The following is a 288,358-nucleotide window of genomic DNA, read 5'->3' as shown; positions in this document are numbered from 1 at the left end:
AAGCACGATCAAAATTTAACACCACAACTCTCCATCAAAGACATCCAGTGGCAGCAGCTACAGTTCTCTACAAAATGCACACCAGCATATGAGGTCTGTTAGAAAAGTATCGGACCTTTTTATTTTTTTCAAAAACCATATGGATTTGAATCACGTGTGATTGCATCAGCCAAGCTTGAACCTTCATGCGCATGCGTGAGTTTTTTCACGTCTGTCGGTTGCGTCATTCGCCTGTGAGCAGGCTTTGTGTGAGCACTGGTCCACCCTCTCGTCGTTTTTTTATTGCGAATAAATGTCTGAACGATTTGGAGCTTTGCTGCATCAATTTTTTTCCAGAAACTGTGAGAGACCTCCAGGTGGACACCGTTCGGAAAATTAATATGGCTTTCAGGGATGATTTTATGGGGATTACACAGATTAAGGAGTGATCCAGACGGTTTAAAGACCGCCCACAGCTGCTGAGAGCGCGCCGCGCTCCGAGCGCCGATTGACAGGCTCAAACCCCACTGAAACAACCAGATCATTTCCAACGTGAAGGCTTTGTTGATCCGGGACGTCGTCTGACTTTCACAAAAAGGCAGAAGGCGTGGACATCAGCACTTTTTCGGCACATTCCACTGTTACAGGAGTTTTTTTCATGGAATGAAAAGCGGAGGGGCGCGCCACTGAGCTTCATGACGCGGCACAAAACCACCTCCGTGTTGGTCTCACAGGACGGCTTTCAGGTGGATTTCAGGCAGCTTCCGGTTGCTTTTCAGTCGTGTGATTATCCGAGAAATTGAGCATGAGCTGGACATGCCCCAACATGTCCTGTGAGGCTTCATCACGGCGTTGCTTTGCGTCATGCGGCTCCACCGCGACGCGCAGAACTCCTCTTCACGTCTGTCTCAATGTGCCGAAAAACTGCTGATGTCCACGTCTTCCGCAATTCTTGTGCTAGTCAGACGACATACCGGATCAAGACAGCGTCCAGTTTAGAAATGAACGGCACATTCCACTGTTACAGGAGTTTTTGACATGGAAAGAGGAGCGGAGTTCCGCGCGTCACGGTGGAGCTGCATCTCATCTCAAAGCCGTCCCGTGAGACCAACACGAAGGTGGTTTTGTGCCGCGTAATGAACGGCTCCGTGGCGCGTCCCTCCACTTTTCTTTCCATGAAAAAAACTCCTGTAACAGTGGAATGTGCCGAAAAAGTGCTGATGTCCACACCTTCTGCCTTTTTGTGAAAGTCAGACGACGTCCCGGATCAACAAAGCCTTCACGTTGGAAATGATCTGGTTGTTTCAGCGGGGTTTGAGCCTGTCGATCGGCGCTCGGAGCGCGGCGCACTCTCAGCAGCTGTGGGCGGTCTTTAAACCATCTGGATCACCCCTTAATCTGTGTAATCCCCATAAAATCGGCCCTGAAAGCCATATTAATTTTCCGAACGGTGTCCACCTGGAGGTCTCTCACAGTTTCTGGAAAAAAATTGATGCAGCAAAGCTCCAAATCATTCAGACATTTATTCGCAATAAAAAAAATGACGAGAGGGTGGACCAGTGCTCACACAAAGCCTGCTCACAGGTGAATGACGCAACCGACAGGCGTGAAAAAACTCACGCATGCGCACGAAGTTTCAAGCTTGGCTGATGCAATCACACGTGATTCAAATCCATATGGTTTTTGAAAAAAATAAAAAGGTCCGATACTTTTCTAACAGACCTCATATGTCCAATGGACCTTTGTGGTCTACTTCCTCAACCATACGTTGTTAGGAGAGCCACCCGTACCAGTCTGTCAATGCCTCGCTATGCCCTTGCAGTGCCTGTATCAAGAACCATCTCTACTGGCCGGACTTCCATCCATGCAGCAGTACATGTCTGGAACAGCTTGCCAGATGACATAGTTGGCAACATCACCGAAAATGATGTTATGACCTTCAAAAGCCGAGTGCACCAGCATCTTATGTCACTTGTCTGAGGCTTCGCCCCCTCCAGGTTTCCTCTTGCTGTGAACCAATGATTAGGCCATGGAGATATCTACCATAGTGCAATGCTGCCTATGGTAGTGCTTGAAATTATTCATTCTTCATGTACTATTGTTCACTTGGAAAAAAAAAAGTTAGTCCACAACAAATCATTCTGCTATTACCCTATACAATTATGCACAGACAAGCACCTCCCTACTAATTACCTACCCCTAATTAAACCCTGCGTACTGGCCCAGCCTCTGCGTTCTCAGTGCAGAGGACTATTTTGTGTTCCTAGGGTGAATACAAAGTCTGCGGGCCACAGAGCCATCTCTTTATCATGCTTCTGTTTTGTGGAATGAGCTCCCTGTGGAGATAAACAGTCAGATTTTTACAGTCAAGTCCAGACTTAAGACTCATTTATTCTCCCTGTTCTGGGTCTGTTAGTGAATCTTAGGGCTAGTGGCTTGCGATCACCTTTGTAATTTCTCTACTTTCCCGTCGATTTACTGCTGATGAATTATACCTTAGGTGTGGCTTGTACAGCCGACTGATTCTGCTCTTTTTTCTCTGTCTGAGGCGTGGAGGGCACTGCACAGGGTGACTTCTATGGACAACGGGATGTTGGACTGACCGCGAGATGCCATGCCTGAAGCTGATGCAGCAGGTACTGTTTTGATTTCCTATTGTAAAACTTTGTAAAAACCTTGAACCTGTTAGAATGGCCTAAGCAGTGGGTCACCCCTTTGAGTCTGGTCTGCTTGAGGTTTCTTCCTCAATATCATCAGAGGGAGTTTTTCCTTACCACTGTCGCCTGTGTGCTTGCACTAGGGGTTGGTAAGGTTAGACCTTACTGGTGTGAAGGGCCTTGAGGCAGGTTTGTTGTGATTTGGCGCTATATAAAATGAAATAAATTGAAACTGAAAATTATGCTTCTATAATTTTCATAATTTACACACATTTATAGATTGTTTGAAGAAATGTAGCATTAAAAAATTGTGTTTAGCATCAGATTCTGTCCCAAATTTCAAAACAAGTGATCAGTTATGTGTTGATGGTCAAATCATGCTAAATTTACCACCAGGAAACATTAACATTGACTGAGTACATGTACATACAAGAAGTTACAATTTTGAGCTTGATTATCAGCATGTCCTCTATTAATGATATGGACAATAATTTACTTAATTGAAAGTTGCAATAGAGTTTTCCATTTTGTGCAGTGTTATATTAAAACGTGCAGCTATGGCTCTAATGCTTGCTTTAAAAAGTCAACTTTTTGATGCTACAGCTTAAATCTGTTTATATCATACTGCTTATTCACATTACGTGAAACAAAACTAGATGTCATCTCTCACTGTCCATCTTTCCACATTGTTAAAGATAAAACAACGTCTGATTTGTCCTTGTTGCGAAGAGTGGAAAAAATTTATATTATGCAACATTTAATGTCAAGTTGTGGTGTATGGATGGGGCACTCACAGCCAGCAGTTGCAGAATTTTCTATTGTTCTCTCATTTTCAAAAAAAAAAAAAAAAAAAACTACAACAAAACCCCAAAAACAACCAGTTCAGTGTCTGCAGCTTACAGCCAACATTTGAATGTTGTCTATTAATATTTTTAAAAATGTATTTTTTTATTATCTTTAATTTGTTTTAGAAATGTTGTTCATTTTTTGCACCCACTTATGCCAGCTGCATGGTGGCAAACAGGAAAGCACGAGAGGGCTACCAAAATGGCAGAGAAGATCACTGGGTGCCCTCTACCCACACTGGGGGACCTTCGTGGATCTTACTGTCTCAGAAGAGCCAACGCCATCCTAAAGGACTCATCCCACCGTGGCCACTCTCTGTTTGAGCCACTGCCATCAGGCAGATGGTACAGATCCATTAAAACAAGTACAAATAAATTGAAAAACAGTTTCTACCCAACTGCTGTTAGAGCTTTGAATGCCACAGGAATCAAAGAGCCAGGTCACATGGCACACTTGAAATGAGTGCAGTTATGTTTATGTGCAATATCCACTGCCACTGAAATAGCCACAGTTTTGTACATACTTTTCTCTTTTTTGATATATGCAATCTCGTTTTCGCTACTAGATAACTCCCTTCGGCTGCTCCCTTGTTTGCACTCGGGGTCGCCACAGCAAATCTAAGGTGGATCTGCATGTTGAATTGGCACAAGTTTTACACCGGATGCCCTTCCTGACGCAACTCCACATTACATGGAGAAATGTGGCAGGGTGGGATTTGAACCCGGAACCTTCTGCACTGACTGAAACCAAGTGCATTAACCACTTGGCCACCACCCCTGCTTCATTTTCGCTACTACAGTCTTATAATTTTTTTCTTTCTTTTTTTAAATTTGCACTCTGGACACACATGCATGTGGCCCGGGAAAGGGAAGTCTGGGGTCCCTGCTAGAACTGTTGCCCCTGCGACCTGGTTGAAGATGAATGAGTGAGTGACTCTGGACATACCTCTTTCATTTGGTCAAAGTTTATGGTTATTTTTCTTTTCTTCTCCAGACCTTTATTTGTTCATATTTCCATGAAAGGCTTGCACCTTAACTTTTTTTGTACTGGTTACAGTGACAATAAAGAATCTGTATCCAGTCAAGGATCATGTAGGTGTGGGGGGCTGGAGTCTATCCCAGCAGTCATAGGACATGGGTACAGACTACACAGATGCCAGTCTATCGCAGGGCCACATATAGATAGACGAACAATCAGACTTGCATGCCTGCTTATGGTCAATTTAGTCTCCAGTTCACTGAACCTGCATGTCTTTGGATGTGGGAGGAAGCCAGAGCACCAGGAGGGGACCCACACGAACAAGGGGAGAACATGTAAACTCCACACAGTAAGGACCAGGTGGGAAATGATCCCATGACCTTCTTGCTGTAATGCATCAGTGCTAACCACTATTGCACAGTGCCACTGTTGTTGTTATTACACTTCACAGCAGGGTGGCATGGTTTCTTAATGGTTATCACTGTTGCCTCTTAGTGAGAAGATCTTGGGTCACTTCCCGCCTGTTCCTTTTTGTGTGGACTTTGCACGGTTTAAAAGAATAATACAGTGCCTGTAATCTTTAAATATATAAACCATATAATCAAGCTGTGGTGGCTACCAGCCCTGGTACCTGATAAAAACTGACCATCTCATTTCAAACTATGTATAGGTTTGACCACACCTCCTCCTAATTTCTATAATCCATCAAGCATCTACCAACCATCCAGCAGATGGGTGTATGAGATATTACATAATGTGTGAATGTGCACGTGAATGAATATTGCAGCTTGTAAGCGCTTTGGGTATCTTGAATGAAAAGGCACTCTATACATCCAAGTCATTATTATTATTATTATTATTATTACAACACCAATTCCAGTGAAGTTGGGACGTTGTGTAAAATGTAAATTAAAAACAGAATACAATGATTTGCAAATCCTCTTCACTTCTTCTTCACTTTGCATCTGTCCATTTCAAATGAGCTCGGGTCCAGAGAAGGCGGTGGTGTTTCTGGATGTTGTTGATGTATGGCTTTCGCTTTGCATGGTAGAGTTTTAACTTGCACTTGCAGCTGTAGTGACGAACTGTGTTAACTGACAATGGTTTTCTGAAGTGTTCCTGAGCCCATGCAGTAAGTTCCTTTACACAATGATGTCGGTTTTTAGTGCAGTGCCACCTGAGGGATCGTAGGTCATGGGCGTTCAATGTTGGTTTTTGGCCTTGCCGCTTACGTGTAGAAAGTTCTCCCGATTCTCTGAATCTTCTGTTTATATTATACTGTAGATGATGGAATTGAACATTGAGAAACATTGTTGTTAAACTGTTGGATTATTTTTTCACGCAGTTGTTCACAAAGTGGTGATCCTCCGCCACGGCTCGTAGCACGGGCCGTGGCGGAGGATTAGCAGCAATCTTCCATTCCAGCTTATTAATTAATCAAAAACCTAGACAGAGCTTTAATTCATTTGAAAGCTTGTCTCTTAGTCTTATCCATCCAAATTGGAAGTCCCAAAAACCAGTTTTATTTGTTATTATCTATCGTCCACCTGGTCGTTACTGTGAGTTTCTCTGTGAATTTTCAGACCTTTTGTCTGACTTAGTGCTTAGCTCAGATAAGATAATTATAGTGGGCGATTTTAATATCCACACAGATGCTGAGAATGACAGCCTCAACACTGCATTTAATCTATTATTAGACTCTATCGGCTTTGCCAAAAAGTAAATGAGTCCACCCACCACTTTAATCATATCTTAGATCTTGTTCTGACTTATGGTATGGAAATAGAAGACTTAACAGTATTCCCTGAAAACTCCCTTCTGTCTGATCATTTTTTAATAACATTTACATTTACCCTGATGGACTACCCTGCAGTGGGGAATAAGTTTCATTACACTAGAAGTCTTTCAGAAAGCGCTGTAACTAGGTTTAAGGATATGATTCCTTCGTTATGTTCTCTAATGTCATATACCAACACAGTGCAGAGTAGCTACCTAAACTCTGTAAGGGAGATAGAGTATCTCGTCAATAGTTTTACATCCTCTTTGAAGACAACTTTGGATGCTGTAGCTCCTCTGAAAAAGAGAGCTTTAAATCAGAAGTGTCTGACTCCGTGGTATAACTCACAAACTCGTAGCTTAAAGCAGATAACCCGTAAGTTGGAGAGGAAATGGCGTCTCACTAATTTAGAAGATCTTCACTTAGCCTGGAAAAAGAGTTTGTTGCTCTATAAAAAAGCCCTCCGTAAAGCTAGGACATCTTTCTACTCATCACTAATTGAAGAAAATAAGAATAACCTCAGGTTTCTTTTCAGCACTGTAGCTAAGCTGACAAAGAGTCAGAGCTCTATTGAGCTGAGTATTCCATTAAATTTAAGTAGTAATGACTTCATGACTTTCTTTGCTAACAAAATTTTGACTATTAGAGAAAAAATTACTCATAACCATCCCAAAGATGTATCGTTATCTTTGGCTGCTTTCAGTGATGCCGGTATTTGGTTAGACTCTTTCTCTCCGGTTGTTCTGTCTGAGTTATTTTCATTGGTTGCTTCGTCCAAACCATCGGCATGTTTATTGGACCCCATTCCTGCCAGGCTGCTCAAGGAAGTCCTACCATTATTTAATGCTTCAATCTTAAATATGATTAATCTATCTTTGTTAGTTGGTTATGTACCACAGGCCTTTAAGGTGGCAGTAATTAAACCATTACTTAAAAAGCCATCACTTGACCCAGCTATCTTAGCTAATTATAGGCCAATTTCCAACCTTCCTTTTCTCTCAAAGATTCTTGAGAGGGTAGTTGTAAAACAGCTAACTGATCACCTGCAGAGGAATGGTCTATTTGAAGAGTTTCAGTCAGGTTTTAGAATTCATCATAGTACAGAAACAGCATTAGTGAAGGTTACAAATGATCTTCTTATGGCTTCGGACAGTGGACTTATCTCTGTGCTTGTTCTGTTGGACCTCAGTGCTGCTTTTGATACTGTTGACCATAAAATTTTATTACAGAGATTAGAGCATGTCATAGGTATTAAAGGCACTGCGCTGCGGTGGTTTGAATCATATTTGTCTAATAGATTACAGTTTGTTCATGTAAATGGGGAATCTTCTTCACGGACTAAAGTTAATTATGGAGTTCCACAAGGTTCTGTGCTAGGACCAATTTTATTCACTTTATACATGCTTCCCTTAGGCAGTATTATTAGACGGTATTGCTTAAATTTTCATTGTTACGCAGATGATACCCAGCTTTATCTATCCATGAAGCCAGAGGATACACACCAATTAGCTAAACTGCAGGATTGTCTTATAGACATAAAGACATGGATGACCTCTAATTTCCTGCTTTTAAACTCAGATAAAACTGAAGTTATTGTACTTGGCCCCACAAATCTTAGAAGCATGGTGTCTAACCAGATCGTTACTCTGGATGGCATTTCCCTGATCTCTAGTAATACTGTGAGAAATCTTGGAGTCATTTTTGATCAGGATATGTCATTCAAAGCGCATATTAAACAAATATGTAGGACTGCCTTTTTGCATTTACGCAATATCTCTAAAATCAGAAAGGTCTTGTCTCAGAGTGATGCTGAAAAACTAATTCATGCATTTATTTCCTCTAGGCTGGACTATTGTAATTCATTATTATCAGGTTGTCCTAAAAGTTCCCTAAAAAGCCTTCAGTTGGTTCAGAATGCTGCAGCTAGAGTACTGACGGGGACTAGCAGGAGAGAGCATATCTCACCCGTGTTGGCCTCTCTTCATTGGCTTCCTGTTAATTCTAGAATAGAATTTAAAATTCTTCTTCTTACTTATAAGGTTTTGAATAATCAGGTCCCATCTTATCTTAGGGACCTCATAGTACCATATTACCCCATTAGAGCGCTTCGCTCTCAGACTGCGGGCTTACTTGTAGTTCCTAGGGTTTGTAAGAGTAGAATGGGAGGCAGAGCCTTCAGCTTTCAGGCTCCTCTCCTGTGGAACCAGCTCCCAATTCAGATCAGGGAGACAGATACCCTCTCTACTTTTAAGATTAGGTTTAAAACTTTCCTTTTCGCTAAGGCTTATAGTTAGGGCTGGATCGGGTGACCCTGGACCATCCCTTGGTTATGCTGCTTTAGACGTAGATTGTGGGGGGGTTCCCATGATGCACTGTTTCTTTCTCTTTTTGCTCCGTATGCATCACTCTGCATTTAATCATTAGTGATCGATCTCTGCCCCCCTTCACGGCATGTCTTTTTCCTGTTTTTTTCCCTCAGCCCCAACCAGTCTCAGCAGAAGACTGCCCCTCCCTGAGCCTGGTTCTGCTGGAGGTTTCTTCCTGTTAAAAGGGAGTTTTTCCTTCCCACTGTTGCCAAGTGCTTGCTCATAGGGGGTCGTTTTGACCGTTGGGGTTTTTTATAATTATTGTATGGCCTTGCCTTACAATATGGAGCGCCTTGGGGCAACTGTTTGTTGTGATTTGGCGCTATATAAGAAAAAAGTTGATTGATTGATTGATCCTCGCCCCAACTTTGCTTGTGAATGGCTGAAACTTTTGGAGATGCTCCTTTCATACCCAATCATGACACTCATAATTAGTGTCCTCGGTTCCCAAACGTGTATTGAGTGTTTCAGGCCTCTAAGTCCATTATTTGCTGAGATATTCTACCTTGAACATGGCTCCAGAAATGACGGCCATAATTTTTGCCTAAAAACGGCAGACCCCATGCACACTAAATTGGCCATATCTCAGAAACTACTAGGCCTACAGACCTCAAACTTCAGATTTGTTGTTCTGAATAGACTGGGAATATTTGAGTACAATTTAAAGAAAATCTGAGACAAAGTGCATGAAGCCCCTCAAATATTCTTTGAATTGACATGGAATGACCCAAAGGAGTTTTTCCTTCCCACTGTTGCCTATGTCCTTGCTCAGGTGGATTGGCAAGGTTAGACCTACCAGTGACATAGCAACCTCAGCACAGGCCCCAGTGCAAGATACATTGACGGGCCCTACGTGCATATAACTAGTCATTAGGCTTACGTGTGCAATTTCAATTTAATTTATTTAAAAGGGACCATGTGCAATTAAAACATAAATGTTACCATTTGATGCATTGTACCAGAGTGAGCCTTAGGCTAATTTGCATCCGCAGTCCCAATCATGCACTTGTTCGCGCCCACCCACACTATGAGGTCTATATAGATTTTTACTAAGTGTGTTGGATTTTACAATCAAATAAATGAACTGCTTTATTGTAGAAGGAAAGGTGATGTAACACAGTGGTAAACATACCACTGTCCCAGCTTTTTTGAAACGTGTTGCAGGCATTCATTTCAAAATGAGCAAATATTTGTACAAAAACAATAAAGTTTATCAGTTTGAACATTAAATATCTTGTCTTTGTGGTGTATTAAATTGAATATAGGTTGAAGAGGATTTGCAAATCATTGTATTCTGTTTTTATTTACATTTTAGACAATGTCCCAACTTTACTGGAATTGGGGTTGTATAAGCAAAAAAAAAGTTGTTTTTATTGCTCTGGTGCATTAGTGTACTTCAGTGAAATAATTTAGGTTTTATTTGTAGGTTTATTCATGGAAAGTGAGACAATCTGCTTCTCAACCTTTTTTCAAGTAAATTCAATGTGTTTTAATATAGAGGGTTTTCAATCAGATGACCGATTTGCTGCAGGACAGGTGCCGTCTCCATTCTGGATTACAAGGAGGCTGGCGCGTGATAGAAAAATGGAGAGAATGTACGGTTATTACGATGCTTTAAATCCTCAAGATAAAGCTATTTGTCGTGATAGATGTGTAGCAGTTGGTTCAGTGGATCCGTATCTTATACCAGATAATGAATTTAGTGGTGATGTAACGAACTGGCCGACAGTGTCACACTGCGATATTGTGAACTAGGAAGCTGCCGACCAGGTCAGCCTCGCCGGCCTCCTGCAGAGCATCACGGCGGAGCTCTGAAAGCGGAGGTCGATCTTGAAGTCATGAGCGATTTCTCTCCACTGAACTATATTCAGTGTTTCTCTCACCAGGCGCTAGAAGGGCAGCTTGCAGATCAGCAGCTCGGTGCTGGAGGACCACAATGTAAATAAGCATCCATATTGGAAGCGTTCTTGTGTGATCCTCGGCAGTATTTTTATGTATTCTTATATCATTTTATTGCCAAATAAAATAAAATAAAATTCTGGGAGCAGTGGATTTCTGTTAGCGGCAGATCTCTCTCAGCGCCACGGTGCTGTGAGGCTTCTTCACACCGACGTTGAAGCTTCTGCAATTGTTCGCCAAATGCACGTAGCGTATCACAGCAGCCACCGCGTCGTAATCCAGAATGGCCGTGGGACACAAAATGACATGACCGATACATCACATGAAAACCCTCTATACAGTACAGCATAAGCTTATTTCATTTGGTTGAACGTTTCCAAAAAACTAACTTCTGCAAACATGGTGTTTGTTTGGAGCTATTTGCTTGGTTTTAATCCCAAAATCTATCCCTAACAATTATGCCCCCCCCCCCCCCCCCCCCCATAAAAACTGGATCCGCCCCTGTCACTTTTGTGTTTCGTTTCCGTGTTATCAGCCTTGCCTAAGTTTCACAGTAAGAACGACTCGAAGGGGCTGACTCGGAATGGCCACAATCATCTCTAAATTTATCACAAAGACCCTTTGCGACAATGAGGGGTGTTTGGAGTTCAGGACCCTGGAGGGGAAGATCTCAGAGTTTTACACGGTAGCAGAGCCAATTCTGCGGTCCGTGCTGTTCGACGAAGAGAAAATAGCCATCAGGAGAGGCAGAGAAGAGGCCTCCGCCGGCCAAATAATCAGTCCGGACAGCCTGGTCCTGGCCAAAACCAGCCTGTGGATCTGTCAGAAACGAGCTGGAGAATGTACAGGATGTGAGGGTTTACATCTGTGCAAGTTTTATGTTTGCGGAGCCTGCATGTTCGGGTAAGTCACACCGAACTTCATGCTACAGACTCGGGTGGACACCGGGAGGATTGACCTTCCATACACAGTAAAGCTGATTCTCTCCTGCAGAAGAGTTTAAAGGGAGTGACAAGTTGAAAGAAAAAACAGTTCCGCCGTGACAAGTGACAACACTGTCAGGAGGAAAAACAAAACAAAACAACGATTTGAGACCGTACTTTACTCACTGGCACCACCTGGTGGTGAAAACAGTATATCATTATCCACAGCTTTTGATTTGTGTGGACTGTTTTCTGAATGCAGGTTATCGTTTTTATACACATGGTGTTGGAAGCGCACATCATGTGTAGAAACAGACAGAAGAACTCGAGTGTAGAACCATACGGGAACCCACACTCTCACGAGCGCCAGTAGTTTAGGCGGACGCTCTCGTTTTGGCCGAACTTCTAGATAGTTTTTGGGTATTCTGTATTAGTACGCGCCTGAGGCCGACGTGCTTGATGAATTCCTGCGCAAAACGTAGTTCCTGTGAGATAATGATTATATCTCATCTAAGTTAATTCTAAAATTTACCAGTAATAAAATTATAAAGATAACTGAAGTTTTAAGAGTGGCTGTAATAAATATTTAAGAAACTTAAAGGTTATGACCAACTTCACTTGTTATTGCTCAAGCACATTGTAAACATTGACATGATGCAGTTTGTTGCGGAAGAGTTTGGAAAGATATCATCGGAATGGTTTGATTACCATTTACAGTTGGCGATGAAAGACTTGGGTGTTAATAATAGAAAATCTTGAATCTTCGACTGGACTGGGTTGCTTGACGCGAGGACGTTTCGCTTCAAATCGCAGAAGCTTCCTCAGGTAAAATTCTTGCTCTGGTAGTCTGACTTCTGTCTTAACTACCTCCAAAACCTGGAGAAAGAGGGACTCATCGACAGGCATGCATACTACAGACTGTACCCTGGGGGCACCACTTCATGCATCTATGGGCTGCCCAAAATCCACAAACAGGATGTGCCACTCAGGCCTATTGTATGTAGCACAGATTCCATCACTTACAATTTGGCCAAGCACCTCAAGTGGATTTTGGCTCCTCTAGTGGGTAACTCAGACCACCATGTGGAGAACACACAAGAATTTGTGAACAAGATTAAGGACCTTCAGCTGGAGGCAGCTGAAACTATGGTGTCATTTGATGTGACATCGTTGTTCACCTGCATCCCCACCGCTGAGGCTGTCTCAGCTGTGAGGCAGAGACTGCTGGAGGATGTGTCTCTACTTGAAAGGACCAAACGCACACCAGACCACATCTGCCAACTCTTGGAGATCTGTCTTAACACCACGTATTTCCTGTTTAGGGGGAATTACTACAGGCAGATCCATGGTTGTGCGATGGGGTCTCCGATATCCCCCATTGTGGCCAATCTGTACATGGAGCGAGTGGAGAAGAGAGCCTTGACGTCTTTCACGGGCATCCTTCCCAGTCACTGGTTCAGATATATCGATGACACATTGGTTAAAATCAAGCAACAGGAGGTTGAGGACTTTACAGAACACATCAACTCGGTGGACTCCAATATCAAGTTCACACGTGAGGATGCCAGAAACAACCCATCCATCCATCCATCCATCTTGTACCGCTTAGTCCAATTAAGGGACGCGGGGGGCTGGAGCCTATCCCAGCAGTCATAGAGCGCGAGGCGGTGTACACTCAGGACAGGACGCTAGTCTGTCGCAGGGCCACAAATAGACAAACAAACACAGACACACCCACACACACACCTACAGACAATTTTAAAGGTCCCAGTCCACCTAACCCGCATGTCTTTGGATGTGGGAGGAAACCGGAGCACCTGGAGGAAACCCACGCAAACACAGGGAGAACAATTCAATTCAATCAATCAATTTTTTTATATAGCGCCAAATCACAACAAACAATTGCCCCAAGGCGCTTTATATTGTAAGGCAAGGCCATACAATAATTATGTAAAACCCCAACGGTCAAAACGACCCCCTGTGAGCAAGCACTTGGCTACAGTGGGAAGGAAAAACTCCCTTTTAACAGGAAGAAACCTCCAGCAGAACCAGGCTCAGGGAGGGGCAGTCTTCTGCTGGGACTGGTTGGGGCTGAGGGAGAGAACCAGGAAAAAGACATGCTGTGGAGGGGAGCAGAGATCGATCACTAATGATTAAATGCAGAGTGGTGCATACAGAGCAAAAAGAGAAAGAAACAGTGCATCATGGGAACCCCCCAGCAGTCTACGTCTATAGCAGCATAACTAAGGGATGGTTCAGGGTCACCTGATCCAGCCCTAACTATAAGCTTTAGCAAAAAGGAAAGTTTTAAGCCTAATCTTAAAAGTAGAGAGGGTGTCTGTCTCCCTGATCTGAATTGGGAGCTGGTTCCACAGGAGAGGAGCCTGAAAGCTGAAGGCTCTGCCTCCCATTCTACTCTTACAAACCCTAGGAACTACAAGTAAGCCTGCAGTCTGAGAGTGAAGCACTCTATTGGGGTGATATGGTACTACGAGGTCCCTAAGATAAGATGGGACCTGATTATTCAAAACCTTATAAGTAAGAAGAAGAATTTTAAATTCTATTATAGAATTAACAGGAAGCCAATGAAGAGAGGCCAATATGGGTGAGATATGCTCTCTCCTTCTAGTCCCCGTCAGTACTCTAGCTGCAGCATTTTGAATTAACTGAAGGCTTTTTAGGGAACTTTTAGGACAACCTGATAATAATGAATTACAATAGTCCAGCCTAGAGGAAATAAATGCATGAATTAGTTTTTCAGCATCACTCTGAGACAAGACCTTTCTGATTTTAGAGATATTGCGTAAATGCAAAAAAGCAGTCCTACATATTTGTTTAATATGCGCTTTGAATGACATATCCTGATCAAAAATGACTCACAGTATTACTAGAGGTCAGGGTAATGCCATCCACAGTAAGGATCTGGTTAGACACCATGTTTCTAAGATTTGTGGGGCCAAGTACAATAACTTCAGTTTTATCTGAGTTTAAAAGCAGGAAATTAGAGGTCATCCATGTCGTTATGTCTGTAAGACAATCCTGCAGTTTAGCTAATTGGTGTGTGTCCTCTGGCTTCATGGATAGATAAAGCTGGGTATCATCTGCGTAACAATGAAAATTTAAGCAATACCGTCTAATAATACTGCCTAAGGGAAGCATGTATAAAGTGAATAAAATTGGTCCTAGCACAGAACCTTGTGGAACTCCATAATTAACTTTAGTCTGTGAAGAAGATTCCCCATTTACATCAACAAATTGTAATCTATTAGACAAATATGATTCAAACCACCGCAGTGCAGTGCCTTTAATACCTATGGCATGCTCTAATCTCTGTAATAAAATTTTATGGTCAACAGTATCAAAAGCAGCACTGAGGTCTAACAGAACAAGCACAGAGATGAGTCCACTGTCCGAGGCCATAAGAAGATCATTTGTAGCCTTCACTAATGCTGTTTCTGTACTATGATGAATTCTAAAACCTGACTGAAACTCTTCAAATAGACCATTCCTCTGCAGATGATCAGTTAGCTGTTTTACAACTACCCTTTCAAGAATTTTTGAGAGAAAAGGAAGGTTGGAGATTGGCCTATAATTAGCTAAGATAGCTGGGTCAAGTGATGGCTTTTTAAGTAATGGTTTAATTACTGCCACCTTAAAAGCCTGTGGTACATAGCCAACTAACAAAGATAGATTGATCATATTTAAGATCGAAGCATTAAATAATGGTAGGGCTTCCTTGAGCAGCCTGGTAGGAATGGGGTCTAATAAACATGTTGATGGTTTGGATGAAGTAACTAATGAAAATAACTCAGACAGAACAATCGGAGAGAAAGAGTCTAACCAAATACCGGCATCACTGAAAGCAGCCAAAGATAACGATACATCTTTGGGATGGTTATGAGTAATTTTTTCTCTAATAGTTAAAATTTTGTTAGCAAAGAAAGTCATGAAGTCATTACTAGTTAAAGTTAATGGAATACTCAGCTCAATAGAGCTCTGACTCTTTGTCAGCCTGGCTACAGTGCTGAAAAGAAACCTGGGGTTGTTCTTATTTTCTTCAATTAGTGATGAGTAGAAAGATGTCCTAGCTTTACGGAGGGCTTTTTTATAGAGCAACAGACTCTTTTTCCAGGCTAAGTGAAGATCTTCTAAGTTAGTGAGACGCCATTTCCTCTCCAACTTACGGGTTATCTGCTTTAAGCTACGAGTTTGTGAGTTATACCACGGAGTCAGGCACTTCTGATTTAAAGCTCTCTTTTTTAGAGGAGCTACAGCATCCAAAGTTGTCTTCAATGAGGATGTAAAACTATTGACGAGATACTCTATCTCACTTACAGAGTTTAGGTAGCTACTCTGCACTGTTGGTATATGGCATTAGAGAACATAAAGAAGGAATCATATCCTTAAACCTAGTTACAGCGCTTTCTGAAAGACTTCTAGTGTAATGAAACTTATTCCCCACTGCTGGGTAGTCCATCAGAGTAAATGTAAATGTTATTAAGAAATGATCAGACAGAAGGGAGTTTTCAGGGAATACTGTTAAGTCTTCTATTTCCATACCATAAGTCAGAACAAGATCTAAGATATGATTAAAGTGGTGGGTGGACTCATTTACTTTTTGAGCAAAGCCAATAGAGTCTAATAATAGATTAAATGCAGTGTTGAGGTTGTCATTCTCAGCATCTGTGTGGATGTTAAAATCGCCCACTATAATTATCTTATCTGAGCTAAGCACTAAGTCAGACAAAAGGTCTGAAAATTCACAGAGAAACTCACAGTAACAACCAGGTGGACGATAGATAATAACAAATAAAACTGGTTTTTGGGACTTCCAATTTGGATGGACAAGACTAAGAGTCAAGCTTTCAAATGAATTAAAGCTCTGTCTGGGTTTTTGATTAATTAATAAGCTGGAATGGAAGATTGCTGCTAATCCTCTGCCCCGGCCCGTGCTACGAGCATTCTGACAGTTAGTGTGACTCGGGGGTGTTGACTCATTTAAACTAACATATTCATCCTGCTGTAACCAGGTTTCTGTAAGGCAGAATAAATCAATATGTTGATCAATTATTATATCATTTACCAACAGGGACTTAGAAGAGAGAGACCTAATGTTTAATAGACCACATTTAACTGTTTTAGTCTGTGGTGCAGTTGAAGGTGCTATATTATTTTTTCTTTTTGAATTTTTATGCTTAAATAGATTTTTGCTGGTTATTGGTAGTCTGGGAGCAGGCACCGTCTCTACGGGGATGGGGTAATGAGGGGATGGCAGGGGGAGAGAAGCTGCAGAGAGGTGTGTAAGACTACAACTCTGCTTCCTGGTCCCAACCCTGGATAGTCACGGTTTGGAGGATTTAAGAAAATTGGCCAGATTTCTAGAAATGAGAGCTGCTCCATCCAAAGTGGGATGGGTGCCGTCTCTCCTAACAAGACCAGGTTTTCCCCAGAAGCTTTGCCAATTATCTATGAAGCCCACCTCATTTTTTGAACACCACTCAGACAGCCAGCAATTCAAGGAGAACATGCGGCTAAACATGTCACTCCCGGTCTGATTGGGGAGGGGCCCAGAGAAAACTACAGAGTCCGACATTGTTTTTGCAAAGTTACACACCGATTTAATGTTAATTTTAGTGACCTCCGATTGGCGTAACCGGGTGTCATTACTGCCGACGTGAATTACAATCTTACCAAATTTACGCTTAGCCTTAGCCAGCAGTTTCAAATTTCCTTCAATGTCGCCTGCTCTGGCCCCCGGAAGACAATTGACTATGGTTGCTGGTGTCGCTAACTTCACATTTCGCAAAACAGAGTCGCCAATAACCAGAGTTTGATCCTCGGCGGGTGTGTCGTCGAGTGGGGAAAAACGGTTAGAGATGTGAACGGGTTGGCGGTGTACACAGGGCTTCTGTTTAGAACTACGCTTCCTCCTCACAGTCACCCAGTCAACCTGCTTTCCCGGCTGCTCGGGATCTGCCAGGGGGTAACTAACGGCGGCTAAGCTACCTTGGTCTGCACCGACTACAGGGGCCTGGCTAGCTGTAGAATTTTCCACGGTGTGGAGCCGAGTCTCCAATTCGCCCAGCCTGGCCTCCAAAGCTACGAATAAGCTACACTTATTACAAGTACCGTTACTGCTAAAGGAGGCCGAGGAATAACTAAACATTTCACACCCAGAGCAGAAAAGTGCGGGAGAGACAGGAGAAGCCGCCATGCTAAATCGGCTAAGAGCTAGTAGCTACGCTAAGCTAGCGGATTCCTAAAAACACGCAAAGTGAATATTGTGTAAATAATTTAGAGGTGATTCAGCAGAAGGAGTGCTTTAGTTAAGGCACGTAAAGATTACACTGGGAAACAAATCGTAATCTAGATAACTAGATCAATCTAACTGCGCAGATTAAACAGCTAACAGATACAGAAAAACACCGCTGTGCTCCGGAACAGGAAGTGATACAATACCGCAGTGAGAGCCAACCACCAGTAGAGGCAATGACCAATTTCAAGAACATGCAAACTCCACACAGAAAGGCCACGGGAAACGAACCCACAACCTTCTCGCTGTGAGGCAACAGTGCTAACCACTAAGCCACCGTGCTGCCCTCGCCAGAAACAACCATTTAGCCTTTTTGGACTGTGATGTTACGATTGGAGAGAACAGGCAGCTCCAGACAGGGTTTTACAGAAAACCCACTCACACTGACCAATATCTGCTCTTTGGCTCAAACCACCCCCTTGAACACAAGCTCGGGGTGATCAGGACTCTTCAACACAGAGCCCTACAGGTGCCCACAACTGCAGAGGGAAGGGCTAAAGAGCAACAACGTGTCCAGAAAGCCCTCACAGTATGTGGGTACCCACGATGGTCCCTGGACAAAGTGCAGAAGTCCCAGAGAACAGAGAGACAGAGACAAGAAGAAGAGGAGTGTCTCTCCCTTATTTAACAATAGTAGGGGAAGAACTACAGAGGATCTTCAGACAGCACAAAATCCCAGTTTACTTTAAACCTGTTAACACCTTGAGACAGAAATTAGTTCACCCTAAGGACAGGATCCCTAGTTACAAACAGAGAAATGTAGTGTATTCTATCAGATGTCAGGAAAACTGTAACGAACACTACATAGGTGAGACTAAGCAACCTTTACATAAAAGGCTATACCACCTGGACAACTGAGAGCCTACACTGAAACTTGGGTGTTAACTTCGTGTTCAAGTCAGATCAAGAAGCTGCACTGAAAGAGATCTATCTGGGAAGAGACACATTCTGTGTGTTGTTGCTCCAACGAGAGTGGCACACTGAGCAGGGTGGCGAAAATAGTCCAGCGAGCTCCAGCTGTGGGCACGAGCTATTCCACAATTCAATAATAGCAGAGATGTCAGTCCACTGTGAGCGGCACTCTGAGCAGAGTGATGGGAACCATCCACTGATCTGTATATAGTGCTGGATCGCTCATTGGCCAATGTTTCTGAAGCAAATTGGCCGCCATATTACCACTCCCATGTTCTGCTCTTTAACCAGGCACATGCAACTTTATTCTTTGTGATGTTAAAAAAAAAAAACCTTCATGTGCAGCTAGCTATAAACCGCAAATTGCGAGTTCAAAGGCTGTGGACGAACATTTCACCTGTGAGTATGATTGAAATGGAAAGTAATGAACAATAATTTGAAGTGTTCTATTCCTTATTCCAGCATCTAGGCATAGATAATAATAACGATGATGATGATAATAATAATAGGTCGCTTGGCTTCTGTGTAGCCACATGTTGAGTTTTGTGTTGGACGAACTATTTTAAGACATTTATTAGGTCTACTTGTGTATAGTTTTGGAGCTTAGGTGTTGTTGCTACAAGCTTTATTACTAATATCAGGCTGAAGCTCACAGAGCTATGCAAGGGAAAAACCACCTCTCCTGTAGCTAGTTAAGTGGTGTTTTATTCTTTTAGTGCAACTATTAGAAAAAATCAACTATTGCTATATTATTCATCATGACTTTTATTATCCATCCAATTTTGTTCATGATATAGTACCAATATATACATATATCAATAAGCTTGCTGATGATTACACAAAACCTGTATAAACCTTGATTAAAGAATCATAATTTTTAGAATTGAGAATAGAAGTGGAGAATGTGTCAAAGTACTAAAAGAAAGAAAGGAAATAAATCAAATAGCTAATCATGACAAACATATATTAGGAGGGATGAAGGTTACATTATCTGGAGAACAAAAATGAAGAAATGAGAGAATCAGCTCACTTATTACTCCAAATTGTTGACATTCTAATAAGCCGTCTATGTGCGGTCCGCATAACTTGTGAGTGGTAAGATGGCCGCCAGTCTGCGTCAGCAGTTTGTATGGAGTGTGTGGGCCAATGAGCTATCCAGTGTTATATACAGATCAGTGGTGTGGAATCCATTAGCTTAGCAGGGAAATTAGTGCAGAAAATCCACTATGGTGATTATGCAGTTTATGTTGAAGGGAGGGAAATTTGTCATGTTGAGACTGTGGCCTGTTTCTGCAGACATGTCCATAAAGAGCCTAGATGGAGATGTTCTGCAAACCTAAAACCCATTACTACATTGGATGACATTAAAATTGAGGATGCCCAACTGGGTATTCCTGCAACATAAAATATTTTGTGTCTGCTACTTACAACCCATGTGGAACTTCTTAAACCTATAAACCTCATTCTAGGCATCTTAAGTATGCTACTCTAGAATCACCCCCAAATCCCAATAGTCTAATTGTCAACCCCACTGATTTTGGATCTCATTAATATAAGGTCACTGTCCTCAAAATCACTGTTGACAAACAATCTAATTATGGAACACCTCTTAGATATGATTGGTTTGTGTGAAATCCGGTTTAAACCTACTGCTGTCCTCCCCTTAAATGAAGACTGCCCAGTGGTGTACACATTTAGTCATGTCCCTTGTGATACGAAGCAAGGTGGGGGTGCTGCTCCAATTTATAAATCTGGGTTCAGTTTACTAGCTATCAGGGGTCTAAAATATAATTTGTTTTAATGTCTGACTCCATTCTGCCCAGGATACTACATATAGCAAAAGTCAGAAGAAAATCAACCATGCTATTTTAGGCCCCCAGGTCCATATTCTGAATTCTTAGAGAATTTGGTGAGTTTATCTTGAACTTGGCAACCCGTGCAGATAACATTCTGATTGTTAGTGACTTCAACATTCATATAAATAAGCCTTCTGGCCCCCTCTGCAAATCATTTACAGACATTTTGGTTGTATTAGGATTCCAGCAATACAGTCAGGATTTGACACACATTAGTGTGTCAAATTATTGTCATTAATTTGCAGTATTGCTGTCACAGATATTGACATCATGCTCCTTGCGTTGGTGGTCTCCAATCACTTGCTTATTAAGTTTACAGTCTCATTGCCATGTTTACTGGAACAAGAACCTTATTTATCATTGTGGCGACACATCAACTCTTCAACTACAACCTAACTTGGAGCCAGGCTGCCTGATATCTTAGGGTCACTTTCAGAACATGACCATTCAGGAGATAGTCTTGTGGACAGCTTAAACTCAGCGCTCACACCCACACACATGATCGCTCCATCTATATTAAAACCACGCCCCCCAAAACATAGTCGCTTTCTTTCAGTGATTACTTATGTGGCCTGAGAAAATAAGATAAATAAAGACATTTAAAATCTGTAAAAAGGATAAGCCAAAAGATGTTACAATAGTAAGGCATGTGTACGTTTCAATATTATCATATTTGTATTTAATTTAGATCATGTGGTAGTTTATTTTCTTTTTGCAATTAATAGTTATAATAACTGAGTAAAATTGCATAAAGATGCAAAAAAATATTATTTTGATGTCATAAAATTTTAAAATAGAATTTGCCTGGCAGAACCAACAGTTTGTAATAATAATAATAATAATTATTATTATTATTATTATTATTATTGGTAGTAGTAGCAGCAGCAGCAAGGGTGGTGGCCAATTGGTTAGTACACAAGGTTTCAGTGCGAAGGTTCCTGGTTCAAAAACCCACCCCTGGCACATTTCTTCTTGTAATGTCGAGTTGTGTCAGGAAGGGCGTCTGGTATAAAACGTGCTAAATCAACATGGAGATCCACCTTGAATCTGCTGTGGTGACCCTGAGTGAGAATAAGAGAGCACCTGAAGGGACTTACTTTTTAGTAGTAGTTTAGTAAGCTGTATATGTTTTCAGAAAATTTAAAGATCTTTAAATTATTATTATTATTATTATTATTAAAATAATTTAACTAATGTGCTGTTGGACACTAGAAGGCTTAAATTACAGAATTAAAGCTATCCTGAACTGAAAAACACTTAGTACTAACTAAAAGTGGATGTCATTTTTGTAATACTCTTTTCAGACACAAATGTAAGAATCCACATGACGTAGCTTCACCGTATAATGCAGAGGTTTTGAAGAGACATGGTCTTCACGAGCTGACTGACAAACAGCTGTTCCAGCTGTTACTTCAGAACGATGCTTATCTGCTTCCTGAGGTAGGTTAACTTGGACCAGTGGGACACAGAGGTGTGATTTCAAACCTTGTAATTGTGCAGTTAAAGGAGCTGAAAATCCCTGAATTAAGTCATCCTGTTTACCTGCCTCCAGATATGCTCACATTACAACAAGGGTAATGGTGAGCATGGTTCCTGCAAGTTTAGCACCTCCTGCAAAAATCTTCACATCTGTCAGCACTATCTCCAAGGTGACTGCAAGTTTGGCTCCTCCTGTAAGAGAGCCCATAGCATTGATGGGCAAGGTGTAGAGGTCCTGCATGGATTAAGTCCAGAGAATGTTAGGATCCTTCTCAAGAGCTACCAGAATAACTTCATCATCATGAATCATCAGGCGCAACCACCTTTTGGGCTTCCTGGTAAAATATGTCAAAGGACATCGAGTAATACAAATCAGAGCTGTAGCCAATGCTATCCTCATCGATCCTAATCCTAATGGTGTTGTGTTTCACCTGTAGCTCTGCCAGAGGTGAGAAACCAAACCTGCCAGTCTTTAAAGAGCTCCACTCGATCCTCCACGAGTTCTGCTGCTACAGCTAAACCCATAGGTGAAGCTGAGAGGAATGAAATCTGCATCTTCTTCATTCGCGGAGAGTGCAGCTACAAAGGTATTTAAGGATTACTACAAACTACAAATAACAGCTACAGCAGAAATGAGTAATCACCCATGGAGGGTCCATGCCAAATTGTCTTCTGTGCCCTCATTTATCAACTGTTCGTACACACAGATTTGTGCTTAAACCATGCATATAAACATTTCTACATAAAGTGTATAATTTATCAACTTGTACTTTGAAATGTGGGTAAATGTACAGACAGCATCTAGTGGTAGAACAGGGAAACTGCAACTAGAAAGCATTGCTGCCATCCCAGCATGCAACCTCATACGTTCTTTATTTCCTCAAATGAATGGGTCCACAATATGTTGCACTAGAAACAGACATGTAGCCTCATTGGTGTCAAAATCTTGAAAAGACACCTGTGTGAACAGCTTTTCACCTCATCAACAGTCATCTTGCTTCCTGCCTTCTGCTACAAGGCATGGAGCAAATAGTTTCCCTCCTGCAATTTTATATTAAAAATGGGCCCACATTATTTTTGTTGCTCAGATTTCATTAGGAGAGGTTTTATCATAATACAGACAGCAGTGTGGTGATGTCACGGTAGCACAAAGGATTCTGCAACAACTGTAACAACAAATAGTGTGCTCGGAAGGTTTTATGCTGGTTCTTGTGGTGAAATTGTTGAAGCTTTTAACCCACCTATTATCCTCAGATATTCCTAACACATTTTACCCTTGGGGGCAATCTGACCCCAGGGATATTTACCTCCAGAAAATGATTTGCAGAAAATTGTTGACAAAGTCTTTGAGTCAGACACTTTATTTGTTGAATACATAATTAAACCTTGACCTGTCCTCTAGCACCACCATCAGGCCGAACTTTTAAATTTGAATTAATTTATCTTGAAAAGTTTTCATCCATATTTACTGAGAACATTAATAACCACAAGAGTATGAACCCTATTGGTTTTGGTGATGATATGACCTTTTCTGCAGCGCCACCATCAGGTCAAACCTTCAGTTTTAGAGTTAGTGTATCTTGAAAATCTTTCATCCAAATTGTATCTCATTTGGGGTGCCCATTCATGACTCTCACAGAATGAAGCATATTGATTGATGTTGGTGGCTATCCCTTTCATAAACATATTTGCTTATTTTTATCTCAGTTTTTTGTAATGTATTTGTGGTTAGTCACTATAAAGACTCACTCACCCCTCCTCTTTTGTTATCCAGGCTTGGGACCGGTATCGCTGACTGAACAGTCCCCCTAAAAATTGGTCTGCCCTGCCTTCATTCATTTCAGAGCGTCAGCATAGTCATTTCTAAACATCAGCTGCGATCCACTGAATATCACCTCATTTCTGCTTAAAACTGTACTCCAGTCATCATCTATCTCAGCGACAGATATCTGAAGCTTTTGTACAACAATCATTTCCACATAAATTCAGCATTATTTCATAATAAAAGACAGCTGAATGATCAGAGCGCCACAGCAGCATGGCAAACGTCTGATGTGCTGTTGCACCTACGTCATTTTGGTGCGTCAGTAGCGAAACTTGTTTTTGCTTAAAACTGACTTTAGAATTATTTAAGAGGTTTTACTTTGTCATCTGATGGTTAATAATCACATTATTCCCTTTGATCGCTTTGAGTGTAGAGAGTCAGTCTGAGATGTGCTGCTGTGGTCCCAAATGACATATGCGCAGTGAAGGCAGGGTGGACCAATTTTTCGGGGGGACAGTTTGGTCAGCAACACTGGCAGTGGCAGAGATAGAGATTTTTTGTTGTTGTTTTTTTTGCTGTGTGTGAGGGGGTTTACATGTTTGAAAATTAACCCAGATGTGAAAGAGAAAATCATAGTGAGGACATCAGTCACATAGTCAGAACTTGGAACACTTCTTTATTCACACAGTCAAGCTTCTACTCTGAACTACTTTATACAGGATGTGCAGAGAATGTGTGCATGCTCCTTGCAGACATATTTCTTGCATAGCGAACATGTCATGCCGGCCTTAGAATCATTTCGGGTAGGACAAACCTGCCACTTGCCACCTGCCACATTTCTTGCCTGTGGATTGTACCATTGGAGGAGATGGGGTGTTTGTCTCTGTATGTCCAGCCCAGTCATTTGTTTTTCGTGCGCCCGTCACGAAATGAGTCAAATTTTCGTGACAGGGTTTTTTTTTAACTCACTATTACTACCCCTACTCCTACCCCCAACCCTAACCATAACCACCCCAACCCTCCCACTTCACTTTTAATTTCGTGCAGCCATCACGGAATGAATTAGAGTGAATTCATGCTGCCATGACGAAAATGAGGCGCTTTTCGTCACAATATCACAAACCAATAGTTTAATATATATTTCGTGCTGCTGAATCACGACTTGCCGTGAGACCAGGTTGGTATGTCCTTCACAATAGCTGCAGCTGCTGTTGGTGCTCTTGGAAGGCACAGTCTGACCAGTGCATTACCAAGGTTCTCCAAGAAAATCCTCCGTTCAGTTTTGCCCTGTTCCAGTCCACCGTATCACAAACGCATTGTATCCACTCACATCAATGATGTGGAAGAAGATGTCAGGGGCAACGGGTAGTCATGTGTCAACAGCTGTATGTAGCTGTGACCTTGTCAAGGTTGTCCACCCCTCCCTTTGTCTCATTGTAGTCCAGCACCATTTGTAGCTTTTTGTCTTCTCTGCTACTCAGGGCAGCATCTTTGTACATGGTGCAGAGCAGAAGGACATTTTTCCCTTGCTTGGGGCAATAGAAGACCACAGTTGCTTTGTCAGTGAAGGCAAACACTGAAGATGTTACCTTCCTGTTCAAGACAGCAAGAAGTTCAGAGAGAAGCTCAGGTTTATTCTTTCTCACTGTCCCCAACATCATAACCTTCCTTGTGAGCAGTTCCTCACCCAGGGCATAAGATGTGAAAAAATTAACACATGTAATATTATGCCTGTGCAGTCCTTTAGCCAAATCAGGCACAACCCTTGTGCCCTGATTTTTTTTTTCCTGGTGCTTTGCCAGGAGAGTTGCCTGTGTAAACCTGCACATTCCAGGCAAAGCTGGACTGTGCATCACATGCTGCCTATATTTTGATGCCATATTTGACAGGTTTGCTGGACATATATTGTCAGAATGGACAATGCCCACGAAGCACAACCAAGCACTCATCAACAGTCAGGTGAGGGCCTGGATTGTAAAGCAGGGGTAAACGCTGCACCCACTTGTCCCACACATCCCTTATTGCTGCAAGTTTGTCACATTCTCATCAACCCTGCCTTGTTTTTTTTTTTTATCAAAGCATATGACATGGGACAAAACTTAGAATGTCTTCAGAGACATGATGGCTGGAAATATTGCCCTTCCAGTCTCAACGTTCCAACAGTTTGCTGTTGCTTCACCTTTTAGTTTGTAAACTCCTGCTAAAATGAGCAGGCCGATGTAGGCTTCGAAGTCAAGTACATCCAAGTCTTTCCAACTGTCCCCATACACACGCTTCCCCTCTAAATTTGGCATCCCAAGAACAATATTTTCAATCGATGGTGTTATGAAGAGCTTGAATGATGACTTGATGTCTTCAACATGGCTGACTGCCTTGAACCATCTTGATAATATTAGCAGCGCTAAGTCTACTTTGCTGCTGAAGTGGGGAAAGGGACCATATTATCTTTTCATTTTTAGAAAGATGATATATGTCTGCTGGTGGTTGAGTGACCACAGGAGGGTCAATGCTGTCATTCTCATCAGATGAAAATGTCTCAGAATCAGGGTCCTCCTCAACGCAATCCTCTGTCTCACACACATTCTCCTCTATGTCATTTTCACTGTCAAAGAGCTGTTCCAAAACAGCATTGACAGTCAACCTTTTCCCAAAGGACATTTTCAATAGAGAGAGAGTGTGCAGATATCAGTACACACAGAGCACAATGAGGAATGATTTGGATAGAGGGCTGCCGTGCAAGCTTTGAGATGTTTGCTCCTCCCTTATTTTGCATGGCCTAGCAGTGTCCAGGACATTATGTCCTTGCAGGAATAACCCGCCCTCCTCAGCGCGGCATATATATCAGTTCTACTTCGGTAGGTGTGAGTAGGTCACACATACTCACACACATTTATGCCCATGGTGAAAGTTCTCATGAGAATATTGTTTCTTCTCCCCCATGTCATGTATCAACTCAAAAGTATCAACTCTGCACCGGCAGGTGTGGGGATGTTAGGTCACACATGGCTCACACACAGAAGTTTTACACAGCTAAAACAGTTCGGGGTCAAATTGACCCCAGAGGAACACGAATGTGTGCAATATGTTATCAGCCACTCCCTTCTTTTCACTCGGGATCGTCACAGCAGATCCAAGGTGGATCTACATGTTGATTTGGCACAGGTTTTATGCCAGTACCCCCTCCTGACACAGCTCCACATTACATGGAGAAATGTAGCAGGGTTAGTGTAGAAAAGGCCCCAAGGTTAAGGCTTAGTGTGTTTATAGATGTAGTGTTGGTCGGCTCATCTCCACTACAGTTGGGGTTTGAACCAGGAACCTTCCGCACTGAAACCAAGCACATTAACGACTTGGCTACTGCCCAGGAAAAGTCAGGAAATATGAGGAAAAAAAAAAGTCAGCTATTATTTTTTGAATGATAAACATTAAATGAGGTCAAAATGATCCCAAGGATAATAGGAGCTTGCTAAAATTATGTCCATAAGTGACTTTTGATGTCTAAATTACAAAACAATACAGTATGTGACACCATGGTCGTTACAAATGGTTCAGTTCAAAACGACCGGTGGACTTATCGTCGCCACCTAGTATTGCCACTCACTGTATTTATTTTTGTCATCTCACTGCTGTGCCCACACACAAATACCTCGATCTCCGTTTCACAAAAGGTGCTTTTCTTTGCTCTCTTTACTGATGTCTGTGTAACCAGCGTGCACCTGTTTGATAAATACAGGATTTTTTTGTTGTTGTTGTACTTCCACAGATCAATCAATCAATCAATCAATCAACTTTTTTCTTGTATAGCGCCAAATCACAACAAACAGTTGCCCCAAGGCGCTCCACATTGCAAGGCAAGGCCATACAATAATTATGAAACACAGTCTACGTCTAAAGCAACATAACCAAGGGATGGTCCAGGATCACCCGATCCAGCCCTAACTATAAGCCTTAGCTGAAAAGGAAAGTTTTAAGCCTAATCTTAAAAGTAGAGAGGGTATCTGTCTCCCTGATCTGAATTGGGAGCTGGTTCCACAGGAGAGGAGCCTGAAAGCTGAAGGCTCTGCCTCCCATTCTACTCTTACAAACCCTAGGAACTACAAGTAAGCCCGCAGTCTGAGAGCGAAGCGCTCTAATGGGGTAATATGGTACTACGAGGTCCCTAAGATAAGATGGGACCTGATTATTCAAAACCTTATAAGTAAGAAGAAGAATTTTAAATTCTATTCTAGCATTAACAGGAAGCCAATGAAGGGAGGCCAACACGGGTGAGATATGCTCTCTCCTGCTAGTCCCCGTCAGTACTCTAGCTGCAGCATTCTGAACCAACTGAAGGCTTTTTAGGGAACTTTTAGGACAACCTGATAATAATGAATTACAATAGTCCAGCCTAGAGGAAATAAATGCATGAATTAGTTTTTCAGCATCACTCTGAGACAAGACCTTTCTGATTTTAGAGATATTGCGTAAATGCAAAAAGGCAGTCCTACATATTTGTTTAATATGCGCTTTGAATGACATATCCTGATCAAAAATAACTCCAAGATTTCTCACAGTATTACTAGAGATCAGGGAAATGCCATCCAGAGTAACGATCTGGTTAGACACCATGCTTCTAAGATTTGTGGGGCCAAGTACAATAACTTCAGTTTTATCTGAGTTTAAAAGCAGGAAATTAGAGGTCATCCATGTCTTTATGTCTGTAAGACAATCCTGCAGTTTAGCTAATTGGTGCGTATCCTCTGGCTTCATGGATAGATAAAGCTGGGTATCATCTGCGTAACAATGAAAATTTAAGCAATACCGTCTAATAATACTGCCCAAGGGAAGCATGTATAAAGTGAATAAAATTGGTCCTAGCACAGAACCTTGTGGAACTCCATAATTAACTTTAGTCTGTGAAGAAGATTCCCCATTTACATGAACAAACTGTAATCTATTAGACAAATATGATTCAAACCACCGCAGCGCAATGCCTTTAATACCTATGACATGCTCTAATCTCTGTAATAAAATTTTATGGTCAACAGTATCAAAAGCAGCACTGAGGTCCAACAGAACAAGCACAGAGATAAGTCCACTGTCCGAAGCCATAAGAAGATCATTTGTAACCTTCGCTAATGCTGTTTCTGTACTATGATGAATTCTAAAACCTGACTGAAACTCTTCAAATAGACCATTCCTCTGCAGGTGATCAGTTAGCTGTTTTACAACTACCCTCTCAAGAATCTTTGAGAGAAAAGGAAGGTTGGAGATTGGCCTATAATTAGCTAAGATAGCTGGGTCAAGTGATGGCTTTTTAAGTAATGGTTTAATTACTGCCACCTTAAAGGCCTGTGGTACATAACCAACTAACAAAGATAGATTGATCATATTTAAGATTGAAGCATTAAATAATGGTAGGACTTCCTTGAGCAGCCTGGCAGGAATGGGGTCTAATAAGCATGTTCATGGTTTGGATGAAGTAACTAATGAAAATAACTCAGACAGAACAATCGGAGAGAAAGAGTCTAACCAAATACCGGCATCACTGAAAGCAGCCAAAGATAGCGATACATCTTTGGGATGGTTATGAGTAATTTTTTCTCTAATAGTCAAAATTTTGTTAGCAAAGAAAGTCATGAAGTCATTACTAGTTAAAGTTAATGGAATACTCAGCTCAATAGAGCTCTGACTCTTTGTCAGCCTGGCTACAGTGCTGAAAAGAAACCTGGGGTTGTTCTTATTTTCTTCAATTAGTGATGAGTAGAAAGATGTCCTAGCTTCACGAAGGGCTTTCTTATAGAGCAACAAACTCTTTTTCCAGGCTAAGTGAAGATCTTCTAAATTAGTGAGACGCCATTTCCTCTCCAACTTACGGGTTATCAGCTTTAAGCTACGAGTTTGTGAGTTATACCACGGAGTCAGACACTTCTGATTTAAAGCTCTCTTTTTCAGAGGAGCTACAGCATCCAAAGTTGTCTTCAATGAGGATGTAAAACTATTGACAAGATACTCTAACTCCCTTACAGAGTTTAGGTAGCTACTCTGCTCTGTGTTGGTATATGACATTAGAGAACATAAAGAAGGAATCATATCCTTAAACCTAGTTACAGCGCTTTCTGAAAGACTTCTAGTGTAATGAAACTTATTCCCCACTGCAGGGTAGTCCATCAGGGTAAATGTAAATGTTATTAAAAAATGATCAGACAAAAGGGAGTTTTCAGGGAATACTGTTAAGTCTTCTATTTCCATACCATAAGTCAGAACAAGATCTAAGATATGATTAAAGTGGTGGGTGGACTCATTTACTTTTTGAGCAAAGCCAATAGAGTCTAATAATAGATTAAATGCAGTGTTGAGGCTGTCATTCTCAGCATCTGTGTGGATGTTAAAATCGCCCACTATAATTATCTTATCTGAGCTAAGCACTAAGTCAGACAAAAGGTCTGAAAATTCACAGAGAAACTCACAGTAACGACCAGGTGGACGATAGATAATAACAAATAAAACTGGTTTTTGGGACTTCCAATTTGGATGGACAAGACTAAGAGACAAGCTTTCAAATGAATTAAAGCTCTGTCTGGGTTTTTGATTAATTAATAAGCTGGAATGGAAGATTGCTGCTAATCCTCCGCCCCGGCCCGTGCTACGAGCATTCTGACAGTTAGTGTGACTCGGGGGTGTTGACTCATTTAAACTAACATATTCATCCTGCTGTAACCAAGTTTCTGTTAGGCAGAATAAATCAATACGTTGATCAATTATTATATCATTTACCAACAGGGACTTAGAAGAAAGAGACCTAATGTTTAATAGACCACATTTAACTGTTTTAGTCTGTGGTGCAATTGAAGGTGCTATATTATTTTTTCTTTTTGAATTTTTATGCTTAAATAGATTTTTGCTAGTTATTGGTGGTCTGGGAGCAGGCACCGTCTCTACGGGGATGGGGTAATAGGGGGATGGCAGGGGGAGAGAAGCTGCAGAGAGGTGTATAAGACCACAGCTCTGCCTCCTGGTCCCAACGCTAGACAGTCACAGTTTGGAGGATCCCAAAAAATTGGCCAGATTTCTAGAAATGAGAGCTGCTCCCTCTAAAGTGGGATGGATGCCGTCTCTCCTAACAAGACCAGGTTTTCCCCAGAAGCTTTGCCAATTATCAATGAAACAGATGCTAAGTTTTGTTTGTACGACAGTATTTACAACCTTTTCTTCGCACAGTTTAATCAGTGAGAGCCCTAGATTTTTTGTCACAAAGAAATCTTGCAGCCTCTTGACTTTTCACAACACAATTACTCAGCCATCATTTGTTGTACACCAACTCATCCTGTATGTCTGAATGTTTGTGTTGTTTCCAGGTAAATGTCTCCGTGTGCATTACCACCTGCCTTACAGATGGCAGGTTTTGGACAGTGACCATTTCACCTGGAAGGACTTACCCAACATGGAGGACATTGAGAAAGCCTACTGTGACCCAACATGTGATACAAGCCGAACCGATCAACCATCACCCTCTGAGGAGATTTTAAAACGTTTGTCTTTGCAAAGGTGGATGAATGATGCAACACCACACAAAGATAAACTTTGACACTTATTTAACCCTCAAGGATGATTAAACTCTTTTATTCGTATTTAAAGAAATTGTACATTGTTTGTTGACTGTGGGTTGTGTTACATGTCTGGTTTGCTTTTAACACTTCATCACCCAGCAAGCAGCCAGTTGACTTTCTGACAATGACCTATGGAGGGTCTCCGGTCCGCCGCCTGTCCACCGCTTCATCGGTCTCCAAGCTGCCTCACTTCATTCTTACAACACAGTGGCGGTGGTACTGGAAAGATGACAGTGGCACATGGATTGAATTTGGGCAGGTTTGTCAAAAAAATAGCACTGGGGAAAAAAAAAAAAAAGAATCTGTGATCATGTGCAGAACCATTTGTAGTGGAACTGGATATATTTTGATTACAAGGTAATAGTATTCATGAACATGATGAAGGCAAGTGCTACAATAACCAAACATTTGGTCTCAGTGACCTTAACCTTAAATTCCTTGACCTTTGCAAAAATTAATTCTTTAAGGGCAATTTTGGTGTCAAACTTAACTGACAGAAGGTTGGTAGAAATCAGCAAAATGATTTGCCCATCAAACAGGGAAACATGACCTTTGACCCCAGTGATTGACCTTTGAAATATTTGACCTTCTATGGCAATTCCAGAACCCAATTCCATATATGTGGAATGTTTTGTGTAAAACTGAGAAAAATAAATACAACCCCAATTCCAATGAAGTTGGTATGTTGTGTAAAATGTAAATAAAAGCAGAATACAATGATTTGCAAATCCTCTTCAACCTATATTCAACTGAATACACCACAAAGGCAAGACATTTAATGTTCAAACTGATAAACCTTGTTGTTTTGTGCAAATATTTTCTCATTTTGAAATGGATGCCTGCAACATGTTTCAAAAAAGCTGGGACAGTGGTATGTTTACCACTGTTGAAAGAACAACAACATGTCTGGAAAGCCCTCACAGTATGTGGTTACCCACGATGGTCCCTGGATAAAGTGCAAAAGTCTCAAAGAACAAAGAGACCAGACAGACAGGAGACCGAGCCAAGAAGAAGAGGAGTGTCTCTCCCTTATTTAGCAGGAGTTGGGGAAATACTACAGAGGATCTTCAGACAGCACAAAATCCCAGTTTACTTTAAACCTGTTAACACCTTGAGACAGAAATTAGTTCACCCTAAGGACAGGATCCCTAGTTACAAACAGAGCAATGTAGTGTATTCTGTCAGATGTCAGGAAAACTGTAACGAACACTACATAGGTGAGACTAAGCAGCCGCTACACAAAAGGCTATACCAGCACCGTAGAGAGGGCGCCAGTGGACCTCAGTCTGCAGTTCATCTCCACCTTAAAGACACTAACCACACGTTTGAGGACAAGGAAGTTAAAATCTTAGCCAGAGAGAAGAAATGGTTTGAGAGAGGGGTGAAGGAGGCATTCTATGTGAAACAGTTGAAACCCAGCCTTAACCGGGGAGGGGGTCTGAGACACGTTTTGTCCCCTGTTTACAATGGGGTACTCAGATCAAAGCAGTTTCAGTCTTTTGTTCATGGTAATGAGTCATTCACATCATCAGGAGAGGCATCAGTCCCAGCATTAGGAGGGACAGCTGCCCTGTCATTAGGAGGGTGCTAACTAGAGCACAATAGGTGCTAATTAGAGCTATTTTTTTAGTCACTAGCCTATAACAGTCTGCCTCTCGGTAGGAGGGGTCTGGTTAGGTTTAAAACTCCAGCTTTTGTGGCTTCTGTTTATTCTCTACAAGAGTCAAGATAGAACTCAGACGACCAGAGCAAGAATTTTAGCTGAGGAAGCTTCTGCGATTTGAAGTGAAACGTCCTCGCGTCAAGCAACCCAGTCCAGTCGAAGATTCAAGCTTCTCTACTATGTTTACCACTGTGTTACATCACCTTTCCTTCTACAATAAAGCAATTCATTTATTTGATTGTAAAATCCAATACACTTAATAAAAATCTATATAGACCTCATAGTGTTGGTGGGCGCGAACATGTGCATGATTGGGACTGCAGATGCAAATTAGCCTAAGGCTAACTCTGGTGCAATGCATCAAATGGTAACATTTATGTTTTAATTGCACATGTTCCCTTTTAAATAAATTAAACTGAACTTGCACACGTAAGCCTAATAACTAGTAATATGCACGTAGGGTCCGTCAATGTATCTTGCACTGAGGCCTGTGCTGAGGTTGCTATGTCACTGGTAGGTTCTAACCTTGCCAATCCCCATGAGCAAGGACACAGGCAACAGTGGGAAGGAAAAACTCATTTTGGCTTTGCTTTTTTCTTTTGTTTTTGTGAGGAAGAAACTTTAAGCAGACCAGACTCGGGGATGGCCAACTACTTTGGCCACACTAACAATAACAAAAATCGCATGAACAAAATATGACAATATGTCAAACATGGCAAACACAATCAGGAAAGAAAAAGTCTAGTAATGTATATGTGTTCCAAGTTTGGTGGACATCAGAGTGAAAAATCTATATTTTGACCTTCGGCCCCAATGACCTTGACGTTTGGCAAGTCTGGTGTTGACTTTCATCCGCATAATGAGTTTGATAGATATCGGACAAAAGACCTAGGAGAAGAAGGGGAACAAACAGAGTAACACAATGTATATTACAATATACTGTGTATATTTTTTTAATAGGTTTGCTGTTTGATGAGTAACAAATGCTCCACTTTGCTACATTGTTCTCCCAACAGGATGATGGTGGCAAATCAGGGCCCCCCTCATCTCAAACTCTGGAGAAGATCTATCTGGCTGACAAAGAAACAGAGATTAACTTTATGATCAGCAAACACCAGTATATTCTATATCTCAAAGATCCAGCAGGATCCCAGCAGATGTATCAGCAGAACGTCAAATATAAAACCAAACACGAGGTCAGGAGAAGACCGCACTTTGTGTCTGCACGTGATGTAGAGGTTAAACTCGAGAGGTATTTTTATCACTTATTTTGCTTGCTTGATATTAGAAGAAGGTGGTTTAGAAAATCTTCATGTCTCAACTGTTTCCATCAGTCAGAACATTCTTGTTTGTCTCTTTTGTAGCGTGCCACCTACCTCTTCCACTTCCCAGCACACTGGGACAAAAATGCTGTGCCAGATTTTGGATATCAGGTAGCTTTTTTTTTTAATCAGTGTGGTTTCTGATTAATTAATACAACATTATTCTCATAATCAGTGTTTCTATGTACTGTTTTTTCAGATCATTTCCAAAGTGAACGCTTTGGTGATGCGGGACTGTCGTGTGACTATCTGAAAAATTGCGGAAGAGGTGGACATCGGCACTTTTTTGGCACATTCCACTGTGACAGAAGATTTTGGCCATGAAAAGAGTGACGGTGAAATTCGTGCCGAAGCTGCTGACGGCGGAGCAAAAGCACCTTCATGTTGAAGTCTCACAGGACATGCTGGACTCCGAAAAATGATGCCCACCTCTTCTGCAATTTCTCAGATAGTCACACGACTGAAAAGCCACCGCAAGCCGTCTGAATCTTCCGAATGGTTTCCACCTGGCTGTCGCCCAGTTTCTGGCAAAATTTGATGCAGTAGCGCTGCTCCAGTCGTTACGTCATTTTCCTTGCAATGAAAATCTGTCAAGAGCACTACACACGACCTCACACAAATGCTGCTTGCCAGCAACTGACACAATTCACGCATGCGCACGAAGGTTCAAGGTTGGCTCATGCAAGCACACGTGATTCAAATCCATCAGGTTTTTGTAAAAAAAAAAAAAAAAAAAAAGGTCAGATACTTTTCTAACAGCCCTTGTGTGTGTGTGTGTGTGTGTGTGTGTGTGTGTGTGTGTGTGTGTGTGTGTGTGTGTGTGTGTGTGTGTATATATATATATATATATACACTCAACAAAAATATAAACGCAACACTTTTGGTTTTGCTCCCATTTTGTATGAGATGAACTCAAAGATCTAAAACTTTTTCCACATACACAATATCACCATTTCCCTCAAATATTGTTCACAAACCAGTCTAAATCTGTGATAGTGAGCACTTCTTTGCTGAGATAATCCATCCCACCTCACAGGTGTGCCATATCAAGATGCTGATTAGACACCATGATTAGTGCACAGGTGTGCCTTAGACTGCCCACAATAAAAGGCCACTCTGAAAGGTGCAGTTTTATCACACAGCACAATGCCACAGATGTCGCATTATTTGAGGGAGCATGCAATTGGCATGCTGACAGCAGGAATGTCAACCAGAGCTGTTGCTCGTGTATTGAATGTTCATTTCTCTAACATAAGCCGTCTCCAAAGGCGTTTCAGAGAATTTGGCAGTACATCCAACCAGCCTCACAACCGCAGACCACGTGTAACCACACCAGCCCAGGACCTCCACATCCAGCATGTTCACCTCCAAGATCGTCTGAGACCAGCCACTCGGACAGCTGCTGGAACAGTCGGTTTGCATAACCAAAGAATTTCTGCACAAACTGTCAGAAACCGTCTCAGGGAAGCTCATCTGCATGCTCGCCGTCCTCATCGGGGTCTCGACCTGACTCCAGTTCATCATCGTAACCGACTTGAGTGGGCAAATGCTCACATTCGCTGGCGTTTCACACGTTAGAGAGGTGTTCTCTTCACGGATGATGCGAAGGAGATGTGTTGCACTGCATGAGGCAAATGGTGGTCACACCAGATACTGACTGGTATCCCCCCCAATAAAACTAAACTGCACCTTTCAGAGTGGCCTTTTATTGTGGGCAGTCTAAGGCACACCTGTGCACTAATCATGGTGTCTAATCAGCATCTTGATATGGCACACCTGTGAGGTGGGATGGATTATCTCAGCAAAGGAGAAGTGCTCACTATCACAGATTTAGACTGGTTTGTGAACAATATTTGAGGGAAATGGTGATATTGTGTATGTGGAAAAAGTTTTAGATCTTTGAGTTCATCTCATACAAAATGGGAGCAAAACCAAAAGTGTTGCGTTTATATTTTTGTTGAGTGTATATATTATACATACGCTAACAAAACACGTACATAAGTATTCACAGCCTTTGCTATGAAGCTCAAAATTGATCTCAAGGGCATCCAGTTTCCACTGATCATCATTTGAGATGCAAGCCTAGATTTGATGTTTTGGTGAAAAACTTTTGTATTTCTTCATAACTGATGTAAATAAAGTCCAAGACATATTCATTGACTTGGAAATGTTCATGTTCCCATCCCCTGACTTGTCTGAAGAAAACTGGCGATAAAACTGATTATTATTTACAGATATTATCAAGTTTTAGAGATTTGCTTTCAGTTTGCATTTGAGGGAAAATAATTTTAGAAATTTTTATTCTTTGTATTTGAAATGGCATAAACAAATTAAAATGTGTGAAATACCAAGTGTTCCGTTACTTTTGGAGGTATCCTAACCTTATTATGAGTGCAAAATGAGTGTGGTATTATTACTGTTTTGTTTAAGAATATTTAATTTTCACTGTTGCTGCACTTTGTGTGAAATCAGTCACAATTTAGCTCCCCCAGAAGCTGAAATCAAAAAATAAATGCCTAAAAAGGTGTGTGGGGGGGGGGGGGATGGCATGGCAGAGCCCCAGAAGCTGAAAGGTTTTAGTCATACTAAATAAGCGAAGTGCGCATCGCATCTGCGCATGCGTGGGTCAAATGGGGGCAAAAATCCCAGCTACCACACTCACATCGCTCCCATTGAATTTCGTATACAGTAGCATTAGCGGACTGTAAAAGTTAAGGCTTACAGGGATTGTTTCAAAGGCTTTAAACCTTAAGCGACACATACAATAATGACAGGGGCGCATTGTGCTGTTTTCAAATGCTTGAACAGAATTTATAGGCTTGAAAGTTGGCTGAAAACACGATTGCAAACCTCCGCCAAGTCCAAACAAAGACACAAAGAAGAAGAAATGTGGTTGTAAACCTCCGTTCATTCTACACGATTTCGCCACAGAAAAGAAAGATCCAGACGGCCGTAAAAGACAGACTAAAATTGTAAGTTTCTTGCACATTTATTTTGTCAATATCCTGAAACCGTGCCGCTGTTTTCGTGCATCGGCGTATGACTGTAATGTCGTGCCATGAATGACGTGGCACATAATATTGTAAAATTGACATGTTCTGTAAACAAACTGAATGCATGCACATATTATTGTATGTCAACTTATCAAAACAAACGTGACACCAAAGAGGTTATATGTGAGACTCACCGTCATTGTCATTATGAAGCCGGCGGAGTCCCAATTTCTCATCCCTGCTTAGCAAATATTCTGCAATATCCACAGTTTCAGTCTCTGGACTTCGTCTAACCATCCGTCAGTTGCCTTCAAGAGGTCAGAAATTTGTTTTTCTCCAACTATCAACAAGCATGGATCATTTTTGACAGCAGCGCGCTCTTCCTCCTTTGTCGGCACTAACGGTACTTTCTGTACAGATGCAGCACACGCAAGCACAACCAGCTCTTTCCATTTCTGTCCACCGCCGTACGTAGTCCTGGTTGCAACAGGCAATCCGCTGAGCTTACAAAAACGCTTTAAATCGTCAACTGGTAGCTGAAAACTTTAGCCTGCCCATAATGCACCGCGCGGCCTGAGATGCGCACTTTGCTTATGCTCCCCTGAAGCATTTTCTCAAAAAAGTCTGAAGGACCTAAATGACATGGTGAGATTCTGAAGCGCTTTATTCGTTTGTCTGCAAGATACATATTAGCAACTTAGCAGTGAATTTGTATCAAAATGGAACCTTTGAAATGGTAATGTGATTGATGTTTCTGTGTGATAATTAACGTATTCGGTGTGGTAGAACTAGCAGGGACTACTTTTACACTACAGCACTTTCATAAGCAAATGTGAGTGTTTCTTCTTGGTACATATCACTTTGAACATCATGAAAAGAAATATAATCATGCTGCATATTCATTGGCTATCATTGAATATATGGGCTATCAAATAAAACTCAAGTAGTTTTAAGTAATTATAAGTAAAACTTCCATTGAAAGATTGTGTGAAGATGATGCAAATTATTTAATTTGGACTGCACCCTGGATACTTATTCAACAAATTTCAAGGCAGATTGGTAAATAAACAGTGCACAAACAAAAGAAAACTTGCAAATTGTACAAACTGTGGAATACTTTTTTTTGGCATAAGAAAAAAAGTTCCAAAGAAGTTCTACGTATTGAAGGAAACACTATTCAAAATGAATCCATTTGTGGTCAGACTATTGTACAGTGCACAAAATTACTGACTTAAAAAAACCAAAACAAAACTGGATGCTCAAGTTTGAATTGATTTTGGATCTTATCTTGAATGTTGCTCCGTTTGCATCAGTTTGCAGTTTTCAGTCACGTAAGGTGATGGCTTACACACACACACAAAGCTACTACGCCAAGAGTGGCACGTTTGCTATGGACACACGTACAGTAGTGTTCAGAATAATAGTAGTGCTATGTTACTAAAAAGATTAATCCAGGTTTTGAGTATATTTCTTATTGTTACATGGGAAACAAGGTACCAGTAGATTCAGTAGATTCTCACAAATCCAACAAGACCAAGCATTCATGATATGCACACTCTTAAGGCTATGAAATTGGGCTATTAGTAAAAAAAAAAAGTAGAAAAGGGGGTGTTCACAATAATAGTAGTGTGGCATTCAGTCAGTGAGTTCGTCAATTTTGTGGAACAAACAGGTGTGAATCAGGTGTCCCCTATTGAAGGACGAAGCCAGCACCTGTTGAACATGCTTTTCTCTTTGAAAGCCTGAGGAAAATGGGACATTCAAGACATTGTTCAGAAGAACAGCGTAGTTTGATTAAAAAGTTGATTGGAGAGGGGAAAACTTATACGCAGGTGCAAAAAATTATAGGCTACAGTGATCTCCAATGCTTTAAAATGGATAAAAAAGAAACCAGAGACACGTGGAATAAAACAGAAAACAACCATCAAAATAGATAGAAGAATAACCAGAATGGCAAAGGCTCACCCATTGATCAGCTCCAGGATGATCAAAGACAGTCTGGAGTTACCTGTAAGTGCTGTGAAAGTTAGAAGGCGCCTGTGTGAAGCTAATTTATTTGCAAGAACCCCCCGCAAGGTCCCTCTGTTAAATAAAAGACGTGCAGAAGAGGTTACAATTTGCCAAAGAACACATCAACTGGCCTAAAGAGAAATGGAGGAATATTTTGTGGACTGATGAGAGTAAAATTGTTCTTTTTGGGTCCAAGGGCCGCAGACAGTTTGTGAGACAACCCCCAAAGTCTGAATTCAAGCCACAGTTCACAGTGAAGACAGTGAAGCATGGTGGTGCAAGCATCATGATATGGGCATGTTTCTCCTACTATGGTGTTGGGCCTATATATCGCATACCGGGTATCATGGATCAGTTTGGATATGTCAAAATACTTGAAGAGGTCATGTTGCCTTATGCTGAAGAGGACATGGCCTTGAAATGGGTGTTTCAACAAGACAATGACCCCAAGCACACTAGTAAAGAAGCAAAATCTTGGTTCCAAACCAACAAAATTAATGCCTCGCAGATGTGAAGAAATCATGAAAAACTGTGGTTATACAACTAAATACTAGTTTAGTGATTCACAGGATTGCTAAAAAAGCAGTTTGAGCATAATTGTTTTGTTTGTAGCGTCAACAGCAGATGCTACTATTATTGTGAACACCCCCTTTTCTACTTTTTTTTACTAATAGCCCAATTTCATAGCCTTAAGAGTGTGCATATCATGAATGCTTGGTCTTGTTGGATTTTTGAGAATCTACTGAATCTACTGGTACCTTGTTTCCCATGTAACAATTAGAAATATACTCAAAACCTGGATTAATCTTTTTAGTCACATAGCACTACTATTATTCTGATCACTACTGTACAGAAAGAAGCACAGAGCCACACAGAAGGCGCTTTATAAGATATATGGCTAAAGTTTATTAATCACTACACAGTATACATGATTTGATTTGTACAGCCTTATCTATTCATTTTACTTGCTGCAAGAATAGAAAATCATAAATCTTTGTTCAAGGCACTAACAAACCAAAAACACTTTAACATGAGTGCTGATTTCCTCCATTAGAGTGTAAAAATAATCAATAAACTAACATGTTGCTCGAAGACATCACTTTAGTCTTCACACCACTCAATCATTCAGGTGAAGTATTCTCAGTCTAAACACAATTTTCATGTTTATTAAAGGATTCGCCCACTTCTAGTTCACATGCTTCTGGTCTACGGAGATGTATTGTGTCTTCTACACTGAGCAAACAGAATTCTCATCACCTCCTCCCGAGTCTCTTCTTTGAGTTTTCACAAATATCCCATTTTTTGGTCCAAGAGTCCTGGAAGACCTCAACTCAAGAGGAACCTGTTGAAACAAGAGTGAATAAACTGTAGGCAAGACAAGCACATCAGCGAACAACAGCAGTGCTGTTTTTCAGTGAATAACAAATAAGTCCCTTTGGCTTCTCCCTTCTTTCACTCTGGGTCAACACCGCAGATTGGAGGTGGATCTGTGTGTTGATTTGGCACATGTAGCCCAGATGCCCTTCCTGACAATGCCACATTACACAGGGAATGGGCAGTGGCGGCCTTAAACTGGGAAGCTTCTACACATAATCACGCTTAACCAATTTGCCATCATCACTGCCCTATTCAGTGACTAACCATGATGCACATATACTGATTACCTACCATAATGACAATTGTATTATTTAGTTGTGTGCAGCAGATAAAAGCTTTAAGACATAAAACAATGGTAAATTTACTGGGCCACATTTGATGTGGTAACACTTTACAATAAGGGTACAATAATTAATACAGTAATAATTGTTAACCAACAGTGAATTAAAACTTAACTAATTATTTATTAATAGTATTCACATTAACTATGCCTTAATTTTTACATTACTTAACTACAGAATAAATTTATACATTACTTATAACGATACTGAACATTAATAAATGATGACTACACATTTAATGTTGTTTGAATTGAGGCTGTTCCTGTTTATTCACGGTCGCCACAGCGGATCCAGCACAGATCGACATTAGGATTTAGTACAAGTTTTACACTTGATGCCCTTCCTGATACAACTCCAGTTTTACCTGGAGAAACAGAGACAGCTGCTGGTCTTCCAAAGAGATCTCCCATCCAAAGAATAACCAGAACCCACTCTGCTTATCTTCTGAGATCTGACGGGATCAGGCTCAGACAGAGAGGACTGGCTGCCTCATAGCTCACTCTTAATTAATGCTTATTACTATAATCACTGACATGAACACCATCTAAAAGTCATGATTCTGCATTTTGTGATTTTAGTATTTACTGTGTTTAACCCAGCTTGGTCTCAGAGCAAGCCACCACATTGAACCTGTGGAATAGACACACTAGAGCCATTTTCATTTCGAGCAGGGCGAGCCTCATCCCCACACAGTTCCGAGGGCCAGCGCCAAACGGCAGGTAAACAAACTTATGTCGACTTGCTTTGGCCTCTGGTGTGAATCTGGGGATCAACAATCATAAGTTTCATTTTGGAAAGATTTCAGCGATGTGAAGTTCCTCTCATCCAACATCCACAGGACATGATCAGATGGTCTGCACTGTTTTAATTAACAAGTCAAAATACAACCCCAATTCCAATGAAGTTGGGACATTGGGAAAAATGTAAATAAAAACAGAATACAATGATTTGCAAACCCTCTTCAACCTATATTCAATTGAATACATCACAGAGACAAGATATTTAATGTTCAAACTGATAAACTTTGTTGTTTTTGTGCAAATATTTGCTCATTTTGAAATGGATGCCTGCAACACGTTTGGGAACTGAGGACACTAATTGTTGAAGCTTTGTAGGTGGAATTCTTTCCCATTCTTGCTTGATGTACGACTTCAGTTGTTCAACAGTCCGGGGTCTTCGTTGTTGTATTTTGTGCTTCATAATGCGCCACATGTTTTCAATGGGTGGCAGGTCTGGACTGCAGGCAGGCCAGTCTAGTACCTGCACTCTTTTACTACAAAGCCACGCTGTTGTAACACGTGCAGAATGTGGCTTGGCATTGTCTTGCTGAAATAAGCAGGGACGTCCCTGAAAAAGACGTTGCTTGGATGGCATCATGTGTTGTTCCAAAACCTGGATGTACCTTCCAACATTGATGGTGCCATCACAGATGTGTAAGTTGCCCATGCGATGGGCACCAACACACCCCCATACCATCAGATGCTGGCTTTTGAACTTTGCGCTGGTAACAATCTGGATGGTCTTTTTCCTCTTTTGTCCAGAGGACACGACATCCATGATTTCCACAAACAATATGAAACGTGGACTCATCAGACCACAGCACACGTTTCCACTTTGCGTCTGTCCATTTCAAATGAGCTTGGGCCCAAAGAAGGCAACGGCATTTCTGGATGTTGTTGATGTATGGCTTTCACTTTGCATGGTGGAGTTTTAACTTGCACTTGTAAATGTAGCGACGAACTGTGTTAACTGACAGTGATTTTCTGAAGTGTTCCTGAGCCCCCAGTGTTGGTTTTCAGCCTTGCCGCTTACATGGAGAAAGTTCTCCAGATTCTCTGAATCTTCTGATTATATTATGGACTGTAGATGATTGAATCCCTAAATTCCTTACAATTGAACGTTGAGAAACATTGTTCTTAAACTGTTGGACTATTTTTTCATGCAGTTGTTCACAAAGTGATGATCCTCGCCCTGTCTTTGCTTGTGAATGGCTGAGTCTTTTGGGGATGCTCCTTTTATACCCAAATCATGACACTCACCTGTTTCCAATTAGGTGTTCTTTGAGCATTCATCAACTTTCCCAGTCTTTTGTTGCCCCGTCCCAAGTGTTGCAGGCATCCATTTCAAAATGAACAAATATTTGCACCAAAACAACAAAGTTTATCAGTTTGAACATTAAATATCTTGTCTTTGTGGTGTATTCAATTGAATATAGGTTGAAGAGGATTTGCAAGTCACTGTATTCTGTTTTTATTTACATTTTACACAATGTCCCAACTTCATTGGAATTGGAGTTGTATATTAGTCTTTTCAACCAGTGTCATAACACTAATACATTGAGCTTCGGTGCACCACCAACATTTTACTTTGTTAAACCTGCATGTATAGCGCTGTAATGTTAACCATTCAAACATGATTTTTCTTTTTACTTGAAAATTGAATGTGCTTGCTTACGTTATTCATTTTCTATGCCCACTTGTTCAAATTAAGCATCATGCCAGAGCGGCAACCTATTCTAGCAGTCATTGGGCGACAGGCTAGGGTACACCCTGGACATGCCTCCAGTCTGTCACAGGACCACATATGGACAAACACATTCACAGTCTTATTCATACAAAAGGTCATTTTAAAATTTCTAATTCACCTAACCTGCATGTCTTTGGATGTGGGAGGAAGCTGGAGCACCCGGAGGGAACCCACAGGAATACGGGAGAACATGCAAACTCCACACAAATAGAACCAAGCATGAAGCGATCCCGAGACCTTCTCACTGTGAGGCAACAGTGCTAATCACGACGTCAACATCACGCCCCAAAAATCTTTCAAGCATTTTTTATTGTAATTTTGATGACTTCAGCTTCTGCTTGAATAAAATAATTAAAAGGGACACAGAGAGTGCAACACCCACAAGCTACATGTGTAATAGTAATTCATGCAAATCAATTATTATTGAGTTGATGATACCATAATGAATGCAAGATTTGCAAATGCAAAGTTTCTCCATTAACACAATGCACGTTCATATTTTAAATATTCGGACACTAGTACAAAGTGCATTATTACAGCACAGCCAGCGTGCATGTGCATCACACTGAAGTGAACACAAAGGCAGGAAGAAGCTGCAGGTGTGTCTGACTTTTTTTTTAAGTGGTAATAATCCAAACATGAGTCAGTCTAATCTCCCACTTAACGACACAGGCATTTTAGCAGGTGGGCTGGGGAGGGCAACAACCCTCTGGAGAATTTGAGAATTTAGAATTAGTGAATGAGAGACACAAATGCAAATATGGCTCAGCTGTTATTGAATGTACCAAAAATACGAGGTCCCGTCAGATAATATCCAAACTTATTTTATCCCACTGAAACAATGAAGCATGCAAGTTGTCATGGGGAGGTGAGGAGGTACAGGGAACCTTCCTGTGTATGTGTGAACTTTTACCTACCTGCAGAGCACATCAGTGGCTAGCAGTCAGCCTTAGAGTGAACTGTACGTGCAGTGAGCACCCATCGTATTCTCATTTGCAATGACCCTAAGCACACAGGCAACATATCAACGGAGTGGCTTCAGGACAACTCTGTGAATGTCCTTGAGTGACCCCAGTTGACCCCAAGTATTTAAACTCATGTACTTTCACCACATCTACCTCCTTGTAACCGCACTATTCACCCACTGGGCTCCCTCTCATTCACACACACACACACACACTTGTACTCAGTCTTGCTCCCACTGATTTTCATTCCCATGCTCTACAGAGCATATCTCTGCCTCTCCAGACTAGAGTCAACTTGCCCAGTCAGAGCCCAGACCCAAATCTGATTGAACATCTCTGGAGTGATCTGAAAATGGTTGTGCACAGATGCTCCCCATCCAACCTGATGGACCTTGAGAGGTGCTGCAAAGAAGAATGTACAAAACTACCCAAAGATAGGTGCACCAAGCTTGTGGCATCATATTCAAGAAGACGTGAGGCTGTAATTGCTGCTAAAGGGGCATCAACAAAGTATTGAGCAAAGGGAGTGAATACTTGTTTGGTTTGTGCTCTGACATGCATTGGAATATAATATATAAGATATACCTTACTGAATTTTCATGCACTGTCAACTGTGGGACCTTATATGTAGACAGGTGTGTGCTTTTCCAATTCATGTCCAATCAACTGAATTTACCCCAGATGGACTCCAGTTAAGCATCTCAAGGATGATTAGTGAAAACAGGATGCATCAGAGCTCAATTTTGAGCTTCATAGTAGAGGCTGTGAATACTTCTGAACACGTGATTTCTTAGGGTTTTTTAAATAAATTTGCAAAAACGTTTTTCATGTCGTCATTATGGGGTGTTGTGAGTAGAATGTGAGGGGAAAAAATGAATTTACTCCATTTTGTAATAAGGCTGTAATATAACAAAATGTCTAAAAAGTGAATCGCTGTGTTACTTTCCGGATTCACTGTTGATTCTAGGTTGCAGAATGAACTATGCTTGCTTCTTTGGTGATGGGGATTCATGTTCTCCCACCTTTTCTTGTGGTAACCAATATGTGTATGGTAACCAGTATGATCCTTCATTTCACAAAAATGGGGGTCTTCAAATTTGCCTGTACTACAGGCAGTACACTCCTCTACCTCCTACCTCTCTGGGATGAAGCTCTCGGGCTCTGGCCAGTGTTCCGGGTCATGGTGGAGGAAGCCTGCTGGGATCTCTATAATGGCTCCTTTCGGGAGGAACTGACCGTTCACCACACAGTTGTGTTCAACGCCTCGTGCAAACCTTTGTGGTGCAAAAACAAAACTGTAATGTGACATCCATCCTTATCTTTGTACTTGAACCCAGGAGGATAGAGACGCAGTGCTTCACATATAACCATGTCTAAATACTTCAGCTCCTGGACGTTTGTGTAATCTGGTGAGTCCTACAACAGAATAAAACAAGATAAATTATAAACACTAACTAATCAGACAGGAGGACTTGCCAGAATAGATATTCATGGGGGATTGGTCTTTAGGGAAAAAAGGATGGAACACAGGTCTTTATCTTGGTGGATGTTGCAGTGTGCCTAACTGACTGACTGATTTGTGGTCCTAACAAATCTTCTTTCGACTGCTTCCATTAGGGGTCGCCACAGCAGATCAATCGTTTTCATCTCACCCTGTCCTCTGTAACTTCCTCTGTCACACCAACCACGTGCATGTTCTCCCTCAGCACATTTATGAACCTCCTCTTTGGCCTCCCTCATCTCCTCCAGCCTGGTACCTCCATCCTCGGCATCCTTCTCTCTATATAACCTGGGTCCCTCCTCTGCACATGTCCAAACCATTGCCTCTCTGACTTTGTCTCCAAACCATCCCACCTGAGCTGTCCCTCTGATATGTTCATACCTAATTGTGTCCATTTTCATCACTCCCAAAGAGAATCTCAACAATGTCAGCTCTGCCTCCTGTCTGTTAGTGCCACCGTCTCTAAGGCATACAACATACAGTGGGGTAAAAAAAAGTATTTAGTCAGTCCCTGATTGTGCAAGTTCTACTTAGAAAGATGAGAGAGGTCTGTAATTTTCATCATAGGTACACTTCAACTATGAGAGACAAAATGGGGAAAAAAATCCAGGAAATCACATTGTAGGATGTTTTATGAATTTATTTGTAAATTATGGTAGAAAATAAGTATTTGGTCAAAAACAAAAGTTCAGCTCAATACTTTGTAACATAATCTTTGTTGGCAATGACAGAGGTCAAATGTTTCCTGTAAGTCTAGACCAGTGATGTTTTGGGGCTGTTGCCATGGACTTGGAAAATAAGTATTTGGTCACCCACAAACAAGCAAGATTTCTGGTTCTCACAGACCTGAAACTACTTCTTTAAGAAGCTCTTCTGTCCTCCACCTGTTACCTGTATTAATGGCATCTGTTTGGACTCATTATCTGTATAAAAGACACCTGTCCACAGCCTCAAATAGTCAGACTCCAAACTCAACCATGGCCAAGACCAAAGAGCTGTCAAAGGACATCCAGGAAGAAAATTGTAGATGTGCACCAGGCTGGGAAGAGTGAATCTACAATAGTCAAGCAGGTTGGTGTAAATAAATCAACTGTGGGAGCAATTGTAAGAAAATAGAAGACACAGAAGACCATTCCAGACCATCTCCCTCGATCTAGGGCTCCACGCAAGATCTCATCCCGTGGGTCAAAATGATCATGAGAATGGTGAACAAAATCTCAGAACTACACAGAGGGACCTGATGAATGACCTGCAGAGAGCTGGGACCATAGTAACAAAGGCTACACACTACGCAGAGAGGGACTCAAATCCTGCAGTGCCAGGCGTGTCCCCCTGCTTAAACCAGTACATATTCAGGCCCATCTGAAGTTTGCCAGAGAGCATATGGATGAACCAGAAGAGGATTGGGAGAATATCATGTGGTCAGATGAAACCAAAATAGAACATTTTGGTAAAAACTCAACTCATTGTGTTTGGAGGAAGAAGAATGCTGAGTTGCATTCCAAGAATACCATACCTACTGTGAAGCATGGGGGTGGAAATCATGCTTTGGGGCTGTTTTTCACAGGGCGACTGATCTGTGTTAAGGGAAGGATGATCGTGGCCATGTATCATAAGATTTTAAGCCAAAACCTCCTTCCATCAGTGAGAGCACTGAAAATGCAACGTGGCTGGGTCTTCCAGCATGACTATAATCCCAAACACACCACTCAGGCAAAAAAAAAAAAAAAAAGCATTTCAAGGTCCTGGAGTGGCCTAGCCAGTCTCCAGACATCAACCCCATAGAAAATTTGTTGAGGGAGTTGAAAGTCCATGTTGCCCAGCAACAGCCCCAAAACATCACTGGTCTAGATTTACAGGAAACATTTGACCTCTGTCATTGCCAACAAAGATTATGTTACAAAGTATTGAGCTGAACTTTTGTTTTTGACGAAATACTTATTTTCTACCATAATTTACAAATAAATTCGCAAAAAAATCCTACAATGTGATTTCCTGGATTTTTTCCCCCATTTTGTCTCTCATAGTTGAAGTGTACCTATGATGAAAATTACAGACCTCTCTCATCTTTCCCTGCAGGATTTTAAACCATGACAGCATCATGTGTTGCTCATGTAATCTTTGTGACTGTGGTCCCAGCTCTCATCAGGTCATTGACCAGGTCCTCCTGTGTAGTTCTGAGCTTTCTCAGAATCATCCTTACCCCACAAAGTGAGATCTTGCATGGAATCCCAGACCGAGGGAGATTGACAGTCATCTTGTGTTTCTTCCACTTTCTAATAAATAATCATAACAGTTGTCTTCTACCAAGCTGCTTGCCTATAGTCCTGTAGTCCATCTCAGCCTTGTGCAGGTCTACAGTTTTGTCCCTGGTGTCCTTAGACAGCTCTTTGGTCTTGGCTATGGTGGACAGGTTGGAGTGTGATTGATTATGTGAACAGGTGTCTTTTATACAGGTAACAAGTTCAAACAGGTGCAATTAATACAGGTAAAGAGTGCAAAATAAGAGGACTTCTTAAAGAAAAATTAAGAGGTCTGTGTGAGCCAGAATTCTTGCTGGTTGGTAGGTGTTCAAATACTTATTTGCAACAGTAACATACAAATAAATTATTAAAAAAATCATACATTGTGATTTCCGGATTTTTTTTTTTTTTAAGATTACAGTAGTGTTCAGAATAGTAGTAGTGCTGTGTGACTAAAAAGATTAATCCATGTTTTGAGTATATTTCTTATTGTTACATGGGAAACAAGGTACCAGTAGATTTAGTAGATTCTCACAAATCCAACAAGACCAAGCATTCATGGTATGCACACTCTTAAGTCTATGAAATTGGGCTATTAGTAAAAAAAAAAAAGTAGAAAAGGGGGTGTTCACAATAATAGTAGCATCTGCTGTTGATGCTACAAACTCAAAATTATTATGTTCAAACTGCTTTTTTAGCAATCCTGTGAATCACTAAACTAGTATTTAGTTGTATAACCACAGTGTTTCATGATTTCTTCACATCTGCGAGGCATTCATTTTGTTGGTTTGGAACCAAGATTTTGCTCATTTACTAGTGTGCTTGGGGTCATTGTCTTGTTGAAACACCCATTTCAAGGGCATGTCCTCTTCAGCATAAGGCAACATGACCTCTTCAAGTATTTTGACATATCCAAACTGATCCATGATACCTGGTATGTGATATATAGGCCCAACACCATAGTAGGAGAAACATGCCCATATCATGATGCTTGCACCACCATGCTTCACTGTCTTCACTGTGAACTGTGGCTTGAATTCAGAGTTTGGGGGTCATCTCACAAACTGTCTGCGGCCCTTGGACCCTAAAAGAACAATTTTACTCTCATCAGCCCACAAAATATTCCTCCATTTCTCTTTAGGCCAGTTGATGTGTTCTTCGGCAAATTGTAACCTCTTCTGCACGTCTTTTATTTAACAGAGGGACTTTGCAGGGGATTCTTGCAAATAAATTAGCTTCACACAGGCATCTTCTAACTGTCACAGCACTTACAGGTAACTCCAGACTGTCTTTGATCATCCTGGAGCTGATCAATGGGTGAGCCAATGCCATTCTGGTTATTCTTCTATCCATTTTGATGGTTGTTTTCTGTTTTCTTCCATGCATCTCTGTTTTTTTTTTGTCCATTTTAAAGCATTGGAGATTATTGTAGATCAGTAGTGGCCAACCCGCGGCTCACGAGCCGCATGCGGCTCTTTGCCTGGTGTCATGCGGCTCTTACGTTCATGTCCAAGTTTGTGTTTGTGTGTGTGTATTTATGTGCGTGTTCGCTTCGCTTAAGTTCAATACGGTAATTTTGTTAAATGTGCTTCACTTGGGTTCATTACGGTATTTCGAGATCATGGCAAATGCGCAGGTGCAAAAAGAAAAATTGCAAGAAGAAGAAGAAGAAGGTCAGGGGGTCGATCTGTCAGATCTCAAAATGGCAGGGAAAAAATGTACTGCAAAAAGAAAATATGAAGATGAAAACAGGACGTTTCTAACAGAGTGGGAGAATTTATATTTTTTCGTTGAACGTAATGGCAAGCCATTCTGCCTTATATGTCAGTCGTCATTGGTGCATTTCAAGGCTTCAAATCTTCAGCGTCACTTCAGCTCACTCCACGCTAACATTGACCAGGAATTTCCAAAAGGGACTGAACTTCGCAAGCACAAACTGACCACTTTGAAAAGTCAGGCAGAAAAGCAGGTACAGGTTTTCAAAAAATTTACGAAGCAGTCAGAGACAGTAACACTTGCATCGTATAAACTGGCTTGGAACATTGCACGGGCTAAAAAGCCATACAACGAAGGGGAGTTCGTTAAAAAAATGCATAATTGACGCTGTTGAAATCTTGTCTCCTGAAAACGACAAACTAAAACGCATGGCATCAGACCTCCAACTGTCCCGCCACACTGTTGAACACAGAATATGAATAATATAATATATATAATATAAGGAGCCAGATATGCAACTCTGGTTGAAAACCTGCACGAAACCTTTGTGATCCGGTTCTGCGATCTACAACTGAAAAGGCCACAGATCACGTTCCTCGTCGACCCATTTAATGCGGATACGGACTGTTTGAAAGCCCCTTTAGTCGCAGATGAGGCAGCCGCTGAGTTGGAGATGATTGATCTCGCTGAGGAGGACCAACTGAAACCTGCTTTAAGGGAAGGGACCACTGAGTTCTGGAAAAGTGTGTCAATGGAAAAATACCCCAATGTCAAAAGGGCTGCACTTAAAATACTGTCAATGTTTGGCTTAACGTACGTCTGTGAGTCTGTGTTTTCTACCATGAAATATGTCAAATCAAAACACCGCTCTGTTATGACTGACACCCATGTGAAAGAATTGCTTTGAGTGGCAACAACGGAGTACGAGCCAGATTTGAGGAGGATTGTTCAAGGGAAGGAATGCCAGAAGTCCCACTAAGCGACATGCATAGTAAGTGCACACTATATTGATTATTGAAAAATGACTGGCCTGTGGTCTTGGTACTGTAGTAAATATGTCATTATCATGTTGGTTTGGGGCATTTGTTATTTGTTATCATGTTGGAGTGACATCAATCTGGCTGAGCCTGTGTGTGTGTGTGTGTGAGAGAGAGAGTGAGGGAGAGGAAGAGATGGTTGGGGGGGTGTGCCGATGTGTATGATGTTGCTGGCCTGTCGTCTTACTATTGTAGGGGTATTTACAATTAATCTGACTGAGCAGAGGTGTGTGTGTGTGTGTGTGTGTGTGTGTGTGTGTGTGTGTGTGTGTGTGTGTGTGTGTGTGTGTGTGTGTGTGTGTGTGTGTGTGTGTGTGTGTGTGTGTGCCCATGTTCATGTGCCCGTGTGCTGAAGTGGCTCTTTGCTGTAACCCAGTAAGAAATGTGGCTCTTGGTCTCCGACTGGTTGGCCACCCCTGTTGTAGATGAACAGCCTATAATTTTTTGCACCTGCGTATAAGTTTTCCCCTCTCCAATCAATTTTTTAATCAAGCTACGCTGTTCTTCTGAACAATGTCTTGAACATCCCATTTTCCTCAGGCTTTCAAAGAGAAAAGCATGTTCAACAGGTGCTGGCTTCATCCTTAAATAGAGGACACCTGATTCACACCTGTTTGTTCCACAAAATTGACGAACTCACTGACTGAATGCCACACTACTATTATTGTGAACACCCCCTTTTCTATTTTTTTTACTAATAGCCCAATTTCATAGCCTTAAGAGTGTGCGTATCATGAATGCTTGGTCTTGTTGGATTTGTGAGAATCTACTGAATCTACTGGTACCTTGTATCCCATGTAACAATAAGAAATATACTCAAAACCTGGATTAATCTTTTTAGTCACATAGCATTACTATTATTCTGAACACTACTGTATGTCTCTCACAGTAGACGTGCACCTAAGATGAAAATTTCAGACGCCTCCATGATTTCTAAGTGGGAGAATTTGCAAAATCGCAGGGTGTTCAAATACGTATTTTCCTCACTGTACTTTCACCACATCTACCTCTTTGTAACTACACTATTCCACTGGGCTCCCTCTCATTCACACACACACACACACACACACACACACACACACACACACACACACACACACACACACACACACACACACACACACACACACACACACGTACTCAGTCTTGCTCCAACTGATTTTCATTCCCATGCTCTCTAGAGCATATTTCCACCTCTCCAGAATAGACTCAACTTGCTCTCTACTTTCACTACAGATAACCATGTCATCTGCAAACATCATAGTCCATGGACACTCCTGTCTGATCTCATCGGTTAACCTGTACATCACCACTGCGACTCAGAGCTGATCCTTGGTGTATTCCCACCTCCACCTTGAATGAGTCTGTCATTCCTATTGCGCATCTCACCACTGTCACACTATCTTTGTGTCCTGCACTACCCTCACATACTTCTCTGCCACTCCAGACTTCCTCATACAATTCCACAATTCTTCTCTTGTCACCCTGTCCTAAGCTTTCTCTAAATCCACAAACACACAATGTAACTCCTTGTGGCCTTCCATATACTTCTCCATCAGTGCTGTCAGAGCACACATTGCATCAGTAGTGCTCTTTCTTGGCATGAAACCATATTGCTGTTCACAGACCTTGACCTGTTTTCTAAGCCTAGCTTCTACTACTCAAAAGTTATAAAATGCCTTTCAGAGGGATTCAACACTCTTTCAGAGAGATTCACCAGTAGCTAAGCTACTGGTGTGTGATCACTGCAACCGGTCTGCTCTGAGACATATCTCAGAAGATAAAACCTCCTTTACACAGGGACAGGGTCTGTCCAGTGGTCCTTGTGGCATCATGAAATCACATGAAACCCACATGACGGCAGAGAGGTGCTCAGCTGCCGTCAGGACCTTACAAGGTCCTCTTGGTATCTTCTCAGAAACTGCCATGATCACAATGGTCACTGTGAAGTATGAAGGTGCACCTGATTTCTGCAGAAGAGTCGCCAAGCCCAGAAAATGCACACACAACACACGGGTCATGCAAAAACACCTTACAGATCCCGCACCTCACCACGACTGTCCAACAGGCATGCAATGACTGTAGTGCTGTCACCACTGCAACAGCAGATCATCCACTGACATGACTGGAGTGATGTGGTTTTGAGTGGAAAGTATTTCCACCCAACTAAAATGTGTTAATGTAGCCAGAAACAATTTTGCTGAGTGACTTAAATATAAATTTGTTGGGTCAACATGATGAATTTGCATTACTCAGTCAGTCATCATGGTTCAGGCCAACTAGATTTGTAAGGGTAAATGTGAAAAAAAAAAAACAGTAAGTCCCTTTGGCTGCTCGCTTGTTTGCGCTGGGGTGGCCATAGCAAATCCAAGGTGGATCTGCATAAATTGTGCTGATCCAACACAGCAAAAGTAATTGTAACTACCCTAATAAATTAAGGAAAACATTATCATATCAAATTACATCAGTGTGTTACATTTACCAAGTGGTTAGTGCACTTGGTTTCAGTATGGAAGGTTCCCAGTTCAAACCCACCCCTGTCACATTTCTCCATGTAATATGGAGTTGCGTCAGGAAGGGCATCTGGTGTAAAACCTGTGCCAATTCAATATGCAGATCCACCTCAGATTTGCTGTGGCGACCCTGTCCGCAAACAAGGGAGCAGCCGAAGGGACCTACTTTTTATTTTTGTTACATTTACCCTGACAAATCTCATTGGCCTGAACCATGGTAATTGAGTAACAGTAATGCAAATTCATCATGGTGACCCAACAAATTTACATTTTGGTCTACATTTATTTTTACATATCATGTCGGCCTGAACCATGGTAATTAGGTAACAGTAACGTAAATTCATCATATTGGCCCAACAAATTTACACTTGGGTCACTGAGCAAAATTGTTTCTGGCAAGGTTAACACATTTTACTAGGGTGGAAATACCTTACATAATTTTATTATGGTCACTGAGCAAGTGTTTTTTTTTTTTTTTGAGTGTGCAATGTTGAACAATATTGTTTTCTAAGAATGCAAAAGATGGAGAACCATGCTCTACTTTTTCTTGGTCAGGCTCAAAACTTCTCAATCAACCCCTTGTGATAAAGTTTTCTTATGTAGGCTTCTCCCTATGAGTTCACCCCTAGCATTTGTCTAAACTGCCTATGTGATGGGCAGCTGTGGTTGCAGATTAAAGTTTGGCAGCCTTCTGGGGCACCCAGGCTGGGGCTTCAAATAGTTGCCTGCCTTGACTGTTGGTAAGCGGCACCTTTGGTGACACTCCTCTTCTGAATCTCCCTACGTAACCGCTTGTTTGACTCAAAGTCATTCCAGCAGATACCCAAGGATCGTCTAAAGACAGCTAGTAACAAAGACATTTAATCAGCTGTCCAGAGGCTATTTTAGGCCTTCTACATCACATCAAATGATCTCTAACAAGAATGAAACAAACTCACATGTTTGGTGAAGAAAAGATCCACCTCCTCCTGTACTTTGCGTTGACATTCTGGGTGGATGGCGAGCAGGTAGCAGGTGAAGCCTAATGTGTTACTGCTGGTTTCATATCCTGCAATGAGGAAGACAAAAGCCTGTCCCACAACCTCGTCCTCTGTCAACTTTTTCTGTGAACGCTGTGTGGGTGGCTCCTGTCGGTGGTGACGTTCACTGTGCTGATCTACGACGATCTGGTGCCCATCATCATGCTTTGTTGTATCAAAATAATCCATAGACACCCTGTCTTCACTGATTCGTGCATCCAGCAACAGCTGAAGGAAGTCTCTCCGTCTCTGCACGGCAGAAATTATTCATTTTTTTTAAAAAAACCTTCATGTTTAAAAAGCAATGCAGGATATCAAGAGTGGGTCACTGCTTATAAACTAGCACCCATACTGAACTGAAAATTCACTTTGAGTTGTTTTGTTCGATATGATGCGTTGGTGTATGACAGACTGCCAACATCAGACCTGTTCAGGAGGCTGCTGCTATCTCTGCTTGATGATCTTCTGAATGGTGCAGCTGAAGAACTGGTTTACAGTGTCTCGTACTTTGTTTGGGATGAATCTCATCAGAGGAGCCATGAGAGAAGGAAAAGCAACTGGACACACGGACAGAGTTTGTCAATCTGAAAATATCGACTTCACACACACACACACACACACACACACACACACACACACACACACACACACACACACGTTTGCACCAGAGCAAAACTGGATCAGTCAAAAGAAAGAAACAAACATAATGGCATGAAGCCAACATGGAGCTGAACGCTCCTGGAAGACCTCCCAGGGAGACGGCTAGGGGTCATCCTCACCAGATGCTCAAACCACCTCAGCTGGCCCGTTTCAATATGAAGAATCAGCGGCTGTATTCCGAGTCGTTCCTGGATATTTGAGTTTCTCAAACCATCCCTGAGTGTAAGCCCAGATACTGGATTAAGGAATCTCATTTCCACCTGTTGTATCCATGATGTTGTTGTTTTGGTCATTACCCGCATAAATCAAGTGGAAAACTGAGAGCCCCCCCAAAACACAGTTAGCTTGGTTCAGTGATTACTTGCGTGAACTCAAGCATAAGGTTAGAGGTCTAGAACAAAAATGGCGTAGTTCAAAATTAGAAGTATTCCACCTCCTGTGGCGTGATCCTATCTTAGACTATAAGCATGCACTACTGGCTACAAAGTGGGCCTATTACTCTGATTTGATCAACAATAATAAGCATAACTCAAAGTTCTTGTTCAACATGGTGGCAACACTTATTCTTGGACAACCACCATGGGAGGTGATGGTTTAGGGGAGGTGATGGTCCAGTGATTAAAGCGTTGGGCTTTGGACCAGAGGATCCTCGGTTCAAATCCCAGCCTGACCGGAAAATCACTAAAGGCCCTTGGGCAAGGTACTTAATTACCTAGTTGCTCCCAGTGTGTAGTGGGCGCCTTTTATGGGAGCAGCCTCATATTGGGGTGAATGTGAAGCACTGATGTGTAAAGCGCTTTGAGCGTCTGATGCAGACGGAAAAGTGCTACATAAATGCAGTCCATTTACCATTTACCACCTGTAAGTAGCTCTCCTTTTACAGCACAAGATTTCTTGGATTACTTCGAGAAGAAAATAGACAACATTAGCTTAAACATACGTCTGCATGCCTTAGGGTCCCTTCACACATAACACGTCGTTGGGCGAAAGACGCAGAAACTGGAAGAAAATCCGCAAACAAAAAGTGAAATGGGGAACCGCGAACCATTCCACCTGCTGTCGGGAGGGACACACGGTCGGACAGGTGTGCACGATACTGCGGCAACAGTTTCGTGCACACTCATGTTCACGCCCACAGTGCAAGCACGTGGAAAGTCATGCACACAGAAGCAGAGCAAAAAATAAAACCCCCCACAATTTATAATACTTAATTCCTGTTATAAAGAGCGGAGTTAGCCTCCTCCTAGACATACACCAGGAAGTAATGAAATGACATGGATTACTGTTTTCCCTTTTCTGTTTTACATCATCTGCCCAAGAAAGAGTCGTTAGCAGGCTTTTAATGAGCCTTTCATCAGATTCAGGTGTGTTGGAGTAGGGAGACAACTAAGAATGTCAGGAAGGTAGTTCTCGAGGACCGAACTTGGGCACCCCTGTTTTACATGAATTACCTGATGTGCTCGTCTCATGAAGACATCAGCTGGGCTACCAAGTCATGAAGAGCCAGCTCCCGTGTCATGACCACATCAGCCTGCATGGCATGTCCAGCGCGTAGTGATGTGCGAGTGACGGCATTACAGATGTGATATGTGTTTTAATTATTAAAAGGGCCACTGGTGGTTGGCTCTCACTGCGGTATTGTATCACTTCCTGTTCCGGAGCACAGCGGTGTTTTTCTGTATCTGTTAGCTGTTTAATCTGCGCAGTTAGATTGATCTAGTTATCTAGATTACGATTTGTTTCCCAGTGTAATCTTTACGTGCCTTAACTAAAGCACTCCTTCTGCTGAATCACCTCTAAATTATTTACACATTATTCACTTTGCGTGTTTTTAGGAATCCGCTAGGTTAGCGTAGCTACTAGCTCTTAGCCGATTTAGCATGGCGGCTTCTCCTGTCTCTCCCGCACTTTTCTGCTCTGGGTGTGAAATGTTTAGTTATTCCTCGGCCTCCTTTAGCAGTAACGGTACTTGTAATAAGTGTAGCTTATTCGTAGCTTTGGAGGCCAGGCTGGGCGAATTGGAGACTCAGCTCCGCACCGTGGAAAATTCTACAGCTAGCCAGGCCCCTGTAGTCGGTGCGGACCAAGGTAGCTTAGCCGCCGTTAGTTCCCTCCCGGCAGATCCCGAGCAGTCGGGAAAGCAGGCTGACTGGGTGACTGTGAGGAGGAAGCGTAGCCCTAAACAGAAGCCCCGTGTACACCGCCAACCCGTTCACATCTCTAACCGTTTTTCCCCACTCGACAACACACCCGCCGAGGATCAAACTCTGGTTATTGGCGACTCTGTTTTGAGAAATGTGAAGTTAGCGACACTAGCAGCCATAGTCAATTGTCTTCCGGGGGCCAGAGCAGGCGACATTGAAGGAAATTTGAAACTGCTGGCTAAGGCTAAGTGTAAATTTGGTAAGATTGTAATTCACGTCGGCAGTAATGACACTCGGTTACGCCAATCGGAGGTCACTAAAATTAACATTAAATCGGTGTGTAACTTTGCAAAAACAATGTCGGACTCTGTAGTTTTCTCTGGGCCCCTCCCCAATCGGACCGGGAGTGACATGTTTAGCCGCATGTTCTCCTTGAATTGCTGGCTGTCTGAGTGGTGTCCAAAAAATGAGGTGGGCTTCATAGATAATTGGCAAAGCTTCTGGGGAAAACCTGGTCTTGTTAGGAGAGACGGCATCCATCCTACTTTGGATGGAGCAGCTCTCATTTCTAGAAATCTGGCCAATTTTCTTAAATCCTCCAAACTGTGACTATCCAGGGTTGGGACCAGGAAGCAGAGTTGTAGTCTTACACACCTCTCTGCAGCTTCTCTCCCCCTGCCATCCCCTCATTACCCCATCCCCGTAGAGACGGTGCCTGCTCCCAGACCACCAATAACCAGCAAAAATCTATTTAAGCATAAAAATTCAAAAAGAAAAAATAATATAGCACCTTCAACTGCACCACAGACTAAAACAGTTAAATGTGGTCTATTAAACATTAGGTCTCTCTCTTCTAAGTCCCTGTTGGTAAATGATATAATAATTGATCAACATATTGATTTATTCTGCCTAACAGAAACCTGGTTACAGCAGGATGAATATATTAGTTTAAATGAGTCAACACCCCCGAGTCACACTAACTGTCAGAATGCTCGTAGCACGGGCCGGGGCGGAGGATTAGCAGCAGTCTTCCATTCCAGCTTATTAATTAATCAAAAACCCAGACAGAGCTTTAATTCATTTGAAAGCTTGTCTCTTAGTCTTGTCCATCCAAATTGGAAGTCCCAAAAACCAGTTTTATTTGTTATTATCTATCGTCCACCTGGTCGTTACTGTGAGTTTCTCTGTGAATTTTCAGACCTTTTGTCTGACTTAGTGCTTAGCTCAGATAAGATAATTATAGTGGGCGATTTTAACATCCACACAGATGCTGAGAATGACAGCCTCAACACTGCATTTAATCTATTATTAGACTCTATTGGCTTTGCTCAAAAAGTAAATGAGTCCACCCACCACTTTAATCATATCTTAGATCTTGTTCTGACTTATGGTATGGAAATAGAAGACTTAACAGTATTCCCTGAAAACTCCCTTCTGTCTGATCATTTCTTAATAACATTTACATTTACTCTGATGGACTACCCAGCAGTGGGGAATAAGTTTCATTACACTAGAAGTCTTTCAGAAAGCGCTGTAACTAGGTTTAAGGATATGATTCCTTCTTTATGTTCTCTAATGCCATATACCAACACAGTGCAGAGTAGCTACCTAAACTCTGTAAGGGCGATAGAGTATCTCGTCACTAGTTTTACATCCTCATTGAAGACAACTTTGGATGCTGTAGCTCCTCTGAAAAAGAGAGCTTTAAATCAGAAGTGTCTGACTCCGTGGTATAACTCACAAACTCGTAGCTTAAAGCAGATAACCCGTAAGTTGGAGAGGAAATGGCGTCTCACTAATTTAGAAGATCTTCACTTAGCCTGGAAAAAGAGTCTGTTGCTCTATAAAAAAGCCCTCCGTAAAGCTAGGACATCTTTCTACTCATCACTAATTGAGAAAATAAGAACAACCCCAGGTTTCTTTACAGCACTGTAGCCAGGCTGACAAAGAGTCAGAGCTCTATTGAGCTGAATATTCCATTAACTTTAACTAGTAATGACTTCATGACTTTCTTTGCTAACAAAATTTTAACTATTAGAGAAAAAATTACTCATAACCATCCCAAAGACGTATCGTTATCTTTGGCTGCTTTCAGTGATGCCGGTATTTGGTTAGACTCTTTCTCTCCGATTGTTCTGTCTGAGTTATTTTCATTAGTTACTTCATCCAAACCATCAACATGTTTATTAGACCCCATTCCTACCAGGCTGCTCAAGGAAGCCCTACCATTATTTAATGCTTCGATCTTAAATATGATCAATCTATCTTTGTTAGTTGGCTATGTACCTCAGGCTTTTAAGGTGGCAGTAATTAAACCATTACTTAAAAAGCCATCACTTGACCCAGCTATCTTAGCTAATTATAGGCCAATCTCCAACCTTCCTTTTCTCTCAAAAATTCTTGAAAGGGTAGTTGTAAAACAGCTAACTGATCATCTGCAGAGGAATGGTCTATTTGAAGAGTTTCAGTCAGGTTTTAGAATTCATCATAGTACAGAAACAGCATTAGTGAAGGTTACAAATGATCTTCTTAGGGCCTCGGACAGTGGACTCATCTCTGTGCTTGTTCTGTTAGACCTCAGTGCTGCTTTTGATACTGTTGACCATAAAATTTTATTACAGAGATTAGAGCATGCCATAGGTATTAAAGGCACTGCGCTGCGGTGGTTTGAATCATATTTGTCTAATAGATTACAATTGTTGATGTAAATGGGGAATCTTCTTCACAGACTAAAGTTAATTATGGAGTTCCACAAGGTTCTGTGCTAGGACCAATTTTATTCACTTTATACATGCTTCCCTTAGGCAGTATTATTAGACGGTATTGCTTAAATTTTCATTGTTACGCAGATGATACCCAGCTTTATCTATCCATGAAGCAGAGGACACACAACCAATTAGCTAAACTGCAGGATTGTCTTACAGACATAAAGACATGGATGACCTCTAATTTCCTGCTTTTAAACTCAGATAAATCTGAAGTTATTGTACTTGGCCCCACAAATCTTAGAAACATGGTGTCTAACCAGATCCTTACTCTGGATGGCATTACCCCTGACCTCTAGTAATACTGTGAGAAATCTTGGAGTCATTTTTTGATCAGGATATGTAATTCAAAGCGCATATTAAACAAATATGTAGGACTGCTTTTTTGCATTTACGCAATATCTCTAAAATCAGAAAGGTCTTGTCTCAGAGTGATGCTGAAAAACTAATTCATGCATTTATTTCCTCTAGGCTGGACTATTGTAATTCATTATTATCAGGTTGTCCTAAAAGTTCCCTAAAAAGCCTTCAGTTAATTCAAATGCTGCAGCTAGAGTACTGACGGTGACTAGAAGGAGAGAGCATATCTCACCCATATTGGCCTCTCTTCATTGGCTTCCTGTTAATTCTAGAATAGAATTTAAAATTCTTCTTCTTACTTATAAGGTTTTGAATAATCAGGTCCCATCTTATCTTAGGGACCTCGTAGTACCATATCACCCCAATAGAGCGCTTCGCTCTCAGACTGCAGGCTTACTTGTAGTTCCTAGGGTTTGTAAGAGTAGAATGGGAGGCAGAGCCTTCAGCTTTCAGGCTCCTCTCCTGTGGAACCAGCTCCCAATTCAGATCAGGGAGACAGATACCCTCTCTACTTTTAAGATTAGGCTTAAAACTTTCCTTTTTGCTAAAGCTTATAGTTAGGGCTGGATCAGGTGACCCTAAACCATCCCTTAGTTATGCTGCTATAGAGTAGACTGCTGGGGGGGTTCCCATGATGCACTGTTTCTTCTCCTTTTTTGCTCTGTATGCACCACTCTGCATTTAATCATTAGTGATCGCTCTCTTGCTCCCCTCCACAGCATGTCTTTTCCTGGTTCTCTCCCTCAGCCCCACCAGTCCCCAGCAGAAGACTGCCCCTCCCTGAGCCTGGTTCTGCTGAGGTTTCTTTCCTGTTAAAAGGGAGTTTTTTCCTTCCCACTGTAGCCAAGTGCTTGCTCACAGGGGGTCGTTTTGACCGTTGGGGTTTTACATAATTATTGTATGGCCTTGCCTTACAATATAAAGCGCCTTGGGGCAACTGTTTGTTGTGATTTGGCGCTATATAAAAAAAAAAATTGATTGATTGATTGACAATGTGAAGAAATCCCGCAGATACACGCGCTTCTCAGGGGTGTCATGTGAGGTGATTTTCTGTATGGCACAATATTCACCAGCATTGCGGTGCACTTACGCGGCAGTCAGCTGAAGCAATATGTGTCTTAATTTATTTCCAAGTGAGGACAGCAAGCTGACGTACGCACCTCACAGTAAAGTTGTGGAAGATCATATTCTACAAGCCACTACAGGTGTCCTCTGGCTGTGACTTGTGATCACAGATATCTGACCAGCTGCCAGTCTCTGGGACATGCCCACCTTTGTCTGCGGACCACGCCAGCACACAGAAAAAAAAGGCTCATTCTCTGTACCTTTATTCTGTGATTTTTTTTAAATGTATGTATTATTATTTTTTGTCCTGTATCTGTCTGATGTCTGTGTTTTTAATTTAACACCTTGCATGAACGGTCAGGTCCAGCTGACAGTCGGCAGTCAGCTGACATGAGTTGTATGTCCACAACGTATGAGCAATGTGATCACACATGAATGAGTTCATGCCTTTACCCTTCTTAGTTTTATTTCCATCCGTCCTGGTGCTGTTAGACCTAACTGTCACTTTCAACACTGTGGACCACCAGATCCTCCTCCACCAGTTACAGCACACAGCTGGTCTGACTGGAGCTGCTTTTCAGTGGTTCCAGTCCTTCCTTGCAGGCAGGCCTGAGTATGTGGCCCTGGGGGATGCAAGGTCAAGGCCCCACACTGTCACCTGTGGGGTTCCTCAGGGGTCCGTTCTTGGCCCCACCTTATTCACCATCTATAGCCTTCTGTTGGGAAAGTGTAGGTACACGGACCCACAACAGGGGGCGCAAATGAACGGACAATGGAGGAAGTCAAATAGCACTTTTACTGTTGTGAAATAAGCACAACAAACACAACCGATTACAACAATAGACAATAAAGTCGAATCACAAAGGTGTCATGTGGGCAGGCTCGAAGATAGGAGACGTCTGTCCCAAGCAGAACCGGAACCACACGATTTCCTCCGCCACCGAACCCCGGGAATACTGGAGCCGCCAAGTCCCGACACTCCCAGGTGGCCACTGCCTCCGCTTGTCGGATCTGGTACTGCTGGCGAGGACAGAAACAGTCAGATGTGGGTGCGCCTGCACCCAGCAACACGTATGGTGGAAAAACCACCTCCACCTCTCGTCAAGAAAACACTGTTAGTGCAGGAATGTGAGTACTTATCCAAAAGGGTCCAATACAGTCTCCTGCTGTTCTACTCACTCTCTGCGTGAAGGCAAAAAAGTATTTATGGTCAAAAGACAATATGATTGGCTGGATACGTTACCTCCTCGTAGAGCGATATCGCGGCAAAGAAGTGGAGATGACGTCTTGCAGATATACCGCTGCGGATCAGATGATTGGTAACAGCTGTCGTAGGTGACAGCTGTCACCCCGGCTGCTCCTGTGAGGTGGCAGCGCCCTCTGGTGCCTGGAGCCCGCACTCCAGGCAGGGTGCCCTCTGGTGGTGGTGGGCCAGCAGACCTCCTCTTCAGCGCCCACACAACACCTTCCCCTGGGTCACGTTGGCAGCATGGAATTTCCTTCCACTGATATGCGATGATACTCGTCTCTACCGGTGAACCGACCCCACATCCCCAAACAACTGTTCTGTCTACACTTAGAGCCTGCCTGGGGGAGATAAGGGCGTGGATGACAGGAAATTTTCTACAGCTAAACAGCACCAAAACAGAAGCCATCCTTGCTGGCACACACATCAGCTCCACTCGTCGCCATTACAGCTCTCTCATTTTCAGGCCACTCCATCCCCTTCTCCTCCTCTGTAAGAAACCTCAGGGTCAGGTTTGACCCCACCCTCTCCTTTGATCATCATATGCACCACCTCTGTAAAATCTCATTCTTCCACCTTAGAAACATTTCTAAGGTCCGCCCCTCCCTCTCAAATTGCCTCTGCCAACCCCGGACCAAGCTCCGCACCATGGGGGACAGATCTTTTCAGGCAGCTGCCCCACAACTCTGGAACGACAATGCCCCAACATCTGAGAGCGCCACAGTCTGTGGAGTCTTTTAAAAAGCAGCTTTAAACATTTTTATTTAGAAAGATTTTGAATGTGTAATTTTAAGGTGTTTCTGTTCATTTTTATGCTGTAGCACTGAGATTTTCTTGTAAGTGTGTTATAAATAAAATGTATTATTATTATTGTTATTATCTGATCTCCACTCAATGTCTGTCATGTAAACTACAATTTATGTGGCAAAAGTGACATCAGCCTGCCCAACTGGCTTCACACTGTGCGGTGCACTCAGACACTGGCTGGTCCTCATTTGATCGTGTCAGTACGAAATTATCAACCTGTCTTGAGTGCCCACATACACATGTGCATTTCTTGTTCACCAGCTGAGTTACAGTGCACAGCAGTCAGCTGTCCCAGCAGTGCACTGTACTGGACAGTGACCGGACTCCGAGACCCTCAGCCACAGCTGACAATGTTGGATTCATGGTGTGTGTGTGTGGGGGGGGGGCTCCACAAGCCATGTGTGTTGGGGAGATAATGACAACACACTCCACAAGCCATTTGTGTGTGTGTGGGGGGGGGGGGGGGGAGGTTGCCACAGTCACACCCATGTGTTGCAAGGTTACATCACACTCTTGTTGCACTTACACAGTTTTCACAGATGTGGTCATCTGCTCTCTACTCTCATGCCAGCAGCGCGAATAACCCCACCTTTTCTAAGTGCCCAGGGAGCGGTGTTGGATGTTCGTGTGTGACATCTGGAATATGGCCAATATCTGCAGAGAGGGGTGTTGAATGGACACTCGCAGGGCACTCAATGTCTTTCAACCGCTTGTGTGCACGAATGATTGTGGCAACAGCATGAACGAGGCGTTTGAGGTGGCCCCAATTTTTCATGACTGGCATGCAATCCCTCCTTCGTGCGCCAGTCAGCGTCAATCGTGTTATGTGTGAAGGAGGTAACCCAGCCACTACACCCTGCTATTAAGGTGGGTGCCATCACTGAGGTATTACCTAGATTTACAGAATTTGATAGTATCTCACTGGGTGTACTGGCAAAACTTGTAACATTTACAAAAAGCACAACCAGCCTGTTTGACCCTATATCAACAAAACTGTTTAAGGACCTGTGGCCCACTCTTGGACTGACTGTGTTGGAAATTATTAATCTGTAATTTACCTCTGGATCTGTTCCTAAATATTTCAAATCTGCAATGATTAAACCATTATTTAATCAATCAATCAACTTTTTTTTTATATAGCGCCAAATCACAACAAACAGTTGCCCCAAGGCGCTTTATATTGTAAGGCAAGGCCATACAATAATTCTGAAAAACCCCAACGGTCAAAACGACCCCCTGTGAGCAAGCACTTGGCAACAGTGGGAAGGAAAAACTCCCTCTTAACAGGAAGAAACCTCCAGCAGAACCAGGCTCAGGGAGGGGCAGTCTTCTGCTGAGACTGGTTGGGGCTGAGGAAAAGAACCAGGAAAAAGACATGCTGTGGAGGGGGGCAGAGATTGATCACTAATGATTAAATGCGGAGTGATGCATACAGAGCAAAAAGAGAAAGAAACAGTGCATCATGGGAACCCCCCCACAGTCTACGTCTAAAGCAGCATAACCAAGGGATAGTCCAGGGTCACCCGATCCAGCCCTAACTATAAGCCTTAGCGAAAAGGAAAGTTTTAAGCCTAATCTTAAAAGTAGAGAGGGTATCTGTCTCCCTGATCTGAATTGGGAGCTGGTTCCACAGGAGAGGAGCCTGAAAGCTGAAGGCTCTGCCTCCCATTCTACTCTTACAAACCCTAGGAACTACAAGTAAGCCTGCAGTCTGAGAGCGAAGCGCTCTATTAGGGTGATATGGTACTACGAGGTCCCTAAGATAAGATGGGACCTGATTATTCAAAACCTTATAAGTAAGAAGAAGAATTTTAAATTCTATTCTAGAATTAACAGGAAAGCCAATGAAGAGAGGCCAACACGGGTGAGATATGCTCTCTCCTGCTAGTCCCCGTCAGTACTCTAGGCTGCAGCATTTGAATTAACTGAAGGCTTTTAGGGAACTTTTAGGACAACCTGATAATAAAGAATTACAATAGTCCAGCCTAGAGGAAATAAATGCATGAATTAGTTTTTCAGCATCACTCTGAGACAAGACCTTTCTGATTTTAGAGATATTGCGTAAATGCAAAAAGGCAGTCCTACATATTTGTTTAATATGCGCTTTGAATGACATATCCTGATCAAAAATGACTCCAAGATTTCTCACAGTATTACTAGAGGTCAGGGAAATGCCATCCAGAGTAAAGATCTGGTTAGACACCCATGCTTCTAAGATTTGTGGGGCCAAGTACAATAACTTCAGTTTTATCTGAGTTTAAAAGCAGGAAATTAGAGGTCATCCATGTCTTTATGTCTGTAAGACAATCCTGCAGTTTAGCTAATTGGTGTGTGTCCTCTGGCTTCATGGATAGATAAAGCTGGGTATCATCTGCGTAACAATGAAAATTTAAGCAATACCGTCTAATAATACTGCCTAGGGAAGCATGTATAAAGTGAATAAAATTGGTCCTAGCACAGAACCTTGTGGAACTCCATAATTAACTTTAGTCTGTGAAGAAGATTCCCCATTTACATGAACAAACTGTAATCTATTAGACAAATATGATTCAAACCACCGCAGCGCGTGCCTTTAATACCTATGACATGCTCTAATCTCTGTAATAAATTTTATGGTCAACAGTATCAAAAGCAGCACTGAGGTCCAACAGAACAAGCACAGAGATAAGTCCACTGTCCGAGAGCCATAAGAAGATCATTTGTAACCTTCACTAATGCTGTTTCTGTACTATGATGAATTCTAAAACCTGACTGAACCTCTTCAAATAGACCATTCCTCTGCAGGTGATCAGTTAGCTGTTTTACAACTACCCTCTCAAGAATCTTTGAGGAGAAAGGAAGGTTGGAGATTGGCCTATAATTAGCTAAAATAGCTGGGGTCAAGTGATGGCTTTTTAAGTAATGGTTTAATTACTGCCACCTTAAAAGCCTGTGGTACATAGCCAACTAACAAAGATAAGTTGATCATATTTAAGATTGAAGCATTAATAATGTAGGACTTCCTTGAGCAGCCTGGCAGGAATGGGGTCTAATAAACATGTTGATGGTTTGGATGAAGTAACTATGAAAATAACTCAGACAGAACAATCGGGAGAGAAAGAGTCTAACCAAATACCGGCATCACTGAAAGCAGCCAAAGATAACGATACATCTTTGGGATGGTTATGAGTAATTTTTTCTCTAATAGTTCAAAATTTTGTTAGCAAAGAAAGTCATGAAGTCATTACTAGTTAAAGTTAATGGAATACTCAGCTCAATAGAGCTCTGACTCTTTGTCAGCCTGGCTACAGTGCTGAAAAGAAACCTGAGGTTGTTCTTATTTTCTTCAATTAGTGATGAGTAGAAAGATGTCCTAGCTTTACGGAGGGCTTTTTTATAGAGCAACAAACTCTTTTTCCAGGCTAAGTGAAGATCTTCTAAATTAGTGAGACGCCATTTCCTCTCCAACTTACGGGTTATCTGCTTTAAGCTACGAGTTTGTGAGTTATACCACGGAGTCAGACACTTCTGATTTAAAGCTCCTCTTTTTCAGAGGAGCTACAGCATCCAAAGTTGTCTTCAATGAGGATGTAAACACTATTGACGAGATACTCTAACTCCCTTACAGAGTTTAGGTAGCTACTCTGCTCTGTGTTGGTATATGACAATAGAGCACATAAGAAGGATCATATCCTTAACCTAGTTACAGCGCTTTCTGAAGACTTCTAGTGTAATGAACTTATTCCCCACTGCAGGGTAGTCCATCAGGGTAAATGTAAATGTTATTAAAAAATGATCAGACAGAAGGGAGTTTTCAGGGAATACTGTTAAGTCTTCTATTTCCATACCATAAGTCAAAACAAGATCTAAGATATGATTAAAGTGGTGGGTGGACTCATTTACTTTTTGAGCAAAGCCAATAGAGTCTAATAATAGATTAAATGCAGTGTTGAGGCAGTCATTCTCAGCATCTGTGTGGATGTTAAAATCGCCCACTATAAGTATCTTATCTGAGCTAAGCACTAAGTCAGACAGAAGGTCTGAAAATTCATAGAGAAACTCACAGTAACGACCAGGTGGACGATAGATAATAACAAATAAAACTGGTTTTTGGGACTTCCAATTTGAATGGAAAAGACTAAGAGACAAGCTTTCAAATGAATTAAAGCTCTGTCTAGGTTTTTGATTAATTAATAAGCTGGAATGGAAGATTGCTGCTAATCCTCCGCCCCGGCCCGTACTACGAGCATTCTGACAGTTAGTGTGACTCGGGGGTGTTGACTCATTTAAACTAACATATTCATCCTGCTGTAACCAGGTTTCTGTTAGGCAGAATAAATCAATACGTTGATCAATTATTATATCATTTACCAACAGGGACTTAGAAGAGAGAGACCTAATGTTTAATAGACCACATTTAACTGTTTAGTCTGTGGTGCAGTTGAAGGTGCTATATTATTTTTCTTTTTGAATTTTTTTTGCTTAAATAGATTTTTGCTGGTTATTGGTGGTCTGGAAGCAGGCACCGTCTCTACGGGGATGGGGTAATGAGGGGATGGCAGGGGGAGAGAAGCTGCAGAGAGGTGTATAAGACCACAGTTCTGCCTCCTGGTCCCAACGCTAGACAGTCACAGTTTGGAGGATCCAAGAAAATTGGCCAGATTTCTAGAAATGAGAGCTGCTCCATCTAAAGTGGGATGGATGCCGTCTCTCCTAACAAGACCAGGTTTTCCCCAGAAGCTTTGCCAATTATCAATGAAGCCCACCTCATTTTTTGGACACCACTCAGACAGCCAGCAATTCAGGAGAACATGCGGCTAAACATGTCACTCCCGGTCTGATTGGGGAGGGGCCCAGAGAAAACAACAGAGTCCGACATTGTTTTTGCAAAGTTACACACCGATTTAATGTTAATTTTAGTGACCTCCGATTGGCGTAACCGAGTGTCATTACTGCCGACGTGAATTACAATCTTACCAAATTTACGCTTAGCCTTAGCCAGCAATTTCAAATTTCCTTCAATGTCGCCTGCTCTGGCCCCCGGAAGACAATTGACAATGGTTGCTGGTGTCGCTAACTTCACATTTCTCAAAACAGAGTCACCAATAACCAGAGTTTGATCCTCGGCGAGTGTATCGTCGAGTGGGGAAAAACGGTTAGAGATGTGCACGGGTTGACGGTGTACACGGGGCTTCTGTTTAGGGCTACGCTTCCTCCTCACAGTCACCCAGTCGGCCTGCTTTCCCGACTGCCCGGGATCCGCCAGGGGGGAACTAACGGTGGTTAAGCCACCTTGGTCCGCACCGACTACAGGGGCCTGGTTAGTTGTAGAATTTTCCACGGTGCGGAGCCGAGTCTCCAATTCGCCCAGCCTGGCCTCCAAAGCTACGAATAAGCTGCACTTATTACAAGTACCGTTACTGCTAAAGGAGGCCAAGGAATAACTAAACATTTCACAACCAAAGCAGAAAAGTGCGGGAGAGACAGGAGAAGCCGCCATGCTAAATCGGCTAAAAGCTAGTAGCTACGCAACCTAGTGGATTCCTAAAAAACGCAAAGTGAATAATGTGTAAATAATTTAGAGGTGATTCAGCAGAAGGAGTGCTTTAGTTAAGGCACCAGACAGGCCATGAAGCAGCACAAGTAACGCACGGCAACAGCGAACGCACGACAACGGTGCAAAAATAAAATAAAAATCCACTAGACAGGCTGTGGAGCAGCACAGGTAACGCACGACAACAGTGGTAGAAAATAAAATAAAAATCCACTAGACAGGCTGCGGAGCAGCACAGGTAACGCACGACAACGGTGGTAAAAAAAAAATAAAATAAAAATCCACTAGACAGGCCGTGGAACAGCACAGGTAACGCACGACAACAGTGGTAAAAAATAAAATAAAAATCCACTAGACAGGCTGTGGAGCAGCACAGGTAACGCACGACAACGGCGGCAAAAAAATAAAATAAAAATCCACTAGACAGGCTGCGGAGCAGCACAGGCAACGCACGACAACGGTGGCAAAAAAACAAAATAAAAATCCACTAGACAGGCTGTGGAGCAGCACAGGCAACGCACGACAACGGTGGCAAAAAACAAAATAAAAATCCACTAGACAGGCTTTAAGAAATCTAATCTTGACCGAAGTATATTGAAAAACTATAGGTCGATATGAAATCTAGCATTTTGCTCCACACCACTACGGTTCTGGTGGTGTTAGATCTTAGTGCTGCATTTGATACCATGGATCACCATATTCTTCTCCCTTGGGCACATATTGCAGAGTTTTGGTTTTATCTTTCATTGCTATGCTGATGATACTCAGTTATACATGCTGATAACTGCTGGTAATCTCATCTACATAAAATCCTTAGAAGATTGCCTTGCATCAGTGAAAAGGTGGATGTCGAGCAGTTTCCTACTTTTAAACTCTGACAAGACTGAAATGATGGTTCTTGGTCCAGTGAGACATTGGCATCAATTTGACCAGCTGACGCTGAGCCTAAGCTTGTGTGACATACAGTTGTATGCAAAGGTTTGGGCACCTCGGATAATTTTCATGATTTTCCTTTATAAATCATTGGTTGTCTCGATCAGAAATTTCAGTTAAATATATGATATAGCAGGCAAACACACTGATATTTGAGAAGTGAAATGAAGTTTCTAGTATTTACAGAAAGTGTGCAATAATTATTTAAACAAAATTAGGCAGGTGCATACATTTGGGCACCCTTGTCATTTTATTGATTTGAATACATTTAGCACTAATTATTGGAACACACAATTGGTTTGGTGAGCTCATTGACCTTTGACCTCCTTACAGGTGAATCCAATCAGGAGACAGGGTATTTAAGACTGTTCAACATCATGGTTTAGGAGAAGGATACAAAAGCTATCTCAGAGATTTCAGCTGTTAGTTTCCACTGTAAGGAACATAGTGAGGAAATGGAAGACCGCAGGCACAGTACTAGTTAAGGCCCGAAGTGGCAGGCCAAGAAAAATATCAGATAAGCTGAAGCGAAGGACGGTGATAACACTTATTATCAACCCACAGTGTCTCTGTGCATCGTTCAACTATACGAGGTCTGTTAGAAAACTATCCAACCTTTTTATTTTTTGCAAAAACCATATGGATTTGAATCACGTGTGACTGCATCAGCCAAGCTTGAACCTTCGTGTGCATGCGTGAGTTTTTTCACGCCTGTCGGTTGCGTCATTCGCCTGTGAGCAGGCTTTGTGTGAGCAGTGGTCCACCCCCCTCGTCGGATTTTTATTGCGAGTAAAATGTCTGAATGATTTGGAGCTTTGCTGCATCAAATTTTTCCAGAAACTGTGAGAGACAGCCAGGTGGACACCTTTCGGAAAATTCAGATGGCTTTCAGGGACGATTTTATGGGGATCACACAGATTAAGGAGTGTTACAACCGGTTTAAAGACGGCGCACAATGGCGGAGGGCGCGCCGCGCTCCGAGCGGCGATCGACAGGCTGAAACGACCAGGTCATTTCTAAACTGAACGCTATGTTGATCCAGGACGTCATCTGACTACTACAGAAATGGCAGAAGAGGTGAACATAACACTTTTTCCGCACATTCCACTGTTACAGGAGTTTTTGTCATGGAAAGAGGAGGAGGAGGATTCCTCCGCCACAGAGCCGTGAATGGCGCGGGACAAAAGCACCTCCGTGTTGGTCTCACAGGATAGCTTTCAGATGGCTTTCAGACGGCTTTCGGTGGCTTTTCCATCATATGACTATCTGAGAAACTGTGGATGAGCTGGACATGCCAGAACATGTCCTGTGAGGCTTCATCACGGCGTTGCTTTGCGCCATGCGGCTCCGTCCCGACGCGCGAATTCCTCCGCACGTCTGTCTCAATGTGCTGAAAAAGTGCTGATGTCCACATCTTCTGCAATTTCTCTGGTAGTCAGATGATGTCCCGGATCAACACAGTGTTCAGTTGGAAATGAATGGCACATTCCACTGTTACAGGAGTTTTTGTCATGGAAAGAGGAGCGGAGGAATTCGCGCGTCGGGACGGAGCTGCATGGCGCAAAGCAACGCCGTGATGAAGCCTCACAGAACATGTTCTGGCATGTCCAGCTCATCCACAATTTCTCGGAGTCTTTTCAGTCACGACTGAAAAGCCACCAAAAGCTGTCTGAAAGCCATCTGAAAGCCGTCCTGTGAGACCAACACGGAGGTGCTTTTGTCCCGCGCCATTCACGGCTCTGTGGCGCATTCCTCCGCTCCTCTTTCCATGACAAAAACTCCTGTAACAGTGGAATGTGCCAAAAAAGTGCTGATGTCCATGTCTTCTGCCATTTTTGTGGTAGTCAGACGATGTCCTGGATCAACACAGCCTTCACTTTGGAAATGATCTGGTCGTTTCAACCTGTCGATCGCCAGTCGGAGTGCGGCGCACTCTCAGCCACTGTGGGCGGTCTTTAAACTGGCTATAACACTCCTTAATCTGTGTGATCCCCATAAAATCGTCCCTGAAAGCCATCTGAATTTTCCGAATGGTGTCCACCTGGCTGTCTCTCACAGTTTCTGGAAAAATTCGATGCAGCAAAGCTCCAAATCGTTCAGACATTTTGCTCGCAATAACAATCCGACGAGGGGGGTGGACCACTGCTCACACAAAGCCTGCTCACAGGCGAATGACGCAACCGACAGGCGTGAAAAAACTCACACGTGCACGAAGGTTCAAGCTTGGCTGATGCGATCACATGTGATTCAAATCCATATGGTTTTTGCAAAAAATAAAAAGGTCGGATAGTTTTCTAACAGACCTCATATAACGCACTTTGCACAAAGAGATTCTGTATGATGCTGTAATGCAGAGTCGCTTGGGGTATGCTAAAGCACATTTGGACAATCCAGTTTCATTTTGAAATAAGGTGCTGTGGACTGATGAAACTAAAATTGAGTTATTTGGACATAACAAGGGGAGGAAAAAGAACAACGCATTCCAAGAGAAACACTTGCTACCTACAGTAAAATTTGGAGGTGGGTCCATCATGCTGTGGTGCTGTGTGGCCAGAGCAGGTGCTGGGAATCTTGTTAAAGTTGAGGGATCACATGGATTCCAGTCAATATCTGCAGATTCTTGAGAACAATGTTCAAGAATTAGTGACAAAGTTGAAGTTGTGCCGGGGCTGGATCTTGCAACAACACAACGCCCCTAAACACTGCTCAAAATCTACTAAGGCATTCATACAGAGGAACTAGTACAATGTTCTGGAATGGTCATCTCAGTCCCCAGACCTGAATATTATTGAAAATCTGTGGTGTGATTTTAAGCGGGATGTCCATGCTCGGAAACCAACAAACCTGAGATGTTTTGTAAAGAGGAATGGTCCAAAATACCTTCAACCAGATTCCAGACTCTCATTGGAAGTTATAGGAAGCATTTAGAGGCTGTTATTTCTGCAAAAGGAGGCTTACTAAATATTGATGTATTTTTTCTGTTGGGGTGCCCAAATTTATGCGCCTGCCTAATTTTGTTGAAAGAATAAATTATTGCACACTTTCTGTAAATCCTATAAATGTCATTTCACTTCTCAAATATCAGTTTGTCTGCTATACAAGTATGATATATATTGTATGATATATTTAACTGAAATTGCTGATCCAAACAACTAATGATTTATAAAGGAAAATCATGGAAATCGTCAGGGGTGCCCCAACTTTTACATACCACTTTGTATCACTGTATCATATCTTGTATGGTTCAATAAACTTTTGGTTACTCCGCCTGTGTCTGCCTTACCGCTCCTGCTCTTGGGTCAAACACGCAACCCGGTCCCAGATCGTAACAGAAGATTCTGGCCAAAACCATGACTCAGCAGGAGCAGTATTCTTTGTCAGTCTCAGGACCTAGTCTTGTCTGTTGTTAGTCAGATCTGGTCCCTTGTCCATTCCTAGTCGTTTTTTGGTCTCTTGTGTTTAGTTCCCTAATTTTTTTTTTTTGGTCTGTTCTGGTTCCTTGGTCTTCTAGTCCATAAATCCTTAGTTTGTTCCCAGGCTGGTCTGTTCCGGTCCCTAGTCTTGTCTCTCAGTGGTGTTTCGGCTCCCATGCCTCTCCCCTGGGTTTCATTCCTGTCCCAGGTCTTTGTTCCCTGACTTTCCATTCCCAATTCAGGAGTTTTCCCTTTCCATAGGTCCACGGTCCTCATCTTCCTAGGTCATTTGGGGACGTCCCCGGGGTTAGATTGTGATGTCCTCTGGTAGCTTCTTGGGGTTGATTGTGAATGTCCTCTGGGAAGAGCTGGATGTGCTCCACTAGTGATCTTGGTCTTCATGGTTCCACGGTCATGGCTTGGCTCCCTTAGTTGATTGTAAATGTCCTTTGGGAGCATAGGATAATTGTTCTGTACCCTACACTTTGTTCTTTCTCTCAGACCAGTCCCTGGGGTGTTTTTTGCTTCCCTAGGTTTCCATTTTCCTTTTCAGAACAGTTTGGTCTCCTTTACCACAGGTGACTATGGAACTCGTCATCCTGGGTCGTGGGGGTGCTTCCTCGGGTTTGATTGTAAATGTCCCCTGGGAAGCATTACCCCCGCTGGTGACCTTGGCCTCCTTTTCCACGGTCGTGGGAGTGCGCCCCAGAGTTTGACTGTGAATGTCCTCTGGGGTAGTGGGGGTAGCTGTCCTGGCTCCTGAGTTTGTTTTTTCTCTCCTCCCTCAGGTACTCCAGAGTTTGATTATAAATGTCCTCTGGGGTGGCAGGGGTGCCTTAGTTCCAGATAGTTTCACCTGGCCCCCTCGTTTTGTGTTCTCCTGGTTCCCACACCAGTCCTAGTCTTGTTTCCAGATGAGTCCTGGTCCTATGTCCCTAGGTTCCCAGACCAGCCCCTAGTTTTATGGCCCCAGACCAGTCCTGGTTCCCTGACCAGCCCTGTTTTGTTGTCTCCTGGTTCTCAGACCAGCACTGTGTTTATATTTCCTGGTTCCCAAATCTGCTCTGTGTTTATTTCCTGGTTCCCAGACCAGTCTGTGTTGAGTGTTCCTGTTCCCCTGCGAGTCCTGTCTGTTGTTTCTGGTTCCCAGACCTGCCCCTGGTTTTAGGTTTCCTGGTTCATAGACCAGCCCGGTTTTTATGTTGCCTGGTTCCCAGACCAGCACTGTCTGTTTCCTGGTTCCCAAACCTGTACTCTGTTTATTTCCTGGTTACTAGTCTGTGTCTGTATTTCCTGTGGCATTAGCTCCTGTCCCTATTGATTCCTAGTTCCTGAGTTTTCTGTCAGTCTGTGTGGTCCCATATCAGTTCCCAGTGCATTCCGAGTTCTCCGTCTTTTGTTCCAAGTTGGGTTTCACTCCTCCTCCCCCAAGTGGGGTATGTCCTGTCCCTGGTTTTCCACTCCATCTTCCCTGGGTGGAAGTTGTTCAAGCCAGTTTGACCTATGCAGACCACTCCCGTTTTGTTTTTTATTTTGTTTTGTTTTATTTATTTTTTTAATTTTGCCTCAGGCCCCTGGGGGTCACATGGCTCCTGTTCCCGTCATGGGCCCTGGGGGGTCGTGGGGTCCCTGTTTTGTTTTCAGCTCCGCCTCAGGCCCTGGAGGGTTGCACGGCAACTTCTCCATCATGGGCCCTGGAGGGTCATGAGGTTCCAGTCCGGTTCCCCCATGGACCCTGGAGGGTCGCAAGGCACTTCTCCGTCGTGGGCCCTGGAGAGTCATGAGGTTCCAGTCCTGTTCCCCCGTGGACCCTGGAGGGTCACACGGCACTTCTCCGTCGTGGGCCCTGGAGGGTCATTAGGTTCCAGTCCTGTTCCCCCTTGGACCCTGGAGGGTCACAAGGCACTTCTCCATAGTGGGATCTGGAGGGTCGTTCCAGTCCTGTTCTACACGACAACTACTCCGCCGTGGGCTCTGGATAGGGTTGCATGGTTCCCTCCCCATCTTCGTCTCCCACCCTGTGTCCATCGTGCCTTCCTCCTCTGGGGTTTCTGTCTCCGGCTTGGCCTGGTGTGTCACCTGGGGGTCGCCCTTGGGGGGGGGTGCTGTTGTGGTTTGCCCCTGGTCTGCTGGCCCCTGTTTGTCTGTGTTTTCAGGTGAAGCTGAGGTGGAGCTGCTGGTGATTTGGCTGGGTGCTTTTCGCTGTGTGTAACGTCAGGGCTCTGTGCCCCGCTGCCAAAGGGCACGTGGGCCCTGCCCCATCTGTCAAGATGGCACATGGAATTGACAGAGCGGCGTTTCATAGCTGAGCTGAATCAACAGAGTGGGTGCTCACAGCGGACACTCATCACCACTCCAGATTTAACCCCAAACCTGTCATGGGTTTGGGGCCAGAATCTTTCCTCACACCACCTGAAGAACCTCCGTGTTTCTCCTGGTTGGAACCGGGTTGCCATGGGGTCCCAGCTGTGCCAAGCCATCGTACCCAGCCGGTAACTGAAGCTTCTGTTTTTTCTCATAGAGAATTTTGCTTGACGTTCCGTCGCCACATTGGAGCTAATGTCACTTTTTCTGTTTTCCTGACGTGAGCCCCTGAGCTCCTTGACTTTTTTCCCTGCAGACTTTGTTCGGACTGAAGTCTCCGCTCTTGTTGCAACTCCACCTCTGTGGGCTCTCATGTCCACAACAGTAACTGTCTGTGTTTTTCACTCGCGCTTTCAGGTGCAGTCTGTAACCCGTTGTGTTTTTCCTCTTGAGTTTCCAGACTCTGTGTTACATGTCGTGTTTTTCCTGCTGTGTTACTCCAAGTTCTAATTGTGCCGTTCTCAATCGTTTATTTTCCTGCAGTGTGAGCTTCGGCTCTTTATTCATACAGGTTTTTCCACGTCACACTTTTGTTTCTGGCTTTAACATGGACATATTCTGTAATTCTGTCTGGTGTGTAATCACACGCAGCTGTTACTTATCAGAGTCCATTCATCTCTGCGCTGTGTAGTGTTCAGTACTGCTCAGAGTTTGTTCCTCTTTATGGAGTTCTGTGAACATCAATGTTTAATCTGTAGTTCGGGCTGGCGCACTTCTGCGCTGTTTAGGTACAGTGTGCAGTCATTTTGTTATTCCACGGGTTGAACCGTTAAGTTACAGTATGATCTAATCTGTTGACAGGCGGGAGTGATCAACACGCAGCCGCTAAGTTGTGAGTTTTATGTAACTGTGGTTCTCTGAGTGCAGTTTCCCAGAGAATTTTCCCTGCCAAATTGCTGCATGCATCTAAGCCTGGAACTTGGAGCTGTCATCTGACTATCAGTCTGCCACATGTGCCCACCTTTAGGATGTGTCATGTCGAACTAAGATCCTGAATGAACAAAGACTGTGATCTGAACTGGACTCCTGAATGAACTGCACTTTTGATCTAACTCCAACCTGGAATGAACTGAGACTTGCTTCTGAACTAAAAACTTGAATGAACTGAACCTCTGAACTATTTACTTTAGATTTATTTTCACTTCCAGATGTGTGCCATAATGTCACCTGCCCTCTCATTTTCCCCCTGCAGTCCCAGCAGCGCCACAGGCTCACTTCCCTGGTACCTGTCCCGGTCTCGTGGTCCTGTCAGTCTCGTCCATCCAGTCCTCTTGGTCCATCCATCTTTGTGCCCCCACTGCGCAGTCTCTTGTTTGGATCAGTAAACTCTTGGTTACTCCTCCTGTGTCTGCCTTACTGCTCCTGCTCTTGGGTCAAACACGCAACCCGGTCCCGACTGTAACAAAGGGTGTACTTTGGTGATCCCATGACACCAGTCAATCATGGTGACCTTGGTGTCAATTTCAAGGTCACAGTGAGATATTGAAGATATTGTCATTGCCATCCTTGTTAGCATGATATGTCAAGAATCAGTTGACCAATCTCATTTATATTTAGATAAGTGTGTACATGGGTGATCCCCGACCCTTTGTATTACTGAATTGTGTGGACCAGGAAGATATGTCATCTCCTGATGACTCTTGTTTACCAACACCCCAGTTTGCTATTTCAGAAGTACTGTCCCCGACTTCCATACAGCATTGTATAGGTGTGTCAGCCATGACAGCCCAACAAAATGCTGAGACTTCAGCATTTCAGGACAAATTTTCTCTGCCTCTGGCAACTTACAACTGAGGAATTTTTGACTACCTCAGTGACTTCTGCATGGAGGATGCCAACAGATCTGCCAGCGTCTATCTTTGCCTCCTCAAAGGAGGGCATGTCAGCATAAATGAAACAATTTGAAACATAAGAAAATTGTTATTTTGACACATTCTGACCATGTGCAACCGATTGTACATATTTAAATCATGTAAATCATTTTTCAGCGCACAAATGTGCATAATATTAATGCAAATTGACTCAACTGACTGGCAAACAACATGATGGGAGTGAAGAAAGAAAGGGAGAAAATCATCTTAGCGTGGTGGACAAATGGATCATCTGGATTGTTCTGAGAGTCCACCTGAGTTGCAAAGGCCACACTGGCAATAACATCCATGGTGAAACAGCCAAAACATCTGCAACACATGTGCATATAAAATAAATTGGACACTAACTTTTAAACCTCTGCAAGGAGATGTTTGAGTGTGTTGGAGTTACTGTATGTCTGTATTTACTTGTGGATGTCAAAAGTCTCTCCTGACTCAGCAAACACATTCAGGTTGTTCATCAGGGCATCAATGGCTGTACTGATGAGAGGCACCATCTACACACAAACAGGAACACAATGACAACTGAGCTTAGACCCTCTGGGAAAGAGAAGCAAGAAAGCAAAAATGGGGGAGGGGGGGAGATCACATGGCTCCACAAATACAAAAATAATGTATAGAGAAGAAAATGGAGAAAGAACGATAAGCAACTCAGATCTGATTTTATTCATGACAATGTGAACAGCATAGTCACATGGAATCAGATTTTATTTATTTTTTTACTGTTTCTATTTGGGCGTCTTCCATATCTGCACAGGCTGCAGTCACTGCGTAAATACCTCGCGTAATTATATAGGCATCCTGAAATTGTGGATGAAATCAAATTCAGTTCAAAATTCCAGCACTCCTGGCTCCAACAGAGGTGGGTAATTCCAGTTTCAATGAATAAAAGCCCTGCCACATATTTGTTTCTTCCCCCCGCTCAACCAGCTAATTGCAATTAGTCTTGAGGCAGATAGATGAGCTAATCAGTGAAATCACCTGCTTTAGGTGCACAGGTAGAACAGGACGTCTACTCATTGAAGCCGGGATTACCCACCTCTGGGCTCCAACCACAGCATGTGATGAGGGTTCAGTCACACATAGTATGAATAAGTACAACTCAGGGTGACTCACGGCGGAACAGCTTGTATGAGCGAACCACAAAAACATCGAGCCAACTGGCAGGCATGCACAATGCTGCTGCAACGGTTCATACACGCAGGAACACAGAGCGTGCAGCTGTGCGATGTGTAACCACATCACGCAGCTGTTGTGAAACTAAAAAATAAAATAAAATAAAATGCATGCAACTCACGGGATTTGAGCCTGCACTTTCCAAAAGCTCTGATTGTCAGCCAGAAACTTTACCACTGAGCTACCATCACTGTCCTGTAAATGGTGCGGGAAAATGCCTGATATCAAGAAGGACATGGACGTATTTAAAAAAATAAAACCACACACCATATAAAAACACCGCATTTTATTGAATCCCTCTTATCAAGCGGACAATACAAATATGATCCATCTGATCCACTGCAGAAGACCCTGACTGTCACAGATGTACAGTCATGAAATGATATGAATGAGAAGCACAGCACTGCTATCATGTCCACATCTGCTAGCAGCGTGTCCAGCCAGCGCTGTGCGTGTGTCCTGCCCAACATGCGTGTCTTGTGGACGGCACACCACGGGACTGACACCGTGTCATGTGGCGCAGAGCTCACGTGGGTGGCGTGACATTCAGATCACCCAATGCGTGTTATGATCTGCCGGTCCGGATCACTTGGGGCAGCCTGTCAATGTGCGTGGCGTGCGTGCACTCACTGCAGCCCATTGCAGCAGCAGTATATGTTTTTATGTATGTCCACATGATTACAGCAAGCAGACACACGCACATCACAGTGGACAGTTGTTAGTTCATGTCCGTCCAAACACGGTACGTGTTCCCCAGCCGTGACATCCAGAACCACAGATCTCCGCAGCCGCTCCTGTCAGCGGCCACACCCCCTGTCAGTTCAGTGCACACACACCAACGTTACTGTGTCCCTAGAGGACTCTGAGGAACAATGTAATTTTTACATCAAAATATTAGTCTCTTCAATGTTTTTGGCACCTCAGTAAACTTTTTTGCACCCACTTCTGTGTTGCACCAGCCGTTCTCCTTTTGTACAAGTCTATCCAGACCTGGTTGCACCGGATTTTTGTGCTTGGCAGAAGCGCGGAGAACTTTCCCTTTTTGCTGTGTCGCTGTGTCTGTTTGCAAAGCCACACTCGTGGGGCACATAGACTTACAGTGGGGAAAATAAGTATTTGACCCCTGTCACTTTTGCAGGTTTTCCCACCTACAAAGAATGGAGAGGTCTGTAATTTTTATCGTAGGTACACTTCAACTGTGAGACACAGAATCTTAAAAAAAAATCCAGAAAATCACATTGTATGATTTTGATATAATTAATTTGCATTTTATTGCATAAAATAAGTATTTGATCACCTACCAACCAGCAAGAATTCTGGCTCTCACAGACCTGTTAATTTTTCTTTAAGAAGCCCTCTTATTCTGCACTCTTTACCTGTATTAATTGCACCTGTTTGAACTTGTTACCTGTATAAAAGACACCTGTTCACACACTCAATCAATCACACTCCAACCTGTCCACCATAGCCAAAACCAAAGAGCTGTCTAAGGACATCAGGGACAAAACTGTAGACCTGCACAAGGCTGAGATGGACTACAGGACAACAGGCAAGCAGCTTGGTAGAAGACAACAACTGTTATGATTATTTATTAGAAAGTGGAAGAAACACAAGATGACTGTCAATGTCCCTCGGCCTGGGATTCCATGAAAGATCTTACTTTGTGGGGTAAGGATGATTCTGAGAAAGCTCAGAACTACACAGGAGGACCTGGTCAATGACCTGAAGAGAGCTGGGACCACAGTCACAAAGATTACATTAGTAACACATGATGCTGTCATGGTTTAAAATCCTGCAGGGCAGCAAGGTCCCCCTGCTCAAGCCGTCACATGTCCATGCCCATTTGAAGTTCACCAGTGACCATCTGGATGATCCAGAGGAGGCATGGGAGAAGGTCATGTGGTTAGATGAGACCAGAATAGATCTTTTTGGAATCAACTCCACTTACCATGTTTAGAGGATGAGAACAACCCCAAGAAAACCATCCCAACCGTGAAGCATGGGGGTGGAAACATCATACTCTGGGTGTGCGCTTCTACAAAGGGGACAGGATGACTGCACCATATTGAAGGGAGGATGGATGGGGTTATGTAATGAGAGATTTTAGCAAACAACCTCCTTCCCTCAGTAAGAGCATTGAAGATGGGTCATGGCTGGGTCTTCCAGCATGACAATGACCCCAAACACACAGCCAGGGCAACTAAGGAGGGGCTCCGTAAGAAGTATTTCAAGGTCCTGGAGTGGCCTGGCCAGTCTCCAGACCTGAACTGAATAGAAAATCTTTGGAGGGAGCTGAAACTCCAAACTTGAAAGATTTGGAGACGATATGTATGGAGGAGTGGACCAAAATCCCTGTTGCAGTGTGTGAAAACTTTATCAAGAACTACAGGAAATGCCTGACCTCTGTAAAGGCAGACAAATGTTTCTGTACCAATTGTTAAGCTCTGTTTTTCTAGGGGGGTCAAATACTTATTTTATGCAATAAAATGCAAATTAATTATTTAAAAATCATACAATGTGATTTACTGGATTTTTTTTTTTTAGATTCTGTCTCTCACAGTTGAAGTGTACCTACGATAAAAATTACAGACCTCTCCATTCTTTGTAGGTGGGAAAACCTGCAAAACTGACAGGGGGTCAAATACTTATTTTCCCCACTGTATTTCACATCCAGCTCGACAGTGATCATCTGCAAACTGTTTTCATGTTAACAGTGCAAATGGCCACACATTTTCTAAATGGCATGGGAGTGGTGTTAGATGTTCGTGCGTGTCACCTGGAATTTAGCCGACATCTGCCGCAAGAGGTTTTGATGGGCTCGCACAGCGCACACTGTCTTTCAGCCGCTGGTGTGTGCAAATAGTTGTAGCAACAGGTGTACAAGGTGTTAGAGGCAGCTACGATTTTACATGTTTTGCCTGCGGTTCCTGGTTCCTGCTTCATGCGTAATTTGACCGGATTCATGAAATTCATCAGTCATGGAGCTCTTCACACACCCACTCTACGGGAGACACTGCACTCATGTTTTACTCTGCTCACTGCTAGCTCAAAAAAAAAAAAAGAAAAAAAAAAAAGGGAGAAGAATCTGAATTGTATTTTACTTCAAGCTTAAACTGAAGCCTGGCACTAAATAACTGAGCAGCTAAATATGTGTGCATTTGTGGATTATTCACCTGTGCCGTGACCAGCACTCATATAAAATAGAGAAATGATCTGTGCATGATCCTACCAGCAACTTCAAATAATTGTGTGTGTGTACAGTCTTTGTTGTTTTTTGCACATAATCAGGAGGCAGTTCCATTATCATTTATTTATTTAACAGTGAATATAGTTTTGTTCTATTACTATTTTACTTCTTATAGAAGTGGGTTTTTTTTTGTTATTGTTTATGCAGATCAAATTCCTTGTATGTGCAAATGTACTTGGGAATAAATTCAATTCTGATTCTGATTCTAATCAGGGTCGGTTCAAGACAGTGAACAGTTCACACTGGAATCTGATATTGGCCACTTTAAACAGAATAAAGTGAATAGGACAAAATAACAATCATTTCTGGATAGCAGTAGATTGAAACTGAGCAATGTGACAAAATGTCAAAAACACCACGGCATGGGTGCCTTTATCGTCCCTCTTTTATCTTTGCAGTGCTGAACGATGGCGTAAGGGTGCTCCGAACCCTTTTCCACTGATCATCCTTCAGCGATAGCAAATTGTCACTTTCTGGCTTGGTGGGAAAGCCAATCTCTGTAAGAACCTACACAGAGGGACAAATATGTTGTCTTAATTCATGATGGAATTATTTGTAAACACAAAAGACAAGTAACAAATTAAAGTTAAGGGTGCATTCAGCAAAATGCTAACCTTTCTGTTTGGAAAGCTGCTGAAGTCCATGACCAAGATTTGTCTGATCATGTCAGGGTCTGCTATCACGATCACTGGAGTCCGGCCCAAATAATACCTGAAATACAACAAGTTTGAATCAAAGACCAAACAAAAATAACAGGGTAATGTCTGAGGCTGCTTCACAAAACACTGACATAGAAAGCTTTAATTACCCACAAATTCTGCCATGTGTCCTTATGAGGTCATTGAAAATATGGAAAAAACCCTGAAAAGAAAGTTTCAGAACAAAGTAAAATAAATAAATAAATCAAGCGACATAAACATAAACATAAAATACAAAAATACTTTACAAAATATTTTTTTGCAAAAATACAAAATAAAAACCTAGCAAATCCACTGTCAGATCTTACGTGGTGAAACATGAACAAGTTGCCAAAGAACGGCACTGGCTTTGGATGTTTGATGCCACACCGAGAGAGAACTGAAAAAGGACGGATTGAATACCTGAAAAAATACAGCAAATGTATGATGGAATTTCTCCAAAGCATGCTCAAGAACTCATGCATGAAAGTCTTGCAGGTTTGCAGCCATTGTGGCGTAAACAGTACAATAAAAGTGAACTTTCATACTGTATTTACTCACCAGTAAAGAAGAGCCAGAAAAATAAAGATGCTGCTGAGTAACACAGACCATCTGCTGGCCTCAATGTTTAATCCATTTAAGAATTCCATTACTGCCTCTGTGCTGTGGGTAAAAACAAAACAATCCTACACTGGTTTCTAGAAAGAAAAAAATAAGAAAATGACACATTGGTTTATGTAAATGTTATTAAAAGATTTACAGTTGTTGGGGGGGGGGGGGGGGGGGGTATATAAGTAGTTGGACAGCAACTTAATTTTTGTCATTTTTCCTCTGTGCGCTACCACAATGGAGCTGAAATTATTCAAGGGGTTTAACAAAGATATCACAACATTTCACAACTGCACCATATAAGGATTATAAGGATATATAAGGATACTTTTACAGCTAGTTTTCTTTAGACAAGTCAGGGGATGGAAACATGAACATTTTAAAGTCACTGAATATTTTGTGGATTTCATTTACATCAATCATTATTAAATACAAACAGTATGTTAACTGTGTCTGAAAGAGCAATTCTCATAAAATGATTGGCCATGCAAGGAGACAAGTGAGGGAAGCCACTCAACACTCAAACAACTCTGCAGTGTCTTTCCTCTTTATTTTGTAGAAGATTATTTAGCAGCAGTTGTCTCACAGCCACCTGCACATTCAGTCCAATATTATTTGTCGTGCTAGGATGAGGGTTTGTTTTGATGAAAATTTAAAAATGAGAAAATTGTTGTGTTGTTTGTTTTCAACAATGCTATGCTTATGATTTATTGAGTTGGCAACTCAGAATTTGGGAATCTTTCTATCTTTACAGCAGTTCTTAAATAATCAAAGCTGACGTGTCAACTGATAAACGCCCTGGCTTCCTGCCATGATGTACCCCATGTTCGTCAGCTGTGGAGTTAATGACTCCAAAAGGCTTACTTTGAATGCCCTGTCAGTAAAATTAAAGCCTTGGTAAGAGTCTTTTTAAATGACGCACACTAATGCGTATATGATCAGTCACAGCAAGGCATAAAGTTATTTTAGCCTGTGTTGGGGCTTGAATGAAGAACTGAAAGAGCAGATCCCCATTGACAATTTCTGTCACCTGATCGTTAACGTCATGACATATCGTGAGCCACAAAAGTTAATGTTCAGATACAAGTTTCTGTGAATGCTCTCAGTTGTCCAGGTGGTTTCCATAGTACAGAAGCTTGAATCTTCGACTGGACTGGGTTGCTTGACGCAAGGACGTTTCGCTTATAATCGCAGAAGCTTCCTCAGCTAAATTTCTTGCTCTGGTAGTTTGTCTTCTGTCTTGACTCATCTGAGAGTCAACCCAGTCCAGTCGAAGATTCAAGCTTCTCTACTATTCAGATACAAGGTAATATGCATATTTTACTTTAATTTTACAGACAGCTTTTGGTTTTTATTTCATTACTGCATCTTGAAATAAACCTTTTCTGCTTGACAGTGGATTTGGATGCCCAGTCGCTTTGATACCAGGTTAGAATTAAAGGCAAAAACTAGTAGATTATTTTATGTTTGGAGCAGAGCACTTTAACTGACTGGAGCAGCTAGCAAAGCGCAGTGCAGCAGTCAGTTTGTTTGCGTGCGTGTGTCCAATATTCATAGGCTCACTGTGTTATGTATGAACCTAGAGATGTCCTACTAATACTTACCACCAGAGGGCAGACTGCCATTAGGGCATATAGGAACCCTGAATGTAACCATAGCTACCAGTTAGGGCAATAAAGGAAGTGAAAAACCAGCAGGAAGTTGTCCTCCGTGCTCTGTGTGTCGAGTAATAATGTTTACTTAGTTACACTATAAGGGAGCAACATAATATAAATTGGCGATGAGTCATGTGTTTCAGAATACTTTTCATTGACTGGCTGTGAAAGTTAGTCAGCTTGGTGCAAGTTTTGGACCGAAATGAACACCCGCGTTTTTGGATAGCTAATGTGCTAATCAACTATGAGCCAGCCGTCATCGGATGACCCGAGGACAGCTAGTGCTACGTCAACGGATTCAAGGGCATCGAGTGCTTCAAGTTCATCTATAGTGCAAGTAATCCCAGGAACACGTATGATGGCTGGAATATATGGACGTTTTCGATGAGTCTGGGGAGCAATGGGCAACATATATTGAACGTTTTGAGCATTATGTGGTGGCTAATGACATTCACGAGGCTAAGAAAGTTTCAGTACTGTTCAATGTGATGGGACCTAAAACGTATGGAATGCTTCGTAGCTTAGTAGCTCCCGTGGCACCTGGTACAAAGACTTACGAACAGGTAGTGACTGTGCTTAAAGATCACTTCACACCGAAACCGCTTGTTATAGCCGAAAGGTTCAAGTTCCACAAGCAAAATCAGGGGGAAGGAGAAACGGTAGCGCAGTATGTAGCAGTGCTCAAGAAGCTATCGGAACACTGCAAGTTCGGGGCTTACCTAGAGGACGCTCTGAGAGACAGATTTGTATGTGGATTGAAATGCAAAGCTGTGCAGAAACGCCTTCTGACTGAGGAGAATCTCACGTTCAAGAAAGCAGTTGAACATGCAGTGTCAGCAGAGACAGCAGCACGCGATGTACAGCAGTTAAGCAATTCCCTGAAAGTGAATGCAGTGTTTTCGCAAGCTGGAAAATGCTGCCGCTGTGGGAAAGCAAATCATAGTGATGATGACTGCTGGTACAAAGACCGCGAATGTCACCAGTGCGGGAGGAAAGGCCACACGAAACGAATGTGCAGGAGTAAATCAAAAAGCAGTCATGAAAGAGAGCATAAACACAAAGAGGGAAAGCCTGAACAGAAAAGCCAAGCACACAAACACAGCGTGAATGATAGGAAGAAAAAAATCTGTTACGTCGAGGCGAATGAAAGTGAAAGTGAAGCGACGAAATCAGACAGTGACAATGATTTGGGGCTGTATGCAGTGTCAGAAAAAGGGAAATATTCACACATATCAGTAATGCCAAAAGTCAATGGAAAGAAAATGGAGATGGAATTGGATACAGGGGCGGCAGTGTCATTGATTCCTTGGGAACTGTACAAACGAAAGCTGCACAAATTCCCTCTGCAACCCACTGATATCATGTTCAAGACATACACAGGAGAGGCTTTGGCACCAGAAGGAGTCATTAAAGTGCAAGTGGAATTGAACAAGCAACGTGCTGTCTTGCCACTGTACGTGGTGAAGGTGGATGCTCCACCATTGTTTGACAGGGAGTGGCTGAGAGCCATTAAATTGAATTGGAGAGACTTAAAGACTGTACATGCAATTGAGCACAGACAGACAGCTTAGAGACCGTGTTAAAGAGACACTCTGCTGTTTTCTCCGATAAGTTAGGCACCATGAAGGGAGTGAAAGCCAGGCTCACTCTCAGACCAAACAGTGCCCCTAAATTCTGCCCACCACGCAATGTGCCATATGCTCTCCGACCGCGAGTGGAGGCCGAGCTGAAACACCTGACTGAGCTTGGCGTCATCTCACCTGTGGCGCATAGTGACTGGGCTACGCCCGTGGTGGCCGTGAACAAAAAGGACGGCACCGTGAGACTCTGTGGGGATTTCAAAGTCACCCTCAACCCAGCTCTGTGCATCGACAAGTACCCAATCCCCCATATTGAGGACTTGTTCGCTTCTCTCACTGGAGGTCAATGCTTCAGTAAGCTGGATCTGTCCAATGCATATCTACAGATGGAAGTAGAAGAGAGCTCCAAGAAGCTGCTGACCATCTCATCACAGAAAGGACTTTTCTGCTTCAACCCCTTACCGTTTGGGGTAGCGTCATCGCCCGCCTTGTTCCAGAAGGCAATGGACCAGGTGCTCCTCGGACTGCCACACACTCACTGCTACCTGGACGACATAATTGTCAGTGGTCCTGACGAGCAGACACACCTGAAAACCCTGGATGCAGTACTCAGCAGGCTAGAGGAATACGGCCTGCACCTCAAGCAAGAGAAATGTCTCTTCTTCCAGGAGTCTGTGGAATACCTGAGCCACATCATCGATGCTGCTGGGCTTCACAAGTCACTGGAGAAAGTACGCGCCATCATGGAAGCACCAGCACCAGGTGATGTCAGTCAACTTCGATCTTTCCTAGGAATGCTTAACTATTATGGACGCTTCATCCCTGACCTGGCCACTGTGCTAAAGCCATTCAACGAACTGCTGAACAAAGAAAAGAAATGGCAGTGGACGTCAGCCTGTGCATCAGCGTTCCAGAAAACTAAGACACTCCTGGTATCACAAGAGGTGCTCACACACTACAACCCTGAACTGCCTCTCCACCTCGCTTGCGACGCTTCACCCTATGGGGTCGGAGCTGTCCTCTCTCATGTCTTGCCGGATGGCAATGAAAAACCCATCGCCTATGCATCCAGAACTCTCAGCAAAGCAGAACAAAATTATGCTCAGATTGAGAGGGAGGCGTTAGCAATAGTCTCTGGAGTAGGCAATTCCACCAGTACCTGTATGGCAATACCTTCACTCTACTCACTGACCATCGCCTGCTTACAACCATCCTCAGTCCAGTGAAAAGCACACCATCCATGGCTGCAGTTCGCATGCAACGCTGGGCGCTCCTGCTCTCCGCTCACAATTACACCATCGAGTACAGGAAAAGGGCCCTACATGCCAACGCTGATGGACTGTCGAGGTTACCACTTCCTCATGCCCCCAGTGAGAAACAAGGTGCAGTGGAGGTGTTTTACATGTCACAGTTGGACACATTGCCAGTCAGCAACGCCGAGATCAAGCGTCACACCATGTCTGACTCCACCCAGTCCCGTGTCATGGAAATGGTCACAACTGGCCGTTTTCCAGCTGCAAAGGACGCAGGTGACGAGCTGTCTCCCTATCTCCAGTGCCGCCATGATCTCACTGTGCAGCACGGATGCCTCATGTGGGGTTTGAGAGTGACTGTGCCCCTCAAACTATGCCCCCGGGTGCTGAAAGAGCTACACTCGGCACACCCAGGTGTAGTAAGGATGAAGAGCTTAGCTCGCAGCTACATGTGGTGGCCAGACATTGACTCCCAGATCGAGCACCAAGCAAGGTCATGCCACTCATGTCAGCGTGTGCAGAAAGACCCTGGCCTAGCACCCTTACACCCATGGATGTGGCCATCCAGTCCCTGGGACTTTGCCAGTCCATTTGAAGGGCACATGTACCTGGTCGTGGTGGACGCACACTCCAAATGGCCCGAGGTACACATCATGGATAGCACCACATCCAGCAAGACCATCCAAGTGCTTAGGGGATTTTTTAGTCACTACGGCATTCCACACAGTCTTGTCAGCGACAACGGCCCTCAGTTCTGCTCTGAGGAATTCAGCATGTTTCTGAAAGCCAATGGAGTCAAACACATTCGCTCAGCACCGTACCACCCTGCCTCCAATGGCTTGGCAGAGCGATTTGTGCAAACCTTCAAGCACGCTCTGAAATCTTCCAGAGGAACTACACCAGTGCAACAGCATCTGGATACGTTCCTCCTGACATACCGCAACACCCCTCATGCAACAACCAAGGAAAGCCCTGCAATGCTGTTCATTGGACGCAAGTTGCGTTCTCAATTGGATTTCTTGAAACCAAGTGTGGCTGGAGCAGTGCACCAGTCACAAGAGGCTCAACAGCAACGACGCCAGCTACACTCTAAACAGAGACAGATTGAAGTTGGTGAGCCAGTGCACGTCCGCGATTATAGGAGGGGGGAGGATAAGTGGATGCAAGCTGTGGTGATCGAGAAGACCGGACCAGTGTCCAACAAGGTAAATGTGGAAACACAAGGGGTCTAGAAGCGTCATGTGGACCAGATGCTGACTCGGCTCAAGTCAGACCCACCAGAGACTGCAGTGAGTCTTCCTGTGAGTTCTCCGTTGTCACTACCTCAGACAACCACACCTGGTACCACACTTGACCCAAATACACCTCAACAGAAGGAGGCTACTGATACAGTTCCACATGCACCACACACACTACCCAAAGCACCCAAGACACCACAGTCCACAGAAATGGCACACACAGAATGTACAGAGACAACAGGGACTGTACGATGATCCTGTGAGGATCACACGTCCGCCAGTCCGTTTCAGGGATCAGTGAACGTGTAAAAAAAAAAAAAAAAAAGATGATGAATGTTGACATTCCAGGATGTGGTTTAAAAAAAAAGAGTTTAAGAATGTTTGCCTTTGCAGAATGTTGTTCAATGGTTGAGTTTTGAAACTTTGAAGTGATTAGAAGCCATAACATAACTCTCCTATTTTCTGTTAATGTTATTGAGAAGTAAAAAAAGAAATAATCTCAGGTAGTTTAAATGGAGTTTATGTATTTTATATAGTCTCATGTAGTTTAAAGGGGATATAATGTCTTAAGTTGTTTCAGAAGAAATGTTTTGTTATTGACAACAGATCTTAGTGGGGAGGAGATAAATTTATATTATGTTGCTCCCTTATAGTGTAACTAAGTAAACATTACTCGACACACAGAGCACGGAGGACAACTTCCTGCTGGTTCATTCACTTCGTTTATTGCCCTAAATGGTAGCTATGGTTACATTCAGTGTTCCTATGCCCTAATGGCAGTCTGCCCTCTGGTGGTAAGTATTAGTAGGACATCTCTAGGTTCATACATAACACTGTTTGCCTTTAAATCTTCTGTGGAAATATAGCATGTATCAGCAATCCATGAAAACCATGCTGTACTCTTCAATCAATCAATCAATCAATTTTTTTATATAGCGCCAAATCACAACAAACAGTTGCCCCAAGGCGCTTTATATTGTAAGGCAAGGCCATACAATAATTATGTAAAACCCCAACGGTCAAAACGACCCCGTGAGCAAGCACTTGGCTACAGTGGGAAGGGAAAACTCCCTTTTAACAGGAAGAAACCTCCAGCAGAACCAGGCTCAGGGAGGGGCAGTCTTCTGCTGGGACTGGTTGGGGCTGAGGGAGAGAACCAGGAAAAAGACATGCTGTGGAGGGGAGCAGAGATCGATCACTAATGATTAAATGCAGAGTGGTGCATACAGAGCAAAAAGAGAAAGAAACAGTGCATCATGGGAACCCCCCCAGCAGTCTACGTCTATAGCAGCATAACTAAGGGATGGTTCAGGGTCACCTGATCCAGCCCTAACTATAAGCTTTAGCAAAAAGGAAAGTTTTAAGCCTAATCTTAAAAGTAGAGAGGGTGTCTGTCTCCCTGATCTGAATTGGGAGCTGGTTCCACAGGAGAGGAGCCTGAAAGCTGAAGGCTCTGCCTCCCATTCTACTCTTACAAACCCTAGGAACTACAAGTAAGCCTGCAGTCTCAGAGCGAAGCGCTCTATTGGGGTGATATGGTACTACGAGGTCACTAAGATAAGATGGGACCTGATTATTCAAAACCTTATAAGTAAGAAGAAGAATTTTAAATTCTATTCTAGAATTAACAGGAAGCCAATGAAGAGAGGCCAATATGGGTGAGATATGCTCTCTCCTTCTAGTCCACGTCAGTACTCTAGCTGCAGCATTTTGAATTAACTGAAGGCTTTTTAGGGAACTTTTAGGACAACCTGATAATAATGAATTACAATAGTCCAGCCTAGAGGAAATAAATGCATGAATTAGTTTTTCAGCATCACTCTGAGACAAGACCTTTCTGATTTTAGAGATATTGCGTAAATGCAAAAAAGCAGTCCTACATATTTGTTTAATATGGGCTTTGAATGACATATCCTGATCAAAAATGACTCCAAGATTTCTCACAGTATTACTAGAGGTCAGGGTAATGCCATCCAGAGTAAGGATCTGGTTAGACACCATGTTTCTAAGATTTGTGGGGCCAAGTACAATAACTTCAGTTTTATCTGAGTTTAAAAGCAGGAAATTAGAGGTCATCCATGTCTTTATGTCTGTAAGACAATCCTGCAGTTTAGCTAATTGGTGTGTGTCCTCTGGCTTCATGGATAGATAAAGCTGGGTATCATCTGCGTAACAATGAAAATTTAAGCAATACCGTCTAATAATACTGCCTAAGGGAAGCATGTATAAAGTGAATAAAATTGGTCCTAGCACAGAACCTTGTGGAACTCCATAATTAACTTTAGTCTGTGAAGAAGATTCCCCATTTACATGAACAAATTGTAATCTATTAGACAAATATGATTCAAACCACCGCAGCGCAGTGCCTTTAATACCTTCAGCAGAAGACAGTTTTTCAGATTGCATTACAATGTGTTGTTTGAAGCACAGATATTACAGATATTCTTTCACCTCTGCAACATTTCCAGACTCTGCCCATCCCTGTCCCAATCCAGCACCAAAACTCTGGTTCACTCCTTTGTCACTTCTCGCATTGATTACTGTAACGCCCTCCTCACTGGACTCCCTAACAAACTCATTAACAACGGCAACTCATCCAGAACTCCGCTGCCCGGATCATCACCCCTGTTCTCATCCAGCTTCACTGGCTCCCTGTACATTACCACATTCAGTATAAAAACCAAAGCTCTCCATAACCTATCCCCCACCTACCCCTCTGATCTCCTGCACCCTCCGCTCAACCTCTGCTGGACTGCTTACCATCCCCACCTCACGCCTCAGTACCATGGGTGCCTGGGCCTTTAGCTGCTCAGCACACGGACTCTGGAACTCCCTCCCCCCCACACATAAGACAATCAAACTCCATCACATCATTCAAGCCCCAACTCAAAACCCATCTGTTCAAACTGGCATATGACCTCGAACTGGAGTCTGTCACTTGTTTTTATGTCGATGTTTTGTTTTACTAACGTTTGTGGGTATTTTTTTCTCTACTTCTCTGCTTTTACTTTTTGTAAGGTGACCTTGGGTGACTTGAAAGACACCTCCAAATAAAATGTATTATTATCATTAGTACTGCATTGATTGCACATAGTTTTGTTGTGAGCATGCCCAGTAGCTCCTGCATCATGGCGCTGCATTCAGTGTCACTTGTAATCACCAGTAACCTGGTGTACACTCGCGTATAATACTATGACACATAACTTAAGGCTGCTGTTGTGACGAAATAGGTTCACTTAACCTTATCATGAAGACAAAAATTGGCAACGGGAGACTGGCTTTAGGCAGACATAACTGTTTTTTATTCCAATAGGAAGCAAATAAATGATCTTAAAATACAAAGCCATTTTCTCAAGATGACATAGTTTATGCTGTTGTCATGACAAAATGAGCTTATCTCAAAATAGGGAGATAATTAACTCATTGTCTTCACAAATGAGAGGAAATATATGAAACCATGAGCCATTAGGGCTTCTGTATTTTACAATTATAAAGTCACAATTATCACAATAACAAAGCCCATTATTAACAGAACAGTAAAAAGTAAGTTTTCAGCTTCTCTGGTTTTCCTCAGGGTCACCACACCCAATCCAAAACGGATCTGAGTGGACTTTGCCTTTTTCTATATAGATTAACTAGTTTCAAGTATTTACCTTCAGTAGCACTTTTCTCACTGTGAATTCTGAGATTATTGTTACATTACGAGCAGTATTTAAACAGTACACAGTAGAAACGAAATAAAAAATGTTCTCAATCCTAAATTCTTTAAAAAAAAATGCTCTTGTTCAGCTTTTAACAGAAATTAAGAGAAAACGCAGCAGATCAAGTTTTACTGTCCGTTCATGCAGTCACCTATCCATAAGAAAGAAAAAAAAAAATGTTTGATCATGCTGGAATCACATATTTAAACAATTATATTCCCACTTTCAAACATAAAGACTTTACCTGCTGCTGAGGTGTCCGGTCGGTGACAAAAGCTGCATTTGAGGTCACCTGCGTCTTTTTGTCTGACCAATGTGACTGATTGAGGTCTGCGGGGTCGAAGTCTTAAAACATCATCCGTCAAGTCAAACAAATAGACTCTCCTGTTATGTTAGTGAAGTGATAGCTGTTCTAACAATGTCTGACGACTGAGCGGCAGGAGAAACAAAAGGAATTTTTATTTATTTACATCTGTTTATTGATGTATGTCAGGAAGGTGAGAAGAAAATTTTAAAAATATGACCCACATTTTTTACAACCTTGTAAAATAAACTTTTTTCCTTTCTTTTCTTTTTGCTGGACTTCCATGTTGTCATATGTAACCAAATAAACAGCTGCAAGAAGGAAATAATATAAATTGCATCCCATTTGGATGAGATTAGACGTTTGTTCCTACAAGGGGTGACTGAAAGGTTTTGAGCCAGACTGCGAAGAAATCACAACTTAAATAATGTACAGTAATTTTTTATTTTTCAATAGTGTTTCTGCAACATTGCACTCAGTGAGTCAAACTTTCACACATTCTCAAGACAAATAACAGACAGGGGTGTTGAAAAACACATCTGTTTGTTATTTGCCCGTACAGACCTCGGGTTCAGTTAATAATCCTTTGTTATCATTATTATTATTTTATTATTACTTCTATTTTGTCATTTGATTTTTAAAAGGACCACAACTAAAATAAGTGTTTTCACTTTCTTGTGTCATCCATCTATTTTTAATGTATTTACAATTATATTAGGTATTTACAATTATATTAGGTACTAAATATAAATATAAAGAAAATCATGTAAAACAAAATCATGCACACACACTTTTAATATAAAGATGATTTACCACCCTCTGCTGGAATGGCATGTGAGTCCAGAATGTAATTCGCAGTGTCCATTGCTGAGTGTTGTTAGTTAACATCCACAGTTTCTCCAAAAATATTAGTCCTATAAATGTTGTTTTGGCAGCTTTCATCCGCTGCCAAAACAAAACGATGGGGTATAATGATCCCAGTATAATTAAGAGGTAGTATTAATGGATTTTACTCTTTTTGCAAAATAAAAGCAAGGGTTATTGGTTCATTTTACCCACCCCACATGGCTTACAGTAGGGTTCAGAATAATAGTAGTGCTATGTGACTAAAAAGATTAATCCAGGTTTTGAGTATACGAGGTCTATTAGAAAAGTATCCAACCTTATTATTTTTTTCAAAAACCATATGGATTTGACTCACGTGTGATTACATCAGACATGCTTGAACCCTCGTGGGCATGCAAGAGTTTTTTCACGCCTGTCGGTTACAGAGTGAGGAGTCGCCCACCCTCTCGTTGATTTTTTCATTGTTTAGGAATGGCTCAGAGACTGCTGCTTTGTTTGATCAAACTTTTTTCAAAAACTGTAAGGCACAACTGAGTGGACACCATTCGATAAATTCAGCTGGTTTTCGGTAAAAATTTTAACGGCTGATGAGAGATTTTGGTGTGTAAGTGTCGCTTTAAGGACGGCCCACAGCGCCTGATGGCGATCTGCGCTCCGAGGCAGCGTTGTCTCGCTGTTTCAAGCTGAAAACTTCCACATTTCAGGCTCTGTTCACCCAGGTCATCGTCAGAGACGTTTCAGAAGAAGTCGGCATGAGGAGTTTATCCAGACATTTCACTGTTAAAGGTCATTTTGTAATGAAAGAACGTGCGGGCAGAGTCGCATGTCGGGCCGGACCTGACCGCGGGGGGTCGCGACAGGAAAAACACCTCCATTGGAAACCTTAACGGACAAGTTGGAACATGCCCAAGCTGTTAAACAATTTCTCAGATACTCACTTGTTGAAAGCCATCAAAAGCCGCCTGAATTTTACAAATGGTTTTCAACACGGAGGTGTTTTTCCTTTCTCGGCGCAGACGGATTTGCGTCATCGTCATGGAACCGACTTGGTGAATTTGCCCGCACGTTCTTTCATTACAAAATCTCCTTTAACAGTGGAATGTCCACATTAACTCCTCATGCCGACTTCTTCTGAAACTTCTCTGTTCTCTGACGACGTCCTGGGTGAACAGAGCCTTAACGGACACCACCTCCGACCGCGCCGATCCGCTTTGTGAGCTGTCCTTAAAGCGAAAGAAACTCCACAATCTCTTATCAGCCGTTAAACTTTTCACCGAAAACCAGCAGAATTTCTCGAATAGTGTCCACTCGGATATCCCTCACAGGCCCTGAAAAAATTTTGATAAAGCAACGCCCGCCGTCTCCAGCAGCGTCTCAGACAAAGGATTTCAGCCGAGAGGGCTGGACCAGTGCTCACTCAAAGCCTGCCCACAGGCGGATGACGTCACCGATGCGTGAAAAAACTCACGCATGCGCACGAGGGTTCAAGCATGTCTGGTGTAATCGCACGTGATTCAAATCCATATAGTTTTTTTTTTTTATATAAAACTGCCGGTTAGTTTTCTAATAAACCTCGTATTTCTTATTGCTACATGGGAAATAAGGTACCAGTAGATTCAGTAGATTCTCCAAATCTACTGAAATCCAACAAGACCAAGCATTCATGATATGCACACTCTTAAGGCTATGAAATTGGGCTATTAGTAAAAAAAAAAAAAGTAGAAAAGGGGGTGTTCACAATAATAGTAGTGTGGCATTCAGTCAGTGAGTTTGTCAATTTTGTGGAACAAACAGGTGTGAATCAGGTGTCCCCTATTTAAGGATGAAGCCAGCACCTGTTGAACATGCTTTTCTCTTTGAAAGCCTGAGGAAAATGGGGCGTTCAAGACATTGCTCAGAAGAACAGCGTAGTTTGATTAAAAAGTTGATTGGAGAGGGGAAAACTTATACGCAGGTGCAAAAAATTATAGGCTACAGTGATCTCCAATGCTTTAAAATGGATAAAAAAGAAACCAGAGACACGTGGAATAAAACAGAAAACAACCATCAAAATAGATAGAAGAATAACCAGAATGGCAAAGGCTCACTCATTGATCAGCTCCAGGATGATCAAAGACAGTCTGGAGTTACCTGTAAGTGCTGTGACAGACAGTTAGAAGACGCCTGTGTGAAGCTAATTTATTTGCAAGAATCCCCTGCAAAGTCCCTCTGTTAAATAAAAGACATGGGCAGAAGAGGTTACAATTTGCCAAAGAACACATCAACTGGCCTAAAGAGAAATGGGGGAATATTTTGTGGACTGATGAGAGTAAAATTGTTCTTTTTGGGTCCAAGGGCTGAAGACAGTTTGTGAGATGACCCCCAAACTCTGAATTCAAGCCACAGTTCACAGTGAAGACAGTGAAGCATGGTGGTGCAAGCATCATGATATGGGCATGTTTCTCCTACTATGGTGTTGGGCCTATATATCACATACCAGGTATCATGGATCAGTTTGGATATGTCAAAATACTTGAAGAGGTCATGTTGCCTTATGCTGAAGAGGACATGCCCTTGAAATGGGTGTTTCAACAAGACAATGACCCCAAGCACACTAGTAAACAAGCAAAATCTTGGTTCCAAACCAACAAAATTAATGCCTCGCAGAAGTGAAGAAATCATGAAAAACTGTGGTTATACAACTAAATACTAGTTTAGTGATTCACAGGATTGCTAAAAAAAAAAAGCAGTTTAAACATAATACTTTTGAGTTTGTAGCATCAACAGCAGATGCTACTATTATTGTGAACACCCCCTTTTCTACTTTTTTTTTTACTAATGGCCCAATTTCATAGCCTTAAGGGTGTGCATATCATGAAAGCCTGGTCTTGTTGGATTTGTGAGAATCTACTGAATCTACTGGTACCTTGTTTCCCATGTAACAATAAGAAATATACTCAAAATCTGGATTAATCATTTTAGTCACATAGCACTACTACTATTCTGAACACTACTGTATTTATCAAAGCTATTTTTCCAGTACAGAATATGTAGTAAAAGACATCCATTCTATTGTGGTAGTACATTGTGTTTCATAATAGTGTCGCAATACAGAAAACGATAAACCATACCCCATTCTCACCCACTCAACCTACCCAAATCAGGCTATGCTAAACAGCTAAAACCTAAAGAAGAAGAAGGAAAAAAAACAAAAAACACAAATCACACAATGGGAGGGAAGCACTCCCACATACTATGTGTTGTAGTTAAATAACAGGTCATGAGACACAGAATGAGCAGTGAGACGGGTCCTTTAGTTTATTCAACCAAGAGTCAAGAGCACCCCAGAGGAACAAAGTGAAGACCTGGATTGATAGCCTGAGCTTGTTTTCATACTTGGACTTTGACACACAAACTTGCTGGTTGTTATGGTTCGCTGTTCTTTGATGCCACTAACTGTCATCATTGTTTTGTTATGTATTGCTGCCCTGGTTGAGCAACACAGTTGAGTTGAGAACATCTTGACATATTCGCACCCCAACAAATACCAGGTGCAAATGTTAATGGTTTACTCTTGTATGCTTATTTCCAGAGGCGGGAGTTATTGGTTAATTTTAAGGGCACATTCATCACGTGTTCAGCTCAGTATACATTTACTTTGTGAGGTTCATTTGCAGTCGTTTCATGTAGAATTATACGTCCTCCCATCATTTACACATATACAATATTATGAAACCAAGGAGGTAGGTTGACGCCACCATCCTAAAGAGGAGTTCTCTGCACATCTGATCCACTGAGGCAGTCTAGACCAACATATCTTTCTACAAATCTGACAACTTTAATATGGAAAACCACATTATGAACACATTGGGTGAAAAAGTCGTCATTAATAAGATAAATTGCACTAAATACCTAAATGTCGGTCATGATTTACAGTAACTGCTGACCGACTGTGTGATGCTATTTATCTCAGTATTATATGTAAAATTAATGATGTGGGGAAATGACTAGAATTGCTGAATAAAGGTTAGAAAATTATTTCCGATTTTGTGTTGATCTGTATATTTTAAAGCAGTGACATCAATTTTACTGCCTGCATGCTTTGTCGTGATAAACATCGCACCATTCGTTTAGCGATTCAATTAGAAGTCTCACTTTCGTAAGTCTCAATTTATCCCTTTTTAAATAGCCTCAGGGTTTTTCTTCACATCAGGTTTTCCATCCTGATTTTCTGTAATAGCAACCTCATAGAATGAAAATGCTTTTTCTCTCAGTTTGGTGGGTCACATGACAGCCACTTTGTACAGTAGTGTTCAGAATAATACAGTAGTAGTGCTATGTGACTAAAAAGATTAATCCAGGTTTTGAGCAAGACCAAGAAAGACCAAGCATTCATGATATGCACACTCATAAGGCTATGAAATTGGGCTATTAGTAAAAAAAAAAAAAAAAAAAAGTAGAAAAGGGGGTGTTCACAATAATAGTAGCATCTGCTGTTGATGCTACAAAGTCAAAACTATTATGTTCAAACTGCTTTTTTAGCAATCCCGTGAATCACTAAACTAGTATTTAGTTGTATAAGCACAGTTTTTCATGATTACTTCACATCTGCAAGGCATTAATTTTGTTGGTCTGGAACCAAGATTTTGCTCGTTTACTAGTGTGCTTGGGGTCATTGTCTTGTTGAAACACCCATTTCAAGGGCATGACCTCTTGAAGTATTTTGACATATCCAAACTGATCCATGATACCTGGTATGCGATATATAGGCCCAACAGCATAGTAGGAGAAACATGCCCATATCATGATGCTTGCACCACCATGCTTCACTGTCTTCACTGTGAACTCTGGCTTGAATTCAGAGTTTGAGGGTTGTCTCACAAACTGTCTGTGGCCCTGGGACCCAAAAAGAACAATTTTACTCTCATCAGTCCACAAAATATTCCTCCATTTCTCTTTAGGCCAGTTGATGTGTTCTTTGGCAAATTGTAACCTCTTCTGCACATGTCCTTTATTTAACAGAGGGACTTTGCGGAGGATTCTTGCAAATAAATTAGCTTCACACAGGCATCTTCTAACTGTCACAGCACTTACAGGTAACGCCACACTGTCTTTGATCATCCTGGAGCTGATCAATGGGTGAGCCTTTGCCATTCTGGTTATTCTTCTATCCATTTTGATGGTTATTTTCTGTTTTCTTCCACACGTCTGTTTTTTTTTGTGTCCATTTTAAAGCATTGGAGATCACTGTAGATGAACAGCCTATAATTTTTTGCACCTGCATATATGTTTTCGCCTCTCCAATCAACTTTTTAATCAAACTACGCTGTTCTTCTGAACAATGTCTTGAACATCCCATTTTCCTCAGGCTTTCAAAGAGAAAAGCATGTTCAACAGGTGCTGGCTTCATCCTTAAATAGGGGACACCTGATTCACACCTGTTTGTTCCACAAAACTGACAAACTCACTGACTGAATGCCACACTACTATTATTGTGAACACCCCCTTTTCTACTTTTTTTTTTTTTTTTACTAATAGCCCAATTTCATAACCTTAAGAGTGTGCATATCATGAATGCTTGGTCTTGTTGGATTTGTGAGAATCTACTGGTACCTTGTTTCCTATGTAACAATAAGAAATATACTCAAAACGTGGATTAATCTTTTTAGTTACATAGCACTACTATTATTCTGAATACTACTGTATATTCCACTAATATAAGAATATACACGAATGAGATTAATTTCTTTATGATATACTCCATATTCCAATGTAGTGTTTTCTTTCAACTTGGTCCAGAAGTTACTGAAGAATCTTACTTTCACCCTAGCTGGCATGGCTGTTTCATTTTATTTGAAATTTCCATGGAGAAGCGCTGTGTATAAGCAGTGCTGCGGGTGGGCAGATTTTTCCAATTTTCCAAGATTTTTCCTGACTTTGCCATTTGCCCTTAAATTGAATCAGTCCTTGCCTATCAGGATATGAATCCTCAGTAAAAACGTTCATAACACTCAACAAAAATATAAACGCAACACTTTTGGTTTTGCTCCCATTTTGTATGAGATGAACTCAAAGATCTAAAACTATTTCCACATACACAATATCACCATTTCCCTCAAATATTGTTCACAAACCAGTCTAAATCTGTGATAGTGAGCACTTCTCCTTTGCTGAGATAATCCATCCCACCTCACAGGTGTGCCATACCAAGATGCTGATTAGACACCATGATTAGTGCACAGGTGTGCCTTAGACTGCCCACAATAAAAGGCCACTCTGAAAGGTGCAGTTTTATCACACAGCACAATGCCACAGATGTCGCAAGATTTGAGGGAGCGTGCAATTGGCATGCTGACAGCAGGAATGTCAACCAGAGCTGTTGCTCGTGTATTGAATGTTCATTTCTCTACCATAAGCCGTCTCCAAAGGCGTTTCAGAGAATTTGGCAGTACATCCAACCAGCCTCACAACCGCAGACCACGTGTAACCACACCAGCCCAGTACCTCCACATCCAGCATGTTCACCTCCAAGATCGTCGGAGACCAGCCACTCGGACAGCTGCTGAAACAATCGGTTTGCATAACCAAAGAATTTCTGCACAAACTGTCAGAAACCGTCTCAGGGAAGCTCATCTGCATGCTCGTCGTCCTCATCGGGGTCTCGACCTGACTCCAGTTGGTCGTCGTAACCGACTTGAGTGGGCAAATGCTCACATTCGCTGGCATTTGGCACGTTGGAGAGGTGTTCTCTTCACAGATGATGCGAAGAAGATGTGTTGCACTGCATGAGGCAAATGGTGGTCACACCAGATACTGACTGGTATCCCCCCCAATAAAACAAAACTGCACCTTTCAGAGTGGCCTTTTATTGTGGACAGTCTAAGGCACAACTGTGCACTAATCATGGCGTCTAATCAGCATCTTGATATGGCACACCTGTGAGGTGGGATGGATTATCTCAGCAAAGGAGAAGTGCTCACTATCACAGATATCGACTGGTTTGTGAACAATATTTGAGGGAAATGGTGATATTGTGTATGTGGAAAAAGTTTTAGATCTTTGAGTTCATCTCATACAAAATGGGAGCAAAACCAAAAGTGTTGCGTTTATATTTTTGTTGAGTATATATATATAAAAAAAAAAAAAAAAAAAAATTGTGGGCTCCAGGATGTTCACAAACAAACAGAGGTGAAAACACTCTGGCTACAAAAAGACAGGATTACAACATACCATCACAAAGTGACAGTCATATTAACAGCAGCTTCCAACGGACAAAGAAACATGATGTGATACACGATACAATAAATTTATTTACATAATTACAACCCCAAATCAGAAAAAGTTAAGAACTATATGGAAAACAGAAAAATGTGGTCCTTACATTTGCTTTGACTTCTGTTTCATTGCAGACAGCATGAACCCAAGATATTTCATGTTTTGTGTGGTCAGCTTCATTTTATTTAATATACATCCATTACTGCATTTAAGTAATGGAAAACAGTAACACAAAAACAGATCCGTCCAGAACTGAGACTGAGCAATACTGGAAGAACGAGGCATCAAACAATACCAACGCCACGCGGCTGGTGGACCTAAGAGCACACCACAGCCACCTCCCAGAACAAGAACCAGTCATTATGAAGGCAGACATCCAACAATTGTCAGGAATGAAGAGCTGGACAGCACCAGAGCCTGATATGATCCACATCTACTGGCTGAAGAAGCTAACAGCGCTCCATATGTGCCCAACAGTACAAATGGGTGGGCTACTAATAGCAGGTACTCACCAAGACTGGATAACATATCGCAGAACAATCCTGATCAAGAAGGACCCCCACAAGGGTACGACACCCTCAAACTACCAGCCGATTACCTGCCTCTCTGCAACATGGAAGCTCCTGTCAGGCATCACAGCAACCAAGTTGAGTAGGCACGAGTCAACACATGAACATAGTTCAGATGGACAATGGAAACAATACCAGGGGGTCAAAGCACCAGCTACTGACCGAGCAGTACATCAGGACTTGAAGACCAGGCAGACCAACATGAGCACAGCCTGGATTGACTACAGAAAGGCCTATGACTCAATGCTTTACACATGTATATGGGAGTGCTTGGCACTATACAAGACTAACCGTGCACTGATAACCTTCATCAGGAACTCAGTGGGACTGTGGAAGACGTCACCATCAAGTGCAGAATATACCAAGGTGATGCACTGTTCCCGCTGCTGTTCTGCATAGGCCTCAACCAACTCATCACAAAGAGTGGCTACGGATATCAATTCAGGACTGGAGTAACGTTCAGCCACCTCCTGTCCATGGATGACATCAAGCTGTATGCCAACAGTGAGCGAGCCATTGACTCACTGAGCCACTTCACCAGGATCTACAGCGAGGATATCGGGATGTCATTCGGATTGGATAAGTGTGCCTGAATGGTAGCAAAGAGAGGGAAGGTGATCTGGACTGAGGAGGTGGAGTTGCCAGAAGACAGGATAGTGGGCATAGAGGACAGCTACAAGTACCTGGGAAACCAACAAGCCAATGGGAACCATGAAGATGCAAGAAGGTCAGCCACAGCCAAATACCTCCGGAAGGCAAGACAGGTGCTGAGAAACCACCTCAATGATAGAAATCCGATCAGAGCCATCAATACATATGTCCTACCAGTCATCAGATACCCAGCTGGGATACTAAGTTGGCCACAGGAGGAGATAGATGCCACTGGTGTCAAGACACAAAAACTCTTCACAATGCACAGAAGTTTCCACCCAAACTCTAGTTTCATGAGGCTCTATGAGCAACGCAAGGAGGGAGGGTGAGGATTAGTGAGTGTCAGAGCCACAGTCCAGAATGAGACGTGGAGCATCCATGAATACATCGGAAAGATGGCCGCCTGAGATCAGCTCTTACAACAATACCTCAGACAGCTGAAGACAGACGATTATAAGGAACAGGAGGAGGAGATATCATGGAAGACCAAGCCCCATGGGATGCACCATCGACAGATAGAGAAGTGGTGGACATCAAGAAGACCTACCAGTGGCTAGAAAAGGCCGGCCTAAATAACAGCACAGAGGCTTTGATCATGGCAGCACAAGAACAAGTCCTAAGCACCAGAGAGGCCATAGAGGCAAGAGTCTACCACAGCTGACAGGACCCAAGTTGCAGGCTGTGCAAATTGTGCCCAAGAGACAGTCCAGCACATACAAGTAGTAGCAGGGTGCAAGAGGTGCAAGAGGGTGCAGTGTACACTGAGAGGCACAACCAAGTGCTGGGAATATCTGTGCCACACATCGATTAGACATCCCCAAGTCTCGATGGGAGATGCCACCAAAGGTGTTTGACAATGACAAATTCCAGAGACACAAGCAGCTGATGGTCAATCAACCAGACAACCCCAGCTGACAACAACATCAGAAAGAAGGAACATGAGAAAACAGAGAAGTACCAAGGGCTGAAGGAGCAACTGGAGCAGATGTGGACGGTAAAGTCCAAAGTGGCCCCAGTGGGAGTAGGAGCAGTAGGAGATATAACCCCCATATTAGAAGAGTAGCTCCAGCAGATTCCAGGCACAACATCAGAGGTATCTGTCCAGAAAAGTGCAGTCCTAGGAACAGCTATGATACTGTGCTGAACCCTCAAATTCCCAGGTCTCTGGTAGAGCACCCAAGCTTGAGTAATGCACATACTACCCTCCCCAGGAGGGGTGAGCGGGAGAATTATATATATTGTTTTGTAATTTGTGTCTGTATCATGGCCCAAGCAGAGGGTCACCCCTTTGAGTCTGGTCTGCTTGAGGTTTCTTCCTCAGAGGGAGTTTTTCCTTACCCTGCTGCACTGGGGGTTACTAAGGTTTGACCTTACTTGTGTGAAGCGCCTTGAGGCAACTCTGTTGTGATTTGGCGCTATATAAATGAAAAAAAAAAAAAATGTATATAGTTAAATGTTGTTAATCACTTCACAGTCAACATGATTTCATTTTCCTTATCTCACCTGCTCCTTTTTACCTGTAGCGAGATCTGAAAATCATAACTCTATCCATTCAATTGACTAACAGACTAACAGGCCAAAAACCAGGCCAGTAACTCTACAGTGCTGATTTACTCCATTTCAGTTAGAGCACAAAAAGCATCAATAAGCCAACATGATGTTGCTCAGAGAGACATACATGTTAGTCTTCACACCACTTGATCAACAAGGTAAAGTATTATCAGTCCAAACACGCTTTTCGTGTGCAAGTACAGTTTGGTATAGCAGCTGTCCACTTCCACTAGTAGAGCAGATAATCAATTTTAAAGTAAAATCCTTCATTTGGTGGAACAATCACCAAATTTGGCATGAAGGTTCCAAACTCGGTACTTATCAATATGTTCGATTGGCCACTTGAAAATCCAAGATGAAGGCCATTTTCCAAGATGGCCACCAAAATGATGAAAAATTACTTTTTGTGTAGAAATGCTCTCATCACAATGGATCTGTTTTACAGCATCAGTGAAATCCAAGATGACCACCAAATCTGCCCCAACATCATTTTTTTTTCTGACAAAAATGTTACTTATTTGATTTGGGTGATCTTGGTGTCAATTTGTAAGCTTTCAGACAAATTTTCCTGTTCTAACAACAATCAGACACTCTTAGTGGCATAAATTTCCATTTGACTATGTTTCCTACAGATATTAATGAGTCAAGAGGAGATGACATATCTCACCGGTCTGCACAAATCAGTAATAGAAAGTGTCGGGGGTTCACCAAAGTACACACTCATGCTAAATATGAATGAAACTGATCAACCCGTCCTTGAGATACACAAGTGTTAAATATATCTGTGTGTTTATCTACTATTTTGTTTTCCTGAATGCCCACGTGGCTCAATAAGGGAAGGATTTTGCGAAATAAGGTTTGCCTTTGCCATGCCCATATTGTGCTTTATAAAAACTGTTTTAGTCCATTGTTTGGGGTTCTGAACGGATGGATCTCCTGCAAGAAAGAAGTTCTTCAGAACCCAGGCCTGTTTTTCCAATGTGACTTTGAATAAATTTAAAGGTGCGAAATAGACTGACTTTGTACTTTGTGAGGAACAGTATTAGTCAGAACCAGGTAGATTTAACACAAGCAAAAATGAATGAACGGGTAGACGGACATGCTGGTTGCTATAGGGCACCGCAGTCTAGTTTGAGGGTGGGCGCTAAAGGATTAAAATATGAAGCATATGACATAATTTCTCAACTTCTGGGGATGGAAACATGGCATTTTCTCTCGGGCAAATCACATGCAAACAAAGTGAAAATACAAAGAAAAAGTGACGATGCAGTGGAAAGTGGACATGTGTTGCAGTTTGTTTATGACCCAAACCTCAAATGTGTCGAGGCAGTTGTGTGGGCGAGAAAACGTAGCTACTCTGGTTAGCTGTGCAGGCTAATACTTAATGACACTTCCCATTTGCCTTGTTTTACCTTCTCCACTGGGAACCAAAAAAACTGCACATTTCGCGACTGCTTTGCTGATTGATAGCCTGGAAAAAGAGTCTGTTGCTCTATAAAAAAAGCCCTCCGTAAAGCTAGGACATCTTTCTACTCATCACTAATTGAAGAAAATAAGAACAACCCCAGGTTTCTTTTCAGCACTGTAGCCAGGCTGACAAAGAGTCAGAGCTCTATTGAGCTGAGTATTCCATTAACTTTAACTAGTAATGACTTCATGACTTTCTTTGCTAACAAAATTTTAACTATTAGAGAAAAAATTACTCATAACCATCCCAAAGACGTATCGTTATCTTTGGCTGCTTTCAGTGATGCCGGTATTTGGTTAGACTCTTTCTCTCCGATTGTTCTGTCTGAGTTATTCTCATTAGTTACTTCATCCAAACCATCAACATGTTTATTAGACCCCATTCCTACCAGGCTGCTCAAGGAAGCCCTACCATTATTTAATGCTTCGATCTTAAATATGATCAATCTATCTTTGTTAGTTGGCTATGTACCACAGGGTTTTAAGGTGGCAGTAATTAAACCATTACTTAAAAAGCCATCACTTGACCCAGCTATCTTAGCTAATTATAGGCCAATCTCCAACCTTCCTTTTCTCTCAAAAATTCTTGAAAGGGTAGTTGTAAAACAGCTAACTGATCATCTGCAGAGGAATGGTCTATTTGAAGAGTTTCAGTCAGGTTTTAGAATTCATCATAGTACAGAAACAGCATTAGTGAAGGTTACAAATGATCTTCTTATGGCCTCGGACAGTGGACTCATCTCTGTGCTTGTTCTGTTAGACCTCAGTGCTGCTTTTGATACTGTTGACCATAAAATTTTATTACAGAGATTAGAGCATGCCATAGGTATTAAAGGCACTGCGCTGCGGTGGTTTGAATCATATTTGTCTAATAGATTACAATTTGTTCATGTAAATGGGGAATCTTCTTCACAGACTAAAGTTAATTATGGAGTTCCACAAGGTTCTGTGCTAGGACCAATTTTATTTACTTTATACATGCTTCCCTTAGGCAGTATTATTAGACGGTATTGCTTAAATTTTCATTGTTACGCAGATGATACCCAGCTTTATCTATCCATGAAGCCAGAGGACACACACCAATTAGCTAAACTGCAGGATTGTCTTAGACATAAAGACATGGATGACCTCTAATTTCCTGCTTTTAAACTCAGATAAAACTGAAGTTATTGTACTTGGCCCCACAAATCTTAGAAACATGGTGTCTAACCAGATCCTTACTCTGGATGGCATTACCCTGACCTCTAGTAATACTGTGAGAAATCTTGGAGTCATTTTTGATCAGGATATGTCATTCAAAGCGCATATTAAACAAATATGTAGGACTGCTTTTTTGCATTTACGCAATATCTCTAAAATCAGAAAGGTCTTGTCTCAGAGTGATGCTGAAAAACTAATTCATGCATTTATTTCCTCTAGGCTGGACTATTGTAATTCATTATTATCAGGTTGTCCTAAAAGTTCCCTAAAAAGCCTTCAGTTAATTCAAAATGCTGCAGCTAGAGTACTGACGGGGACTAGAAGGAGAGAGCATATCTCACCCATATTGGCCTCTCTTCATTGGCTTCCTGTTAATTCTAGAATAGAATTTAAAATTCTTCTTCTTACTTATAAGGTTTTGAATAATCAGGTCCCATCTTATCTTAGGGACCTCGTAGTACCATATCACCCCAATAGAGCGCTTCGCTCTCAGACTGCAGGCTTACTTGTAGTTCCTAGGGTTTGTAAGAGTAGAATGGGAGGCAGAGCCTTCAGCTTTCAGGCTCCTCTCCTGTGGAACCAGCTCCCAATTCAGATCAGGGAGACAGACACCCTCTCTACTTTTAAGATTAGGCTTAAAACTTTCCTTTTTGCTAAAGCTTATAGTTAGGGCTGGATCAGGTGACCCTGAACCATCCCTTAGTTATGCTGCTATAGACGTAGACTGCTGGGGGGTTCCCATGATGCACTGTTTCTTTCTTTTTGCTCTGTATGCACCACTCTGCATTTAATCATTAGTGATCGATCTCTGCTCCCCTCCACAGCATGTCTTTTTCTTGGTTCTCTCCCTCAGCCCCAACCAGTCCCAGCAGAAGACTGCCCCTCCCTGAGCCTGGTTCTGCTGGAGGTTTCTTCCTGTTAAAAGGGAGTTTTTCCTTCCCACTGTAGCCAAGTGCTTGCTCACAGGGGGTCGTTTTGACCGTTGGGGTTTTACATAATTATTGTATGGCCTTGCCTTACAATATAAAGCGCCTTGGGGCAACTGTTTGTTGTGATTTGGCGCTATATAAAAAAATTGATTGATTGATTGATTGTAGCTGAAAATAAAATGGTACACCAGAGTGGCTGTCCCCATAAGTGGTCAAATCCCGCGATATCACGCAGGGTTCAAAAGAGATTGCGGTGCCCTATATTCTCCCCCTATATTTCCTACCAGGGAGATAACAATAACACAATATATTTAACACCTTGGAATAGGCCAACATGCAGTAGTTTCAAGAAATGAACACTTTCAAAACACGTGTTGGGTGGAAATCATAAAGATTAAACTTCACTCTAATTTGGCACATAAGCAAACTAAAACATAATAAACATCATAAATAGCAAACAAAACAAAATGTAACATGGAATTTGACAACATTATCATTGTACTTGATCATATAGGAACAACTCTATGCAATAAGTGATTTTCACAAGGTCATTTTGGCAGCCATCTTTGAAAATGGCTGTCATCTTCAATTTTTAAGTGACCAATTGACCAGATACGCCAAGTAATATCATGAGAATCACCATACCAAATTTGGTGCTTGTACAACCAAAGGCAAAATTTTTCCATTGTGCATTTTCCACTACACTTCCTGTGCTTCTCTGAGCCTCAAACAGAATTCTCATCACCTCCTCCTGAGTCTCTTCTTTCAATTTTCACAAATATCCCATTTTTCGGTCCGAGAGTGCTGGATGACTTCAATTCAAGAGGAACCTGTTGAAATAGGAGTCTGTTACCTGATGGAAAGACTAGCACATCATCTGCAAACACCAGCATTATTTTACAAACAATGATGCACGTATACAGATTATTGATGACAATGACAATTACATTTAAATTTTATGGTTCGTCTCACATAAAAGCTTTAGGAAATAAAACATAAAAAAGTGACAGACACATTTGTGTTTAATAAATGAAATACTAAACATTTGAACTAATTTTATTACCTATTTAAATCAGTGTGCATTCACCAAGCGTGCAAATCCTTTCTAAGTGTCATGACGCTTCATATTTTGATTTTAGTATTTACTGTGTTGAACCCACCTTGGTCTCAGAACAGGCCACAATTTTGAACCTGTGGAACAGACGCACTAGAGCCATTTTCATTTCAAGCTGGGCAAGCCTCATTCCCACACAGTTACGAGGGCCAGCGCCAAAGGGCAGGTAGACAAATGGATGTCGACTTGCTTTAGCCTCCGGTGTGAATCTGGGGATCAAGAACCACAAGTTTGATTTTAGAAGGAACCCAATCTAAGAGATGAAGTCCTTCACTCTGCACTCATCTAATATCCCAAGGACATAATGAGACTGTACTGTTTTAATTTACAAGTCAGATTTAAATTTAATTTTGCTTTTTATATGAGTGTGACGACACTAATACGTTTACCTTTGGTGCACCACCAACATTTTGCTCTGTTAAACCTGTATTTATGATGCTATAATGTCAAAACTGTCCCATGATTTCTTTTATTTTCCTGAAAACACGATATGCTTCACTCAGCAGCAATTTAAGTAAATAAATTAGAATGAGTACTGAGAGCGCAATAACAGCAATTAATGTAAACTAATAAAATAAATTTGTAAGTCAATAATAGCAGAACAACAGTCTGTAAAATCTCACACACAGACATATATATCTGTCTGTGTGTGTTCATTGCTAATAATAATAATAAATCATTATTATGATTATTATTATATGGCTATGATGCTACGTGTGCTCTGATTGGCTGATTTCTTGATATTTTCCCATATCAGACCACGACAATCGGTCCCAGATTGAAAGCTTACCAACTAATGACCGGACGATCTGTTAGCAAGTTCTTCATGGAGGTGAAGTGGGTTTTCATAAGTCAGTATTATATGTAATGTTAATTAAGTGGGGACATAAAGGTTAGAAAATTATTTATTTTTTGTGTTGATCTGTAAAGTACTGACTTCAGTTTTACTGCCTGAATCCCTTGTTGTGACAAATATCGCACTTTTCGTTTAGCGATTCAATTAGAAGTCTCACTTTCATAAGTCTCAATTTATCCCCTTTTAATTAGCCTCAGGGTTTTTTCTTCACATCAGGTTTTCCATATTGAGATATTCTGTAAGAGCAAATTCATAAAATGGAAATGCTTTTTCACTCAATTTGTTGGGTGACATTGCATATTCTGTAGATGTAGATTAGTTTCTCTGTGATATGCTCCATATTCCAGTTTAGTGTTTTTAGATTTCTTTCAACTTGGTCTAGGAATTATTGTATAATCTTACTTTCACCCTGGCTGATGAGGCCGTTTCACTTTATTTATTTATATTTGAAATTTTTGTGGAGAAGCGCTGCGTAAAAGTGGCGCCGCAGGTGGGTTAAGAGCAGTCTTTAATATTAACATCTTTAATACAATGCGAGCGTGCAAAGCTCTGCTGCGTTCACCCCGGGTGCGACGTGAGCGACAGGTTGCCATGTAATCCCTATGGAACGCCGCGTTTTGGCACCAAGTCACGCAGCGCGACGCGATGGACGCGAGTGAAGCAATTTTGAGCGATTGGCGTGTTTGTGGCGTGATATTGCGTCGCGTCACGTCGCGTTGCCCTCCTCCCCAAGTTGAAAAATCTGAAATTTTCATTTCGGCGCGCCGCGATAACCAATCAGGGACTGAATATGTTGTGATGTGGAGATGTCTGGAGTTTGACTGAAGATGTGAACATGTCTTGTCTCTGGTAGCAGCCTGTGAGCAGGACTTATGTCTCTTTTGTCCTTTATTTCACAATTATGACAGTTTTTGGAGCGAGCAGCAGCACCACAGCAGCAGGGAGCGGAGTTTCTCTTTATTTTACGTGCGCGCGCAAGCGAATCCTCCATGGAGATTATTTTACTGATTAATTACACAGATGTATAATAAAACAAATGGTGACTGGTTTCTAAACACAATTATGACAGAGTTTTTTGGGAAAGAGCGAGGAGCAGCCCCACAGCAAGCAGCGGAGTTTCTTTCTTTTCTTTTTTTAACGTGCACGTGCGAGCGAATTGTCTGTGGAGAATATTTTATGAATTAACTACAGACGTATAATAAAACAAATGATGACTGGTTTCTAAACACAATTATGACAGAGTTTTTGGAGCGAGCAGCAGCCCTACAGTAGGCAGCAGAGTTTTTTTTTTTTTTTTTTATTAATTGTTTACATGTGCGCACGTGAATGGGACAGGAGGTCCTCAAACTGGGTCCCGCAGAGGTGGAAGGACCGCTGAAAGCGGCCGTCATCCAGACACAGCTCCTGCAGCAAATAATGATACTCCCTGAATTGGGAGCTTTCCACAACAACTCGCTCCGTGTGATCAAGGTCTGTCATGTTAACTTAACTGACAACCGTAGCCGGAGAGCGGAATGGAAGCTCCTCCTATTTGATGACGCACCGGGGTGAATTTTCGCAGCAAAAGCAGAGCGACACACCGGGCGAAGGAGGCGCGTCCGTCGCCACGCGACCCCCGCAAATTTGTAGCGTCTGATCACGCTCGGTGTGAACGGGGCATTACTTTCACCCCCGATTATTTCCCATCTTTAACTTAACTTCATAATGAAATGAATCAAGGATCAGACTAGTATCTCGTGTCATGGCAGACATGGTGTATTTGACAAACTGATGGTATTATTTTCTATCTTGCTTCACAATATCTAGACTGGGACTAACAAATTCACTCAAGTCTATTACATAAATAGTGTGATTCTCTTTTGGATTTGTTTTGACAAATAGTGGCTGTACAAATGTGGGACTGAGTTTGAATAAATGCATAGTCATAGCACAGACAAGATTTATGGTGAAACTCTCCTGAAAACATTAATCATGCCCATTGATTTCCATTTATGCACGGATTGCCCCGGTCACACATTTTTTTTTTTTTTTTTTAAACACATTTGTGGATCTGGTTACACATTTGTGGATCAAAATACATATTTGCAAATACTTTAGCTAAAATAATGGCCCCATAATATAATAGCCATATAATAAATTATTAATCTTGCTTGCTCAGTCTGTACGGGAATATCAGACCTCTGGGTTTTTCGCACAGACCTCGTGCTCAGTTAATAATCCTTTATTATTATTATTAGAAATATTTATATAGGGCTTTTCCCAAGAATCAAAGCTCTAAACAAACTCCAATAAAAAAGAAAAAAGCCAATAATAAAAAGTACACTACATGAATGCAAAAAATCCCAAATTAAAAAGATCTGATAATCCAGAAAAAAGGTGTGATTTATACTCCGAAAAATACACCACTGGTTCAAACTTTGACCTTGAACTGTGACCTCAAAGCTACAGTATGTAGGATTTAGTGACATCTCATGGTGAGGTTGCCGACTGCCTTATGCAGTCGCCAGTCCCGATTTTTTTCCTTTTTACATTTTTGCTTATTTAGCAATGGGGATTCATGTTCTCCTGCCTTCTGTAAGGTGATGGTCTAGTGGTTACATGTTGGGCTTCAGACCACAGGATCCTTGGTTCAAAACCCAGCCAGAGCAGAAAACCACTAAGGGCCCTTGGGCAAGGTCCTTAATCCTCTAGTTGCTCCCGGTGTACATAGCAGCACCATGACATCGGTGTGTGAGTGTGTCTGTGTGAATGTGAGGCATCACTGTAAAGCACTTTGAGCTTCTGATGCCAATGGAAAAGCGCTATATAAATGCAATCCATTTTATTTACTAACCAATGTGTATTGTCCTCCATTTCACAAAAATGAGGGCCCTCAAACTTGCCTGCATTGGCAACCAGTGGACTGCTCTGCCTCCTCTCCTACCTCTCTGGGATGAAGCTCTCGGGCTCTGGCCAGTGTTCTAGGTCGTAGTGGAGGAAGCCTGCTGGGATCTCCACAATGGCTCCCTTAGGGAGGAACTGACCATTCACCACACTGTTGTGTTCAACTTCTCGTGCAAACCTTGACAAAAGCAAAAGTGGGACAAAAGCAAAAACTGTAATACTGACAGTAATTTGAGATGCAGCACTAAATATTATCTTAAATGTTGCTTCACCTGAACCCAGGAGGATAGAGACGTAGTGCTTCACATATAACCATGTCTAAATACTTCAGCTCCTGGACATTTGTGTAATCTGGTGAGTCCTACAACAGAATAAAACAAGATAAATTATAAGCATTAAGTAACCAGACAAGAGGACGTGTCAGAATAAAAGCTTTTAATGAGTGTTACTGAAGGTTTTATAACACTTTACAAATAGGGCAATGAAGTCTCATTTGAACCCTGCGTATTGTCACGGGATTTGTCCACTTATGGGGGCAGCCGCTCCCATTGCGCAATATATACACAGAATAATTTCACACGTGAAAATGGTGTACGGTTTTGTTTTCGGCTGCAATCACCGAAGCAGTCGTGAAAAGTGCAGGGTTTTTTTCAGTTCCCAGTGGAGAAGAAAAGACGAGGCAAACGGGAGACGTGGTGCTGATAAGCCTACACACCTAACCAGAATAGCTATGTTCTTTTGCCTGCCAAACTGCCTCGACACATTTGAGCTCCGGGTCATAAACAAACCGCAAAGCATGTCCACTTTCCACCGCATTGTCACTTTTTCTTTGTATTTTCACTTTGTGTGTAATTTGCCCAAAAACTCAGAAAGTGCCGTGTTTCTGACCCTGGAAGTAGAGAAATTCTGTCATATGCGTCATATTTCACCCCTTTAGTGGCCCCCCTCAAATGAAACTGTGCTGCCCAATTGTTTAAAAAAAAAAAAAAAGTGTAGATGTATATGTAGATGTGGAGATTGCCCCCCAAAAATTTCTCTCTTTTTCAGCAATTTTTTTCTTTCTCTCCTGATTTGGTATGAAAATCCAGTTTTTATGATCTACATTTCCCACAAGATTTACAGCAGATACAAAACAGAGCAGCTACCTATATAAGCCCACTGGTGCCAGTGCTAATACCCAAATTCAGTAACACATGAGCCCCAAAATATCAAATATCATATATGACTCCACTTGGATGTGGTGTGAGTGTAACGAAGGTTACTTTCCCAGACAAGGCCAGTGCCAATTTACAGCTGAGACAATGCAGACAAAGTTTCAGAGTAGGGTTGAGCTGGATACTCGTACAAGACAAGTATCCGGTACGGATAAAGCATTTTTGATGAGTACGAGCATGATACGAGTAAAACTCATCAATATCTGTGCTCGTGCTGATGGAAAATTTTCAATGGCTTACTGACTGTCTTCACGCTCTGTGATTGGCCAGACACGCACAGCACCCACCCCCGCCATACACACGTCTCTCACTCTCGCAGAGATATAGTACACACAGACAGGATCTCTCTCTCTGTGCTTGGCTTGATTCTGCCTCATGTTGCTCTCAGTACTCAACTTTTCTTCAGCTTGCCTCTTTTTCGGTTTGTATATTTAAAGTTACTTGGTGAACTTGCTTCGTATTGTACGTGGTGCTTTTGACAAGAAAGAACTGAAAACAGTTCGTGTCACGTCAGTCACTGCCTCCATTCCGGTCGTTTTCTTTTATTTATTTTTGACCGTCTGTTTGCTCTTCATTTGGTTGGATGATATAAAGTCAGTTGGAAAACTTTACTCCTACTAAACTGTGTTTTTCAGAAGAATATTATTTCCCTGTTTGCCATCACTGGATGTTTGCATGAATCACCAAGTTCACACAGATCATTAAAAAATAAACAGTCTTACAGACCACTTACACAGATACACACATATAGCTGAACACACAAAGTAGCCTATATTAATATTTTTATTGAATATGGCTGCATGCAGTATCTGACACTTTCTCACTGCATATTGTTTAACTTTGTTTGGAAAAAAATGCCAAGAATGTTAGATAGTAAAAATAAATAATTGAAAAAAAATTCTGAGGCTGTTCTGTTTTTCATTCATACACTTAAGAATATTCATGTTCTGAGTTCATAAAAAACTTGTTCTGTAAATAGGTCTCTTGCTTTTGTGATCAAAAACATTGATTTGAATCTCAATTTTGAGGCTGTTCTGTAAATAGTTTTCAAATAAACAATAAATATTGCAGCTTCTGATCAATCCATATCAATTTCAGACTTAAAATAATGTACTGATTTAAGCCCCAGCCATTTTGGGTTAAACCATGCCCACTTTAGGCTCCGCCCACTACGAGTACAGATACGGATACAGATAATTTAGATGGCTGAACAGATACAGATAGTGGTGTACTCCCTATCTCAGTGCCCTGGTTTAATGACACCCCTCCCCCCCCCCCCAAAAAAAGGAGGGGGCGGGGGAGCAAACACCATTCTGCACAAACTGTAGCCTATAACCTTTTTACTTTGTGCTTGTGTCAGAACATATCAAACAGGGCGCTGAGATAATGGCGAAACTTTGTCGCAGTTCTGATGTGGTGACACTCTTAAAACATCTGCTTGGGCACGTCACAACTTTAGACATGGCAATTTCTGCAGGCCTGTCCTCAGTGGGTGTCCGTCATGTATGACACCTTCTCAGTCAGCATCAAGCAGAGGAGCCTGCAAGAAACAGATGGTGTCCACTTCCCACAGCGTGACATGATATGGAATGACTTGAAGTGCCGATGAACGATCAAAAACTGTACGTAACCACCATGTACCCAAAAATCCTTCAAAGAGACTGAATACCAAAGACATTTAATCACCTGGCCAGAGACTAATTTAATAGTGATGAGCGCGTCACTGTTGCTAGAGCCGATACATCAGATTTTCCAGAAGAAAAACACACAGTAGTTTGTGTCCACAAATGGCCTTCTATATCACAAGTGGAAAAATCAGATCATCTCAAACAAGAATGAAACAAACTCACATGTTTGGTGAAAAAAAGATCCACCTCCTCCTGTACTTTGCGTTGACATTCTGGGTGGATGGCGAGCAGGTAGCAGGTGAAGCCTAATGTGTTGCTGCTGGTTTCATATCCTGCAATGAGGAAGACAAAAGCCTGTCCCACAACCTCATCCTCGGTCATCTTTTTCTGTGAACGCCGTGTGGGCAGCTCCTGCTGGTGGGGACGTTCATTGTGCTGATCTGCGGAGATCTGGTGGATATCGTCATGCTTCAATGTGTCAAAATGGTCCAAAGACACCCTGTCTTCACTGCTTCGTGCATCCAGCATCAGCTGAAGGAAGTCTCTTCGTCTCTGCACGGCAGAAATTAGTCCATTAAAAAAAAACAAAAAAAAGTTAATTCTACAGAACAATGCAAGATATTTGGAAAATCAATGAGTTGTTCACCGCTTATAAACCAGCATCCGTACTGAGCTGAAAATTCACTTTGAGTTGTTTTTGTCAATAAGAGGCAGTTTTGTATGACAGACTGCTGACATCAGACCTGTTCAGGAGGCTGCTCCTCTCTCTGCTGGATGATCTTCTGAATGGTGCAGTTGAAGAACTGGTTCATAACGTCTCGTGTTTTGTTTGGGATGAATCTTATTATAGGAGCCATGAGAGAAGGAAAAGCAACTGGACACATGGACAGAGAAAGTTTGTTAACCTGAAAATGTCAACTTCTCACCCTCTCTCTCTCACACACACACACACACACAGTAGATTTATAGTTCAGTCTAGAGCTGAAATTATACGAGGTAGATTCTTTTGTTTTAATTGACAAAGATAAACATAACTGAGCACAATTATCGAACAACTTGCACATTGTCCTTGGGGATCCACGGACTCTAGACTGGGTAGTGACATTTTTCAAGGGTGGTAATAAATTATGAAAAGTTTCTATAACACTATGTAACAATTTTTATTCCTGGCTTCTAAGTGTTATATTTCAACTGCTTATGTCTAAAGTCTATGGAAAAATGACTACATTCAGCACAAACTCTGATTTTATTTTTTTTTTACGTTCTAGAAAGTTCTAAAAGTTTCTTGAAATTTCTAGATAATTCTGGAAACTTCTAGAAAATTCTGGACAGTTCTAGCAGTTAAAGAATATTCTAGAAGACTACTCAATAGTAGTGAAGGCGAATCAAGAATATTCTTGAAAACAGACCAATTTCAAAATATCATTGTCCTGATCACAGAAGCAAAGTTTCTGTGGAATAACAGCTATTTTCTATTTATTTAAGGCATAACAGGTTAGGAAAACACACTGTGTACCCAGGAACAAAACAAAAATAAAAATTTGTTACATAGTGTAATGATTAAGAAAGGTGTGCGAGTCCAGAATGTAATTATCAGCATCCATTGTTTACTGTTGCTACATAATATCTGTAATTTCTCAAAAAATATTAGTCTATCAACTTTACATTTTCGCATTTTCATGCTCACCCAAAATACATAAGTATACCAAACAGCAAATGTCAGCTCTCTCCAGTTTCTCTGTGATCGAAACCAAACACACACACGTACACCACTTGACTTTTAATATATAGATAAGACATTATCTTCCTCCAAATGCTTATAAACTAATGAATAAATGTCTCACTGATATTACTGTGTGTAAATTAGAAATAATCTAGTTTTAACTACTTTTAGTGAAGCTGTACTACACCAAGATTGACTTCAAGGGCTTTCAAGATTTATTTATTTATTTATTTTACAGCACTTGAATTAGTTCTTTTTCTACAGCACCAATCCAAAGAAACCTAGCATTACACGTATTTATGAAATTAGCTTGTTGACTGTACAGCTCTTCTTTATCTATTATTCTTATCCTGTTTTTTTCTCTGCTATGATGGTTCTTACTTTGTATTACTTGTCTTTTAGGCTGAAGCACTGATGTCACAGTTTTTAATTGTGTTTTAAGTGTCATCTGTGTGAGTGGAGGAAGCAGACTCACGTCACTGTAAATCAAATCTACCTTTGGGTATAAATAAAGTTACATTGACCACAGAATAAAGTGGTTTCAACTGTTAATTTCTGCATTTGTTCATTTTCCTCTTTGGCTTGTGAAGAATTCGCATGGCCGTTTGTTCCAATTTTCTCATATCAATAAAATACCGTAATAATCAACAGATTAACTGAAAATCGTCATTAGTTACATCTGAAGTACATTCATCAAATGTATGTGTTGTAATATATATTTGCTGAATGCCTCACTTTACATTTTCATCATTTACTTAGTACTGCAATTATTTGTTTTTGGACTTATATGCTCGACATGGATATACAGCATGGAGCAGAAAGCTGTCCATACAATATACAACGATACGGTACGAATACTTGTTACGCGAGGATTGTCGAGAAAACATGGCGTATTGCAGCATGTATGGAGCAATTGCAGTAGGAAGGTACATAATGATGTGTTCAGACTGCATCACAGCAGTTTGAGCATCTTCAAAATGTCATAAATGGCATACTTCCCACATGACATCATAATGTGCACTTTGTGTTGTTACATACATATACATTATTACAAACAGAGATAAACATACAAGAAAACATGGAGACAGTGACACAGAGCCCCAGACTGGCTGCAGAGAGGAAAAACTATATTCCCAAATCAGAAAATGTTGACATAATTTGGAAAATGTCACAAAAAAAAAAAAAAAAAAAAAAAAAAAAAAATTGCATTCATTCTTCCATTTACCTCGTCTTCTTCACTGCATACGGTATTAACCAAAGATATTTCATGTTTTGTGTGGTTAACTTAATTTCATTTAATATACAGTGAGGAAAATAAGTATTTGAACAACCTGCAATTTTGCAAGTTCTCCCATTTAGAAATCATGGAGGGGTCTGAAATTTTCATCTTAGGTGCATGTCCACTGTGAGAGACAAGCTAAAAAAAAATAATAATAATAATCCAGAAATCACAATGTATGGTTTTTTTAAATAATTTATTTGTATGTTACTGGTGCAAATACTTATTGCACACCTGTGAAAATCAATGTTAATATTTGGTACAGTAGCCTTGTTTGCAGTTACAGAGGTCAAACGTTTCCTGTAGTTTTTCAGCAGGTTTTCACACACTGCAGCAAGGATTTTGGTCCACTCCTCCATACAGATCTTCTCTAGATCTTTCAGGTTTGGAGTTTCAGCTCCCTCCAAAGATTTTCTTTTGAGTTCAGGTCTGGAGACTGGCCAGGCCACTCCAGGACCTTGAAATGCTTCTTACGGAGCCCCTCCTTAGTTGCCCTGGCTGTGTGTTTGGGGTCATTGTCATGCTGGAAGACCCAGCCATAATCCATCTTCAATGCTCTTACTGAGGGAAGGAGGTTGTTTGCCAAAATCTCACAATACATGACCCCATCCATCCTCCCTTCAATACGGTGCAGTCGTCCTGTCCCCTTTACAGAAGAGCACCCCCAGAGTATGATGTTTCCACCCCCATGCTTCACGGTTGGGATGATTTTCTTGGGGTTGTTCTCATCCTCTAAACATGGTAAGTGGAGTTAATTCCAAAAAGCTCTATTCTGGTCATTGACCAGGTCCTCCTGTGTAGTTCTGAGCTTTCTCAGAATCATCCTTACCCCACAACGTGAGATCTTGCATGGAATCCCAGACCGAGGGAGATTGACAGTCATCTTGTGTTTCTTCCACTTTCTAATAAATAATCATAACAGTTGTTGTCTTCTACCAAGCTGCTTGCCTGTTGTCCTGTAGTCCATCCCAGCCTTGTGCAGGTCTACAGTTTTGTCCCTGGTGTCCTTAGACAGCTCTTTGATCTTGGCTATGGTGGACAGATTGGAGTGTGATTGATTGAGTGTGTGAACAGGTGTCTTTTATACAGGTAACAAGTTCAAACAGGTGCAATTAATACAGGTAAAGAGTGCAGAATAAGAGGGCTTCTTAAAGAAAAATTAACAGGTCTGTGAGAGCCAGAATTCTTGCTGGTTGGTAGGTGATCAAATATTTATTTTATGCAATAAAATGCAAATTAATTATATCAAAATCATACAATGTGATTGTAGGTGATCAAATACTTATTTGCAGCAATAACATACAAATAAATTATTAATAAAAAAAGAGATTTTTTTTAGATTATGTCTCTCACAGTGGACATGCACCCAAGATGAAAATTTCAGACCTCTCCATGATTTCTAAGTGGGAGAACTTGCAAAACCGCAGGGTGTTCAAATACTTATTTTCCTCATTGTACATCCATTCCTGCATTTCAGGCTTGCAACACATTCCAAAAAATGGGAATAACATAAAAATAAACGCCGTTATTAACAGTGATATTTTTTCTGTAATAGGTAATCTAATTACGGTTTCCATCATTACTATGCCATTACAGTTACCGACAACATGTGGCGCATTACTATAATTAAGCTCACTGAAGCTGTTTTTCTTTCTCAGCTGCAGTTGAGCTACAAAGTTTTTTTTTCTTTTCTTTGATGGGGGGGAGGGAGGGGCAGGGCAACACATAAGTGATGGTGACTGGATAAAGGAAGAGTAAAACTCCATGGTAAGCCAACCAGAGGCAGAGGTGGGCGGGGGTTCATGCACAAATACAAACCAACATGCACTCACACACACACAAACAACACAGACACACTAATGAGTGTTTGATTGTCCTGCTATTATAAACATAGCAATGATAATATGTAGAATAATATATTCAATTTGATGGGTGTCTTGTCTCACATTGTCCCACAGCAACATTAAAGTAGTCCTGCATTGAAATAAATGCAGTCAGATCTTTGGACCAAAAAATGACATATTTACACATAAGATCCTTCTGAATGTAGTAAAGTAAATCTGCAAACCAGATCTGTCATTCAACGGAGAAATCTTCATTTAAAAAATGACAAATTTACAGCTAAAATTTAGCCCTCCGCAAAACTGTCATCTCATCATGGACGCTGCCGAGACGTCAGGGAGAAGACCCTATCCCAGCATGCACTGCGCGCGCCAACTGTAATTTGTGGATTTACGTCAGTTTGCATCTGCACCTTTTTCTAGTCTTACAAAGGATCTAATTTTTTAAAACTTCATATTGTCTTGCGGTATGCTTGGTGAGTACACATTTCTTTTATTTGTGCTTGAAAATTATTTTTGGGGACTTTTTCATACGCCGTTTGACTGAGTGGTGTCGCATTGAAAAACTACTGTCTTTCGCCTCCGGTGTACCGTCGCGGGCTACGGAGGCGAGACCCGCAAAGAATTCAAGTCATTAAAAATATATAAACCTCTCTCAGCGGCCACGGAGCTCTGCGGCTCCGATTACCGAGACGTGCGGCGCTGCGGATTTTGCCACAAGAAGTCTGTCCTTGCGAGCAACAGGTGTCACTGCGCGCTCTGCATTAAAATGGTGAGCGTAGTCTCTGGACTTGTGCCAAGTTGGCTGCACCTCCATTCAGTAGTAAGAGAGGTGGTGCCGGCTGCACAGCAGACACGGGGTGTGAGTGGCCTGTGGCGGAATTTAACGAGCGCATGCACTCGGTAAGCGCATCGGGGACTGAGAGCGAGGAATCGGGGAAGAACGGCGCCCGCTGTCGATGCCGCCGCTGATCTGAGCATGCAGAGCTGTATCTCACATTCATTGCAGCTTACTTTTGGATGTTGAAACCATGATGTGTATAACAGTAACATTACTAACAGTTAAAATCAATTTCAATGCGGGATCGGACTGAAGGCGGGAACGCGTCGTCTCGTCCCTGACGTCATGGAAATGATCCGGATGTACAAACAGTTTTTTGCGGCGGGCTAAATTTTAGTTGCAAATTTGTCATTTTTAAACGAAGATTTCTCTGCTGAATTACAAATTTGGGCTTACAGATTTACTTTACTGCATTCACAAGGGTATTATAAATACATATCAGCTATTTCTTTCTGAAATATGACCACATTTATTTCAATGCAGGTCTACTTTAAGATAGTGTAGATTAGTGAACAATGTTTACTGTTAATAATTTATTTGATTAAGTGTGTTTAATTCATTAAACATTTAATACCCCATTTTATTATAAATAATCTAACACACCGTTGAATTTAAAGTTCATGGGGGGGGGGGGGGGGTGTCACTGACATATTTGAACATTTATCAAAAGTGAGTTTTCCAACAGCAACATTAAAATAGTGTAGATTAGTGTACAATAGTCATTTTCACTAGCAACTAATTACTTTTATAATGCTGTAACTCAGTTACTAGTTACTTCACCCAAAAAGTAACTATAACTACAACCCCTGGCAATAATTATGAAATCACCGGCCTCGGAGGATGTTCATTCAGTTGTTTAATTTTGTAGAAAAAAAAGCAGATCACAGACATGACACAAAACTAAAGTCATTTCAAATGGCAACTTTCTGGCTTTAAGAAACACTATAAGAAATCAGGAAAAAAAAAATTGTGGCAGTCAGTAACGGTTACTTTTTTAGACCAAGCAGAGGGAAAAAATATGGACTCACTCAATTCTGAGGAATAAATTATGATGGAATCACCCTGTAAATTTTCATCCCCAAAACTAACACCTGCATCAAATCAGATCTGCTCGTTAGTCTGCATCTAAAAAGGAGTGATCACACCTTGGAGAGCTGTTGCACCAATTGGACTGACATGAATCATGGCTCCAACATGAGAGATGTCAATTGAAACAAAGGAGAGGATTATCAAACTCTTAAAAGAGGGTAAATCATCACGCAATGTTGCAAAAGATGTTGGTTGTTCACAGTCAGCTGTGTCTAAACTCTGGACCAAATACAAACAACATGGGAAGGTTGTTAAAGGCAAACATACTGGTAGACCAAGGAAGACATCAAAGTGTCAAGACAGAAAACTTAAAGCAATAGGTCTCAAAAATCAAAAATGCACAACAAAACAAATGAGGAACAAAGGGGAGGAAACTGGAGTCAACGTCTGTGACCAAACTGTAAGAAACCGCCTAAAGGAAATGGGATTTACATACAGAAAAGCTAAACGAAAGCCATCATTAACACCTAAACAGAAAAAACAAGGTTATAATGGGCTAAGGAAAAGCAATCGTGGACTGTGGATGACTGGATGAAAGTCATATTCAATGATGAATCTCGAATCTGCATTGGGCAAGGTGATGATGCTGGAACTTTTGTTTGGTGCCGTTCCAATGAGATTTATAAAGATAACTGCCTGAAGAGAACATGTAAATTTCCACAGTCATTGATGATATGGGGCTGCATGTCAGGTAAAGGCACTGGGGAGATGGCTGTCATTACATCATCCATAAATGCACAAGTTTACGTTGATATTATGGACACTTTTCTTATCCCATCAATTGAAAGGATGATGAAATAATTTTTCAAGATGATAATGCATCTTGCCATAGAGCAAAAACTGTGAAAACATTCCTTGCAAAAAGACACATAGGGTCAATGTCATGGCCTGCAAATAGTCCGGATCTTAATCCATTTGAAAATCTTTGGTGGAAGTTGAAGAAAATGGTCCATGACAAGGCTCCAACCTGCAAAGCTGATCTGGTAACAGCAATCAGAGAAAGTTGGAGCCAGATTGATGAAGAGTACTGTTTGTCACTCATTAAGTCGATGCCTCAGAGACTGCAAGCTGTTATAAAAGCCAGAGGTGGTGCAACAAAATACTAGTGATGTGTTGGAGCATTCTTGTGTTTTTCATGATCCATAATTTATTCCTCAGAATTGAGTGATTCCATATTTTTTTCCCTCTGCTTGGTCTAAAAAAGTAACCGTTACTGACTGCCACAATTTTTTTTCCTGATTTCTTATAGTGTTTCTTAAAGCCAGAAAGTTGCCATTTGAAATGACTTTAGTTTTGTGTCATGTCTGTGATCTGCTTTTTTTCTACAAAATTAAACAACTGAATGAACATCCTCTGAGGCCGGTGATTCCATAATTTTTGCCAGGGGTTGTAATTACTTTTTTAAAGTAACATGCCCAACACTGGGCACCAACAACCATGCCACATTCAAAGTCACTTAAATCGTTAAAATTTCTTCCCCATTCATGTGAACTTCAGTAAACTGTCTCCACTGCACCTAGATACCTAAATACACTGGGTTGTGATTGGTTGATTAGGTATTTGTGTTAACAAGCAATTGAACAGGTTTACCCAATAAAGTGGCCCATGAGTGTATAGACACTTTTCTGCAATATGGTGCAGGCCTGAAATGCAGGATGTATAACTGAAGATGAACACACAAAACATGAAATATTTTTGGTTCATACTGTCTGCAATTAAATAGAAGCCAAATTAAATGTAAGAATCACATTTGTTTGTTTGTTTTTAATGTACATACTCATTCCCTCTGGATTAATAAAGTTCTTTCTTATTCTTACTGTCCCAACTTTTTCCTGATTTGGAGTATTTCTTATTAATCAGCGTACTTCATATGATTGAAAATAGACTCAACTGACTGGTAAACAAAATTATGGGCCTGAAGAAAGAAAGGGCGAAAAACATCTTAGCGTGGTGGACGAATGGATCATCTGGATTGTTCTGAGAGTCCACCTGAGTTGCAAAGGCGACACTTGCAATAACATCCATGGTGAAACACCCAAAACATCTGCAGCATAAAAAGGAATGAGACAAACTAATTTTTAAACCTGTGGAAGGTGATGTTTGAGTGTGTTGATGAATTGGAGTTATGTCTGCATTTACTTGTGGATGTCAAAAGTCTTTCCTGACTCAGCAAACACATTCAAGTTGTTCATCAGGGCATCAATGGCTGTATTGATGAGGGGCACCATCTACACACAAACAGGAACACAATCACACTGTTAATGACAACTGAGCTCAGACTTGCCGGGAAAGACAAGCACCAATATTGCTTTCATCAAAATATGTCTAAATAATGGAGAAAAAAAATCAAGTGGTTTTAAAATGCAAGCAGACATAATGCATGGAAGAAGAAAAGTAACAATAACTTCTGAGTTTCTGAATGTAGCGCGGTGTAATGGTTTCTTGGTCATTTAGGCTCTGGTTCAGAAATGCTTTCTGCATTTTTGCTGATATGTGACATGGAATTCCTGCTCGTATTCAAGCAGATGTGCAAGAGTCTTATAGTGACATCAAAAGTGCAGCTGCATGGGCGCCTTTATCTTCCCTGTTTCATCTTTGCAGCACTGAATGATGGGGTAAGGATGCTCCGCACCCGTTTCCACTGTTCATTCCTCAGAAATAGCAAACAGTCACTCACTGGCTTGGTGGAAAAGCGAATAGTCTGCATAAAATAACACACAAAGGGACAAATATGAAATTTTATTATATGGCTACAATAGTATGTGCACTCTGATTGGTTGATTTCCAGTCTGAGAGCTTCCCATCTCAGACCGTTACCATGACAATTGGTCCGAATCACATATCAGATTTGCGACTGTTTACAATTTTCACGGTGAGAAATTTGACATTTTCCCTCATTAAACAAATTTAAAAGCAAAATAAATGTTTATTACACTGACGAGTTTGAATTGGAGGAATTAACAGCAAAAGAGCTCGAAGTGGACATGCAAAATGAAGGCCAACAAGATGAAAACACAGCTCCTCATTGAGCACTTTGTTACAAACCAGAAAGCTAAAAACATGATTAAAAAAAAAACTTGTTTTTTATTTTCATGAACATATGCCATAAATATCTATTAAATTTTGTCAAGACCTCGATCTGATATTTTCCCGTACAGACGCTCAGTTAATAATCCCTTAATCTCGAGTCATGCTGGATTTATGAGTAAACACTAAAGACAAGTAACAAATTAAAGTAAGGATGCATCCAACACATGACCTTAGGACAGCTAAATGGGCCTGTGTTCCTGTACACATTAATCAGATCACCTGATTGCTTTCTGTTGTTTGCTCACCATTCTGTTTGGAAAGCTGCTGAAGTCCGTGACCATAACTTGTCTGAGCATGTCGGGGTCTGCTATTACAATCACTGGTCTCCGGCCCAAATAATACCTGAAATACAACCAAACAAGTCTGAGGTAAAAACCAAACAACCATATAATGTCTGATGTTGTCTTAATTAAGCTATAATTACCCACAAACTCTGCCATGTGTCTTTATGAGCTCAGTGATAGGTTTGAAAAAACCCTGCAAAAAAAAAAAAAGTTTCAGAGGCAAGAAACAATAATAAATCATTATCAAAAGATGACTGAATGCAATTTTTTAAATTAAATTTTATAATATATTAATTAATACTAATTTTGTAATATATTTGATGACAATATTAACAGTATATATTATATATACATAAATATATAAAGCTATTTGGTGAAAACCCCAACAAATCCACTGTCAGATCTTACGTGGCGAAACAGGAACAAGTTGCCAAAGAACGGCACTGGCTTTGGATGTTTGATGCCATACCGAGAGAGAACTGAAAAAGGATGGACTGAATACCTGGGGGGAAAAACAAAACAACAACAACAAAAAAAAAAAAACACAGCAAAAGCATGTCAGTATGGTTAGTGAAGGGTGTATTCTGTCTTGAACAGACTGCACTGAGGTCTCTTCCCCTTTTTATTTTACATTTCTGCAAAACATGCTCAGGAACTCACGCATAAAATTCCTGCAGCTTTGCAGCCATCATGGAGTAAACGGTACGATCAAAGTGAACAGTCAGTTGATACTTGAGCATCATATACAAACAGGAAGTGATCATTACTGACACTGTATTTACCCACCAGTAAAGAAGAGCCAGAAAAATGAAGAAGATGCTGAGTGACACTGACCATCCACTGGCCTCAATGTGGAACCCATTTAAGAAATCCATTACTGCCTCTATGCTGTGGGTAAAAAGAAAACAATCATTTGCTGGTTTGTAGAATGGAAAGAAGAAAAACGACACATTAGGTGATTTAAATGCTATTTCAGTCTCAAACAAACAAACAAGTCATGCTTGTATTGTAGATTTCAGCTTTAATTTAAAGTTTAACAAAAAAAAACCACATTACCCATTTAGAAATTATTTATTTTTATTTATTTTCCTTTATATAGCGCCAAATAACAACAGAGTTGCCTCAAGGCACTTCACACAGATAAGGTCTAACCTTACCAACCCCTAGAGCAACAGTGGTAAGGAAAAACTCCCTCTGAGGAAGAAACCTCAGGCAGACCAAACTCAAAGGGGTAACCCTCTGCTTGGGCCATGCTACAGACACAAATGACAGAACAATTCACAGAACAATTCACGGACGAATATACAAGAACTGCTGTTGGTGCACAGGACAGGAGGATCGCCAACACAAATACAACTCCCATCTCTGGATGGAGCTGCACCTTAAACAGAGAAAAAACAGAATCAGGCATCAGAAAGACAAAAAAAAAATACTGTATAATTTGCCAGCATTAATCAACAAGAAAAACTGAAGAAATACTAAGATGATCGCCGGCCGCTAGCCCTAAGCTTCACTAAAAGACCCAGAATTTAGGTAAAGTTGAGGCCGCGGCCATATGAAAGGGAAAAGAAGTGTGTCTTAAGTCTGGACTTGAAAATCTCCACAGAATCTGATTGTTTTATTTATGCAGGGAGACCATTCCACAGAACTGGGGCACATTAAGAGAAAGCTCTGTGACCCGCAGACTTCTTATTCACCTTAGGGACACAAAGTAGTCCTGCACCCTGAGAACGTAAAGCCCGGGCTGGTACGTAAGGTTTAATTAGGTCAGCTAGGTAGGGAGGTGCCAGTCCATGAATAATTTCTAGGTTAGTAGCAGAACCTTAAAATCTGATCTCACTGGGACAGGAAGCCAGTGAAGAGACGCCAAAATGGGTGTAATGTGGTCAAACTTTCTGCTTCGTGTCAAAAGTCTGGCTACAGCATTTTGAACCAATTGGAGAGCCCTAATGCTAGACTGCGGTAAACTAGAAAATAGAACATTGCAGTAGTCCAATCTAGAAGAGATGAACACATGGATCAGGGTCTGAGCATCAGCCATAGACAGGATGGGATGAATCTTCGCTATATTTCGCAGGTGGAAGAAAGCAGTTCTAGTAATATTTCTAAAAATGGACGCCAAAGAACAACGAAGGATCAAAAATTACCCCAAGGATCCTCACTTTGTCAGTGTGATGTATGACACATGAGCCGAGGCTGAGCGTTAACTGGTCAAATTGATGCCGATGTCTCACTGGACCAAGAACTATCATTTCAGTCTTATCAGAGTTTAAAAGTAGGAAGTTTCTAGACATCCAACTTCTCACTGCTGCAAGGCAATCTTCTAAGGATTTTATGTGAATGAGATTACCAGCAGTTATCGGCATATATAACTGAGTATCATCTGCATAGCAGTGAAAGGTAATCCCAAAACACCGCAATATGTGCCCAAGGGGTGCTATATAAAGGGAGAAAAGCAGGGGACCTAAGACAGACCCCTGTGGAACCCCAAATTTCATGTCACTAAGGTTAGAGGTAGTGTTACTGTACAAAACACAGTGAGAACGACTGGTCAAGTATGACGTCAGCCATGCAGGGGCATTCCCAGTAATCCCAAAATGATTTTCCAGCCTATCAAGTAGAATATGATGATCCACTGTATCAAATGCAGCACTGAGATCTAACAGCAACTTAAGCAAATTAAGGACATTTGTGTAATCAGTACCCACATCTTTTATCAAATACTACAAATAACTGCACAAATTAAATATCAGCATTATTGCCAATCGAAATAATCATGTTTCAGCCTTTTTTCTTTAGACAAGTCATGGGATGATTTAGTAGTCACTGAATATGTCTTGAACTTCATTGGCATCAATTCTTCAGAAATGCTGACAGGATAGTATTACATGATAAATCTGATGATGACATGAAATTAAATTAAATGAAAAGTCAGTGAATGTATGCTTCGGTGATGTTGACTGGAAAAGCTGTGCATATTACAGCATTTGGTTGTTGTATAACCAGTTAGACAGAGAAACAGTTTCACACAAGAAACAAATCAGATCTCAGTCTGTCTCCCATGTGCCTTCTGGCAAACTGTAGCTGAAATATCACGATTCATTATGAAAATGTGCATTAATTAATAGCAACTAATGATAGAATTTGTTGTTATGTTGATTTGTGAGCTCAGTAAAGTCGCAGTGAAAAAGAAAAAAGTAGATGATTAACAACAGCACATAAGAGTTGGCTTTTGTTGCCTTTTCTCATACAGATAAACTACTTTCAAACAACCGACCTGCTTTACTGTCTGTTCGTAATGACCAGTCCAGGAGAAAGAAAAACACATTCACATATTTAAACATTTGCACACCCAGTTACAAACATAAAATACTTTACCTGCTGCTGAACTGCCACGAAGACGTTTCATCCCCAAAACTCCTGTTTGTGTCTGATATAAAAAAAACTAAACGCCAAAGTTCTTCTTACTCCGCCTTTTTTCTTCTTCTTCTGTTGAGTTTATGTGCGGTTTGCAAACCGACACGGTGCATTACCGCCACCAATTGTTTGGGTGTCGAGCATTAATGGATTCTTGTGGAGATGAGGGAGGGGAGGAAAAAAAAACGGTGGGGGAAATTACACTGTTGAATAACCCTGTTCCCTTAAAATATACCAATACGTGCCTTCAAGCTGGTGGTGTAATTGTAAAAACGAAAGTAATCCCTAAAGTTTTAAACCGTTCCTAGTGTTGTTACATTGTAATCTGGCTGTTGTATCCTTGGCACTCCAATAACACCTGTCTCCTTTTTGTTGCATCTCAAACACTGACTGGCTTCATGTTTTCCAGTGATGAGAGTAGGATTTAACCTATACGTAGTCGTGTGATTGCTTCTTCTTCCCTGTGATTCCATGTCCCCTGTCTTCTTGATACAACCTGAATTTTATGTAAAAACCGGCCCTTACAATTACAATTTCCTTTAGCATTAATAAAGTTCTTTCTTTCTTATTCTTATTAATTGCATTCTTCCTTTCTTCTAGCTGCAGGTTGGGAAATACTGCCACCAAGAGGACAATCTCTTACATTACCCCCCCCCCCTTCTGTAGCAGACTGTGATCAACAAAAAGATAAATAACTATATTTGCAAAGTCAGGAATGAGAACTCCAGAATAACTGTCTGCATGCTGGAGCAGCCTCTGGCACAGTAATATTCAGCTGCATATTTATAAATAAACTTTTTTTAATAGAATGAATTGAATGAATTAATCAATTGAATTGAATTAAATTGAATTGAATGGACAGTTTAATCTTCCAAAAATAATGTAATGATAATTCATATCCCTCATGTACAACTTCAGTCTGTTTGTCTGTTTCTACTTTGCACACATTTTTTTAATTGCAGATTTTATTTTATTCGCACATTTCTTATTTGCACATTTTTTACTGTGAATTATTCAGTGTTCAGTGTATATTTGTACATGTACAGAGAGAGTGCAGCTCAAACCGGAGTCAAAGTTCTGTTCTTGACGAATAAAGGCTATTCTGATTGTGATTATCATATTATTTTGTTGTTAATTTAATTATTAATTATTTAGTCTGTGATTGTGGATTTTTTTTTTTTTTGTATTAATCCATTAATTTATTTTTATATATATATAAATATTTAATTACTTAATTTTGCATTCATTAATTTATTTATGTTTGTGAAGTATTTTAATTAATTCATTAATTAATTTTGTTTTTGTTATTTTTGTGTTTTGTGTTACTGTTTACGTAAGCACATAATTTTGTATTTATTTAATCAATACATGTGTTTCACCAGGTGGTGGCGGTAATGCGCTAAATACCTGGTTTGTCAACTCACAAATGATGTGGGAGACGAAGGTTCCGGTTCCGTCCCACGTGGTGTTGTCAGTGCGCACTTCGCATGCGTCTTTTGCCAATCTTTTGACGTTTATCGTTTTGGCTCTGCCACTCTGATCTTTTTATTTAATACATTTCTTTTTTTTAAAGGCTTGGTCTGGTCGTTCCTGTTTTTGTCATAATGGCAACTAAAGTTAAAAGACCCAAGGTAAGAGTGAAAGGAATTTTAATTTCATGGTAAAGATTCCACTGCTTGTTTGCATGTGTTTATTTTCTATTTGTAGTATCTTTGTTGTAATTTGTAAGTTTATATAGTGTTACATAATTGTTTCAGACGAAGACAGTTGGCTTCTTTTCAGGAGCCTGTCAGAGGAAATGTGACAGAATATCACAAGATATGTTTTTAATGTACATTTTTCAGTTAAATCTGGCTGTGATTTCATGTTGGACATCTTTAACGTTTTATGTCTGTCAATATACAACCCCTGGCAATAATTATGGAATCACCGGCCTCGGAGGATGTTCATTCAGTTGTTTAATTTTGTAGAAAAAAAGAAGATCACAGACATGACACAAAACTAAAGTAATTTCAAATGGCAACTTTCTGGCTTTAAGAAACACTATAAGAAATCAAGAAAAAAAATTGTGGCAGTCAGTCACAGTTACTTTTTTAGACCAAGCAGAGGGAAAAAAATATGGACTCACTCAATTCTGAGGAATAAATTATGGAATCACCCTGTAAATTTTCATCCCCAAAACTAACACCTGCATCAAATCAGATCTGCTCGTTAGTCTGCATCTAAAAAGGAGTGATCACACCTTGGAGAGCTGTTGCACCAATTGGACTGACATGAATCATGGCTCCAACATGAGAGATGTCAACTGAAACAAAGGAGAGGATTATCAAACTCTTAAAAGGGGGTAAATCATCACACAATGTTGCAAAAGATGTTGGTTGTTCATAGTCAGCTGTGTCTAAACTCTGGACCATATACAAACAACATGGGAAGGTTGTTAAAGGCAAACATACTGGTAGACCAAGGAAGACATCAAAGCGTCAAGACAGAAAACTTAAAGCAATATGTCTCAAAAATCGAAAATGCACAACAATACAAATGAGGAACGAATGGGAGGAAACTGGAGTCAGCGTCTGTGACCGAACTGTAAGAAACCGCCTAAAGGAAATGGGATTTACATACAGAAAAGCTAAACGAAAGCCATCATTAACACCTAAACAGAAAAAAAAACAAGGTTACAATGGGCTAAGCAAAAGCAATCGTGGACTGTGGATGACTGGATGAAAGTTATATTCAGTGATGAATCTCGAATCTGCATTGGGCAAGGTGATGATGCTGGAACTTTTGTTTGGTGGCGTTCCAATGAGATTTATAAAGATGACTGCCTGAAGAGAACATGTAAATTTCCACAGTCATTGATGATATGGGGCTGCATGTCAGGTAAAGGCACTGGGGAGATGGCTGTCATTACATCATCAATAAATGCACAAGTTACGTTGATATTTTGGACACTTTTCTTATCCCATCAATTGAAAGGATGTTTGGGGATGATGAAATAATTTTTCAAGATGATAATGCATCTTGCCATAGAGCAAAAACTGTGAAAACATTCCTTGCAAAAAGACACATAGGGTCAATGTCATGGCCTGCAAATAGTCCAGATCTTAATCCAATTGAAAATCTTTGGTGGAAGTTGAAGAAAATGGTCCATGACAAGGCTCCAACCTGCAAAGCTGATCTGGCAACAGCAATCAGAGGAAGTTGGAGCCAGATTGATGAAGAGTACTGTTTGTCACTCATTAAGTCCATGCCTCAGAGACTGCAAGCTGTTATAAAAGCCAGAGGTGGTGCAACAAAATACTAGTGATGTGTTGGAATGTTCTTTTGTTTTTCATGATTCCATAATTTTTTCCTCAGCATTGAGTGATTCCATATTTTTTTCCCTCTGTTTGGTCTAAAAAAGTAACGTTACTGACTGCCACAATTTTTTTTTCCTGATTTCTTATAGTGTTTCTTAAAGCCAGAAAGTTGCCATTTGAAATGACTTTAGTTTTGTGTCATGTCTGTGATCTGCTTTTTTTCTACAAAATTAAACAACTGAATGAACATCCTCCGAGGCTGGTGATTCCATAGTTTTTGCCAGGGGTTGTAGAAGTGGCTATGCTGTAGGAAAGCACAGCTAGTTTTGTCATAAAGTAATGATCATAGAATTAAATTCCACGTAGTAATCATGTTTTTTTTTTTTATCCTGTTGCTGACAGGTCGATGACAGCTCAGACTTTATTCCCATACAGAGGTTTCTAAAGTGGTGTGACGGCGTCGGCTTGGTACTCAACAGTAAGGTTTGTAACCAGAACTCTGACCCTGAGGTTGTTCCATATGTGCCTGTCAGAGAGACATTAAGTGGTACGAATCGGGATTCATTCACGCGCACATTAACAAAATTAACATTACAGATAAAGTTGTCTTATCACTAACTGTGTTAAAGCATCACATGTGAGCTAAATGTGATTGATCCTTTTTTACGATTAATCACATTTTTTATGACTTTAAATGGACTGTTGTCTGCCTGTGTCCCATCACTTTTTGTATTTCATTTTGCCTATTTATTGGGTAATTCTACAGTGACTGAGTTTTAATGGTAACATAAAAAGTGGTCACGTTTTGCTGCCATTGTAATTCTGTTACCATAGAATTTCCCTTGTGTAAATTTAACCTACATTTTCAAACTGAATAAGTAGAAAATAGACAAAATGTTTGACACATCCGATGTAAATGGATATGGAACCGAGTAACTGATCCATGATGAGATTGTAAGATTTGACTATTTGTACACAAGTTGTTTTTTTTATTTGTAGCTGTATATTTCCTTCAGTTCTTTTCATGATCTATGTAGTGGGCTTTGTAGTCTGTGTCATTGTTTGTTTTTGTTACGTTATCTTACCATCAAGGACTATGTCGGAAATACAGTGTATCCAAAAACTTTTCACAGTGCTTCACTTTTTCCTTTTTTTTTTTTTTTTTTTTTTATGTTACAGCCTTATTCCAAAATGGATGAAATTTTTTCCCCTCAAAATTCTACACACAATACCCCATAATGACAATGTGGAAAAAAAACATGTTTTTTTAAAGATTTTTTACAAATTATTGAAAACAAGAGCAATTGGAGATTTCTGATATCGCCAAGCGTTGACGAGGACTCAAAGTAAAAGATATCTGATTCACATTGTGATCCAGACTTTGGCTAACCTCCAAAATTCAGTGGTCTTCCATGCCCTAATATCTATCTGTGGTGCAAATTTGGTGAGAACTTGTGAAGTTGTTTTGACGTAATCCTTCAAAGCCTATATAAAGTGGAATCTTGATTCAGAATCTGAATCCGGATCACCTACAAAATTTAGTGGAGTCTTCCATGGCCTAATATCTATCTGTGGTGCAGATTTGGTAAGAATCTGTGCAGTAGTTTTGACATAATCCTGCTAACATACAGACAAAAAAATAAATGCAGATGATTTTATTACATCCTTGGTGGACATAATAAAACAACTAAGAAAGCACATGTATATAAGTATCCACAGCCTTTGCCATGAAGCTCAAAATTGAGCTCAGGTGCGTCCTGTTTCCACTGATCATTTTTGAGATGTTTCTACAGCTTAATTGGAGTCCACCTGGGGTAAGTTCAGTTGTTTGGACATGATTTGGAAAGACACACACCTGTCTACATATAAGGTCCCACAGTTAACAGTGCATGTCAGAGCACAAACCAAGCACAAAGTCAAGGAATTGTCTATAGGAATCCGAGACAGGATTGTCTCAAGGCACAAATCTGGGGAAGGGTATAGAAGCATTTCTGCTGCTGTGCTCATTTCCCAATGATCACAGTGGCATCCGTATCATCTTTAAATGTTATCATCCATAAATGCAAGAAATTGGGATCCCCCAGGACAGCAGGGTGGTGGCAGCATCATGCTGTGGGGATGTTTTTTCTGCAGCAGCAACTAGTCAGGACTGAAGGAAAGATTAATGCAGCAATGTACAGAGGCATCCTGGATGAAAACCTGCTCCAGAGCGCTCTTGACCTCAGACTGGGGCGACAGTTCATCTTTCAGCAGGACAATGATTCTTAAGCACACACTCAAGATATCAAAGGAGTGGCTTCAGGACAACTCTGTGAATGTCCTTAAGTGGTCCAGCCAGAACCCAGACCTGAATCCTATTGAACATCTCTGGAGAGGTCTGAAAATGTCTGTGCGCCGACACTCCCCATCCAACCTGATGGAGCTTGAGAGGTGCTGCAAAGAGGAATGTGCAAAACTGCCCAAAGATAGGTGCACCAAGCTTGTGGCATCATATTCAAGAAGACTTGAGGCTGTAATTGCTGCTGAAGGTGCACCAACAAAGTATTGAGCAAAGGGTCCACTTCATAAATTCTGTCTATGTAGGCCCGCTCTGATCATGATCAGATCATTTGATCACGGCTGCTTCTTTCTATAGGTGTACGTGAGCAAAGAGGGAACTGTGGCAGAATATGGGATGATGGCGAAGGATGACATTGAGGAAGGGGAGGTTTTATTCACCATCCCCAGATCAGCTCTTCTCCACCAGGGAACTAGTAAAGTCTCAGCTCTGCTGGAACAAGGTGATGAAAATAAAATCAGTGACCATATTAATGGTGTGTCAGTTTTTTTCTTTATTACAATGATTCCATATACAGTAGTGTTCAGAATAATAGTAGTGCTATGAGGTCTGTCAATAAAGTAACGGTCCTTTTTATTTTTTTCAAAAACTATATGGATTTCATTCATATGTTTTTACGTCAGACATGCTTGAACCCTCGTGCGCATGCGTGAGTTGTTCCACGCCTGTCGGTTACGTCATTCGCCTGTGAGCACGCCTTGGGAAGGAGTGGTCCCGCCCCCTCGTCGGATTTTCATTGTCAGGAAATGGCGGAATGAAAAGGACTTTTTTTCCATCAGAATTTTTTCAGAAGCTGTTAGAGACTGGCACCTGGAAACCATTCGAAAAATTTATCTGGCTTTTGGTGAAAATTTTACGGGCTTCAGAGAGAATAAGGACTGTTACTACAGCTTTAAGGACCCCTTTAAGGACGCTCTGTGCGCCGCGCTCCGAGCTGCGACGACGCGGCACAAGCCACCGGACCATTTCTAAACGGATGGCTCTGTGGATACGAGACCGTCGTGTGCTCTTTCTCTGGTTATCACAAGAGCTGGATATCAGGCATTTTCCGGCAGATTTCACTTTTAACGAGATTTTGTCATGGAAAGCAGCGTGGAGGCTTCGCGCGTAAAGACCGATTCGCTTTGGAAGCGAGACGAATGAACACCTCCATTTCGGCGTGTCAGAGGACAAGTGTGGACATGCCTATCTCGGCTTTCAATGCTTACCAGTCCAGTAAGTATCAGAGAAATTGTGGAGAGCTGGACATGTCCAAACTCAAAACCTGGATTAATCTTTTTAGTCACATAGCACTACTGTTATTCTGAACACTACTGTAATTTCACTCTCCAGATGTGATCAAAGACCTCTTATGTGGTGTAACCATTTCATACTAAATTCAATGCAACAACTTTCTTTCCCAGAGAAGGCAGCTCTTCAGACCTCTTCAGGCTGGGTTCCCTTGCTGCTGGCTCTGCTGTATGAGTATACATCCTCACAGTCTCACTGGAGACCTTACCTCTCTCTCTGGACTAACTTCAAGACACTGGACCACCCCATGTTCTGGTAAGAAGTTAGTAGATCACCTGGTAAATTCGCTGTGGGTGAGACAGATCAGAAAAGAAGTAGTAATATAAAATAACAAGAGCAAACGGAGATTACTGACGTCCACCAATCCGGATCACCTCCAAAATTCAATGGCGTCTTCCATGCCCTAATATCTATCTGTGGTGCACATTTGGTGAGAATCCATGAAGTAGTTTTGAAGTAATCCTTTAAAGCCTATATAAAGTGAAATCTTGATCCAGAATCCAGTGTTACCGACGAAACAGTCCCCCCGTAAAAATCAGTCCACCCTGCCTTCACTGCGCATGCATCATTTTTGTGCATCAGCCACAGTTCACCGATTATCACCTTGTTTCTGCTTCAAACTGCAGTCCAGTCATCATCTATCTCAGGGACAGATATCTGGTTTTTCTTCAACAATCATTTCCACATAAATTCAGCATTATTTCATAATAAAAGATGGAGGAAGCAATCAGAGTGCCGCAGACAGACGAGCTGCAACCACACACAATTGGTCAAGGGGCGAAAATTGTGTCACCCCCCAAGATATTAAATTTGGCGATGCTGATTCGCCAAATATTTATTTTCTTAGCAACACACAATTGGTCATTTCGCTGAACTTCAAGGGGCTCTTTGAGTGATCGCCCAAGAAGAGAAATGATATGTTCTGTCAGTGGAAATAAATGCACTCTTGAATGAGTCAGTTGGCGTAAATGTTGTTTTAATAATTCAGATTACATGTAGGCACATACTGTTAAGTAAAACTGACATTGATAATACTTTAAAAAAATATATTTTATAATTTTTCCCCTCCACATTTGGGAGGGCGGCGCCCGAGCACCCCCTATGGGCCAGCTGCCACTGGTCACTCTGTCAGAGCTCCAGCATTCCGCTGTGGAGAGAGGAGAACCTTCCAGAAGGACAACCATCTGCAACAATCAGGCCTGTATGGTAAAGTGGCCAGACGGAAGCCACTCCTTAGCAAAAGGCACATGGCAGCCCGCTTGGAGTTTTTCAAAAGGCACTTAAAGGGCTCTCAAACCATGAGAAACAAAATGTTTGGAGGAAACCAGGCACCATCCCTACAGTGAAGCATGGTGGTGGCACTTTCATGTTGTGGGGATGTTTTTCCAGCAGCAACTGGGAGACTAGTCAGGATTGAGGGAAAGATGAATGCAGCAATGTACAGAGACATCCTGGATGAAAACCTGCTCCAGATCGCTCTTGACCTCAGACTGAGGTGACTTAGTCTTTCAGCAGGGAAATGACCCTAAGCACACAGCCAAGATATCAAAGGAGTGGCTTCAGAACAACTCTTTTATGTTGTCATTATGGGGTGTAGTGAGGAGAATTTTGAGGGGAAAAAAATTAATTTCGTCCATTTTGGAATAAGGCTGTAACATAACAAAATGTGGAATAAAGTGAAGCACTCTGAGTACTTTCCAGATGCACTGTATTCATTGATTTAGGCCACTCGTTAGGGTCCAAGTGTCATAACCATACAGTGAGAAAGGTGCCACCAGCACCCTAAAGACTTGGACCATCATTGTCCTACAACAGTACTGGCATTGCTGAACACTTCTGTCCAGCAACCTCATAAATCCATAAGCTCTTCCAGGCACCTCCAGGTACATGTAAGTAGTGATGGGATGAGCAACACTGGTGCGTCAGCACTGTGCCGAGCACACGAGTGAAACCCCGTATTGGTGCGTGTATCGCTTTAAAAGAAAAAATCATGTGACCGATACGGGAACTGTGTCGTTCGACTGTGCTGCACCAAATTGTGTTTATAAGGAAACAAACTGTATCAACATGTTGCGGATTTGTTGGATGGAGTTTTGCTGTTGGATTTTTGCTTGCCCTCACCTTGTTCCACTGACTTCATGGATCGTTCAAAGACGTTTCCCCAGTCTGGAATAATTTTGATCTTTTGACGCCAAATAAGGTAAATCTTTGTTTACTGTTATTTTTCCAATTAGATATGTTTGTACTCCTTTACAGTACTGGAAAAATAACCAGAAAACATATCCACACCTTTATCAACTCGCACTGAAACGTTTATGCTCACATCTTCATCTGTACCCTGTGAAAGAGTTTTTTCTAAGGCAGGGGAACTGGTGTGTAAGAGGAGAAATCGCCTTGGAGCAAAGACACTTCATAAACCTTTGTTCCTCAATAAAAATGCATAAATTAATCTATTTTTAGTCTTTTATTTCGTATGCTTTAACACTTAAGTTAACAAATTTCCATACATAAGTTACAAATTTTAACTCTGAATTTTATTACAAATTTGCTATATTTTACAAACCAACTCAGTTTAGCATTTACACAAACAAGGTTTTAAGCAAATTTTCAACTCTTCTCATGAACAGCTTAACTCGACACACAAATTGAGCACATGAAATTATGCAATGACGAGATCATATTTTAAATAGAGGACTGGCGATTAACTATTTCACGTTAGCTTTTCCATCGTATTTTCATTTTATTTACCTGCAATGATTTTATAACTACTGCAGGGGTCACTATTAAGTGACCAACACCGTGTCAATACAGTGCCGACACAGTTTGTGTAGTGTGTCAATACACTCCTTGAGGTATCATCATCCCATCACTACATGTAAGAGGCCGAGGACCCAGAGACACGAATGTCACTGCTGAGATAAATTAGTCTCCATTTGACACTTGTTGTGATTTGGCGCTATATAAAAAAAATTGATTGATTGATATAGATAGACCTCTGATAGATGGGTCCAAGAAGCCTGGCTCTCAGTCTTGATCCAAGGCAGACGCAAACCCTGACACTCTGATTTCTCACTCACCTTCTAAGTGCTACAATCAGGGTGTCTGTTGAGTCCGCAAAGTAACTGACAGAAATGAGCTCTGGGAAGAACATTCAAGCTTTCCTTCTCCCCCCCATTACTTACAGTAATTTGCCATTGATCCTTCCAGGTCAAAAGAGGAGAGAGACACGTTGTTGAGGGGGACCGGTATTCCTGAGGCTGTGGACAAAGACTTGGCAAACATACAGAGAGAGTACGCAAATGTGGTCCTGCCCATTATCACCAAGCACTCTGACCTGTGGAACCCTGAAACGCATACCCTGGATCTTTACAAGCAGCTGGTGGCCTTTGTCATGGCCTACAGGTCAGCTGGTACGCATATACAAACACACGTCTGACATTTCTTCTCATTATCCTAGAGATGTTCCTTCTTTCTTTTAGTTTCCAGGAGCCATGTGAAGAAGACTGTGAGGAGGAAGATGATGAGGATGAAGAGAAGGCTCCCAGCCCACCGATGATGGTTCCCATGGCCGACATGCTCAACCACGTGTCCGACCACAATGCTAACTTGGAATTTACACCAGTAAGGAGATCAGTCGCGACTGTCAGTGGGTGAGGTGGGGATGTAATTATTTAGTTGTGAGGTGAAACTGTGTGTAGTAAAGGTGCAAATGTGCATTTTAAAGTAAAAAATCTTGAACTTGGGACCTTCTTGCCTCCCAAGAAGGTCCCAAGTTCAACAGTGCTTTCCAGTTGCACTGTGAGGTCATAAGACCCTAGTCATAAGGAGGGTATATCAATTGGAACGGCCCCTGAAGTCCTGATTCCAATCAGCTCGTTGAAACACTACATTCCCCAAATTCAAAATCCAAGATGGCTGTTCTTAGCATTAGCAGCAAGTAAATGCTGTAGTTTTTAGTGTTAGTTTTTACTTCTGTCTTTGTTGTGTCCAATTTAACAAGCCATATACACAGTTTTTTCTGGACATGTTACTGTTCTTTAAAAAAAAATATTACCGGTATCAAAACATAAGAGTATTTTGAAAATAAAATTTTTATTTTTTAAAATGGGCCTGTCTCTGTATTGTCACATTTTTTTCCTTTCTTTCTCAGAACAGTCTGAAGATGGTTTGCATGCGATCAATCCGTAAAGGCGGGGAGGTGTTTAATACCTACGGACAGATAGCCAACTGGCAGTTGCTGCATATGTATGGCTTTACAGAGCCTTATCCAAGCAACAACGACACTGTCGACATCCCCTTCAACAACCTCTACAAAATCGTGAAACAAAAAGGTGATCGAGAGATTTACACTTTGAAAAAGACACATATTGAGGCAAGTCCAAGTTTAAATTATTATAACAAGTGGTTGGAAGTGAAAGCTCAGATGTTTTGACAATAGAGATCATGAGAGCTGATAATTCTGAAAATTAGACTATACAAATTTTTCCTATAGTGTCAGTTTTGTCATCAGTACCAAGGGGACAGTTTTGAGCATGTAAAAACTCTGCTCTCTCTCTACTCTGGTGTCTCTTAAGAGTCTTTATGTGTCGAAGCCCTGAAAAACATCATTATTTGGAAGAGATGTACTAACTTCTTCTTTGCTGGTTCTTTATATGTCACAACAGCTCATTATCATACTGGCATCTACTAGTCAAATAAATTGTAGCACAATACTAATATTAAAACTCATTTTTGTTTTGGCTTCTCCAGCAAGTAATACTTGTATTACAGTTATTGTCAACTAGAAAACAGAACAACTCCAGATCAACTAACACCTAGTTTAATGAACTACTGTTGATTTTTCACTGTATATTTGTTGGGATATTTATTATTACAGTAAAAACTGACAATTTTTCCAAATTTAGATTTCACTTAATTTTGTGTGTGAAAGTGCACCAAATATTTCAATTTCAAAACTTTACCAGATCCTCCTCTAGCCTTGGTCGCTTTGCTCCCTCGCTTCAAAGGATTCAGTTATTTTTTAATTTACCAATAATGTCCCTGTTCAGTCCTTTTTTTCTTCTCAGGTATTCAGTCTGATTTGGATAGGCAGCAGATGGATGAGGTTTGGGAAACACTTTGTCACATGATGGAAGGCAAAGACGCCTTTGTTTTCGGGAAACAGGGCTGCCTGACAGACACTGAGCTCCATACCATGCTTAAGGTGAGGAAAAATATTTAAAATTTCATCTAGTTGCATGCATTGCAAGCCTGATGCCAACCCAGTATCATTGATTTTTGCCCATTTTTAGTTCTGTGAAAAAAGGACTTGTCCTTCACTGGCAGGGAAAATGAGCACTAATGGCACAAAGTCCACATATTTATTTAATTAAAATAAATATTTAAAAATGTGCAGTTGGTTTATATCCATCATTTGTTAATAACGATGACATTGCTTGCAGTTGCATGGCCACAGAAATGGTGCGACAAGGCCTCCAGTTTAATTAGTGTTATATTTAATCTGACCAGTGGATGTCAGTAATCTCCAACTAGGTGTTTAAATGAGGTTTCAAGTAATAAAGCTTTGGGTGAAGCTATTGGCTGGGAGTCTCATTGAAGTGTCAAAGCTTGTCCTCCCAGTCAGTGACTTCACCAAAACTTTATTAGACACTTCAATATGCCTTTATGTCATCATCATGACTTCATGTTCTTAATTGCATGATGTTCATTAATACATGCATTGGTTTTCTTCCTGAAGCTTCTCGTGTGTTCTGCTCAATACTGATCCATAGGGTGTGAAATATTTGTATGTTAATATGAAATATTGGTGCCAAATTCCATATTACAAGTGATTATATAGGTATGCAATCCATCAGCAGCTTGTGAGAAGTTGTGATGTGAACATTAGAATGGTGACTTGAGTTCTGTGTTAATGACAGAGGAAAACAAAAGAATTTTACCACTTAAATCTAAAATTAAAACATGTCCAGTTACCACATTTTACATTCAGTCTTATACTTCGTTTTCAGCTGCTGTGTATGTCATATAAGGAGTTCTTGGAGTTTAAAGAAAACGAAGGATGGGAAGATGATGATGATGATGAGCAGAAGATTGCCCTTGCTTTCTCCTTTGAAGGTCTCCCTGGATTAAAAGCATCATGGAAGCATCTGATCCATGAAACTGCTCGCCTGACTTTGAATTCCTACAGAGAGGAGGGGTGGGACGAGAAGGACGCGGCTGTGGACAGTGACCAGGTGCTCATAGAGGATGAAGCAGCATATGCAGAACTGAGCAGCAGGCAGCAGCGTGCGCTGCAGGTGCGCTATGGCCAGAAGAGGATCCTGTACAGAGTGATGGAGGTCACAGCATCATGAGACCTACTGTGCTTTTTGATGCAAATGTAATGTTGCAGATTAAGTGTTTTGATAGATTTTTACAAGCATCACCACTGATCTTAATCATGTGCTTTGTTGCAGCCACTGTTATAATTGTCACAGTTGTAATAAATAATGACTATATTACAAAAGTGGATAATCTTCTGACTGTAAACACTTATTTTTATGGAAAGAACTGGTGAGAATTCTAGCAAATATAAGTGGTTCAGTTTACGGAGCAATTTCACTCCTTATGGTACAACCCCAAATCAAAGTTGGGCTGGTATGGGAAATGCAAATGTCACCCTCACCCCACTTCTGTGTGAGCTCAACATATCCCATGTTTTTTTTGTTTTTTGTGGTAAACTTAATTTCATTCAATACATGTACGTTCCCACATTTTAGGACTGCACACATTAAGAGAAAATTATGGCAGTTCAGGGCTAGGGCTCGTAATGAGGTTAAAAAAATTCAAACAGGTGCTCCTCATTATTTGGTACAAAAGCAGTATCCACTAAAGTCTGAATCAAGGATGGGCAGAGGATCTCCACTCTTCCAACAAGTTTGTGAGGAAAATTATTGAAATGTTTATAAATGATGTTCAAAGATTGGAAGGAACCTCTCTCTACAAAGCACATCAATGATTCATGGAATCTGGAGGAATTTCAGTGCATGAATGGCAAGGGCCCAAACCAAAGCTGAAAATCCATGATATCCAATCTCTGGTGACACTGCACTGAGAAGAGTCAATCATAAATAGCTGATATAACAAGATGGGCAAGGGATTCCTCTGGAAAACCATTACCCAGAAGTGGCGCCAACTTTCCCGGCACCTGAAGCCTCTGCGGAAATATCAGATGACTGTATTCTAGATTGCTTTGGAAGCAATGGATAGCATATACTCCAGACCAAAGACTAATAGGATCATTAAGACCATTACCAGCAGCACGAAGTCCACAAGTCAAGGTCTTTCATGGTAGAGTTGGCAGTGTCCTTGTCAAAGCTAATTTACACTTCTGTAATGGCAGCATTAATGCAGAAAAGTAGACTGAGCAACATGTGCTGCTGCTTTCAAGATGGCATCTTTTCCAATGACTCCAGTGCATTTTTCAACAATGCAAAACCACAATCTGCATACACTATAAAGGCAGGCTGAGGAAGGTGATGCTGATACAGGCCTGCTTTCAATCCTGACCTGTCCCCGATGGAGAACATATGACAAACACTGCAATGAAAAATGTGAAGATCCAAACCGTTACACACCTTAAGATATGTTTGCAGGAAGAATAACACTCAACACGTGTCATTGCTTGGTCTCCTCACAAGACGGGATGGTAACATTATAAAGCGGTAAATGCTTTAATGCTGACTTTTTTTTTTTTATTCAAGTGTTGTAGCCCTGAAATGCAGGAATGGATGTACATTAAATTGAGCTGACAAACCATGAAATATCTTTGGGTCATACCATTTGCCATGAAACAAGTGGAATTTACTGTACTTTTATGGCTTTCCATACAGACCCTACTTTTTCTGATGTGGGTTTGAACTTGTTAGGACTTCACAGCAAAAATGTCTGAGTCCACCCCAGCTAGCTTGAAACAGTAACTTTAAAAAAAAAATGCTATCATCTTGTAACTCATTAATAGCATACACTGACAAACCTTAATGCATCCAGTGAACTTTGATGCACCCAATTACCTAAAATAGTAACTGTCTGGTTCTATAATATCCCATAGTTGTGTCTGCCCCCTGCTGGACGGTTATCAGCCACTCCTCAAAATTTAGGAACTGTGGTAGAACTCTTGCCTTGAGAAATCACCACCCTGGAGTGGAAAAACTGCTCTGCCCAGCCAACAAGCTAGTAACAGCGGGGAGAAATGAGAAACATGATGCAAACTATACAAGCTACATGGGTACAAAATCTGCAACAGCTTGTTAAAGTCAACCGTTAAAGGATAGAACATGTGGTTTTTGATGCTACCACAACTTTTTGCATACACTGCAAGTTAGATGAGTCAAACTTGACAGCACACTTCAAGGTATTCTGAAACCTTTACCAACATTGTTACCAACAACATTGTTCAGCCCATATCATGATAGCACAAGGCATCCTAAATGCGCCATCATTCAGTCACCAACTCTGTTCGGTTTCAAGGCTAATCAGTGCAGTCTCTACACATCAGGTACTACTAGCATGTACGTTGACTGCATTCCTGTAAAGGAATTAGTTACAGTACAAACAAAATAGTGGTCACTGGGATAAATGTAATTTGATTTGTTTATAGTACTTAGGATGATTCTAGCAGATCAGCTGTTTCTGGATGAACTTCATTACTGTAGCACAACTGAAAATCTTACTGCCTTTCAAACGTCATACTATGTAACAGGTGACAGAAAAAGGCGTACAGGTTAATTCAGTGGCTTTCATTACTCACTAACCACTATTTGAGGATACACTGACGTGCACATTTACAGGAATATTTAGGAAACATTCCTGTGATTAATGAACACAGATGTCCTGCAGTTTGAATGCTTTATTTCCTGTATGTCGGCAAGTAGCAAGAACTAAAGGCAAACTAGAAAGGACTACAAAATACAACACGTGGACCAATACATTTACAAAACAATCAAAATGTTACAAAATGAGCTGTATTGGTCCTATTGTTCTTCAATTTGGGTCTTTGTACAAATTGTCAAGATACGATATCACCATCCTTACTTTGCACAATTTTACAAGTGCCAGGGAGAGACTTTCAGGGCCAGGTTCAGACTGACCACCGTCTCCACAACACACCAACAAAAAGACCCACCAACTCCATGTGGGGTTGGAAAAACAAAAATTCAAATTATAAAGCAGGAAGATTTTCTTCATCTACCAGTCAGCTTCTGAAAGCAAAAAGTGAGGAAAAAAGGACCTGCGGGAGAAAACGAAAACAAGGACTTTGGTAGCGAGTGAGAATGTTTGTCTTTTACGTGCCAGGACACATTTGACATTGCTCTCCACTTATGTACTCTCCCGTTCTCCCTTTTTTCCAATATTTACATCAAAGCATCAAAAAAGTATTAAACAGCATGTCCCAAAATCCAATCTCTCAATCTCAAGTCAGCGCCAAACAAAAATGTATCTCTTTAGAACTGAACAGTAGTCCTTTCATCCACACTGAACATGACTGTGGTTGCCAGTTAATCCAGTGCCAACAGTGAAGAGGGAGGTGTGTGGTGGGGAAGTGGGTCAAGGCTGCGGCGTCTCTCCCAAAGGCTGTGAGCGAGATGATGCACAGGCTAGCTGGCACCGGTTCCTTCCATCACCTGCTGGGCCTGTTTCTGTCCCATGCAGCACTGTGCTACCGACTGGAACAGCCTGAGAAACAAGGAGACGACAAAACAATTTCAACTGCAAGAGTCACCTTTTCTGGTGTATTCAAACAGCCGAATAACTTTTGTCAGCAGCACAAGAAGTCAAGTAGGAACTTTACTTTTCGATCTCAGGGGCACAGTGTACAAAGTCGTGACTCCAGAATTTGAAGGCGGGATTCTTGATCAGCTCAATGAAGGTGATGAGAAGACCCCACGGGTGAGGTCTGTTCACGATCAGCCTTTCCAACAGAACCCTGGAGAGGAGGAACAACATTTTGGCAACAGCACCTCTAGTGGACTACACAAAGCAATATGAGCTGAATATATCACGGTGTGCGCTTGCAGACACCTCAGAATGACAACCTCACCTGGTGATCTGCTCCTGGATGGCCTCGGTGTTGGCCTCAGCAAACAGATAAAGCATGGTGCAGCTGAAGTAGTGGGTGTGGCTGTTCGGGTATCGTAGCTGATTGGCAATTGCATTCAAGAACAAATAACGCCCTGGGAGGAGGGGGAGAGAGAGACAAGGCCAGTAGCATTAAATCAATGTACCGTTTTATTCTTAAAACACTGTGCTAATATTTAAATGAGTGAAAGGTTAAACAACTCCTCAGTGGAACAGTAGGGGGTTGACCACTATCACCCGGGCTGATTATTGTAGCAAATATTCAGCATTTTTTGCAGATATTGGTATCCGCCATTTATAATGACCAATATTTATTTTTGCAGCGCTGGATATAGCAACTCACTGGTTGCCAAGTTCTGCCTTCTGTGTACATTTAAAAAAACAAACAAAAGAGATCACCAGTCAGTAACTCTGGCCTTTTGTGAGGCTGGAGTGCTGTGTATGGCAGCTCTCTGAGCTGCAGAGCTGAAAGCAGTATCCCCTCTCCCTCTGAAGAAAAACCAACAAAATCCTTCATCAAATCATCCAGAGTTCCTCCTGTGTCCATAGCTGCTGTTACATTCAGAAATGAATGGTTTATTTAACAATTTAAAGGCTTCATGTTTCCAAAAAGCTCCATATTTGCTTGAAGGAAAAAAAAAAATAGCAAAGACTTTATTTGAAGCTGAGCGAGGGGAGGGAGAGAGAGAGGAGGGGGAGTTCACTTATTTTCACATGAAAATAAAAGTTAGGAGTTTTCATTCAAGCTATTTACAAACAATCACATGATCATTTGTGTGAACAGCAGACATTAGCGCTAAACGCTCGTTCAAACAGTGGAGAAACTTAATCATGATGCTGCGTTTACACATAACGACAAGTCATGAATGCCACGAAGTATACATTCTTGGCCGCTAATCATGAACGTGATGATTCGGGGCAGAGGCGTCAGGAGTCCTCAGGAACTGTTGCAACCAGTTACCACGCGCTGCGATTAATGGCACGTATCACTGGCGAATTATCAGGAACCATTACGCATGGTCAATAATGGCCCGTGCTGTTGAGCATTAAGCACCTTTCACACCGGGGCTGTTTCGAGTTGCCTCATGTGGCATCATGACGAAGCAGGAAAGTCTGCATCAGGTGCGTGCAGCAGGGAGGAGACAGGAGGTGACAGCGCAGAGGAGACTATAGAGAAGTACGAGTGCACAGTTTGGCTGCATCCAGACTGTGCACTCTGATTTCTCTTTTAGTTTATATTTGTTCTTGTGTTGAGCTGCATGTCTGTGCTCTGAGTTGTTATAGTTTATCTTTCCTCCTTTGACTGCGTGATGCATGCGTGCGCGGGAACAAATGTCCATCCGTGAGTAAATGTGGAGATGTCTGGAGTTACACTTGATGTGGACATGCCCTGTCTCTGGCAATCAGTCTGTGAGCAGGACTTATGTCTTTTTTTTTTTTAAACACAGTGATGAGAGAGTTTGAGGGGAGAACGAGGAACTGCAGCAGCCAAACAGTTTTTTTTTTTTTCTTTTGTTTACATGTGCACGTGCGAACGAATTGTCTATGAGTGGGCTGGAGACGTCTGGACTTTTTACTGGATGTGGACATGTCCTGTCTCTGGCAATGAGTCTGAGCAGGACTTTTATGGACTTTATTTAAACACAGTTGTGAGAGAATTTAACTAAGAGCAAGGAGCTGCAGCTGCAGTTAGGCTGCATAAAGCATTTTTTTTTTCTGTGCTCTTTGAGCGTGTAGTTTCACTGCATTGTGTACACGGCATAAAAACAATCCTGCGTGATATATACTTCTGGAACAATGAAACACAGCAGGAATCATAAATTGGTGTCGGGTAACATACTGTGAGGGTGTGGCTTCCAGTCACGTTGAGTGCCGTCGCATTGTTCTGAGTTGTGTTGAAACCACTGAATTTCTGCGTCGAGCACAGGACGCAAAAAAAATTTAAACATTAAATTTTTGGCATCCAATTTGCTTCATCCTTTGTGTCCCTCACGCTGTTGTGGCGTTGAGCTACATTGTCTCAGCGCTGGGTTGCTTCCACGTGGCAATGCAACTCGAAGTGGGCCTGGTGTGAAAAGGGCTTAACAGCGCAATTTTACGTCACGTTGTGAATCAGGCGAATTGTCTCTACATCCCATATTCATGCTACCATCAGCTGCAAAGTTGTGCAGAAAGGAGGAGGAGGAGACAGAGTCACATGTCTGGCTGCACGCGGCTCTCCTCTGGCTCAAACTCGTTCTCTCGAACATCAGGCACAACAGCAGGTGGAACACCTGCAGGAGAGCGCTGAGAAGCACTGGAACAAGATTTAGCCGACTTGGCGTCACTGTCCTCCTGCAAACTGCACTAATGAAACTGAATGTAGTGCAGCAGGGTTCAATTGTGTGCATGTGAGATGTGAATTGTAGTGGCGAGCAGTGAAATGTGATGCTGCGTTACAATTCGTGTCAAAACTTGACAGTTTCCGTGTCAATTCGTAACAACGCATGACAGTATGGGCTCCAAGAGCCATCACAGGAACCATTACAAATGCTGTCACATTCTATTAAGGATCACCACTAATCAAGACATGAACACGCTCAGTTGCGAACTCCACGACAGGAAGCAAAATGAGGGTGGTGCGTGACATTTGTGGAAGATTTTTTGACAGCCAAGAACATGCTCCACTAATATCACTTAACTGCACTGTTAAGAAACCTGTTCAGATGCATTAAGTCACGTTAAGAATGTCAGGAATGTGCCATGAATGAGAGGAAAAATGACATTCATAACATGTCTTGCCTATGTGTAAACGCAGCATTAATGACCATCTTCAGCACACAGCCCCACTTAGTGAAACAGGAAAGTGTGAAAAACTGAGTCAGAAAGTTTCAGTCCAGGTTCAGCTCTTTTTCAAATAAGACAATTGTTAAAGGGGTTATATTGCCCCCCCCCCCCCAAAGTAATGCAATCCCCCTCAAAAGTGTTGAAAGAAAAAAAAAAACAAAAACTGTCAAGATGACAGAAAAACACTGTATGACAACTCTGCCTCACTGGATTAAAGCTACAATGTGTAAATTTACATTTACACTGTGTCACAGTGTTAAATTGTCTGACACAACTGTCTCAATGGATTAAAACTGCCGTCTTTTTTGAAGAAGAGAGCAAATGCTATGTCTATCAAACAATGTGTTAACCTTTTAAACACTATTTATGACCTACGCATAACAAAATGACATGGAACATAAATATGAAATATGTTATATTTAAGTTAGATTGCCTCAAGCTGTGTTTTATTTTACAGTAGATTACAAAACATTACAAATCTTGAATACTTGAATTTATTCTAGTCACTGATGTGAAGGGCTCATCATGCTGAACCAATGGCATATGACTTGAGGCACTGAGGGAGTGTTAGCCCATGCCACTTTTTAAAAATATGAATCCCTGCTTTCTGGTTTGGACAAAAGTCCCGCCCACAGCACTATTTAATTTGTTAGATGTCAAGTTCAGCCAGTCAGTGCTGAAAGCTGCTATCCCAGAAAGTGGCATAGAAGAAGATAGCAGTGTGCAGACTGGAGCTGTGTTGGCTGTATTTATTTAATTTGCTCAACTTCATAATGTCATTAGTAGCTCCTTGCACTTTTTGTGTGAAGGTCATGTTGAAAGGTTCTGTGAATGAAACATAATGCTGCAAAACATTTTAAAGAAAGTTTTGTGTTAAGAGCAAAACTCAATTTCAACTTTTTTTTTATTATAAATTGTAGGTATATATATAGGCCTCCCCACCTTGTTAATAATCGGTAACGGACTTTAAAATCCATATCGGTTGACCCCTACACAACACTCAGGCACCTGCCTATGTGCTGGATCACGCCCAATGAAACATGCTACATCGCCAAAATGTCGAAGTTGATGCTTCGCCGTTTTAGTCTCCCCAAGTAATTGCACATTTGAAAAAGTCATTCCAGCAGTACCCCAGGATCTTCCAAAGAGATCTAGTACTGAAGACATCCAGCCATTTAGGTCATTGGTTAATGTCCCATTCTCACAAACATACAGTAACAACAGGGGCACTAGGACCCTAAATGCTTGGACCTTCGTTCTCTTGCATCACCAAACACCTCTGTCCAGTGACCTCTTGACTCCATGAGCTCTTTTCAATGTCAATGCCGAGGTAAGTGAATGTCTCTACAGGTTTAACACTTTCACCACATACAGATACACATCTGATGGCTGAGTCAAAGAAGTCATTAACAGCCTGAATCTTAGTCTCATACAATAAATCAAAAAGGTAATTATTGTGACAAGTCTGCTTACTACTTTGGTTTTCATCTCAGAGAACATCAGCATCAATACATTCACTTAAATTTTAGACATCTATTTGGTAAATAAGTCTGAAAAAAATTATTTGTAACAAAAAAAAAAAAAAAATCTGAAAATCATCATTGTTTGCTTTTATTTGAAAGACAGTTGAGATGGTTTGTGTGCTGCCCTCTTACCCTCTGTGTCCAAGTCCACAGCCAGGTTCTGGAAGATGTCCATGTGTGCAGAGTGGGTGATGGTGCTCATTGAAGGGGTGCTGCCCTTGTTGTGGATGTGAGCAATTGCCTGTGTGCCCACATACAACACTAGAGCATTGATTAACTGGATGTTATAACGGTTTCCTGGCTCATTGGACACCTGGGACACAAACAGAAATGGGAAAATTTTTTCCCCCATTAATGTAAATTATATAATGTGTTTTATACATACAAAGACTATAAAAATAATACACCTTTTACATATCTCTACAACATAGCAATTAAAGGGGAGGTGATGGTCTAGTGGTTAAGAGTTGGGCGTGAGACCAGAGGATCATCGGTTCAAATCCCAGCCTGACCGGAAAATCACTAAGGTCCCTTGGGCAAGGTCCTTAATCCCCTAGTTGCTCCCAGTGTGTAGTGGGCGCCTTGTATGGCAGCAGCCTGACATCGGGGTGAATGTGAGGCATTGATGTGTAAAGCTCTTTGAGCGTCTGATGCAGATGGAAAAGCGCTACATAGATGCAGTCCATTAATTAAACAAATATGAAACAAAACAATGGCTTCCGTAAGTGTGCAACCCCTTCAATATAAACAGTTGAAAATTTTAATAGGGCTGAAAATTTTTTGTCAAGATTGAGCCTGATGCCGTGTGAAGCACCTACATTTTGTCAAAAGAAAATGAGGGAAAAAAGTCAACAATTTATCAAGTAAAGCATCTGAGTTCAAAACACCCCAGCATGGGAGCATGGATGCTTAGGATGAAAGAAAAAAAAAAAAAAAAAAAAAGGAAGAAAAAAAAGACAGCAATCCAAAAAGTCTTGGTAAATTAAAAGACAGCATCTATTTGTGGCAAAGCCACGAAACCCAACTGCCATTGGCGGTCGGAAAAAGGGGGGTGGGTCTGGGCCTGGGGATTTGCCCCCCCCCAGGAAATTTTAAGAATTTAAGTGACCTGTGGTGCATTATTTGGATTAAATATGGACTTGAAACAGCTGCTAAATTTCTCTTGTGATCTCATGCAGTATGGCATGTTGTACCATCCTGTAGGAGTATATATAGAACAACACAATAGTTTACAAATATAGCTAACTCATGCAAAAAACTTTATTTAGTTTGTTTCTGATTGGGCTCAAAGACTAGGCAATTAAAATCTCCACATTCAAAGAACTAGTTAACTTCATAATGCTTTCAGACTAGAGACTACAACCCCTGGCAATAATTATGGAATCACCGGCCTCGGATGATGTTCATTCAGTTGTTTAATTTTGTAGAAAAAAAGCAGATCACAGACATGACATAAAACTAAAGTCATTTCAAATGGCAACTTTCTGGCTTTAAGAAACACTATAAGAAATTAGGGAAAAATAATTGTGGCAGTCAGTAATGGTTACTTTTTTAGACCAAGCAGAGGGAAAAAAATATGCACTCACTCAATTCTGAGGAATAAATTATGGAATCACCCTGTAAATTTTCATCCCCAAAACTAACACCTGCATCAAATCAGATCTGCTCGTTAGTCTGCATCTAAAAAGGAGTGATCACACCTTGGAGAGCTGTTGCACCAAGTGGACTGACATGAATCATGGCTCCAACACGAGCGATGTCAATTGAAACAAAGGAGAGGATTATCAAACTCTTAAAAGAGGGTAAATCATCACGCAGTGTTGCAAAAGATGTTGGTTGTTCACAGTCAGCTGTGTCTAAACTCTAGACCAAATACAAACAACATGGGAAGGTTGTTAAAGGCAAACATACTGGTAGACCAAGGAAGACATCAAAGCGTCAAGACAGAAAACTTAAAGCAATATGTCTCAAAAATCGAAAATGCACAACAAAACAAATGAGGAACGAATGGGAGGAAACTGGAGTCAACGTCTGTGACCGAACTGTAAGAAACCGCCTAAAGGAAATGGTATTTACATACACAAAAGCTAAACGATAGCCATCATTAACACCTAAACAGAAAAAAAACAAGCTTACAATGGGCTAAGGAAACGCAATCGTGGACTGTGGATGACTGGATGAAAGTCATATTCAGTGATGAATCTCAAATCTGCATTGGGCAAGATGATGATGCTGGAACTTTTGTTTGGTGGCGTTCCAATGACATTTATAAAGATGACTGCCTGAAGAGAATATGTAAATTTCCAGTCATTGATGATATGGGGCTGCATGTCAGCTAAAGGCACTGGGGAGATGGCTGTCATTACATCATCATTAAATGCACAAGTTTACGTTAATATTTTCTTATCCCATCAATTGAAAGGATGTTTGGGGATGATGAAATAATTTTTCAAGATGATAATGCATCTTGCCATAAAGCAAAAACTGTGAAAACATTCCTTGCAAAAAGACACATAGGGTCAATGTCATGGCCTGCAAATAGTCCGGATCTTAATCCAATTGAAAATCTTTGGAAGTTGAAGAAAATGGTCCATGACAAGGCTCCAACCTGCAAAGCTGATCTGGCAACAGAAATCAGAGAAAGTTGGAGCCAGATTGATGAAGAGTACTGTTTGTCACTCATTAAGTCCATGCCTCAGAGACTGCAAGCTGTTATAAAAACCAGAGGTGGTGCAACAAAATACTAGTGATGTGTTGGAGCGTTCTTTTGTTTTTCATGATTCCATAATTTTTTCCTCAGAATTGAGTGATTCCATATTTTTTTTTCCCTCTGCTTGGTCTAAAAAAGTAACCGTTACTGACTGCCACAATTTTTGTTCCTGATTTCTTAAAGTGTTTCTTAAAGCCAGAAAGCTGCCATTTGAAATGACTTTAGTTTTGTGTCATGTCTGTGATCTGCTTTTTTTCTACAAAATTAAACAACTGAATGAACATCCTCCGAGGCCGGTGATTCCATAATTTTTGCCAGGGATTGTAGATAATTGCTTTCAGACTAGATAAAGATACATAACATAATACTGATGAGATTCTGCTTAGGATCAATTCACTTTTGTATGCCATCACAGATGACATTACCATGTATACATACTATTATAGTAAATACATATACAGTAAGCCTATTTGTCTGCTCTGAACACTGACATGGCATCTAATCAGTCATTCTATACCTAGAGTGTCACATTTTCTTCTACACAGAACTACATAAACACAGTATAAAACACAACCAATGTTCCACATCCTGGTTTCTCTCCTGTGTAAAATCATATTTGAATATCACACTGACTAAATTAATATGGATGTACAAAACATGAATATCAATCTAAAATATCTACTATACTTTTAAGTCGAGCCTTAAAGCCTATTTTTATTCTCTTTCTTATGAATAGTTTATTTAGTTTATTTTTTTTGTTGTTTTTAATTATGTATTTGAATTTTTTTTTTTTATGATGAACTGTTCTATGTGAGGTGCCTTGAGATGGCTTTTGTTGTGATTTGGCGCTTTATAAGCCGATTAATTTGAAATTGAATTGAACAACATTTTACTAAGTCTTAAAGTAAATAAATATGAAATTTGTCACTGGATCCTTAAACTTTGGACATAAACTCTACATGGTGGATCCTTGATCTCTGGACATAAATAGAAATAAACAAAATCTGTAGTTTTTGTCAAAAGCATTTCCTTTCAGACATTTTGGCATGTCTTTCCATATATCTGAGCTGAGCTCTTACAGCTGGCTGTGCTGTATGTCAGCATCAGTTTAATTCATAAAGAACACAGGACGTCTCATTTTGGGAAGAAAAAAAAAGTTTTAGTCGATTGTAGTTTATTTTCTGTATTACAGCATTTGGAAAGAGGTGTCATTTTATTTAAAGCGGCAATTTGAAGTTATTAATTCTGAGTGGACTCTCTCAGCACAAACGCACGGAACAGAGGACGATTCTCATTTCTTGACTACAACATGACAAGAGTCCCAGTTAGTGACTAATCCACACAAAAGCGACTCACGATATTTTAATGGCTTTGAGAGGAGTTCAGAAACAGACTTACCGCTCTGATGAGCAGCGAATCAAAGAACCACGAGCCAGTGGTTCGAAGCATTGCTTCAATGGCTCACGCATCAAAGTGGAGTCGCATTGCAGAAACAGTTGATTACAGAGCCGCTGCAGACCAAACCCTGAATATTCTTAAGACTTTATTCGTACGTCCGTATGACTCTGAAACTCGGAAAAATCCGTATAATTTAAGGACAATCCGTACAGGTTGACATGTATGGATTTGAGGAAATAAAAATTAATGTTTCGCTAGTTCTTTTAGACAGCGAGATTTTGCAAAAAGATGGAAATCAGTCCAAAGATGGCGAATAAGCATCCATGATGGAAGGGACCAGAAGGAGCATATACATATTTTCCCCCTCACACATAGACCAATGTATGTATACATTGTAGGTTCAATATTGATGAAAATGACTGGATCAGATACTGAAAAATTTAAGGAAAAAAAAAATCCCATTAAAGTATTGTATGGTATATTTGAGTCATTGTGGGCTTTGTATAGTTTCCTTTAGGGCAGTAGAATATTTGTTCCACAGTTTGAGTTGTTTTCTTAGATGGATGGTTTAGCAAAATCCATACATGAAATTGGGCCAACCCTAATATACTGTGTTGTAAATCAGTCTAGAGCAGCCTGTCCTCAAAAACTGAGTGACCATACGAGGGCTGTCAATAAAGCATAGGTCCTTTTTATTTTTTTCAAAAACTATATGGATTTCATTCATATGATTTTACGTCAAATGCTTGAACCCTCGTGCGCATGCGTGAGTTTTTCCACGCCTGTCGGTGACGTCATTCGCCTGTGAGCACTCCTTGTGGGAGGAGTCGTCCAGCCCCTCGTCGGAATTCCTTTGTCTGAGAAGTTGCTGAGAGACTGGCGCTTTGTTTGATCAAATTTTTTTCTAAACCTGTGAGGCACATCGAAGTGGACACGGTTCGAAAAATTAAGCTGGTTTTCGGTGAAAATTTTAACGGCTGATGAGAGATTTTGAGGTGATTCTGTCGCTTTAAGGACTTCCCACGCAGTGGGACGTCGCGCAGCGGTCCCAGGCGCCGTCGTCAGCCTGTTTCAAGCTGAAAACCTCCACATTTCAGGCTCTATTGATCCAGGACGTCGTGAGAGAACAGAAGTTTCAGAAAAAGTCGGTTTCAGCATTTTATCCGGATATTCCACTGTTAAAGGAGATTTTTTTAATGAAAGACTTGCGGACGGGTCCGCGCGTCGGGACGCAGCCGGCGCGGTGGCACAGGAAAAACACCTCCGTGTTGATAACCATTTGTAAAATCCAGGCGGCTTTTGATGGCTTTCAGTGGAGTATCTGAGAAATTGTTTAACAGTTGGGCATGTTCCAACTTGTCTTTAAGACTTCCAACAGAGGTGTTTTTCCTGTAGCGTAGCGTCGCGGCAGCTGCGAGCCGACGCTGCAATCCGTCCGCACGTCTTTCATTAAAAAAATCTCCTGCGTGGGAAGTCCTTAAAGTGACAGTATCACCTCAAAATCTCTCATCAGCCGTTAAAATTTTCACCGAAAACCAGCTTAATTTTTCGAACCGTGTCCACTTCGATGTGCCTCACAGGTTTAGAAAAAATTTTGATCAAACAAAGCGCCAGTCTGTCAGCAACTTCTCAGACAAAGGAATTCCGACGAGGGGCTGGACGACTCCTCCCACAAGGAGTGCTCACAGGCGAATGACGTCACCGACAGGCGTGGAAAAACTCACGCATGCGCACGAGAGTTCAAGCATGTCTGACGTAAAAACATATGAATGAAATCCATATAGTTTTTGAAAAAAATAAAAAGGACCTATACTTTATTGACAGACCTCGTACATAAAGCTGCTTAGTGAGAGAGTCACTAAGACACCCACAAAACTCCATTAGAAGGTTTCGTGGCTGTGATCAGAGAAATGGGGCTGTAACAGCTTCTGGTCCATTACTTCACTTAATGCTAGGGAAAGGGAATGGGGAAGACAGTTACAAAGAAGACAATCTAAACCAGTCTTCAGTGAGCCTTCTGGCAAACTGCAGCTACCAAACAGTTGGCTGAGACCGCATTCCTACCTGCAGGTTACTGCGCAGCTCAGACAGGAAGGTGACTGGTGAGCGCGTCTTCAGATACGAGTCTAGATCCTTCTTGAATTGAGAAGGCATAACCCCTGTGAAGTTTGTGAGTATTCTGGGAGCGATGTTGATCTCACTCAGCATGTCCACCTGCAGCAAAGATGTTCGTAATATTTGAGATCAAGGGTTAGTCTTCTAAAGAGCCAATAGCAGGCATCCTACAGGTTATTCTGAAAACAAGGTTTGAAGCTTCAAAATGTTTTAGTAGCCTTTGTATTCACAGCCTGAAAAATTACAGATCTGATCATTGGTAGCACTTCAGTGTTTCCTTCTACCTTGAGATTGGGTGTGAATGGATCAGGAAGCCTCATGTTGCGTGGAAAGGCACTGAGGATGAGGTTGCGGAGCTGGATGCAGTTGGGGGGAATGACATCACAGAAACCATAGTGATAGTCACACAGGAACTCTGGGAAGTCATGCAGCAGGACCAGGAGCACTCGCAGTGTACCCTAAAATAATGAGCAGCAAACAGTTATCTACTTCATAGACAAAACATACTTTGTTACCTCTGACCCAATACCACTTGTGTTTTGCGCACAGGCCGAGCTGTGGCTGTATTAGAAAAGGTCAGAAGGCACAAGATTTGAAAATGTGATAAAAATGACTTCATTTATTTTAACAGAAATTCCAAGGTTTTAATAGAAATTCAAATGTTATTTGCAGAAAGGGACAGTTATTCCTGAGGTTGACAGGAGAGGAATGTTTGGTTCCTGCCAGGTTCAGGTAATTATTCATTCATTTGCAATCAGAAACTACCTCTTTTTCCAAGTATTTTGAAAGACACCCAAACATGAGTTGCCAAACAGCTGAGAGCAGCTGTTTCTAAAAGTGCACTTCATAAAAACTACACAGCACCTTGTACAGGATTTGCATAGGTTTGTTGAGCTCTACATTCCGCAGGAATGGTGCCAGGTACTTGAAGAGATCAATCAGCAGCTGCGCATACATGGGCCAACCCTGTCAATTTGAAAGACAATATGACCCAATATTTTAAAAGCAAGAAATGCAGAGAAATTGGAATTTTATTTGGTTGAGGATGCTAATAACACTAAATAGATATTAGGAGCACATCAGTACGACACCACTGTGGTATTGTTGCGTACCTTCTGTTGTGGCGTGTGTGCCAACATCCTGGCAATAAAGATACGATGGGAGATGAGTTCCAGCCAGGCATACACAAAACCGGGTGCTTTAGTGGGTCTCAGAATGTGGAAGGTATTGCTGTAGATAATAAACAAATCTGAGTGCAAAATTACATGCAGCAGTCACCTGCAAATCATTACAGTTTTTCTTTGGTGGGCTGTTAACCCAAGTGTAGGTCCTACCAGAAGGCAGTGAGCGTCTGGAAGTTAATTGTCTCCAGAACATGTTCAGGAGCATTGAGCTCCAACAACAGCATAATGAAAATGCGGTGGTATGGCAGCTGCTGGAATTCTGTCTGACGGACGTCGTGGTCCTGGATCAACACACCAACTACGATGCCCAACACCTACAGACAATGATAACTGGTATCAAGAACATCAGGTGCTGTCCCCCTGCTCCCAAACATCAAAGAAAACTTTTACTATACCTTGTTGAGGAGGTTGATTTTTGTAACAGTGTTTGTGGCCTCTCCAGAGTGTTTGACCAGCAGTGCAATAAGCCTAACAAAAGCATCCAGGTTGTGGTAACACTTGGCTCTGATTATAGCTGCACTGGCTGCTGGGTTGTGCTGTTGCTCAGCTTGTGCACGATAGCTTATTTCCACACACATTTCTGTGCACAACCGGAAGAATCGTGTGATCAGGTCATCAGTCTTAAGGATGCCCTGCTGGTGCATCTTGAACAAAGAGGGGGGAAACACAAAATGAAGACGACAAACATAATAATCACTTTCTGACTATATGACTAAAGTGAAAAATTGCTTACCTGGCCAACAAAGGCAGAGAAGGCTTTGGTGCTGTCTCTGCCAGCAGCAGCTGAGTGATACAAATTAACCCACTCCCTCAACAAGTACTCTGCCTTCTCCCTCAAGCCTGGCGGATCGTCATATTCTGATGCCTGTGAAATTCCAGAATGCATCATGAAGTTGGGTCCACCGTGCGCCCGGTCAATCATGGCCTCGTAGTTGGAGCGAACAACATCCATCAGTTGGGGAAGTCTGAATTAAAAAGAAAAAAAAAGAAAAAAAAAAGGCAAGTATTAACTCACTCAGTAAAACAACAGGCACAGATTTATACACAGACATTTTGACCTATTCTCTGGATTGATGTCCACCCAAAAATTTTATTTGTGGAGGACACAGGTTAAAAGCTCTGATTCTAACAGCGGATGAGATTGTACCACAATCTGACATTTATACATTATTTAAACAAACTCCTTTATTAGGCAGAATTAAAAAGAAAAAAGGAGGGCCTTTCTAAAGCACCTTCCCCTTCACAAACTAAATGCAAGAGGATGCTTCACCTTTATCTAGTAGCATGCAACTGAGTGATTTTTTTTTTTCCTGTTTGTGCAGCTATTACTGCATTCAGAAAAAAATTTCTGCAATATGAAACCGGAAAAAAGTCAAAACAACAACAAAAAAAACCCTTCAGTTTTAACACTGTGGCCCTTTACCCTTCAGGTGCATTAGCTCTGGAGTGCGCACAGGTCCTCATCAAAGTCTCAATAGTGTGGAAGAGGTCAGCCTCTGTCACATGACTGACACTGCGTTCATCCACCAGCAGCAACTTCACCAACTGCATAGCAAATGCAACTGCCATGTAGTGCAGCCCATTTTCCATTGACTGAAAGAGAACACATGTGGTTAACTATCACGGCACGTGAACATTTTAGCTGAACACAAAATGAAGTACTTCAACAAATGATTTGAGGGAGACACACATTACTTACTTCCAACTTTATTTTACTGATTTAAAATCTCCAAGCATCCTTGAAATGACTTTTACAAAATAGGGCTTTTACCAATTCAAACCAATTTTAACTTACCGTAAACTTGCATGAGATGTATGCAAGTCATGGGACTCTATGGTACTGTCAACTGAAGTATTGAATCAAATGAACAACAGAGATGTTCCACTCAGTATGTAGAGCCAGTGAGTATTGGCCTTCAAAGTGTGTACCATGTACCTGTGCCAAGTGGAGGTCATACTGCTGCATATTGACAAGATGGTTTCTGATCAGAAGCTCCACTGCCTCCACATTGTACTTATACTCATCTCGGCACTCAATGAGACACCTGCAAACAGGAACAATAACTTAGATGCACATAACATGCGCATCCTAGTACAGTACGTGCAAAAAGTGTCACCTCACAGCAAGGAAATTTTGGCTGCAAATTAAAACATTTACTAATTAACTCTTCACACTCCCAGTAAGACAATTAAAGTACCCAGTAAAACCATTATATTAAGGGTTTTAGGGAGGTTACAGGCTATAAGGTCCATCAAGATGGAGAAACCTTTTTTGCTAAATATTTGTTCTGACTCACCTGGTTATCTGCTTGTTGCACCACTGTGGTCCATAGGCACGTCCATCTTGGAGGGCTTTAAGTACCAGGAGGTGACACTCTCTGTACCGCAGTAGCAACTCAGCATCAGCCCCACTCGTGGCATCCAACAGGCCTTCTACTGCCTGTGAAATTGAGACAGATTTATCCTGTTTCTGAATACTACAGTGAAAATCTCAAAAATCAGGGCAGCTATAGCACAAAAGTTCCCTCACAAGGTATAAACAGGTACAAATGAGCAGCAAAAAGGAAAATCTACCTTCTGCAGGAGGCCCAAGGCAGCAATACCATCCCTGGAGTTTCGAGCCAGAGCAACAGCTTCTAGTAGGCTGCGCAAGGCTTGGGTCAGCGGGTTCAGGGATAGGGCTGGAGGAATGGCATGTAAGTGCTGCTCCAGGTCTGCCATGCATTTATCATAAATCTGAGCCACATCATCTGTAGCCCATGCCTGTTGCTGTTAACAGAGGAAAACTCCATTCAAGCAAAAAGCTTAAGTTTCAAATGTGGTGCAAATTTTTACAGAATTCTTTTGTGTGTGAACTGCACCAATTAAATACATAATGTACCTTCATGGGCTGAGCCAAAAAGCCAGTGGGTTGAGAGAGGTCATTACTGGGCAAGAAACCTGGAACATTCCTGGCAAACTCCTCATATACAGCTAGTTGCTTGGGGTCAACTCCTCCCACCTGAAACATACATTTATTTTGATAGACCACACCAAAATACTAACCATACTGCACACAATGTACTGTGAGTAATAAAAGCCAATCAGTGCATTTCATGGACAATCTAGAATGAGCTTCACAGTTCACTTGAAAATCTTTGTTTACTCCAGCTGTCACATACTGTTTATTTCATCGTAATGCTGCTCCATTACCAGTGATGCCGGTAACGCGTTACTCTAATCTGACCACTTTTTTTTTAGTAACGAGTAATCTAACGCGTTAATCTTTCCAAATCAGTAATCAGATTAAAGTTACTTCTCCAAGTCACTGTGCGTTACTATTATTTTTGCATTGTGGGTCGATAGCAGCATTAAACTTGGTCTGTGGGCAGGAGGTCAGGGTTCGACTGAACTACACACTTTAAGCGAACTGTGAGCTTTTCATCCGCGGTTTTCTGCAACAGCTACGACTTGTCCTCACCTCTTAAAGCGTGGTGACAACAGCACACCTGCACTGAGCTTTACAAAGACATTTTTATGCTTTTTTTTCTCCAAGCCGCTCCGTATCTGTTGCTAAAAACAGCTGATCCTCCGCGACGCGTCAACAACTAACACTATTTTCCACTCAAATGCACCTAAACTCTCTTTCTGAGGACCATATGATGTGAAAACGCAATAAAACCTTCTTACCTGTAAATCTGGTCATGTTTTCTGCATAAATAAATATTATCCATTCTTTGTGCTCAAACGCCAAAGTAGGGGCGAATCCAGATGGAATGGGGGTGTGGGGCAAGGATGTGCCCCCCACAACACCCCTAGATTAAAAGGTCCAGTTTTGAAGCCTTTTTTTTTTTTACTACAACTACTAATACTACTTGAAATAATAATAATTTCGACAAGTAAAATGTTTAGAGAGAATTTAAGTGTTAGAAAAATGTTAGAGTTTAATAGTTACATTTATAAACAATGTAGGTTAGAAATTGCAAGTTTTACTGTTACAGTGCTGTCAACAGTTAAATATGAGGGCAAGAAAGAGGTCTTTATTTTACTTTTTATAAAAAAAGTATTTATTTTCATTGAAGCCAAGAAAGGGTGACTATAAAGTGAGTTTTGGCAAAACAGGTATTATTGTCATGTTGAGGTGGCAGAGGGTTGTCGTCGGCAGCTGGGGAAAGTAACTAGTAATCTAACTTAGTTACTTTTCCAAATGAGTAATCAGTAAAGTAACTAAGTTACTTTTTCAAGGAGTAATCAGTAATTGGATTACTTTTTCAAAGTAACTATGGCAACACTGTATACTACACAGCTCTACAAGCTATACTAAGTGAACACTGAGTGGCTGCATAAATTAAAGTGCACACAGACTTTTGAAGTCTTTTTGTATCTTAATTTCTCACTTGCAGAGTTTAAAACAGTATTTATTCTTCAGCATTTTATTCTTGCTGCAAACAGTGCATTACTAATTTCTAATTACAGCTAATTTGATTGGATAAAATCATGGTTGACATTACTGTAGTGTTACCTTGAGTCTGATCTGCTCAGGCATACGTTCAGCCTGATAAGTCAGAACCACAGGATCACAGTAACGGCGGCCTTCTTGCCGTGCGTGTTTCCTCAGCTCAAACTCCTGTGAGAAACAAAATTAACACATCCAGCAAAATTTGAAAAAATGCATAGTAACCCCCCCCCCCCCCCCAAAAAAAACCTTAAGATTTTGCATTAGTAATAAATTAAAAGAAAACTAAATGAGACAGGTTTGTAGGTAGCATCACCTAGCACGGGACTGTTTTCTTGCAAGTTAAAAGTCACTGACGAATCAACTATGAAACATTTCAGCTACGCACCTCATTGATTTTATTCAGAAAGTGATGCAGCTTGTTCTGCTGCCATCAGCAGTTCCGATAACGTACAAAGCCAAGGATTGTAACAAAAAGCTCTTTAGATTTATTGTACACTAGTACACAATGAGAATCCTGTAACAGAAGCATCTCCCCCCCCCCCCCCCCAAAAAAGAAGCGAGTAACAGCTCATTTTTAAATATTATAATTTATTGTACCTTTTCATCTGAAGCAAAATAAGCCAACCAACCAACCAATATTTAACTGAAAGTGAAGCATTAAGAATCTTTTCATACAATAAGCTAAAACTGTATCACTGGTGCACGTGCATTCCGCAGTACCCTCATATATATTTTATGTACCCCAGGGTTCACAGTTCATATCTTCACACCAATGTAAAGTCCATACAAGTGAATAGACAATGAGGGGCATGTTCTTCTGCTTTGCTGCTAAACAAGAGGAATGAGCCCCTCATCAAGACAACATAATCATGTGCACGCTTTGTTTTAGGTGGATTTACACTTTGACTTGGTCCAGCATGCCCCTCGCACAACAGAATGCAGAATAAAATTTTAATTCTATAGCTTATGCATACATAGCGTTACAAAGACTATTATAAGTGTCTGATGGGACACCATACTCACTGTGGCTAATCTTTTGTCCATTTCAGGGCCTGCCTTCTCTACAGCTGTTTTTTGAATGAAACAACAAGCCAGTTCACAGTTGTCCTGAGCGATCCTGGCAGCAGCCTCTTCCATCAATTCCCTCTGTTGGGGAGTTGGTGCCTGAGCAAACAAACAACTCTAATTAAAGATGCAAGAATGGCAAAAGGCATCTCTCACACAAAATTAGAAGTGTGTGTTGTCATTTAAGAGCTTATGTGGGCTTTTAGCATACCCTCAATGCTGTAGCAAAGCTGTTCTTAAGGTTGGTGGCAATACTCATGAGCAGTGGCTCACGGCAGGTGATCATGGCCATGCCAGCAGTCAAGTTCCTCATCATATGGTGGGCAGCAACACGCATACGTGACTCCTCTGAATCCAGAGCAAAGTCCTTCCTGATGATCTGCTCACAAGTTGTCATTGCAATTTTGATGGAACGATCAACCACAGGGTGCACCAGCTCCTGGACAGCCCGTTCCACTGACTGTCGTATACACTGTTTCAACTGGGGATGGGCCTGTAGTAGCGGGATCTACAGAGCAAAGCAGCAGCATCAGAAAAGAGTGAAGGGGTGGCATGGTTAAAACGTTAGCTTGCAACTCAACATTTTACCTGCCCTGTTTGCAACACTGTAACATTTATTTCATCAATATATGTCGCAGGGGCCTGCATAACTCTGATGAAGTTAATTTCAACATAACATTTGCTTCTGCTAACCCCTTTTTGGTCACACACGTCACTGTGGAATTGTCTTTATCAGTTTTTGTTATTGACGAGTTGTGTGCCAAATAAATAAGTTCAAGTTCAACATTCACTGAATTGACAAAAGCACTATGCAATGTTTGTCCTCTTTCAATCACTTTAAAAACATGCTTTGTACATTAGGTGACTTTCCTCCTCAAAGACACGGGCTCTCTTTTGTTTGCATTTTTCTTAAACATAACCAAAATACTCCCATTACACCTTTGGCTATGACACAGGTTGTAGGTATACAAAGCTCACTGACTGTCACAGATCGAACAGTCCCCCTAAAAATCAGTACAACAATCATTTCCACATAAGCATTATTTCATCAAAAGACTGAGGAAGTGATCAGAGCGCGACAGCTACACAAGCTGCTAGCTGTTGCAGTCACTGCGCGTCCGTCATTTCAAAGAGACACAGATTATTGCCCTGTTTCTGCTTAAAACAGCCTCGTTTCTGCTTAAAACTGAGTTTAGAATGATTTATCCACTGTGGTGACCCCGGACAAAATACGTGAGCAGCCGAATGGACGACAACAACAACAACCACCTTGTCATCTGATGGTTAATAATCCCATTAATCCATTTGATAACTTTGGGTGAAGCGACTCTTTCTCAGATGAACTGCTGAGCTCCGAAATGAGACGTGCAGTGAAGGCAGGGCGGACCAATTTTTAGAGGGGAACCATTTGGTCTGCAACAATGGATCACTGTGGAAAGACGGCAGGTTTACAGTGCTGATTGCAGGTTTACAGTGTTGATGCAGTTGATTAAAAACCAAAAACAAAACAAAAAAAAAAAAAACCCTTTGTGGCTTTGAAACCATGCCATTCACAAAACGCGGTTCCCTGTGAAACCAGTAATCAGCCCATGTGTATTTCTTATGGTTTGTAAACAATTAGAATGTGAGCCAGCTTATAAAAATCTGAATAAAAACACACAAAACTTGAAAAAAAGAAAACAAAATGAATAGTGGCAACAACAGTTGACATTTATATATATAAGCCTGAGTTTGTCACTTTACAAAAACATTAAAAGTGGGCTTCAACCCAAATATAGCACTGCCTTTAGTGAAAGTATCTGCAAGTAGTTTGCCAATTCCTGATACTTACATTGCTGTTTATATTAATGTGTGGGGCTAGACCAGCTAACGCATACACATTGATGTCATGATAACTGAACTGTGGTGTCGGTGGCCCAGTGGTTGTGCAAGTGGTGGTGGTAACAGAAGAAGGGGTTGAAGGAGGTGCTGCAAAAGAAAAAAGCCTTCTGTGAGTCAAAGTGCTATTCTAATCAGTGCTGAATAACTACATGTACATGGCAGAAACATAATGCAAGCATTAATATGATATTTGGTTAACATACACTGGATGAAATGCTACTCGTGTTGTTGTAAACTGGCAAAGCGGTAGAAAATAAAGACCTTTCCAAAAGGTGTTTATAAAGAAGGAAATACAGCTAAAAGCAAAAGAGCATTAACCTGTTGTGGACACTGGAAGCAGCTCCTCTGAAGGCTTTGTTTCCTTCTTTGGTGCAGACAGCTGTTCTTCCAGGCTCTTAAGCTTCTCTTTGTCCTTCAGCAGGTTTCCTGGCTTTAGCTCACTGATGTCCAGAGACAAGTTCTTACACAAAACTTCAATCTCAAACTTCAGGTTCAGCTGCACCAAACAAAAGCATTTTTTATTTAGCAATGTGAAATTAAAAATGCTTTTCAATTTATTGCAGACTTACTGGAAATATACATGAACACAAAGACGCATTTAAGTCATTCAAAATTAATATTTTTTGTACTCTAAGTCACACTTTTTTAAGCTTGTTTGACTGTACCTGTGACTTACACTTTAAAGTGACTCATATCTCAAAAACATACTGCATTATCATCTTTGGCCACAACATAGGATCATGTACACAAATGACAACTGAAAGCTGCTCTGTACACTGATCTGAATGAGATGCAGTCTGATCGACATTCAGGAGCAGAAGGCAGTGTAATGCACCATTAAGCTGGATGCTGACTGCCGTAAAACAAGAAGGCCAAACTGAAAGACCTCACTCTTGAATAAAGACAGGGAACCTTCATAAGCTCTTGAAGAAAGAAAGGAAATAACAGTCATACTACTCGTCACTCAACTTGTTTGCACTTTGTTGGACAGCCAAAGCCGCAAGGAGGAGGAAGACGAAGCTAAGGTAAGGCTAACTGTATAAAAAGTAAGTAAGTCCCTTCGGCTGCTCCCTTGTTTTGCACTCTGGGTTGACACAGCAAATCCAAGGTGGATCTGCATGTTAATTTGACAAGTTTTACGTTGGATGACCTTTCTGATGCAACTCCACAATACATGGAAAAAATGTGGCAGGGGTGGGGTTTGAACTGGGAATCTTCCACACAGAGACAAAGCGCAATAACCACTTGGCCACCACCCCTGCGTAAGGATAATTGTATGAAAGTGTAAAAAAGGTTTATTGGCATTTAGTGAGGTAAATGTGCATTTGTTTCTGCTCAGTTCTTTGTGCCTTGTACAATAACGTTAATTAGCCTTTTAGCATCTGCTTGCTCATGCAGTGTTTAAGTTATGAATAATTAATGCACCAATTGAATTCATTTTGCTTTGTGTTGTGTGAAGTGGTACCATGTTTCAAAAATAAATGCAACTTGGAGACTAATGCAACTTGGATATGTTCTTTTTTCCTGCGACTTATAATTCAGAAAATACTAATGTACAAGTATCCCACTACAGTATAGTGTTATTTGTTTTTAGCTTCAGAGTTTTGAAAAATCAAAATTAAATTTCACAAAGAACTATGAAAAAAAACTACTGCAGATGGGATGTTAAAGCTGCTACTGATAAATCATTTGTGCTGAATGTGCTACACAGAAAACATGAAGCACAGGAATGAGATTTATGTTGAAAGGGTAATATGGAATTCTCAACCCAACACCAGCAAGAATGGGGCCAAGCTAACAAAGTTTTCTTGGAATAAGACTACAAATCAGTTTCTGCAAAACTCTGTCAGTTGGTAAAGTGTCTTTAAAATGAGGCAACCCATTACCTTGAGGTCATGCTCCTGATGTAGTTCGGCAAGAACATTCATGATGGCCATGGTCCAGGGGTTCTGAGGCCTGAAGACCTACGTCACACATGCATACAAATCACAGTGAGCCAAAAGGACATCAAATAATCTCGTTAATATACATTTTTTTCACAATTCTGTTAAAAACTAAGCACAGCAGGAAATACTGAACACTTTTTATCTGATGTTCAATAGCAATAAGACATTACACTAAGCACTGTGTTCTGTGGAAAGTTATAATGTGAATGGCAAGGAGACATTTCTATAAAGCTAAGAATTACTGTACAGCATTTTACTTACCATGCTACGCAGACTGGACTCCAAGACTTTGGCCACAAAGGGAACCACATAAAGCAGCTCCTGCTGACCTTTCACATAAGCTTCCAGCAGGAGAGACTTTACTTCTAGATCCTGAAGAACAAAAGAAAAATATTCAAATCAACAGCAATCACGGGAGATAATGAATCAATTCAACCACAGGAAACATGACACACAACGATAAAACAGAACCAAAATTAGTAAGTAAGTAAGTAAGTAAATAAATAATTGAGCTGTGATTCCTTACTGTATAAAGGATGGGTTTGTTCTTGGCCAGTGTAATCATGCCCAGCCAGTGGCCCAGGTTTTTAAGTAGGGAACGATCAGAAAAATTAGCAGCTGCCTTGTCAGAAGTCAAGAGAACCTAGGGTAAATCAAGAGATGGAAAAATAAGTACCTCAATTCCTGCAACTGACACCAGTTGCATAGGGTCTGAACAGAGTTGGTATGTTGCATTTCAGCTCTGTTTTGTTGTTGCAGACAAACTAAATATGCAAAGTTGGTAATGATTCCAGCTTCAGAATTTACCTAACAAGACATGCATTGATAGGCAAAATAGATTACTCATTCTAGCCAGTGAAGAACAGACCAACAACAATTTGTATTATTTTAAGTTTTCAAACTTCAAATTACTGTATTTTCCCCATATTACCTTAATATTCCGGTAAGTCTCGTTGAGGACCATCTTGACAAACTCAGGGTTCTTCAAAGTGTCCAGAAAGTTTGAATAAAGACTGTGGAAATTGGGTTCAATGCTAACACGTTTCATCACCAAGTACTGAGAAACCCAAGGCATGAACTCTTCTTTTACAGTCTCTTTCAACTCCTCAACCTGTTAACACAGTGCAGAATGTCAAATCTTCATGACTGCCAAGGTACTGTCATCTCTTGTTTCCGCTTACCTTCTGTGTCATGTTGGACTGTGAAAGGTTGTTAAATATAAAAGCAATCTTCTCCTGGACATTCTCTGGTGGCTCAACGATCCTTTCTGTTTGGTCAGTTGCAACAAGCAGGGTGTCAATGTTGGTAGTGTTTATGGAGGGCTGCGGTAAAAGGGGTGCAAAAACGTGTTACAGGACAAGACAACCAGGAAAATGATCATTCTAAGCATTAGCAAGGCATAACTCAGGATTCTTTGTGACCAATAATTTTGAACTCACAGGCACATCCTTCTTGAAACTGCTGGGTGTGGGTCTTGTGATTGTGGTGCTCTTTGCTGCTGTGGTTGTAGTAGTTGTGGTTGTAACTAGAGTACTAGGCTGACCAGGCTGAGGGGCTTTGGGGCCACTAGGTTGCTGCGATTGGGCTTGGACTTGTGCCAGAGCAAGGCTACCAGGGGTAGTGATAGACCCTTGCATCTTCACTGGAGGGTCTCGTGACTGCTGACCATACTCTATGTACTGTATACAGAGTACACAGAAAGATGAGACCCAAAACTTCAATAATGGCATTTCACGGATAAATTAAACAAGCCTGTTTACCTCTTGTAAATGATGAGGGAACTGCCTGAAGTGGCCAATAGATCCCAGATGTTGACAGTACTGGGGATAATCTTTAAGTCTAGAAATAACAATTTAAGTTCTGTTACATGACAGTTCGGAAATCAATGAATGTCACTAAGCATCAAAATCCTTCTCTTACCTGTTTTTAAACCTATCTACAGCAGCAATTCCAAAGTAATACATTTTGGATCCGAAAGGTTTCCTTAAGGCTTCAAGAACATATCGAAGTGCCAAACCAAGAGCCATGTAAGTAACAAGGCCTTTCTCAATAATGCCACCGAAGAGGCAGGCAGTGATATGCAGTTCCTTGTCTGGGTACTGAGGGAAAAAACGGTACTCCTCAAACAAGTTGCGCAGCATGCAGTTGAACACCTCTCGTTCCCGTTTAATGGTTGAATCCTTGAACCTTTGTAGCATCTCCAGCACCTAAGAGGATGACAATAATGAAGAGAAAAATTAAGATAAAAGTACCTTCCTACACACACTTAGAATGGAACCAAGACCATAAACATTAAGATGCTTTCTGGAAACTGTGCAACAATAAGAAGGTATTGTTTTGTTTTTAAAACTGGCACTTTAGCAAAATGTTTCAAACAGCAAAAAAATAAAATACTACTACTACTAATAATAATAATAATAAAGCTACATACCTCATCAACCGACATAGTTGGGTGAGGTGGATGGTTGTAGATACGCTGGAAGTAACTGTTTGCTTCATCATCAATCTCCTTACTAAAGTGCTGGTTTGCCTCAGGCCATACCTGAGAAAAGTCCGCTAGAAAAAAGGAAGTCATTATTTAACTCACTGGTGTAAACAGAATACAGAATTAGGTTTCAAAAAGATCTAGTTTGATCAAGTAACTTTAGACTTGCTCATGCTATAACCCAGTGGTGTCCAAAGTAATCCAGAAAGGGTCAAGAGGGTGTAGGTTTTCTTTGCAGCCACCGACTCCAGCAAGTGATTTCACTGAAACTCATCCCATTTGCTCAAAGTGATGTTAATCAGTGAATTCACCTGTTAGAGTCAGTGGCTGCAAAGAAAACCTGCACCCTCTTGGCCCTTTCTGGAATACTTTGGATGCCACTACTATAACCACTTATGAAACCAAGACGTGGTTAACAGTATAAGAAAACAAGGAATGGAAGACTGAACTGCATTTCCTCTGTGGATAGCTTTACAGGTTGCAAGCTTCAGAAATTGTAAAATAATTTACGAAGTTAGACAATTTGCAACACATTTTACCTGGTACAAATCTCAAATGTCTTTGCAAAGACACAGGAAACCTGTCTTGCAAGCCTAGTTTGGTAAGGCATGCGACATTGATTTAGAAATAAATTTGCAAAGAAAAACAGTAACCATGATCACTGTAGAGGAAATACAGTGCTGAGCTGCACGGGGCAAGGCTCTCAGTCACACCACCAGTTACTGGCCTTCATCTTACTCTGCTGAAAGGTAGGTGCATTCAGGCCTGGTGTGCTCATCTTCCTTGTACCAAACGGGTCAGTGCTAACAGCAGGCATTCCCAGGCTAGAACCAAGACCAGAACTGATGCCTGAGCCCAAAGGACCTAAAGAGTACCAATACAATAATTAAAATTTAAAACAAAAAGTGACCTTCTGAACCACCTCTAACCTCAGTTTGCTGTTTCCCCACTCAAAATAAACTTACAGAACAGCATTAAGACAGCTACTGAAATACTAGCGAGCACTATGCCAACACTGCCGTCAATGTATTAATTTAAAAACATGAAAAATTATTCAAACTGGTGTTATAAGTTAAGAGAATAGACTCCATTTATATTGTAGTTAGCTTGGATTTACTGCAAACATTAACATTATGCATGTCAAAAATTTCACTAACAATGTTCAAGTCTCCCTTTTTAATCAGATAATGTTAAAGAGCTACAAGAAAATAGTAAAGCCGTGTTCACACCAGGCGCGATGCCACAAATTCGCATGCATCGCGAGGCGATGGGCGCGCCAACATCGCCCGGTGTGTCGCTCTGCTTTAGCTGTGAAAATTCGCCCCAGAGCATCATCAAACAGGAGGAGCTTCCATTCCGTTCGCCGGCTCCAGTTGTCAGTCAAGTTAACATGGCGGACCTTGATTACACGGAGCGAGTGGCTGTGCTCTTAACTGTTGTGGAGAGCTGACAAACGTCGCCAGCAGCGCCGTCCCTGGGTTCACAACATCCTCATGAGACGTTCCCAATTTGGGGAATATCCTTATTTGCTGCAGGAGCTGCATCTGGATGATGGCCGCTTTCAGCGGTCCTTCCGCCTCTGCAGGACCCAGTTTGAGGACCTCCTGTCCCGTTCACACGCGTACATGTAAACAAAAACCTGTCTGCTGCCGTGGTGCTGCTGCTCGCTCTCTGTCATAATTGTGTTCATAAACCAGTTACCACTTGTTTTATTATACAAATGTGTAGTTAATAAATAAAATCTTCACAGACGATTCGCTCGTGCGCGCACATGAAAAAAAAAAACTGTCTGCTGCCGCTGCTCGCTCTGTCATAATTGTGTTTATAAACCAGTCACCATTTGTTTTATTATACATCTGTGTAGTTAATAAATAAAATAATCTTCATGGACGATTCGCTCATGCGCGCACGTGAAGAAAAAAAAAAAAACTGTCCGCTGCCACGATGTTGCTGCTCGCTTTTCCCCCCAAACTCTGTCCTAATTGTGTTATAAGCCATTCATCACTTCTTTTATTATACATCTGTGTAGTTAATAAATAAAATAATCTTCACGGACAATTCACTCGTGCACGCACATGAAAAAAACTGTCCGCTGCCACTGCTGCTGCTCGCTCTTCCCTCCAAAACTCTGCCATAATTGTGAAATAAAGGACAAAAAGGACATAAGTCCTGCTCACAGGCTGGCTACCAGAGACAGGACATGTTCACATCCAACTCAGTCAAACTCCAGACATCTCCACGTCACTACATATCCAGTCCCTGATTAGTCATCGCAGCGCGACAAGATGAAAAAGTTCAGATTTTTCAACTTGAGGAGGAGGGCGACGTGATATTGCGCCAATCGCTCAAAATCGCTTCATTCGCGTCACTTCATTCGCGTCCATGTCACATTGCGTGGCTTGACACCACAACGCATTATTCCATAGGGATTACATGGCAACCTGTCGCCGCTGTCGCTCGCGACGCACCCGGTGTGAACACGGCTTAAGACTTGCTACTTTTTCTGATATGACTTAACTCTACCTTTTCTGAAGAGGAAAATAAAAAGTGTAGTACCAGAGTCCATACCAGGGAGCTGTGAGGAGAGGCTGCCAATACCCCCAAAAGGTGTGCTGGTGTTGGGGTTGGAGAGTGGTGGGAATGCCTTTGCTGGGGACTGGGGATTGCTGAATGCTGAACTCAATGAGGAAGGAAAACCCTGCATGCTTTGAGTATGAGATGTGGCTGTGCTCCCCAGGTTCAATGAACTCATGGCAGACAGAGGATCCATCTAACAGTTAGAGAGAAAAGCAAGACACAGTGAGGCCAGGTAAGGCACAAGCCTAAAATACATGTTCAAGGAATCACACACCCACGAGGACCAGCTGAGTTCTGCCTCCAGTGTGAATATTTCAATAATAAGCAAGATATCAAAGTGAAACCAGTATGAGAATAATTATTTATTGTCTATTGTGACACCAAAGGGTTTTTGCTTTTAGTGGTTTATAACAAAAAAAAGAAGAAATGGTGACATAGATGATGTGCACTGTTTTCAAACGGACACCATTTCTTTTTTTTTTTTTTGGTTACAGACTACTTTGTGCAAGTTATGTGAAAGGTGTTTCTCTGCATGCCTAAAATTAAAAAGGCAAAAACCCTTTGGTGTCACTCCAGAAGTGCTATCAGGTTACAAAACAGCATTTGTTTTGTTTCAGAAATGTTTATTTCTCGCTAGCTTTTACATAATATATAAGAAACATTTTAGATTTACACAGAACCGCAGCAGTTTCAGAACATTTTCCGCCATGTTCGATTTGGAGCCAGACAGACACCAGCCGGAGAAGCCACTGTACCTCTATATTCTGATCAGTTGCGACCGTGTGCTACCCATAATGCTTTGTCACCGTCCGTCTCAACCGTCACTGCCGTAAGTAGTTCAAGGCAGTCTGTTCTTTTTGAAGAGTTCCCTTCAAGGTCAAAGTTTCAATTAATTTTGTCTAGACAATGTTAATTTTTGATCATACTGAAAATGTCATATTATGAATGCCTAAATTAAAGGCTAGTAAATACAATTATAGTAGTACCAGTGAAAATTATTTTATGCCTTCAATCTTAAAAAGTTAAGTAGCCCTATACTTTTAAGCAGATATGCGTTTCATACAAGCATCTTGATTGCTATAGGGCATCGCAGTCTCATTTGAACCCTGCGTGATATCACGGGATTTGACCACTTATGAGGACAGCCACTTCCGTTGTGCAATATATACACAGCATAACTTCACAGGGGAAAATGGTGTACAGTTTTGTTTTCGGCTGCAATATTTGAAGCAGTCGCAAAAAGTTTTTTTTTTTTTGGTTCACAGTGGAGTTGGGAAGACGAGGCAAATGGTAGACGTCATGTAGGTAAGTGTTAGCCTACACAGCTAACAAGTAGCTACATTCTCTCGTGTGCAAAACCGCCTCAACATGTTTGTGCCCCGGGTCGTAAACAAACCGTACCACTTTCCCACTGCACTGTCACTTTTTCTTTGCATTTTCACATTGTTTGCTTGTAATTTGCCCAAAAACTCAGAAAATGCTGTCCCCCGCCGCCCCGGAAGTAGAAAAATGTCATACGCGTCATATTTTACCCCTGTATTCAGCCCCGGCATTTCAACTTTGTTACTAATTCTTGAACACTGTTCTCAAGAATCTGCTGATATTGACTGGAATCCATGTGACCCTCAACTTTACCAAGATTCCCAGCACCTGCACTGGCCACACAGCATGATGGAACCACCTCCAAATTTTACTGTAGGTAGCAAGTGTTTTTCTTGGAATGCTGTTCTTTTTCTGCCATGTATACCGCCCCTTGTTATGTCCAAATAACTCAATTTGAGTTTCATCAGTCCACAGCACCTTATTCCAAAATGAAACTGGCTTGTCCAAATGTGCGTTAGCATACCTCATCAACTCTTTGTGGTGTGTACGCAGAAAAGGCTTCCTCTGCATTACTTTCTCATACAGCATTTATTGTGCAAAGTGCGCTGTATAGTTGAACAATGCACAGAGGCACTATCTGCAGCAAGATCACGTTGTAGGTCTTTGGAGCAGGTCTGTGGGTTGACTATGACTGTTCTCACCATCCTTTGCTTCAGCTTATCTGACATTTTTCTTGGCCTGCCACTTCGGGCTTTAACTTGTACTGTGCCTGCAGTCTTCCATTTCCTCCCTATGTTCCTTACAGTGGAAACTGACAGCTGAAATCTCTAAGATAGTTTTTGTATCCTTTTCCTAAACCATGATGTTGAACAATCTTTGTTTTCAGGTCATTTGAGAGTTGTTTAGAGGTTCCCATGTTGTCACTCATTAGAAGAGATGCAAAGAGGAGAAACATTTGTAAATGGCCACCTTTCTCATGACTGGATTCACATGTGTAAGGAGGTCAAGGGTCAATGAGTTTCCTAAACCAATTTTGTGTTCCAATAATTAGTGCTAAATGTATTCAAATCAATAAAATAACAAGGGTGCCCAAATTTATGCACCTTTGTTTCAATAATTATTGCACACTTACTGTAAATACTAGAAACTTCATTTCACTTCTCAAATATCAGTGTGTTGGTGGACTATATATATATATATAGTCCTATAGGAAAAGCTGGTTGTCCGGACAAGCGAGCGCTGCAAGCGCGAGCCGCGTGAAGCGTGCCAAAGGCACGCGATACATATGCCAATGGCGCGTGTCACCGAGGGGTGTCTGGGGGCATGCTACTGTGTAAGTACTGAAATTACACTTTTTCATAAATTGCTTCTCTCCTGTGTGGGTGGTAAAACTGAATTTCCAAAAATAAATTTTATTGCATATTGCATGCATAGCCTCTAGACTTTTAATCTGTTAACCAAGACATAGCTCATAATGTTTCTCTCCTGCCATTGTTCATAACTGGGGAAAAATTTAAATAATTGGTAAATGCCAATATGCATCTGCTTCTCTCCTGTGTTTCCTGAATTCATCACTGTTCAATGCATGATCATTTGCCAGTATGTATTTTATAAAGCAAATCAAATTATTTTATTTCAACATTCAAAAATGCCTAACTGGTCCGCAATTGAAGGAAAAGCCCAACAGGCATGGCAGTATATTGTGTTGTCCTCTTCTTTGTGCCCCAACCACAGATAATCCTGTGTCCAGCTACTCACAAACTTCCTCTCTCTTCCTTCCTCTTCATACCTCTTCTTTGAAACTTCTACACTTGCAGGGGTTGATGATTTGCGTTTGACTGGTGTTTTTCCTGCTATTTGGCCCGGTTTCGGAGGTTTTAGAAAAGACATTCTGTTCAATATATTCTTCAAGAGGCGTGTTAATCGATGCAATGTTGATTATCTAATGTTTCCCGCCACAGCATCTTGCAAGAAGATGCTACGAACGCATACCATACTTCATACAGTGGTCTCGTGTACACATGATACAGGGTTCTCCCCAGAAATTTTTAGTATAGCGGTGCTGTTGGCAATTATCACCCGAGGCGGCGTGCGCTGTGAATCATTTTGACTGGTTTTAGATGCATTGAAAGCAAGAATAATAGCCAAAAAATTTACAGTTATGTTGTAATATCAAAGTTCTTTTTTGTATTTTTCTATGTTTTAAAAAAATATGACATCAAAAAGATTAAAAACATAATATTTGATGGACATAACATTTGCTCTCTTCTTTAAAAATGACACACTGTACCTTTAGTCCAGTAAGAGTCCAGGCAGAGTTTTTCTGTCATGTTGACAGTTTAGCTTTTTTTTTTTTTTTTTCCCAACATTTTTGAGTGGAATTACATACTTATTTAAAAAAAAAAAAAAAAAAAAAAAAAAAAATAAAAAACAATATAACCCTAATTGTCTTGTCTGAACAAGAGCTAAATCTGGACTGACTTGATTGTCAAATCAGAATCAAATTTATTGCCAAGTTCTCACATACAAGTAATTTGATCTGGGGTCACTGGTGCATAAACAACAATCATAAAAAGAAAATGAAGAAAAAAAAAAATTTCTGGAAGAAGCAAAGGAGTAAGTCTGCTCTTTTAAAGATGAATCCTGGATGAAAACAACTTTCTGAATCAGTTTTTCACACTTTACTGTTTCACTGAGGCTGTGTGGTGAAGATGATCGTTTATTAAAATTGTTTCACTGCTTTTTTTATGTCTAATAACACCTCTCTCTCTCTCTCTCTCTCTCAGATGCTTTCTTGCGAGGCGCGAGAAGAATTTGAATGTAAAAAAAAAAAAAGAAAAAGAAAAAAAAAAGCAACTTGTCCGGTCGGACAATGCTTTAGAGCTATTGCTTGTCCGATCACATTTTACACTTGTCCCGGACAATCGGACAAGCATTAATGTCGATGGTAGACAGACACAGACACAGATGGTAGACACACACACACACACACACGTTTGGAAATGGCACCTCAAGTCATAATGCCTACTCTGTACTCCTGGGAGGACTAAACAGGAGTACATAGTGCCATTTTGCTTTGTACTATAGCAGAGAATCTGTTCAGTTGACTATTTTTGGTTTTTCATTCTTATTCTGAGAGGTGTTTGCTGCTGTGCAGACAGTGGTCACTTGGCACACAACATTTGCATATAAAAGTGAACAACTAGGGAAAACGTGCTTGGGATGTTCCATAGGTGTCAATCTCAACTCTAGAAAGGGCAAAGAGGGTGCAGGTTTCTTTGTAACCTGCAACTCCACCAGGTGTTTTCAGTGATTAATAGCAGACAGGATGAGTTCATCAAAATGCGTGTTTTGCAAGAATGCTGTACAACAACTAGTGTTACTTATTAGGTGGACATTTTCCAAGGATAATATTTTGAGGAGGAAGTGAGGTTTTTCTTTTTTTTTTGAGTGCCTCTTGGACAGACTGCAGAAATGAAGCCCAGCACAGTTTGAGAATGGTCTCAAAACATGACTAACCATGGATTTTATTCTTTCCTTTCATGTGGCCAGGAGAACTCTAACCCGCACAAGTTAGAGAGTTTGTAATAATCTGGTATATAATTTTATAAAAGACTGTGTTGATTGGAGAACATTCTGGACAAACTTTCATAATAATAGAGGGTTTGGTGCTTGAACACAGAACTGAAGTAACGACACTGTGCAGTGTTCAATTTACTTTATCTAGTCCCATACAACTTGATATTTTTTGGAAAAAAAAAAATCATGAATTCTGCCCAACTGACCCAGGTAAAACATAAATGTCTGTTCCATAAGCGAATGCCTGTTACAGTCCAGTGTGGACATCATTATCCCACGGCACTGTTTAATAACTCATTGTCATTTTAGAGTGTGATGCCCAGGAAAATGGGTCAATCTTTTTTGGAGTTTGCCTTCTTCATCTCCAGAAGAGTTTTGAAGTTGTGTGCACCTTGACTTGATAGCATGCTTAAGAAGTCCACTTACGTACCGTTACATGGTATCTGAGGACCAATTTGTGAAACACTGCAGTAGACGCACACAAAACCAGTGTGTCTTGTTTTAAAGGGGTTTCAGGCAGCTGCTTATGACGCAAAGAGCCTTTTCAGTAATGCAAGTTATCATATACTGCACTAGTTTTAGTTCAGTAAAGCTGTTGTCAATTAAGCACCTTAAATGTTGAATGCATCTTATTGCACCTTCCTCCTCGCTGCACCTTTTGCAAGATGACTATACTGACCCATACTTGTTTGCGGGATGCATGTCATGGACATATACCTGTACAGGAGAAATGGCATCAAGGCTGCTGGTGCTGGGTGCACGTCCCTTTGGCATAACTCCTGGTGGTGGCTGCCGGGCTTTGTTCATTACATTGCTACAGTTAGCAACCATGGTCAGGATAGTCTCCGACAGCTCCTGGGAAACACTCCTGTTGAAAATACAGAACACTTATGTTCCAAATAAATGAAAATAATATATATTTTTGTCATATAAACTCATTATGCAGAACTGTCATGAAGCACAAACACTATAGACTCTCACCCAGCACAAGACTGCAGGCAGGCCAGCATTGTTGCTAAAGTCTCTGGGGGCAACTGGGCACTTTTGGGCTGGTCCTTGTCTGGAGCCAGACCACCCATAATGGATGGGCAACGTCTTTTCAGGAACGTCACACACGCCTGGATAAAGGGCTCCTAGCACAGAGACAGAGTATATGTTTGTTTTGCTGATTGTGAAGAATAATATTCCCAATGAATGAAATATACTTAAAGGACATGCTGCACTGAAACCATAACAATTTAGATTTAGGCTGTTACTGACCATCCGATGATCCACCGGGATTACTTTGTGCACTTCCGTGACCGGTTTCAAAGTATACGCCATTCGCAGCAAACAGCTACGAAGACTTCCAAAAACAAAGTACTCATGAGTAGTGGGGTGTTTCCGACAGGTGACGTAGTTACTAGAAACGTCCCAGCATGCGCTTCAATGGAATGTATCTGCTAACGTTAAGAACTGAGGCACAGATTCATTTCAAAGTTTACACAAGTGTGATGTTGTGTTATGACGACTTGTTTTTAAGTGACAACTGTTCATTTTGATTCACTCACAGTAAAAGCTGCAATTGTGAGAAGGTTTTGCGCACCTGCGGCAAATAGTCATGAACGCAGCCTGTCAGAAGTCTTTAAATTCTGGGTTAAAATAGCTGCTGCATGCACACACAAACACCACATCCACAGACTCAAAGTAAAAAAAAATAAATACTGTCATTGAAAGCTCAAATGAAAAGAACACAAAGGAAAAAAAATGCATTCCACTCACCCAGTGTAAAGATTTCCAAATTAGTTCACAACAAAAAGAAGCCCTCACGCACGCATCACGCGCGTGCGTAATCGTAACTGCGTTCGTCAGCCATGGAACAGTCCACTCGTCCTCACTCAAATCCACTGCCAGAGATCATTTTCAAGTTCCACTCGGCCAGAGAATAATGTCCAGGTCCACTTGTTCTCAGGTTATGATCACACGCGCATTATGTCCGATCGCAGCTCTGCCTTCAACTCAAATTCTGTCAGGATTGTGGCACATTAGAGAGTCCATTATCTCCTGAAAATAGTGTCTGAGTTTTCCAATAGGAGACATATCTATGTCCAGGCATGTCCATGATCACGGCAGCAGTAAACCAGCAGCTGTGACACAAACAGCAGTGTCATGACACTAAGTTCGAAAATCCGACAGACTGAAAAAGTTAAGAGTTTTGGGGTGAATGTCATCTCCTCTGTAAATCCAAGCCCCTGCTTTCAAAGAAAAGCTCAGAAGCTTTGTTGTTGGACATAACCTCATTCATTCTGCTCTGTCTGTCTGGGATGTTTCTGTTTTGCTATTAACTACGTCACACGCAGAGAAATGCCGAGAATTGCAGAGTGAGACGTATTCCGGAAATGTACCTGTTACTTTGCGTCGGGAGAGGAAAAAAAAAAAACAAAAACTGCAGAAACCAGTAAGTATGAGCCCATGCGCGCAGGGAGACTTACAATCATGAGTACTTTGATGTTGTTTTGCTAACTGGGACGTTAGAAAGCATGCAACATGTCCTTTAACACGTAAGACAGTAAAAACTTTCAATGATACATCAAGAAAAATTGCTACAGACAAATCATTTAAACTGAAACACTTACCCCATGCTCTCTGATTTTATCAGTCAGCCATTTATCAAGTTTGAGGTATTCACGGCGAGAGGCAAGTGCAGCAAGGTCAATAACAAAGGCAAACGGAGTACCATTCAGCAGCATTGATAGAGACTACAGGGAAGAGGAAAAAGCAGTTTACTGACCATTATGATAACAATGTCAACATTTCAGGCAAACAGTAGTACAAATTTCCTATCTGTCCTTATGTAAACAAATTAATACAAAATATTCTCATCTCTGCAAAGCTCTCCTCTGCAGTATCCCTTATGTTTTATGCAAGTTTAACTTTGAAGCAAATGTTTCTCATAATCCCCCTGGCGGCTCTCTGCACTTCCCATAATGCACCTTGCTGCCAGCAGAGTTCCGGCATCTCACAGTGCATGTACACAATGGCTAGCAACGGAAATGTGGATGGCACTGATCCAGTGAGTTCACAGGCGATTATGATGACACATTCTCCCAAGTTGAGAGGGTTATCTAGAGGAGGTGTAGCCAGTGGTGGGCACAGATAACCAAAAAATTAACTTTGATAACAGATAATAAGATAACTAAAAAGTTATCTTTGATAAAGATAAACCGATAAACCATCCAAAAATGTATCGGAAGTTACAGATAATCGATAACCGATAAATTCCGGTGTTGTCTATGGGACATTTGCAGTTACTAAAGAGCTGAAATTGATTTTTAACACGATCGCTTTTAAAATCATCAAAAGCGGTAAAAGACCTAAAGAATAAGCAAGAATGTTTGACCATGCTGCCCCCTGCAGGAAGCAGCACAGACAAATCCTGAGAGCACCCACGAAATCAACTCTTTACTAATCAATCATTTTTCTTTCAACATTCTGCCCCTGCTGGAAGCTCTTGTTTACAACAGTGCTCCCACCACAGAGGCACACCAGGAGCAGCCATAAGGCCAGCTTCAATTTCAACACTCCGGTCAGGCGGACGCCTTGAAAAATAAAGTCATACTAACTTATGGTTTTTTGAAAATACTGATAGAATAACTCCATTAATGTCAATTCTGTCATATGTACAAAGTTAAAATATAACATATCTTTTAATGTTGAATAAGGCACTAATTCTGAGGTTTTGTAACAAACACAGACCGCAAAGCATTCTGGGTAAAAGTGCTAAACAGTGATTGGTTCAGTAATCCATTATGTAAACCAACACATTAATGTGACGTGTGTTGGTTTAAAGATAAATGTGCTTTTGTAAAATATTCCATTTTTATTTGTAAAAACAGGCATTTTTACGGAGCCCTGGAAGTGTAATCGCAATTGCATGTTTTAAAACTTTTATGATGTTGTAAAACATGCACTCAATATTAATAAGTAAGTAAGTAAATTTATTTATATAGTGCCTTTCACAGACATAAGGCCATGTACACACATTGTCGGGTATTTGTAAAACCGAATATCTTACCCTTTCAGTTTGCGGAAAAAAACTTCATTCACACTACGTCGTTTAAAAAAAAAAAAAAAAAAAAAAAAAATCCATCCACATCGAACCGTATAAATGTGGTGTAATTAGTCTGCCAAACCTTTGGGTGGCGGTACAGATTAAAATTCTATTCATTCAGGAGCCTTATTCTCTAGTTGTCACTTCCACAAAAACTAAAAACATGGCGCCAACCTCGTTCGTGTGTACCGATAAGGAGTCGGAATTACTTATAACCGTAGTTTTAGAATACAAAATTAACATATATGCACACAAAAAGCACCTGGACAATGGACAATACCAACACTGAGAGCAGCCATGTATCCAGACGTTTAATACTGCCATGAACACTCCTGGCCAGTAGATGGCAGTAGCGGCCTTGAAAAAATGTCAAAATTCCAGATAATCCCTGTCTGCTACATTTAAGATGCGTGGAATTTACAAACGCAAATACACTAACGTCTATAAACCCAGAGAATATATTCATGAGAGTTTTAGGCACTAGAGTTTAATGCTGTTATCTGTGGACCCTGAACAGAGTGTCTGAAATGCATTTGTCCTGTCGTGAACGTCTGAGATTACCTTATGCTACCCATAATGCATTGCTGCCTGGCACAGCATGTGCTCACAAAACCTTAAAAATTAGCACATTACTTTAAAACGAAAACATATATCTGATATTTTCACTTTATAAACTTCAGACATGACAATTTTAAATAACTTGTCTAAAATGAGTGGTTAAAATTTGAACCATAAGTTAAACATGTATGCCTCTGGATGACTTGGTGACATTGCGATTATATTAGTATGGTGTTAAAGGAAATGACTTTTTTTTGGTCACCAGTTCTCTTTTGTTTACAAACGATAGAGTGGTTTCTGATTGCAGAGGGTAGAACAACATGCTTATTAGGAAACTTTTAACAGGTAGGTCTCAACAGCTTTAACAGTTTTAAAAATGTTTTTCACTGTTCAGCTTAGTTTAGTTTATCGGTCTAAAAGTTATCGGACGGTAATTAATCGGAAGATAATTAGTCCGATGATGGTTTTTAAATTTATCTAAAAAGATAATCCGATAATGAAAACATTATCTTCAATAATTATCCGTTATCTGATTATCGGAAGTGTGCCCACCATTGGGTGTAGCACCTGTGATGGATTTCTGCTGTGCCCCGATGTTGTTGCCTTGTTGTCCATATTTCACGAGGTTTGTTTACATTGTGCCCTGAACAGGAACTGTGCTGAAACCGACCTCTGACGTGAGTCAGACCGCGAGACGGTACGAGATTCACAACTGCGAAACAGTGAATAATAAGCTATACAAGGCTATCAAATGCCGAACACTGGTTATCCTGACCAGTAAGGTCAATTCTAGGCCACACCTATATACATTTGTCTATGGCTTTTTAAAAATATTATATCTTGCATAAAAAAAAAAACAACCAAAAACAAAACACAGGAATGCTATGAGAACACAATATCCCCTGCTGGTGGCAAATGCTGCTTTGGTACCAGTGCTTGCAAAACTCCCTCCGATGAATTGAGGAAGAAACCTCAAGCAGACCAGACTCAAAGGGGTGATCCTCTGCTTGGGCCATGCTACCAACACAGTTGAAAATACTAATATACAGGAAATTGTCTTTTGTTTCTAACTGCACCTGCACGAATGACTTATCAGTCCAATGCATGAGTGACAATCTCTGCTGTATTTGTTGCACGTGTACTGTGATGCCTGCTGAGGCTGCTGCTGTCGCTCCTTCCTCCTAGCTTATTGCTCAGCAAGGCCTTGGATAATGTGTGTACAATCAACATTAATAAAGGACTTGTACCAATTGTCATGAAATTCATCCTAAATATGTGAGTTGATTTCAGAATGCAGGCACCAACTCATGAAACTGGCAGTATCTAGGCTTGTTAATCAAGGACCATAACTCATGCCAAATGGGCCCAACTCAAACAATATGATAATATATGTATTATTAACCTATAACAACAACTTGTAAGTTTCACAAAATTCCTTCTAAAAGTGTGAGGAGTTGATTTCAGAACACATACTCTTTTTGGGAGGGAGGGAGGCACAGACAGAAATAACCATATCATCATCCCTCTTCGGCCAGTGAGGGATAAAAAGTCTCCAATGCAATATTTCAATGTCCTGCAAAACGATTCAGCACCCGTTACAAACCTTCAAGTCTTGGGCCACATCAAGGATACGTGACAGCTTGGCCTGGTCATACTGTTCCCCTCTCATGTACCACTCAGCCATTGAATGCATAATTAGCTGACGGATGGATGGAGACTGGCCCTATTAGAACGAACATAAATAAGTGTTAACAGAATAAAGAGTTTGGTTAAAAAATAAAAGCACAGAACAATTACAGTGGTATAGAAAAAAGAAGCCTAACAACACAAACTAGAATTCTAATTAAAAATAAATAAACAGCTGCATTAGCATTGGTCATTAGAGACCAATGAGCTACACTACCACCAACCTGTCCATGCCAGGCGTAGTGCAGGATGATGGCAGAGTTAGGGTGGTTGCCCAGAAATATGGGCATGAGAGTAGAAATGAGCTCATGTCGCAGTGTATGCCAGGAGGTGGAGATCTGTAGTAATGCCAGCACCAACATGTCAGGACAGTGCTTGATGGGAAAGCTGAACAACTGCTTCACCTGCTCATATTGGCCGACTTCAGAAAGCCTAAGTAGGCTCTCCACTAGGTCCAGACTTTTCCTGTTGAAGATTACATAAAAAAAGGGGGGGGGGGGGGGGGTAAAAATCAGATGAAAGTTCAAAGCAAGCCCAAGTGTCACATGTCTTCACATGAAATCCTTTTGATTTACATATGAAAGAATAAGTTCTGCACCAAAAGAGAAAGAACAGTCTTTTCTACATTGGTGGAAACCATTCTTGGACTATCTCCCTGAGGAGACTGACTACACCTGAAGGATAGGACAGCTGTCTCATGAAGTTTTACAGAAGAGCGGCATGGAATGTGTGGCTCTGGCCATTAATCCAAGGACTATTCCAACAGTACACAAATTGATGTAGAACAGCTTTGACATGGACAACACAAGCGGACAATAGGTAAAATACGCCTGGAGAACATTTTGTTTTATCAGGGATGGCAGTTTCCCCATGTTTTTTTGTCTAGCCAACGTTTTACACGATCAGTGTAAAACCGGTGTAAAATTCAGGGAAGGGTTTGATCTTTGGGCCAACTCCAGCTCCACTCGCCATGGCTTGTAGACGAAATATGTGCTTCATTTATTTTGGTAAACAGGCCCTTGTATGCAGTGGTGGGCACAGCTAACCAAAAAATTTGCTTCGATAACCACAAATCCGCTACCTGAAAAGTTAACTTTTATAACTCTAAACAGATAAACTAAAAAAAAATAAAGAGTTACAGCTAACCGCTAACTTTCAATATTGACTTGGCACACCGTCAGCAACTTTTAGCACGGCAGAGGCTTCTGATTAAATTCAATGCAGTGCTTGTGTCTTTAAACACCCTGTCGGCTGCAGCAAAAACATCTAGCTTTCCTTTTACGGTGGCAGTGTAAAAAAAAATGCTAAGCACTTTCACTCATGGTTTCATTTATAAACAGATTAATTCCGGACAGTTTAGCAACACATTAATAGCAACTCTGTCATTTTTACAATGTGAAAATATTGCACTTTAAAAGTAATGATTGATTGATAGATAAGAAATTAATGACACTACCAAAACATGTGGCATATACAGTTGTGCTCAAACGTTTACATACCCTGGCGGAAATTATTATTTTTTTGGCCATTTTTCAGAGAATATGAATGATAAAAACTTTTTTCACTCATGGTTAGTGGTTGGGTGAAGCCATTCATTGTCAAACAACCAGGTTTACTCTTAAAATCATAATGACAACTCAAACATACCTCTGTTCTTAATAATATGTACTGCCCCCTTTAACATCAATGACAGCTTGGAGTCTTTTGTGGTAGTTATGGACGAGGCTCTCTGATGGTAAAGCTGCCACTGAATGTGTTTCAGACTTTATTTACATTAATTACAAAGAAATACAAACAGTATGGCACTTTATGGTAAATCTGCATGGAGTAGACAGTTCTCAAAAACTGAGTGACTGTGCAATGCAAGAAGAAGAGTGAGGAAAGCCACCAAGACACCCAGACAAGCCAGGAGAAGTTATGGGCTTATGTGGCTGTGATTGGAGAAATTATGCACAGTGCAAGCTGTGCAAGTGCAAGCGGAGACACAGCGCGCTCGCTCTTTTTCTCTCTCTGATTGTTTAAAGCGTGGTCGCTATCGGTGCGATGATCAGACGCCCTGATCGATCACATCTGATCAAACCTGAATAAGCACCGTGACTCTTTTAAAACGTGGCTGCTATCGGTGCAATCAGGCACCTGATTGCGGTCAACTGGCGCTTTAAAAGCTTAAATTGTCAGCAGACCTGATCGGAGCAATCAGCACTAATTTTAAAGAGTCACAGCAATTCATTCACAGCAGCGTATATCAGCCTGCACAGGGAACAGACTGATGTTACGAGCCGTGATGAGACAGCAGTGTGTCCCACTGTAGGTCGGAAAACGTGAGTGCCAGTCCACTGTTTTCCAAGCGCAGCGACGTGTTCTGTACAGCCGGCAGGAGTGACCTGAAAGAGTTGAAAGCAAACATACAAAGCTAAAAAACAAAGAGTACATACGCACTCTAAACACAACACAAATCTACATTTGCGCCGGTGTGAAAGGGGCTTAAGGCTAAGATATTAGCCAATTAAACTGGGGCACTAAACACCATAGAAGAAGAGAGGGTGCACTTGAATTTATTCACAGGCACGTTTGGGGAAGCAATGCATTTCCTGAGCGGGCCAACCCTGTAATGAAAATAAAGGTTTCAAAATAAACGTTTTAAAAATTATTCCCCAAAATTTTCATAATAAAAGATGCACATCATCGTGCCATGCGCAAGCGATATCCGAAAGCTGAGGCCGATCTGACAAACAGTCATAGATATGCGAGCCACATACCTCACACTCACACAGGCGTTTCTTGCTTTATACACCCACATATACATATATATGACAAAATATTTTTAACGGAGTCTCACACCAGGAACAGGCTCGCTAGCACACAGAAAAGTGTAAAGCTAATGCTAAGAAAAGAATGCTAGAGTAATACAGGGAGAGTGTAGAAACATAGGTCCATATTTTATATATACACTCAACAAAAATATAAACGCAACACTTTTGGTTTTGCTCCCATTTTGTATGAGATGAACTCAAAGATCTAAAACTTTTTCCACATACACAATATCACCATTTCCCTCAAATATTGTTCACAAACCAGTCTAAATCTGTGATAGTGAGCACTTCTCCTTTGCTGAGATAATCCATCCCACCTCACAGGTGTGCCATATCAAGATGCTGATTAGACACCATGATTAGTGCACAGGTGTGCCTTAGACTGCCCACAATAAAAGGCCACTCTGAAAGGTGCAGTTTTATCACACAGCACAATGCCACAGATGTCGCAAGATTTGAGGGAGCGTGCAATTGGCATGCTGACAGCAGGAATGTCAACCAGAGCTGTTGCTCGTGTATTGAATGTTCATTTCTCTACCATAAGCCATCTCCAAAGGCGTTTCAGAGAATTTGGCAGTACATCCAACCAGCCTCACAACCACAGACCACGTGTAACCACACCAGCCCAGGACCTCCACATCCAGCATATTCATCTCCAAGATCGTCTGAGACCAGCCACTCGGACAGCTGCTGAAACAATCGGTTTGCATAACTAAAGAATTTCTGCACAGACTGTCAGAAACCGTCTCAGGGAAGCTCATTTGCATGCTCGTCGTCCTCATCGGGGTCTCGACCTGACTCCAGTTCATCGTCGTAACCGACTTGAGTGGGCAAATGCTCACATTCGCTGGCGTTTGGCACGTTGGAGAGGTGTTCTCTTCACGGATGAATCCCGGTTCACACTGTCCAGGGCAGATGGCAGACAGCGTGTGTGGCGTCATGTGGGTGAGCGGTTTTCTGATGTCTGTTGTGGATCGAGTGGCCCATGGTGGCGGTGGGGTTATGGCATGGGTAGGTGTCTGTTATGGACGAAGAACACAGGTGCATTTTATTGATGGCATTTTGAATGCACAGAGATACCGTGACGAGATCCTGAGCCCCATTGTTGTGCCATACATCCAAGAACATCACCTCATGTTGCAGCAGGATAATGCACGGCCCCATGTTGCAAGGATCTGTACACAATTCTTGGAAGCTGAAAATGTCCCAGTTCTTGCATGGCTGGCATACTCACCGGACATGTCACCCATTGAGCATGTTTGGGATGCTCTGGACTGGCGTATACGACAGCGTGTACCAGTTCCTGCCAATATCCAGCAACTTCGCACAGCCAATGAAGAGGAGTGGACCAACATTCCACAGGCCACAATTAACAACCTGATCAACTCTATGCGAAGGAGATGTGTTGCACTGCATGAGGCAAATGGTGGTCACACCAGATACTGACTGGTATCCCCCCCCAATAAAACAAAACTGCACCTTTCAGAGTGGCCTTTTATTGTGGACAGTCTAAGGCACATCTGTGCACTAATCATGGTGTCTAATCAGCATCTTGATATGGCACACCTGTGAGGTGGGATGGATTACCTCAGCAAAGGAGAAGTGCTCACTATCACAGATTTAGACTGGTATATAAACAATATTTGAGGGAAATGGTGATATTGTGTATGTGGAAAAAGTTTTAGATCTTTGAGTTCATCTCATACAAAATGGGAGCAAAACCAAAAGTGTTGTATTTATATTTTTGTTGAGTATATATATATATATATATATGAATGAATGAAGAAGCGGCAAATAAAAACTAATAAAATTGAGGGGAAAATAATTCCAAGTTTCATACCAGGTTGCAATCTCCCTGTTGTCATCCTCTGGAGGAGCCTTAAGGATGTCAATGGCTACTGTGTGACATGGGTAGTCAGCAAAACAAAACACTTCCGGGCTCATCAAGGAATGCTGAATGAATGACAGCTGAAGAGGAGAAAGAAAAAAATTAATAAAATTCTGAGTTTAAAAAGACACGCCCAGAACAACACACTACAAAACACCATGTAGTGTAGTAAAAAAACAAAAAGCAACCACAGAACTGTGATGAAACATGATTACCTGTCCCTCTGCATGCTTCCATGGCCGATAGATAAGATCGACAGGAAAGACCTCCATGCTCAAACCTCTCTGAATGCCATACACCACTATGCCGAGGCCTTTACTGTCCCGGATTATGAAGCCTGGGTGATCCAGTTCATATGTCACCTCTTTGAAATTAAGGTTGGGATTCTAAGGCACACAGACAAAAAAAAAAAAAGAATGATCTTGTCATATGTACAGAGTTTCAGGCAGCAACATACTAATACTTGTCTCAAAACTACTTTGGAAAAGGTTGGGAAAAAAAAAACCTCTGTGGGAGTCCCATTCTATGGGCCAGACTTAGGGTATCTAAGTTTACTTAATACTCAAAAAAGACTTCTTTAAATTATAAGACATGACCCCAAATAAACCAATTACTACTTACCACTTCTTTGACCACATCAATAAGAACATCAACGTTCCACGTGTGTGCCTGCGATCCATCATTCTTATCTTTCCCATCACTCCAGATCCCACTTCCTGGGGAAGAGATGGACTGGTGGAGAAAATAAGTACAACTTCAAATGTACTGAAATTTGAAGGCAATCGACATTAAATTGAAGACTCTATTGCATGGAATGTATCAAATAAGGACGGTCTTCCCCATCATTTTTTTCCCCTTAGGACAGGGTGGACAGGAGTTTAATATTGCACTGCTGTCAAATCATTTAAAAAAAATAGTTGCTACTCCACAACAGTTTGGAAAATCCAGAATCAAAGTGCTTCAGTTGCACTGAAATGATTACAGACATCCAAATTAATGGATAACTAGTGGCATTTTTTTCTCTGAATTATATTAAAATATTTGTAGCATGGATGGGTTCTTGTTGGCCTGATAGTCTCAGTGGCTCAGGCGAGACAGCACACATGCATAACAGCAATAATGGCTTCCACGCTATATTTCCTGCAGTTTCTCCTCCAACATACTGCAATCAGGGATAGTCTCAGAGACACAGTTGTCCTGAAGCCACTCGTTTGATACTTTGGCTGTGTGCTCGGGGACATCGTCCTGCTGAAAGATGACCCGTTGCCCCAGTCTGAGGTCAAGAGCACTGTGGGGCTGTGGTTTTCATCCAGGATGTCTCTGTATATTGCTGCATTTATCTTTCCCTCAATCCTGATTAGTCTCCCAGTTCCTGCAGCTGAAAAACACCCCCACGGCATGATGCTGCTGCCACCATGCTTCACTGTCGGGATGGTGCCTGGCACTCACACCAAGGAGTTCAATCTTTGTTTCATCAGACCACAGAATTTTGTTTCTCATGGTCTGAGAATCCTTCAGGTGTATTTTGCCAAACTCTACGTGGGCTGCCATGTGCCTTTTACTCAGGAGTGGCTTGTGTCTGGCCACTCTAACATACAGGCCTGATTGGTGGATAGCTGCAGAGATGGTTGTCCTTCTAGAAGGTTCTCTTCTCTCCACAGGGGAATGCTGGAGTCCTGACAGAGTGACCATCGGGTTCTTCATCACCCACCTGAATAAGGCCCTTCTCCCGCGATGGCTCAGTTTAGACGGGGGGCCAGCTCCAGGAAGAGTCTTGGTGGATCCGAATATCTTTCATTTACAGATAATGAGGCCACTGTGCTCAATGGGACCTTCAAAGCAGCAATGCTTCTGTACAGTTCCCCAGATCTGTGCCTTTAAACAATTCTGTCTCAGAGGTCTATAGACAATTCCTCTGAATTCATGCTTTCTTTGTGCTCTGACATGTACCATCAATTGTGGGACTTTATATGTAGACAGGTCTGTGCGTCTTTACAAATCATGTCCAATAAATGGAATTTACCCCAAGTGGACTCCAATTAAGCTGTAGAAACATCTCAAAAATGACCTTTCAACACAAAAGCGCAGCGGCTCTGCTCTGAGCTCCCCACGAATGACCAAGCTTCTCACACCATCTCTAAGGGAGATGGCCTATTTCGACCGCTTGTACTCATGATCTAGTTCTTTTGGTCATGACCCAACTCTCATGACCATAAGTGAGAGTAGGAACAAAGACTGACCAGTAGATCGAGAGCTTCACCTTTTGGCTCAACTCCCTTTTCCTCAAAACAGAACGGTAGAGCAAATGCAATACCGCCACTGCTGCGCCGATTCTCCGGCCAATCTCATGTTCCATAGGATCTAAATAATTAATTAAACAACTGCAAATTATAAAGAACACAATGCTCATATGGACGAGGGGATTTTAGCTTTGGGTTATATTTTTATTTTTAATAAATTTGCAAAAAAAATGTTTTTCCATATTGTGTGCATAATTTTGAAGAAAAAAAATGAATAGGACTGTAACATAAAATGTGGAAAAAGTGAAATACTGAATACTTTCCAGATGTACTGTATATAGTCTCATTTTGATTTCAGATTTATCATGAATTTGATGCTAGCCAATAGATAATTTTTAAGTCACATCAAAAGTCACCAAAATGATTTGGGCTCATCTTTCGCAGATCATGAATTGCAATCCTGCCAATCTTTTTCACAAAATTTCAGTCTGCAACAAAAGGCTAATTTGACCTAGAGAAAAAAAATAAATAAATAAATGAAGTGACCAGTACCACATTTAACAAATCATATATGATCACAAACTAGCACTTACTGCCTTTGCCACAGACCTCAAAAGGCTGCCAAAGTTGAGACATGCTATTACATTTAACCACTCAAATGACCCACCTGTAATGGTATGCCATCAGCTAGGCCAGAGTGTGTGCGAGCCATCATGCCGAGAACCCTGGCTACCTGGCAGGCATTGACTTCTCTCACGCCATACTGAAGTATGATGTTTCTGCACTCATCCAGACTGTGGTGACAAGGACACACAGTGGCAAACTATAAATAATACTGACATTGAAACCTTCAAATAACTTCAATCACAGAAATTCTATTAAATGCGGGACGGTTGACATTGCCACAATTTGACTTTTCTTAGAATGCAATTTTGTCACTCTTATGTCCTCCGCCAGCTCGATAAAAGTTATATGATCCGCAATGCGTCCCTCTGCCAATCCAGATGGATTTTAACTATTTTATTTACCTGGCTAATGGATCAGGGAAGAGTTGAATAAGTTTCAAGCAAATTACGCCCGGGTAAAAAAAAAACAAAAAAAAAAAAACTTCTGCCTTAAAATTGATGTTCAAGAATTCCACATTATTATCCAGCTGGACACTACACAAAGATTTGTTACAATACAACTATTCTTTATCAGTGTGGTGCTGCAGGGTATTGCAAACAAACCACAAGATAACTATATACACAATATGATCACAGTCAGGTCTGTGATTGATGGCAAAAACAACTTGTGGACACCTTCATGCACAGAGAATATGTGCAGATGTGCCGAGTCCCACTCCAGTTGCTGAGTGCTATCTCCAACTCACCTGAAGAGGTAATGATCTTTAAGTACCCTATTTATATGCATTCAAAAGTAGTCCCAAATCACAAGAGCCTCAATGGAAAGCAGCCATCATTTAACAACAGATTAAGGAAATGCATAACAAACTGATAAAAAGTTTGGATATCAGTTTGTTTTTGCCCTCAAACATCCTTTTCCTACACGTTAATTGCATTCCTTGTCAGCTGATACCTGCCGAGTCTGTCTGAAAGTTTTGTGCATGTTCAAAACTTTGAGCAGACATGGGAGAACATTCTTTGTGGCTGTATGTTTGCTTACAGCTTTGTCCTCTACTTATTTACTTTTACAGTACTCATACATTTATATCTTGTGGCTGTCCAATGCTTCAGACTGGATTTTGATTGGCCAAAGTTCCAGCACATATATGAATTTTGCACAACGAAGGAACCCAATGCAGCAACATGCAGCATGGCTGTTCAATCAGCCAAGATCAAACTTAACTGAAGAAAAACACAGAGAAGCAGTGTGCTTTTAAATCTTTCTTTTATCTGGAAGTCAGAGCGCCCAGCCGATTCTTTAAGCGAGAAGGTGCCACAGAGTTCATTGATGTCCTCACCGCTGCAGCCGCACAGTGAAAAGACGCTGTCAGCACATGAATATAGTGAGGAAGTATGATGTCATGATTCCTGAGTGAGACAGATTCCAGCCACATTTGCATTGAGATTTTGGCGATTCTCGCTCAAACCTACCTGCCCCCACCCCCCACCCCCCAGTGTGCATATATGTCTAGATACACAGAAAAATCTTTCTGCTAAATATAGCTCTTTGTGTTGCCAGTGTAAATGTGATGTCGTCCGTCCATGCAATTTTCCCAAAATATTTAAAAATGCACCCAATTTATTTTGTCCATCTGTCACAGTGTGACAACACCATAACCTCAGGGACTGAAGCAAAACTATCATCTCCATAACACACCATAATACCCAGATGAAAATCAATCATATAGCCCGAGAAAGCTTTGCATTTTTACATCTTCGTTATAAAGATAAGACATTACATATTTACCTAGCACAGAAGCCATAACCCACTTCTTGCATGAATTCTGCAAGAGAACTCTCCATCATGGTCTTAGCTAACTCTCCCGAGTCTGGCAGAATCCTGTCCATGAGAATGTCCCGTTTTTCAGGGTACAACAGTGGTGCGAGCACCACAGGACAGCGCTCCTGGGGGAAATCTGCAAAACAAACAAAAATGTATTTTTTTTTTTTTTAAATTATGAACAAATATAGGACAGCCATCTTTTAAAGTATGATATTTTGTACCCAAACCACAGCAAATTTGTCCAACTGCTGTAATGAATTGCATGTCTGCCATGACCTACCTCGGCAAAGTGTCTTGAGGAAGGCGTCAATTTGTTCTTGCCCTACCCCACTAGCTCCCTTCTGGCCAAACAGTAGATGGGAGAGGAGTAGGTGCAAGACCTCTATGGCAATGTCTTGGAAGCCACCTTCCTGGTTTCCTCCGAGATCTGCGTCAACGTATGATCGTAGCAGGTCTGGCAGTTTCTGCTTGATGAACTGTGCAGCTGAGAACCAAAAGACAGCCAGCTAAGAAAACCCAGATTTGCTCATCTTCATTTAAAGCAAATTTAAAATCTTGACATGTAATTTTTGGCTTTAGTGTATCAGTGGGTTTGTCAAATATTATAAATGTATGTAAAGACAACATTTTAGCTGTCACACAATGACAATTTAGTGTATACCGATCCAGACATCCTGTTTCCACAGAGCAGTGTGGATCGGTACAGCACGGTATGGTATGATTTGGAACAATTAGGTCTGGCTTGGCTTGTGTTTCTGGCGCAAGTAGCACCCTTTTGTTTGGTGGGCGGAGATGTAGATCAGGGGTGGGCAACTTGTTCCAGACAGGGCCAAGAGGGTGCAGGTTTTTTTTGCATTAATATCACTTTGAGCAGATGGAATCAATTAATCAGTGAATTCACCCGATGGAGTCAGTGGCTGCAAAAAAAACCCCTGCAGCCTCTTGGCCCTTTCTGGAACAAGTTGCCCACCCCTGATGTAAATGTTGGCATGCATGTCATCGAGCATGCATACACTGTCGCACAGCCTCGCCACCACCACACAGGGGCCAAACAGAGTAATTTAAATTTTTTTAATTTTATTTTACTTTTCGTCGTGGTGGATCATGGGATTTATTTTCATTTTGTGCAGAATGCTGAAGAGTCAAGTGATGTCTGTGGTAAATGCTGACGTGAACGAATGAGGTGCTGTTGACTCTTTCAACTTTTAAACTACGTTAATTTTCTTGTGGTGGCACAAAGTGCTGGTATTCTCTGGTTCAGGCTGAGAAACGCACCTGGAGCAGGCAAACACTTCTTTAAAAATGCTGCATCTCTTCAGCCACGACAAGGAATTAAAGTATTTTCAGGTGTCGTTTTCCAAAATAAGGACGCTTTATGTGGATACATTTTCATCAGGCTGTGATGATGAATACGACTCTCCTTTTAATCATTAGTGATCAATCTCTGCTCCCCTCCACAGCATGTCTTTTTCCTGGTTCTCTCCCTCAGCCCCAACCAGTCCCAGCAGAAGACTGCCCCTCCCTGAGCCTGGTTCTGCTGGAGGTTTCTTCCTGTTAAAAGGGAGTTTTTCCTTCCCACTGTAGCCAAGTGCTTGCTCACAGGGGGTCGTTTTGACCGTCGGGGTTTTACATAATTATTGTATGGCCTTGCCTTACAATATAAAGCGCCTTGGGGCAACTGTTTGTTGTGATTTGGCGCTATATAAAAAAAAATTGATTGATTGACTGAAACAACGTAAGAGGTAAGCTTAAGACTTTAGATTTACTCTGTGTGAAAGGTTTTAATATTTGAAACCATGTGAACTATTCGCATGAGGACTGCAGCTTTCGCTTTAGCTGTTCAATGCACAGCAGCGGGTAGCGCCTCCCTTTTGTAACCAGTCCATAATTTTAAACCCTAGTCGAATGGTGTCGAAAAAGTGGCACGGTAGGGGTCGATTATTTTGGTACCCATTCTGGATGTGGAAAAGCACAATATGCTATTATACGGTACCTGACACGTTCAGTAAGTTCTGTGGTCATCCGAAACATGTCAAATAGGTCTACATACGCCAATAAGCATTGGAGAAAACTTACACATAGGTTCAAAGCAAGTTACTCATAAGTTTTGGTTACACTAGACATTAAGCCCTGGTCCCACCAAATAATGAACAGTGAAAAATGGGCCACGTGGCATGTATTTTTTTTTGGTACGACAGGAGGTATTCAACAATCATGGGAGAATAATAGCTCTGAGAGGCTCTTAGAGGCAGAACATTCAGCTAACGAGGTTCATCTCTGAGCGTGGCACTAATTTCAAGAAATTCAAAATTTAGCAACAACAGCATGGGGGAGTTTGTGTACAAGTTACTACAAGGACTAATAAGGATTTTAGAGGCGTGTGTGGTGAGCACGGGGCTGTTAAAAGCCCATTATCCGAAGACCTGGTAGCTACGAGGACCTGAGAGGCTGTTTTTAACAGGCTCAACCCTCTTGTGCACTACAATTCCACCTGCTTTGTGCGCCAGATGCTGTATGTAAAATTATTTTGTAGCAGGTCTGGTTATGGATGTGGTTTTGGGCGGGGGGGGGGGGGGGGGGGGGAATCACAGTTGCGGCAGCGGGTGTATATAATAAAAGCGCCCACCTCACTGTGGTGTCTTTTTTGTTACAGAGAGCTGGGTGTACACACAAAACTGCTGCTGGAACACAGGTGAACAGTAGCGTGGCGCACACTGGCTGATGTCGTGCCAAAGCAGTTATCGCCGTCAGAATTTGTATACCCTGGCGTAGGAGCGCGCACTCACTCAGTGCAGCGTCTTTTTTTGGACTGTGTTTAAAAAATGTAATATCTTGAATGGGTGCTGTGAATTGAAAACCCACGTTTTAAAAGCAACCAAGTGTGGGAAAGCTGGAGGTTTAGACCAAACCCATGCCAAAATGTGCACCAACGTCACGTTACATGGTGCTACATGGATCATATGCGGCATGACGTGGATCATATGCGGCGACACGAGCCATTCGAGGCTGGATGGGGCTTAAATGACAGGTCAGTCCTGGCTTACTAGAGGCTGATACCTGCACATATGAGGTACAGAGAGGCACATAGAGGCTTCTTCATAGCGCATGGGTTAAAGCAATAAATTTTCATCTGACTGAATTTTTTTCCCTGGCAAAAATAGGGATGGGTATTGATAAGATTTTATCGATATCGATGTCATTATCGATTCTGCTTATCGATCCGATTCCTTATCGATTCCCTTATCGATACCTTGTGAATTTTGTACTAAAAGTAGGCTTTACAGGTTTTCTATGTATTTCATTGAGTCTTAAAGTAAATAAATATGAAATTCGTCACTAAAATAAAAAATGAACAAAACAGTGTTTCATTTTGAAGTTATTAATTCCGACTGGACTCTATCGTTCTAACTTGACTCGGCAGAGAGCCGCGCAGCATTTGGAACTGTGTGAACAGAACGGAGGACGATTCTCGTTTCTTTCTCGCAACAAGACAGGAGTCCCAGTTAGTAACTTTAATCCGCACAAAAGTGACTCACGATTGACATATTCAGGGATGAAAGTGGTGAAAAACAAAAAAAAAAAAGCTGAAACCCAAAATTACCCCCCAACACCACCTGCACGAAAATGTTTCAATTCTAGAAGCTCTGAAATGAAATCTGGGAATAAACTGGAGTGAGTGCAGCATCCATTTAGGTGAGGAAAAAAGAAGAAAAAAAAAACTTTCCTTATTCAAATTTATTCCAGTAGTATTCTGCTCTTACAAGGATGCAGCAGTTTTCTAGCTCTGCAGATAGTTCTGGAGGAAATCACTGAAGAAATTAACACACTGAAAATATGGTTTGACTGAAACAAACTGTCACTAAACTTAAATAAGACAGGGATGAAATGGAGGCGTAAGAGTCACGAGGTGTTCACAGAAAACACTTATTTCTGTATGTATGTATGTATGTATGTATGTATGAGTATTTATTCATTTATGTATGTTCATTGTTAGTTGGTTTTATATTTTCTGTTGTGTTTCTATTCAGGTTCTTTTTGTCTCTCTCTAAAATTGTATATAATAAGCATATATTGTATATAATAATCATTAGATTATTAATATATAAACAAAAATAAATTTAAAAAATATTACAATTTGAAAACAAATGCACCCGAACGTGATGACAGCTGCAACTGCTTAATGCTAACTTTTAACACTGAAAATGCCATAGACATGCTAACGCGTTAGCATCACTCCCGTTTTTAAGTTATAAAATACATCAACTGTTTCAGAAGACCATAACAGGTCAGTTTAACATGAAAAAGGTAAATAATACTCACAGACGTATGCTCTTTAGTGTTTTAGCAGGGGAAAATTAAGCGAAAGAAAGAAAGAATAAACAAAGCAATAGATCGAAAAAAGTAAAAGTAAGTCCCTTCGGCTGCTCCCTTGTTTGCACTCGGGGTCACCACAGCAAATCCAAGGTGGATCTGCATGTTGAATTGGCACAGGTTTTACGCCGGATGCCCTTCCTGACGCAACTCCACATTACATGGAGAAATGTGGCAGGGGTGGGATTTGAACCCGGAACCTTCTGCACTGAAACCAAGTGCGTTAACCACTTGGCCACCACCCCTGCTCAAAGCAATAGATCTAAGCACTGCTTCAATCTGCGAACCACTGCTTCGACTGGTTCAAGGTTCAAAGCAAAGCCGCGCTGCAGACAAGTTGATTACAGACCTGCTGCAGGGTCTGTAATCAATGTAGAGAAGTTATAATTTTCCTGACAAACACCCCCCAAAATAACGACCACTCTGAAGGACCGATAACAGAATCGTTAAGCAAAAAGCTTATTGATGTCGGTGGATCGACTCATTTCTTAACGATACCCGAAAGGAACCGGTTCTCGATACCCATCCCTAGGCAAAAATCAATGCCAGCAATTCCCTAAAATGTGGCGTAGTGGGGACACACACTTTTTTCCTCAATAAATACAATAAATACATTATACAGCATACAAATCTAGTCTAAACAGCCTCTAAGGAGAGACAGACAAAGCATAAAAAGAATGCAAAACGTGAACATAAGGTACATAAAAGGGTGGTGGGGGGCGGGGTGTAGTCTTGATTCTGGGGGGTCTGAACATTTTTTAAAGACCAAGTCAAATTTTGTGTATTCTGGTGAATTTTAACAGATATGAAGCCCTCTGAAACAAATAAAAGTCACTTCAAACTGTGAAGGTATTGATTATGGGGGGTCTGGGGGATCTCCCCCAGAAATTTTTAAAAGAGCAATTCAAATTTTGTATATTCTGGTGAATTTTAATGGATATGAAGCCCTCTGAAACAAAGAAAACTCACTTCAAACTATGGGGGTCTGGGGGATCTCCCACAGAAATTTTTTAAAAGAGCAAGTCAAATTTTGTATATTCTGGTGAATTTAAATGGTATGAAGCCCTCTGAAACAAAGAAAACTCACTTCAAAGTGTGAAGTAAATCACAGTATTGATTATGGGGGGTCTGGGGGATCTCCTTCAGAAATTCTTTAAAAGAGCAAGTCAAATTTTGTATATTCTAGTGAATTTTAATGGGTATGAAGTCCTCTGAAGCAAAGAAAACTCACTTCAAACTGTCAAGTAAAAATTCTTTGTCTTCTGTAGTATTTTGATCTGTTCTAATCCGGTGAATGCACCAAATGGGTGCTGTGTTGCTGTACAGTCAAAATACAAAATTAGGGCCTAAAGCAACTGACAACATTGTTCTGCTGTGCACAAAGTAACACTGTCACCAGCTTTGAAAACGCATGTGCACTGAGAAACTCAAAACTGGATTATTCACATTTAATTGGTAAAATGCTCTCACTCGTAAAACAAACTAGGGCTTCAACCAACGATTATTATAGTAAATCGATTAACTTTTTTTTTTTTTTTTTTTTTTTTTTTTTTACTTACATGTGACTGCCATTATTTCTTGAAGTGAGTTATTATTAAAAGGCCTTTGTCACGCAACATCAACGTTTGAGTTTGTAATCAAGTTATGATGTCACATTCTCCTCAAAAACATACTTGGAGTAGTGTTTTGTCTTTTTTGCAAATACATACATCACCGACACACCACAAAGAGATTTCCATCAGGTTTCACCCAATTATTAGCATTTTTAGATGCCTATCTCAACTACTGACAACATATTACAGCAAGAGTCCACAAAATTTTGAAGGCCTGACTAAAGTGTAATATGTGATCTTTAATAAGTTATTTTCATGAAAAAAAGACACAAATGTGCACCTTACTGCATTTTATTTTATCTTGTGTAAAAACACAGCTTAGATGTGGTTTGACCGAAACAAATTGTCATTACGCTTAAATAAAACAGGGATGAAGTGGAGGTGTAAGAGTCACTAGGTGTTCACAGGATAAACAGTTATTTATTTCTTTAGTTATTAAGTTAGTTTAGTTATTATTAAGTTATTTATTTCTATATTTATTTTCATTGTTAGTTGGTTTTACCTTTTCTGTTGTGTTTTGTTTTATCAGGTTCTTTGTCTTTCTCAAAAATTGTATTGTAGCAATATTAGTTATTACTTTTGTTGTTGTTGCTACTATTATTAATATATGAATAAAACATATTACAATTCGTAATACATTTGACTCTTTTACAAGAAACGCTAAGCCATTAATTATACAGAAAACAAATGCACAAACTGTGCTGAAATGCCAACAGCTTAATGCTAACTTTAACATTGAAAATGCCATACACATGCGTTAACATTGTTAACATAACGCGTTAGCATCTGTCCCGTTTTTAAGTTATAAAATACATCCATCAAGTGTTTTAGAAGACCATAACAGGTCAGTTTAATATAAAAAGGGTAACTATTACTCACAGACATATGCTCTTTAGGGTTTTAGCGGGGGAAATTAAGAAAAAAGTGAAATAATACAACAAACCATCGAAACAGTGAGTTGGCTCATTGCTTCACTGGTTCAAAGCAAAGCCACACCCAGCTCTACTTGGGGAGTGTCTGCCAATGTTCTCACGACGACAGGGAGGAGAAAGACCATGGCTCATGGCAAGCAGTAAATAAAGCCGAGAGGAGTGAAAATTCACACAGTCCCTTCCTCCTCAGTGCAGCGTCATACACGCTGACATTGCTGCTGCTTTGATTAGCGCAGAATGGGATGTTGCTTTGACAATGAGACTATCATATTTCAGCCCCAAGACATGCATGACACGTGTGCACGGCGTGTGTGGTTAAATTTTCCAAATGACGGAAATCCGTCGTGGTGACGGAGAACTTTAACCCATGTCATAGCGGATACGTGACTGCTTAAAACGTGGATCATTCTTCAAATAATCGCTGACACACTCATGCGTGGCTCATTCATGGCTATTGACGTATTTTAACTTATGAGTAATGTGTGTCAACAATTGCATAACTTACGGCTCACATATGTGGGATGTGAGTCATACGTTGGCATTAGACGTGGAGATTAATCGATACAAATCAGTAGCTAGATACAGACGTGTGTGATGTGAGTATCAATTCATTCAGTGTACATCAATTCAATTGACGGGTGAAATTGTGTTGCATTGCGCGCTGCGTGCTTGCGTCAATTTTTTTCCGAGGCACACTGAATGCACCATCACTGCCTGAAAGCATGTTTCTACTGCAACAAATCTATTTCAAAATGGAGCCCCGCAAAAACAGCACAAGCAGTTGGGAGATTTTTGATGCGCCCAAAATATTTAAATCTGGCATTTTAGAGATATTTTGGCTTTTTTTAAAAAAAAAAAAAGATGGGAAACTTGACGAGACGCAGGTGTAAAGAATGCCATGGCTGCCTCTGGTCCACATAACTTGTATTCCTCAAATTGTAAACCAAGGGGAGCGCCAGCAAACTGGTGAGAAAAGTATCTCAAATTACTTTTGCAAAGGCCGTACTCTGTAAATGAGTAACTCAGTTTAAGTCACTCATTCAGTGATGATGTCTTACTGTACAGTTTAAGTTCTGACTGTGATGTAAAGGGTTCCAAATATGAAGGAACTGATTCTTGTTCCTTAATGTTGAATCTGGAAAATTTTCTGCTTATAAGGAGTAAAAGAAATCCTCTGCCTCTGGTAGAATCATAAGAATAATACCATAGTAGCATACTGAATTGCAGCTTCTTATTTTGTTTGAATTTTTGGTATAATTTCTTTGCATCATGCTGAATTGCATCATATCGCATTGTGAGGAACTCAGCCGCCATCAAATTGCATTGAATCGGAAACAGGGGTGAATTGTATCACATCATCATGTATGGCTATATGTATCGCATCGCTGGTAGTGTATCGAAATGCGTATCGAATCGTTGTCAGTGATGAGATTCACATGCCTAGTTGGCATGTGTAGAAAATATTGTGCACACACAAAATTTCCCAATAAACTTGCCATACTAGGACGTATACCAGTGTGCTGCAACATGGTCTTAACTTATATAAAAATTATGAGTAACTTATTAGATGCAAGCCAGTGTATTTGCCGTATTTTTGATACTGTGGTATATGCAGGCTGAACTGTCAAGGTGTGACACGGTCTTAAGCTACACTGCAACTATGATCAATACTAGACAACTGGTACTTACCAAAACCTCGCAGGTCTGCGTTGCTTGAATTGAGCAAAGCAAGGCCAAATATCACCTGTGAATACAATAATTTATGTAAGTGTCAAAAGAATTGACTATTTTTATTAGTTCAACTTGGACAAACATGACAAGGATATTTCTTAAAGAAACAAACACACAAAATGTATCTTAAATTTTGCATATAAAAGTGTTCCCATTACTTTCATGCAGTTCTGGTTGAAATTATTGGCACTGCTACTTCAAGTACATCTTGAGAAAGAAATGCAAATTAACTAAATGTGTCAGGAGAATGGTTAATAGAACGACTAATGTTATTGAACAGCAGCAGCGCACAAAAAAAAACAAAAAAAAAAAACATGGTTTCACATCCAGATACATCTCGAAAAAAATAGAATACCACGAGAAAGTTCAATAATTTTGGACAGGTATTTAAAAAGTGAAAATTTTACATATTTAAGAAATTGTTTTATGAATTTAAAAAAAAATTTCACAAGTACGGCCTCCAGCTCAAAAAAAAAAAAAAAAAACCTGTTTTAGAATGCCTCTCTTTACAAACAAATCGGTTTATGAATATATTTTTAAACAAAAAATGCATTACTTTTCAACAAAGTCTTAGTTGACAAACACCTCTGCTGTAGTAGGTGGCAGTAATGCACAGTGTTGGGTTGCAATCCACCAATAAACTTGAAAGAAGAAGCAGCAGCAAGAAAGTGTCTTCGTTTGTTTATTAAATCATATTTTTGGGGACTGCGTTGTGGTTATTCTAATGATTTAATTTGTTGTGGACATTAAAAGTTATGAGCCGTGTATTTTTTCCCAGTAATCATACATTAAGTGGGGCTAACTGATGAAGCTACCAACAGCTGCTGAAAGTTCCAATGCTGTTAGCATACAACATTAAATCTGCCCAGAGTTTCACTGCAACAGAGACATCTGATCAGTTAAGATACCTGATGTTCTTATGGTCTCTTCTGTCCAGGTAAGGTGAAATTAAATTGTGTATTTATTATAATTACTCTACAGTATTTTGTATAAGATACTATGCATATTCTTTGTATTTTGTCTGCCTTTTATGCATGAAATGCTGTTAAAAAGGTAAAAAAAAAAAAAAAAAACCCTGTTCTTTTGGGGCTAGGAACTGATTAATCCATTTTACATCATTTCTGGGAAAAAAAATTTCAGTTTAAGAACATTTAGGAACCAATTAAGTTCTAAAACCAAGGTTCCACTGTGTTCAGAAATGTCAAACTTTTGAAAAGGATGTTCATTTACAAACTCAATACTTGGCTGGGGCTCCTTTTGAATAAGCGATTGGATCAGTGCACTGTGGCATGGAGGCGAAGAGCCTGTAGCACTGCTGAGGTGTTACAGAAGCCCAGGATGGTTTGACAGCAGCTTTCAGCTCGCCTGTATTGCTGGTTCTGGTCTCATCTTCCTGACAATACCCCACAGAAAATCTATGATGCATTGTATATGGGGGCTAATCAAGTACAGTAATACCATGGTCAGAAAACCTGGTATTAGTGGTTTTGACATTGTGGGCAGGTGCTGCTGGAAAAGGAAATCAATGCATCTATAAAGCTTGTCAGCAGATGGGAGCATGAAGTGCTTCGAAATCTCTTCGTACACAGCTACATTTACTTTGGACTTGACAAATGTGTAAGGATTTAAGTCTGTAGGAGTCCGTCTCTCTCTTTTCAACTCTCCACAGGTTTTAAAAAGGTATTAAGTTGGGACTTGTAGAGATGTTAAGCAACTCTGTCCTTGTCAACCATTCTTTTGTACTGTTTGATGTGTGTTTGCAGTTCCATCCATCCATCCATTTTCTTCCGCTTTATCCGGAGTCGGGTCACGGGGGCAGCAGCTCAAGCAAAGCCGCCCAGACCTCCCGATCCACACACCTCCCCCAGCTCCTCCGGGGGAACCCCAAGGCGTTCCCAAGCCAGCCTAGAGATGTAATCCCTCCAGCGTGTCCTGGGTCTTCCCCGGGGCCTCCTCCCAGTGGGACGTGCCCGGAACACCTCTCCAGCGAGGCGTCCAGGAGGCATCCGGAAAAGATGCCCGAGCCACCTCAACTGACTCCTTTCGACGTGGAGGAGCAGCGGCTCGACTCCGAGCTCCTCCCGAGTGACCGAACTCCTCACCCTATCTCTAAGGGAGCACCCAGCAACCCTGCCGAGGAAACTCATCTCGGCCGCTTGTACTCACGATCTCGTTCTTTCGGTCATGAGCCAAATCTCATGACCATAGGTGAGGATCGGAACGTAGATCGATCGGTAAATCGAGAGCTTTGCCCCCCCACTCAGCTCTCTCCACCACGACGGTCCAATACAGCGACCGCATCACTGCAGACGCTGCACCAATCCGTCTATCAATCTCACACTCCATCCGTCCCTCACTCATGAGCAAGACCCCGAGATACTTAAACTCCTCCACTTGAGGCAAGGACAGTCCACCGACCTGAAGAGGGCAAAGCACCTTTTTCCGGTCGAGAACCATGGCCTCGGATTTGGAGGTGCTGATTTTCATCCCGGACGCTTCACACTCGGCTGCAAACCGCCCCAGTGCACGCTGAAGGTCCTGATTTGACGAAGCCAACAGAACCACATCGTCCGCAAACAGCAGAGACGAGATTCTGTGGTTCCCAAACCAGACCCCCTCTACACCCTGGCTGCGCCTAAAAATTCTGTCCATAAAAATAATGAACAGAACCGGTGACAAAGGGCAGCCCTGGCGGAGGCCAACGTGCACTGGAAACAGGTTTGACTTACTACCGGCAATGCGAACCAAGCTCCTGCTGGGGTCGTACAGGGACCGGATAGCCCTTAGCAAAGGACCCCGGACCCCGTACTCCCGGAGCACTCCCCACAGGGCGCCCTGAGGGACACGGTCGAACGCCTTCTCCAGATCCACAAAACACATGTGGATTGGTTGGGCGAACTCCCATGAACCCTCAAGCACCCGATAGAGCGTGTAGAGCTGGTCCAGTGTGCCGCGACCAGGACGAAAACCACACTGCTCCTCCTGAATCCAAGGTTCGACCATCGGACGAATTCTCCTCTCCAGTACTCTGGAACAGACCTTACCAGGGAGGCTGAGGAGTGTGATCCCCCTATAGTTGGAACACACCCTCCGGTCCCCCTTCTTAAACAGAGGGACTACCACCCCGGTCTGCCAATCCAGAGGCACTGTCCCCAATCACCACGCGATGTTGCAGAGGCGTGTCAGCCAAGACAGCCGCACAACATCCAGAGACTTAAGGTACTCAGGACGGATTTCATCCACCCCAGGAGCCTTGCCACCGAGGAGATTTCTAACCACCTCGGTGACTTCGGCCTGGGTAATGGATGAGTCTGCCTCTGTGTCCCCAGTCTCCGCTTCCTCTTCGGAAGACGTGACGACGGGATTGAGGAGATCCTCAAAGAACTCCTTCCACCGCCCGACAACATCCCCAGTCAGAGTCAGGGTACCCAACTCCTGGAGAGGGGATGGACGCTTCAACAGACTGGATATTCATTTCATTTTATATAGCACCAAATCACAACAAAGCTGCCTCAAGACACTTCACACAAGTAAGGTCTAACCTTACCAACCCCTAGAGCAAGCACACAGGCGACAGTGGTAAAGAATGATGATACTGAGGAAGAAACCTCAAGCGGACCAGACTCAAAGGGTTGGCCCACTGCTTAGGCCATTCTAACAATTACAAGGTTTTGCAAAGTTTTACAAAGCTGAAGAAGCTGAAAATCAAACATAATATGAAGACTATGATAAATCCACACAGGCGTTAAAATCACAGGCAGGGGTCATCCGGCATTCCTCATGCTGTCAACGGGCCTGTTCTTGCGACAGGGCCACCCTCAAATGCAGACCGCAGCACCAACCTCAGGCCCTGCATCTCTCAATCAGTTCTACTATTTTCAGTGAGATGCTGCCAGGAAAATTATGGATTTTTTTTTTTTTTTTTTTAATCTTCATGAGCAAGAATCACGGACAGCAACAAAGACTATTTAACTGCAGTTGCCTGGATTTAAACAGGTAGGAGGATTTTTTTTAAGCTTTCATGAGTGCCAGTGGTTTCTGTTCTAATATGACCACTGTGGAAAATGTTACAGTGAAGTAAATTGTCTGTGTGGTTAACATTAAAAACTGACCATACGCATCACTTTTCAGTGAAAAGCAAAAAACTGAGTTTTATAATGTTTTTCTCATCATCAGTTTGTCCTGTGGTCTTATTGTGAAAGCCTCTTGTGCAAGAAACAGGTAGTGTTCTGTGACAATGTGGCTAGCTTTGTACAGACAGACAAAAACTGATTATTTAACTGCAGAGTCGCCTGGATTTAAAAAGTACAAACTTTTTGGAGCTTCTGTGAGAGTTTTCTGCTTTAATATAAACGCTCTACAAAATGTCTAAATTACTGTCTGTGTGGTTAATACTGAAAGCAGATACGTCATCATTTTTTATTTTTATTTTTGCTGCGCCAGACATCAACTGACAAGGAACACATTAACTAAATGACCAAAGGATAGGAAAAAAATAGACAGGTGATTGATTCTTTATTTGTGAGGAAATCAGACATTTTATTGAAAAAGGTGGTGCGGCAACCATGATATCTGGCCAAGTTTATGCAAATACCCATCCCCACTTCAAGGAGAATTTTGCACAGAATGCCCAGGGTGCTCAAATGCCAGAATACGGTAAATTTTACTTTTCTTTCTCACTAGTAATTACAGCGACATTCAAAAGTCATTTCAAACAACTGCTGGGTGATTCTTTAACTACGGGCACTATTGGCCTTGTAAATGTAATTTCCACCACACCATTGCCTTACAATATAAAGCGCCTTGCGGCAACTGTTTGTTGTGATTTGGCGCTATATACATGTGCTCTGATGTCACTGTTTATCTCCATAGAAACTACCCAAATAATCTTTCATACAAACTGTTTAAAGGGACATTACAGTGTTGTGGTGGAAATTACGGCAATAGTGTGGGACAACTACATTTTGTTTAAAAAATCACAACAGTTGTATGACACTGAATACCCCAATTATGTTTTGATTATTTTATTGATATTTTATTCAGAGATATTTTAAAACATTAGAAAAAATGTTTTTTTACCATTAATTTTTATCAATGAAGATCAAAAGTCTGGGTGTGGGACAAGCACAAAACGGCAATATTTGCATATAATGATGCTGAAAAAAGGTGAAAAAGTCATCATAGACTACTAGAACAAATTTCTTAAAACACTTTCATTGTAAAGATAACTATAAAAGTGTGAAATTTCCCCTTTTTTCTGTTTTTCATACAATATGATCAAAGGACATAAGTGCCCGTAGTCTAAGAATCACCCTGCTAGGTTTGACAAAAGGTTTGAGATCCACCTCCTAAAAGTACAGCTTCAAAATGCTAGTATCTTCATAAAGAATTTTGAATGTACTTTTACTTTCTATGTGCTGGACAGTTGCCATTTTTTAATCATTTAAAATGCACTGACAATTAAGCAGAAGTGAATCTTTGATTCATATTTTGCTAGAACAACTAATTTAAATTTTTCAAATGAATACCACTAACTATGCCTGGGTCCCATGTTTTGTCTGTATTTCTTTTCCCCTTTTTTCCACTGTATGCTGTTCAATAGTATTCTGATCATACAAAAATTTGTTTTTGGCGCATTCATTCGAGGTGACTGTCTGAATTACGTACTTGAAGATCAGAATGGCCCATTTTCTTCATCAGCACTGAATGCAATAAAGGTATCCAGCTGTGACTTACCTCTTGGACCTTGCTGAGTTTAAGAACTTTACTCAGTTGAGTAAATAAATGGGCTGATGGCTTCAAACTCTGAAAGACAATATAACCCAAGCATATCAATTTTCAATTTTTATCTGTACATAAATGGCTGCCTGAAGGTCTTCTAAAATGAATCACATCTTCAATATTTTGATTGACTGATTTTTATTAAGCAAACTTACATGTACAAAATATACATATACACAAACTGATGACAAAAAAAATCTGGAGACTTACATTTTCTGACTGTGGTAACAAAAAATAAATAAGGGAAAAAGTGCCTTCACTGACAAAATAAAACAAATTCAGGCAACTAGCTCTTACCTTCTGGTAATGCAGGGGATTGTCAATGGCATAACACAGAGTAGAGATAAAGTTTGGCTTTGATATCAGCGACACACACTCCTGGATCAGAAACTGTGTCTTGGACAAGTTGAGTAAAATGGGAGACAAGAAGACAGTAAAGAGAAGAACAACCACAGAGAGACGAAGAGGATTTCAAGTTAGGATAGGAATATACTTAAGTAAGCAGTTTTAAGTTGCACACCTATTGGGCACCACAGTCTCGTTTGAGGACAGGTGCTAAAGGGGTAAAATATGATGCATATGACGTAATTTCTCTACTTCCAGGGGAACAAACACGGCATTTTCTCTGAGTTTTTAGGCAAATTACACACAAAGTGAAAATGCAAAGAAAGTGACAATGTGTTGGGAAAGTGGACATGTGTTACAGTTTATGACCCGGAGCACAAACGTGTCAAGGCGGTTTTGCAGGCAAGAGACTGCAGCTACTCTGGTTAGCCATGTAGGCTAACACGACGTCTCCCATTTGCCTTGTCTTCCCTTCTCCACTGGCAACCGAGGAGAAGAAAAAGAAAGAGAAGGAAAAAAAAAAAGACTTTTTTGTGACTGCTTAGGTGATTGCAGCCAAAAACAAAATAGTATACCATTTTTCCATGTGAAGCTATGCTGTGTATATATTGCACAACGGGACCGGCTGTCCCCATAAGTCTGGCGTCTAACCGGTCGATCGCATGGAAAAAAATAAATAAATAAATAAATAAATCTGTCCCAAGACTCGAAAGGATTTAGTGTTGCTATAACAAACTGATGCAGCAGGAATGCACCAACAAGGATGCTGGCTGCCGTTAAACGCCAGAGAAGAAGAGCTCGTCTTCTATGGTGGATAAGAAATGAAAAATTATAATATTCATCCTGGATTATTTTTTCATTTATTTGCAGAAAGAAGAAAGGGAATTTGGAGCAGCATTTCAGACGATTCACAAGAAATACGATGCTAACTTCTCATGCTAACCCGGCTAAATCGCCTCTGCTCTCTTGAAAAGCCAAGGAATTGAAAAGTCGGCGAGCAGCACAATTATTCATGAGCCATAAATACGTTGAGTGATGAATGTGGCGAACAAGACTGCCGCGTTCTGTTCAGGCCAAGAATCTGAGGACGCATTTATTCTGTTCGCACTCGGAGACACACATCTGCTGCACACAGATGTTAGGTGGCTCAGCAGAGGTATGGTGGCTGCTGTATCACGTTACTAAGCCATATATATTGATTTATAACACAAAGCTGTCAAAAGGGGTAATAAATATAAGTGTAAAGATGCTTGAATATACCATCAGAGCAGGAAATTGATCAGTCCAAGTGAACACCGCGCAGATCGCTGCTGCGTTCATGTACCGTCAGAAATTATAGCTTGGATTATTTTTTATGTGGGTGGGGGGTCTGCTTCACTGGGCTCAGGCATATTATATAGGCCAGAATTCATCTTTTGTGTGGATATAAAATTTTTTTTTTTTAATCAAAAAAAAAAAAAAAAAAAAAAAAAAACACACACCTGCCACGAGCAACAACCGAACAGAGTTGTTTCAAACTCAGCTGTTGCTCGTGGCAACAGTCCTGTAATTTCCGACAGCACCTGAACGCAGCAGCGTTCTGCGTGACGTTCACATGGAGTGATCAATTTACTGCTCCAATGATATATTCAATCATCTTTACACTTATGTCTATTACCCCTTTTGACAGTTTTGTGTTATAAATCTATATATCTGGCTTAGTAACATAATACAATTGATACAGCGGCCACCACGGCACACAAGTGAGGTTTTTTTTTCAGGTCTCCTGCACAGTCCTGTAATCTTTTTGGCTCCTGCGCGTCCTGTGCCTTTCAGTCCAGCCCTTTCTGGAAAGGTCTTCTGCCTGAAATTAAAGAATTTCTGAAATGTTCAAACCATGCTGAACATGCACAGCTTTTGGATTTGAAAGCAAGTTTAAAAGCATATTACATGTGCTATCAAGCAGGTTGCAACAGTGTGACCTGCAGAACTTTCCACACATGGATACAGAACTAAAGCACCAGAACAAAGAACATGGATCCTAAGAGTCCACGTTATGATGATCATGTGCAGATCATCTTGTCGGAATTTGACAGGCGCTTCACTGACTTTGAATCCAAAGAGCCTGTTGTCAGTTTTCTATGTTTTCCATTTGGGGAAAATATAGATGTGGACTGTATATCATCCAAAGTGGCATCACTCTTCAACCTGGATCCTCACACTGAAAAATGACAGAGCTCCAATCCAGAGCAACACCAGACATGAATGTCTAAATCTGGAATCTAATGCAGACAGAGAGTGCCTGAGTGCCTGACTACAGCTGCACTCCGGACTATGAGAGACCAGCTTCCTCCTCTCAGGGCCAGAAGTCCCACTAAGGTAGGGAACAACTTTTCCAACTTGAGGCCAGTCCTAGGCCTACTTGTGCTTATTCTTTTCCACTATGCACATTTACTTAAATGATGGATTATTATTGTTAAAACCTACCAGAAAATCATGTTATTATATTGGTGCACAATATGTTGTGGCTACGCTGTGGCGTTCCATATGGCTCGGTAGATCTCGATACACTGTCGACTTTAAAAGTAGATCTCGGTTCAAAAAAGGTTGGGCACCCCTGCCATAAGTGATCAAATCCCGTGATATCACGCAGGATTCAAACGAGACTGCAGTGCCCTATTCATCAACAGAGACGGAGCAGAAATATTAACAGTGCACATCAAAGTAGAGAAGAACGTGCAGATGTTTTCCACAGTTCAAACTTTTTTGTAAACAAGAAAGTTTGACATTTTCATCTCTGTGCAACATTTAACTGCTTACACAGCAGCGAAACTACATTTACATGAATAGAGAGGTACAGAAACTATTACTGTTGATTTTCAACCCCCAGCTGACTTCACTGGTGAGCTGGCATTACTGGTAGGAAAGAAAGCCTTCATCTCCCTGGTACTTTATGTACAATAACAAGCTTGTCAATAGATTTTGTGCCAAATGCAGCCAGGTGAGAGTTGCTCGAGGAAAACCACAGGAGGCGGCAGATTTACAGCTCAGTCCAAACTTTGCCAAATGTAAAAGCAGCTTTATTGGAAGCCAAACCATGGAGAACATGTTTTAGGAAAATAAATATTTCTTGTCAAATGTTACCTGGTGAAAGTCCTTGCCACTGCTTTTACCATCGCCACTGAAATCCACATGGGAGAAGAGACAGCGTAGTAAATGCCTGTCTGCCTCAGGGCCGTGACGATTCACAATCTGTGAAAACATCATATTCATACATGACTCACTGATGAGTTTAACTAATGTAAACAATGCACTTGTTGTCACTGCTGCCACTTACATGCTGTATTTCCTGCTGGCTAGCTCGGTAATTTTTCTTTGTTAAATTGTCCACCAGATAGCTGATTTGAGACAAAGCCAGCGAAAGCGAGTCAAGATTCATTGCTGGTTGGGGCGGAAGCAGGCGGCCGAGCACGGCGCAAAATCACCATTATTCCCCTTTAGTCACTTCAGTGATAGGTTACTTCTGCTCCCCCCCCCCAAAAGGTGTGAAAAATATTTGCTTCCAAATAAGCTTGTTTCTGTCGGTTCCTGGTCCTGGTTACAGTCCTTCAGTTTAAAATCAGGTTCAGCATCTGCAACGACAATAGAAATGGTGAAAATGATATTTTTTTTCCCCCAAAGGAAACAGATCAGATTCATGTCAATCATATACATCAGTGGTTCCCATTCCCAGTCCTCGGACCTCAAAGCCCTGCATGATTTCCATTTGTAAGTTGTAAGTTCTTTACCTGTACTTCTTCCTTCCCAATGAGCAACATTAAGCAGCCCTTGACATTAGTTGTCAGATTGTCTGGGACAAGCATAAAATGTGAATGGACAACACACATCTCCTACAACATTGCCAAATCGAGTAAGTTCCTCAATCCATAGTGTGAACCACAGATTTAAAAAAAAAGCATCATGGAGAGACAGAGTCTGGCTGTGGTGCGCGCACACACACACACATCAAACAGTCTCAGAATTTCAGATTCAACCCCACACACAAAAATCTCAGTTAACGTTAAGGAAAGTCTCCGTCATCTGTTCCCCGTGCAGCCATGAGCCCAGTGAACGCATCTTTGTGCTCAAAGCGTGTGCATACCCCACAGCTCCAAGTTATTCCAGACTGTTTCCGAGGGTGAGCTGATCAGGACCGCTGACCTGAATGAATTCTGCTCAGTGGGTAGGATAAATGTATTTACCCAGAAAGGGTTTTGAGATGAATTATTCTTATCACCTTCTCACCAGACCAGGGGTGAGCAACAAGGGCCAAGACAGGGCAGGTTTTCTTACAACCAATCACCTCAGCAGGTGAGTTTGCTGATGAGCTTCTCCCCTGAACATGAACACCTGATCATCAATGAAATTACCTGCTGAGACACCTGGGCCCGGTTTCATAAAGTGGTCTAATCTTGTTTAGTCGACTAAACTCCCTTAGTCCACTAATCTTTTCACGTTAGTCGCTACACAAAGCGCTTAGTCGGCAAAAGTTTTGCATTAGCCAACTAAAGTTCCAAGCAAATGCCCAGAGGGGACCGAGCATTCTCTGTTGCTGCTCCTAAAATCTGAAATGATTTACCCGTGTACATTCGGCAGGCCTCCTGTCTGTTTGTAAAACTAACCTCACAACCCACTTTTATTCACTGCCTTTTAACCTAGCATGAGATTTTGCTCTGTTTTAGTTGTTTTTATTTGTTCTCTGCTGTTTTTATTGTTGTTGGGTTGTTTTGTTGTTTTTATGACCCCCATGTACAGCACTTTGTTTCAGTTGTGGCTGTTCTAAAGCGCTTTATAAATAAAGTTAAGTTGAGGCTGTGAGCACTTCTGCTCTGGTGCGGCAGACTCGGCTTCCAAGTTTTGCCATTTCCACATTTGTTGCATTTAACCAGACTGGAAACTGGGGTGTTGATAAATTCTGAGAGGCAGGTACTGCGCAGCTAAAGGCCAAGCCCTACAGCAACATCTACAGGAGCAGAGGTCGCAGTGATCATAGAGGTATGATGTATTATGCATCATACCTCTATGATCATCTCTATGATAAGTATTATGATCACTTTAATATCCCCCTGACTACCAGGACACTATATTTTATTTTTTTCAAAAACTATATGGATTTCATTCATATGTTTTTACGTCAGACATGCTTGAACCCTCGTGCGCATGCGTGAGTTTTTCCACGCCTGTCAGTGACGTCATTCGCCTGTGAGCACGCCTTGTGGAAGGAGTGGTCCCGCCCCCTCGACGGATTTTCATTGTCTGGAAATGGCGGAATGAAAAGGACTTTTTTTCCATCAGAATTTTTTCATAAACTGTTAGAGACTGGCACCTGGAAACCATTCGAAAAATTTATCTGGCTTTCGGTGAAAATTGTACGGGCTTCACAGAGAATAAGGTCTGTTACTACAGCTTTAAGGACCCCTTTAAGGACGCTCGGCGCGCCACGCTCCGAGCTGCGACGACGCGGCACAAGCCACCGGACCATTTCTGAGCTGATGGCTCTGTGGATACGAGACCGTCGTGTGCTCTTTCTCTGGTTATCACAAGACCTGGACATCTGGCATTTTCCGGCAGATTTCACTTTTAACAAGAGATTTTGTCATGGAAAGCCACGTGGAAGCTTTGCGCGTCATGACCGATTCGCTTTGGAAGCGAGACAAAGGAATACCTCCGTTTCGGCGTGTCAGAGGACAAGTTTGGACATGTCCAGCTCTCCACAATTTCACTGATACTTACTGCACTGGTAAGCATTGAAAGCCGAGATAGACATGTCCAAACTTGTCCTCTGACACGCCGAAACGGAGGTATTCCTTTGTCTCGCTTCCAAAGCGAATCGGTCTTTACGCGCGAAGCCTCCGCGCAGCTTTCCATGACAAAATCTCTTGTTAAAAGTGAAATCTGCCGGAAAATGGCTGATGTCCAGCTCTTGTGATAACCAGAGAAAGAGCACACGACGGTCTCGTATCCACAGAGCCATCCGTTTAGAAATGGTCCGGTGGCTTGTGCCGCGTCGTCGCAGCTCGGAGCGCGGTGCGCCGAGCGTCCTTAAAGCTGTACTAACAGACCTTATTCTCTGTGAAGCCCATAAAATTTTCACCGAAAGCCAGATAAATTTTTCGAATGGTTTCCAGGTGCCTGTCTCTAACAGCTTCTGAAAAAATTCTGATGGAAAAAAAGTCCTTTTCATTCCGCCATTTCCAGACAATGAAAATCCGACGAGGGGGCGGGACCACTCCTTCCACAAGGCGTGCTCACAGGCGAATGATGTCACCGACAGGCGTGGAAAAACTCACGCATGCGCACGAGGGTTCAAGCATGTCTGACGTAAAACATATGAATGAAATCCATATAGTTTTTGAAAAAAATAAAAAGGACTGTTACTTTATTGACAGACCTCATATATATATATATATATATATATATATATATATATATATATATATATATATATATATATATATATATATATATATATATATATATATATATATATATATATATATATATATATATATATATATATATATATATAAAAACATGAGAACTCCACACAGAAAGGCCAGGAATCAACCCCACGACCTTCTTGCTGTGAGGTACCAGTGCTAACCACTAATCAACTGTGCCTACCATGGAGGGTGGGAAAACTGACAGTATCATGGAGAAAAAAATTATACAGTAAAAATATTGCAAAACTGATCTGTATCAATTTTTTTTCACAATCCTAGTATGGCTATAGATATAGCACTTGAAATGCCTTTTAAAAAGGAATCCAGTCAAACTGTATAAAACTGAGTAGCAGTAGCCCCAAATTTTTTTTAAACAGATTACAAACAGCTGTGTATATGTATAAAATCTAATACCCCTGTCACACCTTGACAATTTAGCCAGCATATGCAACCGCATTAAAAATGCTGGCATACATCTAATTACTTATAGGTAAGTTTTGTATAAGAGCATGCTGAAGCACACCAAGATACATCATAATACGGCAAGTACCTCAAAAATTTTGGGCATGCACAATATTTTCGATGTATGCCAGCGTATGTCTCATACATTCCTCATATGTGAGACATAACTTGTAGGTAAGTTATGCGATTGTTGACACCTTTCTTGTTAGTTACTCATAAACTGAAATACTTCCATTGACTCTGTCCATTGATTGGCTTTTACTCATGCAAACAGACTGTTTCAAATATTAAAACTAGTCACACATGGAGTAAATATAAAGTCAATCTTACCTGTCTGTTTCAGTCCAATTCCCATCATCACAGCCTGATGAAAACCTATCCATATAAAGAGTCCTGATTTTGGGAAACAACATCTGAAAATACTTTAATTCCTTGTCTTGGCTGACGAAACGTAGCATTTTTAAAGAAGTCCCTCTGTGGTTTGTGCATTCCTCATCCTGAACCAGAGGACGCCAGCTCTTTGCACCACAACAAGACAATTTATTTTAAAAGTTGAAAGAATCACAGCGCCTCATTCACTCACGTTCAGCGTATACCACAGGCATCAGTCGATTCTTCAACAGTCTCCAAACAATGAAAATAAATCCCATGATTCACCAAGACAAAAATAAAATCACAACAGCATACGCTCACTCAATGAAGTGCTTGTCAATATTTAAGTGTTCCACCTGCCAAACAAAAGGGTTCTACCGGAGGTGGAAACAAAAACCAAGCCCAACTTGACTATTCCAACCCGAACTATTCGGGGGAAACGGGGCTGTTAGCATACACTGGTTAAATCATCAAGATGTGACAGCTGCAGAATTTATTAGACACGCACCCGCGTATGCCAGCATTTTTACTACAGTCAGCATATGCTGGCTAAAATCCTTAAGGTGAGACAGGGCCCTAAATCACACTGTGATGGATTGAGGAAACGTATGAATAACGGACAGAAAATTTTGATATCTGGTTGTGTCCATTTTTGTCCTGTACAAATCCATTTTTATTCCTTAAATTCAACCCTTGTCGGCTGTTGACCAGCAAGTCCATCAGAAAACATTGTACATGTTCATAACTTTGAGCAGACATAAGATGGAGAGCTTCCCCTTGCACATTTGTTTTTACCATTTGTCCTGTACTTGTTTGTAGCTTACCAGTGGACATCCAGTCCACATTAGTTTTATTCATGGGTTATCTGTTAAACTTGCATTTGTGTCCGGAAGCACTGCAGACCTGCCTTCCGTGGCTGTCCACTCATTCCATCAAAGGGCCAATTCCACCAGAGACCGATGGATTAGACAATTTTTTTCCACCAGACAAATTATTTCAATCTGTTAACTAATCCGTTTACTCAAGCCCTCACAGTGGGCCTCATGTATCAACGTTGCGCACTTGTGGCGTAAATTTACGGTGTAAATTTGAAGTACACCAAAGTTGCCGTGACATGTATCAAGCAGTACGCACCTGACCATTTCCAGCGTACACCTGACGTGACCTTGATAAATGCGGCAGGTGAAAACAATCGTAATTATAATAAACGCCCATAAATATTCAGACTCCGCTTCAGACACACCCTCATTTTACAACATGGAAGCCAGGTAGACGGCAAAGAAAAAGAACTCCACCAATCACGACGCGTGCCAATAGAGCGTCAAAAGCGGCCATCGTATCAATTATTTTGTAGTATAATCAAAAAAGTGTTACAGTGGTCCCTCGTTTATCGCGGGAGTTACGTTCTAAAAATAGCCCGTAATACGCGAAGTTTTTACAGTTATTATAGACGTTTTAAAGCTGTAAAACCACTTTATACACTTTCTCAATCAGGCATGAACATTTTCTCACTTTTCTCTCGTGTGTAAACACTCTCAAAGTTCAAACCTTAGTAGAAAAATAAGACCAAACTGTTTTCAGGCCCAAACATTTGTTTGAGAAATAAAAATAGAACGTTTTCCTATAAATAATTATGATGGCTTTTAGAACTAACCAATTTAATTTTAACAATCAACGTACAAGGTTGGACACATAAGAAATTATTAATAGTGACTGACCAGTATTTCACAGTTCCTCTGATCGTGCCTCTGCGTCCTGACGCCGCGCCTTTTTCCACTCACACCTCGCTGCAGGTGTCTGTTTCCGAGTGACAAACACAGTTATGAGTAGTTGTTGGTGCTCTTTTTTCTTCTGGGCGAGAAGATTCTTATAAACAGACACGCAGAACACAGAACACTGTAAAAAAAAAAAAAAAGGCATGCAAAACTGGACTAAAAACTCCGCGAAACGGCGAGGCCGCGAAAGGTGAACCACGTTATAGCGAGGGACCACTGTATTCTCTTTTCACATGTCAATAATTCTTGACATGTGGATATTTGCTCACTCAATTAATAAGACACGCCTAACTTTTCAGATTTCTTTATTTTTTAAATGTATTTATTTATTTTATTGTAACAAACGAATGGAGAAAACAAAACCTGATAGCAGCACGGGCGAAGGGAATAACAACACTACAGTTGTAATTATCACTTTCATTGTCTAAAACGATCACACCACATAAAGTTAAGCTCAGCGCTGCTCTGGCTCCAGGCTCTGGAGAAAAAGGCGAGCGGTGCTTTCTTTGCAGTCAGCGCTGTGGCCACGGATCGTGCAAAAGCGGGATTTGTATTGATTATTATGTAGTATAATCAGGAAAGTGTTATTTATGTAACATATGCATTGATTTGTATAATGGCACTGTTTATCATGTTGATAATTTTCATTTTTATGTGGATTCCAGCGCTGGTTCATTTTGGTGTATAATTTACGCCACCTCTCAACCTGGTGTATATTTTCAGCGCAGCGTATGCCAACGACCACATTGATAAATGCCAAGTAGCGCAGCCATTTTGGCGTACACCCCATATATGCTCAAATATCGCCGTACGCACGTTGATACATGAGGCCCAGTGTGACTACACACTAAGCGACATATGTGCTCAAGGACATAAATTTCTGAGTTGACTGTAGCCATTCATGTGCTTGATTATGTTTCAACAACAAAAGGGACGAAGCAAATAAAATTGACGTCATGAACCATTAGTGACATAATAGGACAGCGCAGTCTCATTTGGGGGCGGGCGCTAAAGGGGTAAAATGTGACGCATATGACGGAATTTCTCTACTTCCGGAGTACCACGGCATTTTCAATGGGTTTTGGGCAAATTACACACAAACAAAGTAAAAATGCAAAGAAAAAGTGACGATGCTATGGAAAAGAGGACATGTGCTGCGGTTTGTTTATGATTTGAAGCACAAACATGTCGAGGCGGTTTTGCAGGCAAGAGAACGGAGCTACTCTGCTTAGCTGTGTAGGCTACACGAAGTCCCCCACCCTTTCTTCTCCACCGGGAAAAAAAAAAAAAAAAAAAAAAAAACTTTTCACAAATGCTGCGGTGATTGCAGCCGAAAACAAAACCGTACACCATTTATCCATGTGCAGTTATGCTGTATATATATTAAATGGAGCTCCCCGTAATTGGCCAAATCCTGCGATATCACGGAGGGCTCAAAAAAGACTACAGTCTCCTATTATGCCCATTCATTAAAGCATGTGAAGTCTTCATTTTGACAGGCTTCTGAACATTGTTCCAAAACACAGATGTTGCAAAGACTTTGAAACTTCCTATTAAAAAATGTGTGTTCACCATCATGAATATGCATACATACCAATAAAAAAGTTTGGGAATAATTTCCAGCCACATGTTCAAGTGCATTTTTTTTTAGCTTCTCTCTTTTCCCCACTCAGGGTCACCACAGTAGATTTGATATGGATCTGTATGTTGATTTGTCTCAACTTTTACACCGGATGCCCTTCCTGGCCCAACTCCACATTACACAGAAAATACGCACAACTGGCCTTTTACTAGGAACCTTCTGTTTAGGCAGCAAACACACTGAAAACCTGGCCACCATGCTCCCAGTTCACCCACATCATCTATCTATTCTTTAATTTTGGTTTCACTTTCCCATTACATGGTGTATTTGTCCTGGACTTCATGTTTCTCCTCACAGGTTCTTGCATAAGTTATCATCTGGTGCAAAAGTTAGTGCTGTATCCAGCTGGTGGCATAAACAGCTACATGATATTACATGAGCAAAACTAAGATTTTTGTTGTTTTGTTTTTTAACTGTTCCAGTGCATAATTAACCACCATCTAATGAGTCAATTATCTGTTCTGCTAATTTGGTGAACTACAATATGACAGCATTTGTTGTCTTTGAGGTATTGTTTCTGCAAGCTGTCGATCAACTCACCCACCCATTTGTCTACATTACTGCCTTATAACCCTACACTGTTACCAGCACAGGGAATAACTGGGCAACTAAAGATAGTACAGTCAACTGGGTGACCAATTAATTCCTATTGCACACTAAATTTACAGCCTCCCTTTTGTTGAATATATAAACCTGTACAAGATTCCTATGTCTCAACTTCATTCCTAAAGTGTATGACATAGTCAAAGACAATATCCAAATAAAGTCCAATAACTGTATTTTGAATAACTTGGCATTTATGTTTTTTATTATTATTTATTTTTAAATATGCACATGGCATTACAAGGCATTTTGCATCTGGTCAGCAAATTGTAAAGACTCACGAGGAGGCTTCTTTTTTTTTTTTTTAAATCACTCACGACCTAACTACATACTGTTCATCATTACAACCACAAAGTAACCCCATTTGAACAAACTTTGTAAACCAAATTACTGTTCAGAGGTGCCGCATAACTTATATTTTAGGGAACTGTTCAGAAGTGTGAAGTTTAAGTTAGCCAACATATAACTCAGTCCCGGCTAACTCCTTAAATTATCATAATTTGCAAGTTACTTAAATTAAAACTATCTCAAACTCAGAATTCTACCATGCAGAACGTAATGTGATCATGCGTTAACACAAGCGAAATGTTACCAACTCTCTGTGGGCTACCGACGAGCTTACGCTACCATATTAGCATTAGCTTCTCCATTAGCATAAAGCTAACACCAAAACGACCAGTCAAGCTGCCGTGTCCGTGTCGTAAAAACGGAGTACTTCTTGTTTAAACTCACTCTGTCTAGTTCGCCGACTACTAACACCTCCGCATCGATGCTTATTTAAAACTATGACAGCCACAGTGAGCTTGAAGGCCTGAAGTTCTGCAGATGAATTCTGCGTGACTGTGCCAGTTAGCTTACAGGCACAGACTACTCCACGGGACTGCTCACGTTCTATCTGCAGCTGTTCACAACACTTAAACATAACACCAAGTGTGTCAGCGCTATAGTCAACAACCATTTCATAACTTCACACTCGCAATCGACTACTTACTTTGCACAATAAACGATACAAGATGAGCGGATTGTTACTTTCTTGACGTGACCAAGATGACAGCTGCTTTTCAGCAAATAGACGGCCCCCGCGCTAGTGGCTAGCACCACCCCCTCTTTATCTCAGCCTCCCTGTTTATGAATTATAGAGTAATCCATCGATCATAATATCTCAGGGGTTTTGTAAAACCTCACCGTGCTTTGAACAAAGTGATTCAGATGTTCATCCCTTGTCGTTTCTAACAGCAAACTTGAAGAAATGGAAAAGGTCGTTGTGCCTCCAGTTCAGTTTGATTTTCAAAATAAGATGGCGACTGTCTGGAAACACCGCTGCGCGTTCACTGTGCAGGACGAGCGCGCGACCCCAACGCAAGGTGCTGATGAACACCTGTTCGCGTGCTGTGTGTTCAGCTCCTAAAGTCAGTGCAGAGAAAAAAAAAAAGTTTAAAAGTGAACTAAAAATAATAAATTAAAAATCGCTTCGATGCCATTCGTTTACCTTGAGGGGAAAATGGGAAGAGGAAAGAGGTAAACATGAGACGTGTCAGTGTATCTGGTGATATGATGGTTGATGTATCAAGTTGTCAGAGGGTGAAGTGTAGAGGTGGGCAATACCAGGAATTTTGGTATTGATCCGATACCAAGTAAATACAGGCCCAGTATCGTCAATATCGATACTGATACTTTTTCATATTTAAGCTTCATAGATCTAAAAGACCTAGGATAGAATTTTGGCAAACATTGTACGTGACAACAAAATACTTTATTATCACAATCAACATTTTTGTTTAAAAAATATCACTCAACACAACTTAAAACAAAATCTCCTGAGGTAAAGGGCTGACAAACCACAATACAAGGGTGCGCTGCTCCGTGTTGTGTGACAAAGCGCAGCGCTGCTCTTACAGACAGAGAGTAGACTTTGATGAATCTGCGTGCGCAGCAGACAGTGTGTGTGGGACAGAAAAAAAGCTTGAGTATCGATCTTTTTACACAAGGATCATTCAATATCACTACCAGCGTTGGTATCGATATTGTCGATATTAAGATCGATCCGCCCATCTCTAGTGAAGTGTCCAGTTTCTCAAGTCACATAAAATCAGAGGTGTCCAAGCTGAAGAAACTATGAATTACAGACATTTTTATGCACTAGCTACATTTTCAGAGGCCATTAATTGGAAAAGCTAAGGATTCAATTCAATTTCAATTTATTACATTTATATAGCACCAACAAAGCTGCCTCAAGGCGTTTCACACAAGTAAGGTCTAACCTTACCAGCCCCTAGAGCAATCACACAGGCCACGGTGGAAAGGAAAAACTCCATTTGATGATATCAAGGAAGAAACTTCAAGCAGACCAGACTCAAAGGGGTGACCCACTGCTTAGACCATTCGAACAGTTACAAGGTATTGACAAAGTTTATGAAGTTTTATAAAGTTGAAAAAACAAAACATCTCCTGCAAAAATTTCAGGTATGGGATCCTGCCATCAGTCCAGCATCCCGCTGTCCACAGATGCCACTCTCGCGTATTTCCCTCTGCACCTAGTGCAGAAAGAGGAAGAGCGAATCAGTTGACCAGATAAACCACACCTAAGGCATCAACATTAAATCAACAGGAAAGCAGAGGAAATAGTAAGGTGATCGCCGACCGCTAGCCCCAAGCTTCACTAACAGACCCCGGATTTAGATAAAGTTGAGGCAGAGACCTGTTCCATTTCTAATAAACTGAATTCTAAAAGGCCAGGAAGCATAGTTCCATGCTATGTCAGTATGCTAGCCATACAAAAGGGAGAATAAATGCGTTTAAAGTCTAGACTTGAATGTCTTTACAGAATCTGACTTTTATTTCCATAGGGAGATCATTCCAAATTATTGTTAATATAACATTTTATGTAACACCTAAATAGATCCTTGTCATTTGATTGTTGGTTTGTACGTATGTTACTTGATATTGATCATTTGTCCCATTTGCAATTTTGGTTCCATATGTTTTACACCATTGCACGCTGCGAGCCCCTTTACATAAAAACACGAAGCATTGTGTTTGTGTGCATGCAGCAATCAAGCATTGATGAACCACATGCTCACACTAGGACTCTTGTGACCTTTGACACGGAAATGGCGCTTTGCTTAAAAACAAACATGGCAGGGTTTATTTTGGTGACAGATGACAATTTGAACGAACTTATTGATGGTGCTCATTCTTCTAACACACAAGAAGATATCCAGTCCACCATAAACTGTCTGGAGGCATTTGCGGTATTTGCTGGGACGTCTAGAACTGAAGTCGAAGCGCTGTTGGATGAAGAGCTCAACACATTTTTGTACGTAGCAATTTTTCCTTGGACTGACTGAGGAAAGCAGATAGCAGTCTGTACACGAAGCAGTCAGTGCACGGCATCAGGTATGGATTACATTGTCATTTTAAGACGGTGAGAGATGTTGATATTACCAAACCTGCTAAACAGAATTTTGGATTCCACTGGATTGCTATTTAAAGTTTGTGTTGGACTGTTTGGAACCTCTTGACCTCAAGGGACCAGTGATGCACACCAAAATATAAGTCCCTTTTCTCATGTTTATAAACTAATAAAGTATCAAATGACAAGGATCTGAGCAGTTCTCAAAAACTGACTGACCTTGCAAGAAGTAGATTTGTGAGGGAAGCCACCAAGACATCCATCACAACTCTGAAACAGTTATAATTTTCTTTGGTTGTAAGTGGATAAAATCTGCATAGTGCAGCTTTTGTCTCTTATACCACCAGTCACAACTTCAAGGTGGAGTGGAACAGAGAATTTTCATACAAGAAAACAGATTATATCTCGGCTTGAGTCTCCTATATACCTTCTGGAAAACGGAATCTGAAATTTCACATGTTCTTTTTAAGGAGGGAATTGCACATTGTAAAGATATTTATAAAATGTAGCAAACCTGAATCCAAACTAGATTTCATCAGAAGAGGTTTTATCATCATAATATTAAAGCAAGCAGGAACCACTTCCAGTAGTGAGTGATAATCAATCAATCAATCAACATTTATTTATATATGTACAGCAGCCGCAAGGTGACCAAAGTGCTTTACAGTAATATCAAGACATAAAATTCATAGGAATAAAAGCAAACATACAACTGAGTTTAAAAAGGCATATAAAAGCCAAACATGTCACAGCATCACTAGGCATTAATAATAATTAATGAATAATAATATTCAGCATAAAGGCCACATGTGTTAATCAAAGAGATTTATCAAGCCTGGTTGGCAAACGATCAATAAAACAAGCAGTGCATGTATCATCCATCATAATTTTCGGCTGATTCTGTAAAGAAATAACCTCAGACAGTAGTAGTTTCAGGTCAGACATCCTATCTATATCATTTTCAATCACAGCCACTGAAGCTTTCCACCTCCTTTTGAGAGTGTAATGGATGTCTTCGTGTCACTCCTCATGAGTCTTTCCATTTCCTAAAGACTCATTTAATTAAAATCCACAGGACACCTGAAATCAGCTCCAGATATTTTATCTGCTGACATGTCAATGAAATGAAGAGAAACAGGCCTGGTTGTGTACGCCTCAGCATCCAAATGTCTGTTTATGTTTGATCCCTCAAAGTTGAGGGGAAAACAAGAAACCATTGTCATTTCTACAACACTCACCCCATTTAGATGTACCTGACATCAAATTAAAGATGATTATTTGAAATGAAGCTTATTTATTATTTGTTTTAAACTAAAATATGCTGTGATTAACAGCTATGCGCGAATATCTTTATATAACAGTGTGCGTTTTTTTTCATACTTTGTGGAATTATACAGTATGGGCAGCAGCCAGCTTTGGATGCAAATAAAACAAAGTTGCAGTGGTCCTGAGATTTAATTGGACTTTTATTTCATTGTAGACAGCATGAACCAAAGAATTTTCATGTTTTGGTCAGTTTCATTTCACTTGTTAAGGCTTGCAAAACATAAAAAAGTTGGTTTCAGGGGCAAATTATTCTAAATATAAGGATTAAATCAACACTTACAATTAGTTATCTTAAGACAAGTCAAGGGATGGACACTTGAACATTTCTAGGTCACTGAAGATGTCTTGGACTTCATTTCCATCAATCATTAAGAAATACCAACAGTATGATGGTGAATCTGTGTCAGTGGCAGTTCTCAAAAATTGCATGACTATCCCAGCAGACGGGGTGTGAGGTGGGGTATACCCCAGACAAGATGCCAGGGCCACATATAGACAGAGAAATGCATTCACGCAAGCATGCACACCTACAGACAATTTAAAGTTTCCACTTCACCTAACCGGCATGTCTCATAATGTGGGAGGAAGCACACGGAGAGAACCCACACAAACACGGTGAGAACATGCAAACTCCACACAGAAAGCCCCCAGGTGGGAAGCGATCCAATGACCTTCTTGCTGTGAGGCAACAGTGCTATGAAGACCATATGAAGACCATATCTTGGCATCTATGGCATTGATTTGAGCTATGTCACAATGACCTCATTAATACATAAAGGCGCGGCTAGCGGATGACTCAGTGTGTCACAAAAGAAGCCTGGACACACCCTATCTTCAAGTCCAAACCAGCTAACACACTACCCTCATTTTGGGTGTTTATTAAATCATATTTTTGGGGACTGTGCAGCAGTTCTCTTAATGATTTACTTTAGTTTGGGCATTAAAAGTTATGAGCCACTTATTTTCTCAGCAGTTATGTATTAATAAGTCTTAAAAGATCAGGAGAGTCCGCTTGATGCAGCTGTCATCCCAGTGATACTCAATCATCCTCCAGTGATACCAAGTACCAAGATATCTAATAACAAGAGCAATCAGAGATTTCTGATGTCCGCCAATCCGGATCCGGATCACCTCCAAAATTCACTGGAGTCTTCCATGCCTTAATATGTATCTGTGGTGCAAATTTGGTCAGAATCTGTGAAGTAGTTTTGAAATAATCCTTAAAAATCTGTAAAGTGAAATCCTGAGTCAGAATCCGTGTCCATATCTACATCAGCTCCAAAATGCAGTGGAGTCTTCCATGTCCTAATATGTATATCTAGGCCAAACTTGGTAAGAATCCGTGAAGTAGTTTTGACGTAATCCTTAAAGTGAAATGTTGTTGTCCATTTGGATGCTCCCGTTTTTGTTTGGGGTCGCCACAGCGGATAGAGCCAGATCCACATTGGTATTTGGCACAAGTTTCGTGCCCGATGCCCTTCCTGACGCAACTCCAGTGTTACCTGCAGAAACACACACATCCGCTGGTGTTCCAAAGAGGTCTCCCATCCAAGTACTAACCAAATGCCGCACTGCTTAGCTTCTGACATCTGACGGGATCAGGCTTACACAGACCAGACCGGCTGCAAAAAATCTTTAAAGTGAAATCCTAAACCAGAATTCAGATCCGGATCCGGATCCGGATCACCTCCAAAATTCAGTGGAGACTTCCATGCCCTAATATGTATGTGTGGTGCAAATTTGGTGAGAATCCATGAAGTAGTTTTGACGTAATCCTTCAAAGCTTATATATGTGAAACTTGATCCAGAATCCAGATCTGGATCACCTCCAAAATTTAATGGCGTCTTCCATGGCCTAATATCTACCTGTGGTGAAAATTTCATCAAAATACTTGAAGTAGTTTTGACGTAATCCTGCTATCAGACAGACAGATAAATGCCGATGATTTTATTAAATTTTTGGTAGATGCAATAATAATTATAAAGTGCCTATTGTTGCAGTACCATAATCCTGTATCACGGGATGCCAACCAATAAGAAATTGTCATGATTGCACGGCATCCAAAAAGAAACCGTGATTATTTTGAGATAAAGAGGGATATCATGTCGTAGAAAATGTACATGAGGCAACTAACGAATTTCAAGATCAAAAATTTAGGGCTATTGTTGTACATGAACTGTGACATTGGATGGTTTAAAATAAATAATGAGTCGTGTACTAGCATGGTTTGCGTATGGTGTTGTATCAATAACATTGGTTTAATAACAAATTTTCTATTTTATTTAAATATCAGTGAGCCTTGCACTCATGTTTCACAGTCAACGCAGCCGGCGTAGTGAAGTCATATGAATTAGAAATCATAATATATTCCCTTGGAATTTGTCAGGGGTTGGAATGGAGGAAAGGATCTTTCCTCCCAGGCACATACTTCAGTTTAGACCTTAAAGTACGTACTCGACACTAAACGTGACTGAAATCAGGTAATGTTTTCATGTTTTCATCATGTGAGAGCGCGGTGATACTCCTATCCAGAAGGGGGAGATAATGCACGCTAAAAGTTGTCAACCACTTGAGGGGAAACAGAAGAAGTAGAAGACTCATTCAACGTCTTCGTCTCATAACTGAGACGTGTCTCTTTTTGTGTAAAAACGCATCGATTTCTTCGCGTTAATTACAAGACAGGTGAAATGTCTTCTTGGGCAACATCATCTGGAGCTCTTCGGTTGTCGCAGGGCAGCCCAAATGGAAGGTAAGCCGAGCTTTAGCATTAGCAGCTAACATGCTAAGAAACTGCGGTGTTTTTGCGGTTCGCTAAATCATCATTTTCCACTCATGTATGTTCGTCGAGGTTCTCTTAATTCATAGTGTTTATAATAATTTCCCCTCGCGTTGTTTAGTGCTCAACAGCAGCGGTTACTTCGAAGATCAGCGCCTTACCCAGCCAGAGAGGCGAGGAGCGAAGAGCACAAAAAGGATGCCCTGAACAGGTACCACAAATTCACACACACTCAAAGCCTGGTATATTTAGTGGACAAAGCTAACGGGGGCGTTCAGTCGACCAAAACGTATGGGATAAAAAAAGCACTGCAAATAGAACCAAAATGCACGGTACATGACGTCACTCATACAATGGGACAAATAATGAATGTTGCATACAATCCACCAATCAAATGTCAAGGATCTATTTATGCGTCATACAAAGCAATATAGTTAAATATCGGACGTGCCTGTCTTGATAATTCTAGGTGATTTAACTTCTCAAGAAGGGTTTTATGTGTTCATCAGTAAATGAGAAAATGAGGTTGTACAACTGTTATAATTAACACCACCCTGCTTGGCAATATTCTCAATGCTAATCCTGGTCACAAAGGTACCATCTCAGAACTCTATAATATGGTCATCATGTGCCAATCCTGAACCTCTGATCTACGCACTTCCTGATAGCAGGAACTCTACAGAGATTGGATCTGAGATCTGGGAGTCAGTCATGGGGCAGGTTCACAGGTCATCTATATGTGCCCGACATGGGGTCTTGCAGTGTTCACTCTGTGAGCCACCTTACATCTTGCATTGGTCTAAGGGCAAACAATCTAACATTTGTTCTGATATCAGCCCAAATTGTGACAAATGTCACCCAGGACCAGTTAATCTCACTAATATCTTGGTCCCGTCTTGAGTCTTTTTTTTTTTTTTTTTTTTTTTTTACTCATTCTCAGCTATCACATCCACCGGCATTTGACCCTCACCCTAAATAGCACTATTTGGTGTGCTTCCTGTTGGTCGGTCACTCCCATCCCACGTCGCTGATCAGGTCGCATTTGTCACACTGTTAGTGAGGCGAGTTATTTGACGCACTAGAAGAGCCCTCACTCCTCTATCTCACACTCGCTGTATAAAATATGACCTATCTGTTATGTAATTTGAAAAAAAAATCAAACATTCCTTCGTGGCTCTGACAGAAAGTTTCTTAAGATCTGGCAACCCTTCCTTGAGTATGTTGGGTCATTCAGGCTGAATGCAGCCCCCAGCAGTTCAAATCCTGGCACCACCTCATTAACATTAACCTGCGCTTCCTGGCTGATCCCTCCCATCCTGTTTTTTGTTATTGTTGTCTTTTCCTGTCTCAGCAACTTATGCACATTAGATGTGTAGCACATTCACTGGAGGTTTTTATTTCCTTATTTTTTTTCTTTTATTATAATTGTTGTCATTATTGTTTGAGTCTTCCCACTGATTGATATTTTTGCCAGCACCTACTTCACATTTTTCATTGCTGTGTACATGTTTAAATTGGGGAGGGGGGGGGGGTGAGTTGTTTTATTTGTCTATATTCCATAAATAAAGCATACATTAAAAAAGGTAGTGCAGTGCAAACTTAGTAGATCAAGTGTTTTATAATTAATTGTTGAATGCATTGGAACAGCAATCAGAGAACTGCATCATTGCCAACATTAAGATGATCCTGTTTCTTTGCTTTTTGCAGTTATGAAGAACTAGAGCAAATGCAAAACTACAGTGGCACTGTAAAATACGAGGGACAAAAACAGCAAAATGGTGAGACTTTCTTACATTTACACTACCACGTGAGAAAGATTTACATAACATCTGTATAATAATGATAACATGCTTTAGTTTCCTTTGAAAATTCTTCTTTCTTAGTATGAAGCAAAAAAGCACCTCACACACACACACAAAATCCTCCAATTTTTTAATTTCTATGTTACACAAGAAAACTCAAGTAATAAAAGATGCATTAAAAAGAAAAATAACAAAGGCACTCTGCTATGGAGATATATGGCCTATAATTAAAAACACCTGGGCCTATGCATTGCAGCCATATTGGCCTTCATCAGGGCAAAAAAAAAAAAAATATGCACGTTTCAGAAAATGACCCTGGCACTACACCTCTTATCATCATATGAAAAGGCTTTAATGGAAGATTTGCAAAGATTGACATTTTGGATAATAATAAAAATGATGTAACAAATATGCTCTGAACATTTACCAGATCAACCCAATTGAATATCTGTTGGAGGCTTTGGATTAATGTGTTGGAGAGCACTTTGTGCTACCATCATCAAAACAACAGATGACTGAATATCTTAAGCAAGAATGGGATGAGATGTGCATAATCAATGCTAAAATGTATTGAAGCTGCTCGAGCAGCTCATTTTGGTTCAGGACATTACTAAGACAGGCCTCAATCTATACATTTTGGGCAAGGAACCAATTGGCTCTTAACTTGAAAAACTTAAGGGCCAGTCAGAATTTCAAGTAGACCCTAAGCAACTTTTTTTTTTTCCTTTTTTTAAGGTTTTTGTTTCCATTCTTCTTTCTAAAATATGTCTTCGACACTAAAAAGTAAATTATCACAATAAACATCTTTATACAAACACCAAAATGTTATTGGAAAACATGTTCTGTTGTAGTAGGTCTGACAGAGGTACTTGTTTGAATGTTAAAATTGTTACTTTTCCTGTAGACAATGTAGGCGGGTTACATTGTGTGTATGTGTAAGGCTGGAATAATAATGTTCTTTACACATGCCTCATGAAGAATATTTATCTCTAGTTTTATGAAGAAACAGCTGTTGTCTTTTCATCAAAGCAATTTTGTCCTATTTCCTGACATATTGCACCTGTTTTCTAATGGTATTATTCAAAATAACACTAAGTACTTACCTATAACTGAAGAAATAACACGAATAACAAAGCTAAAGTTCAGTGATGTGCTTATTATTTGTGTATTACCAGACTGCAAAGTTTAATCATTGGTTTAAAAAACCCAAACTACTTTTCACAGAAAAATACAATATTTTTCATATTTTAGATTACCCAAAGACTAGGATCATTCAGTTTGAACATCACAAACCTTCCCATCACTAACTGCATGGGTGTAAACAATATATTAAGCTATAAGAAAAATTTAATGTGTATATTTACTGTCGGCAGCACAGTGGCTTAGTAGTGAGCGCTGTTGCATGGGGGGGGGGGGGGGGGGGGGTCTTTGCAGTGCAGAAATATATTCACACAGGAAGGGTAATATTCAAGTTTTACTCTGTTGATAGGAGTCAACATCTGTGGAATAGACATCAAATTTTGTCATTTAACGTCTTCTATAGGGCAGCGCAGTCTCGTTTGGGGCGGGCACTAAAGGGATAAAATATGACACATGTGATGTAATTTCTCTACGTCCGGGGTACAAACCACAGCATTTTCAATGGGGTTTTGGGCAAATTACACGCAAACAAAGTGAAAATGTAAAGAAAAAGTGACAATGCAGTGGGAAAGTGGACTTGTGTTGTGGTTTGTTTATGATCCGGAGCACTTACCAACGCGACGTCTCCTACCTCCTTGCCTTTTCTTCTCCACCGGGAACCAAAAAAAAAAAAAACTTTTCGTGACTGCTTTGGTGATTGCAGCCGAAAACAAAACCGTACACCATTTATCCGTGTGAAGTTATGTTGTGTATATATTAAATGGAAGTCCCTGTAAGTGGTCAAATCTCGCAATATCACAGAGGGTTCCAATGAGACTGCGGTCTCCTATTTAATGCTATGGTTGCTGACTTTATTTGTTGGAGGCAGCAGTGGGAGTTTGTGTCAGCTGATTGTAGGGAGAAATTGCAAAAACAAAGTTCTTCCTTAAGAGGGACAACATGTTCTCTGTCTGATTGGTTGCCTGAAAAGTGCATGCTTTGACAACACAGTGCATTTCTGTAAAGTTCAGCAGGGATAGACATAGCACCCTCCTGTTTTAACTTTTCCTATCTTAAAAAAAATAGTGATAATATTTCTCTTTGACCATTCTGCTTGTAGCCAAACCTGAGAGCTCCAATCCATCAGAAAGACGCAAATCTCTGTATCAGAAGTTCTACAGACAAGTGCAAGAAGAGCGGAAGCCAGCTGATTGTGTGGTCCTCTCTACAGCTAACCAGTGCTTGTGAGTAATTTTATTATTTTTTTTTATATAAAGTTTACGGTAAAGGTCTCAAACATCTGCCAGCAGGCTGGTACTTCATTGCTCTGAGCATTACATCAGTGCGCCATACTGTTTGCTAAATATTTCTGGAACGATAAAACTTTAAAGTGACTGAGGAGTTGTTAAATTTATGTCCAGTGCCGTGGTGCAACTGCATCTGTTGTATACATCTGTGTGAGTCAGTGGAATGTCCTGGCCTACAGTGAGATAAAGCTGTCATCTTGAAGACATTTTTGACTTGTTAGATGAGAATAGTTCTTGTGGCAGCGTGTTGCCTAATGAGTCTTTGGTGATGTTGCAGCAGACGTACATTCTTGTGATTGCCTTTGTCTCTGTAACTATGTTTGTATGTATGTTGGCAAGATAGCTTAAGGCCCTGGGACATCTAGCATTTTTTTTTTTAACTGCTCTAAACGAGAATGGAGTGCATGCGGCTGCCAAGAGGAAAAACTGTCACACCCAGCAGATTTGTTTCTAATCCAGTTTTCAGTGATGAAAGTTTTCTGGGAATTCCCAGAAATCCAGGTATTTACTTTGTGGCGAACATTTCCTGGTTATCTTTGTTTTCCTGTCCCTCGTCGGATTTAGTCTGTGGGCTGATGTCATGATGTTCATATTTGTAAAATCATTTGGAAACATCTCTGTTGAGACGCCACAGTTAATATTAAGTCTGACGTTTTCACATCCTGACCCGAAACTGAAGAATAAATGTTATGTGCTGCAGCTCGTCGACACAGCAGCAAATGAGAGGCACAGATTTTCCAATGAAGATCGGTGGTCTGGCTCTGCCATGCTGAAACTACAGAACAAATAGATGAAATGTTGTTTTGCTGCAGGGAGACAATTTAAAGTTTATCAGGAATAAATTCAAATGGGGCTGGTTCAAACAAAAATGATGAAAACGGCGACCCAACTTTTTTTTTTATTATTATTATCGTATATACAGAAAAGCTAACACTTCCAGTAAGTCTTTGATTTTTATATCATGTTTCAAAATCTGTCTTTGGGAATAATTTACTACAGATTGCCTCCATGCAAACTCCAGCCTGCTAAATCTGCATTTCATTGTCCTTCTGCTACATGGGCATGAAGTATCCAACTGTAGAAAAATATGATAAACATTTAACATGCTCTGTTTTGCGTGACATATAAAGTGTCAGTATCTCAGAAATGCTCATGTCATCAATGGATGGAAAAATCTGCTATTGCGTTTCCCATTTATATAGCTGAAAAGAATCAGATTTAAACCCAAATCAGTATTCCGAATGACGAACAGTGATATTGTCAACTTTAATGAACAGTAGGGATGTGAATTGTACAACTACTCACGATTCAATTCGATTCCGATTCTTGGGGTGACGATTCCATTCAGAATCGATTTTCGATTCAAAGAGCTCTGAGAAATAGTTATATTACTTAAAAAATGTTTATGTTTAAGAAAATGCAGCTTTACAAGGTTAATCAAGTTATTCTAGATGTAAATTTACTTATCTGCTTTGCTCATTCAGAGTTGGCTGGCAGTTTAGCGAAGCGCTGGTCAGTAGTCAGCAGAGACCGCTGCTCCGCTCCTTTTAGCTCCGGGTCATGGCGTAGCATGTGGGCTTGTGGATTTGAAGTGTTTCCGAAGTACTTGACTTTCATTTTGCGGATTTTGCACACTGCATAAGTCATGTCAAGCTCCTTCTTACGCAGCAAATAATAAAATCCAAAATGCGCTCAAACATTTGCCTTCAGCAAATGAGCAAAAGAGTGCTGGCTGAATTAGCGGTTCGTCCGCCATGCTAAGCTTCTGCTCACGAATGTTTGAAGCACGCCGGACCCTCCCCTCGCAGGGACGCTGTAGTACGGAAGCCATTGCCTGACAAACGGTACATGCAGCGAGTAAGCAAGAAAATGTTTAAAAAAATGCTTTTTAAAAATCGATTCTTGGACATTTTGGATCGATTCAGAATCGTAATGAATGAGAATCGCGGATTCGGACGTGAATCGATTTTTTTCCGGCACCCCTAATGAAGAGTAAGTGCAGTTTTACTTGTTATCAATTTTTATTTTTGTTCATGTTAAGACACTATCAGTTGTTATAAAAGCACAAATTGCTTAAGTCAAATCTTTAGATAAATGTAGACATAGAACAGTAACAGTCCAATGCAAATATGTGGTTTTTTTTTATGGCATAGTAATAACACCGTATTCTGATCCATGTAGCAGACTGTATTAGAGCCCCACAAGCTTGCCAATATGGGAAAATATGGTTTTTATGACTAAAATGAGCAAAAAAATGGGACTGAGAAATAGTTCTCATTTACCATAATTTCCGGACTATAGAGCGCACCTGAATACTAGCAGCACCCACCAATTTAACAAAGAAAAAGAAAAAAATTGTACGTAAATAAGCTGCGGGTCTCCACATTGTAAAATGAGATATTTACACAGAAAGCTGCTGGACAGATTTTTTTTTTTTAACTTTTAATTACCATAAATGCTTTTTGTGTTACACATACATATTGATGCGTATGTTACCCAGCATGCGCACGGTGTCTCTGCTCCACATTGAGAACTGAGTAATTTTAGGTTTTTCTTGAGATTTCATAGCGTGCAGTCTGTGATAAATGAGACATTAATGATGCGTTGTTACTTTTTCAACTTGTTGCACCAAGACAGAGAACCGGTGGGGAAGGGTGGTGGTGGGGGGGGAGAAGGCTTCGCTCCGCTAACTGATCTGACGGAGCAGCTCTGGTGCAAAGTGCCGGAGAGGGAGTTTTCTTCAGCCACTACAAGAAATTAAAGTGTGATTAATCCACTAAAACAAACAGGTAAGACCTTACATTTTCACTGTTTGTAAATTTACACCATAAGAGGAGTGCAGCTTTCAGGAAATCAATTGACATATTTCGACTTGTGAAAAAGCCTGTAAAAATCCATAAATTAGCTGCTTCATTGTAAAAGCTGCAGTGTTCAAAGTGTGTGAAAAAGGTAGCGGCTTATAGTCCGGAAATTATGGTGTCTTATTAATTCCACCAAATTGTATGCCATATTTCTTCCAGACCCCCTACTCGCTGTGGCAGCCCAAAACGTCATGAATTTTTTTTTTTTTTTTCTCCCCCTCAGGGGCCACTTTCATCACTGAATTTTAATCACACATGGCAGGTACATTGGGCCTCTGAAGGGGAAGGAGTAGTAGTTTGATTTTGGTGAGGATTGGTAAACACTCGTGCTCAAATTTCAGACGCCATGCTAATATATAGGATAATGACTAACATTTTCTCCACGTGCCTGAAAATTTGAAATGTCTGTGTTGTTGCTTTACACTCTATATTGATTTAATTACCTTTTTGAAATTTTGAACATGATACAGAGGAGGATCCTCTGAAGACTGTAGCTTTCATGTAGGCACGCGTAGTGTAGTTGCAGGTTGCATTGAATGCAAAAGCATGAAACCAGTGTGTCTTGTCTATTCTATACCGCAAGACTGAATAATCCATCATTCACAGCGAAAGCCTTCAGTGTTTATAGTTGTAGTTTATGTGCAAAGCAGATCCTCAGCTTAGTTTTGTGAGCTGACAATTCAGTGAGTCAAAAGTACAGTGAAGTATCTTGGCAGTACTCTGATCAGTAACTGTCCAAAACCTGTGACATACCAGAAATCCACTTATAATGACCACACAGGGACACTGCTGTGGATACAGCATGATTAGAGGTTGTTGGGTGTGTACAGATTTTGCCCAATTCTAACATCATTTGCATTTGATTAAATCAAGATGGCCTTAAAATTATGTTATTCTTTTTAGGCTGTATTCAGTTGACTGATTTGGGGACAACTAATGGTAATTGCTTTGAATATGACAGGTTTAGGGCTTTGGCCAAGTTCTCAGTACTATGCATAATCATTGCTGACATGATTTCCTGTGATACACAACAAAAATACCTTGTTGTGGTCAACCATGGTAGACTTTGTTGAAAATGTGCTGCTTTTGATGACACACTTGCTAGTGCAATTATTAGTTTAATAATCACTTATGTTGTCTGAATGAACTGCTGGGACTTGTTTGTGGTAAGTGTGTTGCGTTTTACAGATGATCACTTTCTTTATTCTTTTATAATTACAACATTAATCAGTGCTGCATTTGTGACTTACAAGACAGAGGTTAAAATAACTCTTTAATATGTCTTTATATAAAGAAACAAAACATCATTCATTGGATTTGAAAAATATTCTACATATTTAGCTTTACCTCATTTTTTTTCAGCTCATTTAACTCAGACATACAACATGCACTGCATTGTAGGAATGCACTAAATGTAGGCAAATTCCAATTGTTCACAAACATTTTTGAATCATGCACTTGCTTACAAATTTAATCACTAGCTGCACATTCCATCTAGAAGCAACTCAACACACAGCAACAAAAACAGATTCCATTATGAAAGATAATGGAGAATAACAATAAATACTTTGCACTACATCATCAACTCTCATACCTTGGGAATGGTTCCATGCACATATAGTGTGCACACAAGTCCTGTTAAGATATATCGCTCCTGTCCTCTTTCCTTAACACATATAGTTGTAGAAAGATAGATGAAGGCAGATAGAATGTTCTCAAATACCCTACATCTGACCAATAGCTTGTCATTACAGTGTTGTAATTTCAGTACATGTCCAACCTGAAAATACAGATTTCTGTTCAAATGCATAAACGGGGAACATTAACATAACTAGACTGTCACATTTATTATTTGATATTCATCGTTTCGGGCACCAAAACATTCTCATATATTTTTTCTCCCAACATCACACAAGCAAATAAAAATAAGTGTGCAAACTGTCAAATGTCACAATAACAATAAACTGACTGAACTAACAGCTGTGAATGGACACAGTCTGTCTCGTGTAATTGTATCCTGTGATAATACAGTCATTATTAAATTTGTAGTCCCTTTGGATTTTTTTTTTTTTTTTTTTTTTTACAAACTAAATTAAGTTTATTTTGTGTTGAATTCTAGTTATTATAAAGTACCTTTTATTTCTGTGGTATATCACAAACATGCAGTGAATTTTAATGCCGATGTGGTATTTATTTTGGGGTGATTCTATGGAAAATATACACTCAGAGCGTGTAGAAACCCTGAAATAATACACAAGGTCCCAAATTCATGCTGCAATTGAAGGAAAATTGGAACTTAGAATTTCTGACGTGCAACTGATAAAGCCATAGTAACATTACTCTTAACAACTTATTTTGGAAAAAAAGTTAAAACGTTGTAATTGTAACAAACATTATTTTTGACAATGAACACAGCAGACCTGATTGCTTTCATACCTGGCCAGCAGATATCCAACAAAACTTTCATGGGAAAGTGAATGAATGTGACCAAATTTTATCCAGTAATTCTTAACACGATCTCTGGTGCTTTATTTTTTAGTATGTGTGTCAGGTTTTTTTTGTTGTTGTTGTTTGCCTTTTGATCCTCAAAGGACATGCTGGGGAACTCAGTTCCCTCAATATGTTATCACATGTCAAAATCCTTGCAAGGTGAATTTTGATCACATTCACAATATAAAATCCTTTATTTCCTTAATCCTTTATTTGAATACTAAGGAATAAAATTATAGTAATACTAAGGAAAATCTTTTAAAATGTAAAAAAAAAAAAATCCAAAGGGCCTGTAGCTTTAAATAGTCATATCTTTATAAAATTGTTTCTCAAATATAGGATACCACTTTAATGTACTTCAAAACTAAATAATATTTGGCTACAGTAGATTTTGCTTCTTGCTGAGAATGGTGCAAATTAGGCATGTGGAGATTAATCGACACTAATCAGTATATAGATACAAACGTGCGAGATGCGAGTGTATCATTCAGTGTGCATCGATTCAAGTGAAATCGTGATCGCATCGCTCGCTGGGTGCTTGCATCGATCCCCCTGAGGCACATTAAATGCACCATCCCTGCTTCGCGTGTTGTTTTGAACATGAACGGAAGCCTGAAAGCACATTTCTACCACTACAAACATGGAGGTTCGCGAGCAGTTGGAGATTTTTGGCGCACCTAACACATCTAAATCAGGCTTTTGGAGATACTTTACCTGTTTTAAAAAAAAGATGGCAAACTTTACAAGAGGCAGGTTGTTTGTAAAAAATGCTGCACTCAGATACTCCTCAAATTGTAAACCTTCAGCACAACTCTGGTGAGAAAAGTATCTCAAATTACTTTTTCTAAGGTGGTACTCTGTCAATGAGTGATTCACTTTAAGTCACTCATTAAGAGTGATGTTGTCTCACTGTTTACTGTTTAAGTTCTGACAGTGTGATGAAGCAGGTTCCAAATATGAGGAAACTGATTCCTGTTCCATAATGTTCAATCTGGTAAATTTACTGCTTATAAAGAGTAAAACAAATCCTCTGCCTTTAACAGAATCACAAGAAGAAGAAGAAGAATACCAGAAGAGTACCATACTGAATTGTAGCTTCTTATCTTCTATTTAAATTTTTGGTTGTGAAGAATTGAATCGCCATCAAATACATATCAAATCGAATCGGGAACAGGGGTGCATTGCATCGTTGGTAGTGTATCAAATTGTCGGTGATGACATTCATATGCCTAGTGCAAATGTATTACAGACTGCCTGATGTAAATGAGGACTTATAATTTGATATGGACAGCCCTTGGTCACCAGATAAATTGTTATTGTGACATATCAGTAAAATGCCAAACACGAGAGTGTTACTTTATTTATTCCTGCTTGATAATTCCAGTGTCCAGCTTTCAATGTTGGTGGTTTACACAATTTTTGCTTTTGAATGCTCATCTGCAGTGGTCAGAACACCATATACATGCAACATAATAGTTACACACAAAGGTTGCTGACTGCTTATGGAAATGTTACTTCAGGGGTTTTTCAAATCAATATTTTACCTTTGTTGTAGAATCTAAACAAATCTTACAATATTAAATAACTTACACAAATCTTAGTGACACTCAAGGAACTAGGCTGACATTCTTGGTGATGGCTAATTTAAATATATATCTTGACCATACACACAGAATTCATCACACAAATAGCATGCTGACTCACTTAGGATTTTGTTGATAAAGCACACAGTAGTTCAGTATATAAATCTCTGTTCTCATTTGGGTCGCTTAATATAGAAATGTCAAGTTAACAAAGTGTTTCTCTTCCTCTCAAAGGGATTACCCCAAATCGCTAGGCCAGTGCTTGCAGGAGCGCAGCCTGTCAGTGGAAATGTTCTACCTTCAGGCGGAGTCGGGCCTGACCCGGGCGCTGCAGGATATCAGATCAGCTGGCTCCCCATTTTGTATTCTTGTGGAGCAGAAAAACATAGCTCTCTCCTCCTGCACTGTTATCATATTCTCAGAGTCCCTAAAAAGTAAGTCCCTACCCCTTCCTCAGTCCTAGCCAGACCACCTATCTTCTAAACCTCCATCCCTTTTCTTTGACCATTAAATCAAATGTAGCTTTAATATTTACATAACAAACAAAAATCCATTCATTAAAAATAAAGCTCACATTTTTTTACAGACATAAATGCTCAAACATACTTAAGTCCATCAAACAACCAAATATTTATTCATTTTATAGCTATTGGTAACTAGGTGAGACTAAGTTCTACACTTTGACATTGCATACATCCATTAAGCTGAATGAAATTAGATCCTAAACTGAGACATACATGGGTTTGATTAGGTGGACACAAAGTTGAACATCTGTGCAATTCACGAAAAGAAACTGACAATATCTATCAAAGACAATAAAAAAATTAACACAGTACATGCACAATTTATTTACTGTCGATTGGGTGGGCACACATGTCTCAAACTGTTGGCTTTTAATAAAATTTTTCACCGCCAAACAGCTTGCATAATACAAGTCACACATCTGGGTTACATTATACTATATGTAATGGCTCTGATCCTACTCCAGTCATGTTTTTCAACACAACAAAACAGCTGTCCATTAATACACAAAGGGCTGATGAATTAAAGGAAACGCCTAAATAAGAGATTGTTTCATGAAAACTATAAATACACTATAATTAATCGTTTAACTATCATTCTTTGGAGTGGTCCACTTGTTTGGATCATTGCAAAACAAAAGTTTTTTTAAGATGAAGCATTGTCATTTTTTTATGGGAGCTGTCTCCAGGCTGATAGTAGCCCCACCTACACATAATATAGCTTTCATAGATGCAATATCTTAACTCAAATGAACACCTGTTCAAGATTGTGTACTGGCACATTGTAGAGTGCTGTTTCACTGCCATCATTCAAATATATTTATCCATCCAGCAGCCTTCCAGGGACTTCTGGGATCTGGTGGTGCCCCCTCAATGCAGACACTAATATGTTGTTTTTTTTCCTTTAATTTGTGACAAGCTTTTAAATCTTTAAAGGAAATGTCCACAAACATGCAACAGACACTGTACTGATTCATGCACACCTTTACACAACATTCTACAAATGTCCCTTCTCTTCTAATAAGTCATAACGTACACAAACAAAATAAATAAATGAATAAATAAAAATGTATACATATAAAACATTCAAATGGTATTTTTAACTCGGACTTTTTCTTTTTTTGTAATGCTATGATCAGTATGTTCGGCCTAAGAATAAATGAAAGGTGTCACAAACTTTTGAGAACACCAATGATTACACTGCTGTCTCTTTTGTATTTGTCTTATCACATTTCCTCCTTTTGGCCTTTCATCACCTTGACACCTAATAATCATCCCAATCTCCTCTCAGTACATCGCAACATGCCCAAAGATCAGGCCATGGACTTTGCTGTAGCAGAGTACAATCGCGCACTCGCCAAAGAGCGCCCACCAAGAGATCCTGCTGACATTGCAGCACAGGCATCGCAGCTGCTGGATGACTTTCTGGATCGAGAAAAGCTTGAGCGCCACACTGTTCCTTCTGACACCCGACAGCTCCTCTTCCTGTTGGCTGAGGGGGTGCATCTTTATCCCGAGGAGCTGGACACCGTCTCAGAGTATGTCCGTTCCCGTCTGGATCACGCACAAGGTGGGATGCTGATTAAATTACAGCATGTTGCAAAATTTGGACATGGATATACATACAGAAACGCTGACTTCAAACCAGAGAGTAACTGATGCTTTGCAGTATCAAAGATCCACAGACTTACAGGGAAAACAAAATAAATAAATAAAATAAACTTTTGAAGTACACTATTACTGAGAAATTTTGCATTGGCAAGTATCGCAGAGTGCAAATTTTCTGAGTTGTGATTTTTCTACGCTGTTTGATCTAGCAGTTAAAGTTGGTGTGATTCCCACTCTCAAAAAGTAAAGTCCCTTCGGCTGCTCCCTTGTTTGCACTCGGGGTCGCCACAGCAAATCCAAGGTGGATCTGCATGTTGAATTGGCACAAGTTTTACGCCGGATGCCCTTCCTGACGCAACTCCACATTACATGGAGAAATGTGGCAGGGGTGGGATTTGAACCCGGAACCTTCTGAACTGAAACCAAGCGCATTAACCACTTGGCCACCACCCCCTTAAGTTCAGGCTAAAATTATGCAAATTCACTACACTGGTGAGCACATATTTATTACATGCATCAATAAAAAGAAATTTGCTTGTGTGGCTAACATTAGTCACTCTATACAAAGATTGCAGATCTATCAACAGCAGGTACAACAAAATCACAGTATGACTTTGGGTCATTCCACAGCATGTCATGGAGGGGACGGTTTGAAAAATGTAACTGCTGTATCATTTGCAGTAATAAAGGTTAAGAATCTCTGCCTACTTGTAAGTGACAACAACCCCACCAACTGTGTGTGAAAGGCCTTTCAGGACGGTGTTTCAAAAATATAAGAATATTTTATAATTTGAGTGGCGTGTCATGGAGGGGACCAAGAAAATAAGTAATTATGAAATGCAGATTGTTAATTACATATTCCCATGAGATAATTTGCCACTGTGATGATTCACAATCAGGGAAGTCTCCGGGATACTGTGAGGAGATTATGGTCCTCAAGTGTAGCAGCACCAGTCCATGCTGCCAAGTCTGATCTTAAACTCTGCCTTTTTAGTTTGTACACTATTTTCCATGTCCTTAAAAAAAATTCTATGTACATTTTCACAACAGCTACCAACACTAAGGGCGAGAAGGGTAACGCCTTACCTCGGAGTTTAGGAAAACCGCCTCCCCTGCTTCCAACCCCACCTGGGCCCCCTCAACTTTTGTGTGCAACAGATGCTGCAGATGACCTGCTCGGACTAGAAGACTCCCTGCCTCAACCCAGTCCACTCTTACCATTGCCAGGTTAGACTGTAAACTGGTCTGTATCACTTGCTTAGTATGGTGTGACACAGAAGCTTCATTCCTCATGTTTATAACATGTAAGGAGTGTTTACATTATCGTTAACATGTCTGAGCCAGGAAATTGTAAAATGGGTTGTTTAGATGCCTAGACTCTCGTTGTATCTGAAGCACCAGCCATTGTTTCTCATATTTCAAATTTTAACTGAAAAAAGGAAGGAAGGAAAGACTTTATTTATTTATTTATTTTTTAGGTTCCCATCCCAAATCCAAACCCCCTCCACTGCTGTCCTTGCATCACACTCCTGTTTCTGTACTTGGGGCTGGGGGGCCACACGGGCTTCCTACTCCGCGGGGCCCCCTGTCGTCTCATTACCCGTATGGCGTCGCAGCTGCCCTTCGTGGGCCCTTACTTCAGCACCCTCCTCTGTACTTCGCTGGCCCCAGGGGCCCATATGGGTTTAGAGGAGCTCCTCCATCTCTGAAGAGTGCACGCCCCCCACTTCTTCCTTCCCCAGGTTGGTCATATATTTAAAACATTTGAAAAAAGAAAGATGAATTAAACTTTGGCATTCATAAAGATATCAGATGCAGTGATTTATTTCGTTATCTTTTATTTATTTCTTGAATGTTGGGTATAAAAAAAAGTTTCATTTGAACAACATTGTCTTCTTTTTTGTCTTTTTTATTTTTTCTTTCTCAGGTGGCCCTCTCTTACATCCTGGTGCCCCCAGATTCTAAGAAGAATCATTCATGTGTAGATTACAACTTTAAGCAATGTTTAGATCTACATGATAAACAAAATCCAACCAGACCCCATGTAGGGTCTCAATTTTTGGCTGTTTTATAAATAAATGATTAAAAAAAAAGTAGTTAAAAAGACAACGATGGGAATTTTTTTTAATATCACTAATGTTAATTAAAATGATACCGACTTGTTGAAAGACTGCATGGATAATCTTCATGACCTTTTTTTTTTATCTCAGTCGCACTATAACAGATATGACTTATGTTCAGCTTTGTTGTGAAGATGTGATGTGTTCTCGGTCTAAGATGTTCTCTGTTTTGTTGCTTGTTTAAAAAGGGTTTTGGCTAAAATTTTACTTTGTCACAGTGTTATTTTGATTCACTGGGAAGATGTTTTTGTGATGGTGTTTTTATTACTAATTTTCATACACTTCTTTTTTTAGGTAAATTTAATGTAAGATTATTATTTGATATACTAGAAGATACTTGGTAAAATGTATAAGTGTACATTAGGAAGACTGACTTTGTTAAAAAAAACAAAAAACTTGTCATCCAGTAATTACAAATAAAATGTTGAATTGAAGCACAGGGGATTGTTTTAAAGAATCTACAACAGTATCAACAAATTGATCTATACTGCAGACTAATTAGTTGGTTTTTCTAGCTCTACATATGATCTGATTTGATCAATGTAGAGCAAGGAACATATTTGCAAAATGGTTGAGTTGGGTCACAGAACTGTTAAGTTCTCAAGTGAACCTGATGTAGTCTGATTCATTTGTGTAAAATCTCAGTATAAACAAGTGTACAATTTTAACAGCACCTAATGTAAGGGGAAAAAAAAATGTACAAAAATGTTTGTATCCCTACTGTGACTTGGATATAATTCTTGTTTCATTGTTAAAATTTAAGTAGAGTTTGACACATTGAACTAATGGTCTCAGGAAAAACTACAGTCCATAACTTGATTTTTGTTAATTTTGTTGACAAACATTCAATTAACTATTTTGTGTAAAAGATGAAAATTACTGTTTTGAAGTTACCTGTAAATTTGTATTAAAAGGTGAGCACTGTTCAGTTTTGTACACTGTAATGCCTAAAAAGAACACTTTTTTTTTCAGTGGGCATGCTTGCTAATAGCACCGTTTAGCATTAGCCTTGCTTCGTACTGAGTTCAGATCACTGAACCTTTTCCGTCTGGGCTGAGTGTTTTAAAGGCATTCCTGTATAACTTTGGGATTTCTTCCAAGCTATAGTTATGGAGACAGCAACACATTTGTCATTTACTTTTGAGTTCTTCTGTGACATAAAGCAAGAACACTTCTGAAGAAAAAAAAAATGAGAAAGATCACTAACAAAATGTACTCAACTTAAAAAAAAAAAAAAACAGAAAACAGTCTGTAGCTGTCATTATACTAATTTAACTAGTTTGTTTTATTTTAGGTTTTAGCATCTGTAAATATACAGGGACGTCTGGGTGTAACATTACTTTTCTTTATTTTAACCTGTAGGTGGCAATCTTTACCAGCTCTCCTTTCTCACCACTGGGTCAGAAATTCAACAAAAGCCAAATTTGTACTTTGCAACTCAACTTATTTGGATTTTATTCATAAAGAAAAATCTTAAATCCTCATCTTATGAAGACTTCAGTCTTCATAAAAGTGTGACTAGTACACTCTACAAAACACTACAAATACAGTATATGTTTGTACAAAAAAACCCTTTGTACCTCTGACAATTGACAGGTCACATTATATAGTTGCATCTTTCTTTGGACATCTTGAAACACTGCATTCTGGGTAATCATCCCTGAGCATCATGTGTGTGTGTGTGTGTGTGTATATATATATATATATATACATACATACACACACTCAATAATGAACACTGAAACGTCAGGTCTCAATTGGAGAGGGTGGGAAGATCATGCAGGATACAGTAGTGTTCAGAATAATAGTAGTGCTATGTGACTAAAAAGATTAATCCAGGTTTTGAGTATATTTCTTATTGTTACATGGGAAACAAGGTACCAGTAGATTCTCACAAATCCAACAAGACCAAGCATTCATGATATGCACACTCTTAAGGCTATGAAATTGGGCTATTAGTAAAAAAAAAAAAAAAAAAAGTAGAAATAATAGCATCTGCTGTTGATGCTACAAACTCAAAAGTATGTTCAAACTGCTTTTTTTTTAGCAATCCTGTGAATCACTAAACTAGTATTTAGTTGTATAGCCACAGTTTTTCATGATTTCTTCACATCTGCGAGGCATTAATTTTGTTGGTTTGGAACCAAGATTTTGCTCGTTTACTAGTGTGCTTGGGGTCATTGTGTTGTTGAAACACCCATTTCAAGGGCATGTCCTCTTCAGCATAAGGCAACATGAGCTCTTCAAGTATTTTGACATATCCAAACTAATCCATGATACCTGGTATGCGATATATAGGCCCAACACCATAGTAGGAGAAACATGCCCATATCATGATGCTTGCACCACCATGCTTCACTGTCTTCACTGTGAACTGTGGCTTCAGAGTTTGGGGTCATCTCACAAACTGCGGCCCTTGGACCCAAAAGAACAATTTTACTCATCAGTCCACAAAATATTTCTCTTTAGGCCAGTTGATGTTTTCTTTGGCAAATTGTAACCTCTTCTGCACGTCTTTTATTTAACAGAGGGACTTTGCTGGGGATTCTTGCAAATAAATTAGCTTCACACAGGTGTCTTCTAACTGTCACAGCACTTACAGGTAACTCCAGACTGTCTTTGATCATCCTGGAGCTGATCAATGGGTGAGTCTTTGCCATTCTGGTTATTCTTTTATCCATTTTGATAGAAGTCTGTTTTTGGTCCATTTTAAAGCATTGGAGATCATTGTAGATGAACAGCCTATAAGTTTTTGCACCTGCGTATAAGTTTTCCCCTCTCCAATCAACTTTTTAATCAAACTACGCTGTTCTGAACAATGTCTTGAACGTCCCATTTTCCTCAGGCTTTCAAAGAGAAAAGCATGTTCAACAGGTGCTGACTTCATCCTTACATAGGGGACACCTGATTCACACCTGTTTGTTCCACAAAATTGATGAACTCACTGACTGAATGCCACACTACTATTATTGTGAACACCCCCTTTTCCACTTTTTTTTTTTTTTTTTTTTTTTTTACTAATAGCCCAATTTCATAGCCTTAAGAGTGTGCATATCATGAATGCTTGGTCTTGTTGGATTTGTGAGAATCTACTGGATCTACTGGTACCTTGTTTCCCATGTAACAATAAGAAATATACTCAAAACCTGAATTAATCTTTTTAGTCACATAGCACTACTATTATTATGAACACTACTGTATCTCCTGATATGGACTGAATAATGTGTTTGGAATGAAAAGATGCCATATTTTTTGATGGAAATTAAAAATGTCAACTTACAGAGGTCTGAATTACTCAGAATGGTACTCAGTAGTTTGTATGCATGCCTGACAGTGTTGGGGCATGCTCCTAATGAGATGACTGATGGTGTCCTAGGGGATCTCCTCCCAGATCTGGACTAGGGCATCACTTAGCTCCTGCACAGTCTGAGGTGCAACTTGGCAGCATTAGATGGACTGAAACATAATGTCCTAGAGGTGTTCTATTGGATTTAAGTCAGGCCAGCATGGGGGCCAGTTAATAGTATGAATCTCTTCATCCTCCAGGAACTGCCTGCATACTCTTGCCACATGAGACCAGGCATTGTCATGTACCAGGATGAACCCAGCACCCACTACACCAGCGAACGGTTTGACAATGGGCTCAAGGATTTCATCCCCCATACCTAATAGCAGTCAAATTGCCATTGTCTAGCTTGTAGAGGTCTGTGCCCTTCTCGGGATATGCTTCCCCAGACAGTCACTGACCCACCACCAAACCAGTCATTCTGAATGACAACACAGGCAGAACAAGAAAAACTTTATTAATCCTGGAGGAAATTGTTTTGCCAGCGTGCCGAAATGTAAACATTGCAACTGCACAATGATCCCATCAGCACTGTATTGGTGTCATGTTGTGTGCATAAAAACCATGTTAAGTAAAAATGGATGACCTTTTTGACCACGTGAAAAAGGTTTTTGGGAGATGTTTACACATTTATTAAAAATAAAAACTATGAAATCACATGCACATAAGTATTCACAGCCTTTGCCATGAAGCTCAAAATTGAGCTCAGGTCAATCAATCAATCAATCAATTTTTTTATATAGCGCCCCAAGGTGCTTTATATTGTAAGGCAAGGCCATACAATAATTATGTAAAACCCCAACGGTCAAAACAACCCCCTGTGAGCAAGCACTTGGCTACAGTGGGAAGGAAAAACTCCCTTTTAACAGGAAGAAACCTCCAGCAGAACCAGGCTCAGGGAGGGGCAGTCTTCTGCTGGGACTGGTTGGGGCTGAGGGAGAGAACCAGGAAAAAGACATGCTGTGGAGGGGAGCAGAGATCGATCACTAATGATTAAATGCAGAGTGGTGCATACAGAGCAAAAAGAGAAAGAAACAGTGCATCATGGGAACCCCCCAGCAGTCTACGTCTATAGCAGCATAACTAAGGGATGGTTCAGGGTCACCTGATCCAGCCCTAACTATAAGCTTTAGCAAAAAGGAAAGTTTTAAGCCTAATCTTAAAAGTAGAGAGGGTGTCTGTCTCCCTGATCTGAATTGGGAGCTGGTTCCACAGGAGAGGAGCCTGAAAGCTGAAGGCTCTGCCTCCCATTCTACTCTTACAAACTCTAGGAACTACAAGTAAGCCTGCAGTCTGAGAGCGAAGCGCTCTATTGGGGTGATATGGTACTACGAGGTCCCTAAGATAAGATGGGACCTGATTATTCAAAACCTTATAAGTAAGAAGAAGAATTTTAAATTATATTCTAGAATTAACAGGAAGCCAATGAAGAGAGGCCAATATGGGTGAGATATGCTCTCTCCTTCTAGTCCCCGTCAGTACTCTAGCTGCAGCATTTTGAATTAACTGAAGGCTTTTTAGGGAACTTTTAGGACAACCTGATAATAATGAATTACAATAGTCCAGCCTAGAGGAAATAAATACATGAATTAGTTTTTCAGCATCACTCTGAGACAAGACCTTTCTGATTTTAGAGATATTGCGTAAATGCAAAAAAGCAGTCCTACATATTTGTTTAATATGCGCTTTGAATGACATATCCTGATCAAAAATGACTCCAAGATTTCTCACAGTATTACTAGAGGTCAGGGTAATGCCATCCAGAGTAAGGATCTGGTTAGACACCATTAAGATTTGTGGGGCCAAATACAATAACTTCAGTTTTATCTGAGTTTAAAAGCAGGAAATTAGAGGTCATCCATGTCTTTATGTCTAAGACAATCCTGCAGTTTAGCTAATTGGTGTGTGTGTCCTCTGGCTTCATGGATAGATAAAGCTGGGTATCATCTGTGTAACAATGAAAATTTAAGCAATACCGTCTAATAATACTGCCTAAGGGAAGCATGTATAAAGTGAATACAATTGGTCCTAGCACAGAACCTTGTGGAACTCCATAATTAACTTTAGTCTGTGAAGAAGATTCCCCATTTACATGAACAAATTGTAATCTATTAGACAAAGATGATTCAAACCACCGCAGCGCAGTGCCTTTAATACCTATGGCATGCTCTAATCTCTGTAATAAAATTTTATGGTCAACAGTATCAAAAGCAGCACTGAGGTCTAACAGAACAAGCACAGAGATGAGTCCACTGTCCGAGGCCATAAGAAGATCATTTGTAACCTTCACTAATGCTGTTTCTGTACTATGATGAATTCTAAAACCTGACTGAAACTCTTCAAATAGACCATTCCTCTGCAGATGATCAGTTAGCTGTTTTACAACTACCCTTTCAAGAATTTTTGAGAGAAAAGGAAGGTTGGAGATTGGCCTATAATTAGCTAAGATAGCTGGGTCAAGTGATGGCTTTTTAAGTAATGGTTTAATTACTGCCACCTTAAAAGCCTGTGGTACATAGCCAACTAACAAAGATAGATTGATCATATTTAAGATCGAAGCATTAAATAATGGTAGGGCTTCCTTGAGCAGCCTGGTAGGAATGGGGTCTAATAAACATGTTGATGGTTTGGATGAAGTAACTAATGAAAATAACTCAGACAGAACAATCGGAGAGAAAGAGTCTAACCAAATACCGGCATCACTGAAAGCAGCCAAAGATAACGATACGTCTTTGGGATGGTTATGAGTAATTTTTTCTCTAATAGTTAAAATTTTGTTAGCAAAGAAAGTCATGAAGTCATTACTAGTTAAAGTTAATGGAATACTCAGCTCAATAGAGCTCTGACTCTTTGTCAGCCTGGCTACAGTGCTGAAAAGAAACCTGGGGTTGTTCTTATTTTCTTCAATTAGTGATGAGTAGAAAGATGTCCTAGCTTTACGGAGGGCTTTTTTTATAGAGCAACAGACTCTTTTTCCAGGCTAAGTGAAGATCTTCTAAATTAGTGAGACGCCATTTCCTCTCCAACTTACGGGTTATCTGCTTTAAGCTACGAGTATGCGAGTTATACCACGGAGTCAGACACTTCTGATTTAAAGCTCTCTTTTTCAGAGGAGCTACAGCATCCAAAGTTGTCTTCAATGAGGATGTAAAACTATTGACGAGATACTCTATCTCCCTTACAGAGTTTAGGTAGCTACTCTGCACTGTGTTGGTATATGGCATTAGAGAACATAAAGAAGGAATCATATCCTTAAACCTAGTTACAGCGCTTTCTGAAAGACTTCTAGTGTAATGAAACTTATTCCCTACTGCTGGGTAGTCCATCAGAGTAAATGTAAATGTTATTAAGAAATGATCAGACAGAAGGGAGTTTTCAGGGAATACTGTTAAGTCTTCTATTTCCATACCATAAGTCAGAACAAGATCTAAGATATGATTAAAGTGGTGGGTGGACTCATTTACTTTTTGAGCAAAGCCAGTAGAGTCTAATAATAGATTAAATGCAGTGTTGAGGCTGTCATTCTCAGCATCTCTGTGGATGTTAAAATCGCCCACTATAATTATCTTATCTGAGCTAAGCACTAAGTCAGACAAAAGGTCTGAAAATTCACAGAGAAACTCACAGTAACGACCAAGGTGGACGATAGATAATAACAAATAAAACTGGTTTTTGGGACTTCCAATTTGGATGGACAAGACTAAGAGACAAGCTTTCAAATGAATTAAAGCTCTGTCTGGGTTTTTGATTAATTAATAAGCTGGAATGGAAGATTGCTGCTAATCCTCCGCCCCGGCCCGTGCTACGAGCATTCTGACAGTTAGTGTGACTCGGGGGTGTTGACTCATTTAAACTAACATATTCATCCTGCTGTAACCAGGTTTCTGTTAGGCAGAATAAATCAATATGTTGATCAATTATTATATCATTTACCAACAGGGACTTAGAAGAGAGAGACCTAATGTTTAATAGACCACATTTAACTGTTTTAGTCTGTGGTGCAGTTGAAGGTGCTATATTATTTTTTCTTTTTGAATTTTTATGCTTAAATAGATTTTTGCTGGTTATTGGTAGTCTGGGAGCAGGCACCGTCTCTACGGGGATGGGGTAATGAGGGGATGGCAGGGGGAGAGAAGCTGCAGAGAGGTGTGTAAGACTACAACTCTGCTTCCTGGTCCCAACCCTGGATAGTCACGGTTTGGAGGATTTAAGAAAATTGGCCAGATTTCTAGAAATGAGAGCTGCTCCATCCAAAGTGGGATGGATGCCGTCTCTCCTAACAAGACCAGGTTTTCCCCAGAAGCTTTGCCAATTATCTATGAAGCCCACCTCATTTTTTGGACACCACTCAGACAGCCAGCAATTCAAGGAGAACATGCGGCTAAACATGTCACTCCCGGTCCGATTGGGGAGGGGCCCAGAGAAAACTACAGAGTCCGACATTGTTTTTGCAAAGTTACACACCGATTTAATGTTAATTTTAGTGACCTCCAATTGGCGTAACCGGGTGTCATTACTGCCGACGTGAATTACAATCTTACCAAATTTACGCTTAGCCTTAGCCAGCAGTTTCAAATTTCCTTCAATGTCGCCTGCTCTGGCCCCCGGAAGACAATTGACTATGGTTGCTGGTGTCGCTAACTTCAGGTGCATCCTGTTTCCACTGATCATCCTTGAGATGTTTCTACAGCTTAATTGGAGTCCAACTAAGGTAAATTCAGTTGATTAGACATTATTTGGAAAGACACACACATGTCTACATAAGGTCTCACAGTTGACAGTGCATGTTGCAGTTGCAAAGCAATTGCAGTTGCAAACATTGCAGTTCCAACAGCGTAACATTCTCCATGGTCACATGTGCTCAGGTTGAACTTGCTCTCGCTTGTAAAAAGCACAGGGTGCCAGTGGTGGACCTACTAATTCTGGTGTTATATAGCAAATGCTATTTGAGCTCCATGACAGGATGTCAGGCCCTCAGGCCACCCTCATGAAGTCTGTTTCTGATTATTTGGTCAGAGATATTCACACCCGTTACCTTGTATTATTTTTGGGGTAAGCTCTCATTCCCTACCCGGGAGTGTGGCTTTAATATTAAAACCATATTAAGCTATAGTACATTTGGAGACAAATAACAGCCTAGATTGATTGTGTGTACTGGTGTAAATCATGACGTGAACACAGGTGGAGTGACCTTCAGGCAGGTAATGGGTAGCACCTTAGGTTACGTCACTTTTACGGCTAAAACTAGCTCTGAATCTGTGCATTTTTCAGACACTGTATGGCTAATATTATTTTTATCAGCTACATCAGGACTTGCACAAGTTAAAGCTTTGGAAGTAATGATTCATAATCTGGTATATAATTTTTAAAAATATGGTGTTGATTGGAGTGTGATATGCCCTTTACGGATTCCAGCAACTGGAAAAGTCCAAAGCAACACCCCTATTTCACCCAGCTGTAAATGATACATGGTTACTATGGAGAAATTGAGGCGGACTGGTGGTCACCATCCATGACCCGTGGTGTTTCCATGGTGTAGTTACGACCTAACCTTATCTGGATTGATTCATTAGCATGTATGTTTTGGTGCAGATCCAGATCCAGTAGATCAGGAAAAGCATTTAGAGCATGTTTTTAAACTTGTAAGATAGACTTGAGCAAGGCTAGTCTGGGACTTGTCATACTCTTGCTTGCCTCTACTCGTGGTTGGCTCTCACTGCGGTATTGTATCACTTCCTGTTCCGGAGCACAGCTGTGTTTTTCTGTATCTGTTAGCTGTTTAATCTGCGCAGTTAGATTGATCTAGTTATCTAGATTACGATTTGTTTCCCAGTGTAATCTTTACGTGCCTTAACTAAAGCACTCCTTCTGCTGAATCACCTCTAAATTATTTACACATTATTCACTTTGCGTGTTTTTAGGAATCCGCTAGCTTAGCGTAGCTACTAGCTCTTAGCCGATTTAGCATGGCGGCTTCGCCTGTCTCTCCCGCACTTTTCTGCTCTGGGTGTGAAATGTTTAGTTATTCCTCGGCCTCCTTTAGCAGTAACGGTACTTGTAATAAGTGTAGCTTATTCGTAGCTTTGGAGGCCAGGCTGGGCGAATTGGAGACTCGGCTCCGCACCGTGGAAAATTCTACAGCTAGCCAGGCCCCTGTAGTCGTTGCGGACCAAGGTAGCTTAGCCGCCGTTAGTTACCCCCTGGCAGATCCCGAGCAGCCGGGAAAGCAGGCTGACTGGGTGACTGTGAGGAGGAAGCGTAGCCCTAAACAGAAACCCTGTGTACACCGCCAACCTGTTCACATCTCTAACCATTTTTTCCCCACTCGACGACACACCCGCCGAGGATCAAACTCTGGTTATTGGCGACTCTGTTTTGCGAAATGTGAAGTTAGCGACACCAGCAACCATAGTCAATTGTCTTCCGGGGGCCAGAGCAGGCGACATTGAAGGAAATTTGAAACTGCTGGCTAAGGCTAAGTGTAAATTTGGTAAGATTGTAATTCACGTCGGCAGTAATGACACCCGGTTACGCCAATCGGAGGTCACTAAAATTAACATTAAATCGGTGTGTAACTTTGCAAAAACAATGTCGGACTCTTTAGTTTTCTCTGGGCCCCTCCCCAATCAGACCGGGAGTGACATGTTTAGCCGCATGTTCTCCTTGAATTGCTGGCTGTCTGAGTGGTGTCCAAAAAATGAGGTGGGCTTCATAGATAATTGGCAAAGCTTCTGGGGAAAACCTGGTCTTGTTAGGAGAGACGGCATCCATCCCACTTTGGATGGAGCAGCTCTCATTTCTAGAAATCTGGCCAATTTTCTTAAATCCTCCAAACCGTGACTATCCAGGGTTGGGACCAGGAAGCAGAGTTGTAGTCTTACACACCTCTCTGCAGCTTCTCTCCCCCTGCCATCCCCTCATTACCCCATCCCCGTAGAGACGGTGCCTGCTCCCAGACCACCAATAACCAGCAAAAATCTATTTAAGCATAAAAATTCAAAAAGAAAAAATAATATAGCACCTTCAACTGCACCACAGACTAAAACAGTTAAATGTGGTCTATTAAACATTAGGTCTCTCTCTTCTAAGTCCCTGTTGGTAAATGATATAATAATTGATCAACATATTGATTTATTCTGCCTTACAGAAACCTGGTTACAGCAGGATGAATATGTTAGTTTAAATGAGTCAACACCCCCGAGTCACACTAACTGTCAGAATGCTCGTAGCACGGGCCGGGGCGGAGGATTAGCAGCAATCTTCCATTCCAGCTTATTAATTAATCAAAAACCCAGACAGAGCTTTAATTCATTTGAAAGCTTGACTCTTAGTCTTGTCCATCCAAATTGGAAGTCCCAAAAACCAGTTTTATTTGTTATTATCTATCGTCCACCTGGTCGTTACTGTGAGTTTCTCTGTGAATTTTCAGACCTTTTGTCTGACTTAGTGCTTAGCTCAGATAAGATAATTATAGTGGGCGATTTTAACATCCACACAGATGCTGAGAATGACAGCCTCAACACTGCATTTAATCTATTATTAGACTCTATTGGCTTTGCTCAAAAAGTAAATGAGTCCACCCACCACTTTAATCATATCTTAGATCTTGTTCTGACTTATGGTATGGAAATAGAAGACTTAACAGTATTCCCTGAAAACTCCCTTCTGTCTGATCATTTCTTAATAACATTTACATTTACTCTGATGGACTACCCAGCAGTGGGGAATAAGTTTCATTACACTAGAAGTCTTTCAGAAAGCGCTGTAACTAGGTTTAAGGATATGATTCCTTCTTTATGTTCTCTAATGCCATATACCAACACAGTGCAGAGTAGCTACCTAAACTCTGTAAGGGAGATAGAGTATCTCGTCAATAGTTTTACATCCTCATTGAAGACAACTTTGGATGCTGTAGCTCCTCTAAAAAAGAGAGCTTTAAATCAGAAGTGCCTGACTCCGTGGTATAACTCACAAACTCGTAGCTTAAAGCAGATAACCCGTAAGTTGGAGAGGAAATGGCGTCTCACTAATTTAGAAGATCTTCACTTAGCCTGGAAAAAGAGTCTGTTGCTCTATAAAAAAAGCCCTCCGTAAAGCTAGGACATCTTTCTACTCATCACTAATTGAAGAAAATAAGAACAACCCCAGGTTTCTTTTCAGCACTGTAGCCAGGCTGACAAAGAGTCAGAGCTCTATTGAGCTGAGTATTCCATTAACTTTAACTAGTAATGACTTCATGACTTTCTTTGCTAACAAAATTTTAACTATTAGAGAAAAAATTACTCATAACCATCCCAAAGACGTATCGTTATCTTTGGCTGCTTTCAGTGATGCCTGTATTTGGTTAGACTCTTTCTCTCCGATTGTTCTGTCTGAGTTATTTTCATTAGTTACTTCATCCAAACCATCAACATGTTTATTAGACCCCATTCCTACCAGGCTGCTCAAGGAAGCCCTACCATTATTTAATGCTTCGATCTTAAATATGATCAATCTATCTTTGTTAGTTGGCTATGTACCACAGGCTTTTAAGGTGGCAGTAATTAAACCATTACTTAAAAAGCCATCACTTGACCCAGCTATCTTAGCTAATTATAGGCCAATCTCCAACCTTCCTTTTCTCTCAAAAATTCTTGAAAGGGTAGTTGTAAAACAGCTAACTGATCATCTGCAGAGGAATGGTCTATTTGAAGAGTTTCAGTCAGGTTTTAGAATTCATCATAGTACAGAAACAGCATTAGTGAAGGTTACAAATGATCTTCTTATGGCCTCGGACAGTGGACTCATCTCTGTGCTTGTTCTGTTAGACCTCAGTGCTGCTTTTGATACTGTTGACCATAAAATTTTATTACAGAGATTAGAGCATGCCATAGGTATTAAAGGCACTGCGCTGCGGTGGTTTGAATCATATTTGTCTAATAGATTACAATTTGTTCATGTAAATGGGGAATCTTCTTCACAGACTAAAGTTAATTATGGAGTTCCACAAGGTTCTGTGCTAGGACCAATTTTATTCACTTTATACATGCTTCCCTTAGGCAGTATTATTAGACGGTATTGCTTAAATTTTCATTGTTACGCAGATGATACCCAGCTTTATCTATCCATGAAGCCAGAGGACACACACACCAATTAGCTAAACTGCAGGATTGTCTTAGACATAAAGACATGGATGACCTCTAATTTCCTGCTTTTAAACTCAGATAAAACTGAAGTTATTGTATTTGGCCCCACAAATCTTAATGGTGTCTAACCAGATCCTTACTCTGGATGGCATTGCCCTGGCCTGTAGTAATACTGTGAGAAATCTTGGAGTCATTTTTGATCAGGATATGTCATTCAAAGCGCATATTAAACAAATATGTAGGACTGCTTTTTTGCATTTACGCAATATCTCTAAAATCAGAAAGGTCTTGTCTCAGAGTGATGCTGAAAAACTAATTCATGTATTTATTTCCTCTAGGCTGGACTATTGTAATTCATTATTATCAGGTTGTCCTAAAAGTTCCCTAAAAAGCCTTCAGTTAATTCAAAATGCTGCAGCTAGAGTACTGACGGGGACTAGAAGGAGAGAGCATATCTCACCCATATTGGCCTCTCTTCATTGGCTTCCTGTTAATTCTAGAATATAATTTAAAATTCTTCTTCTTACTTATAAGGTTTTGAATAATCAGGTCCCATCTTATCTTAGGGACCTCGTAGTACCATATCACCCCAATAGAGCGCTTCGCTCTGACTGCAGGCTTACTTGTAGTTCCTAGGGTTTGTAAGAGTAGAATGGGAGGCAGAGCCTTCAGCTTTCAGGCTCCTCTCCTGTGGAACCAGCTCCCAATTCAGATCAGGGAGACAGACACCCTCTCTACTTTTAAGATTAGGCTTAAAACTTTCCTTTTTGCTAAAGCTTATAGTTAGGGCTGGATCAGGTGACCCTGAACCATCCCTTAGTTATGCTGCTATAGACGTAGACTGCTGGGGGGTTCCCATGATGCACTGTTTCTTTCTCTTTTTGCTCTGTATGCACCACTCTGCATTTAATCATTAGTGATCGATCTCTGCTCCCCTCCACAGCATGTCTTTTTCTTGGTTCTCTCCCTCAGCCCCAACCAGTCCCAGCAGAAGACTGCCCCTCCCTGAGCCTGGTTCTGCTGGAGGTTTCTTCCTGTTAAAAGGGAGTTTTTCCTTCCCACTGTAGCCAAGTGCTTGCTCACAGGGGGTTGTTTTGACCGTTGGGGTTTTACATAATTATTGTATGGCCTTGCCTTACAATATAAAGCGCCTTGGGGCAACTGTTTGTTGTGATTTGGCTCTATATAAAAAAATTGATTGATTGATTGACATGCAGATCTGCGCTCAATTCAAGTTAATTAGATAATCTGACATTGTGTTAGTTTGAGGTGATTCTCTCCAGTACAGTTTCAGTGACTTGAAAATTCTCAGACCAGTGATATTCTGTTGAAAAGCTTTTTTCCTTGAACAAATATTTGAGAATGAATGAACATTTGTTAATTAGTAAAAATAAAAAAAAAAAAGAAGAAAAAAGTCAGGGGCACTGTTGAGAGTCGTACCAGTGTCGCCGACCGAATGGTCCCCCTAAAAATCGGTCCACCTTGCCTTCACAGCGATTGAGCGATTATCACCTTGTTTCTGCTTAAAACTGCGTCATTTCTGCTTAAAACTGACTTTATGATCATCATCTGATGGTTAGTAATCACATAATTCCCTTTGATCGCTTTGGGTGTAGAGAGTCAGACTCAGTGATTCAGACTCAGACGTGCTGCTGTTGTGCTCTGATTGCTCCCCCGTCTTTAATGATGAAATAATGTGAAATGTGGAAATGATTGGTGTACAAAAGCTTCAGGTATTTGTCACTAAGATAGATGATGACTAGCAGTTTTAAGCAGAAATGAGGTGATAATCAGTGAATTGCTGCTGACGTTCTAAAATGACGCATGAGCATTGAAGTAAGAGGGAACCGCTTTTTAGCGGGGACCATTTAGTCAGTGACACGGTATGCAGTCGATTGAAGCTTGTCAAAACATATGGCATTCATGGACAAGATGCTTGCTTTATAAGGATATTTTTAAACAAAAGCCTTAATATTAGAAAGTTTTTTGTCACACCCTTTATTTAAAATCAGTCTGCCTCCTGATGGCCTGGTGGTCAAAAACTAACTTGACATAATCCCAACTGCCGGTTTGAATCCCAGCACAGAGGGTGAGTATGTCTGCATGTGTCTCCAGCAGCACTGCTGCGAGGAACCCATCAGCTCAGGAAGTAATGGACAACTGTCTCCGCCTCATTACACCAGCCTACACGCGCTCTGATTGGACACTGTGTGTATGTGAAGGTAAACAGCAGCTCACCGTCACTTCATAAATTCATATGTAAAGATTCTCACTGAAGTCTTTAACTTTGTATGTAGGGATGTGTGAAAACGTTTCATAGGACAGTCGCTGTGATTGTCTGTTGTTGGTTTCCTTTTCCTGCAGTACAAAATGAAGTTAGGAAAGTCTAAAAATATACATGTAATACTTTTGTGTAAATAAATACAATATAACTGCAACTTTACTAGTTACTTTACTACTTGCTATTTGGTATTTACTGAATTCGCTGAATTTACTATTTGACTCAACTCTTTCACTGCAAAAACTGATATCTAAGAAAGTAAAAAGACTTGTTTAAAGAAAATTTGACTTAATTTTTGTCTAAACAGAAAAATAATCTTGTCAAGCGTTTTTTACATAAGAAAAAAATGCCTTATTTTGGGAAAATGTATCTCACTTTTTCTTAAGTTTTTTTCAGCAAATATCAACCTGTATTTAAACAATAAGGAAAGCCAATGGATTTCACATCATCCAAGCAAAGGAACAAGATTGTTTTCCTTATTTTAAAACAGAGGCCGATCTTAAAATAAGATTTCTGTCTAGTTTTAAAGCACATATTGATTATTCAGTGCCTAGACATTTTTCTAGTTTTGAGAATTCTAACCAAGTAAATTTTTATTACCCCATTGGCAGATTTTTTTTTTTTGCTTAATACAAGACATTTTGGCTAGATATCAGATTATTTGGGTTATTTTGAGAGGGACAGTTTTAGCAATGTTAGGAGAGAGAGAGAGAGAGAGAGAGAGAGAGAGAGAGAGAGAGTTAGTTAGACAAAACATGCCGTTACACAAATATGAACAATACTTAACATGCCGTCCCCCGGGCCGCACTGGGCCACTCTCTCCATGCCATGGTCCACCTGATTCCTGCTCACAGGCAGAAAGAAAAAAAAAATGAGGTGGGCTTCATAGATAATTGGCAAAGCTTCTGGGGAAAACCTGGTCTTATTAGGAGAGACGGCATCCATCCCACTTTGGATGGAGCAGCTCTCATCTCTAGAAATCTGGCCAATTTTATTAAACCCTCCAAATCGTGACTATCCAGGGTTGGGACCAGGAAGCAGAGTTGTAGTCTTACACACCTCTCTGCAGCTTCTCTCCCCCTGCCATCCCCTCATTACCCCATCCCCGTAGAGACGGTGCCTGCTCCCAGACTACCAATAACCAGCAAAAATCTATTTAAGCATAAAAATTCAAAAAGAAAAAATAATATAGCACCTTCAACTGCACCACAGACTAAAACAGTTAAATGTGGTCTATTAAACATTAGGTCTCTCTCTTCTAAGTCCCTGTTGGTAAATGATATAATAATTGATCAACATATTGATTTATTCTGCCTTACAGAAACCTGGTTACAGCAGGATGAATATGTTAGTTTAAATGAGTCAACACCCCCGAGTCACACTAACTGTCAGAATGCTCGAAGCACGGGTTGAGGGGGAGGATTAGCAGCAATCTTCCACTCCAGCTTATTAATTAATCAAAGACCCAGACAGAACTTTAATTCATTTGAAAGCTTGACTCTTAGTCTTGTCCATCCAAATTGGAAGTCTCAAAAACCAGTTTTATTTGTTATCTATCATCCACCTGGTCGTTACTGTGAGTTTCTTCGTGATTTTTCAGACCTTTTGTCTGACTTAGTGCTTAGCTCAGATAAGATAATTATAGTGGGTGATTTTAACATCCACATAGATGCTGAGAATGACAGCCTTAACACTGCATTTAATCTATTATTAGACTCAGTTGGCTTCGCTCAAAATGTAAATGAGTCCACCCACCACTTTAACCACACTTTAGATCTTGTTCTGACATATGGCATAGAAATTGAAGACTTAACAGTATTCCCTGAAAACCCCTTTTTGTCTGATTATTTCTTAATAACATTTACATTTACTTTAATGGACTACCCAGCAGTGGGGAATAAATTTCATTACAGTAGAAGTCTTTCTGAAAACGCTGTAACTAGGTTTAAGGATATGATTCCTTCTTTATGTTCTCTAATGCCATATACCAATACAGTGCAGAGTAGCTACCTAAACTCTGTGAGTGAGATAGATTATCTTGTCTGTAGCTTTACATCCTCATTGAGCACAACTTTGGATGCTGTAGCTCCTCTGAAAAAGAGAGCCTTAAATCAGAAGTGCCTGATTCCGTGGTATAACCCACATTTATGCAGCTTAAAGCAGATAACCCGTAAGCTGGGGAGGAAATGGCTTCTTACTAATTTAGAAGATCTTCATTTAGCCTGGAAAAAGAGTCTGTTGTTCTATAAAAAAGCCCTCCGTAAAGCTAGGACATCTTTCTACTCATCACTAATTGAAGAAAATAAGAACAACCCCAGGTTTCTTTTCAGCACTGTAGCCAGGCTGACAAAGAGTCAGAGCTCTATTGAGCCGAGTATTCCTTTAACTTTAACTAGTAATGACTTCATGACTTTCTTTGCAGATAAAATTTTAACTATTAGAGAAAAAATTATTCATAACCATTGCAAAGACATATCTTTATGTTCAGCTGCTTTCACTCATCTCTGTGCTCGTCCTGTTAGACCTCAGTGCAGCTTTTTTTCACAAATCTTAGAAACATGGTGTCTAACCAGATCCTTACTCTGGATGGCATTACCCTGACCTCCAGTAATACTGTGAGAAATCTTGGGGTCATTTTTGATCAGGATATGTCCTTCAGTGCGCATACGTATTAACCAAATATGTAGGACTACTTTTTTGCATTTGCGCAATATCTCTAAAATTAGAAAGGTCTTGTCTCAGAGTGATGCTGAAAAGCTAATTCATGCATTTATTTCTTATAGGCTGGACTATTGTAATTCATTATTATCAGGTTGTCGTAAAAGTTCCCTGAAAAGCCTTCAGTTAATTCAAAATGCTGCAGCTAGAGTACTGACAAGGAGAGAGCATATTTCACCCATATTGGCTTCTCTTCATTGGCTCCCTGTTAATTCCAGAATAGAATTTAAAATTCTTCTTCTTACTTATAAGGTTTTGAATAATCAGGTCCCATCTTATTTTAGGGACCTCATAGTACCATATCACCCCAATAGAGCACTTCGCTCTCAGACTGCAGGCTTACTTGTATTTCCTAGGGTTTGTAAGAGTAGAATGGGAGGCAGAGCCTTCAGCTTTCAGGCTCCTCTCCTGTGGAACCAGCTCCCAATTCGGATTAGGGAGACAGACACCCTCTCTACTTTTAAGATTAGGCTTAAAACTTTCCTTTTTGCTAAAGCTTATAGTTAGGGCTGGATCAGGTGACCCTGAACCATCCCTTAGTTATGCTGCTATAGACTTAGACTGCTGGGGGGTTCCCATGATGCACTGAGTGTTTCTTTTTATTCACCTCTTTTTGCTCTGTATGCACCACTCTGCATTTAATCATTAGTGATTGATCTCTGCTCTCTTCCACAGCATATCTTTTTCCTGATTCTCTCCCCTCAGCCCCAACCAGTCCCAGCAGAAGACTGCCCCTCCCTGAGCCTGGTTCTGCTGGAGGTTTCTTCCTGTTAAAAGGGAGTTTTTCCTTCCCACTGTCGCCAAGTGCTTGCTCATAGGGGGTCGTTTTGACCGTTTTTCTGTAATTATTGTATGGCTTTTGCCTTACAGTATCAAGCGCCTTGGGGCAACTGTTTGTTGTGATTTGGTGCTATATAAATAAAATTTATTTGATTTGATTTGAAACTAAAGCTCTGTAAACCTATAGTTGGGACATCTAAACAGTGGAGCAGTGAGGCTGTGGACGATGTTCAAGCCCTGGTCCCACCAAATAACGAACAGTGAATAATGAGCCACGCAGCATGTTTTTATACGAGAGGAGGTATTCAACAATCATGGGAGAATAGTGGCTCTGTGAGGCTCTTAGAGGCAGAATATTTGGCTAACGAGGCTCATCTCTGAGTGTGGCGCTAATTTCAAGAAGTTCAAAATTTAGCAACAACACCGTGGGGCAGTTTGTGTACGAGATACTACAAGGACAAACAAAGATTTTAGATGCATGTGTGTGGTGAGGACGAAACCCATTATCTGAGCACCTGGCAGCTACAAGGACCGGAGAGGCTATTTTTGACAGGCCTCTTGCGAACACAATTCCACCTGCTTTGTTAGCCAGACGCTGTATATAAAATAATTATTTTGTAGCGTATTAATCATTTTCTGTCAGACCTTGGATGTTGAAAACACCTCTAATCGCTTCTGGAAGAATCACAAAGGACTGTTTCATCTGGACCCTTTTTTCCCCCTCTCTCCTGCTCCATAAGGAACGTGTCTGGAACAACTTAAAAGGTAAATATTTGCAATGTTTTTCTAGCTTGGTAAAACAGTTCCATGTTCATTCCTAGCTGTAAAAGTATGTTTATGATAGATTTAACATCTTCTTAATGGATCAGATGATCTCTGCTGTGTGCGTGCTGACGCAATGACTGGCACTCAAGATGAGCAGTTACGCAAAATGCCAGCTTGCAAAAGAGTGATTTTGCAGTCAATGGACGAACACAATGGACGAACACAAAGTTAAAAGTTGGATCACGGTGTCAAAATGGCTGTGTGTTTAAAGCTGCGGAAGAAATAAAGCCAGCCAAAAGTGGAAGAAATGAAGCCAATGAAAAGGAGCGCAGAAGCAAATGTCCAGGAAAGCAGAACGAGAGCGCGCAAAAAAGCGATTTTGCAGACATTAACAGAGGAACACAAAGTTAAAAGTTGAATCACATGACTTAAGCTGCTGAAGAAATAAAGCCAGTGAGAAGAAGTCTTTTTTTGTGGTCAGAGAGAGCTGGGTGAACACACAGAACTGCTGCATTTAATGACTCTGGAATACAGGTGAACAGCAGCCTGACGCACGGCGCACACCAGCCGGTGTCGTGCCAAAGTAGTTATTCCCGTCAGAATTTGTATCCCCTGGTATGGGAGTGCACGCTCACTCAGTGTAGCGTCTTTTTTTGGACTGCGTTTAAAAAATGTGACATCTTTAATGGATGCTGTGAATTGAAAACCCACACTTTAAAGGGACCAAGTGTGGGAGGAATGGAGGTTTGGCCCAAACCCATGCCTAAACATGCACCGTTGTGTTACATGGTGGCTGGTGTCCTGAGGAAGACAGGACAATTTGGAGCTTAATGCCCTCAAGACAGTGGAGAGGGTTGTTGACTTTAGAAAGAACCCTGTCCTGTCCGCCCCATCACCCTGTGTGACTCCCCAGTCGCCCTTGTGGAGTGGATTTGGACAGGAAATAGAGAAACTTTATATCAGAGTATTTGCTTTTTATATTTGAATTGTAAGTTGCTTCACAGTACAGAATCTAGGGATCTGCACCAGCACCAATGAGCCTCAGGGCCTACATAGGGCTTACCCCATACACCACAGAACCCGGACATAATCATTTGCCCAATGGGCCACAAGGCTTAGTATTCTTTGCCTGCCTAAACAAAGTATCAGTAAAGGATACACTCTGTTTGAACGTTTGCCACTGTATCTCCAGACCGTTGGGCCCAAACTAAACAAACGTGGCACATGGGTAACCCCAGGTGGGGAAATAACCTTCTGTTGATTCGGATGTTAATGAGGCCATGGGGTTAGTGAGGGGAAATAATTTTGGCTTATAGACACAGACACACTATTGGGGTAGGCACAGAGACTTTTATCACAACCTACGACTGACTCCAACAAACCTGCTAGGTGCCAGTTGGCTTTAATGTTTAGGTCATGAGGTCATCCAGTGTGGAATTTTACTCACAGCTGAGTGGAAGATTTGTGGGCTCATGGCTTCTCATATTATAACGGCTGTACAGGCACGTTTTGGACTATTCAGACTTAATGGATGTATGCGCTGTGCTGAGTGCACTTCTAATTTTTACTCATGACCTTGGTGTTGTCTTTGTTGTTATTTAAACAGTAGTGTGTCCCACAGAAAATAATATGTGTAAATGAAAACACATAAAATCTTCTGCTTGCCCTCCTTCATTGTTTTCTTCTTTTGTTGCTCACTTCCCTCTCGTTCTACCTCCTTTTTTGTCTCTTTTATCATCACCACCATCCGTCCCACCTCCTCCCCTTCTCTGCTCCCCACTGGATATCAATCAGAATCTCTCACTCCAACTTTTCCTGCTGCCATTGTGTCAGAATTCACAGGAACTTCATCAAATGGGAAACTGTTTCATTGTTATATCAAACCCACACTGTGTGTGTGTGTGTGTGTGTGTGTGTGTGTGTGTGTGTGTGTGTGTGTGTGTGTGTGTGTGCGCGCATACAGCAGAATGAATGGAATGCACACTTTTCCTCACCACCCATCCGTATGAATGTCATGGTGGCTTGCACACGCGCATGCGCACACACACACACACACACACACACACACACACACACACACACACACACACACACACACACACACACACACACACACACACACACACACACACACACACACACCACTGTACTCACATGAGGGTGTTAATTGTTGTGATAACACCTTCCAATAACAAGACTCTAATTATCAAGATGTTTGGCTGTTGCCGTGTGTATCTGGCACTCTGTGCACAGATCATGGGGTGAGCGTGTTTCTTGCGTGTGCCAGTGTGAGGTGTGGCACCAGGGGAAGAAGGTTTGATGATTCTCAAAATATGCTGCTGCTTGTGTGCATGTGTGATGTGACATGTTTGCATATTTGGGAGATGATGTCTCAGTCTCAAACCATATTTGCATATGACAAGGGTCTTTAGTCCTCTGGTTAACTGCACTTGCTCTATTTGAGACATGACACCATGTAAATCTGCTGTAAAACAGACAGGTTGCTGGATAATTGTGAAGAATATGAGTAATGATGAATATGTTATTACAATAGAAATGGGACATACAAGGGAAGAAAAATGACAAAGGGACAAAATTGAGTAAAGTTAGACGTGAAGGAAACTGGAACTAATTGAGGAGGTGCAGGACCATCAGACACATTTTTCTTTTTGCATTTTGAGAAACCAACATTTCTCAACATTGCACCCGGTGAGTCAAAACTTCACACATTCTCGAGAATGAACCCTCAACACAAATAAATCTCTACTCAGAAATAAACTGAAGATCTATAAGCAAGCTGACACTCTCCAAGTACAACAATTTACAAATTGTTCAACCTCTGTATTGACAAGCCCAGCAGGCGTGTTTATATATGAAATTGACAAATATCTTCTTCTCTTTCTTTCAGCTGTTCCCGTTAGGGGTCGCCAGAGCAGATCAATTGTTTCCATCTCACCCTGTCCTTTGTATCTTCCTCTGTCACACCAACCACCTGCATGTCCTCCTTAACTGCACTATTCCACTGGGCTCCCTCTCATTCACACACATGTACTCAGTTGTGCTCCTACTGACTTTCATTCCCCTTCTCTCCAGAGCATATCTCTACCTTTCCAGGCAAGACTCAACCTGCTCTTTACTGTCACTACAGATCACAATGTCATCTGCAAACATCATAGTCCACAGAAACTCCTGTCTGATTTCATTAGTCAACCAGAATTAACATCACCTGTTGTGTGGGCCGCTGAAGAGGAGGTACTGCTGGCCCACCACCACCAGTCGGCGCCCTGCTTGGAGTGCGGGCTTCAAGCATGAGAGGGCGCCGGAGCCATTGGAAGTGACAGCTGTCACTTGTCAACCACACCAGCTGTCTCTCATCAACCACCTCATAAGAAGTGGATTACAACTCCACCTCCTCGCCGAGAAATCATCTACCACTAGAGGTAATCTTCTCTGCTGTATTTTCTGAGTGTCTTTTCAAATTGTGATCTGTGTGCAGCCGTACACCTGTGAAGTCTGTTGGAGATTGGATTGGCGGATAGTGAGAGGACGACGGTCTTCGTCTCTCACTCCATCCAGAAGAGGGACAAACAGGAGCTGCACGAGTGATAACGTATCTGGAGGTGGAGGTTTTCCCTCCCGGAGGAATTGTGTGTAAAGGTTGCTGGGCGTGAGGACTCACACTCACCGTCATCTGTTTCTTGTCTGCCAGCAGTACCAGGGCCGACAACGGAGGACAGGGACCACCTGGGGACTCAGGACTTGGCGGCTCCGGTGTTCTTCAGGCCGTTGGTGGTGGAAGCGGTGTGGGCCCCGGCTCTTCGATCACCAGAGGTCTCCTATCTTCGAGCCTGCCCACAGTCCTCTTGTGTACAATTGGCATCCATTATTTTTCTGTCTGTATTCCGTTGTGTGCCTTCACAACATTAAATTGTTACTCCTTTTCTTATCCATTGTCCGTTCATTTGCGCCCCCTGTTGTGGGTCCGTGTTACGACACCTTCACAACAATCACCATTGCAAACAAGAAAGGACTCAGAGCTGTTACACTAGAATTAATTTCCCTTAAACACTTCTTCATGTGGTGCACTCAGATCATGAGACAATTGACTGAAATCCATTCAAATTTTGTAGGTCACATTATACAGTGCATCCAGAAAGTATTCCCAGCTCTTCACTTTTTCCACACTTTGTTATGTTACAGCCTTATTCCAAAATGTAGTAAATTCACCCCCCCCCCCCCCATAATTCTACTTAGAACACCCAATAATGACAACATAAAAAAGTTTATTTGAAATTTTTGCAAATTTATAAAATATAAAAAAAAACTAAGAAATCACATGTACATAAGTATTTATACTCTTGCTCTTTGTTGATGCATCTTTGGGAGTAATTACAGCATCAAATCTTCTTGAATATGATGCCACAAGCTTGGTATATTTCTGCATTCATCTTAACTAACCATCCTGACTAAAACCCCTGGCAAAAATTATGGAATCACCAGCCTCGGAGGATGTTCATTCAGTTGTTTAATTTTGTAGAAAAAAAGCAGATCACAGACATGACACAAAACTAAAGTCATTTCAAATGGCAACTTTCTGGCTTTAAGAAACACTATAAGAAATCAGGAAAAAAAATTGTGGCAGTCAGTAACGGTTACTTTTTAGACCAAGCAGAGGGAAAAAAAAATATGGAATCACTCAATTCTGAGGAAAAAATTATGGAATCATGAAAAACAAAAGAACGTTCCAACACATCACTAGTATTTTGTTGCACCACCTCTGGCTTTTATAACAGCTTGCAGTCTCTGAGGCATGGACTTAATAAGTGACAAACAGTACTCTTCATCAATCTGGCTCCAACTTTCTCTGACTGCTGTTGCCAGATCAGCTTTGCAGGTTGGAGCCTTGTCATGGACCATTTTGTTCAACTTCCACCAAAGATTTTCAATTGGATTAAGATCCGGACTATTTGCAGGCCATGACATTGACCCTATGTGTCTTTTTGCAAGGAATCTTTTCACAGTTTTTGCTCTATGGCAAGATGCATTATCATCTTGAAAAATGATTTCATCATCCCCAAACATCCTTTCAATTGATGGGATAAGAAAAGTGTCCAAAATATCAATGTAACTTGTGCATTTATTGATGATGTAATGACAGCCATCTCCCCAGTGCCTTTATCTGACATGCAGCCCCATATCATCAATGACTGTGGAAATTTACATGTTCTCTTCAGGCAGTCATCTTTATAAATCTCATTGGAACGGCACCAAACAAAAGTTCCAGCATCATCACCTTGCCCAATGCAGATTCGAGATTCATCACTGAATATGACTTTCATCCAGTCATCCACAGTCCACGATTGCTTTTCCTTAGCCCATTGTGACCTTGTTTTTTTTCTGTTTAGGTGTTAATGATGGCTATCGTTTAGCTTTTGTGTATGTAAATACCATTTCCTTTAGGCGGTTTCTTACAGTTCGGTCACAGACGTTGACTCCAGTTTCCTCCCATTCGTTCCTCATTTGTTTTGTTGTGCATTTTCGATTTTTGAGACATATTGCTTTAAGTTTTCTTTTTTGGCGCTTTGATGTCTTCCTTGGTCTACCAGTATGTTTGCCTTTAACAACCTTCCCATGTTGACCTTCCCATGTTGTTTGTATTTGGTCCAGAGTTTAGACACAGCTGACTGTGAACAGCCAACATCTTTTGCAACATTGCGTGATGATTTACCCTCTTTTAAGAGTTTGATAATCCTCTCCTTTGTTTCAATTGACATCTCTCGTGTTTGAGCCATGATTCATGTCAGTCCACTTGGTGCAACAGCTCTCCAAGGTGTGATCACTCCTTTTTAGATGCAGACTAATAAGCAGATCTGATTTGATGCAGGTGTTAGTTTTGGGGATGAAAATTTACAGGGTGATTCCATAATTTATTCCTCAGAATTGAGTGAGTCCATATTTTTTTTCCCTCTGCTTGGTCTAAAAAAGTAACCGTTACTGACTGTCACAATTATTTTTCCTGATTTCTTATAGTGTTTCTTAAAGCCAGAAAGTTGCCATTTGAAATGACTTTAGTTTTGTGTCATGTCTGTGATGTGCTTTTCTTTCTACAACTGAATGAACATCCTCCGAGGCCGGTGATTCCATAATTATTGCCAGGGGTTGTAGTCTCCCAGTTCCTGCCACTGAAAAACATCCCTACAAGCATGATGCTGCCACCACCAGGCTTGTAGGGATGGTGCCTGATTTCCTGCAAACATGGCACCTGGCATTCACACCAAAGAGTTCAATCTTTGTCTCATCAGACCTGAGAATTTTGTTTCTCATGGTCTGAGAATCCTTCAGACCATTTGGGGGGAGGTGAAGGTCTAGTGATTAAGGCGTTGAGCTTGAGACCAGAAGTTCAAAATCCCAGCATGTCTGGAAAATCACTAAGGGCCCTTGGGCAAAGTCTTCCCCTAGATGCTCCCAGTGTGTAGTGAGCACCTTGTATGGCAGCACCCTCACATCTGGGTGAATGTGAGGCATTATATTTAAAGCACTTTGAGCGTCTGATGCAGATGGAAAAGCACTATATAAATGTAGTCCATTTACATTTACCTTCAGCTGCCCTTTGACAAACTCCAGGTGGGCTGCCATGTGCCTTCTGCTAAGGAGTGGCTTTGATCTGGCCACTCTACCATACAGGTCTGATTGGTGGATTGCTGCAGAGATAGTTATCCTTCTGCAAGATTCTCCTATCTTCACAGAGGAATGCTGGAGCTCTGACAGAGTGACTATTGAGTTCTTGGTCACCTCCCTGACTAAGGCCCGTCTCCCCCGATCAGTCATTTAAGACAGGCGGCCAACTCTAGGAAGAGTCCTGGTGAATCCAAACTTCTTCCATTTATGGATGATGGAGGCCACTGTGCTTATTGGGACCTTCGAAAAAGAAATTTTTCTGTAGCCTTCCCCAGATTTGTGCCTTGAGACAATCCTGTCTCTGAGGTGTACAGACAATTCCTTTGACTTCATGCTTGGTTTGTGCTCTCGCGTGGACTGTCAACGTTATATGTTATATGACCTTATATGTAGACAGGTGTGTGCCTGTCCAAATCATGTCTAATCAACTGAATTTACCCCAGGTGGACTCCAGTTCAGTTGTAGAAACATCTCAAGGATGATCAGTGGAACCAGGATGTACCTGAGCTCAATTTTGAGCTTCATGGCAAAGGCTGTGAATACTTATGTACACGTGGTTTCTTAGTTTTTAACTTTTTCATAAATTTGCAAAAATCTCAAAAAGACTTTTTCACATTGTCATTATGGGGTATTGTGTGTAGAATTTTTGAGGAAAACATTAATCCATTTTGGAATAAGTCTGTAACATAAAGTGTGGAAAAAGTGAAGCGCTGTGAATACTTTCTGGATGCACTGTACGTTACATCAATTCTCCATATTGCATATGAGCAAAAATCAATCCAGAATGCAAAGCATTATCAACATCCAGGATTTTTTAGCTGCCACCTTATCGTGGTGGGGGAGTTTGCGTACCCGGATGATCCTAGGAGCTTTGTTGTTGGGGGCTTTGTGCTCCCTGTAGGGTCTCCCAAGGCAAACAGGTCCTAGGTGACGGGTCAGACTAAGGACAGTTCAGAACCTCCATGACCAGTAAAAGATCAAGGACTGAGATGTCGCCTGGTATGGCGGAGCCGGGGTCCCACCCTGGAGCCAGGCCTGGGGTTGGGGCTCATGCGCGAGCACCTGGTGGTCGGGCCTTAGCCCATGGGGCCCGGCTGGGCTCAGCCCGAAAGAGTGACGTGGGCCCACCCTCCTGTGGGTTCACCACCTGCAGAGGGGGCCATGGGGGTCAGGTGCAGAGAGGATTGGGTGGCGGTCGAGGGCGGGTGGCCCGGCGGCCCGGTCCATGCTCACAGCCCCTGGCTGTTGGGACGTGGAATGTCACCTCGCTAGGGGGGAAGGAGCCTGAGCTTGTGCGGGAGGTTGAGAGATACTGACTAGAGATAGTCGTGCTCACCTCCATGCACAGCTTGGGCTCTGGTACCCAACTCCTGGAGAGGGGCTGGATGCTCCATTTTTCTGGCGTCGCCCACGGGGAGAGGCGGAGAGCTGGGGTTGCATTGCTTATTGCTCCCCAGCTCAGTCGCCAAGTGTTGGAGTTCACTCCGGTGAACGAGAGGGTCGCGTCCCTACGACTTCGGGTCGGGGACAGGTCTCTCACTGTTGTCTCAGCCTATGGGCCGAGCAGCAGTGCAGAGTACCCGACCTTCCTGGAGTCCCTGGGAGGGGTACTAGATAGCGCTCCGACTTGGGACTCCATTGTTCTCCTGGGGGATTTCAACGCCTACGTGGGCAGCGACAGTGAGACCTGGAGGGGGGTGATCGGGAAGCACGGCCTCCCCGATCTGAACCCGAGTGGTGTTCAGTTGTTGGACTTCTGTGCTAGTCACAGTTTGTCCATCACGAACACCATGTTCGAGCACAAGGGTGTCCATAAGTGCACGTGGCACCAGGACACCCTGAGCCAGAGGTCGATGATCGACTTTGTAGTCGTATCATCTGACCTTCGGCCACATGTCTCGGACACTCGAGTGAAGAGAGGGGCAGAGCTGTCGACTGATCACCACCTGGTGGTGAGTTGGATCCGCTGGGAGGGTAGGAAGCCGGTCAGACCTGGCAGGCCCAAATGTATCGTGAGGGTCTGCTGGGAACGACTGGCGGAACCCTCTGTCAGCGAGGTCTTAAACTCCCACCTCCGGGAGAGCTTCTCCCAGATCCCAGGGGAGGTTGGAGACATGGAGTCTGAGTGGACCATGTTCTCCACCTCCACTGTCGATGCGGCTGCTCATAGCTGTGGTCGCAAGGTCTCTGGTGCCTGTCGCAGCGGCAATCCCCGAACCCGGTGGTGGACACCAGAAGTAAGGGATGCCCTCAAGCTGAAGAAGGAGTCCTACTTATCTTTGTTGGTAGGTTGGACCCCAGAGGCAGCTGACAGGTACCGGCAGGCCAAGCGTGCTGCAGCCCGTGCGGTCGCAGAGGCAAAAACTCGGGTCTGGGAGGAGTTCGGGGAGGCTATGGAGGAGGACTATTGGTCGGCCTCGAAGAGATTCTGGCAAACCGTCCGACGCCTCAGGAGGCGGAAGCAGCTCTCCACCCGCACTGTTTACGGTGCGGGTGGGGAGCTGTTGACCCTGACTGGGGATGTTGTCGGGTGGTGGAAGGAGTACTTCGAGGATCTCCTCAATCCATTTCGTCACATCTTCCGAAGAGGAAGCAGAGACTGGGGACTCAGAGGCGGACTCATCCATTACCCAGGCCGAAGTCACCGAGGCGGTTAGAAAGCTCCTCGGTGGCAAGGCTCCTGGGGTGGATGAAATCCGTCCTGAGTACCTTAAGTCTCTGGATGTTGTGCGGCTGTCTTGGCTGACATGCCTCTGCAACATCGCGTGGCAATCGGGGACAGTGCCTCTGGATTGGCAGACCGGGGTGGTGGTCCCTCTGTTTAAGAAGGGGGACCAGAGGGTGTGTTCCAACTATAGGGGGATCACACTCCTCAGCCTCCCCGGTAAGGTCTATTCCAGAATACTGGAGAGGAGAATTTGACCGATGGTCGAACCTCGGATTCAGGAGGAGCAGTGTGGTTTTCGTCCTGGTCGCGGCACACTGGACCAGCTCTACACGCTCCATCGGGTGCTCGAGGGTTCATGGGAGTTTGCCCAACCAGTCCACATGTGTTTTGTGGATCTGGAGAAGGCGTTCGACCGTGTCCCTCGGGGCACCCTGTGGGGAGTGCTCCGGGAGTACGGGGTCCGGGGTCCTTTTTTAAGGGCTATCCGGTCCCTGTACGACCACAGCAGGAGCTTGGTTCACATTGCCGGTAGTAAGTCAAACCTGTTTCCAGTGCACGTTGGCCTCCGCCAGGGCTGCCCTTTGTCACTGGTTCTGTTCATTATTTTTATGGACAGAATTTCTAGGCGCAGCCAGGGTGTAGAGGGGGTCTGGTTTGGGAACCACAGAATCTCGTCTCTGCTGATTGCGGACGATGTGGTTCTGTTGGCTTCATCAAATCAGGACCTTCAGCGTGCACTGGGGCGGTTTGCAGCTGAGTGTGAAGCGTCCGGGATGAAAATCAACACTTCCAAATCCGAGGCCATGGTTCTCGACCGGAAAAAGGTGCTTTGCCCTCTTCAGGTCGGTGGAGTGTCCTTGCCTCAAGTGGAGGAGTTTAAGTATCTCGGGGTCTTGTTCACGAGTGAGGGACGGATGGAGCATGAGATCGATAGACGGATCGGTGCAGCATCTGCAGTGATGCGGTCGCTGTATCGGACCGTCGTGGTGAAGAGAGAGCTGAGTAGGGGGGCAAAGCGCTTGATTTACCGATCGATCTACGTTCTGATCCTCACCTATGGTCATGAGATTTGGCTCATGACCGAAAGAACGAGATCGTGAGTACAAGCAGCCGAGATGAGTTTCCTCCGCAGGGTGGCTGGGCGCTCCCTTAGAGATAGGGTGAGGAGCTCGGTCACTCGGGAGGAGCTCGGAGTTGAGCTGCTGCTCCTCCACGTCGAAAGGAGTCAGTTGAGGTGGCTCGGGCATCTTTTCCGGATGCCCCCTGGACACCTCGCTGGAGAGGTGTTTTCCGGGCACGTCCCACTGGGAGGAGGCCCCGGGGAAGACCCAGGACACGCTGGAGGGACTACATCTCTAGGCTGGCTTCGGAGCTGGGGGAGGTGTGTGTGGATCGGGAGGTCTGGGCGGCTTTGCTTGAGCTGCTGCCCCTGCGACCCGACTCCGGATAAAGTGGAAGAAAATGGATGGATGGATGGATGGATGGATGGATTTTTTAGCAGTCAGGCAAATTTCCAGTTGCTTTCATGCAGTGAATGCTTTTGATTTGCAGTGCCTGACAACTTAATGAACACTGCCTGTGTGCATCATAGGTGTTAACACTCTTTCTGACCACAGCACAGGTTACAACTCAAATACATGTGGATATAATGTTGACTGCAAATCTCAGCAAAATAAGACGATGATAACAGTGTGCCCCTTACATTGGTCCATAGATAACAGCATATGACATGGAGAATAAAAAAAAAAAAGTCCAATTATCTTCCCTCAAAGATGTCAGTCTGGCAATATTTCCCTTCATGCACAACTACATATGGTGTGCTACCATTGTGTGAAGTTTCATTGAAGTCCATTATCTGGTTTAGGCTGAATTGCCTCCAAGACTCATTGACAGATGGGTAGACAGATGGAGGGCATGTACCGGGTAATGTTTATATGATTTGTAAAAAGAAAGTTAAGCGTAGAGCATTGCATTCATCTTTTCATGCAAGGACATCCAAGGAAGTACTGGTCTTACACTTTTGGTGATTCAAGTATACATATGCTGTAATTCAGGGTCAACAACCCTGCTCTCAGACATCACCTGCTCTGCATGTTTTCTAACTTTCCTTGCTCTACCCCAGTGCTAATTAACTAAGTGGGGGGTGGGGGTGCTCAGCCAAACAAGAGCTAGGAAACACCAGACTTGACTAATCAGCTATAACTGTAGTAGGTACACATGGGAAACATGCAGGGCAGGTGATCTCCAGGATCAAGGTCGGTGACCCCTGCTTTAACAGAACATTGCCAGAAACTGAAGTGTTACTAATGGTAAAGGTAAGAAATCAAACTTCTTCCAGTACTCAGATATCAGTAACCACTAATTATAGAAAATAGAGTTTGTACTGAAATTACTCAGGGACTCCAGCTTTCTATTTGATCCCACTGAACATCTTGTGCCTGAAAATGACTTGAAACCTGAGTTTTGACCTTTGACCCCGATGAAAACATCCCTCACTGCATCTCAGTAACCACTTGTAAATGGTGTTATATTAAAAACCTCTAATTTCATAGATGAGGTAATAAGTTCATGGTCTAATAATTTTATGTAATAAATAGATAAATAACTAATTACTGTGATGTTATAATGTGATGTGATGTTAAGGAGTGCAGAAGAGAAACAGCTTTAAAGAACCAGGCAAAGACGTTGGCTTGCAAATCATTGTTTACATAAGTTTCGTTGCCATGTGGAAGTGAAGTGCCAGGTTTTTGGTTCTGCTACATCTGAATTAATCACGGACATGCAGAATGGTGATTCTGCTCAGACATGCTTAAAAAAACACCACTGATGTCTGAAGGGACTGTAAATGTTAAAGGACACTTTCCAAGGACTAAAGGACTGAATAATCTCTTTTCATGGCAAGCAGTGCATCGAGGTACTTTTTGCATTTACTGTAAGTGTACTTTTATTTCATGTTTATGCAGGAAATCTTTAAATATTTCCACTTTGCAAAACAATGCACCTTATTATTCAACGTATATGTATATGTATTTGCACTGTTTATATACTCCTTCAGTTCTCACAGCGTATAGTGGTATAGTGTATGGAATAAGGCGTTTGGGGCATGATGTTAACATGACGATGATGCTTCACAAGACTGCGCCAGCAATAAATGGCCATTTAAAAAAACTTGCCTGTGTCTGTCGCCGAACAGAGAGCTACACCACATCTATATACGAGGTCTATTAGAAAAGAAACTGACCTTTTTTATTTTTTTCAAAAACTATATGGATTTGAATCACGTGTGATTGCGTCAGCCAAGCTTGAACCTTCGTGCGCATGCGTGAGTTTTTTCACGCCTGTCGGTTGCGTCATTCGGCTGTGAGCAGGCTTTGTATGAGGAGTGGTCCACCCCTCTCGTCGTTTTTTTCATTGCTTAGGAATGGCTCAGAGACTGCCGCTTTGCTTGATCAAAATTTTTTCAGAAACTGTGAGGCACATCCAAGTGGACACTATTCGAGAAATTCAGATGGTTTTTGGTGAAAATTTTATGGTGCATCGACTGGTGGTGCACCGCGCTCCGAAGCCGCCATCGACAGGCTGAGCAACCATTTCATTTCTAAACGGATGGCTGTATGGATCCGTGACCATCACTCCTCACTCAAAGCCTGCTCACAGGCGAATGACGCAACCGACAGGCGTGAAAAAACTCACGCATGCGCACGAAGGTTCAAGCTTGGCTGACGCAATCACACGTGATTCAAATCCATATGGTTTTTGAAAAAAATAATAAGGTCGTATCAGGGTCGGACTGGGAACAAATTTCGGCCCTGGCATTTTTCCTCTGGACCAGCCCACTATTGGCCCGAAGAATCCACCCCCAAACACGCACACCCACCCGTCCATACTGAACCCCCAATGAAGAAATACTATACACCTAAACGCCATGAACACAGACCTAAACACACACTTTCACTGTCATTTCACCTTGATCATAGTACAAAATGTGGACCCGGCGCCACGAGGGGGCGTCCTGATAACATTAAAGGCAATTACATATTTTGACAAAATTACAAGTTTAAATGACTATATATATATATATATATATATATATATATATATATATATATATATATATATATATATAAACATCATGAGGTTTATGTCACAGAAATCCTACTTTACAATCACACTGCAGTCATTGTTAAATTATTTCCTTTTGCATTTATAATAAACATTTGTATTTATTAAGTGTTTGTTTTTCTGGTTGAAATAAGATATAAATAATCTACCAGACTTCAAAAAATATACAAGTTTCCATGTTATTTTATTTGTCTAAAAATAAATGTCTGAGGTTCCTTATGTTAAACAAGAAATTATCTAATCTGAAATAACAGGTGGTTTTAATACAGATGAAAGGTTTCTAAAGAACCATTTATTGATTTATTTACCTGTTTTAATTACAAGTGTTCTAAACTTTTTTTTAACAGTAATCAGAAATTTTGAGGTAACAACAACAAAAAAACATTTCCAATGATTTTTCTTCAGAAAACTGCTCTATAAATGAGCAGTCCTGTCACACGTTAATGTTTTGTACAGATCAGTGGTTTTTGCACCAATCGGATTGGTCCAATCCATTTTGTACAGATCAGTGGTTTCTGCCACGAGTCTTCCGTGTTTTGGCCCGACGCGTCATTCCTATTGGCCAATGCGAAGGTACGTCACAGCTCAGAGTGTCGAAAGTTGGTGCATCTCATCTCGACAGAACACCGGCTCTGTGTGGAATGCAGGAGATCACTTGACCGAGCGTCTATACGTTCAAATAATAATTAAAAAAAATACTGTCATCACTCTTCACTCTTAGTCAGTCTCTTACAACGGTGCCGTGTAAATACATGAGCTTTCCAGGAGCACACGTCTCCTCCGGTGCGCACTTTTTTTGGGGGGGGGGGCACCCCCTGTGATATATATATATATATATATTTTTTTTTTTTTCTGGCGCCGGGTCTGACAAAACGGAAGCAAAAGCACACAAGCGGAAAAAAAGTTTTTGTGTCTCCAAAGTGTGTGTGAGAGACAGAGAGAGAGAGAGAGAGAGAGAGAGGTAATGTGTAACCACTGCTAGGATTCACACAACAGCAAATTAAGGAGCTGAAGTCTATAGCTGTTGCATTTAAAGATTAACAAAAGTAAAGCACAGTTAATTAAGATAAAAGAAACGATTCCAATCTTGTATCAGTAGAAGAGCGGAGAGAAGTCCAGGTGACGAGGACTCAGTCCATTCACAGGGGCGGGAGCGGCCGCCTGCTCTTCCTGCAATCTGATTGGCTACCCTGTATGCTTCTCCATTGTCATTGGCTGTTGGTCATGTCAATCGTGCTCAATGTAAGTCTCCGTTGTGTGATCAAACGGAAACAAAACTGAAACCTAGAATAAGACTGCGCCGTGTATGAAACACTACAGAACTTTTATTTTGACACAAATTCAGGAAGTGGCTCTGCAGCTGCGCCGATTAAATGCTGTAGCTTCACCGATCACGGATTTTCCTCGTGTTGACAGCAGCGCGCGGTTTGAGAGCACTGTATATTTCCATAATCTCTATAAATATGGGCCGGCCGGCCCACGCACGTCTAAACATGCAGCGGCCCACCAGGCAAATCCCCAAAATCACAGATTACCAGTCCGAGCCTGGGTCGGATACTTTTCTAATAGACCTCGTATATATATATATATATATATATATATATATATATATATATATATATATATATATATATATATATATATATATATATATATATCTTTGTATTTACTCTTATTGGCCATTTTTGTTGAAAACAACCATGAAGTAATAACCCCTCACTGTATTTCAGTAAGATGCCAACACAAATGGTTCCATTGAAGACATAAACTTAACAGAATGTAATCACATTTGAATTGTAATTTACATTTATGGTGACAGAATGGATATGGTTGTATGTGTTGGGAATAATTCAACACTAAAATTAAGACTGTACAACCAGTCCAAAAATCTGCTTGAAAGGAAGCTTGAGACCTAGCAGGTCATCCACCACAGGAAACATTTACTTGGATGATCTTAGTATTAAGTCTTCAATTACCTGTCTGCCTTCTTGTTTTTTTTTGTTTTTTTTTTGCGATTTTAATGTATCCATCCGGGGCTCTGGGTGAACCATTCTCAAAATATCAGAAAGTCTGGATCCCTGGTTGGCTGTTTGAAGGAAGACCTACATAACTGAACAGGAGACTAAATGCTAGCCTAGTTGGTTTGATAGCTGACTGGCAGGTTAGTTGCTGACTGACTGCCAAGCTTAAGGGTTTAGCCAGAAGGCAGCTGGTTGGTTTCCTGACTGGCTGATTGTCTAGCTGACTGTTTGGATGCCTGAGTGGGTGGCTGGCTAGTTGCCTGGCTGTCTGGCTGGGTGCCTGATTGGCAAGCTAGGAGCCCCAGCTGTGTCTTTAGCCAAGCCCCTACGCCCCACCAGACCTTAATTGGGTTAAGTTTGTCGGCCACAGATAACACTTCGTCTTTCTTCTGAGAGTAAGGGGGGAAAAACCCGGCTTGGCACTAATGACGCTCTTTAACTTTTCTATTTAGGTAGCCGGGAAATTAGGAGAAAAGGGGCGGTTTCCCTGTAGAGAGAAATCACCCTGGGAAATGTGGTATTGTTTAAACCGAACACTCAGTGAGGAAGGAGAACACGAAGAAAGAAATGAAATGGAAAAAAAATGTGGTCTTTGCTGCAGTGTTGTCACATTGCCACACTTTCTTTTTCATAAAACACAAACCTTTCATTCGGACTGAAGCAGGCGCCGACCCTGAGAGACGCAGATACACACAGGAATACACAAAGAAAGGGCTCTGTAATTCCTTTGCATGAAACCAGTAAATTCAGCCATCTTGTCTCATGAACAACAATAACTGTTTTTTCACAGTATTGTCTTTAAGTAAAGTGTGTCAAAGCAGACAGTTTAAAGCTTCTCTTTCTGCCTTGTTCACACAGAATCCCTCTTTCAACATGACTTTAGTCAATTATCCTTTTGTAATATAAATGTTTCTAAATGCAGTCGGAAGACAGTCATCGTTTTCTGTCTCATCCCAAAAGTGCTGCTACAAAATAATAAGTCCTAGAAATTAGTTGGGTCCATAAGTATTTGGACACCACCGATTTATTTTATGTATTTTAATTTTGCCTTTGTACACCATCAACACTGAATTGAAATGAAACAGTGAAGATGGGCTTGTAGTGTAAACTTTCAGCCTTAATTCAAGAGGTATAACAAAACATATCACATAACCCCCATGACCCTTAAGTGGAATAAGCAGGTATAGCAGATGAATGAATGAATGAATTATATCACATTTAAGAATTGTGGCAATTTTTATCAACAGTCACTCCATTTTTAGAGTCCATAAGTACTTGGACAATTGAAATATAAGGGTTATTTTGAAAAGAAATGATTACTTTTATACCCACTTTTCTTTAAACAAGTCAGGGGATGGACACATGAACATTTCTAAGTCACTGAATATGTGTTGGACTTCATTCAGTCTCCTGAGGTCAAGGTCACTTAGTTTTTGAAAACTGCTTACTCCAGACAAATTTACCATACAGTGTCACAGTGCTTGTACTTTTTTAATGATTGATGTAAATTGAGTCTAAGGCATATTCAGTGTCTTGGAACTGTTTATATACCCATCCCCTGACATGTTTCAACAAAACTGGATGATTTGTATTAAAAATAATGGTTATGATTAGACTGTCCAATTACTTATGGCCTCTGAAAGTGGAGGGACTGTGTATACATCCTAAAATGTAAAGTCTATATTTTGTTGCAACCCTTGAATTAAAACAGAAGGTCTACCTGACAGCTTGAGTGTTTCATTTACCTCGATTGTGGTGTTGCACAGAAGGAAAATTACAAAAAACAGTAACTGTCCAATTACTTATGGAAATGAATATAATCTTCCAATGTGTCTATTCTCACAGTTTGAAATATTTATTTCTTTCATATTTCTTTTTATGAAATGTCAAGCTATATATATCACAACCTTTTACACTGTTACGATACTTCAAGAAATTTTCCAGTGTGGGACTAATAAAGGAATATATACATTGTGCAAAATTGTTTTTTAAATGGATGGGATTTCATGTTAAACATAATCAAATTCCCATCATTCTTTGATTGTGCAAGTGGAAACACCCCCGCTAACTTTGTGAAACAAGTCATTTTAGGTTTCTGTGATATGTGTTACAGGAGTCCATATCTGGATTCCTGTTTGCTCTGTGAGACACACCCATTGAGCTTGCCTGTACTGTTTGACACACCTATAAAGTCTATGGAAGAGAGCTCCAGAGACGCCCCCTTCAGGTGGAAGTGAGGATGTGGCAACAAATAAGTGATTATTTTTGAGAGTTTAGAACAGCAAAATGTTTAAAGGAGATCTCTAGACTAAGGCGATGACAAGATGTCTCTTCAGAGGATCATTGGATACCGCTGGAATGATTTTGTATCAAATGGGCAGTTACAAAGAAAGACTATAATGAGAAGTGTCACTTGCATTGTGAGGGAGCATCAGTGTCAACAATTTGGTCATGTGGCCTGTTTTCTGTGCATGATCCAGCATGCAGATGCCTGAGTGTTGAGGACCACAGCAGCTGGAAAAGTCCAAGGAGACACTCATATTTCACCTGGCTGCGACAGATAGATGGTTATGTTACAGATGTGAGAATGGACCGGATGGCTGCCTGGCTGGTTGCCATCCAGGACCCAAAGTGGTTCTGTGGTGTAATGGATGTAGCAAAGCACAGCACCAGCGCATGCTCATCTTCTTCTACTGCTTCAGTATAAATATGTATGTAGGTCACAATCATGAACATCAACATTATCTGATAATCTTTTTCACACAGAATCACCACAAGCATCACCCTTGTGAACACAATATTTTGTTTTTCTTGGTGATTTCAGACAGATGACATCCTGTTGCCTTCAACTTCCATTCATGCCGCGCACACACACACACACACACACACACACACACACACACACACACACACACACACACACACACACACACACACACACACACACACACACACACACACACACACACACACACACACAACCTTCTTCAATGACTCCTTCTGAGTTCCCTTCATGACACAGTTTGGGTCTAACTTTATATTTCCACCTGATTCCATGTGTACGAGGTCTGTTAGAAAAGTATCCGACCTTTTTATTTTTTTTCAAAAACCTGATGGATTTGAATCACATGTGCTTGCATGAGCCAACCTTGAACCTTCGTGCGCATGCATGAATTTTTTCACGCCTGTCGATTGCGTCATTTGCTTGTAAGCAGCCTTTGTGTGAGAATGGGTGTAGTCTCTCGTTGTTTTTTCTTTGCAAGGAAATGGCAGAACGACTGGAGCAGCTTTTTTAGCATACTAAAAAAGCATACTTTTCTAACAGACCTCGTACATGTATATGTGCATTGTCATGGCAACAACATTGATTTCTGCTCCAACCACATGGATGTTTTTGTGAGACTGAAGGCACAGCCCCTGATTGTGTAAGTTCTCCAACTTAGAAAGATGAGACATAGGTACACTTCAACTAGTAAAGTAAGCCCCTTCGGCTGCTCCCTTGTTTTGTACTCTGGGTCGTCACAGCAAATCCAAGGTGGATCTGCATGTTGAATTGGCACAAATTTTACGCCGGATGCCCTTCCTGACGCAACTCCACATTACATGGAGAAATGTGGTAGGGGTGGGATTCGAACCGGGAACCTTCCGCACTGAAACCAAGTGCATTAACCACTTGGCCACCACCCCTACATAGGTACACTTCAACTATGAGAGACAAAATAAGAAAAAAAAATATCCAGGAAATCAAATTGTAGGATTATTAAAGAATTTATTTGTAAATTATGGTGGAAAATAAGTATTTGGTCACCCACAAACGAGCAAGATTTCTGGCTCTCACAGACCTTTAACTTCTTCTTTAAGAAGCTCTTCTGTCCTCCACTTGTTACCTGTATTAATGGCACCTGTTTGAACTTGTTATCTGTATAAAAGACACCTGTTCACAGCCTCAAACAGTCAGACTCCAAACTCAACCATGGCCAAGACCAAAGAGCTGTTGAAGGAAACCAGGAAGAACACTGTAGACCTGCACCAGTTTGGGAAGAGTGAATCTACAATAGGCAAGCAGGTTGGTGTGAATAAATCAACTGTGGGAGCAATTGTAAGAAAAAGAAAGACATGCAAGACCATTGATAATCTCCCTCAATCTGGGGCTCCACGCAAGATGTCATCCCGTGGGGTCAAAATGATCATGAGAACGTGAACAAAAATCCCAGAACTACAAGGAGGGACCTGATGAATGACCTGCAGAGAGCTGGGACCAAAGTAATAAAGGCTACACACTACACAGAGAGGGACTGAAATTCTGCAGTGCCAGGCGTGTCCCCCTGCTGTCGTATACGACGGCTAAGACCAAGCTTTACTAAATTATAAATAACTTTTTAATGATATGAGATAGAAACATACTTTTTTTTTTTTGCTGAAAAGTTAACTCCGCTGACTTTTGAGCCAGCCATTGGCCATCTTTGTACTCCTCATAGAAGCTGTGTGATGACGTGCGCAATGTGTGTCTCCAGTCGGAATTGTTTCACCATTGTATGGTTTTCCAAAATCCAATTGTAGGGCAGATTCACCTCACGTGAAAAGCCAAAGATCATTTTCAGGAGTGATATGTTACTAGTTGGCCCATTTGAATAGCCCCCTGGGTGCTCCAATGAGTACATACTATTGGGCTCCAAATGCACCCTGCGCCATTACGCACAGCGATCACTGAAAGCAGACGGAGAACCTCTGATGACAATCTCACATGCTCAAACAAAGAGTGTGTAACTATCAGGATTGCTCCACTAGTTTGCACGTGAATGTTACTGGATAACTCTGTTGCTTTTACCATGAAGACAAAAAAAGACAAAAAAACAAAAACAAAAACGCATAGACCATTTTGTATATATTGTTCAAAATGTGCATTTGTGTTTATTGTTTGAACCTTTTTGTTGCACAGTCTTTCACACAAGACCTTAAATTACCTTTATAAAGTGTCAAAACAGTTATTATAGTTTGCTGTGTGTTTTGAATAAATGTGTGTGGAAAATAATTTTCCGCTTTACTTTTTCCTTCCTTATTTTTGATTGTAAACCTTTATTACACTTATAAAACACAAAAAAACATATATATTATGAAAGCACAGGTTGTCCTGAAAAAACAGACATAAAACTTGATTGTGGGATGCAGGGAGAGCTGTTAACAGCAATAATAAAACATTTATGCCAGGCCAGTGAACTGTCCAAAACATGCCCTCTGACCCCAGAGGGTTAAGCCAGTACATGTCCAGGCACATATGAAGTTTGCCAGAGAGCATATGGATGATCCAGAAGAGGACTGGGAGAATATCATGTGGTCAGATGAAACCAAAATAGAACTTTTTGATAAAAACTCAACTCATTGTGTTTGGAGGAAGAAGAATGCTGAGTTGCATCCCAAGAACACCATATCTACTGTGAAGCATGGGGGTGGAAACATCATGCTTTGGTTTTTCTGCAAAGGGGACAGGACGACTGATCTTTGTTAAGGGAAGAATGAACAGGCCAACGTTATCGTGAGATTTTAAGCCAAAACCTCCTTCCTTCAGTGAGAGCATTGAAGATGCAACGTGGCTGGGTCTTCCAGCATGACAATGATCCCAAACAGATCACTTGGGCAACGAAGGAGTGACTCCGTAAAAAGCATTTCAAGGTCCTGGAGTGGCCAAGGCAGTCTCCAGACCTCAATCCCATAGAAAATTTGTTGAGAGAGTTGAAAGTGCGTGTTGCCCAGCAACAGCCCCAAAACATCACTGCTCTAGAGGAGATCTGCATGGAGGAATGGGCCAAAATACCAGCTACAGTGTGTGCAAACCTGGTGAAGACTTACAGGAAATGTTTGACCTCTGTCATTGCCAACAAAGGTTATGTTACAAAGTATTGAGCTAAATTTTTGTTATTGACCAAATACTTATTTTCCACCATAATTTACAAATCATTTTAAAAAAAATCCTACAATGTGATTTCCTGGATTTTTTACCTCATTTTGGCCCTCATAGTTGAAGAGTACCTATGATGAAAATTGCAGAGCTCTCTCATCTTTCTAAGTAGGAGAACTTGCACAATCAGGGCTGACTAAATACTTTTTTACCCCACTGTAAATGATGAAAACTAATATTTATTATTCATTATTAATTGGCCACTACAAGTTAAATTAATCAAACCAACACACAAACACATCACATATACTTTAGGTGCACCACATGCATTTACAAATCCCACAAACTGAAATGCACATACGTTTTGGATATGGCATGCACGGCATGCACAACATTCTCATAGTACTGCTGAACACCCCTGATCTTAAAGGTTCACACACACATATGTAAATGGAAATCCAAAGCAGGTTGCAGGCACCAGAGGGTGCAGTGGCCATAAGGAATCCACCAGGTGCACTGTCATCACTGTCATGCAGCTGTCATCACCTGTCTCACATCTACTCATCACATCATCCATAAAAGCCTGGGAGAGACACCATAACTCTACCGAGTTATCTGCTTACCTTACAGGTAAACCAAAACCAACTCAGCCATTTTGTGCCGTACGCACATTCATTGTTACTGAAGTCTTTGCAGTTGTGACTTATACTTGCAGCTTGTAGCCGAGTTTGTGGAAGTTGGAGGAGTTGGCGTCTCCACTCCTCACTTCTGACTTACTGAGTATAACTATTGACACTGCACGTTCTCCAGTTTTCCTCTGCACTCTGGGAGTATCTGGATTTATTCTTCCAGGAGGATTTGTGTGAGTTACTGACTGTTTGCTGGGTGTACACACACCCACCTTAACCTGTTTTGTTCCTGCCAGCAGTACCGGGTCTAACAACTGGAGCGGTGGCCACCTGGGGATTCGGGACTTGGCAGCTCTGGTGTGTTGCAGGTCTCCGTTGGTGGTGGAACTTCGTGGGTCCCGGCTCTTCTCTGGATAGGCGTCTCCTACCCTCGGGCCTGCCCACGTGACATCATTTTGAATTGACTGTCTAAAAGCATATTTGAGTGTTGTGCACATTTGCAGAATAAATTGTGATTTATTTGGAATTCCTATTGACCGTTCATTTACGCCCCCTGGCGTGGGTCTGTGCATTCACTTTCTCAACATTTACAACCTTATTCCAAAATGGAAGAAATTCATTTTTTTCCCTCAAATTTCTATACACACAATATCCCATAATGACAATGTCAATTTCTTTTTTTTTTAGATTTTTACATATTTATTAAAAAGAAAAAAAAAAACCCTAAGAAATCACACGTACACAAGTAAAGTGCCTTTATTGTCATTGTACATACATATATACAACAAAATCTGTCCTCTGTATTTAACCCATCCTAATTGCAATTAGACACAATCCAACCATTAGGAGCAGTTGGTCAGCCTGGGACCAGCATCAGATAGAGAGACTCTGCCTTGGTCAGGGGCAGAGAAAGAAGCAGATCCTAAATAAGCATGTTTTTGACTGTGGGAGGAAACCCATGCAGACACAGCGAGAACATGCAAACTCAACACAGAAAGGGCGAGAAGTGATCCTACGACCTCCTTGCTGTGAGACATTAGTGCTAACCACTATGCCACGGTGCTGCCTTTACCTTACTTACTTACTTATGTACATGGGTGATTCTTTAACTATGGGCACTGTTGGCCTTGTAAATGTAATTTCCACCACACCATTGCCTTACAATATAAAGCGCCTTGGGGCAACTTTTTGTTGTGATTTGGCGCTATATACATGTGCTCTGATGTCACTGTTTATCTCCATAGAAACTACCCAAACAATCTTTCATACAAACTGTTTAAAGGGACATTACAGTGTTGTGGTGGAAATTACGGCAATAGTGTGGGACAACTACATTTTGTTTAAAAAAATCACAACAGTTGTATGACACTGAATACCCCAATTATGTTTTGATTATTTTACTGATATTTTATTCAGAGATATTTTAAAACATTAGAAAAAACGTTTCTTTACCATTCATTTTTATCATTGAAGATCAAAAGTCTGGGTGTGGGACAATCACAAAACGGCAATATTTTTTATAATGATGCTGAAAAAAGGTGAAAAAGTCATCACAGACTACTAGAACACAAATTTCTTAACACACTTTCATTGTAAAGATAACTATAAAAGTGTGAAATTTCCCCTTTTTTCTGTTTTTCATACAATATGATCAAAGGACATAATAAGTGCCCGTAGTCTAAGAATCACCACATACGTAAGGTCCTACAGTTGACAGTGCATGTCAGAGCACAAACCAAGCATGAAGCCAAAGGAATTGTCTGTAGACCTCTGAGACAGAATTGTCTCAAGGCACAAATCTGGGGAAGGTTACAGAAACATTTCTGCTGCTTTGAAGGTCTCAATGAGCACAGTCGCCTCCATCATTCATAAATGGATGTACGGATCGACCAGTTCTCATTATACAGCTGGCTGCACGTCTAAACTGAGAGATCAGGGGAGAAGGGCCTTAGTCAGGGAGGTAACCAAGAACCTAACGTTCAGTCTGTCAGAGCTCCATCATTCCTCTGTGGAGAGAGGAGAACCTTTCAGAAGGACAACCATCTCTGCAGCAATCCACCAATCAGGCCTGTATGGTAGAGCCGCCAGACGGAAGACACTCTTTAATAAAAGGCACATGGCAGCCCATCTGGAGTTTGCCAGAAGGCACCTGAAGGACTCCCAGACTATGAGAAACAAAATTCTCTGGTCAGATGAGGCAAAGATTGAACTCTTTGGCATGAATGGCAGGTGTCATGTTTGGAGGAAACCAGGCACCATCCCATCAGTGAAGCATGGTGGTGGCAGCATCATGCTGTGGGGATGTTTTCTAGTAGCAGGAACTGGGAGACTTATCAGGATTGAGGGAACGATGAATGCAGCAATGTATAGAGACACCCTGGATAAAAACCTGGTCCAGAGCGCTCTTGACCTCAGACTGGGACAAAGGTTCATCTTTCAGCAGGACAATGACTCTAAGCACACAGCCAAGATATCAAAGGAGTGGCTTCTGGACATCTCTGTGAATGTCCTTGAGTGGCCCAGCAAGAGCCCAGACTTGAATCCGATTGAACATCTCTGGAGAGATCTGACAATGGCTGTGCACCGATGTTCCCCATCCAACCTGATGGAGCTTGAGAGGTGCTGCAAAGAGGAATGGACAAAACTACCCAAAGATTGGTGCACCAAGGTTGTGGCATCCTATTGGCCAACGATCACCTTATTAGTTCTTCTGTTTTTCTTGTTGCTAAATGCTGATAAATTATACTGTATTTGTTGTCTTTCTGCCGCCTGATTCTGTTTTTTTCTCTGTTTGAGGTGTAGCTCCATTCAGAGATGGGAGTGGGTATTTTCTTCTGCAGGCCCCCCATCTTGTGCACCAGCATGGACTCCCAAAATTTCATATATTGTCAACTGTGTCGATAGCATGGCCCAAGCAGAGGGTCACCCCTTTGAGTCTGGTCTGCTTGAGGTTTCTTCCTTAAATCATCAGAGGGAGTTTTTCCTTACCACTGTTGCCTGTGTGCTTGCTCTAAGGGGTTGGTAAGGTTAGACCTTGCTTGTGTGAAGCGCCTTGCAGCAACTTTGCTGGGATTTGGTTCTATATAAATGAAAATAAGTAAAAAATATTCAAGAAGATTTGAGGCTGTAATTGCTGCCAAAGGTGCATCAACAATGTACTAAGCAAATGGTGTGAATAGTTATGTACAAGTGATTTCTTATTTTTTTTTATTTTTAATAAATTTGCAAAACTTTCAAGAATTTTTTTCATGTTGTCATTATGGGGTGTTGTAAGTATAATTCTGAGGGAAAAATGAATTTACTCCATTTTGGAATAAGGCTGTAACATAAAATGTAGAAAACGTGAAGCGTTGTGAATACTTTCCGGATGCACCGTAAAAACACTTTGCATCTTCTTTGTGTATTTACATCAGTTTGGTGTCTAATTATTTCTGATAAAAATAGCCAATATCTGGGGCAAAAGCAATGAGGTGGAACATTGTTGTCTTCAGAGGGGAGACCTAGTGGAGCTGGCGAGAGCTCAAAACTGCAGAAAAGAAAGAGAGAGAGGTAAGGATAATGTAAGACCAAGAGAGACAGTGTGCTTTAGGCTATATACATATAACATGAAGTCTGTCCACTGGGACAGAGTGCAAGCAGCACAATGAGCTGATGTTAAGGACTGCTTCGTAAGGGTTTGGAGAACACGCTGATTTACCTCCTCACCTCAGGACCACAAGGCTTTGAGTGGTATGGTATGGTATGAGACAATGTATGAATGAAAAACAAAAACGACAAACATACATTCAGAAAGTAGTGTACATACGTCTGATACATTTTTCATGTTTGTGCTATGTGTGACCAGAATACATTAATGACATTTATCTGTTGGTCCTACCTCTGATTCTCTCATTTTTAGCTTTTTTTTTAAATATCATTGTACTCTTCACATTCTCTTTTCTATCACTTACATTTTCTCCTGCACTGCCTTCACTGTCCACATCTGAACTCCATATATCTTTGTTGCTGGTCAGACCACACTCTTAATTTGAAGCTTTGGTCACACAAACCTACTGATACCATCAACCAATTGTATCATCCAGACTGCACTCAGTGGATATCCTAAGTCAATGGATATCAGGAATTAATGAATACCCTGACTGGAGCACTTGAGAAGCTGAGCAAGGAATTTGAGTGTATGGGTTTGTAAATGCTCTGAATCAATGCTCAAATGCTAGGCTTTCAATGACATGCTGGACTTGGCCATCAGACGTTTATCTGTATGTAACAAAAGAGTTTAAACTGTAGAGGCATTCACCTATCTTGGCAGTGACATTCACGTCTCTGGTTCCTTGACCGTTGAGCCCACACTTCCATGTTTGAAGATCCTGCCCCCTGCTGGAAGCTCTTGTTTACTACACAGCTTCCAGCACCAAAGCACTCTGAGAGCAGCCATAAAGCCAGCTCTCTACCAGTCACAATGCTCCGGTCAGGCGGAGGTCTTGGAAAATAACGTCATGCTGACTTATGGTTTGGTGTGAATATTGATAGAATAACTCCATTAATGTCAATTCTGTCATTTGTACAAAGTTAAAATATAACATATATCTTTTAATGTTGAATAATGCACTAATTCTGAGGTTTTGTAACAAACACAGATCGCAAAGGATTCTGGGTAAAAGTGCTCCTGCTAAACACTGATTGGTTCAGTCATTCATTATGTAAACCAACACGTTAATGTGACGTGTGTCATGTGTTGGTGTTTACAGATAAATGTGCTTTTGTAAAATATTCTATTTTTTATTTGTAAAAACAGGCATTTTTCGGAGCCCTGGAAGTGTTATCGCAAAATGTTTTGCCTGTGGAGAGAATGTGCACTCATCTTATTAGTGCCATGTGCACGTTTTATGATGTGTGCACGTTTTATTATATTGTAAAATGTGCACTCAATATTGTCTTGACACATAAATGTTGGCTTTACACTGTGCGAGTTTTGGCCCTTTTTCAGATGATTTTTCATTTGTCCGAGAATATTTTGGACCGAGTTTCAGGTTAACTGCGCGTCCTGCATCATGTAGTGTACATGGAATAACAAGCTGCGTTTAACATCTCACGACCACCTCCTGATCGCCCATCATATGGTCAGATGAAAATCAAACCTGTTTGATATTATTCTGGTTGGCTGTCGTGAGGGTATCCTGCTGCTGAAGAGTAACAAGCGTCCAACCGCTCGCACTGTGCATGTGCAAACACCGCAGAGCTGTCTTGTAATGTTTTTTTGTTGTTGTTGTTTTGTTTTGTTTTTAAACTTTGATGTCTCCCATCGAGAGTTTTTGTAAATTAAGTTTGAAAAAAAAGCTTACGTTTTGCTTCTGGAAACACGAGTTCAACGTGTGGTTTTTAAACGTACAATGTGTGTGAGAACATAAATCGGGTGCTCTGAACTTTTATACCCTGCGCGGTTCTGTTGTACAGTTTGAACTGAAACCGAGTACAGTGATTAAAAATATCATACAGTGTCCGCTCAGCTTCAGGACGAATACTGCCATGAACTGCCATGAACACTACTGGCCAGTAGATGGCAGTAGAGGCCTTGAAAACTTGCCAAAACAAAATTCCAGATAATCC

General features: G+C 41.2%; 6 protein-coding genes, 2 long non-coding RNA genes and 1 pseudogene across 12 annotated transcripts; 4 read left to right on the top strand and 5 right to left on the bottom strand.

The window, feature by feature from the left end:
* The first annotated feature begins 11,038 nt into the window (after window positions 1-11,038).
* On the top strand, window positions 11,039-34,576 carry parp12a (poly (ADP-ribose) polymerase family, member 12a). Its single transcript, XM_034176984.1, has 9 exons — window positions 11,039-11,405; window positions 21,811-21,946; window positions 22,059-22,323; window positions 22,423-22,572; window positions 31,088-31,277; window positions 31,439-31,598; window positions 34,019-34,254; window positions 34,367-34,435; window positions 34,524-34,576. The coding sequence occupies exons 1-9, from the start codon at window positions 11,086-11,088 to the stop codon at window positions 34,537-34,539; spliced, it is 1,542 nt and encodes a 513-aa protein (XP_034032875.1). The 5' UTR covers window positions 11,039-11,085; the 3' UTR covers window positions 34,540-34,576.
* Window positions 34,577-40,205: 5,629 nt separating this feature from the next.
* On the bottom strand, window positions 40,206-84,260 carry LOC117514956 (annotated as a pseudogene).
* A 2,451-nt stretch (window positions 84,261-86,711) lies between these two features.
* On the top strand, window positions 86,712-89,155 carry LOC117514955 (uncharacterized protein K02A2.6-like). The gene is given in 2 exon segments (XM_034175521.1): window positions 86,712-87,810; window positions 87,813-89,155. Coding segments are annotated over 2 exon segments (2,442 nt in total).
* An 18,557-nt stretch (window positions 89,156-107,712) lies between these two features.
* Window positions 107,713-128,939, bottom strand: LOC117516090 (thromboxane-A synthase-like). Of its 2 annotated transcripts, none has more exons than XM_034176983.1 (14): window positions 128,854-128,939; window positions 126,262-126,363; window positions 125,884-125,977; window positions 125,616-125,668; window positions 125,437-125,533; window positions 124,686-124,802; window positions 124,241-124,329; window positions 123,997-124,145; window positions 116,072-116,202; window positions 115,551-115,880; window positions 112,759-112,847; window positions 112,527-112,664; window positions 108,794-108,956; window positions 107,713-108,463 (listed from the first exon to the last, which is right to left on the bottom strand). In XM_034176983.1, exons 2-14 carry the CDS (start codon window positions 126,348-126,350, stop codon window positions 108,359-108,361), a joined length of 1,644 nt encoding a protein of 547 aa, XP_034032874.1. In that variant the 5' UTR covers window positions 126,351-126,363; window positions 128,854-128,939; the 3' UTR covers window positions 107,713-108,358. The 2 variants fall into 2 exon arrangements, with proteins under 2 accessions (XP_034032874.1, XP_034032873.1); XM_034176982.1 differs by having other exon boundaries at window positions 107,713-108,467; window positions 108,798-108,956.
* Window positions 117,299-117,820, bottom strand: LOC117516091. The gene is made up of 2 exons (XR_004562301.1): window positions 117,579-117,820; window positions 117,299-117,543 (listed from the first exon to the last, which is right to left on the bottom strand). It is a non-coding gene; the product is annotated as an uncharacterized LOC117516091 (long non-coding RNA).
* Window positions 128,940-130,390: 1,451 nt separating the features above from the next.
* Window positions 130,391-142,338, top strand: setd6 (SET domain containing 6, protein lysine methyltransferase). The gene is made up of 9 exons (XM_034176980.1): window positions 130,391-130,523; window positions 132,594-132,674; window positions 134,827-134,971; window positions 135,933-136,074; window positions 139,027-139,221; window positions 139,299-139,440; window positions 139,970-140,150; window positions 140,886-141,022; window positions 141,828-142,338. The coding sequence occupies exons 1-9, from the start codon at window positions 130,497-130,499 to the stop codon at window positions 142,170-142,172; spliced, it is 1,395 nt and encodes a 464-aa protein (XP_034032871.1). The 5' UTR covers window positions 130,391-130,496; the 3' UTR covers window positions 142,173-142,338.
* Window positions 142,339-144,691: 2,353 nt separating this feature from the next.
* On the bottom strand, window positions 144,692-220,115 carry cnot1 (CCR4-NOT transcription complex, subunit 1). Of its 4 annotated transcripts, none has more exons than XM_034176976.1 (49): window positions 219,982-220,115; window positions 210,798-211,092; window positions 210,605-210,712; window positions 207,434-207,532; window positions 207,092-207,160; window positions 201,314-201,368; window positions 192,989-193,192; window positions 192,673-192,841; window positions 190,928-191,054; window positions 188,642-188,752; window positions 188,236-188,406; window positions 187,973-188,100; window positions 183,544-183,784; window positions 183,237-183,356; window positions 179,601-179,723; window positions 177,967-178,118; window positions 177,703-177,853; window positions 172,063-172,276; window positions 170,245-170,370; window positions 169,453-169,577; window positions 168,942-169,228; window positions 168,782-168,860; window positions 168,461-168,700; window positions 168,203-168,343; window positions 167,953-168,132; window positions 167,548-167,664; window positions 167,283-167,393; window positions 166,962-167,039; window positions 165,394-165,571; window positions 165,026-165,162; window positions 163,406-163,702; window positions 163,153-163,293; window positions 162,193-162,297; window positions 160,573-160,692; window positions 160,266-160,460; window positions 159,989-160,131; window positions 159,628-159,736; window positions 159,115-159,284; window positions 158,425-158,656; window positions 158,087-158,335; window positions 157,842-158,005; window positions 157,620-157,737; window positions 157,372-157,473; window positions 156,792-156,965; window positions 156,457-156,606; window positions 150,417-150,597; window positions 145,898-146,030; window positions 145,649-145,783; window positions 144,692-145,533 (listed from the first exon to the last, which is right to left on the bottom strand). In XM_034176976.1, exons 2-49 carry the CDS (start codon window positions 210,897-210,899, stop codon window positions 145,455-145,457), a joined length of 7,140 nt encoding a protein of 2,379 aa, XP_034032867.1. In that variant the 5' UTR covers window positions 210,900-211,092; window positions 219,982-220,115; the 3' UTR covers window positions 144,692-145,454. The 4 variants fall into 4 exon arrangements, with proteins under 4 accessions (XP_034032867.1, XP_034032869.1, XP_034032868.1 ...); XM_034176978.1 differs by having other exon boundaries at window positions 172,075-172,276; XM_034176977.1 differs by having other exon boundaries at window positions 207,434-207,526.
* A 6,004-nt stretch (window positions 220,116-226,119) lies between these two features.
* Window positions 226,120-242,135, top strand: si:ch211-216l23.2 (uncharacterized protein LOC565061 homolog). Its single transcript, XM_034176975.1, has 9 exons — window positions 226,120-226,284; window positions 226,433-226,522; window positions 228,019-228,089; window positions 230,353-230,476; window positions 237,708-237,907; window positions 239,286-239,564; window positions 240,653-240,829; window positions 241,081-241,344; window positions 241,530-242,135. The coding sequence occupies exons 1-9, from the start codon at window positions 226,223-226,225 to the stop codon at window positions 241,565-241,567; spliced, it is 1,305 nt and encodes a 434-aa protein (XP_034032866.1). The 5' UTR covers window positions 226,120-226,222; the 3' UTR covers window positions 241,568-242,135.
* Window positions 226,413-237,476, bottom strand: LOC117516087. Its single transcript, XR_004562300.1, has 3 exons — window positions 237,464-237,476; window positions 227,190-227,195; window positions 226,413-226,542 (listed from the first exon to the last, which is right to left on the bottom strand). It is a non-coding gene; the product is annotated as an uncharacterized LOC117516087 (long non-coding RNA).
* Window positions 242,136-288,358: the final 46,223 nt, after the last annotated feature.

The sequence above is a fragment of the Thalassophryne amazonica genome, chromosome 8, assembly GCF_902500255.1.
Source record: "Thalassophryne amazonica chromosome 8, fThaAma1.1, whole genome shotgun sequence".
NCBI classification, from domain to species: Eukaryota; Metazoa; Chordata; class Actinopteri; order Batrachoidiformes; family Batrachoididae; genus Thalassophryne; species Thalassophryne amazonica.
Note: the sequence above shows the minus strand (reverse complement) of the source record. Positions and strands in the feature narration are given on the sequence as shown.

Bases quoted from the DNA above. Each gene is read 5' to 3' on its own strand.
- si:ch211-216l23.2 (XM_034176975.1), top strand. From the start codon at position 226,223: ATGTCTTCTTGGGCAACATCATCTGGAGCTCTTCGGTTGTCGCAGGGC. The intron at 230,477-237,707 runs GTGAGTAATTTT...TTCCTCTCAAAG, and splicing joins TCTACAGCTAACCAGTGCTT to GGATTACCCCAAATCGCTAG. The intron at 241,345-241,529 runs GTTGGTCATATA...TTTCTTTCTCAG, and splicing joins CCCACTTCTTCCTTCCCCAG to GTGGCCCTCTCTTACATCCT.
- LOC117516090 (XM_034176983.1), bottom strand. From the start codon at position 126,350: ATGGATTTCTTAAATGGGTTCCACATTGAGGCCAGTGGATGGTCAGTG. The intron at 125,978-126,261 runs GTGGGTAAATAC...TTTTCCCCCCAG, and splicing joins TTTCTGGCTCTTCTTTACTG to GTATTCAGTCCATCCTTTTT. The intron at 124,330-124,685 runs GGAAGATAAAGG...GTTTGTGTGTAG, and splicing joins GTGCTGCAAAGATGAAACAG to ATGGTGCCCCTCATCAATAC.
- parp12a (XM_034176984.1), top strand. From the start codon at position 11,086: ATGGCCACAATCATCTCTAAATTTATCACAAAGACCCTTTGCGACAAT. The intron at 11,406-21,810 runs GTAAGTCACACC...TACTCTTTTCAG, and splicing joins TGCGGAGCCTGCATGTTCGG to ACACAAATGTAAGAATCCAC. The intron at 21,947-22,058 runs GTAGGTTAACTT...ACCTGCCTCCAG, and splicing joins ATGCTTATCTGCTTCCTGAG to ATATGCTCACATTACAACAA.
- cnot1 (XM_034176976.1), bottom strand. From the start codon at position 210,899: ATGAATCTTGACTCGCTTTCGCTGGCTTTGTCTCAAATCAGCTATCTG. The intron at 210,713-210,797 runs GTAAGTGGCAGC...ATGTTTTCACAG, and splicing joins GCCAGCAGGAAATACAGCAT to ATTGTGAATCGTCACGGCCC. The intron at 191,055-192,672 runs GTAAATATGTAA...TTGTCACCACAG, and splicing joins GGTTATGGCTTCTGTGCTAG to TCTGGATGAGTGCAGAAACA.
- setd6 (XM_034176980.1), top strand. From the start codon at position 130,497: ATGGCAACTAAAGTTAAAAGACCCAAG. The intron at 130,524-132,593 runs GTAAGAGTGAAA...TGTTGCTGACAG, and splicing joins CTAAAGTTAAAAGACCCAAG to GTCGATGACAGCTCAGACTT. The intron at 139,222-139,298 runs GTCAGCTGGTAC...TCTTTCTTTTAG, and splicing joins GCCTTTGTCATGGCCTACAG to TTTCCAGGAGCCATGTGAAG.